Raw genomic sequence first — 288,358 nt, 5'->3', positions numbered from 1 at the left:
CCCCTTAAAAGTGGAGCCTGACCATGGTCCCATGGACAAAGAGGCATACGCTTAGAGATTATGAAGGTTGGTGGTCAGAGATGGGGAAAGCCTACCCTTTTAGCCCTTCTGGTTGGTGGAAATGACTAGAGCAGAAACCAGCTTGGTGCTAGATCCATTTCCCGATGGTCTGGCCTTTCTGGGTCATGTTGAATGGCTTCCCCTTCCCTTCTACTATCCAAATTCCATCCCTTCCTTCAAGACCCAGGCATATAGCATACATATCATTTATATACATTGTGTGTGTGTGTGTGTGTGTGTGTGTGTGTGTGTGTTTAAGCTCCATGAAGCAGGGACTTTATAACCAATACCTACAAGAGTATCTAAACAAAAAAAAAAAAAAAAAAGAGTATCTAGCACATAGTAAACAGTCAATAAATATATTGAATAAATGAACTGTGGTTCCATGACAGAATTAAATCCTGATGCCCCATCATCCACGGTATGAATTAATTGTCTCCCATGCCTCATGAATGACACTAGCTATGTACCATTCTTAGAATGAGAAAACACTCACTCAAATCAATGTTTGTGTGCCATAGTTCAAAAAGGGAACCCTGGTTGAGAAAGGCTGAGTTTATGAGGGAACAGATCAACCAAAATCCTACTTCCTCCAAGCTGCCTCCTATGACCATCCCATTTTAGGGTCAGTTAATGCTATGTTAACAGACTAAACAGAACTTTTCATTTCTACCCAGATTTGGTAACTTTCCCTGCATCTGTTAAGTATGTCATGGGTTGGAAATGGTTAAGAGCGAAAGGCTCCTGCTTGATGACTGGTATGCATTTAGGAGAGGGATGTTCAGCCATCCCTGTAAGGTGACTTTTGGGACCCCGTAGTTAATGGCTCTGTAAGCAGATCCAGCCTTTTAAAGGTTTCACAAAAGGCCACACACACAATTGAGGCTGCAGTTCTGAGTGCTGTCTCGTCCTGATAAGGCTGGCTGGGAGTGCCCCATTCTACCCTTTCCCCAAATCAAATGCTCTTTGAGAGCCGGCCAAGCATTTGAGACCGACCAAGCAGTACTAAGTGCATTATCTTGTCTAAGCAAAGCATGAGAAATAAATTAAGATCCTTGCTGACCTCACCAGCTTAAAAAAAAAAAAAATCTCTGCTTTTACCTAATGTCTGGTCAATGCCCTGAAGGGAATCTTCTTTCTTCCCTTAAATTGTATTTAGGCTAAAGAGATTGGGGCCTTTCTGTAGAAATTCCCACTGTACAAGGACACTTCTCTGGTCATTTCTAAACCAATCACTAGCAAGGAAAATGGAATTATCTTAATTAGCTTAGATTCATAGGATCTGTCCTGGGAGCTAGGGGGACAGTTCCAGAAGTTATATAGGAAAAGAGTAGATGTCTGAAGAGGAGATTAGGGTTTGCTTACCGAGAAAGCAAGGAATGGGTCCTGAGTGTGCAAATTGTACTGTCCATTATGAACAATTTTGTTGATAGGACAGGTCTTATGGTGTAAATAATTTAAGCACTAAATAAAAGAAAGAGACAAATTATTTTTCTAGGGTTGCACTTTCAGATGTTCTCTGTCAGCTGCTGTGAACCAATGCTTAAAGTAAAAAAAAAAACAACATTTTTAAACCTAGTTATTTCTTTGAAGTGTTGCTTTTTAACTACTGCATGCTACCTATGTGTGAGTTACATATATCAGACTTCACATACCTAACAACATAATAGTGACAAATAAGTGGTTATATGCTGAGCTGAAAGTGCAAAGCTATGGACGAAGCACAACAGCTGGTCAGAGAAGAAAGGCTTTCTCTTCAGCTGGGAGGACTTTGGACAACTAGCACACAGTCCCTGGTACACAGGACTATAGTATATTTGGTCTCTTTTCCTATCTCACCCCTTTTCACGTTCCTTTTGGACTTCCTTTCTTTATTATTTTATTTATGAAAAAGTTTATAAGATCCTATCACTCAAGGGAGGGTGTGCTGGGCCTTGGGGTTACAAAGAGATATAAGATATAATTGATGTTGTTGAAGGGTTCACATACACATACTGATAATGGAGGAGACCAACATGTAAATATTTGCCATCCGATGGGAGACATCCTATAATAGAAGAACGGAAATAATTTTATGGGAATCCAGAAGAGCAACATACCCTGCTTAGAAAAGTTGAGGGACTAACTGAGTAAATCCTGCTTTGTTCATGTAGTTTTAAGTCCTTCATGAGGTTTCCAGGGCGCCTGGGTGACTCCATCAGTTGAGCATCAGACTTCAGCTCAGGTCACGATCTCATGGTTTGTGGGTTTGAGCCCCACATCAGGCTTGGGGCTGTCAGCCTGTCAGCACAGAGCCTGTTTCAGCTTGCACACTCTCTCTTAAAATAAATAAAACCATTTTTACAAAAGTCCTTCATGGAATTTTCCAAACCTTTTCCAATTTGCCCTATTGCTCATTCACCTGTCCAATCTACTCCCCAGGAAGAAAGATAGCAAATTTTTCCAGGCTGAGACAGGTGGCCTGAGTAGTTGTCCCTGCCATTCCATTGGTTCCTGCCAATGACCAAGAGACACTGGTCATATTATCCTCCTGCCACTGGACACACTTGGCACAACCTCAAAGTCCTTGCATGTGCTGTCAACATTGAACAAATGACCAGATATCCTTGTCCCCCGCTTTTTACTATGAGCCATCCTAGCCAACCCCCAACCCAATCCCATGCCAACGAACCTCTTCAGATTTCTCCAGCTTAACCTAATCCCTGCTGAATCCCCAGAGCAGTTGTCTTCAAATTTCCTTGGACTTTCCCTTACAATCTTTGAAAAATAATCTATGTGACCCTCCAAGATTTTGAACTGACATTGAGAAATGTTCATCATATGTTTCCTTTCCAACATATGCTATCATATTCTATGATGTCTGTGTGCTCTGAATATGTTTCTTGTCAAAATCTTGGAGCTGCATACTTAGCTCGGTTGATTTATAGACACTATCTACCATATAAATTAGCAAGCCCAGTTCTCATTGTCAAACCAACCATCCCAATCAGAATCACTTTCTGTCAGAAAGTCTTACTTTCTTTTTCAATTGAAAGAAGCTCACTCCTTTGACAACCGTCTCACTTTTGAATTTTAACTAGAAGAGGGATGGATGGATGAATGGGTAGATAAGCAAACCCTCAGAGCCTTGCCAAGAGTTTGCCTCTTAGATGAAATAAGGGACGGCTCCCTTCAATATGTCCTGCTGGCACTGACAGGACTCCCCTCTAGAGCAAGGTATTTTGGAATTGTCCTCTTGTTTGGTGCCCTAGGGCAATTATAAGACTTAAGATGGGTAAGAGGTTTGTCTTTCATTTGTGAAAAGGTAATTTAAAATAAGAGGTGGAAAGAATCAGCAGAACACAGACTTGGCAGGTCACATTTAGAAAAGAGTACATTTGGAAATTGAAGATCTACAAATTTATTAAAATTAAGGACCCCATGGAAACTCATTTGTTCTCCTCCAGTGGGTGGCCATTCCTTGGGTAGTAAGGGGCCACCCTGAAGTCCCAAGAGGAGGTCCAAAGTCTAATTTGACACAAGGACTTGGTTGCATTGGAGTATTGAGTTTGCCAACTTTATGATCCACATTTTAGTTTCAGGGAACCCTTTCATGGTTATATACTCAGTCCTACATTTTTTGTTGCCCATTAACTGAGGCTTATTTTCATTTTGATTCCTGAAAGGAGGTCTAAATATCTTGAATGAAGACACTGTGAAAACTTTTTGTGGTTTCTCTTCTCCTTCTGTCTGAAAAGAAAATCCTGGCTGGGGCATCCCCTTCTTGGTTAAAAGTTATCAGGAAACCCACACTGGACATTTAAGGGTAGGTTGGTAAATGCAGAAAGTGGATTTGGAGTTGGATTTTCTTACTTATGAATGATGGTCAAATAACTTATGAATCTGAAGTTCCTTGATGCAGCTGCGGAAAAGCTTGAGCAACTTTCCCCGCCTCCAAGACAGAACACACACCCTTCGGTAGTGATCGGAATATTTCTGGGGAAATACTTCTTGTCCAGGGTGATTTTCAGCCTCCTATTTTGGATTTGCTAGAAAGTACTGTGTTTGCGATAGTCTACAGTAGTGGGACATGTCCAACCATCCACTAAGTCCAGTTCAGTTCACCTCAGCCATATTTGTTACTCTCTCTGCATAACAGTGAGTCATTATTGTTATTATTATTATTATACACTGAATAAGTGAAAGGGACAGGGTGTCTACTCTCAAGGAGCTCGTATTATAGGAGACTGAGGTTCATACATACAATTGCAATTTATAACTGCAATACCACCATACCCGCCTTCCCAAAGACTGTAAAATTTCCTAAAACTGAAGAGTGGTTTTCAAGAGATATTGGGAATTGGTCACGTGGTTCTGCCTTCTGGGTGTTGCCTGGTTCTTGCTGGTTCGACCCACCCTGAACAAGCATCTGACTTGACTTCTTCCTTCAGAAGCTAATAACTCTATGAAGAACTTCACAGTTGCCTCTTAGATTAATCTCTAAACTAATCTATGCTAATTACAAGATATTGCTTCTTTACCATTCCATAAACCAAATCCAGATTTTTCATTCTGCTCTACTATATATGCTAAGTTAAATATTCTAAGTGATTTCTGAAACATTTTCTTTTCCTGAGACCGTAAGAGAGGCAGCTCTAGTACGCTGTCCCGGAGCTTACAGGACAAGCAGGTACTCCTGAGCCCAGGTTTCAGTAGTGTGACAGTTGCTTTGGTTTTCAGTGTCCTGTGGGCCAGCTGACCCAAAGGCTACTATCCTTCCAACTAGAGGCACTTGGTTGCCTTTTGAAGTGGAGAAAAGTTTGAGGAAGTGAAATCCTCTTATTTTAAGAACTTAATCAGGAACACCATTTGGCAATATTTTCATGCATGACTCTCTTAGGCTAACAAAAAAGTTTTGAAGAAACAGGTGAATAGTTTGTATTTTCCATATAGATAAAAATGTTTGAAAACTACTGGAGCCATAGTGGAAAGAGTAGAATATAAGTATTTATGACCCTAGATGACACATATAAAACAAGATTACTACTGAGGGGATATTTCTACTTAGAAGTCTGAAACCTCAAATGAATGAGCCAGAACTTGGGCTTTCATTCTGGCTGCCTTCCCCATCCCCCCACCCCCCCGACTCCCACTCCCCCGGTGTATCAGATATCTTAGACTAAATTTGATTTGATTCAAGCAATGTGGAAAAAGTCAGGGGGAAAGATATCTCCTAGCAAAGATCTTAGCCTTCTACCAGATGAACGGTCTGGGAGCAAAAATGAGATGCTCCCACATTCTTGAAAATAAACATGTGTATCCACAAGAAGAAAAAAAAAATGAAAGCATTCTCTTAACCAGAACAGCAGCTGAGAAAGAGCCAGGTGCAAACTTTGTTGACAAGACAAGCTTTCTTTCCTCCACAACCGCCATACTTTCCCAGTACCTACACTGCACCCTACAGCCCAACACCATCTCCCTCCATCCTTAAAAATCAGCAAAAACATTGGCCATGATTAATGGCTAAAGGATAAGAGCAGATGTGCAATCTCCCTACATTTTTGGTATGGATCAAGCTGACTCTTCAAACTCCCCTTCCTAAAACTCCCAGCGATAATCCTTTGCCATCCATCTCTCTCCTCCCATTTTCTCTCTGAGACATGCTAATTAAAGTTCCACAGTGAAGAAGGACTTGAGCTGGCTCTCTCCAACAGATCCCTGGCTGTGTCACACCCCTGCTTCCTAGTTGGACACACCAGCAGAAATCAGTGCAAAGCAACTTCTGTGGGAGCAGCTGCTGGGGCTGTTCCCCTGCCCCCCCCATCCCTCCTCAAAAGACAATATTCTTCTGTTGTCACATCTTAGGCAATATTTCAGAGGCTTACTCATCCTGCCGCTTACTTCCCCCACCCCTACACCTCTGCCCTAAACACGACATTAGGAAAGAAACATGAGAGGTTTTATTTTAGCCTAATTGAAAAATGGCACTTATTTCATCACAAGTAAGATAAATGGGCTGTCCAGCTTCCCTCCTCACTTTGTCTGTAATGCGGCTTCTCTCTCAACTGTTTACTAAAGTATTAAAAAGCACTTTGCAGCACCTGCTGTTATATTCCATCAAAGAGAGTCAATGGAACAGATGAAGACATATGAGAAAGTTGGAGAGATACAGCGCCTTTTATGAAACTTTAGATTCCAGACCTATTAGAATGAACTGCTTCCCCCTCTATAAATTCAGTGGCAAAAAAAAAAAAAAGAAAGAAAAGAAAAAACCAAAAACAACAAAAAACAACACCAGCCCTTCTCTTCTTGCCAGGAAAAGTGCTTTCTATGAGGCACTTGGCAGGTTTTCCCAGGGTCAGACCAAGGTGGATAACTGATTGCAGCCATTAACACCCAGGTGGTAAGAAATTGCCTAAATTTCGAGATCCTATTAAATTATTAGCATTTCTATACTGAATGTGCTTTTGTGGACCCTTCTCTCACCCACAGTGATAAAACACATGTCTATTCTCGTTCAGGGTCTATCTCCAGCTGTTCTTTGAAGAGATGGGAACATTCAGATGTTGATTGCTACAATGGTGAGCACCTGGGATTGGGAGCCCAAAGAACAGACCCTACGCAGGGTTTTGCCATTGGATGCTGTGTGACCTTACACGAGTAATGAAACTTCCCTGCTACATGATTTCTTCCCTTACGAAATGAAGAAGCAACATGCTCTACTGATAAGTATTCTGATACAGGTAATGAAAAACCATCTGTTTGATGTACTGAGACACTCATGTCAGAATTAAATGTGGATATTTGATTGCATTACAGCCACAATCCTGTTCAAAGCTTGCATTCAACAATTTGAGGGCCTACTACACACGTACATGAGGTGGGGAGGAAGACAACACATATAAACATGGAAAGTGAAATAAAAGGCACAGCTATATTAATCAAATTTCTACTTCTCTTCCAAGACCGTACCAGTGTCAGGAGGAGTGACCCCACTGACCCTAGTGTCAGATTCTGCCTCCTCGAATATCTAAGGCAAACTGCTCACCCCATAGCAGATCAAGCCTTTGTCACCTGGCTCTGTCATCTGCCTAATCTCTGCTAGACTGTTAGCTTCAAAAAGAAAGGACTGTGGGGTGCCTGGGTGGCTCAGTTAGTTACGCATTGGACATCAGCTCAGGCCAGCATCTCATAGTTCATGAGTTCGAGCCCTGCTTTGAGTGAGCTTAAGCCCCACTCTGGGTGAGCCCTGCTTCTGTGCTATGGTGAGAAATGTCCTAGAATAGGAACCAGAAGGCCAAGGTGCAGTCACCAACTTGTCATTCTACAAAAGTCTGACTTTGGGCTCTCTGATCTTCAGTGTCCACATCTGAAAAATAGGTATATGACTGTTCACACAAAATAGGGACATTGTGGGCATTAAATGAGATCACATAGGTAAAGCACTAGGAAATACATTTTTACTCTCTTCTCTTATCCTTTTCCCCTAAACAGTTGGAAGATAGCACTAAATTTCAAAGCACCAGGTGCAACAATAGATTTCTAGGTTATCAAAAAAGTCAGAAGTTGTAAACCATAGGAGTAGATGAATTCCCAAGGAGAAAGGGAAGAGAAAGAGGCTGATCACAACATTCAGGAAGACTTAATGTGATAAGAAAGACTTTATTCAGGACTCTTGTAATAGGAGTCAAGACTCTCACAGTAGGGGAGAGCCTCAACTCTGTGGTAAAGGCAGCTGGGGATTCAGAGCCAAGGGAGTGAGGGACCTGGTGGATGGTAAATTACTAAGAGGACATATCAAGGTAAGGGGATTCTTGCTAAATGGACTCAACAGGATTCTTTCTACAACTGGACCAGGCAGGCCGAAGACAGGGCCCAAACACAAGGTCTAGCAGAAAAGAGGGCTAAGAGGAGCCTGACTAAAGTTTAGTGAAAGGGAGAGTCTTTGTCAGTGGGGCAATCATGAACTAGAGAAAAGTTTAAAGAAATAGAATGTTGTGTCATGGAAGCAATTCAAGAACAGAATGGTGCAATGAATGGAATGTGCTGATGAGATCCAGGAAAATCCATGAAGGCTAAACTCTATCCATGAGTATTCTGGCTTCCGGGTCTTAAGTCTGGGCCATTATTTAAAACTTCTTCTGTTTGGGTGATTATAGTAATACTCAATGCATTTTCAACAGCCTACTTACCAAAAAATGAAAGACATACTTTAGGGAAGAATAGGGAACGTATGAATATATCCTGTGGTACTCCAAACCACACACCATTCTTTCTGAACAAGACTGGCCCTGAACAGTAGACTGCGCTGTCATAAGGTCTCTCATTCCAGATGTGCTACATCTATTATTAAATCCTCTAGCTGCATTCATGCTTGTAGCAACCACATTTTGCTCCTGGCTCATACTGAGTCTGCAGTTGACTAAAACAACCTTTCTGTTTAAAAAAACAAACAAACAAACATAAACAAATCAGAGGTTGTTCAATAGTATACTTGCCTAATTAATTATTTTGAAACTAAGTGAAGGTTCAACTTGGATTTCATTGATTCTGATATGTCAGAACTTCTTAAGAGTACTTATTCAGACATCCATACTTTAGTTACCCCTCCAGATTTTTGTCACCTAAAAATTTGATTGTCATGTCTTCTCTGTCTCTATGCTTTTTTTAGTTGAATAGCACTACACTAGAAATAAAAAGCTGAGGAACTCTTCATTAATCCATCTATCTTTGTGATATTTTTGTTTAACTGCTTAAAATTAATCTAAACAAAAATCCACTAAATTGAGAGCTTCTTGAGGGGAAGAACTATGTTTATTCATCTTTCTATTTCTATTGTCTATCATCCCGGGTCTGGCAGCCAGTTGTCTCCCACCCACATTTCTCTCCAGTGTCTTTCAGGACATCCAGCTCTGACATCGAGGCCTGCTGGGTTTGCAATTTCCCATGGCCTCTCACGGAGCAACCAGCTTTTTTAGGAAAGGCATCATTTGTTCCTGCCAGGTTCATGCTAGCCCTGAGAGGTACCACTTTGTTTTCCTTGGTCTTCACATCTGCCTAGCAATCATACTAGACTCTTGCCAAACTTGTACGTGATCTACCACCTGCAGACACCGACGATTCAGAAATATTTTTTAAGAACTAGTTACTTCTAAGCTTTATATACTTAAGCCCAAGCTTTTTGGGGAGATTTCCTATTTTGCTTTATTTGCTTTACTTCCCCAGCATCATTCAAGATGGGCCTAATCACATCATTCCTCACAGCTACCTGCTCATTCTGAGTTTACCCCATGTCTGAAGAGAAGGTGGCAGCTCGGGCGTGTGACGGGAACACATTTCAGGGTTCCCACAGCGCCCTCCTTTGCAGAGCCCTCAGTCCTTCCCTCACAGTTCTCCTCTGGGATAAGGACGAGTGGGGGTCATGGCTTCCCAGTTCCTTTCACACCATTTTCAGATTCTACCCCAGCACGATTCCCACCTTCTGCCTCATGCCTGAATTCAGCCCTCAGTTCCACGTGGGCACACTAAGTCTCATACTCTTAGCAGAACTCAAGGCAGGAGCAGACGTGGGCATGCCAGCCAACAAACCCGTCAGGCCTCTCTGACCAGGTTCTTCTGGCCTCACTTAGAATTTCTAGCCGATCCCTGAGGCCTGCTCAGCATAGGGAGGGAGTGACTTTTTCTGGATATAGTCTCTACCTTGTTTCTTTCTCTCTTAGAAGTGGAAAAACCACGTTCTGGTCACCTATGAAGTACAATAAACCATCATAACTGACATTTACACAGGAATGCAATTTTCCACATAGTTGCAATATATTCACACAATGATTTAATTTCCATTTTTCAAATGCAAAAATTACTCCACTGCAAAGGCAATTGACCTATCCAAAATCACCTAATTGGTAAGCGGCCAAGTGACTGACTCTGCTCTGTTTGACTCCTGCTACCTTGTTCTTCCCAATGCCAGACGTAGATTACTGTTCATTCAACAAATATTTATTGGGCCAAGATATACTAGTGAACAAGCTTTAGAGCTTTCAGTGAAACAGAGAAGACATACAGTAAATAAATACTGTAATTGTTATACGTACTAAGAAGAACAATTACTACATAGTGGTTAAAAGCTTAGGCTCTGAATCAGATACCTGTGTATGAATTCATACTAGCTGCGTGACCTTAAGGAAGTTAGCTAGCTTTTCTGTGTCTTGATTTTTTTATCATAAAATGGGAGTAACACTATTATTATGCATCTCATGGTCTTTGAGGACTAAAAGAATTTATACATGTTAAGTGCTCATGATTTGTGCCCAAAAAATTTTAGCTGTGATTACAGGGAGCTCCAGAAGGAAGGGGATCTTAGCCTACAGGGATAGGGTGAGGCAGAGTTGGTGAAGGTTAAGAAAACTTTCTTGAAGGGGAGCCTGGGTGGCTCATTTGGTTAAGTATCTGACTTTGGCTCAGGTCATGACCTCATGGTTCGTGGGTTTGAGCCCCGCGTTGGGCTCTATGCTGACAGCTGGGAGCCTAGAGCCTGCTTCAGATTCTGTGTCTCCTTCTCTGTCTGCCCCTCCTCCACGCATTCTTTGTCTCTCTCTCAAAAATAAATAAGCGTTAAAAAAACTAAAAAACCTTTCTTGAAATAAATGAAATTGAGTGATCTGAGACCGGAAGGATGAGTAGGAGTAAGGCTTGTAGGGCTGAGTGATGAGAGGAAGAGAGTGGAGGGGGTAAGCAGAGGTCAGGAGAGAGGAGGGCAGGCAAAGAGAACAGGATTCTTCAGACAGAGACTGAGCCAACAGTTGCCATATCTCATGATTGGCTCCAGTCCCAGATCTTACTAAAATATTTGTCAGGGTAAATGGTGGAGAGTTTATCAGAAAGAGAAAATGTAAAGCTTTTAGCCCCTGCCCGATCAATCAGTTCCTCTCTCTCTCTCTCTCTCTCTGTCTCTCTGTCTCTCTCTGTCACCATGTCTGTCTCTCTACCTATCTCAGCAACACATAATGGAAAAGAGGAACTCCAAAGGAAACACTGGGCTGATGCTTTGGCTCAGCCTCCTACACCTCATGACTCTGGCCATTCCGCCTCAGATTTCTTTCTTATGAAAAGGTGGCCACAACAATTCCTATCTCAAGTACAGTGAATTTGCTTCAATATACTATTAAAATTGTGTGAACATACTCAAGTTGAATTCCCAGCTTTCTATTGTGTGACATAGAGTAGGCTGCTAACCACTCTGACTCTTGGTTTTCTCATCTGTAAAGTGGGTGGATAAGAATATCTCGATGAAACTGGTGCAGCCACTCTGGAAAACAGTATGAAGTTTCCTCAAAAGTTGAAAGGTAAAACTACCCTATGATCCAGTAATTGCACTCCTGGGTATTTATCCAAAGAATATAAAAATACTGATTCAAAGGGATACATGCATCCTGATGTTTATAGCGGCATTATCTACAATAGCCAAATTATGGAAAAAGCCCAACTGGCCATCAACTGATGAATGGATGAAGAAGAAATGGCAGTAATCAGAAATCTCTCAACAAAAAGATTCCAGGGCCAGATGTCTTCCCAGGGGAATTCTATCAAACATTTAAAGAAGAGTTAACACTTATTCTTTTGAAGCTGTTCCAAAAAATAGAAATGAAAGGAAAACATCCAAACTCATTCTATGAGGTCATCATTACCTTGATTCCCAAACCAGACAAAAACGCCATCAAAAAGGACAACTACAGACCAATCTCCCTGATGAACATGGATGGAAAATTCTCAAAAAGAAGCTAGCAAACCAAATCCAAAAATACATTAAAAGAATAATTCACCACGATCAAGTGGGATTTATTCCTGGGCTGCCAGGTGGTTCAATATCTGCACATCAATCAGTGTGATACATCACATTAGTGAAAGAAAGGTTAAGAACCATATGATCCTCTCAATACATGCGTAAAAAGCATGTGACAAAATACAGCATCCTTTCTTGATAAAAACCCCTCAAGAAGGGTTAGAAGGGATAGAAGAACATACCTCGAGATCATAAAGACCCACCGCTAATATCATCCTCAATGGGGAAAAACTGAGAGCTTTCCCCCTAAGCTCAGGAACACAACATGGATGTCCAGTCTCACCACTGCTGTTCAACATAGAGTTGGAAGTCCTAGCCTCAGCAATCAGACAACAAAAAGAAATAAAAGGCATCCAAATTGGCAAGGAAGAAGTCAAATTTTCACTCTTCACAGATGAAATGATACTCTCCATGGAAATCCCAAAAGACTCCACCAAAAAGCTGCCAGGACTGACATATGAATTCATCAAAGTCACAGGATATAAAATCAATGTACAGAAATCAGTTGCATGTCTATACACCAATAATGAACCAGCAGAAAAAGAAATCAAGGAATCGATCCCATTTATAATTGTACCAAGAACCATAAAGTACCTAGGAATAAATCTAACCAAAGAGGTAAAAGATCTGTACTCTGAAAACTATAGACAACTTATGAAAGAAATTGAAGAAGACACAAAGAAATGGAAAAACATTCCATGCTCATGGATTAGAAGAACAAATGCTATTAAAAGGCCAATATTATCCAAGGCAATCTACACATTCAGTGCAATCCCTATCAAAATGACACCAGCATTCTTCACAGAACTAGAACAAACAATTCTAAAATGCGTATGGAACCACAAAAGACCCTGAATAGCCAAAGTATAGTTGAGAAAAAAACCAAAGCCGGAAGCATCACAATTCAGGACTTCAAGCTGTATTACAAAACTGTAATCAAGTCAGTATGGTACTGACACAAAAATAGACACAGATCAATGGAATAGAGTAGAGAACTCAGAAATGGACCCACAAATTAGGTGGGCTTAATCTTTGACAAAGCAGGAAAGAATATCCAAAGGGGGAAAAGACAGTCTCTTCAGCAAACAGTGCTGGGAAAACTAGACAGCGTTTACCAACTGAGCCACCCAGGTGCCCCTACTATTGCTTTTAAATAAGCAGTGTACATCCACATTTCCTTAATTATCCTCAAAATGATATGTACGGCTTTCTTTTTTAAAAATTTAGAACCCAATCAAGCTTCATGTGCTGCACTATCATATATCTTTTGTCTCCTTTAATCCAGGATACTCTCTCTGCTTTTTTTGAGGGTGGGGGAAGACTTTTATGACATTAACGCTTTTGACATATGCATGCTAGTTGTCTTCAGATTGTCCCTGGATCTGTTTAATTATTTCCTCATGTTTATATTCAGGTTCAACATTTTTAGGAAAGATATTGTGTAGGTTGTGGAGTGTCATTGGCAAGATGCCAGAATAGGAAGCTCCAGACTTCGTTCCCCTACAGGCACATCAACTTAACAACATCTAGTCAAAAATCCTTTAGGAGAACTCCAGACACCCGTTTGGAAGTCATAGCACCTAAGGCAAGTTCAAAGCCAAGAACAGCCACATTGAAATGAGTAAGAAAAGCCATTTCACGTGAATGGAAAAGGCAGTCGTGGTGATGATGAACTCACTCAACTTTTGCTTATCTGCGGAGCTTCCTTGTACATGATGGGCTGCTTTCTCCAGAAGGTAAAACTGGCCTTCAAAAAGAAAGAGGGAGATAAAGACGTTCCCAGAGAAACAAAAGCTGAAGGAGTTTATCATCACTAGACTAGCTTTGTAAGAATCGCTAAAGGAAGTCCTTCAAGTTGAAACAAAAGAATGCTAGACAGCAATACAAATGCATATGAAAATACGAGGCTCTTTGGTAAAGGTGAATGCATAAAGAATATTATAATACTTTAATGGTGGGCCATAAATCACTTTGAAGGCAGGTATAGAATTCAGACAATAAAAGCATAAAAATAACTATCATTATAAAACTATGTTAATTGATACAAATTATAAAAAGGTGATCAGCTGGCACTATTATCGGTGATTCGCTGTTCATTTGTCTTGTGTGGAGATAAGGTGAGGGAATGCACGTAAAGACTGGTGTTACAGCCGCCAAGACTCTCTCGGGGACAACTGTGATAATGACGGTGACTCTTTTGAAGGCTCCCCTGGGTGAAGTGCCCTATGTCTTTCCTTCCATGACTATGATATAGGCCCCTCACGAGGACTGCCCAATATTAGAGTCCCTAGTTTTTAGCGTGCACATGTCCGCAAAGAGGCTCTGAATCTTTGCGGTAACAAGATAACAGTATGATCCCAGAATAAAGATGTCTGAGCTATCTTTGGTGTTAATCTGACCACTTCTCTATGGGAATAATGGATCTGGCACATGCCATCAGTTACTTGGTTGCTGAGTTTTTACATGAAGCAATCAGTCTTTTTTTCTTTTTATGTTTATTTTGAGAGAGAGCACATGGAGTAGAGACAGAGGGAAAGCGAGAATTCCAAGCAGGCTCTGCGCTGATAGCTGAGTTCGAACCCACAAACCATGAGATCATGACCTGAGCCAAAATCCATAGTCGGCTGCTTACCCAACTGAGCCCCCCAGGTGCCCCGCAGTCAGTCTTTCTTAATCATGTAAATTTAGAATCAAAGACTCTATCGGGGCTAGGACAGGAGATTCCTTCACCCCTCAATCAGCAAGTGTGTATCAAGAACCAGCTAAGCATTGGCACTAAGCTGACTGTCCCTACCTCCAGGGGCTCCCAGGCTAGTGAGGGACACAAGCCTTCTCCCAGGGCCCTCCCAGCACCACGCAAGTTCTGAGCGCAGCTCATGTGCCGGGGTGCAGGGGTGCAGGGCTGCGGGGCTCGTGCAGCGCACTGGTCAAGAAGCACCCACCACCCCTCCCAGGCTCAGCACTGTGCTCTTACTCGTCCTGTGTGACCTCCTTATGTTCCCTCTGTAAGGTAATTCACTTAAATAGGGAATAGACTTAAATAAACAAGATACACTTATGGCCACTCGGGGAGGTAAGAGACTTCCACAGTTTTGTAAGTGCTGTGAGAAGGGAGAGTCCGCGGAGGATGGGGAAGAGCAGCAGAGACATGAAGTCAGAACCATCTGGTTCCACTGCTCACTTGACCTTTCTGTGCTTCCGTTTCCTCATCTATGAAATGAGACGAGACCAGTACCTACCTCGCAGGGCGGTCAGGAGGTTCCATGAGGTACCGGGAATACACAGCTGTAGCAAGCACGGGCACCAGCCATGCTAACTGTGACTTTTATTATTTGGGTCAGGCATGGTCCTTTATCTAAACTGTAATAATTTAGGGGCGCCTGGGTGGCTCCATCGCTTAAGCACCCGACTCTTGATTTCGGCTCTGGCCGCCATCTCATGGCCCCTTGTGCTCTCGGCATAGAGCCTGCTTGGGATTCTCTCTCTCCCTCTCTGTCTCTGCCCCCACCCTGCTTGCGTGTTCCCTTTCTCTCTCGCAATATAAATAAACATTTCTTAAAAACAAGATAAATAAATAAATTGTAAATAATTTAAAATAGTAAGGCTCCGCTTCACTTGGAGGCATGTGGAGAATTTCTCAGGCTAAAACGCAGAGAAGGCCAATGATGTGTATGGAGCCATGGCTCGTTCCTCCCCCCGTGGCAGAACTGGAATCTTTTTATATCTGATTCATGGATGAGTGGGGCCTAATTTTCTGGCCCTTCTTATCCGCTGCAGCTGAAGACAAAGCGCTCTCCCCACAGACCCCAGAGGCCCAGCTCAGTGCAGTGGATTTATCCTTTCCTGGAGCTGTGCTTATAAAAATGGCACCACCACACTTTTCTGTTTCAGGCCATGCTTCCTTCTGGTACCGAAATTTTGCTTTATCAAATTTTGCTCGAAATAAGGCAGTGGGCACTGGAACCTGGATATCTTGAAGCTACTTGATTGCTTTGGTAATGAGACTTGACCGGGAAAGAATTTGCTCGCACATTTAAAAATCAAGTCACGCAAAGGGATCAGAAAATAGTGTGAGATAATGAAGCAGACTATCTCGAAGTTTATCATTTTACAAAGGGAACGGGAATAAATGGAAGCTGGTAACTTTCAGATAAAATCATGCAGTTAAAGAAAAATATAGGAGCACCTGGGTGGCTCAGTCAGTTAAGCGTCCGACTTTCGCTTAGGTCATGATCTCACGGTTAGTGGGTTTGAGCCCCGCGTTGGGCTCTGTGCTGACAGCCAGCTCAGAGCCTGGAGCCTGTTTCAGATTCTGTATCTCCCTCTCTCTCTGACCCTCCCCTGCTCACACTGTCTCTCTCTCTTTCTCAGAAATAAATAAAACATTTAAAAAATTTTTTAAAAAAGAAAAATATAGGGAGAAAAGAAATGTTTCAGGATACGTATTTCATCTGTAAATATGTAATAGACATTAAAGAGTATGATAATATGTCAGGTGAAAATAATTAAAAGTGCATTGAAATTTTTTAAAACATTAGAAAACTAGGTACATAGATTTATAAAAATTATTATTAAAACAAAAAGTTCTTAGATTAAATCTAATGCCAAGGAATGACCTCTCTTCAGAGCATTCTGGGAGGAAATAAATAAATCATTTTGGAATTAGCAATTGCAAAAGATTATATTTCTATTTTGGATAAAAGTATGATGTTTTAAAAATTAGGAAGATAGTCAAAGTTTGGGTTACTTAGCTAAAAGACTGTAATATTTCTTAAAACCAAAATTAGGAATGAACTCTGAAAACAAGAAAAATGTATTTTTTTTTTTATGTTTTATTTATTTCTAGGAGAGAGAGAGAGACAGCGTGAACAGGGGAGGGTCAGAGAGAGGGAGTCACAGACTGAAACAGGCTCCAGGCTCTGAGCTGGCAGTCAGCACAGAGCCCGACGCGGGGCTCGAACCCACGAACCGCGAGATCATGACCTAAGCGAAAGTCGGACGCTTAACCGACTAAGCCACCCAGGCGCCCCAAGAAAAATGTATTTAAATAAACACTAGCTTAAGAAAAATTCCACTACATTAAACTAGAACAATTAAAAAAAAAAAAAAAAGTGCCTGGGTGGCTCAGTTGGTTAAGTGTGAACTTCAGCTCAGGTCATGATCTCGTGATTCACGAGTTTGAGCCTTGGGTCAGGTTCTGTGCTAACAGCTGGGAGCCTAGAGCCTGTTTTGGATTCTGTGTCTCCCTCTCTCTCTCTCTGATCCTCTCCTGCTTGCATTCTGTCTGTCTCTCTCTCTCTCAAAAATAAAATAAACATTAAAAAATTAAAAAAAAATTTTTTTGAGACAGAGAAAGACATAGCATGAGTGTGGGAGGGACAGAGAGAATCTGAAACAGGCTCCCGGCTCTGAGGGGTCAGCACAGAACCTGATGCGGGGCTCGAACCCATGAACTACTGGATCATGACCTGAGCCGAAGTTGAATGCTTAACCAACTGAGCCACCCAGGTGCCCCTAAAAAAATTTTTTTAAGAAAAAAATTTTAAGGTAAAAAGCAAGTCATAAATTTGTGAAGGCACTTAAAATTATATCAAGTCTGGGGCACCTGGTTGGCTCCGTCTGTTAGGCATCTGATTCTTGATTTCTGCTTTGATTTCAGCTCAGGTTGTGCTCTCACAGTTTTTGAGTGGGGCTCATGCTGACAGTGCAGAGCCTGCTTAGGATTCTCTCTCCCTCTCTCTCTACCCCTTCTCTGTGTGCATGTGTGTGCAATCTCTCTCTCACACACACACACACACACAAATAAACATTTAAAAAATTATATCAAAAACTAATTTGACAATAAACTATTTGTAAATAAATAAATAAATAAATAATAAAAAATAAAAAATTATATCAAATCCATTTCATTACCTAAACTTGTAGAAATAGTAAATTTTGATAAATTGGACTTCATCCAAATTGAGAATTTCTGTTCTTTAAAAGGACTGTGGGGGCATCTGGGTGCTCAGTTTGGTGAAGAGTCTGACTCTTGAGACACCTGGGTGGCTCAGTTGGTTAAGCATCTGTCTCTTGATCTCAGCTCAGGTCATGATTTCACGGCTGGTGGGTTTGAGCCCCATATCAGGCTCTGTGCTGATAGTGCAGAGTCTGCTTGGGATTCTCTTTCTCTTTCCCTCTCTCTCTGCCCCTTCCCTGCTGTCTCTCTGACTCAAAAAGAAACAAACATTTTTAAGAAAGGGTCTGAGGGCACCTGGGTGGCTCAGTCGGTTAAGTGTCCAACTTCAGCTCAGGTCATGATCTCGGGGTTTGTGAGTTTGAGCCTCGTGTTGGGCTCTGTGCTGACAGCTCAGAGGCCTGGAGCCTGCTTCAGATTCTGTGTCTCCCCCTCTCTCTGCCCCTCCCCTGCTCGTGCTCTATCTCTCTCTGTCTCTCAATACTAAATAAAAATGTTAAAAAAATTTTTTTAAAAAAGGGTCTGACTCTTCATTTTGGCTCAGATCATGATCCCACGGTCATGGGATCAATCCCTGAGTTGGGGTCTGCACTGAGCATGGAGCCTGCTTATGATTCTCTCTCTCTCTCTCTCTCTCTCTCTCTGCCTTTCCCATGCTCTCTCTCTCTCTCGCTAAATAAATTTAAATTAATAAAAATAAATTTTAGAAAATTAAATAACTGTTAAGAGAATGCAAAGACAAGCCACAGACTGACAGGAAATACTTGCATAATAGACCTGATAAAGGTCTGCATATATCCAGAATACATAAAGTACTTTTTAAAGATTTTATTTATTTTATTTTTAAAATTCTTTTTTTAAGTTTATTTTATTTTTCAGAGACAGGGAATATGAGCGGGGTAGGGGCAGAGAGAGAGGGAGACAGAAAATCCCAAGCAGGCTCCACTCTGTCAGCACAGAGCCCAACATGGGGCCCTAACGTAGCAACCACGAGATCATGACCTGAGCCAAAATCAAGAGTCAGACGCTTAGCCAAATGAGCCACCCAGGCGGTCCAAGATTTTATTTTTAAGTAATCTCTACACCTCACGTGGAACTCCAACTCTCAATCCCAAGATCAAGAGTCACATGCTCCACTGACTGAGCCACATGCCCTTATAAAGCACTTCAAAACAATAAGAAAAAACCCTAATTTAAAAATGGCAAAAGATCTAAACAGACACTTCACCATATGACATATGACATATACAAAGGACAAACCCAGAAAAAGATGCCCATCATTATTAGTCATTGGAAAAATGCAAACTACAACCACAGTGGAATACTACTACATATCTATTAGAATGTCCAAAATTAGGAAGACTGACTATACCAACTGTTGGCAAGGATGTAGGGAAATTGGAACCCTCATATGCTACTGGAGGCAATGTAAATTATTACAACCCCTTTGGAAAGCAGTCTGGCAGTTTCTTTAAAAGTTGAATGTGCCCATCCCATATGACCCAACCGTTCTATTCCTAGGTATTTACTCAAGAGAAACGAAAGTATATGTTCACATTCAGACTTGTACACAAATGGTTGTAGTAGTTTTATTTGTAATAATCCAAAACTGGAAACAACCAAATGTGTATCAATAGATAAAGAGACAAATTGTGGTTTAGCCCCAAATGGCATACTACTTAATAAAAAGGATGAACTACTGATATACATAGCAACATGGATAATGTGCTGAGTGAAAGAAGCCAGGTTTTAAAAAGGGTACATAATGTATGACTCTACTTACATAAAACTTTTGGAAGTCCAAAACAGTGACTGAAAGCAGATGTGGTCACCTGGGGCTGGGGATAGGGGAGTGTGGAAGGGCCAGCCATGGAAAGGAGGGCTTTTTGAGAAGAAACTTTTGGAGGTGATGATCCTGATTAAAGTGATTGATATGTAAAAATTTAACAAATTTAATCATGTCTAGTTTATGTCCATTATATCTCAGTAAAGCTATTTTTAAGAAAGAAAAATTGGGCACCTCAGTGGCTCAGTTGATTGAGTGGCCAACTTTGGCTCAGCTCATAATCTCTAGGTTTGTGATCAAGCCCCACATTGGGCTCTCTACTGTCAGCACTGAGCCTGCTTTGGACTCTCTCTGCCCCTCCCCTGCTTGATTTCTCCCCTCCCGCCCCCCCCCCCCGTCTCCCTCTCAAAACAAATAAATAAACTTAAAAACAAAAAAAGAAAAACATTTTTCAGAGGGCTTACACTATTTCTATGTTTCTCTCTTTTTTTTAACTTTTTAAATCTTTATTAATTTTTGAGAGTGAGACCGAGAGAAACAGAGTGTGAGCAGAGGAGAGGCAGACACAGAATCTGAAACAGGCTCCAGGCTCTGAGCTGTCAACACAGAACCTGATGTGGGGCTTGAACACACATACTCAGAGACCATGACCTGAGCCAAAGTCGGACATTTAACCGACTGAGCCACCCAGGCACCCCTCTGTGTTTCTCTTAATACTCAACGTTTTTGCCTAATATATAATTTACTATGTACCCTAATCTACCACTCCCCCTTTTCTCTTCTTATATTGCTGGTATTGCCCTCAGTAGTTAGTAACCAGACTTCTAGAGATCTGCTTCCACTCTCAGAAGTTATCTAACAGCTGCCATTGGGTGGAGACCACTTGAGCCCTTCTGCAACTGCTGGGACAGCTGAGGGAAGCTGCCGGGTGGGGGCTGGGTGCGGGTGTTAGTGAGGGGTGGAGGGAGGGGGAGCGAGGAGAAAGGCACACACCTACCACAGGATGCTGGGCTGAAACTCAGCCCCTCCCTCAGGGTCACATAGGGGTGACTTTGTACCATAGTATGAGGCAGAAAACCCATCTTTGATGGCATTTCAGCTCCTTCTCTTTCTGGATGATTGACCTCTTAGACTTTATAACCTTTTGGGGGAGCCTGTGTATTTATCTGTCTGCCATTGTCTGAAACTTGCTCACAGACAAGGGCTGGTTAGCAAGCCTGTCCCTTTGTTCCTTAAAGCCAGAGAAAGAGGATCTTTGACCTCTGTTTCTAAGCACTGTAAACAAAGACCTTCTTGGCTGCCAGTAAGCTCAAAGTGCTCATTAAGCAAGAAGTTTTCTGGCCAGTGGTTGAAATGACATCATGCTTCCTCCTGGAATCCAACTAGAGATAAAAATCAGGTCATTCAATTTACAATGAGAAAATGCTCCCCTCTCCTGCCAGCATTCAGAGGTTGCTGGCTTTCAAAGAGATCAAGGAAGAGAAAAGCCTGTTTGAACTCAGGCTTTGAGAATGTCTCCCGAACTACCTCCATTTAATTCCTGATAATATGCGAAAGTTTTCCACTGTAAATTGCCTGGTGTCAGAGAGCAGGTGGTGCGCCTCACTTATCTTTTCTGAGTTTTCAAATTGAGTGTTTAACCAGACCCGGCAGTGGGCAGGTGGGTTTCATTAGCTGACAATGGGACAGTCCTTCAGCACTCTCTAACAAAGTCCCGTGGAAGGCAGGAATTCATTACCTTCATCATTTTACATCATTGATCACCATTTCACACAGGGAAGAAAAATATTCATTGTGAAGAAATCCATTCAGATTCCTTTAAGAGTCAAACAAAAAAAGTACAATTTGCAGAGGATAGTGATCTATGTCCTGTGATATTTATTTAGTTTTTAGACCACTACAGAGATCTTATTGGCTTTACTCAATTTATGAATCAAGTTGCATACAATCTAGCAGATAGAAAGGAACACTGAGGAACTGTACAAAATGAAAGACTCTTATAGGCAGAAAGGAACAGGAACAAAGAAGTTATTAGAGGCGAAAAAGTAGGTTGGGTATTGCAAGGTTCCCATCCTTTAGAGGTTGGCAGGGATCTATCAGGCAGATGACCTAAGTAGTCCTGATCGAATGATGCCTGATTGACAGGTTTAAGATTTCATTTCTGGGAAAGTCAAAACTGTAATTTAAATCTTGGTTTGGTGATGTGGGGCAACTTAGCACAAGTGACTGCGTTTTGGGTCTTGTCGTCTTGTTTTTAACACAGCTGTAATTGATGTTTTTTCCAAAGGCCTCTTGCCAATAAGGGAAATCTGAAGATGATATATCTGTAACCAGTTTCCTGATCTAGATCTAAAGTACCTTACAGGTACTTTAACCAGAATAACAGATACACTTAAAATTAAAACAGAGAACTCAAAACACCTACATGACAACAGAAATTGTCTATAGTCTATGTTACATTTTTTTTTTCTATGTTAAAATGTGCAGCATTGATTTTTAAAAAGTCTTCAAAACATGTTTTGGTTACAAATAAGTAAAACTATTATTTTAAAATACAACAGGAGGTTTTTTGAGGTTCCTCAAAAAATCGAAAATAGATGGGACACCTGGGTGGTTTAGTTAAGCGCCCGACTTCAGCTCAGGTCATGATCTCACGGTTTGTGGGTTCGAGCCCCGCATCGGGCTCTGTGCTGACGGCTACCTCAGAGCCTGGAGCCTGTTTCAGATTCTGTGTCTCCCTCTCTCTCTGACCCTCCCCTGCTCACGCTGTCTCTCTCTCTCAGAAATAAATAAAATATTTTTTTAAATCTATTTTTTAAAATTAAAATAGAAATACCATATGATCCGGCAATTCCATTTCTGGGTATTTCCCTGAAGAAAACAAAAACACTAATTCAGGGGCACCTAGGTGGCTCAGTCGGTTGAGCGTCCAACTTCGGCTGAGATCATGATCTCGCGATTCGTGGGTTCGAGCCCACATCGGGTTCTGTGAAGGCAGCTCAGAACCTGGAGCCTCTTTCAGATTCTGTGTTTCCCTCTCCCCCTCTGCCCCTCCCCTGCTCATGCTCTGTCTCTCTCTGTTTCAAAAATAAATAAAAACTATAATTTTTTTTTAAAAACCACTAATTCAAAAAAATTTTTTAATGTTTATTTTTTTAAGAGAGAAAGAGAGCGCAAGCAGGGTAGGGGGCAGAGAGAGAGGGAGACACAGAATCTGAGGCAGGCTCCTGCCTAACACAGGCAGTTAGAAAACCTGGAGTTTACTGAATTGGTAGAGTCCAAAGCTTTGCCAGGGCACTCAAGGACTTTTTCTTATTTTTTTTTTTAAGGCAGAAATAAGACAGGAAAGAGACAGAACATAGCCCCTATTCTTGAGTAGCTTACAGAATTATTTTCAGTTTTTCCTGTGGCTTTTCGTGTTTTGGCGATACCCATTTGGTACTTTATCTTATGCGGTCACATCTGATATCGTTTCTATTTCTCCTCTATATTTGTTCTACTTATCCTGTAAATGTCTCATCTCCCCAATCATATTGGAAGCTCTTTGCTGGCAGGGACTGAGAATTACCCTTCTTCTTAGTGCCCATGCTTTGATCAAGAGAGTTTTATTTGCAAATAAGAGAAAACACACCTAAAAGTGGCTTAAACAATCAAGAGATTTTGTTGCTTCATAGCACGGAAGGCTCAGAGGCTGGTCTGACTTCCCATAAGGCTTGATTCAAGACAACAGTGTCAGCAAGGTCCCTATGTCTTTCCTTTCCCTATCTCTACCTTTTTCTTAGAGACGGCTTTGGTAGTGGTCCCAATTATCTGCCAATAGCAACTAGGATTTCTTGCCTCCTTAGTCACATGTAGCAGAGGAAAGAATTTGTTTTAATAGCCCTAGAAAATTCTTGCAATTTCATCTACAGGGACATGTCCAGTAAAGACTGAATTAATCATAGGTGTGTGTGTGTGTCTGTGTGTGTGTGTGTGTGTGTGTGTGTGTGTGTGTGTGTGATGAGCTCACTGTAATAGCTCAGGTCACCCACTGTCTCACACAGAATGAGCTCCCAGAATCATGCGGGGTGTCCAAGCCAAACTGGGGGCTGTTTAGAAGAGAAAGGAAGGAAATAGAGCAGCAGCACCTCTCTGCTGTGTTCTTCACAGAATTTCAAGACTGGAAGAGACTTTGAAAGTTGGCCAACACAACCTCCCTGATGATCCTACTACTTCCTAAAATAGTCCTTTTCTTTGAACAAGTCGGACATTTAGAATACAGATACCTGATTCTAGACCCTGGTGGTAGATCTACCCCATCATCCAAGTTCACTGGGAACAAATCTAATCCCTCTTGTCTGTAACAACATTTTTCGTGTTTGAAGACCACTGTTCCACTTGCCTTCAGCTGTTCCACATGGCAGGGTTTTATGGTCCTTTGCCACCTTCTTGCTTTTCTGGGAAGCCATTAGGAAGCCCTTATGCTGGGAATACTGGAGCCTCCATTGGAATGAGCTCTCCCACCCCACTGCTCTGAGCCCTGGTCTCCTTGGTGGCCAGGAGAATTGCTTCTCACCGCGATGGCCCACAAGGTTCTCACTGGGGTTGTTGATATCCCTACTACAGCATGTCAGGGCTTGCAAGTATCAAGCTTTCAAAAGCATATCAATGGCTATTTTCCCCCTCGAACTCATTTTTTCACTCTCTGGAGGAAAGTGAAAATGTGACCACAGTTCTGTCTTCAGTTGGTGTCTGAAACAAACAGAAATGTCTAGCTGTTACAGAGAGTACTCAGAAGAAAGAAATCCATTTGTGGTTTTAGGAGCTGTTGGCAGAGGGCATGAGGGTAAACACGCATTGCTTTTGTTCAGAAGTCCAACTTGGTCCTCAATTTTTCTCAAAACCATTCCCCTCCCTTGAGCATCCCCTTGGCTGCAGAGAGAAGTGGGGGGGCAAGTGAAAATACAGATGTGAGTGAACTGCAGTGCAGGGAAAGCCACAGGTCTCCTGGAGAGGGGACAGCTGTGTTCTGTGCCTGTGGCTCACAGGTGAGATTCCACTGCTGGGTGCTGAAATTCTTTCAGATTCCAAAGGAGGCAAGAAGAAGGAAGTATCGGGCCTTTATCAAATCAAAGGTGACAGCAGAGAAGGTTTGTTTGTTTGTTTGTTTGTTTGGTGAAACATCCTCATTCCTGACTTGTTTTTTAAAAACTGAAATATAACTGCTGAAGAACCAGGTTTTAGCCTAAAAACCAGGTAACAAGAGTAAGGATTCATCCTCAGAGCCTGGAAAGCAATGGAATACAGCCTTGCCTCTTGGCCCTCAGCATAATCTGCTTATACTTGCTTTTTGAAGGGAACACTGCAGAATATTGTACCAGTCAGCCTGCTGCTTAGGGTTCAATAGGATTCATAACCCAGATTGTTCCATCGTGAAGCAAACGATGCCTGGGCTTTGGATGGAGTCCTGCTTGCTCTCTAGGAAGTACGAGTGCCTTATCTTAGGCCCCTCCCTCACTGAAGGGTAGAACATTGGATGGATTTCTGGATTTATGGTTGATACCTTGTCCTCAACTCCACCTTACTTTGTTGAGACCCTTCCTTCAGGCGCCTTCACGCACCTTCATGCATCAGTCTAGACACACTATTTCTCTCTGCCTTTGATGATACTTAGCATCTTAACCATCTTTTCTAATTATTTCTCTCCTCAAAACCTGTAAACTCTCTGAAGGAAAGGGGGAAGTATCCATTGAGCACTCCCTATGGACCAGGCACAGGGCTTGGCATGTTAACATCCATTCTTTCTCTCTTACAACACCTCAGGGAGACGTTTCCTCTTATCCCTATTTCACAGAAGAGACAATTCTAAGTTGTTCACCCCAAATCCCAGAGGGAATGGGTATAGAGGCAGGATTCTTACCTAGTCCCCAGGGCCTCTCTCCTACTCCACCAGGAAGATGATCTCATGTTTTTAAAATTCTCTTCAGCATGTCTTAGGTATGGAGTAATATTTAATCATCGTTTATTAACTACACATTTACCATGCCTGTTTGAAAATTCCGAGTTGTAGGGAGGAATATTGATAAATGGAAGAGGGTAAGAAATAAGCTTTTTAAATGTCTAAGGAGATCTTAGAACTCATTTCACATTATTTACTTGTCTAGATAAATTTTTGTTCAAATTCATGAATTTTACCAATGTAGTCTATTTCTAGTACCATAGAGAAAGATAATAAACCTTGATGACTTCCATCTCCAATCTCTGCATTCTCATGTGCCTTTATTCTTCTAGTTGTTCCTGTCAGGAATAAAAATGGCTCTCAACTATCCTGCTCTAAAGATGAAAGATGAACAGTTACTTCACCACAATGTCAACAGACTATAATATATTCTGGGGGTGGGGAGAGGGGAGGAATGCATGTCCACATGCATATATGTGTAGCTACAGTTTAGAAAGCAGTTACTATGGGCTAGGGTCTTCACCTTGACCTTTACCTCTGAGGTAGGTACTATTGCCCAATATAATGGTTGTAGAATCTGACACTCAGAAGATTTTAGTTTATTTAAGATCCCATAGCTAGGAGAAGGCCATGCTGACTCAGACCCTAGCCTCCCTGATTCCAAAGCCATCTCTTAACTGCTGTTTATATAGCTACCTCGTTTCCCACAGGTGGTAGTCATCAGCCCCTTCAGATGAGGTCAGGCGCGTTCAGGGTGGTATGGCCGTAGACTGCCATCCACCCCTTTGGATGAAAGACATTGAGAAGAGTCAAAGATAAAGCAAAATATAACGAAGAGGTTGACTGACAGCATACTTAAGACTAAGAGTGTAGGAAAACATTTCCCATGTGTAAAAATATAAAGTTACTTTCTGAATATTAAGCCTTGTACAAGTAGTTTTGTGAAACCAGTGATGACAGAAAACACATTAACATGGAGAACAGACAGCAAGTTAATAATCTGCATTTTAAAGAGGCTTTTTTCCCTGACAGATCAGAATTGTTTTATAAATTTTTAAGAAATGTTAATAGGTGTCTGACATGAACGATTAAAGGGGAACTAGTTAGTATTGCAAAATGAATTAAAGCTTTAAAATGTCTCTACACAATTATGAGTAGAATCAAACTGCTAAAATTGGAGTAATGAATTGGGAAATTTCCACTTCAAAAAGAGGAAAAGAAAGATCTGACAGTTATCCCTCTGCAAATAAAACACTCTTTACTGGGATGGGCCCGCAAGGTGTGGAGTTTAAACCTTAACACGAGACACTGATAGAAAATGGAGCCCAGGCCTCACAACAAGCACTATGATTTGTGCAAAGGATCAGGGACAGCATCCTGAGCCCCCGCCAGGGGCTCCTCTTTCACTTCCTCTTTCTCCTCCCCTGGCTCTTCGGCCTTTCTCTCTCTTCTGGCATGCCCTTTCTCTTGAGAGCTTTCACTGCTTCTCATAGGCATGATGGCTCCTTTATCATATATGTGATACTGTTTTCCAAAATTGCCAGTTCATAAATGTAGTGCTTTTGGAATCATAGTTCCCGCTGAAGAGTATTCATGATGCTACATGCTCCACAATAACTGCGTTCTTCAGGGAACGTAAAATGAGCTTGGGAAAATGGTGGTAACACAGGACGTCCATCTTCTTCATCTGTAGCTAACCATAAAAGGTAGAAGTATCACTGACACCAACAACTTCATTCTGCAATGTAGAACAGGTAAAAACAAAAACAAAAACAAAAACAAACAACCTCCCAACTATCCACGTTTCTTAGGAAAACAGCTTAGAATCGTCTTTGGAAGGAACCTAGGAGTTCATCTACAGCTCTGAACTTGGGAGGAGCCCAAATGGCAGCTATTCCTTAAATGTCACTCTTTTTCTTTGCTCGAGTGGTTATCTTTCATGGAGGTGAATTTAATAAAATATTTGATGGAGAAAGAAACTGAGCTATTAATAGGACCAACAGTCTTAAGGAGTCTTTGGGAACTGAAGAGTTTTGGATTTAATTCTAGTAAAATAAATGTGACAGTGACTGGGAGAGTGAAAACACTCAGCTCATTACCTCTTACTGTCCTTTCCCAGATACGTCTCTGAAGACAGACCTTGTGTGATTTGGGGCGGATAGTCTAACAAATCATGACCCATCTATACGCCATGAAGCCGTCAGTAATGAAGATGCACGGCAGTTGTTTTCATGTCTTTTTAAAGCAGTTTTGTTTACCCCACTCAGTATCTCACGCAGAACCCTGAATCCTACGAGAAACTAAAGGGAACAAACCTGATGTAATCCAAGTGGGGAACCTGGCACACTGTCCCAATGGCTCCAGTGAGCTGGCGTCTCTTCCAGGGCTCTGGCTCTCCTCGGCTTCTAGTAACATCATTCCCTACCCTTGCCCCTTGCGGGCTGCAGGTGGTAACAGCTTCCTGCTGCTGTGAGTCCCTGGATGCTTCTCTCTCTTGCTGGTTCATGTCTTCCAGCTCACACTCCTGTAGATAATCCGCTGATTAAACTCTCTTTAATTCACCCGTTGAGTGCACCGTCTGTGTCTTGCTCGGGCCCTGTGTGATGAGATCCTCTTCTTGTCCCAAGCCTCCACTTCACAGCAGCTAGAACCCATGTGTCCTGGACTAGGCCAGTGCTCTTTCCGCCAACTCTCATCGTTTCTCTTGCTCTGGAATCTAGAATCTAACCATTTTTTAAAGATTTTATTTTTAAGCAATCTCTATACCCAACGTGAGGCTCGAACCCACAACCCTGAGAGTTTCATGCTCTGCCCAGGGAGCCAGCCAGGTGCCCCTAGAATCTAAATATTAAACACATAATAATAATATCATTTGAAATTTTCTTATATGCCAAACACCATGCTGAGTGTTCTGCATAAATGATCTCATTTAATCCTTAGAGCAAACCTGTGAGGCAACACTGTGAGGCAAGTATTATATATTATCCTCATTTTAAAAATGAAAAAAATCTGAATATTACAGACTAAGTTATCCTGTAGAAGTCATGCAGCAGGTAAACAACAGAGCAGGAATTTTTGTCTGACTGCTTGACTCCAAAGCTAGTACTTTCATAACTACTCGGTGATTTGCTCTTGGGATGACCCCCAACACTCTCTGGACTCTTTAAGGTTACTGTCAACCCAAACCACATCAAATGATAGATGTGGTCTGGCTGAGGCATGCTGGGAAATCAGGAGAAGGGGAAAACCTCGCAGGAAGCAAGCACTGAGATGAGACGGTTCTGATTCCACAACAGGGTTGGCAGAGAGTCAGAGTTTAAAAGACAATGGTGGTCTTAACAAAAAAAAAGGGCAGAACCGGCTTCAAGTGGAAAAAGCTGAGGCAGTTTGCATCACACTCCCCTCAGTCTCCTGCCTCAGTGCCCAGAAGGCTAAGGAACAAGAGTTCTGGGGTTTCCAGAGTGAAGTCACACTTGGGCTTGGATTTTAAGGAGCAGGAGAGCGGACTTGGCCACTATGGGACACCCAGGCCGGAGTCAAAGTAAACATTGTCTATTTACCACTGACATCTCCAGGTGAAGGAAAAGAAACCACGAGACTTTGAACATGGGAAGACCAAGCTTCTCTCGCATACATTCTTCTTTCTCAAATGGCCCCAAAGTGATCAGAATGAGACCTTTATTTTGTCACTTACGTGTCCCCTAGTAAGAGTCAAAAACTTCAGTTCTAGACTTCTTTGTTTCCTTATCTATGTGGGTTTTTTTAATTGTTTTTTGGTAGAAATACATTTTGTGGAAATTGAAAACAAGATATGGAGAAAAAAATGAAATAAATAATATCACCTTTAATCTCATTTTCCATAGATAACCATTAACTGCATTTTGATGTAGAATATGATTTTCAAATTGCTTCAGAGAACTCCTTGGAATATGGACATGTCTAATTAGCAGCACGCAAGAGAACACATGGCATAGAGGAACTTAGGCACTACCAGAACCCCAGCCCAATGGGATGGAGCCAAGGAATACATTCCAGACTTTTCTCTCCTCGTCATTCCAGTCTCCTGCTGGTGCCTCATGTTACTAAATCCAACAGGAGCCCACGGGGCATGGAGGCCACTATGATGCACAGAGAGAACAGAGAAGGGCAGACAATGAATGTAGAAGAGCAAACAGAATAGTCAGCCCAGCAGGTTTGTAAAAATCCCCAAGTGTCAGCAAGCCCTTCTCTGCGCTGGCCAGACCACCCTGGGCTGGAGGACTGAGTTAGGTAGATGCAGTAGGCTACGGATGGATGCCCTAACCCTGCCAGGAAAAGTGAAAGCCCAACTGCTGATCTGTAGCCAGGAAAGGAGGATCCCACATCCTTGGGGTGAGGACTATGACTGAGAATGACCAGAGAGGCAGTTTCGAAAAAGCAAAACCCAAACTACAAACAAGGCAGATTGTCACACAAAGGTGCAGCCCTTAGGCAGCTGGACTGATGATGACCTTCGAATGGTGATACTAGCTCGGACTGGTGACTTTCTGAGAAGCTGAAATTCAATCTTCAGGGTTCTTCTGGGACTTCTGTGGTTCAGGCATGGATGGCACGGGATTTGTTTGCTCCCTCCTCAATCCATTCAGTCAACAAGTGTGTATTGATTACCTTGCCTGTGCTAGGCAGTGTGCCAGGTGCTGAGGATAGAACGATGAGTAAGACGCAAACCCTATCCAGGAGGAGCTCACTGGCTAGTCGGGTCAACAGCCACTCAAAATGCAGTATGTACGTCAAGTGGTCTGGGATCGTGACCTGAATCCAATTCAAAAGTGGTCTGAGGCTTAATCAACTGGGCACCCCTGGGCTTGTTTTTTTATGTCTGCTTTTTAAATTTAATTTTTCTAGTGATGCATTTTTATTGTATTTTAGAAAATTATCAGCAAAGTTAAAAAAAAAAAGCTAGTCTTTCACCATAGACAGTTGAGAAGCACCATTTCATGACATTGGGAAACATACAAGCTCAATGGCTGTCAGACTCTGCTGCCCATTTTAATCTCCTGAGCAGCTTTAAAGAAAATACAGATCCTGGATCCCTTCCCCAGAGAGTATGATGTAATTACCCTGGGGAGCAGCCTGGGCCCTGGGATTTTGGAAAGATCTCTAGGTGATTCTAATGTGTGTCAAGGTAGAGAATCATTGTGCTGAGGGATAGCTTATGCTCCCTGGTGTTCTTGGTTTCATCTTCCCACACATAGCCAAGGATCCAGCATGGGGATGGTGGTTCTCAGCCCCGGCTGCTCCCAGGAATCACAGAGCCACTTTTTTTCTTTTAAATATAATTTATTGTCAAGTTGGCTAACATACAGTGTGTACAGTGTACTCTATGTTTTGGGGATAGATTCCCATGATTCATTGCTTACATACAACACCCAGTGCTCATCCCAGCGAGTGCCCTCCTCAGTGCCCATCACCCATTTTCCCCTCTCCCCTAACACCTCCCATCAACCCTCAGTTTGTTCTCTGTATTTAAGAGTCTCTTATGTTTTGCCTCCCTCTTTATTTGAAACTAATTTTCCCCTTCCATTCCCCCATGGTCTTCTGTTAAGTCTCTCAAGTTCCACATATGAGTGAAAACATATATCTGTCTTTCTCTGGCTGACTTATTTCACTTAGTATCATACCCTTCAGTCCCATCCATGCTGTTGCAAATGGCAGGATTTCAATTTTTTCTCATTGCCAACTAGTATTCCATTATATATATAAACCACATCTTTTTTATCCATTCATCATTTGATGGACATTTTGGCTCCTTCCATAATTTGGCTATTGTTGAAAGCGTTCATAGAGCCACTTTTGAATGGACTTGTTCCTGAGCCTGACCTGAACCAGTGAAATCAGAATCGGTGGTGGTGGATCCTGGACACTGCTATTTTAATAAAATTATCTAGACAGCCAGAGCTGAGAACCACTGGGTTGGGAAATATGGTTGCAAATGAGACAGATAAAAAGTGGGGAGGTCAGTTCATTGCTTTCCCCAAGGCCTGGAGCCAGAAGTAGCCTGTATGTATGTATGTATGTATGTATGTATGTATGTATGTATTGTGAGTCTATACAGCCAGGCAACCATGGCTGTAGCAGGGGACCTGGGGTGTGGGGGTGGAGTTCATTCACTACAGAGACCAGCAAGAGGCTGAGGGGTTCTGGCATCAAAAGCATCCTGAGTTCTTGCACTCGGCCCCCATTCTCCTCCTCACTGATGCTACAACTTCTAGGAGGCAACACCACATACGTTTGTTTTCCACTGAACCCAAGTGACCCCAGAAAGGCAGATTTTTCTGAGAGAGGGAAAAATGTATGGCTCTTTATGCCCAAAGTTGTAGCCCTTTGTGCTGAGCAACCGCTTTGAGCCCTGGCAACAGCTGTGTGTCAGCCTGTTCCATCACTTCCTGACATGCCCTCTGAGAGAGTCCAGCTGTTTGTTTCCGTCAGTCACTGAAAAGGATGTCTGTTACTCTGGGAAAGCACAAATGCATTAGGACTTCGCATCTGAAAGGAAAACAAGAGGCAAGAAGGGAGGCACTACATAATAAAGACTGACTTTGACATTGGCTAGGGGAAGCTGGGGAAAAATAATTATAGTTATTTTTACAAATACTTATAGGAGAATGAAGGAACAGGCCTGCCATAAAAGAACACACCCATTTTATTTCTGGATATGTTATTTCTCACAATGAAACTCTGGAACGTTCCATCATCTTGCCTATGTGGCCAACATAAATTCTACCAAATGTGGCAGGACAATGATTTTTTAAATTGTCTTGAAATACAACTTTGTACTGAAATTCTTGTTTAAAAAATTGGTTTGAAACAACATTAGACTCCAAAACCAAAGAAATGTTTCATAACGGTAAGACTCAATAAATGAGATCTCTTTACCCTGGGGCACTTAGCCTTGAAAAAAAACTCTAAGAAGCAAATTTATCTTAGGTATCAAAATTTGGTTTCTAGTTGGAAAAGGTCACAGATGGCTTGGGCTATGTAGACACTGGTAACTGTTTTGATGGTGGACTCTTGGTTGTGTTATAAGCTGTTCAATAGTTTTAATTTTGCTATTATTGCTTACATGACTTAGTCATTTATTTTAAAACCATGTTAAATACCTGCTATGTGCTTGGCATTGTGCTAGGGCCCAGGGATCCAATCCACAGTGAGCAAGGCATACATAGTCATTGTCTCCATGTAGTTTAAATTTTAATGGAGAAAATAATATTTAAATAAATAATTAATTATAATAGTGGTAAACAGCAGAGGTCCATTAACAATGTATAGAACTGTATTTTCCTCTTTCCTTTCCCTCCCTTCCCTTAAAAAACAGGGGGCTGGCACCTGGGTGGCTCAATCGGTTAAGCATCCAACTTCAATTCAGGTCATGATCTCATAGTTCGTGAGTTCGAGCTCACACTACCTGCTTGAGATCCTCTCCCTCTCTCTGCCCCTCCTCAGCTTGTTCACTCTCTCTCTCTCTCTCAAAATAAATAAATAAACTTAAAAAAAAAATTTTTTTAAACCTGTCTGTCTACCTGCCTTTCTTTTTTCGCTTCCTTCCTCAAGGCAGACCCAAACAAGGTAGGCAGGCCGAGGGAAGGAGGGAAGCCTGAGCAGGGACTGTATTCTGCCTGAAATAGGGACAGCACTGCAGCAGGGTCAGGAGATTGACCACAACAGGAAGAGTGAGCAAATAATGACATAGATTGAGGTAACTCTGAGTCAGTTTTCTCAGAAAGGCAACATAAATATGCAAAAAAGAAAACCTAAAATAAATCCGGTGGTGGTAAATTAGATTTGTTGACGTCATTATGAACTCCTGTTTTTCATTAGATACAGATAGAGAAATGTAAATATATATTTCCTAGCTCTGTCACCTGAAAGGAACTGGAGTCACTGTGATACCCTAGTATCAGTGAGCATATGACTGCCCAGATCTTGGTTTCCGAACATCTCTCTCCACTGAAAGGAACCAGGGCTCCTTGGAGAAATGTCTGATTCCAAGTTTGGAGCAAAGAGATGATAAGATAATCCTGGACTATCTTTTAACAGAAAGTTAGGAGGAGCTCAAAGAACGACAGAGAATGTTAAAAGGACACAAAAGGCAACTTCAAAAGGCTCCCACTGACCAAATCTGGTATGATTCAAGCATCAAAATAACTAGCAATAATAAAGGATCATAATCTATGAGAACAAAATAAAGGACCTCAAGTCCACATTGATATAAATAAGTGAATAAATGGATCAATAAATGGAGAGAAGAGAATGCTTCCCCTTACAGAAAGCCAACGAATAAATGTAGAAAGAAAGAATGATAGAATTAGAAAATCACCATTTGGTATCAGTAATAATCAGGCAGGAAACATCAATGGATGCTAAACCTCATAGGTGAAAGTGGGATAAGTAACAGAAGCTTCCATAGTCTCAAATATCTCTCCACAAAATATTTATTAACTCTCATGGGAGGCAGCGTAACAGCCCCTCAAGGATGTTCACATACTATCCCAGACCTTGTGAATGTGTTTTCTTACATGGTGGAAGGTACTTAGCAGATGTGATTAAGTTAAGGGTCTTGACATGGGGAGTTTATCCAGGTGGCCCCAATGGAATCACAAGTGTCCCGATAAATGAAAGGTGGGAAGGGGAGGGAGAGAAAGAGATGTGAGAGCAGGCGCGGGCGTCAGGGTCAGAGAAAGACGGGAAGATGCTTCCCTGCTGGCTTGGAAGATGGGAGGAAGGCCTGTGAGCCAAAGATTTCAGGTGGCCTGTAGATGTTGGAAAAAGTGAAGAAACATATCCTCCCCTCCAGCCTCCATCATCATGCCCTGCTGACATTCTGGTTTTAGATCAGTGAGACCCATCAGATTGGCGATTTCCAGAACGGTAAGGTAACAAATTTGTGTTGTTTTAATACTAAGTTTGCAGTGATTTGTTACAGAAGGAAGAGGACACTAATACAATTACCAAAAAAAAAAAAAAAGTAATTTCACAGTAGAGAAATCTGACAGATACTCTTAATGAGAGTGATCAAAACTAACACCATCAGAAACAAACAAGTAGACCTTGTGTACTGGCAGTTAGGATATAATGAAAAGACATCATGTATATTATATTTTAGCTCAAAATGAATAAACTGGGTTTTATCACAAGACATGAGACAATATCAGACAAACGCCAAACTGAAGGATGGCCTACAAAAATGACTGGCAAGGAAAAAAGATGAATGTTCCGGATTGAACAATACTGGAAAAACATGACAAATGGAGCAACATGTGATCATAGATGGACTCCTTTACTGTAAGCGAGCTACTAAAACATCTGGGGACACTTGAGTGGGGACTCTTCTAGAAGGATATATACGACTTCTTTTACTACTCTGACAACTTTTCCAGTGGAATTGTTTACCCCCCCATAAAATCATAGTCTTCAAACGTTGTCATGGTAATCTGAGTCTTGTGCAAGTCATTAGTGTGGAGGTGGGTGGGAGGCCTGATTTGGGGGTGGGGAAGGAGGTGAAACATCTGACTCCAGACAAGATGGCACCCTAGTAGGACGATTAGTTTAGGGATAATGGTTTGAAAGGTCTCCTGATTTCACTTGGGAAGTAACACAGAAATTCGCCTCTGGGTTTCTCAGCGGAAATCAGCTGCTGGCCACGTTTGCCTGAGCACTTGACCTTTGAACCAAGGCCTGCAGACCCACTGGGTTGGTCTATATGCTCACACTGCCTCTGGGGCAGTTACCGAAGATGCCCAGGAGGCAGTGATGGGAAACGGTCAGAGCTTCCTTTGGAAACTTGGAAAACATCAATGTGATCATTCTAACTTAATTCGGCCAGCAGATGGCAGCAGGCAACTCGGGGAAGGAAAACGATAGCCTTCTGGAACTAGGAGGTCTGATGTTGCTGCCTCAAAGTCAGCCAGGAGAGGGCAAGGGCCTGGCTGCCTCATTGAGTTGTTGGCGGTCTTTGAATTAAAGGGCTGCTGCCAGACAAAACCTCAGGCAGTCCAACCTCACTCCCAGGAAATAATGGGGGAAGGAGAAGGAGGACCAGAGAAAGTCTTCATTGTGCTTTCAAAGAAAGAAGCTTTTATTTCTTCCTCATACTGCAAGGAGAAAAAAAGAGAAGCCCTCATTTAACAGACCCTGAATTAGACGTTTTGAGGGTCCCAAATCTTAAAAAGAAATGAAAGCGTTAGACTCACAAGTCATGGGGCCTAAAGTTGCATCAGGTATTTAGATAGATGAATTGCAGTCCTATTTTTATTGTGAAATAGGGAAGGGAAGAGAGTTGAGAATCAGATGAAGGAATTTATGTAGAGCATTGAGAACAGTCCCAAATGGTAAGGATTCAATAGAAATCAGCTGCAAATATTATTTACTGAGAACTTACTATGGGCCAGGGATTGAGCTAAATGTCTTAGATGTGTTATATCCTTCATTCCTTACAACAATATTGTATGCCATCTCAATATTTGTTTTTAATTCAGGCTTTAGAAAACATAAGTCATTTGCTTAAATTCATTCAAGCATTTGCTGACTGCTGCCGAGGTCCGTTAAAGATTCAGAAGGACTAAGGACAGGCATGGTCCTTGCCATCCTGAAACTTACTGTATAGCTGGGATCATATAGCTACTTAGGAGCAGAGTTAGGACTTGAACCCGGATCTCTGATTCAAAAGCCTTGCTTCTACAACCCCCCATAACAAAGGGCTAACTTTTACTGCATGCCTATTGTATGCCAGGAAGTTTCTACATTATTTTTCTCATATGGACCCAATGAGGTGGGAGTTATTATCCTCAGCATTTTACAAATGAGGAAATATTACATGACTTGCCCAATGGCCATGCTGTTAAGGAGTAGTCAAGTGCCTTGTGTGTTTGAAGCCCATGTTCCTTCCATGGTGACACACTCCAGATGCTTCCTAGGATCAGAAAGGGCCAGCATCCCTTTATTCTGTCCAAAAGTTACATCAGTTACAACACAGGTAGATCATGAAATCAGAAAGGTCTCTTTGTGGTTGAGAATCCCCTGAAGATTTCCAGATTCATCACTTTGTGTGTGTTGGTGAGACAGCTTTGGTACTAGGATCATGGATTCAGAATCAAAGATCCAAGATTGAGGCTTTGTTCTCTCTTTGAGCTGCATGACTTTAACCAAGTCATGTAGCCTTTCTGGGATTCCATTTTCTTGTTCATGAATTGTAAATAATATGTATTGCATTGGGTCACTAAAGATGCAATGAGATAATCTGTATGAAAGTGCTTTGTACACCCTAAAGGAAAATCTAAGAATTAGGTCAGTCCTTGCAAAACTTCTTGCTTTTGAATTCAGTTCAAAAACCTGGTTATTCAAGATCTTTTGTGCTCTGGTTTCAAACTATTTTTCTAGCCTTCTCACTATTTTCTTGTACACGTAAACCTAGAAATCCCAACTGAAACTGCCTCAGGAAATAGATTGTATTGATAAATGTAATAATTGATTCATGGAACACTCAAGGACTCCTTCAGCTTCAGCAGTTAGATAAGAACCCAGTTTCTCTCTCTCTCTACCTTTAAGATCCCTTTCTTCTATGCTGGCTTCATTCTTCGATTTCGCTCTCCCTGTCACAAGCTGGCTACTGTAGCTTCTGCCTCTACATCCTCTTGACATCATCCTCTTAACTCCTAAAGTTCAATTCTCACTAGATCTCTGCCACATTCAAATAGAAGTCCTGTATCTGATTCTCATTGGTCTAAATTGGGTTACATACCTATCACTGAACCAATCACTTTAGCCTGTGGGCTAGACTATGCTGATTAACTGAGTGAGACCAATTGAGGCCCACCCACAACCAGTCTCACATCTACACTAGGGAGGGGTTACTCTGGAAGTACAATATGTAGTATCATTATATACTAGAAGAGGATGACTAGTTGTAGTCATTGAGTGGTAAAAATAATAGATGTCTGCCACACAGGCATTATAGTCAAATTGAACTGTTTACAGTGTCTGAAGCACATTCTACAATTTCCTACCAGTGGGCCTATGGCCAAGCTCTTCTCTTGATCTGAAACACTTATCTCCCGCTTGTAAGTTCTACCAACCAATCCTTCCTGGCCCTACAATTTAAATATTATCTCCTTACTGTGTTTCTTTCTCTGAGCATAATTCTCACATTTCTCCTATTGCTCCATTATTTTAAAATTATTTATGTTTTTATCTTAATCCAACTAGCCCTAAATTCTGTATTGAATTTCTTATGTTAATGAAAAAGACTGATAATCTGCAGAGGAAGGAATTACCATACATAGAAATTCCAATCAGTTGTGATGATGAATATTCTAATGAATTAAAATCTAAATCAGTAGAATCCAAATGAATGAGAATTCATTTTAGGAACCTATTACATTTTAACAGTAAAATTTATTTTCAGAGTAACTAAAGTTAACCAGACACATTTTCATTGCGGTCCTTATTGAACGATTGTTTCTGCAGCTATCTTTGCTGCAGGACATCTCTGCAAGTCTGAAAGAGAATCCTGAGAATGATAGGTAAATTTGTCTTTACCTCATGGATTTGTAAAATCCTTGACATTAGTGCTGGACCTATATCTCCAGAGTCCACCCAAATGCCTAGAACACAGGTACTCCACGATGTTTGTTAAACAGAGAAGTAAAGAAATAAAAGCAATACCTTTTATTTGTGCTTATTCTTTTAGATATTTGGGGGGAAATATCCCTAGATGTCAGTTTATTTTTCTATCTTTTGCCTACTTGTGCTTTAAAAAGAAATTCTGATAAAGAGTTTTGAGTCAAAGGCTGAAAGAATGTTGGAGCTGAAGGAAGTAGCCACTGTCAAGTGTGCCTGGCATTTGTCAGACGTTTAAGTGGCATAGGAATGGATATGGGGTAGGTGAACCTACGTTTATTATGCATAGAATCATAGATCCTGAAATCCTAATAGATTAGACAGCCAGGGTTCTGGTGGCCCATTCAAAATGTGCAAAGGAGAACTATTTAAAATGACCATTTTTACAAAAGTATGGATCTAAACTAGACACATTTTCATTGCAACAAGGCTCCATAGGAGGATGATGCACCCCAGGGCTAGCAACAGCAGTGAGCCATTACCACCTCTAGACAAGAAGGGGCCACAGAGTGACACATTCTCCCAAACCTGAAGAGGGTCACCCAACAGGAGCTGTAGTCTTTGAACTTAGCCACTTGGAATTAATAACCCAACCTCGATCTCCTTCCATCCTTTGTGTTTCTGATACTTTATTCTATTGACCAAACCCAACAGGAAGCCAGAGGACAGGGAACCTGTTGATGCAGTCCATACAGGTGAGCTTCCCAGGACATAGAGCAAGGTAGAGAAAAGCAAAGGTTTTGTAAGAATACGCAGAGCATATTAATAGAGATCTTAGAGATTTACAGGTCTCATGGTTAAATTTTTTTCAATAGAAACCTTTATTTTTTTTTTATATTAGACTTAAGAAAACAATGGAAATGATGCAATGGAATGAGTATGGAGGGCATACTTGTTGGATGTCCCTTCAGTCACTATGGCAGGCTCTTAAGACTCTATTGTACAAGCTCTTATGCTCTATAGACCATAGTTCTATGTGGTTCTAGTAGTTTAAGCTTATTACAGGTGAGGAAACTGAGATTCCAAAACTTCAGAAAGTAACTTGTTAAAAGTCTCCCAGTGAGTTAGTGACAGAGCTGTTCATTAGAATTCAAGCCTCCTGATCCCCACTTTAGTGCCTGAGCATGATTCAGGCATGGAGAGTGCTCACATTCTCTGAAATCTGAGGCTTTACCAGGTTGGGGAAGGAATTCAAGTGCACAATTCAAGTGCAGAGTTAAGTCAATCTAGGGTCCAGTTCTGCTGCAGGACTTTTAGAACAAGTTGTTGTTAAACATCTCATCCTTAGTTGCTTCATTAGTAAAATGGAAATTACCTAATTTTTAAGAGCTGTTGGAAAGATAAATGAGAAAATTGCTTAAGTGCTTAGACTAGTGTTTGGCCCTGAATTTCATCAATAACGATTGATTGTTATTAATAGTAATTCCTTAAGGGTCTACAAAATCACACAAAGATCTCATCGACAGATCTTGAGAACTGTCCAGGATCAGAATGTGACCAACCATGGATTGGAGGGAGAAGGTTTGTAATGGACATTTGTGGGTTTTGCCTTCCTAGCATCCTTTCCCTGGAGAGCCTGCCCCTTGTTTTCAGTCCCTGGGGCTTGGAGGTGGTTGATCCCACCCCGGCAACAGGGCCAATGGTGTGACCCAGGCCCAAGCCAATCCACGTAAATCCATCCTCCTAGCCACAAGGCATCAATTGAAGGATGGAAATCTCCCCCAAGTTGTCAGTTGAGAGTAAATCTAGGACTTTTGCAAGAGTTACTAGAGTAGCTGGGGACATGCATGAAGCCCAAAAGTGAAACTGTCTCAGACAACTGTCATAGTCAAGAGCTAGAGAACCCTAATGACCTTATATGAGCCCCAAGGCCAGAGACTGGCAAATGTTCCTAGAAAGGGTTGCATAGTAAGTAAGTTCTGCAGGCTGTCAGATCTCCCTTGCAAGTACTCAATACTGCCATTGTTGCTTGAAAGCAGCCATAGGCAATATGTAATGTCAGTAAAACTTCATTTACAATAGCAGACAAAGGACTCTAGTTTGCCTACTCCTGTGCAATGGCCATGCCTAAAGTTGGACAACACTGGGGCTTCTCCAGTTTGCCACTAAATTCCTTTTTTGGCTTAGGCTAGTTTGAGTTAGATTTATAGCGGTCCAATGGAAAGAGTCCTGATAAAAGCTTCCATTTGATCAAATATGACCTTAATCAATCTTGTATGTCACAGATTGATCGCCTAATGGTAGAGAAATTGGTCATTTCTGTCATCAAGTGGAAACCTCTTGGGGGTGGGGTGGGCTGGGGAAATACCCTTTCCAAGTCCATTCTACAATTGCTAGTTGTTTAGGGTCACGTGTCCCTGCCTCTGAAGTTGGATTTTAACTGGTGTTTATCTCCTTCATGTCACGAAAGAGGAACAAGTATCCCCCATGAAGCTTTGCCTTGGAGCAAGCAGTCCACAAGGGGACAAAATCTGCCTTTGAATGAGCCCAGAGGGTGTCATCCGCAAACACTAATAACCCCATAGAAAGGTTCTTATTCAGTTCTTGTGCAAATGGAAGTGGGGGAGGGGTGTGCAGAAGGGAAGAATTGAATCTTTAGAAAAGACCCAAATATTCCTATCAAGGAAATTTATCACACTTCCTAAGAAATGACTGTCCTCTCAGGAGGATCTTATGGTCCTTAGATCAGGGAAGCTTGTTCTATCCTTTCTGACTCCTTTCTTGCAGTTACTCAAGCTTTCCTGGAATTAAGCTGACTTATTTGAAAGCTGATCTGCAGTCTTGATCCTCAAACATAAGTGGGACTCTTCCTGGCAAGTGTCTGCTTAAGGGGTGCAGTGTTCACTAAGCAACCTACTGTACTAGGACCAGCAAAACACTTAACATCAACCACATCTTTACCTAAAAACTGAAGGGATATCATCCTTGTGAGATATATTCAAACACTAAATTGTACAGAGCAAACTTGAAATGCCATCCCCTTCCGAGAATGAGCTTGTCTTTGTTCAGCTGGCTGCTGTAACAAAATACCATAGGCTGGGGGGCTTAATAAACAACCAACATCTAGTTCTCACAGTTCTGGGAAGTTCAAGATCAAGGTAGATTTGGTGTCTGGCAAGAGCTTGCTTCCTGTTTCCTAGATAACCACCTTCTTGCTGTGTCCTCAATTAGTTGAAGGAGTAAGCGAGCTCTCTGTGTTCCCTTTTATCGGGACACTAACTTCATTTGTGAGGGTTCCACTTAAATGACCTAAACATCTTCCAAAGGCTTCACACCCCGATACCATTATGTTGAGGGTTAGGATTTCAATCATATCATTTTTTTGGAGAGAGGAGGAGGACACAAACATCTAGTCCATGCAAAGATTAATGTGGGCTTGAGAATTTGGAGGTGAAAAGACATTCCTGATAGAATTATTAGGACAAAGACCCGACACTGAATGAACATCCCATTTACTCTGACTGGTATTTATGAAGCACCTCCTTTGTGCCCAACACTGGATGCCGCCCTGTAAATACAATGCCAATGAGAGGGACAGGGTCCCTGCCTTTGTGGCTCTTCTATTCGAGCGGGGTAATGCAGGGAACGCTTGGGTAAGAGAAAACGGTTTATCAATTCTTACAGAATAGTTGGAGAGAAAGAGCAAGCAGATTAGCCGGCAAAGGATAGACATGAAGTCATTGCTTCACGAAAGGACTTGATGAAAATGCATGGTATTTTAATCTTTGGTATGCAGAGGGATTAAGATAGGGGACACAGAGGAATGGTGGTCGAGGAGCGTGGGACAGTGTGGGAAGCCTGAACTTTGCCGTAATCTTCTTCCTGTGTCTGTTTTTGCCTGATATCTAATTAACTTGCATCCTCTTTTATATCAAACTAAGGTTTGCTTGTTCAGAACCTTGAAAAATGAGGACCAGCCAAACTGAACTGGCCCCGCTGAGCTAGTGATCACACGTTATGGAAAAGCGATGGTATCTTCTTATTCTCTGGTCCATAGAGTCATTCTTCTGGTGTATGTGTAGCAGCAGCAGCAGCAAACATGAAAACTATTTAAGACTGAATCATTTCAAGAACTTTCTCAAGATCTTCTGTTTTTAAATGTCTAGTCTGCGTAAGAACAAAACCCCTTCTGATGTAGGCTTTTCATTCAGATTCTTCTTTGAAACAAATCTCATAGAAAATTGAACTTCAGGGAGAAAACATGTTAAACGCATGTTTGTAATGCTAGGCCCAGGAGGATAAAATCTTCCAACACTGCACCGGCTGAGTATCAAAAATACTGTATCTGGGGGCACCTGGGAGGCTCAGTCAGTTAAGCGTCGGACTTCGGCTCAGGTCATGATCTCGCAGTTCGTGAGTTCAAGCCCCACATCGGGCTCTGCGCTGACAGCTCAGAGCCTGAAGTCTGCTTTGGGTTCTGTGTCTCCCCCTCTCTCTGTCCCTCCCTTACTCCTGCTCGTGCATACTCTAGCTCTCTCTCTCTCAAAAATAAACATTAAAACCCCCCTACTATATCTGGATAAAGGTGAATTCTCCCCTTGTTATGAACTATGATGTTCTTTCATGAGCTCTGCCCAAGTGTCACAAGTACAGTGTAAGTGAACTCTGAGGGGGTGACACAGAAGTGCCACCTCCATGCATCCTGAAGTCCTCTATGTTACAAAAATAGAAAGGGCCCTTTGGAAAACTTTTAAGATGTAAATGATGTCACTGCCACTTAGTAAAAGGTCGTTTACATCATGTCAAACAAATTTAAGTGAGCCTCTAGGGAAGTCTGTTTTGTAGATTAAAAGTAAATCCAGTTGAGCAACTTACCCAAAGCCCCTAAACTCAAAGTCGGGAATGATGGGTGTTTAATTACACCAGGGTTAAGCGGTCTACAAACCCCCCTATAAATGGGTTCTGTCCTCAGACTCCTGGACAGGAAGACTGGGGGCCTGAGAACAGCTGTCACTAATCTAACACAGTCCCCAAAAAGGCTTTTGGCCAAGATGATGTTTAAGAAGCTTTCGATTATGAGTGCTCTTATACGATGTATGTATACTCTCTTTGCCAGAGTTCGTACCCTTCCTCTTAATTATATCTGACCTGTGTGCGGCCTACCTGGCCTGGTCTCTGCTGCCATTGGAATTTCTGACCCTGCCAGAGGGTGGGCAACAGAGGGAATCTGTGAGATAGGCAGAGGAGAAGTAGCCAATGAGGGATAGAAGAGAACCAGGAAAAGTGTGCCGGAAGCAAACGGCGTTCGAAGACCGAAGTGAACTTGGTATGGGAAGATCAAGTAGAATGAGACCCGGGATTAGCAGTGAGGAATTCCTGGTGGAGGCAGGAACCTAGACTAGATTATAAATGGGTTAAGCAATCCAGGAATCAAACTAGTTCTAATAACTAGTGGAACTTTGACGGAAAAAGTCCTGAATCAGACTTGGATTCCTACCTGATCCGCAGCGGGCAGCATAGAATAAAATAAATTCTCACTGATGAGTCTCAGCTCCACTGTCACACTGACTCTGTTGCTGAGGGAAGGACCTTAAATAAGGTCACTGGAGAATATGAAAGAGCTGCCAAATAGAAAACAGGTTAATATCTTAGCACAAGGAAGCATGAGGTCTTCTAGAAGCCACTAATGCATTTTACATGATTGCTTAATTTCAGGAAATCCTGACTCACTGCCCCTATAGAGTAAGAAGCAAAGACTGGTCTCAATTTACAATCCTGTAAACCAGCTTTGAGTAGAGCAGAGATTATTCTTGGCAGAAATATGTCTGTTCTGTGCCTATTTTAATTTGAAAATGTTTTGGCTCGTGTGGCTTTTATTTTCTTTGAGAAAAGGCAGGCTTTATTTGGGATGTTCTGGATATAGTTAAGGCTACATGGGCAGGCTTAACTTTTGAATGGAAACTGGGAATCCCATTTTCAAATCTATACAACCAAAGAGATGTACCGTTGATAAATGGCCCGGCTGAAGTTTGAATAAAGAAAAATGAGAAGTTAGAACTAGTTAGCTAAACCGGGGTGCTAGTGTTGAGTAATACAAGAAACAGAATGCTATTAACATCACTGAAAATTGAACCATTTTCTTATTTGGTCCTCCCCGTAATGCGGAGTGCTCACGGTGGCTATTGGTAACCTTATTTCACAGGTGAGAATAACATGAGAAATAGTTAGATCATTTAGCCAAAGTCCCATAATAGGATAGTGAAGATACAGAGTTAGACTCCAAGTAGGCAGATCAATGCAACTCTAGACCTGTCCCCCATCTGCTATTTCTCTGCTTTCCTCAGCAACTATTCCAAACCTTTGTTGGTTTTGTTTCGTTTTTACAAATCCGTTACGTACCTTGGTCATTTTTCTCAGATCCTGATGAATGCCCTGGGCCTCCTGTGTCGCCAAGAAAGCAGAGATCCCTAAACTTGCCATACTGTCATTCTCCCCTGCATCTCTGCTCATGTTCGTTCTTCCTGCTTGTTTATCTAGGCTTTCCCTTCTGGTTGAAGCACGGCCTCTCCACACATCCCCTTGCTTTACTTCCTCTTCACGGGCATTTTCCCCTCTGTTTATAAATACACTCCAGTTGCTCTCACACTGTAACAGAACAAAACAAATCCTCCTTTGATGGTCAAATCCAATCTAGCTCTTTCCTATCTCATTCAAGTCTCTCCAACTGGTTCTTTCTACTTCCCACCTCCCACTATCTCTTCAACTCCCTTCTTTCATCTCCTCCCTTGAAAACCTGTTTTTGGCAGTGTTCTGGGCTGAATTGTGTTCCCCCTTCCTTTTTTTTTTTTTTTTAAATATTGATTTTTGGAAGAGGGCAAATTGGGGAGGAGCAGAGAGAGGGGGACGGAGGATGCGAAGCAGGCTCTGCACTGACAGGCTGACAGCAGAGAGTGGGGCTCAGACTCCCCAGCCTTGAGATCATGACCTGAGATGCTCAACTGACTGAGCCACCCAGGTGCCCCTCCCCCTTCCTAGTTTCTATGTTGAGGTCCTAGCCCTCAGTACCTCAAAATGTAATGAGAGCATGGAGGAGACAAAGCTCTTATGGAGCCAGCAATCGAGAAAAATCAGTATGATGCCAAATGTTAAGAGGGGAAAGGTACTACTTTCATAGATGACTGGCACCAAGGACTGTGAGACTGAAGCAAATTTGTAGACTACGCCAAGGGAAGTCACAGGGAGGGCAAACAAAAGTCCAACACCAATGGGAAAAAATGACAGGGAGGACAGGAGTCTCCAGTTGTCTGTACTGGTTTCCCCAATCTGCTGAGTAACAGGATTCTAGCAAATCAGATCCTAATGAAAATCTGAAATGGCACTTGCTTTGCTCTATGTTGATGTATTGAAAATTTTGGAAGATTTTGTTTATACTTTTCTGTAATGGACACACATAAAATCTAAGATAATTAAGGTATTAGATCAAGTTTTTTCCACTTCACAAATAACCAGATAATGTCAGACAAACTAAGATCTCTGGGTATATGGAGGACCTCTCAGTCACCACCGATTTACCAAATACTGATTGATCACCAGTCCTACCATCACCTACCATTTCTAAGAATGGACTCCTTTGACAGTGCAGCTCGGAAAGTGTAAAATATATGTGGTGATACATTAGGTAAGAAATTCAGCGTTGATGCTCTCTTGGGTCTAAGCCCATGGATAGCCTCAGTGGTCTAAAGACATGGGACTTCTGTGTTATAGTCATTTCTTGATTATTGACACAAAGCATGTTGATTAAGGTAAACAACACAGTGAATAACAAGTCTTTACATAATGATAACCTCACCAGGAGCGTAGCTACCGTCTGTCCCAGTACCACACTATTACAATCATGTTGGCTGTATCCCTCCTGTTTGCCTTTTCAGTGGAAAAGCCTGTATCTCCCCTTCCACGTCATTCACTTGGCCCATCTCCCCACCCCACCGGTTGGTCTGGCAACTCTCGGTTTGGTCTCTGCACTTAGAGGGTGTGCTTGGCTTTTTTGTTGGTTTGTCTCTTCACTGGTTTTGTGTCTTAGATTCCACAAGAAAAGTGAAGTCCTAGGATATTTGTCTTTCTCATTCTGACTTCCTTCACTGAGCACAGTGCCTTCTGGGTCCATCTTTTTTGTTGGTGATGACATGGGCTCATCTGGTGTGTGTGTGTGTGTGTGTGTGTGTGTGTGTGTGTGTGTCTGTATCTTCTACCCCTGTGTGTAGATAGGTACCGCATCTTCTTTAGCCATTCAGCTATGGATGGACACTTGGATGACTTCTACATCTTGGGTATTGTAAATAATGCTGCAATCATCACAGGGGTCAGGATATCTTTTCAAATTAGTGTTTTTGTTTTCTTGGGCAAATCCTCAGTAGTGCTGTATGCTCTATTTGTTATATTTTGAGGGACCCCCACGCTGTGTTCCACAGTGGCTGCACCAGCTGACACTCTCTCCGACAGGGCATAAATGTTCTCTTTTCTCTGTCTCCTTGCCAACTCTTGTGATTTCTTGTCTTTTGATTCTGGTCATTGTGACAGGGGACAGGCAGTATCTCATGGCAGTTCTGATTTGTATTTCTGAGACAACTGCTGTTGAATATCTCTTCATGTGTCAGGCACAGAAGGACAGCTACCATATGTTTGCACGTATAGGAGGATTAGGAGGAATTTAACGGAGGATCGTGGGGGAGAAGAAGGGGGGAAATGGTGGGGGAGAGGGAGGGAGGCAAACCATGAGAGACTCTTGAATGCTGAGAACAAACTGAGGACTGATGGGTGTGGGGGGGAAGGGGGGAGATGGGCATGGAGGAGGGCACTTGTGGGGATGAGCACTGGGTGTTGTATGGAAACCAATTTGACAATAAACTATTTAAAAAAGAAAAGAATATCTCTTCATGTGTCTGTGGCCCATTTGTACATCTTCTTTGAGACAATGTCTATACATGTTCTCTGGCCATTTTTTAATTGATTGTCTTTTTGGTGTCAAGTTGTACAGGTTCTTTACATATTTTAGACAGAAGGCCTTATCGCATGTGTCCTTTGCATTTGTCTATGCCCATTTTGCCGATTGCCTTTTCATATTGTTGACGGTTTCCTTTGCTGTGCTGAATTTTTTCACACTGGTGTAGCCCAGATAATTGTTTGGTTTTTGCTTTGCTCTGCCTTGCCTGAGGAGCCACAACTAGAAACCTGTCGCTAAGGTTCATGTCAGCAGGCATTGTTGCAAGGTGTTGTGTGTTCGTGCAAGAATTTTCTCATTTCCAGCCTCACATTTGGATCTTGAATCCAGGTTGAGTTTATTTTTGTATTTGATGTGTTTAAAAAAAAAAAAAAAAAAAGTGGTCCTGTTTCATTCTTCTGGACCTGGATGTCTAGTTTTCCCAACACTGTTTATTGTGGCAACTGTCTTCTTCTCCTAGGATATTCTCCCCTTTGTCAGAGATTAATTGACCATATAAGCATGGGTTCATTTCTGGTCTCTCTGTCCTGTTTTGATTCTTTCTTTCTTTCTTTCTTTTTTTTTTTTAATGTTTTTTTATTTATTTCTGAGAGAGAGAGACAGACAGACAGACAGACACAGCATGAACAGGGGAGGGTCAGAGAGAGAGGAAGACATAGAATCCGAAGCAGGCTCCAGGCTCTGAGCTAGCTGTCAGCACAGAGCCCAAAGCGGGGCTCGAACCCATGAACTGTGAGATCATGACCTGAGCAGAAGTCAGACGCTTAACTGACTGAGCCACCCAGCCGCCCCTGTCCTGTTTCGATTCTTGTCACTGCGTGGGATTTGGGATGAGGCTATGTCCAGCTTTGTTTTTTTTGTTCAACAACCATTGCCTCCCTAGAATATATCCCACTTGGTTGTGGTGAATGATCCTTATAATGTGTTGTTACATGTATTTTATTAATATTTGGTTGAGGCTTTTTGTGTCCATATTCATCAGGGATCGGGGCCTGTAGTTTTCTCGTTTCATATGAGGGTAGTGCTGGCCTTGTAGACTGTATTTGAAAGCTTTCCTTCTGCTTCTGTTTTGGGAGTCATTTGAAGAGAATAGAGTAATAAGTCTTTTTTTTTTTTTTTTTAATGTTGGGTAGAATTCACCTGTGATGTCATCTGCTCTTGGAATTTTGTTTAGTTTTGAGTTTGATTACTGACTCAATTCTGTTACTAGGAATTGGGCTGTTCAGAGGTTTTAATTCTTCCTGGTTTAGTTTTGAAAGATTGTATGTTTACTGAAAATTATTCATTTCTTCTGGTGTTCCAATTTTGTTTGCATGTAATTTTTTGTAAGCTTTTACAGCCATCTCTGTTCCTGCAGTGCCACTTCGCCTTTTTCCTATCATAGTGTATTCATGTAGATGTCGTCTTTTTTTTCTGGACTAGTCTGGCACAAGAGTCCTCAGTTTTGGTCCCTTTTATAGAAACAGTCTCTGGTTTAATTGATTCCCCCGTGCCCTCGTTTTCATTGTTATTGTTGTTGTTATTTTTTTCCCTTTTTTGATTTTTTTTCTTAGTGTCTACTTTTTTTTTTGTCTATTCTTTTTTGGTGTAGGATTATATAATTCTTTTGAAAAAAATTTCTCTGGAGGTAGGCATATACCACTTTAAGTATTTTTTTTAGAATTACTCTTGTGTTTCAAAAACTCTGGGGATTTGTGTATTTTCATTCCTCGTGTATTTTTCATCTTAAATTTTCTGTAATTTTTAAATTTTTTTATGATAGTAAAAACTTTTTAAAATGTTTCATTATTTATTTTTGAGAGAGAGAGGTAGAGAGAGACTGAACATGAGCAGGGAGGGGCAGAGAGAGAAAGAGAGAGAGAGAGAGAGAGAGAGAGAGAGACACCCCGAATCCAAAGCAGGCTCCAGGCTCTGAGTTATCAGCACAGAGCCTGACGCCAGGCCTGAACTCAGGAGTGAGATCATGATCTGAGGTGAAGTTGGATGCTTTACCACCTGAGCCACCAGGTGTCCCAAGATTTTCTTTTTAAATCTCTACATACAACATGGGGCCTAGGCCCACGACCCCAAGATCGAGAGTCTCATGTTCTACTGACTGAGCCAGCCAGACACCCCATTTATTAATTTAAATTTCTTCTTGACTTGTTTCTTGTTTAGTAGAATGTTTTTAATTTCTACTGTTTTGTGTGTGTTTTAGTTTTTTTTTTAATTCTAATTTATTTCTAGTTTCCTATCACTGTGTTCAGAATAGATTCATATATCCCTCAATATTAAAATGTATTGACACTTGTTTGTAGCCTATGTTTGATCTGGGGGGTGTTTTGTGTGCACATGAATAGAATGCATATTTCGTCATTTGCCAATGGAATGTTCTATATATATTTGTTAATTCAGTGTGGTCTAACATGTTCTTCAAAAACTTTGTTTCTCTATTGATTTTCTGCCTGGATGATATATCCTGTGATGCATGTAAAGTGTTAACATCTGCTACTATTACTATATTACTGCCAATTTTTCCCTTTAGGTCTGTTAATGTTTGCCTATGTATCTTTGATGCTCACATATTGGGTCCATATTTATTTACAGTTATTAAATCTCCTTTTTGTTTTGAGAATTTTACCAATATGTAATGCCCTTTATTGTCTCTTGTTACAGTCTGTTTTTGAAAGTCTATTTTGTCTGACACAAGGATTGCACCTGTTTTTGGTTTTTCTGCTTCCATTTGCATGGAATATTTTTTTACATCCCTTCACTAGTATGTGTCTTTGGTTTTGACATGAATCTGTTGTATGTAACATATAGACGGGTTATTTTTGTTTTTGTTCATACCCTCACCCTATGTGTTTTGATTGGAGCATTTAGACCATTTATATTTAAAGTAATTTTTGATAACTTTCTACTTATTGCCACTTTATTAATTGCTTTTGGTTACTTTTGTTCTCTGTTCCTTTTATTTTCTCTTGTAATTGAATTTCTATAGTCTTATGCTTTCCTTTCTTTGTTTTATATGGATCCATTATAGGTTTTTCATTTGTGGTTATTGTGAAGTTCATATGTAACATTTTAAGTATATAGCAGTCTGTATTAAGTTGATGCTTATTTAAATTCAACCTTATTTTTAAAAATCCTTTTATGTTTATTTATTTTTTTAAAGCGTTTTTTTTTTAATATTTTTATTTATTTCTAGGAGAGAGAGACAGCGTGAGCAGGGGAGAGTCAGAGAGAGAGGGAGTCACAGACTGAAACAGGCTCCAGGCTCTGAGCTGGCAGTCAGCACAGAGCCCGCCGCGGGGCTCGAACCCACGAACTGTGAGATCATGACCTAAGCGAAAGTCGGACGCTTAACCGACTAAGCCACCCAGGCGCCCCTATGTTTGTTTATTTTTGAGAGAGACAGATCATGAGTGGGGAAGGGGCAGAGAGAGTCACAGAATCTGAAGCAGGCTTCGGACTCCATGCTGTCAGCACAGAGCCCAACGTGGGCCTTGAACTCACGAGTTGTAAGATCATGACCTGAGTCCAAGCCGGATGCTTAATCACTGAGCCACCCAGGCACCCCTCAACCTCATTCTTAACTTTTACTGTTTCCTCTATTTTATGTATATTTTTATATTTATCTTTTTATTTTGTGATTAATCTTAACTAAGTGTCTAGGTATACTTGATTTTACTGTTTGTCTTCACTCATGAGATTTGTTTAGAATTTTCTTCTAACCATGGCCTTTTCTACTTAAAGAAGTTCCTTTAACATTTCTTGTAAGATTGGTTTAGTGTGATGAATTCTTTTAATTTCTGTTTGTCGGGGAAAGCCTTTTTTTTTTCCCCCTATCTCTCTATTCTATATGACAGTCTTGCCAGGTGGAGTATTGTTGGTTGCAGTCTTTTTTTCTTTCAGCACTTTGCAGGTCAGAGGGAGTGGAAAGATATCTAACGTTTATGCTGGAAAAAATCAGCTCCTTGTCCGTATGAGGTTTCTCTTGCATGTTACTAGTTGTTTCTCACTGCTTTTAAAATTCTCCCTTTCTTTTTAATCATTGACATTTTAATTATTATGAGTTGTGGTGTAGAACTCCTAGGGTTTATCTTGCTTGGAACTCTCTGTGCTTTCTCAAGCTGAACACCTTTCCTTCCCTGGGTTAGGGAAGTTTTCAGCTATTATTTTTTTGGAATACATTTTCTTTCCTTTACTCTCTCTTTCCTCCTTTGGGACCCCTATAATGCTAATGTTTCTTCATTTGATGATGTTGTTCAAGAGATCCCTCAACCTCTCCTCATTTAAAAAAATTTAGGGTGTTGGGTGGTTCATTTGGTTAAACAACCAACTCTTGATTTCAGCTCTGGTCATGAGGTCACAGTTCGTTAAATTGAGCCCCGCATCAGGCTCCACACTGACAGCGTGCAGTCTGCTTGGGATTCTTTCTCTCTCTCTCTCTCTCTCTCTGCCCCTCCCCTGCTAGCTTGCATGCGTGTTTCCTCTCAATAATAAATAAACATTTAAAAAAATTTTCTTTTTGGTGATCAGCCTGGGTACTTTCCATTACCTTGTCTTCCCAATCGCTGATGCCTTCTTCTGCATCATCTAATCTCCTGTTGATTCCCTCTAGTGTATTCTTTATTTTCGTGATTGTATTCTTCAACTAATTGGTTTTTTTAATATTTTCTCCATCTCTTTGTTGACGTTCTTCTCTCCAGTCTGGTGAGTTATGACCATTACTTTGTACTCTTTATCAGGTGACTTAGTTATCTCCATTTCCTTTAGTTTTTTTTTTTTTTTTTTCTTTTGGAGGTTTTGTGGTATTTTTTGGGGGGGGATATTCTTTTCTCATTTTGCTCGACTTTCTGTGTTTCTATGAATTAGGTGGAACAGCTACTTCTAAAACGGAAAGAAAGAACAGCCTGTGTATGGTGGAGACCGTCTGGGCCTGGTGACTGCTGTTGGCTGCCTGAGCCGTGGCGGGTTGGACTGGGGGTTTTGGGGCACTCCCTGCTGGGGCTACCCTGCTGGGGTGGTCAGAGCTGAAGTGGGCATGGGCTAGTGTAGACCCAGGGCTCTCCCCTGAGGGGGCCCTGGCAGGAGCAGGACAGGTGACACAGAAGTGGGTGTAAGCCAGTGGGTCTCGGGGCTCTGCACTGAGGATGTTTTGACAGCACAGCTGAAGTTGGTGCAAGTCAGGTTGTCCTGGGGTGTTTAGTGCAGGAGCAGCCTGGTGGGTGCCTGAAGCTGAACTGGATATGGTGCAGGGGGTCCAGGGCCCTCCACACAGGGGGTATTCTGGCAGGGGGGCAGGAGCCCAGGCAGGCTTGGGCTGAGGAGTCCCAGGAAGGAAGGCATCCTGGTGGGATCGTTAGAGTAAAAATAGCTATGAGCGGGGAGTTCCCGGGGTGCTCTGTGCCAATATTGTCCTGGCAAGCTGTCTGGAGGCAAAGTGGCGTGGGCCTGCAGCGTTCCAGGGTGCTTCGTACATGTGTCACCTCAGCAAGACAGCTCGAGGTGTAGTGAGTGCAGACCAGGATTGTCCAGACGTGTGCTTTTCTATAACTCCTTGGTGGAATGGCTCGGGCTGGTGTGGGCTGGGGCCCAGAGCTCCCTGAGATGGTAGGTTGGCCAGGGGGTCCAGACCCTGCTCCTGTCTGCACTGTCAGGTGGAGGGAAAGGTAAACTTGGGTGCTTGCCAGCCCTCTGACCGAGAGTTCCAGCAGCTCCTTAGCCATTTGGTGCAGTTCTAGGGCTGGATTCTTTACGTTCTAATTGTGTTTTAAAACTACAGTTTTTTTCCCCCTGTGCCCTGGAGTGTCAAGGGCTTCCTGAGGCGACAGGTGCCCAGAGTTAGCTCCCATCTGTACTATCAAGGTGAAGGGGAAAGGTAAACTATGTTACTCACTAGCCCCTCTGACCTGGACAGAGTTCTAGCATCTCCCCCACCATTTGGTAGAGATGTAGGCCGATTCCTTTACATTTTAGTTGCCCTTTTAAACGGAGCCTTTCCTCCTGTGCCCCAGGGCCGATGAACTGTTCGTGGTTCCTCTGTACCTTCTCCCCCCACTGCAGTTTGCAGAATCAGGTGTTGGGGGCTCTTTGCTACTGTGTCTCCATCACACTTGGCCTTCCCTACGTGGTCTATCTTTTATTGCGCAGAAGCTGCAGGCAGCAATTCTTTAGGTTGAATTGCTCTATAAACAGGTGTAGATGTGGTATGTCCGTAGAGGATAGGAGTTCAGAGCCCTCCTATGTTGACATCTTGGACTGGAGAACTACCTGTGTTGCAATCTTGAGGCAGGATTCCTTCTACTTCAGGAAACCTGATTCTTTGTTAGGGCCTTCAAATGGTTACAGCTATTAATCACATTTAAAAAGTACCTTTATAGCAATATCTAGTGTTTGAGTAATCTGGGTACCATAGGCTGGCCATTTTGACCCGTCACAAGAAGGAATGTTGGCGATTTAAAACAAATTCTCATTAATATTCATGAATGTTTATTTATACCAATTACAAGTAAGGTGACTAGATAAACAGAATTATAGAATTGTGCTGGGAGAGTGGGCAGGTGTCTTACATCAGGTTTGTTTTAAGTTTGGGAGTGTCGTGTGTGATGCTAACTTAGAGATGTTCATGTTGCTTTGAAAATCAGCAGTTCAAAACTGACAGAGTTGCTTTGCTCTAATTAGAAGTCTGAGAGGCAAGTTTTATTTAATTTTTTAAGTTTATTTTAGAGAGTGTGCATGCATGAATCAGGAAGGGAGGGCGGGCACGTGAGAGTGCCCGAGCAGGCTCTACACTGTCAGCATGGAGCCCAACACAGGTCTTGAACTCTCAAACTGTGAGATCATGACCTGAGCTGAAATTAAGAGTGGGATGCTTAACCGACTGAGCCACCTAGGCACCCCAAGAAGCAAGTTTTTAATCCTTAGGAATGCCTGACCTAGACCTAGAGCCATATGTAGAAACTAAGAATTTCTCAAACAGTGCTAAAAACAAGTATGAAATGAGAAAAATACCCCGTAAGGCAAAAGAAAAACACTTAAAAAAGAGGGGGGTGCAGAAAAGAAAGATCATCTAAATGCACTGGATTATAGATGAGCAGGTGCGATGGTTTTAAAACCTGGCTCCAAAAATCTTTTGACACTTCTCCACTGGGTTTCTCCTTCCCCTGAAGCTAAGCTCTGTGACTGCTTGACCTATAGACTGTGGTAGAAGTGACATCATTTTGGGACCCAGGCCTTGAGAAATGGGGTTTGCACTTCCTGCTTCTTAGAAGGATGCTTGCTTTCAAAACCCAGGCACCATGGTGTGAGGAAGCCTACACAGCGTGACAGAAAAGAATTTACAGCCAGTGCCAGTTTGCCCCCTCAGAGTGACCCATCTTGGAAGTGGAGCCTCTTGCCCCAGTTGAGCTAGTCCAGCTGATGCCTGGTAGAGCAGAAATGAGCTGCCCTCACTGCGCCCTGCCCTAAGGACATATTTGTGAGCAGAATAATTATGGTTTTAAGCCACTTAAGCTTAAGTTTTGGTGTCCTTTGTTACGCACCAAAAGAAACTAGACTAGATGCTTGGTTGGGATCTGGTGGGTATGTGGGGTAAGGGCTAGCTAATACCAAGTGGGTAGGCACAGGGCAGTGATGGACAGAGATTTCATTCTGTATGGAAAAGAACTGAGAATTCTGTATTGTTGTTTAAGGTAGATGAGTTACTCAGGAACACATAGAAACCAGATCAGCCTATCGGTGTCCAGACGTTCAAGCCAGGAAAGAAGAAATGGCCGGGATCATTGACTTCAGAATCTTGAGTGGCAAACAGGATAGTCTAGTTCGGTATTCATGGCATCGGGGCACTCATGATGTGAAAGATCAGGCAACCGGAACCAGGGACTTGGGTGAAAAGTCTGAGTATTGGAGGAGCTCGCACCAGGCCTAAGAACTCTGGTAACAGTTACAATGGAGGTGGTGACAGAAAAGGCTTCGATATTGAGTCAAACAGCTCCAAGGCTAGAGCTCCACAGTCTTTCACTAGAGCTAGAATTGAGATTTGTGTTTAGCCGAAAGATGGCACAGAGGAATGCCCAAGTGTAGTGTGAACTAAGACACTTCCTTCGTTCACATAATTCGTGAATATTTTAAGAATCCTTTTAGTATGTATGCAAAAGAATACTGGACTCAAAGCAAGTTGTATACTAAAGGTTCCTGAAGTGAAAGCTAAGTGTTTATATAGGCATGAATATTTGTTGATTGTTCACGACCTTTAGAGTTGACCTTATTAGATTTTGTCATTCCCCGGCTCAAGGTTTTATTCTGGGAGCAACTTAGAATACAGCTCAATTCTTAGGATGACATGTATTGGATCCTACCTGCCTCCCTTCATGACCTCATTTCTACTACCCTTTCCCCTGGTTAACTGGTTTCCAGACACCCTCGCCTTCTTTCAGGTATGTGGTTTCCAGGCTTTTGACTAAGTCAGGATCTTTGCACACGTTCTCCCTTCTGACTGGAAGACATTTTAATTCACTCTATACCTGGATGGCTTCTGTCTATATTTTAGGCCTCAGTTTAAATATGTCTTTCAGAGATCCCACAGCTCACTAGTTTCCTTTGTAGTTCTTTTCTAGTAACTTTTTCTTCATTACTTTTACCATAATAAAAAAAATTTATACTTTAATTGTTGCCTCTCATTAGAATGTGACCTCTCCTAGATGTGGGGACATTAGTTTTTTTAATGACTGGGCTGGGAAAGAGAAAAATGAAATCCAGTAAAGTGACAGTAGGGTAGGTAAAATTAAGAGAACGTGAAGAACTAAAAAACAATTAGTCTGAAGATGGGTTAATGGAGGGCAGAGCATTTAACACATCTCGGTAGCCCCTGATGATGAGACTAAGATGTGTACGCTTAATGAGGGATCAAGAAATTTAGGACCTACAGAAAGTGGAACCCTGTACATTTGCTGGTGGGCATGTAAAACGGGGTAGCTGCTTTGGAAAAGTTTGTGCCTCAAAAAGTTAAACACAGATAGTATGACTCAGCAGTTCCCTTCCTAGTAATAGATCTAAAAGGAATGAAAGTTATTTCTATACACAAACTTATACATGGGTACATATAGCTACATTATTCGCAACAGCCCCAAAGTGGAAACAACTCCAATGCCTACCAGATAATAGATAAAATATCGTATAGTCAAAGAATCTTGGCCATAATAAGGAATGAAGTACTGATGATACATGCTGTAATATGGATAAGCCTTCAGGACATACTGAAGGAAGAACCTCAGACAATGGCCACATACTGGATGATTCCATTTATATGAAATATCTGAACAGGAAATCCCACAGGGACAGAAAAGTAGGATTAGTTGTTGTCAGGGCTGGGAGTCAGGGGGTGTGGGAGTCACTGTCGATAGGTATAGGATTTCTTTTTGAGATGATGAAAATGTTCTAAATTTAGATAGTGGGTGATGTTTGCACAATTCTGTGAATATACTAAAAAAAACCCCACTGAACTGCATACTCTGGGTAAATTTCAAATGTGAGTTGTATCTCAATAAAAATGTAAAGTTATAGTCCATTTCCAGTGTTCATGGTAGTTCTATGAAGTTGCTGCAAAGCTGAATTTACAGAGAACAGACCATTGCCCTCAAGGGACCTACAGGCAGGGTTAAGTTCTTGGAAGCGTTTAGTCACAAAATTGTCACCCTGTTTGCGCTCTGGTGTTTTAAAAGGCTGGATCACCAACAGAAAGCCACAAAATACAAAAAATGTGGCATTAGACTATGAAAAGGCTATTTGTCTACAGCATGAGAGCTAACACAGGGCCAGAGTGTCACTTGTTTGACCTTAGCTAGGAAAGTGTGCATGGGGGGATTCCAATTTTTTGCTGCTCTGCCCACAGCTGTGAATGACTTCCAAAGTGCCTTGAGTATTAGGATTGTGGGGTTATAGATAATTTTATTAAAAACTTCTTAAAAAATGCTTAATTTTGAGACCGAGAAGCGGGGAGGGGCAGAGAGAGAGGGGGAGACACAGGATCTGAAGCAGGCTCCAGGCTCTGAGCTAGCTGTCAGCACAGGGCCTGATGCGGGACTCGAACTCCCAAACTGCAAAACCATGACCTGAGCCGAAGCCAGATGCTTAACTGACTGAGCCACCCAAATGCCCTTAAAATATTTTATTTAATCAGCAAAAGTCTAGTGTGAATTTTTGAGCACAAATGCAGGCCTTCTCCCAGAACAAGTCCTCTGTCATCACACAATGTAATTAAAATGTACTTTAGAATGTTCTCAAGTAAAAGGAATACTTAGTTTTGCTCATATCTGGAGACTGTACTCCTCCTTTCCATTTGTTTCCATGTACAGGTAAGGCTGATTTTCCTTCCCAAAGTTCTGCAGTATTTGCTTTCAAAAGTATTTTCTGCATTTTATTATCTTTTTTAAGCCTCAAATCCTCTTAAAACAGGAAATGCTAGTTTTTGCTCATAGTTCCTTTTATGAGGCTTTTGCCAAATTCAGGAAGTTAGAGAGAAACTGTTTTAGGTTATATGTAACATTTTGGCAGGGGGAACAAACATAAATATAGTATTCGTATTTGTGAACCTGAATAAGCTTAAATGTCAGAACTGGGTGACAATATGATAGTTTGTGGATCAGTATTTCTCTTTCCTGGTAGTCATTTCTTTTTTTTTTTTTTTTTAAATTTTTTTTTATGTTTTATTTATTTCTAGGGGAGAGAGAGACAGCGTGAGCAGGGGAGGGTCAGAGAGAGAGGGAGTCACAGACTGAAACAGGCTCCAGGTTCTGAGCTGGCAGTCAGCACAGAGCCCGACGCGGGGCTCGAACCCACGAACCGCGAGATCATGACCTAAGCGAAAGTCGGACGCTTAACCGACTAAGCCACCCAGGCGCCCCTCCTGGTAGTCATTTCTTTTTTAAAAGGGTTTTCAGGTGTTCTTTGGTTGGAATTGGTGAAAAAGTCAGAATTGGCTGACTCAGTGAACCTCCCAATTAAAATAGTGGAGCTTGGTGGAAACATGATTATTTATCAACTCAGGATCTTCAGGCTCTAAGATCCTATGTGGTTCTTTAGCCTCCTTTGATCTCTCCTAATAATTTGAATACAGTAACTTAAAAGCACTTGTTTTTTTTTTTTTTTTTTTTAAAAGCACTTGTTTTTTAAACGAATGCCAGATACTCATTTAATTGGCTCTCCCTGTCCAATTAGAGTCCTGTGCCAATCTTGAAATTTCACCCCTTCTGTTCATCTGTATGTGGAAGCACCTCCTTGCGCTATTTTTTCCACCGTCCATGACTGGCTTCATCTTCCTCTTCACTTCCTCTGTTCTGAAGTAGCCACAGCCGCTGGGGGTTAGTGCCACACTAGCCAGGTCTTGCACGATCACAATGATGGTTCTTCCCATTACTCTAAATGATCAAAAGTAGAGCATAGTCTGTTTGCCAAGACTTCTCATATTTTAATTAACCAACCTGCCTAGGGTTTATGCTCTTCATGGCTATCCAAATATACTTAATTTAAAATAGGACAGGATACAAAGATGCTAGTAAAACTTAATAACCAATCTCTATTAAAAATATTCTACATGTATTTTCTGGTAGAGCTGTCTTTACAGACTTCCAAATATTCCTAAAATGGCTTAATTCTTGATTTTTTTCCTAAAGTTTCTTCATTAAAATAATTTATCCTGAGATTAAGCTGACATAAGATTTTGATGAATGTTGTTCTGAGTGAACCACCAAATAGAGGGTCAAGCAACAAAAATTTTTTAAAAAATGTTTTTTGTGAGACAGTGTGAACACACATGGCAAGGGAAACAGAATCCCAAGCAGGCTCCAGGCTCAGCACAGAGCCTGTTGTGGGGTGGGGCTTGAACTCCCAAACCATGAGAGGAAGACCTGAGCCACTGAAGTGCCCCAAGAAAAATAATTTTTAATAGTGCATAAAATTTCTGGATTTTGAGAAGATATTAAAAATGTGTTTATAGATGAAAGCACTTCTGAGACATAAAGAATTGTAAGACAAGTATAAAGCAACATTACCCACAATAAAAAGTTATGAGTTTCAAACAGTGTAGCCATTTTAATATTTTTATAAAAAAGGGAGGGACTTCTATGAAAAAAACAAACATGAAAAACAAATCAGAATCGCAAATTCTCATTGATTTCTGAAACTTTATTTATATTTTGGTCTTAAAAATGGTCATTTCTTAATTGACTTCTGTAAGAAGGTAAAGCACAAAAATTTGCTAAATATCAGATCCACACAAATCCTCATGAAGGTTTCCTATGTAGTCTTCATTAATGCAAATCTTTGTGAATGTTTCATTCTTACTGTAGATCTTGAATCTGTTTTACAATAATGAAGCCATAAAGTTTTAATGCAACACATTCATTATAAACTCTAACATTTCTATTAAAAGGAAAGCTGGGTAATACAAAAATATGAAAGAATCTGAGAAGCAAGCAATCTGCTGAGGCTCAGTATATCTTATTTGCTTTGCAGTTTTTTTTGCATTTCAGAGAGCACACAGCACATGCACGAGGCACAGTAATCCTCTCCCTTATTAACTTCCCTGATTTAAAAATTTGTTGTTTGTAGAACTGGACCAATTATTAAACTATCATTTGCCTGATTAACCACAGGTCTATTACAAAGCATTTTGTTAGTGGTGTCAACAACTCTAGGAGAGTGGAATTTTATTAAAAATGGGCTTCGTTAAGCCTGCCAGCTCCTGAGGTAACATGGGCTGTGCGGCCACTACACTGCTAATTAGATGTTTAATGCCTCATGGAAAAAGACTGAAGGAAGCAAAACTAAAATATTCTCTAGGTACTGTAATATTTCATTTGCTAAAGTAACAAAGGATAGGACAAGAGTTAAGCAAGATTTATATGCGTTCCAATTTTTCACTCAGGAATTCTTCTACACTGTCTGTGTTCCACTTGAGGATGCTTAGTTCTTCAGCAATGTTCCCGTTGTCGTCCAAAAGCTTTAAAACAGGGTCTGAACCACGAACATACTACAAAAACAGAAGGAGATCATTATTAGCTGCTTAGAGGAGGCTTCTCAGCCTCAACCAAAACCCAAACCAATTCAATCCAGCTTCACCCAATAAAACTAAGGCTTGTAAATAGGACGTCACAACAGCCCTTACACGGGATTTCAAAAAAAGAGAAAATTACATTTACCTCTAAAAAGAAAAACCCCTGTTGGCAGAAAGATCATTTGAGATTTAAGGTTCTTAAATGTAACAAGTATTTACTGCATACACAATACACTTAACTCCAGCTGAGGTTAAAACCTAGAGGAGGCAGACAAGTTCCAAATGAGAATGATTCTAAGTAGGCTGTGCACACAAATTATCAGAATTCTGTACTGGGTTTTAAATTTTAAGAAGTCCAATGACTTTTTAAAAAAATTGTGATTAGTTTATAATTAGGCTGGATTCTGAAACTTCAGACCCGCTAGTTGATTTTAGTATTTTGAGAGAACAGAAATTATAATTCTGACTAAATGTGATCAACACGATCAACAAAATGATCCCAATTCATTACAAACTCAATCTTCACTGCTAAATTAAGCAGAACTACGTAACTAAAATGTAGCAGTGATGATGAAAGCAGCTCTTAGACTTTCTTTCAGCAATTTATGCTTTAGTGTTCTAGGCTGTGAGCTCTAGAGCTGGAGACAAGCTCTGATGTGATTACCAACATTTGGTACAGTCTCAACCCACTTGTGTAGTTTAGAAATATAGGCTGTCTATGTTAATGAATCAAGAACAACACGTAACCATTTTTGGTTAGATTATCTACAAGTTATTTTAAAAGATTTAACTATTCAAAAACTCACCTTAGTTTACAGAAGATAAAGATTTATGTAGAAGGTTGTTGTAAAAATCCTCAGCAAAGGATTAAATCTAACAATGCATAAAGGAATCATATGCTCTGGCCAATTTGGATTTATTCCAGACATACAAGCCTGGCTCAACATTTGAGAATCATTTAATGTAATATATCACCCCCAATAGGCTAAAAAGGAAAAATACATTGGTAGATGCAGAAAAAGGCCTCCAATCACATGCTTCAACATGGATGAACCTTGGGGCCATTATGCTAAATGAAATAAGTCAGCCATGAAAGGACAAATATTGCATGATTCAATTCCTATAAAGTAGTGAAAATCACAAAGTAGAAGGGGGGTTAGCCAAGGGGTGGGAGGAGGAGAGAGGAATTAGTGGTTTATGGGTATAGAGTTTATTTTGCCAGATGAAAAAATTCTAGAGATCTGTTGCACAACAATGTGAGTATACTTTACTGAACTGTTTTTTATAAATAGTTAAGATGGTAAATTTAATGTTATGTATTTATCACAAACTTTTAAAGAGTAGGCTAAAGATAAACAGATATACTAAAGAAGATAAACTGATGGCAAATAAGCTTATGAAACAATGCTCAATTAGGGAATTGCAAATTAAAACGATGATACAGTACTATGCACTTATTAGAGTGGCTAAAATGCAAAGCACTGACAATACTTAATGCTTGTGAGGATGAGGAGTCCCAGAAACTCTCATCATAACTAGTGGGAATGTAACATGATACAGCCACTTTAGAAGACAGTTGGGAATTTCTTATAAAGTTAAACAGACTTACTATATGACCCAGCAACTGTGTTTCTAGGTAATTACCAAAAATTGGAAGTGACCAAGATGTCCTTCCATTGGTGAATATAAGAACAAATGTTGGAATATAAGATTCCAACCATATGACATTCTGAAAAAGGTGACACTACAGAGATGGGAAGATCAGTGGTCACCAGGGGCCTGGGCCAGGGGCAGGGAGGAGGTATGAAGAGGCAGAGCACAGGAGAGTTTTAGAGCAATGAAACGATTCTGTAGGATACTGTAATGGTACACACATGGTACTATATATATTTGGCAAAACTCTTAGAACTACACTACAGAAAAAATAAACCCTAATGCAAACTACAAAATTTATTAATACTGTATCAATATTGGTTCATCAATTGTACCACATAAATGTAAGATGTTAATAAGGGAAATGGGGATGGGGGTAAGGTGTGAATAGGGAGGGACTGTATACAGACAGGAGCAGTGTATTTTTGGATCAGTTTTTCTGTAAACCTAAAATTGCTGTAAGATATTACAAAAGCTATTCAAATATTTTAATTAAAAAAAAAATACTGAAAAAAAAAAAGACTCCATTAAAATCCTCTTACCTTGATTTGTAGTCCTCTGAATAGTTTGGGTTTATCACTCCTGACAAAAGCTTAAGAAAGAAAAAGATTCAAATTGGTCACTTCCAATCTAGTTACAAACATTAATACAAAAAGCACAAATATACTCAATAAAACATTAGATCTCTACAAAAAAACTAAGGAAATTAAAACCTGTAAATAAGTGGAAAGGCATATTATTCAATGGGAAGAATAAATATTTTAAGATGCTATTCCAAACTAGTCAAAATCTCAAATTCTAACGGAATTCTGAGGTCTTAACAAAATGGCAGTAAACCTCTGTGATAAAAGTGTAAGAAGTCAGGGTAGTTTAGAAAAAGTGAAATATGGGAGGAGAATCTGTTCCATTGCTAAAATACTATGTGACACTGATAAAGAACAGTAAAACAGATGACAAAATCTAGAGTGATTCAAGTCAGAGGGAAGGAGAGAAAGGGTGTGTGTGTGTGTGTGTGTGTGTGTGTGTGTGTGTGTGTGTGTGTGTGTGTGTGTGTGTGTGTGTGTGTGTCTGTCTGTCTGTCTGTCAGGGGTGCGTGTATGAATTATTCAGAACCTTGGAGGGGTGCCTCCCACTCCTGATTTTGTCTCCAGTCATAATCTCATGGTTTGTGACATGGAGCCCTGCTTGGGACTCTCCCTCTGGCCCTTCCCTGCTTGTGTGCATGTGATCTGTCTGAAAATAAATAAACTTAAAAACAGCAACAAACCAAAACAAATAAAAAAAAAACAACAAACCAAAACACTGGAGAAAACTGTCAAACTATTTGGGGAAAAAAGTGGATATAGGCACCTGTTTTTCTATCTTATATCTAATATAAGGTATAGAAATATAGAATATAAATTATATATGTATATATAAATCTAAATCTACATGGATTAACATTTTCAATTCATTCAACAGATATTTATTGCATCTCTAACGGTATGCCAGACAGCAGAGAGAAAGCTATACAAAACTTGATTCCTGCTCTTATGGAGCTTATAGTTCGGTGAGGAAGAAAGATGCTAAACAAGTAATCACGCTAATAATTTCAGCTGTGAGAAGTAGGAGAGGTTTAGAATGCTGCCATAGTATTTAACATAGACAACTTGAATATGGAATATAAAATTCCTTTCCTAATCATGACCAGATATGCCTCTATAAAAATGAGAACTTCAGGATAGCTAAACACCACTAGAAACAAAATTAAAATGGATATACCTAGGAAAATAATGCCTAGCATGTAATGTAGGAAAGAGTTCTTAATAAGAAATGCATAATAAGTGGAGAAATGGACTGGGGACAGGAGCTTGTCACATACGAATGGTCAATAAACATTTGAAGTAACAGTTCAACCTCACTGAAAATCAAATGTCGAAACAATGAAGTACCTACCTCATTCAGGGTGACAAGTTAAAAATATTTAGGGTTAGAGGGGGTGGAGAGGATTTTTCTGGGGGTTAGTTGTGGAAGAAATATAAATGGACACATATTTCCTGAGAAGTACTTAGGAAAATGAACCTGCAGTCCTAAAATGTACATATTCTTTAAATCTGGAAGTCCCTTTCCAGGTAGTTCTTTATCCTGAGGAAATTATATACAGTAATGCAAAGATCTGCAATATATAAGGTCCTGCTAACCAAGTCTAGAAATTTGGGGAAAAAAAAAAAAAACCCTAAACTTCTAAAACTACAGGTTAAATAAATTAACATGGACTACACTATAGAATGCATCCAATCATTAAAAATTAGTGACATCGAAGCAAACTCATATTTGGAAATAAAGCCAGAAGCAGTATACAAAATCTTAAAAAAAAAAAAATTAAACCAGCAAATATAAAATACCTGGCACAATATACGGAACAGTTTTTAAAAAAGATGTTACCTATTATTTAACAGGGGTTATATCTAGAGGGTTATATCTAGAGTACAGGGTTTGAGAAGTTTTAAATGAATGCTTTTCCTTTTTGGGTTCTATATTTTATCAATTTTTTAGTAATGATGTTATATTGTCCAAGTTAAATTTAGAACACACTTTTCTAAAATACAAGTGAGATGTCTCATTTAGATAATTGATAGTTCTTGGGGCGCCTGGGTGGCTCAGTCGGTTGGGCATCTAACTTTGGCTCAGGTCCTGATCTCACAGTTCGTGGGTTTGAGCCCTGAATCGGGCTCTGTGCTGACAGCTAGCTCAGAGCCTGGAGCCTGCTTCAAAGTCTGTGTCTCTCTCTCAGAAATAAATAAAACATTAAAAAAAATTTAGATACTTGATAGTTCTTAAATTCGATATACATGCCTTTGAAAACATTTTTTAAACTTAGAATTAACTAGCAATAACTAGCACTATACACATTTCATTTCTTATATACCTGCGTTTAGGACACTCAAACGAAGAGTGATAAGTAGTTTTTAACGTTAGGAACTTGTCAGAAAAGACTCAGGTGTATTTCCCCTACAAAATTTAGTTTAAATAAAATTGTTAGTCTGCTTATTAGAATTTCTTCTCTATTAACTTCATCCTTTAGGATTTGTCCAAATATTATGCAGACTCCCGAATCCCCAAACAAAATAATCTCATGATCTCCTGTTGCATTTTACACCATCCCTTTGGCAAAGGCTGTATGTACACCTGTGCGAAATACTGTAGCTCCATGTGTTCCCTACTGCATAAGAAACCTCTCCAGGAAAAAGGACTATTTTTTGTTTTAAAGGTTTTTTTCTTTTTTAGTTCATTTATTTGAGAAACAGTGTGAGTAGGGGAGGGACAGAGAGAATCTCAAGTAGGCTCCCCCCATCAGCATAGAGCCAATGCAGGGCTTGATCCCACAAACCATGACATTGTGACCTGAGCGGAAATTAAGAGTTGGACACTTAACTGACTGAGCCACTCAGGTGCCTGGGGAAAAGGACTCTTCTTATTTATTTTTTGTATCCATTTAATAGAGCCTAGCACATTTAATAATGTTCATTCACTAGATTTTACTTGGCTGAAATAAATGAAGAAATTTAAATTTAATGTCACTAATGACTATTTTCATTAGTTCTTTGTTTTTTGCTAAGCAGAGGTCTATAAGGCTTCCTAATTTTGAATGCGGGCATTATCTGTTAAATACTCTGGAGTAGCAAGTCACATTTTAGAAGCTGTGAATTAATCTTTTCACAGATACGTGAGTACATTTTTTAAAAAAATGTTTTATTTATTTCTAGGAGAGAGCGAGAGAGAGAGACAGCGTGAGCAGGGGAGTGTCAGAGAGAGAGGGAGTCACAGACTGAAACAGGCTCCAGGCTCTCAGCTGGCAGTCAGCACAGAGCCCGAAGCGGGGCCTAAACCCACGAACTGTGAGATCGTGACCTAAGTGAAAGTCGGACGCTTAACCGACTGAGCCACCCAGGCGCCCCGATACGTGAGTACTTTTATGTACACATGGGGTATGTGACAGTTCAAGAGACTTGCAGAACTCTTATAATTCACTCTTCAGAGTTTATAAACAAAAAAATCTTTGTTTAAAAAAGAAGATAAAATTGGGGATGATGGGAATGAATAGTCTTGAAGTTAAAGAAAAATGTTTGAATTAATGTATTTTCAAAATAAACAAGTAAAAATATAAACGAAAAAAGACCATATACTTGGCTAGATATAATGATATACCTTTGATCACATCACATGTAGTCATACAATGTACTGGTTTTAAGACGTGATTTGATTCTAAGGGCATATAGCAAGTATGGTTAAGACTTGTGCTATCACATGAAATAATAAGGAATGACAATTTGATGTTTTCCTGTTGACAAAAATAACTATTTGAATCAGAATGTATTCTAAGCAAAAACGTCACCATCATATCTAGAAACAACAATGCTAGGAGAACAGCCAACGACAACAAACAGTAGAACTGAATTCTCAACTTTGCTCAGGACAAGTTCTGGGCACCTAAAAGAGTATATTCTGAAATAAAGGAAATTTACTATTGTATGCAAAACATCTGGAGTGTAGAATTAGTGGGTCCTCCCAACAAGACAATTTAAAAGCACTTAAAAATATTCAAAGAGCAACTTAAATAGTTACAAGAATTTGAGGAGACTAAAGGTACAATAATAAAGACAAGAGAAACTAAAAATATGACTTTTTAAAAAATGTTTTGTTTAGGGGCGCCTGGGTGGCTTAGTCGGTTAAGCGTCTGACTTTCGCTTAGGTCGTGATCTCGCGGTTTATGGGTTCGAGCCGCGCGTCGGGCTCTGTGCTGACTGCCAGCTCAGAGCCTGGAGCCTGTTTCAGAGTCTGTGACTCCCTCTCTCTCTGACCCTCCCCTGCTCGTGCTGGCTGTCTCTCTCTCTCTCTCTCTCTCGCTCTCTCTCCTAGAAATAAATAAAACATTAAAAAAATGTTTTATTTCAGAGAGACAGAGAGAGAGAAAGCAAGAGAGAGAGACAGACAGCCAGCATGAGCAGGGGAGGGTCAGAGAGAGAGAGGGAGATACAGACTCTGAAACAGGCTCCAGGCTCTGAGCTGGCTGTCAGCACAGAGCCCGACGTGGGGCTCGAACCCATGAACCGCGAGAACACGACCTGAGCCCAAGTCAGACGCTTCACTGACTGAGCCACCCAGGCGCTCCTAAAAATATGACTTCTTAGTCCAGAATGATAAAGTCAGAAAAAGAATGTTTGAAGACTATGAATTCATTAGGAATATATTAGCCAAAGTAAACACAGGCTTTTCGCCCAAATTCCATTTGTCAAAAGTAGGGACACCCTTGAATTAGATAAGTTTCATAAATCCATTCATTCACTAAATAAATATTTGAACTCCTCTTAATACGAGGAGCAGTATTAGATAGATTCTGGGCATATTAATGACCAAAAAATTAAAATTCTGAGCTTTAAGTAAGGAGTTCCTGGTTTGGTAGAGGCAAAAGACCAGTAAAGCAAATAAATACATTATGATGTTAAATAATAGAAACTGCAGAAGATAAAGGAGTGAAAAATTCTGTCCAGAGGTCATACAAAAACAATGTTGGACCTAAGGTTTGCCACACAGCTGAGAAGGGGCCCAAGTCTGGAGGAACATGCAACGTGTGCAAGGATTTAAGAGGTCAGAGTTCAGAGAACTGCAAAGAACTAGAGATAAAAACTAGAAAAATTAGAAAAGAGAAAGCACGTTGCAATGGGTCTTCTATGATGCTACTGAGTTTGACAGTTATTCTATGTGTGATGGGGAGCTATAAAATCTTTTAAGCAAGAGAGCCACAGAAATCGAATATTTAATGGAAAAGGTCTTTTTGGTAGTTGTGTAGAAGACACAATAGAAGAAAGAAAAGGGAACCGTGATACCTAGACCAGATAGCAAGTAACTAATCCTTCTGGAGAAGGATGCCAAAGGCTTGATTAAAATCCTAGAGAAGTCCAAGAGAGTGAGATTTGAAAGTTCGTAAGGAGAAGAGGAGACAATTTGGTAAGTAACTGCATATAAAGTGTGAAAGAAGTGAAAGGTTAATCATGATTTTGCTTGGGATATTGCCATTTGCGGAAAGAGGACCGAACATGGTATACTTTCAGAAGAGGATTCAGTTTTTGGACATGCTGGGTTTAAGGCCTACCAAAAACATGGGCCACAGCCTGCAGGATTGCTGGCAATGAAGAATCTCAGGATCCCCCCCACATGTACGTTCTACATTTAACAAGATCTTCATATGATTCATACGTACACAGGCTTAAAGTACCTATGAGACCACACAAACAAAAATGTCCACTTGTAGTCAGAAATGTGATTTCTGGGGCACACTGGGTGGCTCAGTTGGTTAAGCATCGAACTTTGGCTCAGGTCATGATCTCACAGCTCGTGGGTTTGAGCCCCGCATAGGGCTCTGTGCTGACAGCTCAGAACCTGAAGCCTGCTTCCAGTTCTGTTTCCCTCTCTCTCTGCCCTTCCCTGCTTCTGCTCTGTTTCTCTCTCTCAAAAATAAACAAACATTTAAAACATTAAAAAAAAATGATTTCTAACAACATAAAGGTGTGACCTAAAGATACAGGAGTCATCAGGTAAATACTATAATTGGATCCTAGGGAGTGGGACATTCAAGAGTGTTTGAAAAGAAAATATAAAGTTAGATCCTGACTACAACTAATGTTTGAAAGGTGGGTGGTAGATGAGATGCCAGGAAAGGAGAATGGAAAGCCTGTTAGATATAGGAGAAACTAGGAGGTAAGAAATTCAAACAAATGAAGGGAAGACTGTTTCAAATGTTAGAGTTAAGTAAGATTTAAGAGTCAGGAGGTAAAATGATAGAAAGAGAAGCCAGAATGTCATAGGTAGAAGAATGGCAGCAAATAAACAATTTTGCATATTATGAGTCAGACTGCATCATAATTGACGTTATTGATTTAAGCTGTTTTTTAAAGATGGCTAATAAGAGTATTAGAAATACTACTAGAATATTTCTATTTCTAGAAATAGAAATTTTATTAGTAATAAGAGTATCAGAAATGCCTGATTAGTAACTGAAATTTATTAGCTAAAAAGAATATATGATACAAAAACAATACCTACCATTTAACATCCTCAGTACTGAAATAGTGCTTGATACACAGTAAGCACTCAATAAGGATTCAAAGAAGTAGTGAATGGTTTACTTGGTATTTGTTGGCGCCACACGCATACTAAGTGATTTATGCGTGGTGCTTAATCCTCAAAACAATTTTATAAGGTAGATATTACATTACTTTAAACTTTTTCTGCCTCCAAAGGTATATTCTTATTTTAAAAAAAATTAATGTTTGAGAGAGACAGCAGAGAGAATCCCAAGCAGGCTCCACAGTGCCAGGGCAGAGCCCAACACAGGGCTCAAACTCATGTACTGCAAGATCACGACCTGAGCTGAAATCAAGAGCTGGACATTCAACTGACTGAGCCACCCAGGTGTCCCTAAAGAAATATGATTTTTTTTTTTTTAATGTTTTATTTACTTCTAGGAGAGAGAGAGAGAGAGACAGCGTGAGCAGGGGAGGGTCAGAGAGAGAGGGAGTCACAGACTCTTAAACAGGCTCCAGGCTCCGAGCTGGAAGTCAGCACAGAGCCTGACGTGGGGCTCGAACCCACGAACTGTGAGATCATGACCCAAGCGAAAGTTGGACGCTTAACCGACTAAGCCACCCAGGTGCCCCAAGAAATATGATTCTAATATGGAACTGGCAACTATGGTCTGAGGGCCAAAGTCCAGACTGCTGCCTTAGTAAGTACAGTTTTACTGGAACAAAGCCACACTTATTCATTTAAATACTGTAGTATGGCGGCTTCCATACTACAAAACAGTTCAATAGTTGTAGCAGAGAACTTGTTGCTTGTAAAGCTGAAAATTTTTATTATCTAGCTTTTCATGTAAATTTTTTTGGATACCTACATATGCTTAACATTATAAGGCTTATGCTTGAGAAGGAAATATCCTTATTACTTATGCTACCACAAATGATAAAATAAATCATCAGGTCCACTCCAAAGTGACTCCTCCCCTGGGGCAGTGGAGAGATAACCCCTCACACCAGCACACCTGTAGTGGTTGAACAGGGAGAAAGTCCTGTTTTGTGGAGTGCTTGTAGCTGTGCCAGAGAGCCTAACTGCAGACAACTAGGATGACTGCTGGCCCCACCCACTGATGAGGCCATACCAGCTACGGTGGGATCTCTAATAGCACAGGCGACAAGTCCTGTTCGGTGAGGCCACAGGAGGCAAAGTGGGTGACTTCAATCAGCTGTACGGAAGGCAATCCCAGCTCAACCATAACAGGAGGGCACATGCAGCCCACAGAGGGGACACCCATGGAGCACCTGATTCTGATGAAAAGAATGGACTGCACTATAGGGCACCACAAGACCACTTCTACACAAGGTCACTGCTTTCAAGGCCAAAAACTGTAGTTGACTATCTAATACAAACAAATATAGAGTAAGACAAAATGAGGAGACAGAGGCATATGCCCTAAATGAAAGAACAAAACAAAAATCACAATGAAAGAGCTAAATGAAACAGATAAACAATACGCCTGATGAAGCTTTAAAGTAAAGCAATGGTGATAAAAGATACTCACTGGACTTGAGTAGATGAATACAGGGAGAATTTCCACAAAGAGTAAATTTTAAAAAGAGCCCGTCAGAATTAAAGAATTCAGTAACTAAAATGAAAAATACACCAGAAGGAATCAACAGATAACAGAATGCAGAAGAATGGATCAGTGATCAGGAAGACAAGGTAATGGAAAAAAAAAAAATGGAAAAAAAAAAAATAGTTGAAAACTTTCCTAACCTGGGAAAGGAAACATCCAGATCCAGAAAGCATGCAGAGCCCCTAACAAGATAAACCAAAGAAGTCTGCACCCAGATGCAGAATTAAAATATTAAAGATTAAAGATAAAGAATCTTAGAAGCAGCAAGAGAAAACAGTTACAATCAGGGAATCCCATTTTTCACCAGAAAATTTGGGGCCCGAAGGGAGTGGCATGCTATATTCAAAGTGCTGAAAGGATAAAAAACCTTCAAGAATAGTCAGTAAGGTTATCATTAAGAATAGAAAGAGAAATAGTGTTTCCCAGACAAACAAAAGTTAAAGGAGTTTATCACCAGTTAACTAGTCTTACAAGAAATGATAAAAGGCTATGAGAAGAAAATTAGGAAAGGAAAAATTCTCAAAGGTAAAAGCAAACACACAGTAAAGGTGGTAGATTAAATACTTTATAGCCAACATGGAGAGGTGCCTGGATGGCTCAGTGGGTTAAGTGTCCAACTTCAGCTCAGGTCATGATCTCAGTTTATGGGTTCAAGCCCTGCGTCGGGCTCTGTGCTGAATGCTTACTCAGAGCCTGGAGCCTGCTTCAGATTCTGTGTCTCGCTCTCTCTCTGTCCCACGCTCTCTCTCAAAAATAAATGTAAAACAAAAAAATTAATTAAAGCCAACATGGAGATTAAAACACAGAAGTAGTAAAATCAACTACATCTACAAAACTTAGTCAAGGGATGGGTGCCTGGGTGGCTCAATCGGTTAAGCATCTGACTTTGGCTCAGGTCATGATCTTGTGTTGAGTTTGAACCCCACACTGGACTCTCTGCTGTCAGCACAAAGCCTGTTTCAGATCCTATGTCCCCCTTCTCTCTCCCCCACTCATGCTCTTTCTTACTCTCAAAAAAACAAAACAAAACAAAAACAAAAAAAACCCCATAGTGCTCTTAGTACATGTTTGAATGCTTTTTTAGCATGTTCGAATGTAAATAGCCATCAACTTCACATAGACTACTATATACATGTTATATATGAAATCAACGGTAACCAAAAATAAATCTGTGATATACACAAAAAATAAAAAAGAATCCAAGCATAATGCTAAAGAAAGCCATCAAACCAAAAGGGACCAAGAAAAGAACAGAAAACTACAAAACACAAAGCAATTAACAAAATGACAATACATACCTAAGAATAATTAATTTAAATGTAAATACACTAAATGCTCCAAACAAAAGACACAGGGTTACTGAATGGGGGGAAAAAAAAAGACCCATCTACAGGTGGTTTACTGGAAATTCTTCAGACCTAACGACCTACAGAGTGAAAACTGAAGGGAAGGGTAAAGATATTCTATGCAAATACAAGTGGAAAAAAAAGTTGGGGTAGCAGTACTTTTATCAAAGCCTGCAGCAAGAGATAAAGGGCATTACATTATGATAAAATAATCACTTCAACAAGAGTATTTAACAATTATAAATATCTCTGCACCCAAAATAGAAGCACCTAAATACATAAAGCAAATATTAACAAAGAAATTGGTAATAATACCATAGGCAATTTTAAATATCCTACTTACATCAAATCATAAAATATTTGGACAAAAAATCATGAAGGAAAAAGTGGCTTCGAATGACACAGTAGACAGACCTAACAGATATATGCAGAATATTCATTCAAGTGCACATGGTACATTTTCCAGGCAGATCATTTTTGGTCACAAACAAGTCTAAATAATTTTAGCAGTCTGAAATCATGTATCTTTTCTGACAATAAAGGTATGAAACTGGAAATGAATTACAAGAAAAAAACTTGAAAAAGCAAAACACATGGAGGTTAAAAAACATGCTAGTAAACAACTAAAAAAAAAAAAAATCGAGGAAATAAAAAATATATGGAGACAAATAAAAATGGAAACCCAATGGTCTAAAATCTTTGAATGCATCAAAAGCAGTTCTCAGAGGGAAATTTAGAGAGATCTAGGCCTACCTCAAGAACCAAAAAAAAAATCTTGAAAAACCTAACATTACACCTAAAGGAACTAGAAAAAGGAAGAACAATCAAAACCCAAAGTTAGTGGTAGAAGGGAAATAAAGATTTGAGTAGAAATACATGAGATAGAAACAAGAAAATAGAAAAGATCAAAGAAACCAAAAGCTAGTTCTCTGAAAAGATAATTAACAAACCTTTAGTCAAGAGAGAGAGGATTCCAGTAAAATTTAGAAATAAAGGACAAAGAACAACTGTCACCACAGAAATAGAATCATAAGAGAATATTATGAAGGATGACTAACTTCCCAGCAACATACAACCTTCCAAAATAGAATCAGGAAGAAAACAGAGTATGTATTTGAACAGACCAATCATCTGTGATGAGACTGAATAATTTATTATTTCTTTTTAAGAGCAAGAGAGACAGAGCATGAGCAAGGGAAGGGCAGAAAGAGAGGGAGACACAGAATCTGAAGCAGACTCCAGGCTCTGAGCTGTCAGCACAGAGCACGATGTGGGGCTCCATCTCCCAGACCGTGAGACCGTGGCCGGAGCTGAAATCGGACACCTAACCGATTGAGCCACCCAGGTGCTCCGAGACAGAATAATTTAAAAACATCCAACGAACAACAACAAAAAAAGTCTAGGACCAGATGGATTCATAGGTGAATTCTATCAAACATGTAAAGATTTAATATCTATTCTCACACTATTCCAAAAAAAAGAGGAGAGGAAGGAAAGCTTCCAAATACTGTATATTCTATGAGGCCAGCATTACCCTCACATGAAACAAGAAAACTACAGGCTTTTATTCCTGATGAACACAGATGCAAATATCCTCACCAAAATATTAGTAAACCACATGCAACAATACACTAAAAGGATCACCCATTATGATCAAACAGGATTTGTTCCAAGGGTGCAAGAGTGGTTCAATATTCACAAATTAATGTGATATGCCACAATAAAAAGAAGTATACAAACCATGTGATCATCTCAATAGATGCAGAAAAGGCATATGACAAAATTCCACATCCACCCATGATACAAACTCAAAACAAAGTGAGTTTTAGAGGGAAAATACTTCAATTTCAATACTTCATAATACGGACCATATATGAAAAGCCACACAGCTAATATCACACTCGGTGGTGAAACACTGAAAACTTTCTCTCATGAACAAGACAAGGATGTCCACACTCCCCACTTTTATTCAACCTAATACTGGAAGTCCTAGTTGCAGCAATCAGACCAGAAAATGGAAGGCAGCCAAATTGAGAAAGAAGTAAAACTGTCACTATCTGCAGATAACAGGATACTTTATTAAAAAAATTTTTTTTTTGAGAGAGCTAGAGCATGAGCATGGGAAGGACAGAAGAAGAGGAAAGCGAGAATCTTAAGTAGACTCCATGCTCAGGGCAGCTCCTAACCCGGGACTTGATCTCATGACTTGAGCCAAAATGAAGAGGTGGATGCTTAGAACTGACTGAGCCATGCAGGTGCCCTGACATCATGCTTTATATAGAAAACACTGAAGACTGGAGCACCTGGGTGGCTAAGTGAGTTAAGTGTCTGACTTCGGCTCAGGTCATGATCTCACAGCTTGTGAGTTTGAGCCCTGCATCGAGCTCTGTGCTGAAGCTCAGAGCCTGAAGCCTGCTTCAGATTCTGTGTCTGTCTCTCTCTGGCCCTTCCTCACTCTTGATCTCTCTCTCAAAAATAAACAAACATTAAAAAAAAACCCACCACTACAGACTACCAAAAACAATTTGAATAGATAATTTCAGCAGTTTCAGGATACAAAATTAATACACAGAAATTGGTTTTGTATCTTATACATTAACAATGAAGTAGCAGAAAGAAAAATTAATAAAACAATTCCATTTAAATTGAACCAAAAAGAATAAAATACCTAGGAACAATTTAACCACAGACGTGAAACACCTATACTGTATTCTGAAAACTAGAGGACACTGAAGACAGAATCTGAACATGACAAAAAACATATGGAAAGATATTTTATGGTCATGAACTTGGAAGAGTTACTATTGTTAAAAATGTCCATACTACCGACAACAATCTACAGATTCAATGGAATCCCTATTAACCAATTAATATTAACCAATTATTAAAAAACCAATAGTGTTTTTCACAGAACTAGAACAAATAATCCTAAAATTTTCGGAACTGCAGAAGACCTTTAATAGCCGAAGCAATCTTCAGAAAGAAAAACAAAGCTAGAGGTAACACAGATTTCAAGATAAAGCTGTAGTAATCAAAACAGTATGGTACTGGCACAAAAACAGACACACATATCATGGAACAGGACAGAGAGCTCAGAAATAAACCCATGCTTACACAGTCAATCTATAACAAAGGAGGCAAAATATACAATGGGAAAAGTATCTTTAATAAATGACATTGGGAAAACTAGACAGGTATATGCAAAAGAATTAATAAACTGGACCAGTTTCTTACACCATTCACAAAAACAAACTCAAAATGGATTAAGGACCTAAATGTGAGACCCCAAATCAGTAAACTCCTAAAAGAAAACACTGGCTATAATCTCTTGGATACTGGCCTTAGCAACATACTTATGGAAATATCTCCTCAGGTAAAGGAAAGAAAAATAAATTGTTAGGACTACACTAAAACAAAAAGGATTTGCACAGCACAGAAAACTATCAAGAAAACAAAAGGGCAACCTAGCGGACAGGAGAAGATCTGCAAATGACATACATGAGAAGGGGTTGCTATTCAAATTATATAAAGAAATTACATTAACACCACCAAAAATCAAACAATCTGATTAAAAAATGGGCAGAGAACCTAAATACATTTTTCCAAAGAAGACATACACAGGGTAGGCACATAAAAAGATGCTAAATATCACTAATCACCAGGTCAATGAAAATCAAAACCATAATGACATCACCTTACACCAGTCAGAATGGCTAATATGAAAAAGGCAAGAAATAACTGTTGGCTATGATGTGAAGAAAAGGGAACCCTCATGCGCTGCTGAAAACAGTATGGAGGTTCCTCAAAAAATTAAATAGAAACACATATGACCCAGTTATACCCAGTTACACAGGATATTTACTCAAAAGAAACAAAACCACTAATTTGAAAAGATATATGTACTCTCTTTGATTACTGCAACGTTACTAATGATAGCCTAGATGTGGAAGCCACCCAAGTGTCCACGGATAAATGAATGAAGGAAGTATGGTATAGAAGAGTTCTGGTCCAAAATGGGAACTCAGAAGATGCTGAACTCACCTTCACCATGGACACACCCAAAAGAACTGAGGGCTAAAGGAAGAGTTTCCGCACAGCACAAGATAGAGACCACACAAAGAATGGCAGGAGAACAGACACTAAGGAAGGATACTCTTTCCCGACACAGGGAACTACAGTGAGGAGGGAGGGTACTGAGGGTTGAGCAGATTTGTTGGCCCTGTGACATATACACTGCGCCACTGGCCCCTAGGCCATGGTGGCCCTGGATCCCCTGAGGCACAGAAAAAAAGCCAAGGTTTAAAAGACAACCAGAACTTAAAGGAACTAGCTCCAGAACGTTGCCAAACAGTGAGGAAGCTGCTGGAACTCTCTCTGGGTCAAAAGAGCGGGTGAGCGCCATGGTTTACATTTCCTTTCCACTGTGACAGTGCAAACAAGACCAAGGCCCCCATCCCACACCAGCTAGACACTCTGGGGTATAGGGGAAAAAAAGGGTTTGCTAGAATTTAAAGATCCAGCACTGGAATGCTGCCAGATGGTGGAACTGCTGCTGGTACTCTCTCCAGGCTGGAGGGGTCAGGCAGTACCATGTCTTATGTTCTCCCTCCACCTGAATAGCTTGGATGGGAGAAGAGTCCAGGTACCCTAACCAGCCTGCTGCTTCAGTGAGCCCCAGAGCCCACATTAGCCCCACCCACCCCACCAAGCAGCTCTAGCTCTAGCACAGCGTACCCTGGGACACCCTAGCTGGTACTCACTATGGATCTAGCAGTTGATACAACTGCTCCAAGTTATACAACACTCCGAGCCACACCACTTTGGCTTCAGATGGCTTCCTACAGCACCCCTGGCACAGAGTGCACTGGGGCCTCCTGGTTCTCACCTGCTTCTCACCTGCTTCAGCTCCGGGAACCCCCAGCCCATGCCGACCCAGATCCAGTCCCCTGCCAGGACACTCCCTGCACAGAGCACTCTGGGACACCCTGGCTTACACTCGCTTCAGCTTCAGCTGCCCTCCCAGGGTGCTTTCTGCCTGGAGAGCCCTGGAACAGCAATAACCAACATCTTCTGTGGTTTCGATGTCCTTCCAGGGCACCCTCTACATGAAGAGCTCCAGGACCACCTTGACCAAACCCACTTCAGCTACAGACATCCTACCAAAATGCCATGTATACAGAGTACCATGCGACCCCCAGGCTCATGCCCCACCTTGAATCAAGCTGCTTTGCCAGGGCACCCTCTGGAGAGCCCCAGGACATCCCAGCATGCACTTAATCAGCCTCACAGTCTACACAGGGGAAGACAACAGAGAAGACCATTCTTGCAAGTTTAGAAGTAGTTGTTCTGCATAACTCACAGAAACAAGCACAGAAAATAAAGTAGAGAGACAGAAGAATATGCTCCCAATAAAAGAATAAGAACATCAGGAAAAGAACTGAAACATAGATAAGCATTGTGGTTGATAGAGTTTAAAGTAATGATCATAAAGATGCTTACTGGATTGCAGAGAAGAATGGAAGTAAGCGAGAACTTCAAAAAGAGAAAATAATAAGAACCAATTAGAGTTGAAGAATACAATAACTGAAATGAAAAATACATTAGGAGGCATGAACAGAAGGTTAGCAGATGCAGAAGAATGGATTAGTGATCTGGAAGACACTAATTGCTACGGAAAGCAACTAAGCTGAACAGCAAAATGAAAAAAAAATTTAAAGAGATCTTTTTTAGTGTTTATTTTTGAGAGAGAGAGAGAGAGAGAGTGTGAGTGTGGGAGAGGCAGAGAGAGAAGACACAGAATCTAAAGCAGACTCCAGGTTCTGAGCTGTCAGCAGAGAGCCCGAAGCAGGGCTTGAACCCATGGACCACAAGATCATGACCTGACCTGAAGTTGGATGCTTAACCAACTGAGCCATCCAGATGCCTCCAAAAAGAATTTTAAAAATGCACAGATGGGCACCTGGCCAGCTCAGTCTGAAAAGAGTGTGACTCTTGATCTTCGGGTCATGAGTTTAAGCCTCATGTAGGTGTAGAGATTACTTAAATAAAACTTTAAAAAAAAAAAAAAGGATAATTGGAGAGTAAGGAATCTCTTTGACAACAGGTACTGTTTATAGCAAATATTTGCCTTACATGGGTCCCAGAAGGAGAGAGAAAAAGCAGAAAACTCATCTTAAGAAATAATAGCTGAAAACTTCCCTTTAGGAAGGAAACAGACATCCAGGTTCAGGAAGCACAGAGAGTTCAAAACATCTAGTTCTCCTTAGACGAACCAAAGGAGATCCACACCAGGACACAAAATAATCAGAACGTCAAAGGTTTAAGATAAGGGAAAAATGTTAAAGCAGCAAGAAAGGGAACAATTATATACAAGAGAAACTCTATAAAGCTATCAGCTGAATTTTCAGCAGAAACATTTTAGGCCAGAAAGCAGTGGCATGATATAATCAAAGTCCAGACAAGGAAAACAAAAAAACCCCACCTACAACCTAACACCAAGAGTATTCAATATGGCAAGATTATCATTCAGAATTGAAGCAGAGACCAAGAACTTCCCAAGCAAAATTAAAAGAGTTTATCACTACTACACTAGCCTTACAAGAAATGTTAAAGAGACTTCCTTAAGTGGAAGAGGGCAAAATTAAAAGTAAAAAATCAATAAAGAAATGTAAAATTTGACAATACGTACATAAAACCTGGTTGGAAGAGTTAAAAAGTCTTTCAGAATGTGCTGGAACATAAGGGGCCATCAATTTAATACAGACTGCTATAAACTTAGGATATTATATATATACTTCATAGTAACTGCAAACCCAAAACTCAAAACAGATACACAAAAAATAAAAAGAAAGCCAAGCAAATCACTATAGACAATAATTAATCAGAGCAAGGTAAGAATAGAAACAGAAGAACTATAAAAAACCAAAAGAATAATAAAATGACAATAATAAAAATAAAAATTACTTTAAATGCTCCAATCTAAAGACCTAAAAAACCTGGATAAATCATCCTGGCAGAAAATCAATAAAGAAAAAGCACCTTTGGATGACATATTAGACTGGATACACTTAACATATCTACAGAACATTCCCAAACAGAATACACATTCAGGTGCACAGGAAACATTCCTCAGGATATATCACATTAGGCCACAAAATAAGTCACCATTTATTTAAGAAGACTGAAATCATATTACAGATCTTTTCTAATCACAAGGAAACTAGAAATAAGTCATACTAAAACGAAAACACACAAATACATGGAGACTAAATGATGTGCTTCTAAACAACCAATGTGTCAATGAAGAAGGCAAACAGGAAATAAAAAAATACATGAAGACAAATGAAAAGGAAAACATGATGGTTCAAAACCTATGGGTTGCAGCAAAAGCAATTCTAAGAGGGAAATTTATTTTTATTTATTATTATTATTTTTTTTTGAGAGAGAGAGAGAGAGAGAGAAGGATGGGGGGTGTGGTGGGGGGAGAGGGAGAGAGAGAAGTGAGGTTTGAGCTCATGAACTGTGAGATCATGACCTGAGCACAAGTCAGATGCTTAATGACTGAGCCACCCAGTTGCCCATTAACTCTCTATAGCAATATAGACTGACCTGTAAACATGACAAGTAAAGCCCCCAAACAATCTAAACTTACACCTAAAGTAGAAAAATAATAACAAACAAAACTCACTGTTAGTAGAAAATAAAAATCAAGATTAGAGCAGGAATAAGTAGACATAAGAACACAACAGAAAAGATCAATGAAACCAAGAGCTGGATCTCTAGAAAGATAAACAAAATTTATAAACCTTTAGCCCTACTCATCAAGAAAAAAAGAGGACTCAAAATCAGAAATGAGAGTAGAATAACCACCACCACAGAAAAGAAAAAGATTTTAAGAAAATACTATGAAAAATTATATGCCAACAAGTTGGACAACCTAGAAGAAACTGAGAATGTCCTAGAAACATACAATCTTCTAAAACCCCATCAGGAAACAAAACAGAAAACATGAACAGACCAATTAACTCTTAAGGTAACTGAAGTGGTAATCAAAAAACTTCCTACAAACAAGACTCAAGGACCAGATGGCCCCAAAGGTGAATTCTACCCAACAATTCAAGATTTAGTAACTATTTTCAAACTATTCCAAAAAAGGAAGAAGGAAAGCTTCCAAATGCTTTCCACTATATGTTACTCTGATACCAAAATCAAAGACACTACAAAAAAAGTAAATTACAGGCCAATATACCTGATTATCATAGATGCAAAAGTCAGTCCTCAACAAATTATTATTCATTCAACAATACATTTAAAAGGATCATTCACCACAGTCAAGTGGGATTTATTCTAGGAGTTGCAAGGAGGGTTCAATATTCACAAATCAGTCACTTTGGTACATCACATTAATGACAGAAATGATAAAAACCAAATGATCATCTCAACAGAAACAGAAAAACCGTTTTTTTACAAAGTACAACGTTGTTCATGATAAAAATGGTCAACAAAGTGAGTTTAGAGGGATCATATCTCAATATAATAAAGGCCATATCTAAAAATCCTAAAGCTAACAACGTACACAGTGGTGAAAGCTTTTCCTCTAAAATCCAAAACAAGAAAGGATGTCCACTTTTTGCCTTGCCACTTTTATTCCACATAGTACTGGAGGTCCTAGCTGCAGCAATCAGACAAGAAAAAGAAAGAAAAGGCATAAAAATTGTTAAAAAGGAAGTTAAGGGGCACCTGGGTGGTTCGGCTGATTGAGCAACTAACTCTTGATTTCAGCATAGGTCATAATCTCATTATTTCATGTGATTGAGCCCAACATGAGCTGATAGCACAGAGCCTGTTGGGGATTCTCTCTCTCTCTCTCTCTCTCTCTCTCTCTCTCTCTCTTCCACTCCCCCCCAGCTCGTGCGTTTTCTCTCTCTCACAAAATGAATAAACTTAAAAAAGAAAAAAGTAAAACTGTCACTATTTGTAGATGAAATACTATATAGAGAAAAACCTAGATATCACCAAAAAACTATTAGAACTGATGAATGACTTCAGTAAAGTTTCAGGATATAAAATTAATAATGCAGAAATTGGTTATATTTCTATATATTAACAATGAAGTAGCAGAAAGGGAAATAAAGACAATAATCCCATTTACAACTGCACCAAAAACAATACTTAGGAATAAATTTAACCCAGGACATGAGAGACCTGCACTCTGAAAAGTATAAAACATTTACCATAGAAATTTAAGATGATATAAAAAAAATGGAAAGACATACCATGGTCTGGAAGAATTGATATTGTGAAATGTCCATACTAACCAAAACAAACTACAGATTTGACACAACCCCTATCAAAATTCCAAAAGCATTTTCACTGAACTAGAACAAATCACCCTAAAATTTGTATGGAACCACAAAAGACCCTGAACAGCGAAAAGCAATGTTGAAACTGAAGAACAAAGCTGGCTGTATCAAAATCCTAGACTTCAAAATATGCTACAAAGCAGACTAATCAAGAGTATGGTGCTGGCACAAATACAGACACACTGATCAACAGAAGAGAATAGAAGCAGTAGCTTATGCACAGCAAAGAAAACCATCAGGAAAATGAGAAGGCAACCTACAGAATGGGAAAAGATATTTGCAAATGATCTGATAGTATCTTAAATATATAAGACTTATTTACAAAAAAGACAGATGACAGAGACACATGAAATTGATGCTGAACATCACTAATCAAGGAAATGCAAATCAAAATCAGAATGAGAGATAACCTTATACCTATCAGAATGGTTAGAATCAAATGGAAATAACAAGCGTTGGTGAGGATGTTGGGGAAAAAAAACTCTCATGCACTGCTGGTGAGAATGTAAATTGCTGCAGCCACTTGTGAAAACAGCATGAAGGGTCTTGAAAAATTTAAAAATAGAAATACCATATAGTCAAATAATTCCACTACTGGGTATTTACCCAAAGAAAACAAAAATACAATTTAAGAAAGATATATGCATTTCTATGTTTATTGCAGTATTATTTACAATAGCCAAGATAGGGAAGCAACCCAAGTCTCTAAAGAAGATGGAACAGGTATATAGGGAAGGTAGTCAATGGTATTGTAATAGCACTGTATGATGACAGATGGAAGCTCTGCCCATGTGAGTACAGCATAATGTATAGACTTGTCATCACTATGTTGTACACCTGAAACTAATGTAAAATTGTATGTCAAATACATTTTAATTAAAAAAAAAGTACAGAATTCACAATGGACTATTACTTAGCCACAGAAAGAATGAGATCTTGCCATTTGCAACAACATGGATGAATCTAGAGCAATTAAGCTAAGTGAGATACGCCAGAGAAAGAAAAATACCGTATGATTTCACATATATGTGAAATCTAAAAAAATAAAAAGAAATAACCAAAAAAAGTACATAGACTTTATAATACACAGACTTTATAATACATTAAAAGACTTTAAATACATAGAACTACTGGATGCCCCAGAAGAAGTGGATGGGGGGAGCAATGGGCAAAATAGATTAATAGAGTTAAGAGCTACCAGCTTCTAGTTATAAAATAAGTCAGATAAAAAGTACAGCATAGAGAATACAGTTAGTAACACTGTATAACACTTATGGTATGAGGACTATACTTATTGTGGTTAGCACTGTGGAATACAAAAAATTGTCTAAGAACATGTTGTACACATGAAACACTATGTCAATTATACTTGAATAAAATATTAAGCATTACTGAAGTATTCATACTGCCCTTTCTACTTAAACAACCACAACATGGAAATCAGAAGAATTTTTTTTTTTTTTTAATTTTTTAATGTTTTATTTCTAGGAGAGAGAGAGACAGCATGAGCAGGGGAGGGTCAGAGAGAGAGGGAGACACAGACTGAAAGAGGCTCCAGGCTCTGAGCTGGCAGTCAGCACAGAGCCTGACGCGGGGCTCGAACCCACGGAACCGTGAGATCATGACCTAAGCGAAAGTCGGATGCTTAACCGACTAAGCCACCCAGGCGCCCCGGAAATCAGAAGAATCTTAAGAGCCAGACCTGGAACTGGCTTTGGAATATAATCTGGGACATTTTTCCCCACAAGCACTGAGTGGTTTAAGTTCAATAAGAGGTTTCAAAGCTTGCTTCTCTCTTCTGGAATAATTTAACATTAATTTCTTTTCTGTTTTATGACATGAGTATTTTAAATTAAGTGAATTTAAAAAATTCCAATTAGTGTAAGTATAATGAAAGTTATGATAATTCCAGAGGCTATTAGATGTTGACGACAAAGACGATAAAGCAATGATGACATGAAAATTAGTTTGGTATTTGTAGTTACTGTAATAACTGACAATGGTCCTTCATGCCCTAGAATGGCATGAATGTCTAGAATATCTTTAAGACAGTGAGTCTGAAAGTGGGAATATAATAATGATTATACTTAAAATATACCAGCTTCTCATGGACTCAGAAAACATTGGCATTATATATAATTATACTGAATATGTTTATACATTACAGAATTAAACAATCATTTTCATTTTAAATATGTATTAAATATTTACACATAGGATTAAAATCTAATTGTTTATCAAAAGGAAAAGACAGTATGACTACATGCACCTGAAGTATAATTTAACCATATATAAGAAATATATACAATTAAGTCCTACTACAAGGATTGATAAACTCCACTCAAGCTTATAAAGACTGAACTTCCAACTGTAGAAAAAAAATTATTTGTATAGACATAATAAAATCTGATAGCACAAACAGGAAGGCTAATTGTGGTATCAAAGCTACTCTTGATCTCATGAAAATCCAAGTCACAAAAGATTATTAAGAAAACAAGTCAGTAAATGTGAATAATATCATCAAAACAATACAACTGAAATGCCACTTCTAGGAATACAGCTAATCACACTATCAGTTTAGAGAACTGATATAAAAAACCAAAAGCAACTGTGGTACAATTCTGAGTTTGCTGAAGGCAAAACAAAAACAAAAACAAGAACAATTAGCATGAGAAATTTTTTTCCCTAAGTGGAAGTAGATATATTCTGTGCTACATCAGAATATATTTATTCTTTTTTTTTCCCCCAGGATATATTTATTCTAACAAAGAATATATTTAATTAGATGTGTGTCTGCTTTGGGACTCAGAAAATATTCCCAAGCCAAACTATTATTCTATTACATTTCTGTGCCAAAATGAGCAATATTTTATCATAAATAATTCTAGGTCAGCAATAAAGGGCATGTTTGAATACAGGTAATTTTATAAGATATTAAATCAAAAAAATTATCTTGCAATTAAGTGAACAAGGCAAGAAGTCACGAGAAAGTCAGGAGACATAAAAACAAGCCATATAAATAGAACACTTAGATATTTCAATTAAAAAAGCAGACAAAAAAAAAAGAACTTCTTTACTTTTAGGCAATTTCAGTTTTATAAAACTGATTTTCAAATGACAAGCCAGGACAGAATAGGAAAGACTTAGTCCAAGTCTTTTTGGACATGTAAAGCTCTACTACAGTTTGATGTCAACCAAAAGAATACATTTTCACAATTATCCTTTTACATATTTATCTTTAAAATTTCCTGTGAAGATGTACATGTATGATTTCTTCTCTGCACTTCAAGTTTTATGGTAATTAATTCTCTTTTTGATGATTTGTCACATTGTACAGGTCTATTCTCACTCCAATTGTTCCTTAGGAGGGTTTTATATAAGTGAATTTACATTTAAGATATATTAGAATGGTATGTTATTTAAGGGGATTATTATTTATATCTGTTAAAACAGAGGCTCTTGTAAAATTTATACTTGGTAAAGGAAAGGCTCTTCTTTTAAGAAAATAATCACTTCATGATGTATTGTATCATATATTATGCTTGCTTAAAGTAACCTAGTATTCAATAATTACAAAACTCTACCTCCATGAAGACAAATGTGGAAAGAATACATATACTGTTGAGAGAGTATAAAAATTCTTATTCTTGGGAATATTTAATAAAATTATTCTTGTGAAATGCTGATTTAAAATTATTAAAGTCAGAATTTGCTAGAGATAATTTTACATACCTTGGACCTGAGGGAACCTCCCCAATTTTCATCCACAAACTTCAAGGATAGCACCTGCATAAAGCTGCAAAAAGAAAAACAAAAATTTTAAAAATTGGTATATTTTTTGAAATGCAGTTATTTCACACCATAAATATTGCAGTTAAACAGATAGTACAGAATAAAATAAATGTCAGAGTTCCACTCCAATAGAAGAGAAAATAAAGGCCCATGGACATTAAGTGACAGAAGAATTTAGGTTCTACCAGAAAAAAAGACTGAAGGAGATATAGAGAATTGGTGATGAATTTGAATAGGTAAGATGTCCTTGAAGTTCTTCACAAAATCCTAAAGATTTCCTATGGATTTTTAAAATGCTATACTGAACACAGGCATGTATTCATCTATCCAACATACTTAATAAGAATTCTTTCTGGTTGCTATTAAAATTAAGCAATCAATATATTAAAATGAAACAAAACCCCAATCCAATATCTTTAAAAAGTAATTATAGTATGTACTATGTAAAGATATTATGAGAAAACCAGTAAAATCTCATTAGAAAGAACTAAAATGCAAATATTTTCTCTTAATGAAATTCACTTGAAATGAATTAAATGGTAAATATTGCTTTTCTAGCTATATAGAACCTGCACAATCTCTTTACAGTAAAAGCTCATTATGAAAAACTCTAATGTAAATATACTATTGCAATGAATTTAACTGAAATGGATTCAACAGTAAGCATCACTTTTTTTTAAGCTCTAGAGCCCATTTTTTTTTTTTTTTGTAGTGACTCGGGAATGCTAGGACTCTAAAAGGCAGGCAATTATAAGAACATACTATATTTTGTTAGCTTTTACATTTTTTTATTTGTTAGCTTTTACATTTTATTTTTACTATAGGTCCAAGAGGTAAAGATGGCTTTTACTTTTTAAGTTATAAAGTAACATAAAAATTCCATGTACTATGTATGATTATTTTCAATACTTTAAAAAAAAAAAAGCACAAAGTAGAAATTTGAAATTCATTTAATTCCACCTACCCAAGAGAATGAATTTTTAACATTTTAGAGATTCTGAGCTACATCAATAATTCTTAAATTTTTGAGGTTCACAGATACTTTTGAGAATCTGATGAAACTTTTAATTCAGACTATTCATGGACTCTCTGAAACTACTGATGAATTTCAGATTAATAACTTTAATGATCATGCAAAGATAAAAAAATACAGATTCAAAGCGGTACAGTTACCCTGATGTTTATATTTATAGCAGCATTATCAACAATAGCCAAACTATGGAGAGAGCCAAATGTCCATTGACTGGTTGAATGGATAAAGATGTGGTGTGTTTATACACAAAAAGAGTAAAATCTTGCCATTTGCAATGATGTGAATGGAGCTAGATTGTATTATGCTAAGCGAAATAAGTCAATCAGGGAAGGGAAATACCATGTGATTTCACTCACATGTGAAAAAGAAACAAAACAGACGAACGTCTGAGAAGGTAGGAGGGAAAATGAGAAGGAAACAAACCAGAAAAAACACTCTTAACAACAGAGAACAAACAGGGTTGATGGAGGGAAGTGGGTGGGAGATGGGCTAGATGGGTGATGGATATTAAGGAGGACACTTGTGATGACACTGGGTGTTGTACGTAAAGTAAGCGATGAATCACTGCATTCTATCCTGAAACCAATATTGCACCGTATGTTAACTAAAATAAAAAACAAAACCAAAAAACTCTGATAATCTCTGAAGAGTCTTTGCAGCATTAATAATCTGACCTAACTTTATACAGTAAATCGCTTTTGAAGAAGATTTAATCTATTAGACAAGCCCTCAGAATATCTTTAAAAACATCAGACCATATTACCAACAAGGTCATGAAAAGATGTTCAACATCACTAATCATGGGGATGCCTGGGTGGCTCAGTTGGTTAAGTGTCTGACTTTGGCTCAAGTCACGATCTCATGGTTCGTGGGTTTGAGCCTTGCGTTGGGCTCTGTGCCGACAGCTAGCTCAGAGCCTGGACCTGTTTTGGATTCTGGGTCTCCCTCTCTCTCTGACCCTTTCCTGCTCACGCTGTCTATCTGTCTCTCTCTCTCTGAAATAAATAAAACATAAAAAAATAAAAATAAAACAAAAAAACACCATCACTAATCACTAGGGAAATACAATTAAACCACAATGAGATACCACTTCACACTCAGAATGGTTACTATTATCAAACAACAATACAAAAAACAAGTGGTAGTGAGGATGTGGAGAGATCAGAACCCTTGCGACCTGCTGTTGGTAACTGTTAAGTGGTGCAGCCATTACGGAAGATAAAATGGTGGCTCCTTAAAAAATTAAATATAGAATTGTGCTTTGGTAGTGAAATGTTAGAAGCAACTCAAATATCTATTGGCAGATGAATGGATAAACAAAATGTGGCATATGCCTATAATGAAATACTCAGTCTTTAAAAGAGAGAAAATTATGACATATGCTGTAACATGGATGAATCTTGAAGATAGTAACTGAAGTGAAACAAAACAGTTACAAAAGGATAAATACTGTACATTTCCACTTTTATGAGGTACTTAGAGGAGTCCAATTGAGAGACAGAAAGTAGAATGGTGGTTGCCAGGAGCTGGGGGAGGGAAGAACGGGGAGCTCCTATTTACGGAGAATGGAATTTCAGTTTAGGAAGATGAAACACTTCTGAAGATAGACGTACACCCAAAAATAGTTAAGATGGTGAAGTTTTGTATATATTTCCAGAATTAAGAAAATTTTCATGTTAAAATTTGGTTATCTGATTTATCTTTTATTTGCAAGTTTCTGATCCCTTGGAAACTCGAAGTGGAGATTCTGTCAACTTACATAACAACATTTCTTTACACTACTGTTTCCCCAATATTTTTCATATGATGACACATGGAGTACTGGGTAAGAGGAGGCTGCTTATAACAGATGAATGGCTTGTTGGGCCCTGAGCACCACAGTCTCCATTTGGTTGTCACAAGGATTGAAGGACTCCATGTCCCAGCACACTTGTAATGCATTAATGGAAAGTCCTTCTCCGTACAATGAAACACCAACTGGTTAGAAATTTTAGAAACATATTCTTTAGTGAATAGGCAGTTCAGATCTGACTTTCTCCAAGAAAACTTCTGTTTATTTCCTACTCTGTTTGTTATACTTTCAGTAGAAATCTGTTCTTATGATGTACTATAAATATTCTATAATTTGACTGTGGAAAGGAAATGTCTTATCTATCATAATTACCCCCCAGAACTAGATACAAAGCTTCTCAATGTATGTGTGCTGAATGGAAAGAATTGTTCATTTAACAGAATTAAATACCTCTTTTTTCATTACATAACTTTAAAATTATTTCAAGTTCTTCTGATAACAACATATAGAGTATGTTATGCTTAGTTTCAGTTAGGGTAAACAAAAAGAAAATTTATCTTAGAGCTGCCTAACATTATTAATATCAAATTCTAAAAGCATTAATTTGTGATGCTAGTTGGTTTTTTACTTATGAATTTGTAGTGTTCATAGACAATATTGGGTTTTCATGGTGAGTAAGTTAACTACAAATTGTGGTCAACTTTCAGCAACTTATAAAGTAGTAATAAGCATCTTTGGCATCACACAATTCACCTAAGAAAATATATACTATTTAGGGGCATCTCGGTGGCTCAGTCGGTTGAGCGTCCAACTCTTGCTTTCAGCTCAGGTCATGATCTCATGGTTGTGAGATCAAGCCCCGTGTTGGGCTCTGCACTGAGTGTGGAGCTTGCTTAAGATTCTCTCTCTCCCCTACTCTCTATGTGGGGACTTCCACCATGCACTCTCAAAATAAGTATTAAAAAGGAAACTTGAAAATATGCTACTTCTGATAGGAATTCTCTAGGGTATAAAGTATGAAAGGAGTTAAAAACTTTAAAAATTGTAACTCCTTGACTTTCCATCTTAGCATTTGGACATTTTTTAAATCCTTATTTTTGAGAGACAGACAGAGACAGAGCGCAAGGAGCAGGGGAGGAATAGAGAGGGAGACACAGAATCTGAAGCAGGCTCCAGGCTCCAAGCTGTCAGCACAGAGCCTGATGCAGGGCTCGAACTAAAAAAACCATGAGATCATGACCTGAGCTGAAGCTGGATGCTTAACCAACTGAGCCACCTAGGTGCCCTTAGTATTTGGATTTATTTAAAGTAGTATCACTGGAACTGAAAAATGCTGACCTTCATTTGTGGAACACTACCTAATGAAGGAGAAATCAAAAAAGTTGTGTAACTTTTATACAGCAAGATTTAAAAAAAAAAAAAAATTTTTTTTTTTTTTTTTTTTTAAATAGCAAGCTGGTAGGGCTCTTCTGTATGCCTCATAGAAGCGTCATGTGTATGGATATTCAACTCTAGGCACTAGTAGGTCCTTATTCTATTTTACTAGCCCAAATAACTTAAATGGAAATACATGGATACCTTTAGAAAAATATAAAAATAATATGTAAAATTGCATTTTTTCCTTTGGGAGTCCATACCTATTTCCTTATAAGTTATTATTGATAGGTTTTCCTAAATTTCCTAAACTATCCTCTGGATGGAAAGCAAAAATATCAAACTACTTCGGCTCCATAACTGATTTTCCTTGGTTTGTATCATGACTTTTGAATTCCCGAATTTCCACCTCATTTAAAAATAAATGGCTTTTTAAATTGAAGAATAAATAACATACAGTGTTATATTACTTTCAGGTATGTAATACAGTGATTCAATAATTCTATACATTACTCAGTGCTCATCAAAATAAGTGTACTACTAATCCCCTTTATCTATCCTCTCACCCACCTCTACCCTCTGGCAATCCCTGGTTTGTTCTATTTAAGAGGTTCATTCTTTTTTTCTTCTTTTGCCTCTTTTTTTTTTCTTTCTTTGTTCATTCATTTTCTTTCCTAAATTCCATATATTGCATATTAGTAAAATATGGTATTCATCTTTTTCTGACTTATTTCACTTAGAATTATATCCTCTAGATCTATCCATGTTGTAGTGAATGGCAAGACTTCATTTTTTTTTTATGGCTCAGTATATTCCTGTGTGTGCGTGTGTGTGTGTGTGTGTATCCCTTTATTTGTCGATGGACACTTGGGTTGCTTTGATATCTGAGCTATTGTAGATAATGCTACAACAAACACAGGAGTGCATCTATCTCTTTGAATTAGTGTTTTCATCTTCGGGTAAATAGTTATTGAACTACTGGGTCATTGGGCAATTCTACTTTTAATTTTGGGGGAAGCTTCATACTGCTTTCTACAGTGGCTACACCAATTTGCACTCCCACAACAGTGCAAGAGGGTTCATTTTTCTCTGCATCTTTGCCAACACTTGTGATTTCCAATAAGAGGATATAAAAATGGTAAATACCTATGCATACAACATGGGAACATCTAAGTACTTAAAGCAATTATTAACAGACATAAGAAAAGAAATACACAATAATACTGTAATAGTAGGGGACTTTAAGATCCTACTTACATCAATGGATAGATCATCCAAACAGAAAATCAAGGAAATGGAGGCTACGAATGACACATTAAACCACATGGGCCTAACAGATATGTTTAGAACAGTCCATTCAAACATAGTGAAATACACATTCTTTTCAAGTGCACATGGAACATTCTCCAGAATAGATCACATTAGGCCACAAATACATCATAATAAATTTAAAAAGACTGAAATCATATCATGCATCTTTTCTGACCACAATGGTATGAAAATCACTAATAAGAAAAAAGCTGAAAACAACACAAATACACGGAAGCTAAATAAATGACAGACTATTAAACAATGAATGGGTTTACTCAGAAATCAAAGAAGAAATGAAACATACATGGAGACAAATGAAAATGAAAACACAATGATCCAAAATCTTTAGGATATGGCAAAAACTGTTATAAGAGAGAAAACTACAGCAATACAAATCTACCTCAAGAAACAAGAAAAATCTAAAAAAACTTAACCTTTAAAGCCTAAAGGAGTTAGGAAAAAAAAAATAAAGAAAAAGAAAGCCAAAGCAAGAGGGAGGAAATAATACAGATTAGGGCAGAAATAAATAAAATAGGACTAAAACCCCAATACAACAGACCACTGAAACCAGAAGCTGGTTCTTTGAAAAGAGAAACAAAATTAATAAACCTTTGGAAGGACTCATTAAGACCAAGAGAGAAGACTCAAAATCAGAAATGAAGGAGGAGAAATAACCAACACCACAGACATACAAAGGATTAAAGGAGATTATAATGAACACTTATGTACCAACAAATTGGACAATCTATTAGACATGGATACATTCCTAGAAACGTACAACCTTCCAAAACTGAATCAGTAAGAAATAGAAAATTTGAACAGACCAATTACTAGCAATGAAATTCATCAGTATTTAAAAAACTCCCAACAAGTAAGTCCAGGACCAGATGGCTTCACAGATTAATTCTATCAACAACTTAAAAAAGAATTAATATCTATTCCTCTCAAACTATTCCAAAAAATAGATGAGGAGTGAAACCTTCCAAATTCATTCAAAGAGACCAATATTACTGATACCGAAACCAGATAAAGAAAGAAAGAAAACTATAGGCCAGTCAGTATCTCTGATGACCATGTACACAAAAACCCTCAAAACATTAGCAAACTGAATCCAATAATATATTAAAAGAAAATTATTCACTATGATTGAGGGATTTATTCCAGGAATGCAAGGGTGGTTTGATATTTATAAATCAAAGTATGATCATATCAATGTACAAAAAAAAAAAAAGCATTTGGCAAAGTACAATATCCATTCATTCATGATAAAAACTCTTAACAAGTAGATTTACAGGGAACACATCTCAGGCTATGTATGAAAACCCAAAACCAACATCATACTCAATGGTGAAAACCTGAAAGCTTTTCCTTTAAGATCAGGAATAAGACTAAGATATATCCACTTGCACCACCTTTTACTTAACATAGTACAGAAAGTCCTAGCTGCAGCAGACAATTAAAAGTTATAAAGACATCTAAGTTGGTAAAAAAGAAGTAAAACCATCACTATTCGTAGATGGCATACTGTATACAGAAATCCCTAAAGACTCCACCAAAAAACTACTAGAACTGATCAATGAATTCAAAAGTTGTAGGATACAATATGTACAGAAATCTGTTGTGCTTTTATATGCTAATAATGAAGTAGCAGAAAGAGAAATCAAGAATCCAATTTACAATTGCCAACAACAAAAAAAATATTCAGGAATAATATGTACAGAAATCTGTTGTGCTTTTATATGCTAATAATGAAGTAGCAGAAAGAGAAATCAAGAATCCAATTTACAATTGCCAACAACAACAAAAATATTCAGGAATAAACTTACTCAAGAATGTGAGGTATTTGTATTATGAAAACTATAAAGCACTGAGGAAAGAACTGAAGAAGACACACAAAAATTAAAAAAAAATCATGTTTATGGATTGGAAGAATCAATATTGTTAAACAAATTCTACAGCTCAACACAAAAACTCCCAAATAATCTATTTAATGGCAGAAGACCTGAAAAGGCATTTTTTCAAAGAAGATATATAGATGGTAAAGACATATATAAAGCTACTCAACAGAACTAATCATCAGGGAAATGCATATCAAAACCACAATGACATATCACTTGATACTTGTCAGAATGGGTAAAATAAAAAACAAAAGGAAAAACAAGTGATTTTAACTATTCTTAAAATAAATTTCAGGTTTGGGGTTAGCTGATTTTTCCCAATTTAAGATATTTTAGGTATTACCGAGATTATTACTTGTATGTATCTCAATTGTAGATTTTGTACATTTCATGTATTTGCCTAATATTTTGGAACAATATACTCCTTTGATTATAGAAAGACTTCTCTGATAAATTATTATTGGAATATAATAATTTTTTCCCTCGCATACCACCTTGACCAACTCTTGCTTTAAAATTTTAGTTAGGGCTTATAATGAGGTTTTCATATATAGCAAACAGCCAAAATCTTAATTTTGTGGTGATAACTATTCTCTAATTAAAGTATAACTATGTGGCTATACAAAATGGTTCAAATTAAAAGGCAAGACAAAAGAAAATATGTCTATTCAGTTTCTCACCAGATAACTAGATAATGACATAAGTTAATTTATAACACTGAACCAAGGGGACACTTTTAAGTTACGTAAATTTTTTGAATTAAAAAAAAAAAGCACTGCATTTGTTAACTTTTACTGCCATGATACCACCACTACAAACCTGTAAACTTACTCCATGTCAGACATCTTCCACTAATTTTCCCGGAAGGCAGCCTCTTGCTCATAAGGAGTAAAAACAAGTGTTAGGCTGAGAAACCCCAAATTAAACTTCAGTGGTGCCAGAGCAGCTGGAAACTGAAGGTAACATCACAGAAGCCACAAAATCTGTGAATAAACTCTTCAAAACTTGGCCTTTGCCAAAAAATGTACATATAACAACTACTGAACTATATTAGGCTAAGAGTTCAAGATATAACGATAGACAACATCCTCTATAGGCCAAAACAAATGGAAAAAAATTTCAACACCTTCATTGTTGTAGAAAGTATAGCTAGGCAAACACCTTTGGCTTTTCATTTAAACCCCCAATTTGCCACTTCTAAGCCTATGCTAAAGAACGCACCTTAGTACTAATGAAAAAAACATAATAACCACTCTAATAAAGCTAAAAACCAAGACTCTATAAGACCAAGGTATTCACCCATAGTTTAACAGTATGCAAGAGCAAAATCCAATGCTCTTCACACATGATAATATAATCTAGAGACCTAGAAACTGTACAGCATATAAATCACAATGTCTAGTGTACATTAAAAAGCTACTAGACATGTGCAGAAACAGGAAAACTACTGATCTCTGAACTCATGCAGACAAATTAGGATACTTGGGGATAAGATCCTGGTATCAGTACTTTAATTATTATTACTACTTTTAAAGCTACCCAAGTGATTGTAATGAACAGCCAGGGAGAATCACTGCCTTGCACTATACTCAAGTATTAATAAGGCAAAAATTGCAAAATGACCAAATAGTAGACTAACCAATTCTGAAACGTAAACCTAGTAAGCAGTGACTAAAGCAAGACAAATGTTGTAATACTGTTTTCTTCTCTTATGAGGCCTTGCTTGCAGCCATATGCTCTTATTTTTTTTTTTTNCAATAAGATACTACAATAAAGGAAATAAATGCTTTGAAAACTCAAAATTTGAATTAAATCAGTATGGACTGTTCAATCAGGATAACTTCTTTTTTTTTTTTTTTTAAATATTTTTATTTATTTCTAGGAGACAGAGAGAGAGACAGCGTGAGCAGGGGAGGGTCAGAGAGAGAGGGAGTCACAGACTGAAACAGGCTCCAGGCTCTGAGCTGGCAGTCAGCACAGAGCCCGACGCGGGGCCTGAACCCACGAACCGCGAGATCATGACCTAAGCGAAAGTCGGACGCTTAACCGACTAAGCCACCCAGGCACCCCATACGCTATTTTTGAAATCCTCTTTTATTTAAAGGCAAAACTTGGGGCGCCTGGGTGGCTCAGTTAGTTAAGCAACCAACTTCAGCTCTGGTCATGATCTCAAGTTTGTGAGTTCGGGCCCTATGTCAGGCTTTGTGCTGACAGCTCAGAGAAAGCCTGAAGCCTACTTTGGATTCTGTATCTCCATCTCTCTCTGCCCCTCCCACACTCATACTCTGTCTCTCTCTGTCTCAAAAATAAATAAAAACATCAAAACATTAAAAAAATAAATGCAAAACTTTAGTATTAATAAAATTTGGTAATTTCAGAAAAAAAAATGACAAAATTTAGCCTCTGCTACAAAGCTGTAATCATCAAGACAGTATGGTATTGGCACAAAAACAGACACATAGACCAATGGAATAGAATGAGAACTCAGAACTGGACCCACAAATGTATGGCCAACTAATCTTTGGCAGAGCAGGAAAAAGTATCCAATAGAAAAAAGACAGCCTCTTTAACAGATGGTGCTAGAACTGGACAGCGACGTGCAAAGAATGAAACTAGATCACTTTCTTACACCACACACAAAAATAAACTCAAAATGGATGAAGGACACGAATGTGAGACAGGAAACCATCAAAACCCTAGAGAAGAAAGCAGGAAACAACCTCCTTGACCTCAACTGCAACAATTTCTTACCTGACACATCCCCAAAGGCAAGGGGATCAAGAGCAAAAATGAACTACTGGGACCTCACCAAGATAAAAAGCTTCTGCACGGCAAAGGAAACAATCAGTAAAACTAATAGGCAACTGATGGAATGGAAAAAGACAGTTAGTTGTAAATGACCTATCAGATAAAGGGATAGTATCCAAAATCTACAATGAACTCCCAAAACTCCACACTCAAAAAACAAATAATCCAGTGAAGAAATGTGCAGAAGACATGAACAGACACTTCTCCAAAGAGGACATCCAGATGGCCAACAGACACATGAAACGATGCTCAGCATCCCTCCTCATCAGGGAAATACAAATCAAAACCACACTGAGATACCACCTCACGCTGTTCAGAGTGGCTAAAATGAACAAATCAGGAGACTCTAGATGCTGGCGACGATGTGGAGACACGGGCACCCTCCTACACTGTTGGTGGGAATGCAAACTGGTGCAGTCCCTCTGGAAAACAGTGTGAAGTTCCTCAAAAAATTAATAGAACTCCCCTATGACCCAGCAAGAGCACTGCTAGGAATCTATCCAAGGGATACAGGAGTGCTGATGCATAGGGGCACATGAACCCCAATGTTCATAGCGGCACTCTCAACAATAGCTAAATCATGGAAAGAGCCTAAGTGTCCATCAACTGACGAATGGATCAAGAAGATGTGGTTTATCTATACAGTGGAATACTACATGGCAATGAGAAAGAATGAAATCTGGCCGTGTGTAGCAATGTGGATTGAACTTGAGGGTGTTATGCTGAGTGAAATAAGTCAGGCAGAGAAGGACAGATACCATATGTTTTCACATATAGGTGGATTAGGAGAAACTTAATGGAGGACCATGGGGGAGGAGAAGGGGAAAAATAGTTGGGAAGAGGGAGGGAAGAAAACCATAAGAAACTCTGGAATGCTGAGAACAAATTGAGGGCTGATAGGGGTGGGGAAGAGGAAAGGGGGGTGATGGTCATCGAGGAGGGCACTTGTTGGGATGAGCACTGGGTGTTAAAATGTAGGGATTTGAAAATAAGGGAATATGGCTATAACACAATGAAAACTGAGTGTATTTAGAGCTCTTAAATACAAACAATTACGATGCACTCAAATATATTAAATAAACCATTCTTCCAAATGGTTAACTGCATCCAGTGTAATTTCTTAAAGTTAACTTTACTCCTTTTATATGATGGAAAAAATACACCACGCAGAAGCTACTTGTAGCAAAATTTGGTCAGTTAATTCTCAAGAAAAAATTTTCAACAAAACTATATGTTTAGTGATCTGTTGATGTCTTAAATTTTAATTAACCATCATCAAATCATTCCCATATTTTTTAGTATTTTTATTTTTTGGTATTTGTTGATATTTTTTAAAGTGCATAGAGTACGAGAAACAAGCTACAATTACACATGGACAAATAGGGCACTAAATTTTTTGAGATCTTGTCATAAAGCTTTGATCAAGATTTCATTTTAGGGGCGCCTGGGTGGCTTAGTCGGTTAAGCGTCCGACTTTCGCTTAGGTCATGATCTCACGATTCGTGGGTTCGAGCCCCGCGTCGGGCTCTGTGCTGACTGCCAGCTCAGAGCCTGGAGCCTGTTTCAGAGTCTGTGACTCCCTCTCTCTCTGACCCTCCCCTGCTCATGCTGTCTCTCTCTCTCTCTCTCTTCTAAAAAATAAATAAAAATATTAAAAAAAAAAAAAGATTTCATTTTAGATCACTAAAGCAGATGAATAAGGCAAATAGTTTTTCTGTTGACACTTTCATATACTTTGACTAATGGGATTCTTGCAAAGGAACAATGAATAAATATGGAGGATTAGGGAAGTAAGTTCAGTTTTACAATTATAGTAAACCAAACTGGTAAATATAATTCTCTAACATTATATCCCTGAGATTACACTATTTATTTTTAGGTGCTTTCTAACGAACTCTGAAGAAACATAAAGCAATGACCATGTCTAAGGAAGCTCCCTAAAATTAAAGCTTATTCTACTACAGTATTAAAGTGCTATTCATTTTTGTATCTTTAGTTTCTGCCCTGAGAATGAGAAAGCTACAGAACAAGGGAACATCAACCTTAATTTAAATTAAATTCCAAGGAAGTGAGAATATACCAGGGAATCTTTCATTAACATATAATCACTATTTCACTGAAAAGCTCAATAAAAATGTATTAAAACAAAATGAAACAAAAACATAAAATGCTTGACATCACCACATTCCAAATCAGATCATTCAAACTATGAAATCTAAGGGGAAAAAAGCAAGGTTTCTTTCATTATTGTGATTAATAACAGAATTTGTATATATACCTAAAACAAGGAAAATTTCATAACCAATAGGTAAGGCTGTAACAATGTGACTGTTACCTGAAAAAAAATACACCCATATATACTCTCCCTCCCCCCTTTACATTTCAGCTACCGGGATGAATGACCCAGGGGCATCACTTGAACAATGCATTCAATTCTACTGATATTTAGGAAACATGACAGAATGAAAAGAAGTAACCTGTCACAACACTACTAGACTTCCTGAGCTCAAAATATCCAAAGAATTAGTAAAAATGGCCTTAATTAAGCTTGAGTATCTTAAAAGAATTTTCTTATGTTAATTTATTTTTGAGGGTGAGAGAGACAGAGTGCAAGCAGGGGAGGGTCAGAGAGAGAGAGAGATGGAGACACAGGATCTGAAGCAGGCTCCTGACTGAGCTGTCAGCACAGAGCCCAACATGGGCCTTGAACTCAGGAACCATAAGATCATGACCTGAGCTGAAGTAAGATGCTTAACGGACAGAGCCATCCACGCACCCTATCTTGAATATCTTAGTAAGTAGCTTAAAAATGAAACCAACTAGCCCCTTGGTGAAGTAAAAATATTTTAGAAAACAGCTCTTTAGTATATAGTACCCAATAAAAAATTCACTGTCTTTTTGCTCCTTAATGTTTGAAAAATACAACCTACTTTCCTCTTAATTTGTAAAACAGAGATCCAGATAAAATATGGTTCAACCTCACCACATTAAGTAGGCCTTAAAAACTGACCACAAATGTGGTATATATGGTAGCAAAAGCTGCTTTTCAAAAGAGAATTCAATTCTGTTGGTGTTATTACCACGTCAATACTGAACATTATTTGTCATAAAACAGGCAATTATGATCATCTTTAAGAAAGGTTACAAATATAAAAAAGGTACAAATAGCTGAAATATAAAACAACACAACCAGCACAAATTACATGATGGTAGCACTCTATTAAAAGTAAAGAAGGTAATCTCCTAATATACATCAAAAAGATACAAAAATAAAGCTATAATAATCCAGAAGGTTAAATATTAAGAATGGCAATATGAAGGTAGAACAAAAGAAACTGGTCCATTCCACACATTTTATTTTTGCCCGTTTTCTGACAAGCGCACTACCAATTTTACATTTCATTATGGCACTCAGATAAAATTTATGGCCTTCTAAGTTAAAACTTTTAACACTTACTTCTTCAGAAGGAAAACTGAAAAGGCAGTCTGCACCAAAGTGGTACGCTTTTATGAAGTTATCCTCTTTACTGCCCCTTCTCCCATCCCCAATCTCCTCATTTAAGGGGCTACCCTGTAACTCACTGAAGTCTACTGTAGCCTTCTTTTGTTGAGGCTACCAGTTTCTCAAATAAGAGCATGGGAAACATCTTTACTCACCTATAACCCCTTCCAATCCAGTAAATCAATAAATCCTGAAGGTTTTATTGCCTAAATCTGTTTTAGATCTGTCTCTTCTCCATTTTTACTACCAATATGTTGGCTTAAGCCTTTTTATCTTGCCTCTGGAAAACAGCGATATATTTTTCTGGCAACTGTATTCCCCTCTGTCCTATCAATTTTCCTTCATACCAACAATGAAAGTAATTAAAATACAAACCTGACACCAGTTAGTTGTTTATAATTTTTAAATTTTGTTCCCTGCCTATAGGATAGAGTCCAAACTTCTTATCAAGGTACACAGGCCCTACCTTCCTAACCAGCATCATCTCATAACCAAGCTATCGGATTTATCTTAGATGGCTCTCTTCTTCATGACTTTGCCTTTTCACTATCTTTTCTGTCATAGATGAGTTTTCTCCTAATTATTTTCCATGTTACCATAAACAGCAACTTCTATATAAGCAAGTGGTGATATTTACCTGATATGTCAAAAGGTTATGTGCCCTTCTTTCTGTGTGCTTTCATAGCACATGAGTATCTATTTTATTTACGGCCTACATTTCACTGAATTCTTCAAAGAAACCAATGCATCTGGAAGCAATGAAGAAACTGTATAGAAGGATATAAATATAAAAGAAATAAAAATTTTTCTCTGCCTCCTACCTGCCATTCAACAACTTTTAAACTGTTTTTAGTTCTTCTGTTGGTAATGATTAACATGGTTATATCTGTAATTCTTGATATATAAACTTTAAGAGATTTATTCTGTCTTCAACTTTTTATCTTATTCCTAATTCTTTTAGTGGTTACCTTCATAACACTGGATATTATGCTTTAGCTCAGTAAAGTATCCTGCCAACTGCGGTCGAGCAGCCCAATTTCCATGCCTATTTACTTGACTTCTTAAGGACAGTGATTACCGTTTTCTTTTGACATTCTCAAAGCCTATACCAAGAAGAAATATTTATTGTACAAAGTTTATTTGGACTTTCAGGTAGGCACGTCTAGGAAATGTAGTTGTAAGACAGCCTGGATCATGAATTACCTTAAAGGTTTATTTCCTTTTTAAATATCACAATCTGCAAATGTGACAAAATGTTCTAATATGCATAGATAGAACCTTGATCCTAATTTGTTAAATACCTAAAAAAACTGACTACATTCATTTATTCATTATTTCATTCATTTTAGGGAGAGAGAATGTGTGTGTGGGAGCAAGCTGGGGAGGGGTAGAGGAAGAGAGAGATCTTAAGCACGGTCCATGCCCACAACAGAGCCTGACATAGCGGGGCTTGTTTTCATGACCCTGAGATTATGACCTGAGCTGAAATCAAGGGTCAGACCTTAACTGACTTGAACTACCCAAGTACCCTGACAACATTTATTTTTTAATTAAAGACAGATGAAATGTCACATTTAGAAATATATAAAATAAATATTTTCAGTTCAATGAAATAACTACACAAAATATTTTAAAACTTCTCTTACATAAATGATACATATATTTATAACCATATATTAGCTGAATGATTTTAGCCTTAGATTCAACTAGGAGATGCGGGTAATATGGCACTTGCCTCACAGTTGTTGTGAGGATTGTATAAATTAATTAATATAAAGGACTTGGAACAGCAACTTCGTACAACTTAACAAATGTTAGTAGCTATTATTAAGTAAAAAATTTGTGTTATTATTTAGTACCGTTGCTATGTAGGAGTCTTAGTGATTCTTTCACTGAACTAGAACTGTTGCCAAACATTATTCAGATCTTTAAAAAAAAAAAGCTTCTTTGTTAATGTTTTAATATTATAATTAGAAATAATCTGCTTAAGACTTATATTTTTGTTTTCTTTGAAGAAACAGCTCATGTACTGATGCTGCAGACACACTACAAAAGAGAAACTATTTTAAGTAACTGTGAAATTTCTTTAGCGACTACAATTTCACGCACAGTTAGCTTAACCTCCATTTCATCCTTCTATGTTTTACACACCAGTAGCAGCTCTACCAGTAGTAGATAGGCTAACGCTTAACATATGCCACTTTCTTGAATAATGCTGTTTAAGCTGACTTCTAAATTGTTCTGAAACCAGCTACAGATTTTCTATGTAAATTGGATGTAACTAAATGTTTTGATGTTCTTTTCCCTGAACTGTGAAATATTATATACTTATTGAAAATGTTTGTTTGGGCCGTAGGGCCAAATTTGTCAACACAGCCTTGAGAAAAAACAAGTAATGGGGGAGTCATTAAAGTCTATGGTAAACTGAAAAGTAAAGATTTAATAATTTAAAATAAAAACTACCAATGGAATTGTGTTAATTATAAATGCAAGAGGAATCTTCAAAAAGGGAGTCTGGTGTTTTATATTTAACTCATTCATTTTCTTCCAGTAAGTCTGTGAAGTAGGTATTACTATTCATATTTCCAAGATGAGAGGCAAAATACAATAGAGGTTTAAAAACTTGGGGCTCTGGAGTCAAACAGACCTGAGATGAAGCTGGGTTGTAGCACCCAATTGCCTGAGTAATTTTGGCAGATAACACCCTAGTTTCCTTTTCTGTTGAACAGGTATAGCAGCATTTACATTAGAGAGAGTTGTTGTGACTAAATAACGTAGATAAGATACTTCAGCATATAACCAAGGTATAATAAACACTCACAGGTGAGCCAATGTAATTACTGCAACAAAAGTGAAGATTCTAGAGCAACTTCCTAACTCAAAGTCACAAAACTACTAGCTGAGATAAAAATTCAACTCTTTCAAAAACTTTTATAAAAAGGGGGTAAACTTCTAATAAACTATAGATATTAATATTTCCTCTCTACTGTCTCTGGCTTGCTGGGAGTGCGTATAAATGTCAAAAGAAGAGTATTATACACACAGAAAATAGGAATGCCACAATATAAAGCTAATCAATTAACATAAGTCTAACTCCAATTAGGTAATGGAGTGGAAGGGATGAAGTGGAAGTCGAAGGGATCTAACTATATTCTTAAAATTATTTTACGTCCTACTTAGGTCCATTTATTCAAACCTAGTATAATACAATCATTACTGAAGATAGGTATTTTTCAAATATTATCTGACTAGTATATTTCAGATGAAAATAAAGGCCCTTTAACAAATACCAGGACTGTTGAGCTATTTTCCAGAACCAGTAATGGTATAATTTGGTGATCTGCAGAGTAGGCTTCTACTTGTATTTTGTGAATGAGACCAAGATGTTCCAAAATTCAAATTAAAAAAAAAAATCTCAATCTGTGGAGTTTTTTTTTTTTAAATACTTTTAAGCTTTTCTCTTCCAGAATATTCTTAAACCTTTGAAATCTGTAATCATGTATTAGATAAAAAATACAAATAGCAGAGGAATGTTAGTAGGGAAACACTGTAATCAGTCCAATAACTTGCTTTTTTCACAAAGCAATAGTTTTTATATTACAAATATATTTTTGATTTACATTATAACATGTTACTTCAAAGAATCTCATATCTTCAACCTGATCTACCATCTGAAAAAAATTTGAAAACGAGTAATAATATTTATTCTCAACTGATTTTAAAAAAGGGTCTCAATTAGGGGCGCCTGGGTGGCTTAGTCGGTTAAGCGTCCGACTTTCGCTTAGGTCATGATCTCGCGGTTCGTGGGTTCGAGCCCCGCATCGGGCTCTGTGCTGACTGCCAGCTCAGAGCCTGGAGCCTGTTTCGGTCTGTGACTCCCTCTCTCTCTGACCCTCCCCTGCTCATGCTGTCTCTGTCTCTCTCTCCTAGAAATAAATTTAAAAAAAAAAAAAAAAAAAAAAATGGTCTCAATTAATTTCTGGAATAGGTTTACCCTAAGAAAAAGTTTCATTTTATAACGGTTTTGAAACTTTTTTCAAGTAGCAAAACATTTTCTCTTCAAACACAATTTTTATATGCATTTAATAATGATGAAAATGGTACACATTTTAAAAATTCATATTTATAGTATTTTCCTTATTAAAATGTCAATCAAAATTTGAAACCTACAGTTATGTTTGACATAATTTCTGTTGTTCCATATAAACAAGTAATTGCGAATGGTAAGTTTTCATACTACCAATTCATTATCATATTTCCTCTTGTTCTTCTTGATTCAAATGATTCAGGAGCTCAAAAGTGGAGTAACAGAAAATTTTGTTCCAAATTTTTAGCACTAGCAAATCTAATAGTTCTTGTTGTATTTCCTAACTATTTTCTTTTACCCTACTTTGCTAAGAGCAATCATTATAATGCTATTCTTGGAGTCCTCCACATTTTTATTTAAAAAAAGTTTTTTACAATTTTTTAAAGGTTTATTTATTTTTGACAGAGCACAAGCAAGGGAGGGGCAGAGAGACACACACAGAATCCAAAGCAGGCTCTAGGCTCTGAATGGTCAGCAGAGTCCAACGTGGGGTTCGAACTCATGAAGTGTGAGACCATGACCTGAGGTGAAGTCAGCTGCTTAACTGACTGAGCCACACAGACATCCCTCAAATTTTTTTAATGTTTACTTTGAGAGAGAGAGAGAGAGAGAGAGGGAAAGAGAGAGAGAGAGAGAAAGAGAGAGAGGCAGAGACAGAGTGCGAGTGGGGAGGGGGAGAGAGAGACTCCAAAGCAGGTTCCAGGCTCTGAGTTGTCAGCACAGAGCAGAATGTAGGGCTTGAACTCACAAGCCATGAGATCATGACCTGAGCTGAAGTCGGAAGCCTAACCAACTGAGCCACTGAGGTGTCCCTTGTTTTTTAAATCAGCAAATCAGATACCACCACCAGACCCAATTATTTACCTAGGATTTATTACATGCTGGGACTATTCTAAGCAGTGCACATATATTAACTCATTCACTCCTTATAACCACCCTATGAGATAGTAACAATTATCTCCAATTTATAAACAAGAATAATCAATTTGTAAACAGATGATCAAGATCATCAAATGAGTAGCAATGGACTTTCTGAACCTAGGCAGATTGGTTCCACAGCCCGTGTTCATGTTCTTAAACACTACTCTAAACTCCTTCCTGATATAATCAGGACTGAACAGCAAATTAAGTTGAAATAATTTGCTTTACTGGTTCATTTTTTTAAGTATTTCAGGTAAGTTGACTTTTTTCAACTCAGGAAGTACTCTGGTTTGGTCTCTAGTCAAATCTTCAAAATGACTGCTCAGAGAAAAGGTAGGTATAAATGCAGAAGAATAGGAAGTGCTAAAAACCAACAAAATAATTGATGACTATTTAATCAAATAATAAATAAAAATATTTTGAAAGGGAAAGGAAAGTAGTGGGACCTCAAGCATCTTGATGAACCAAGATCTTAAAGAGAACAGGTACTAGCTACAGAAATAGAGACATATAATTAAGGAGAAGTATAAAACTTCTATAATAGCTATGTCCAGAAGAAGGTGAAATCATTAAGATATGAAAACCTTAAATAAATGAGGAGACAAGAAAGAAGTGCCAAGCTGCCTTAGTCAAGTTCAAATTCACGGAACTGAAAGAGTATAAAAAGATGAGAAAAATAACCCATCTACTGAAATACTACATTTAACCTTATAAATCTTGGACAACAGAAGTTAAATTCTTAATAGAAAGAAATACTTGATCTATGCTTATCTTCAGGAAAATCCTAGGTAACTTTTAACCTGATGGTCATGTACGGTCTGAAAAAATACCTATAACGGTTAGCAGCCAGACTGTGATCCCTCAAAATCTGTGTTTATTAACATCTCTTTTTAGATATATTTGAGATGCTTACAATGTCCTTATAAATAAAATATAAATGAGAGATCTACACTTTGATGATTTTAACTAAAGTGTTGTGAATCGATAACTGCCAACATAAAGACAAATCTTTTATACTCAGCATGTATAAGTGAAATATATGAAAAAGTCACAAGCATCTACAAAGTTCAAGTACATTTTCAGCATACACATACATACATACACACACACACACACACATTTAAATCACCTTTTCTATGGCTACCAATATATAGTTGATTGAGTAACTCCATGGCTTACACACTTCCATGGCTCCCACTGCCCTTAAGACAAAGTCCAGATCTCTTAGCACGACTTGTGAGACAGGATGTCCTGGTTCCTGCTTGCCTCTCTGGACTCATCTCCTGCCACCTTGCACTCTAGGTCCCTGTCTCCTGTCGCCAGAGCTGCCATTTCCCTTTTCTTCTGCTCACCTGGATACACTTTCCATCAATTCTCAAGTTAGATTTCACCTCCTCCAAGCTTTGTCCCCTTTCCCCCCAGCACACCACACTTTGGGTTTACTTACTGGCTTACTGGTCTACCTCCCCACTGGATTGTAGGGGCAGCCCTTCAATATCTGTATCAATAGTGCCTGTCTTGGTGTCTGGTATATAAAAAGCACTCAATACATGTTTAATGGGAAAAAAAAAATCAACTTTCCCAACTTAGTAAAAACAGCCCCATTCAAAGACAAAACCTTATGAAACACTGTATGTTAAAACCTGTGGATTCAGAAATAAACTGTTCTAGATTTCAAAGAGCACAATTTATTGGAAGACAAAGAAAAGCAAAATAATATAGTATAGTGAAGGTTAAGTGCATATCAAGGTATCCTCAAGTGTTTTGGGAATACAGAGGTATAGCTAACATCACTTGAGAGTGCTAGTGGTGGATAAGTAAGGGAACTGAAATAAGGAAGCTTTCCGAGAAGGGGAGACACCTGAGCTAAATCTTTGAAGCCAGCCCAAGTAGAATGCATTTACTCCAGTAACTGAGGGGGGAAAAAGGTAAGTGATCTAAGGGACTGCTCACCTAGTCCCTGCTCTTCACGGCTTCAACTGTCTGTGCATGGTGCAGCCTTCCACATAGCTGCTGTAGCAGTCAACTGGCCTTACGTTCTTCCATCATCTCAGCTAACAGTTAACCAACCTGAGCTAGAAAAAAATCACTGTTTGAAATATTTCAAAGAAAGTAAATGAGGAAGAATTAATCCCCTTCTCATGAGAAGAGCTAAAAGATTTAATACTCAGGAACTGGCAGTTACTATGATGTCCCACTACAAAGAAAAAGCCAGTCAGTAGTGGGGGAGAAGGAAAATAAAAACAAACCAACAATGTCCCTTCCCTTCTATTCAAAGATTCTATATATGGACTAAGCTGAAGTTACTCATGCTACTTAGTAAATGTGAACTGTATAATACCTTTTCTTTCATTAGTTTTTTCTTCAAACTACAAATTAGTACGCTCTTCACAATTAAGCCAACATCCTATTATTTGTAAATGGTACCTAGGTACATAGTTAAGAGCAAAACTAGTAGGAAAGTCGCTTATCAAAAAACCTCATTCTATCTAGTATTGTGATGCTAAGTAGGTCCTTTATGATCAAAATGGGTGGGGGGGAATAAGACCAAACAAAAGTAATGGAGTACATATTTGTAGAATAAGGGATTTCAAAGACATCCTCTGTTATTAAGTTTTGTTATTTATTTATTTATTTTTAAAACAAACTTCTGGCTATGAAAGGCTAAATTCAGCCTCTGAAATGAGTAAGCATTACTAAAAACATTTAGCCTCATCTCTGGAAAGACCTATAAAGCATACAATTAAGCAAGAACCAAAACGAGTATTCTGGTTATACTTATATATAAATTAGGAAACCATTCCTGTTTGATGAATACATTCACAATTTTCTCTTCTAAAGAATTTATATTCACAACGATTTATATATATACACAAACGTGTTTAAGTATTTTCAATGTTTTTAATGTAAGGCACTAGTCTATATATTATAAATTTTTACTTTTATGAAATTAGAACTAAATTTAACTATGATTTCATAATTTTTAAAAGTTTATTTATTTTGAGAGAGACAGAAAGAGTGTCAGTAAAGGAGGGGCAGAGAGAGAGAGAGAGAGAGAGAGAGAGAAGAGAATCCTAAAAAGACTCTGCAGGGTCAGCACAGAGCCTGACATGGGGCTTGAACTCACAAAACCAGGAGATGGTGACCTGAGCCAAAATCAAGGTCTGAGCCATTCAGGCATCCCAACTATGATTTCAAAATTAAGCCTTAAGCCAAGGCTAACATAGAAAAAAATTATTGCACATATTTACCTATGAGCTTATACCAATAATCCAGAGGTCAGTGCTGCACATATTAAGTACTACTTCTATACTTGAATGTCATTTACGTCTAATATGCCTTGTCCAGTATGCCATACTTTTATATCTCCAGCAATATTTCTAAGAGTTTCTGGCATTTTTGGTTCTACTAGGCTTCTTAAAACCACTTAGCAATTTTGTGAAACAGTGTGCTAGCAAATGCTTAATGAGAAGTATACTGTAGTGATTAGAAGCAAGGAGTAAAGAAAAAACAATGGAAATGGCATAAAGTTATATTAGGACACAGACTCACTTATATTTACATACAATAATCATTTCAGCTTGTAATTATTTGTGCATATGTTAAGACTATGGTTACTGCTGAGCTGTAAGTGGTGAAAAGTGTCAAGATACCACAAAATTAATAATGAAAACTGCACAGAAATATAATTTGAAAAGGGTGTGATTCAAGTTTGATTCTAGTAAAAATATAACATAAAAATGGCATAGTATTGAAGAATTACTGAAAAAGGGCAGTAAGTAAAAAGAGCTTTTACACGCACTTGGTTTACTGTTTAAAGAACATCTGATATGACTTAAGGGTAGAACCTCTTAATTTATCCTTAATTGTAAGACACTGTGTGTGATAAACAGTTTATTATAAAACATCTCTTGTTCAATTCTTTTAAGTTTGGTGTCTTAGGAAATAATCGTTGTTGGCTAAGCAGTGGTATGGACCATAGAATAAGAGCACTACAACTAGAAGATGACATACAGATTCCTTCTACAATCTGTCCCATGTGAAGAGCTCATTTAAAAAAAAAAAAAAAAATCAAGCCCTGAAAATCAAGTGGAAGGGTCTTACTAAGACTAAGGGTCTTACTTACTACTAAAATGTAGTCAAGTCCTACATTTTAAATCTACGTGAAATAAAATTTAAAACAAAACTTTTTTTTATGTTTATTTTTGAGACAGAGCATGAGTAGGGGAGGGGCAGAGAAAGACAGACACAGACACACACACACACACTCCAAAGCAGGCTCCACCAGGCCCTAAGCAGTCAGTACAGAGCCTGACGCAGGGCTCGAACCCATAAACCAGGAGATCAGGACCTGAGCCAAAGTTGGACGCTTAGCTGACTGAGCCACCCAGGCAACTCTACTTAAAATTAAGTTTTTAAAACTTATTGTTTAGATATGTCCTTACATGCAATGAAGACTAATTCCTATGTATGGAAATCTTCTAAACATGAAAATATATCAATGGTATATATGAATCAAGAAAATGAAAAAACACAGAAGGCTTAGAACCTATTTCTGAGACACCAGGAATTTCAGGTTCACAACTAAGAAACAAATATTAAAGGGGCACTTGGGTGGCTCTGTCAGTTAAATGTCTGACTCCTGACTTTGGTTCAGGTCACGATCTCATAGTTCATGAGCTCGAGCCCCACATCGGGCCCCATGCTGACAGGGTCAGAGCCTGCTTCAGATTTTCTCTCACACCGCCTTTCTCAAACAGTAAAAAAGTTAAATAAGTTTTGGTTAAATATTAACATTTAAAGCTTGTTTTCTTTTGGAACTATAAAACTATAGTCCGTGTTAGAAACAAACCTTTACTACCTAGTAAGACAGAATTACCATCTGAAAGCTTTACAAACTGTAACACCTCAAAATAGAATTCAGTATGTATAAGTGAAAGATAATATTAAAAGGAAATCTAACAAAGAGATGTGAACTTTTTTCCTCACCCCAAACAACGGAACTCACTAATTCAGTTTAATTTGGCTTATATAAATGATCTTTTCAGGCCACTTTTTTTTTTTTAATTTTTTTAATGTTTTATTTATTTCTAGGAGAGAGAGAGAGACAGCGTTGGCAGGGGAGGGTCAGAGAGAGAGGGAGTCACAGACTGAAACAGGCTCCAGGCTCTGAGCTGGCAGTCAGCACAGAGCCTGATGCGGGGCTCGAACCCACGAACCGCGAGATCATGACCTAAGCGAAAGTCGGACGCTTAACTGACTAAGCCACCCAGGCGCCCCTTCAGGCCACTTTTTAACTCGAAAAAGTGTAAGGGTTTTAATGAAAATATTTAAAAATTAAAAATTTAAAAAAGTTTATTATTAATCTGAACATTGAATCAAAATATAGCAGATTTTATTGGACAGTTAGAACTATCTATTCTTGGTTGTTTTCAGGTGTTAAAGAGGAGATTAGGTACCTGTAAATATTAGTGATAGTTGTGTAAATTAACAAACCATATTCTTTGTTAACCAGATGAAAAGTTATAGTTTACTGCCTACAATTATGTGCCAGGTAAAAGGTGCTATACTTTCGTCTCAAATTTCATCGTAAAGACTAAATTCTTCTTACAAATGAATACAAGCATCTAATTAATTCTTCTTTGTCGTCATGTGGCCAGAAGTTAGGAAGACTGGAGGCCTTTAGGATCCAATCAGGCTATAGTAATTCTGCATCCCCTTTGCTGAATAACCATGACAGAACTGGGTCCTGGTATGCAACCTTACTTCTCCTTTCTATTTGTTCTAATTCATCTAGTGTTTTAATTCATCTAGTGGGCCTGACAGAAATCAGTTGAGTTTTTAAAATTACAAAATGTAAAAGCTAGAGACTTCTTTATATTTAAATTGATTAAACAATTTAGTATTTCACCTTATCTCAACTATACCAACTAATGGATGAGAGATACAAGATAACAATACCTTTTTTGTTTCAAATTGTGCTTCTTCCTGACAGCATCCTCTACAGTCAGGGTCCAGCTGAAGCAGGTTAAACTGTCCAAGAAGATCACAAGAGCTGCAGAGCAAGTTGCTGGAGAAGCCTAACTCTCTGCAAGCCTCCGATGAAAACTCTGCCCCGAGTGCAGACACCTGAAGAAAAAAAAAAAGAAATAAAGCACTATTCCATATTTATATCACAAAGCTTCCAAGAAAGGAAAAACTACGGTTATCCAAATCTAACACACTGGAGATGAATTCCCGAAATGCCTCATTTGGAGGCAAATTCTTAAGTTTTTAACTCTATAACCTTATAGGAGTCTTTGGTTCTTCCTACTTCCCTACAATTTTTCTTAAAAATCTGCCATTTTTCAGGGTATCTGAAATATGAATTATCAAAAAGAGAATATGTGACTTCTTTATGATGTGTATATCACATTAAATACTTTTATTAAACACTTAAGTTTTTTTAAAAAGGAATTTCTTTAGAAGAAAAACAAATGCCCCTGTTGATATGGGTCTATGGAGTAACATTAACTTCTAGACTTCATTCACATGTAGCAGGGGAAAGGTGAATAGGATGGAGTGAGGAGAGCAGGAGCACATCAGAAACAGAACTTTGGGGGCACCTGGTCGCTCAGTCGGTTAAGTGTCCGGCTCTGATTCTGGCTCAGGTCATGATCTCATGGTTAATGAGTTTCAGCCCTGCGTCGGGCTCTATACTGACAGTGCAGCCTGCTTGGGATTCTGTCTCTCTCTAAAAAACAAACATTAAGAAAAAAAAAAATAAAAAGGAAATGAACTTTGGGGTTTAGGTACCAGGTCCACCACTTAAAAGATATGACCCTGAGCAAGATAACCCCCCTCCTCTTTAATTTCCTCACTGATAAAGGACAATAATGCTTACATTAAAGAGACTGCAGTAGAGAGGAATGAAATTAGTTCCGTAACCCATCAGAACAACAAGCACAAGCGAGCTTATCTGTTCTTGTCCCTTGTCCATTCTCTCATGGAGGTCTCAGTGAATATGGTATATTTTCACCTAAAATCAACCCCTCTACCTTTGCTTTGGAGTCTATCTTCTGCCATCTCCATAGGGGATTTTAATTTAGTTGGTAACTCAATTCTGCAGTGTATTCAAGCCTTATTGTTCTAACTGCTTTCCCCACCTTCTGTCAGTTCTGAATTGTTACTACAGTCCAGCTTCTGATCCTACCACTTCACTAAACTTGCCAAAAATCATTAAATGCAAAGACATTCAAAACTGTTCTGGCTCCCACTGTTCCTTCCAAGGGCTTGTCTTCCTTCTCTTTTCTATGCATGCATCTCTTAAGTGCTTCTGTTTTCCATTTCTATTTTTGGCTTTCTCTTTGCTTTATGTATCTTCTATAGATGACCCCATCTTTCCCAAGGTTTCAAATACCCACTTATTGAAAACTCTCAAGTCTTTTTGTTGAGTGTTAAACTTCCAAAGCCAACAGCCTACCCGACTTCATTATGTTCCACAGGCATTGCAAATCAAAAAAAATCTCCAACCGTGAAACTTTCTTTTCTGCTTAAATCTATTCCTCCCAAAGTATCCAATTATCTTAGTAAATTGGCACCATTTTCCCCGACCACCTAGTTGCTCAGGTCAGTCATTCTACATTCCACATTCTTTGCCATTCTTACAAGCAATTAACAAGTTCTGACAATTCTGTTTCTTAAAGAGCTCTCAAATCATTTTTTGCCTCAGTGGTTTTAATGGTCACCACCAGTCCTACCTTTCTTTACTTCTCCAATCCCATTCTACTTTTTAGCTATTCGTGAAAGATTAAAACTCCTATTATACATTTGCTCATGCTTTTCCTACATCTAAGGGTCCTTTTACAACTTATTTCTAAGAACCTGATCATTATCAGTCTTCCAGGAAGCCTTCTGAGGAAGGAGAGGATCAGATCCTAATCTTTAGCCATAGTACTTTTCAGAGAAAGAAATTTGTGCATAGGTCTAAGACAGCACCAGTCATGACACTGTACTATGTAAATTTAGAGTTGTCTGATTCTCCTGTACTGTGAACTTTTAAGGGCAAGCATTAAGTTATCTGTTTTAATAGCACTTGTGCTAGTTCTCATATGTACTGAACAAATGAATTGGTCAAAACTACAGCCTCAAGTTGAGAGGGATTTGATTGTTTGACAGCAATTGGTTGATCTTCTAGACCAAGGGTACGCGAACTTTATGTAAAGGGCCAGATTAGTAATTGTGTTAGGTTTTGATGGCTAAATGTTTTTTTTTTTTTTTAATGTTTTATTTGTTTCTGAGAGAGAGAGAGAGACAGCTGGAGTAGGGGAGGGTCAGAGAGAGAGGGAGACTCAGAATCCAAAGACAGTCTCCAGGCTCTGAGCTAGCTGTCAGCACAGAGCCCTACGTGAGGCTCGAACCCACGAACCGCGAGATCATGACCTGAGCCAAAGCCGGTCACTTAACCGACTGAGCCACCCAGGTGCCCTTGATGGCTAAATGGTTTTGTTGCAACTACTCAACTCAACCATGGAGGCACAAAAGCAGTCACAGAAAATAACAAATGAGTGGGTGTCTGTGTTCCAATAAAACTTTACATAAACACAGGTAGCTGGATTTGGCCCACCAGCTGTAGTTTGTCAACCTTCTAAGTTAACCAGGTAGATCAGAATCCAAGGGCAACTGCTAAAATAAAAATTAAATGGTGCTGGCATAGTTTCCCAAAATGCTGATTATTCCATTGATCTTGTGTTAGCAAATACCTCAATTTGATATTTGATACATCTTTTACTTTATCTCTTTAATAATGTGGGATGTGTATAATAATCAAATAGATCATGTATCCCAGTCTTATGGGAGGCACCTAAGAGACGTGCTACTGTACTAGTACCTTGAGTCATTTCTTCATTAGTAAAGTGATATGCTTGATCTATTTCACAGGTTAATTTGTATTTTCCAAAGATGGCTACACCAATATATACACATTATCCCACATAGCATTCTTACAGTGTGACTGGCAGTCTTCTACTGCAGAGCGGGAGTCTATTTTCCCTCCCCGTGAATCTGGGCAGGGGCTTGTGACGCATTCTGACGAGAGTACAAAAAGAAGTGATACTATGTGATTTGAGGGTAGATTATAAAAAGAAGAAACAGCATGGCTGTTGGTCCCACATTCTGTGCCTATGTCTCTCTCAGAACATTCAACTTTGGAACGTGGCCACCATACTGTAAGATAACCTAAATTAGAGGGATAACATGGAGATTCCCATGTAGAGAGCAAGTGAAGCCCCAGATGACAACCATCATCAACTAGTAGATATAGGAGAAAAGAACCTTCATATTGCAGACCCCAATCTTTCAGCTGAGATACCAAGGAACACACAACTTATCCTGCTGTACCCTGTCTGAACTGCTGACCCACAGACTCTAAAAGCAAAATACTTTTTTTATACCACTAAATTTTATAGCGATTTGTTTTGCAGCCATGATAATTAAAACAGGCAATAAAAGTGAAATCACTTTGAAACCATGAACTGCTTAACAAACGTTAAGAAATTGTTATTGCCAAAGCAGGTTTAACAAAACAAAAATCTCAAATGATCATCCAGTTGTTATTTGGTTTTAGTCTGGCATTTATTGAGCACCTACTGACAGGCGGCATAAGTATGCACAACAGGTGTTCTGGAGTCTGATGACATCCTGATTCAAATGTCAGCACAGAGCAACCTTACTTCTGAATTCCTGAATAGGAATAATTACTACATATCTCACAAAATATTGAGGATTAAAGGAGAAAAAGTACAGGCAGCATCTAATTTCCTACCTAGGACACAGTGGGTACTTAAGAAATGTTAACATTATTCCCACTTTCCAGTGCTCTTCAAAACCTTCTTAAAAAACACAACACACTACTTATGTTTAATCATTACATACGGGATAAAGGATGAGTGTAGTGAAGCTACAAGGGTTACTAGAGTTTCATGAATGAACTACTTTCTAGCTCTTCTATCATTACTTTTGCAGACTCCATGCTTTGAATCTAAAGATAACAGAACATATTCAGTACTTCACTAATAAATATCAAATGCTAAATATAGGAGTTCAAAATTATAAATGTCTGCTAATCTTTTTATTAGCAAAAACGGAATAACATTTAAATAGGCACATTAAGGCTAAACATTAAATTTTAAAATAACCAGCCACACTTGTAAGAAAGACCCAGATTCTATGGACAGGACGGGATAACCATTTAAGTTTAACTTTCCCCAATTCATAGTAGGATTGACAAGCTAAGAGACTCCATTCCTTCCTTCATGCATCACTCACGATTTTTCTGGTATCACTGGATCTTCGTAGAATAGGGTTGCTGGTAGGGAAACTGAATCAACCATATTATAACATTACCTTTTCTGGCAAAAGTCTGGTATATGCATCTTACTATACAAACATATGAATAGTTACTTCTTAACTGGTCCTTAGTTTCAGAAAACTCATAGGTTTTTCATATAATTGCAAATGGATTTCAAATCCAAGACTAAACCAAATCGATGGGAATAGATAAACCTTATGAAAATGAATACCAGAAACATGGCCATTGTAGCAAGCTCTTACAAAGCACCAGATATTTTGCTAAGCACTTTATGTCATTACTCTATTTAATCTCAACCACTCTCCCCATTTTACAGAGAGAAACAGGCTTAGGACAGTTAAGGTAATCTAAAATAACCCAGTAAACAGCAGGCGGCAACATCAAGGTTGTAATTCTGAATGGTCCTCAAAACCCTTATTATTAATTATCATATCTCAAAGAATCCATGGTGCACCATTATTGTGTGTACCACTAAGAATAATAATCAAAATGCTGGCAATTACAGACTGATGGATATATTAACCTGTGAAGAAAAGGGGATGAGGTGTCATGTTTCAGAATTAAAGATACAGAGTATCATTCTGTACTGCTTCCTGTGTAGTGCCTTTCATAATATTGAAGAAATATTATGTAGGAGCTGAATGAAGACTTGAATACCACTTAGTTCTGGGGTGCTCCAGAGAACAGCTCCCATAGGCCATACTAAACTATTACTTTTCTACTGCTTAAGCATATTCAGAATGTATTTTCAGATTAAATCACTTTATATCCTCCCAGTTGTCACCTCATTGGAATGCTGGTAACTGTGCATTACTATTAACTTTAAATTAGAGATACACAGTGGCACAGTGATAAAAACTTGTCTAGTCTAAGGACTCAGAGGTGTAAATTAACAAAGAAGGAGCTAAATCCTCTAATCATCCCAGTGGCTCAACCTCAAGGTGCCAAGAAATTCCTCATTCTCTTTTCACTCAGCTGTCAGGTTCCAAAGATTTGGCTTATTTATTCCACCTGGCCTTCCCCCACCCCTTCAGACTAACTGGGAAATGCAGTTTTCTAACTTCTTAGTGTTTTTCCAACAATCCTCCACACTTCCCTTTTCACTCTCAAGGAATTTATTGCCTTATTTTCTTAGAAACACTACTTATCGCTGAAGAAAGAGATAGAAATACACCTTAGGGAAGTTAAAATAGTTCAGCAACGGTGAATTGCTCAGAACTCTACTTTTGGTGTCATTTTGCATTTGTGGGAGTGGGTGGGGTTCATCACCAATCTACACAAACTACAGATTATCTTCAGGATTCTGATAACAAGGAACAAACACAAGTGAACTAGGAGGCCATTCACAAGTCAGACACATTTTAGTGAACAAATACATGAGGCACGATATAAAAATCAGCCCCCCAAAAGGTCTCTGTATTCTCTCTGGCTACGTTCTAATTGGCAAAGGAGCAGGGGCAGTGCACAGTTACAGAGCTGTAAAGACAGTGCATCTGTGTAACACAATAGAGTATAAGGTATGATGATAGCATACGGGAGGGAGAGAGTACACCTGGCTTCGCAAATCTGGAAATGGTATGTAAATTAAGCTCTGGATTTTATGTAAACACTTTAGGCCTGGTTAGGGACAGCATGGTATGGGAGAGATATGCTTAAAACAACCCCAATTCTTCAGCTCTATCTTTTGGCTCTTACAGTAGAGATACGATGTGGTAATTAAACCTGGCTAGACAAATATGTATCAGGTAAAACAGGCCTGGTTAAGGAATGTTCAAAATAGACTCTACCTTAAACCCAACAGGGAACAGGGATTTTTAATAATGACAGTTATTAAGTTTTAAAAAGATGACTTTGGATGCATCGTAGAGACTGGACTAAAAAGGGAGAAAAATGAGACAGAGAACCTTGTTTAAGGAATCTGTTGTGGGAATTCCAGGCAAGTAAAAATGGCCTGATTTTACGTACTGACTGTGGAGACAGAATTAAGCGGACTGGTTTGGAAATTTTTAAGAGTTTAATGACTAATTCGATCCCAAGAGCCAAAGAGAAGGATTTTAAAACGACTACTTGCTGGCTTGGGCAAATGGGAAGCTGGCAAAGCCAACCATTTAGGTTCTGATGGAAAGAGTGTGCCAAGAGGCTATTATTGCTAAGAAGAGAGACGTTAGTGGCCTGAATGAGAGATTAACACTAAGTGCATAGATTTTGAGAGATATTTAGGAAGAAAAATCAACAAGACTTGGCAATTGCCTGAGGTGAGGTATGTAAGGAAAGAATCAAAGATGATACCCAACTTTGACTTAATTTCTGTGGATGGTCACTGTGGTAGATTATTTCATGGCCATAAATTCCTTTTATCCTGGTATGTAGATTTCCTTGCAGACTATGTCACTCCACCCATATAGAGATAGAGTCTGTTTCTCCATCTCTGAAATCTACACTGGCCCTATGACTTGCTTTGACAAATACTGTGAGGTAGAAGTGATATATATGATTTTAAAGGCCGGCTTCAGGAGGCATTGCAGCTTTTGCTCTTGGAGTGCTGCCCTGAGACTGCTATGAAAAGAAGTTGGGCTGGCCTATAGGAAGCTGAGAGGTCGCATGGAGGAGAACCAAGTCACCCTGGCAGACAGCACCAACTAAGAATGAAGCCATCTTGGGCCTTTCAGTTCAGCTACCTACAGTTTAGCTAGCTAAACACAGCTCCATACATTAGACACAGGAAATCAACAGAGGAACTACTCAACAGACCCACAGAATGAGAAATTCTTGTTATTTTAAGCCACTAAGTTTTGGGATGGTTACACAGCAGAAGATAATTGAAGAGAAATGAGGGGAAGTCAATGTGAAAGGTTATTCCTCATCTTTGCATGGTGGTGGACTCAAATTATCCAAGATAAGCAAAAAAACAAAAACCACCACCAACAAAAAAACCCCCCAAAAACTCCCCATGCACCCTCCCCCCAAAACACAAAAACCAACCTCCAGTAGAAAGTTTAGAGAGGGGTCTTTCAGCAATTTCTAAAGCACCAAGTGCCTGAATAACAGAGTACCGTAATACTAGAGAGGTTAAAAAACAAACAAACAAAAACAAACAAAAAACCCCCACATCTTTCAGGTATGGTTGCAAAAAAGGCAAGCTCTTCAAACTAGTTTTAAAAGTTAACTTTTTGTTTTATTTTTTAAGAGAAAGAGCAGGAGTAGGGGTAGACAAAGAGGGAGACACAGAATACAAAGCAGGCTCCAGGCCTGATGTGGGCTTGAACCCAAGGGCTCAAGATCATGACCTGAGCCCAAGTCAGATACTCAATCATCTGAGCCACCCAGGTACCCCAGGATTTTCAAACTCTTTGATGAAAGTAAAGCAGAGGTGTTTATAGAAGCCTTCGGTATAGGCTCTAACTCCCTCAAACCTTAGATAAATCAATCAAACCAGGTCTCTTTGCAGAAAACTTTTCAGCAGGTTCAGCAAAGTGAATACCTGAAGAATTACGTTGACTAAATGAAGCATGAAAAAGCTCCCACAATGCCTGAAAAAGTTATTCATTCACGTAGCAAAACATGGATCGTAAGATTCTTAGGAGTTAACCAATATTAAGTTGTACCCAAGGGAATAGAAAAATAAGACAAAATTAGCCCTACCCCATTCAAAGATTAAGGAGGCATCTGTTGTGTTAATGGAGAAAAACTAAATTAAAAAATCAACACTACTCGATTTTAAATGAGACGAAGGCTATTATTTTAGAAAATGAATTTCAAAGAAAAAAATTCTGGGCGCCTGGGTGGCTCAGTCGGATAAGCGTTCAACTTCGGCTCAGGTCATGGTCTCACGGTTCGTGGGTTCGAGCCCCACATCAGGCTCTGTGCTGACAGCTCAGAGTCTGGACCCTGTTTCAGATTCTGTGTCTCCCTCTCTCTCTCTGCCCCTCCCCCACTCATGCTCTGTCTCTGTCTCAAAAATAAATAAATTATTAAAAAAAAGAAAAAATTCTGCTTTGCTACGGAGTAGCTTTTATTGAAACGTTGTCAAAAGTCACAAATGGCACTAAAAGGCATCCAGCAGCACGTGAATAACATCACAGATACAAGGTTTGTCTAACAGTGAATTAGAGATCACTAACAATTCAGAGAAAAAAGTAAACAGAAAGTGTGCCCTGGACCAAAGACTTGGGGCTTTCTTCTAAGATTTAGGGAGCCTTGTCACAAGGAACGGTAGTTCCTTGTATTTCGTCCGTTTAAAAACAATCTTTCTTCCTTCCCAAGGTTTACTGCCTTCCACCCCAACCCCGTCTCACTGTGTAGTTTACAGACTGTTTTTAGCGGGAGCTCTTGCAAAAGAATGTAAATACCACTCAAGATATTCTTAAGTCGGGAGAAAGAACCGCTAGAAATCCGGGCGGGAAAGTAAAAGCATCAAGTCAGGAATGAAGCCACGTAGCATTCCGCCACAGCAGCGGCCAAGGAAGCGGAGTCCTCCCACCCTCTCCAAGCGTGGCTCCCACTCAGGTCCGAATGTTTCGTCTTCCTCAGCGCCAATATCCCCCACTCGCGCCTAGGCTGCCGCGGAGATGATCTCCACTCACCGCCTGAAGTACAGCTGCCAACAGCAACCGCAGCCCAAACGCCGGCAGGAGCCATCCACCGGGCCCAGCCGCCATCGTTACCATCTTCCGTAGGTCTCCAACCACCCAGAGGCCCCCTCAGCTAGGGCCGTCCACTCCAGAGCCTGATCCAAAACAGGCTGCTAACGCCCGCTGCCATGAAATCTGTTACTCTGCAGAGACGAGTATTACCTAAGGGTATATGGAAGCTTAAAGATGGTCGAATACCTTTATATTTGACATAAATATAAAGTCGCGGGGGCCTCTTGACCACCCCTATCAGGCATTTTCCTAAACTCCCCAAATCTGTGAGGCTCCGCGCTTCTTCCTTTTATTCACGACATTTCGTCAAGCAGCCAAGAAGCTCCGCCTTCGCCAGTCTGGGTCTGCCCCCTTTTCCGAGTTTACCCAATCGAATGCCGCTTTGGTTGACACCTGCGGCAAAGGAAACCAACCGTAACACGAACCAAGGGAGAAGCTCCGGGTTCTCCGGTCCAATAGGCACAACGGAACGGGAGGAGAGGGTGGAGCCTCTGGTTGCCGAGCAGCGTACGTGGATGCGTGCGCGTGGTGGCTAAGGGGGATGGGCAGGGGGCGGGGCCGAGGGCGGCGCAGCCGCAGCGCTGGCGGAGGAGCGCGCGGCCGCGAGCAAAGGAGGGAGGGAAGGAAGGAAGAGAAGGAGGCGGGCGGGCTGGCGGGCGCGGGGGTCGGGGACTGAAGCGGTAGAGAGAGGCGAGAGCCCGGCAGCCACTTCGCGCTGTGTTTGCTGCGCGGGCTTTTGGAGGGGGCGGCCGCTGAGTCGGTCCCGGAGAAGCGATCACCGGCGGCGTTGGTGCTGGCGCCTGGGGGCGGGGGACTGGAGAGACAAGAAGGGGGGTCGCTGCGGTGGTTCTCTCGCTGTCGCGCTCTCCTTGCCTTTCTCCCGGCTCGGTGGGCTTCCCCCGGCGTCTCACTCGCCTCCGGGGCCTCGTTCCCCGCCCCCCGCGGTATGTCTTGATCCCGAGCAGCGGGTTTCATGGGGCTCCTTAGGATTATGATGCCGCCCAAGTTGCAGCTGCTGGCGGTGGTGGCCTTCGCAGTGGCGATGCTCTTCTTGGAGAACCAAATCCAGAAGCTGGAGGAGTCCCGATCGAAGCTGGGTAAGAGCAGAGCCACTCGGTGCTGACTGGTCATGAAGGGGCCGGGCCGGGGAGGCGTTGCAACCCGAGCAAGTGGGCTTTCGTCTAACCTGCGATCTGGCTCGGGGGCAGGAAGCCGAAAGAGCTTGCGAAGGGACCCGGGACTGGGGGCAGCGAGAACACAGGCTCCAAGAACGGTGTGAATTAAGCGTGAGTGGTGTGCTGGGCTCGCGAGGTCACGGGGCAGAGGCTGCTAGGGTGGGGGGCTTTCCCGTGCCTCCTAAGGGTTACCCGAGGAGGCATTCCAAGGGGGAGACAGCTAAAGAAGACGGAACTCAGTAGGGAGCGGGAACTGCCGGAGGAGGCAGAAACGCTCAGCCTTGCGTGTTTCTTGAGTCTCCCGAAAGCCCGGGCAGTGCCAGTCCAGGGGTGTTCCAATGTGAGATGTTGGCACCTGGATATAGATCTTTTGGGGATGGGGAGGTTCACGAAGGGATAGATGCTTCGAAATGGAGGGAGATACTGAGAATGATGGTGAGTAAAAGAAATACACTGTAGTGAGTTGCACTCTTGTGCTGGGGGCAGCAAGGGACCACACAACTGACGGGAGAAGTAGGCTGCCAGGTAGGAGAGGAAAGCAAATGAAAAGCTTTTCAGTAAGGCACAGTGAGGAGGCACCCAGGCATTTAAACTCTTGTTTTTCCTTCTTTTAGAGGAGCTAAATTTTGTTAGTATTTTGGGCTTAAGAATAGGAATGTTGATCGTCGTTCCCGGCAATGTTGATGTAATGAATTTGGAAGAGGAGGGCACACTGAAGGAGAATTACAGTGAGATTGAAGTTTGTGGAAGGAAAAGTAAGATTATACAATAAATTAACCACATGCTTAAGTACCTTAAGGAGTTAAGAGTGATTACTTTAATGAGAGATCTAGAGTCCAAAATGTGGGAGTACGAAGTTGTGAAAGACCAGAAAAATGCACAAATAATAGGTACTTTCAGATTAGTAAGGAACTTTGGCATTTGGGAGGAATTTTGGATGTAGAGGGAGTGTTGAAGGATGTCTGCAATACGTTTAATGTACATGGCATTTAAAAATCAGCTCAAGAGGCTATAATTTAAGTATGGAAAAGAAATGTAAAGTGTTTTTATACATACACTTTCACCTCGGCGTCGTTTTAAATAGTTTTTGAGAAGCAAGCAATAAAATTTCAGCAGCAAAATCATTTAGACTGAGTAACAGCTAGATGCTGCTGTGGGTGATTATTAATATTAAGGTAAAATGTATTAGCAAATAATTCTACTATTACAAGTATAGCTGCCTATTTGCAGTTTTGGCAGACTTTGCTAAAAGCCTTGAAAACGTTTTGAAGAGTCTATCAAAGAGCATCAAATAAATCTAATTGAAGTGCAACTAAAGTTGAATGAGGTGCTAAGATTAACTCCAGTCTTCAACTCTAGGGTAAAACTTAGCCTACACAGTTTTGAAGAGAGATCAAATTTATTTACCATGATTTTATTTATATGTATCTTGTGTGATGGAAAAATTGTTCACCTTAAATATTGAAGGTTGGCCAATACACCTTTATTTTTGGTTTGGATCCACTTAAGCATTCGGGGTCACATTCTGGCCTCTTTAATGATCCAGCTTTACTGAAAAAAAAAATGACTCTTGGAGAAATTTGAAAGTTATATTAAAATTCAGATATGTACTTATTCTTTGTTATATTGCTATTTAGATTTCTTAGACACATTACAGTGGTAAGGATAACTTCACTTTCTTAGGTTCCATTTTTGCCTCAGATTTTCTCGTAATACTTGAAAATGGGTTCCATAGACACAACCTAAATGATTTAAAAAAAGAGGATTATCATAACACGTAGAAAGCCACAGGTAGAAAATAATGTGGGTTTTTTTCATGATTTTTTGGTAAGAAACCTTTAAATTCCATCAGAAAGAGTATATATGGATCAAACCAAGTACTCAAACTAAGAAAAGGAGCTCAAATACAAAACACCTGGAGGAACTAATAATGGTCTGGAGCTGCAGCAACATGGCAAATAAAATGTATAACTTAATATCGTCAGTCTTGATTTTTTTAAAAAAGAAAAGTCTCATAAAAAGGAGTACTAAAACAGATGTTACCAGTTAGTAATCTTAGGGAAGGAATGCAGAGAAGGCATAGTTGATAATCAGACTCCGTACTAGGCACTTCCATACGTGATATTTGTATGTAATCTTCCAAGAACACCAACTATTTTTACAGATGTGGGAACAGACTTCAAAGTTATAACTTGAGCACGTAGCCATTAGTGGCAGAGTCAGGATTGGAACCCATGTGAAGTGTGATTCCACATCGTGTGCTTCTTTAATCAGACCAGGCTGCTTGGGACTTTATATTGACACTACACTAAGATTTAGCAGTTTGAGTAGAATTTTTAAACGGTAATATCAATGTTTAATTGCATTTATTGCTAAGAATGAATATAATTCTGAGAAAATCTAATTTCTGACACAAAGAAATTGGTTTAGTGTAATGTCTGCTTCTTGTTTATATCCATATAATGAACATAATTGTATTACCCAATGAAATGACTGCAATAGTTTATTTCTGTTGTAGAAAAAAAAAGAAAAGCCTGTGGTGGTTTTCTGTAAGTGTAAAGCTTTCTGCTAGCTTAGGCAAAAGTTATAAAATTTACACAGGCAAATCTATTTAGGCAACTAGGTTTCTTCTGTTTCTTGAAGACCCATCCAAGATTATGTATGTTCTCTAGATTTCATTATAGTATTTTATAAATTTTAGTCCTTATATTTAGTTCTTTAAGGCATTCATATATTTGTAGAGATTTATTGTAATTTCTCTCAATGAATGGCCACTTATGGCAAATATTAATAAATAATTCATTTCCCACTGTATGTTACAGTTTTTTTTCCACATATTATAGTTCCTCTTTTCATCTCTTAATTTTTTTTCATGTTTTTGGATTGATTTTGAACTCCATGTTTTCTACTAATTAGAGATTCTTTAAACCTCAAAGGACCTCTATATAGGCTTCAAGGCACCCATAAATTCCCTGAAATTATATGCATAGCATTTATCAGATTTGCAAAGGCATATGCGATCCTTTTATTAGTGGGAATCACTGACATGGAGTAGATGGTTTGTTTGTAAGTGTGTTTTTTATTTCTTTGTTTTTAATATTAACGTATTATAACATGCAGCTTGTGCGTAATACTTAGGATACAAACACATTAGTTATGAGAAAAGTTCTTTGGGGTGTGTCATTTTATTAAAATGTATACTTAATTTTTCTAATGGAAGATGACATGGAGTCAGTGAAAACTGTTACTTAGCTTACTACTTAGGTGTTAGCATTGCAATTTGTTGCTTATACAAAGTAGCTTTTTCTAAGTCTTCAGAGGCCTGCGTAGCTAATGCTGACTGATGGAATTGCAATGAAACCTTTGTACATAAATATTAGAATTATATGCTTTATAATTTTATTCTCTATAGGGTGTAAGCACTTAAAATAATGTTTGTTGTTTGAATGCTTCTAACACCACTATGTGAATTTATGAATACATTAGGATATAATCTTTTAAATGAAGACAGTGACTCAGAATGGATTATGTAGTCCTCTTCACTGGTTGAAAATTCTGTTACTCTCTATGTTCTTAAAATCCCCCTAAGTTTATGAAGTAATTCCGGGACTAAACTTGATACTGTTCTTTGGAATTTGGTGGTATTTAAAGTGCCTGAAACTGTGCAACGGTATCTGTAAGATGTTCCCAAGAATGATAGACTCCTCTCCTTCTGAAATTGTTTGCCAAACTCACGGTAGTCACTGTTTAGAGGACTTTGGGTTAATTGGAATGAAGTTATTTTAGAATTGCTAATTAGTGCCTCACTTATGAGTCCTGGATAGGATACTAGTGCCATAGAGTAGTCACTAGAAAAATTGGTCTCAATTAAGGTAACCCCAGGATGTCTGTCTACCATTCCCTTAAGACTTGTAATAGCTTTTGGCACGTAGCAGAATGGCAATAAAAATGAATATTCCAACACTGGTTTCCAGAAAGACCACTTTTGAGGGATAGTCGTATACATATCTGGACTTTCTAGTTATGATTCACTGTAGCCTAACTACTTACAGTTTTATACCCACCCACTAGTAACTGTTTATATACTTTTGCTTTTCTGCCTGTTAACTATGGATTAACTGCCTGTTAGGTGACCAAAACAATATTTTCTCTTGACTCCCCTTTTCTCAACCAACCTCTGTTCCATATTTTGGCTTCCCTTTGCAGTAAAACTAAAAACTTGTCTTACTGACTCCAATTGCCAAACTCACCAGTAATTTCCCTAAATCTTATGGTCAATTTTTGTTCTTCATTTTATTTGACCTATCAGTAGAATTTGACACAATTGATCACTTCCTCTTTTGTGATAGATTTTCTTTACTTGGTTTCCAAGATAGTATAATCTTGGTTTTCTTCTCACCTCATTGGTCACTTCTCCGAATTCTGTGTTGGATTCTCCTTTTCTCCTCAACCTCTTAGCATAAAGAATAACCCAGGGCTCAGTTCTTCTTTATTAACTCTTCCTTTGTTAGTGATTCATATGCTGACAACTTCCAAATATATATTCCCTTTTTTTGAAGGCACATTTTTAATTTTTTTTTTAATGTTTTATTTATTTCTAGGAGAGAGAGAGAGACAGCATGAGCAGGGGAGGGTCAGAGAGAGAGGGAGTGACAGACTCTGAAACAGGCTCCAGGCTCTGGGCTGGCAGTCAGCACAGAGCCCGACGCAGGGCTCGAACCCAGGAACCGCGAGATCATGACCTAAGCAAAGTTGGACGCTTAACCGACTAAGCCACCCAGGCGCCCCAGAAGGCACATTTTTAAAATTAATTTTTTAATTTACATCCAAGTTAGCATATAGTGCAATAATGATTGCAGGAGTAGATTCCAGTGATTCATCCCTTATGTATAACACCCAGTGCTCATCCCAGCAAGTTTCTCCCTTAATGCCTCTAACCCAACTGAATATATATTTGCAATTCAGGCTTATTTTGTAGTAATTTGGCTGCCCACTTGAATTTGTCTTTGAGTAATTAGTAGACATCTCAAGCTCAGTGTGTTCAAAATGGATCTTCTGAGATCTCTGTCCACTGCCTCATCCCAAATCTATTTTATCTTTTACCTTCCCTATCTGAGTTGATGGCCACTGTATCCTTAGAGTTGCCAGGGTTTTACTTGCCTTTTCTTTTTCTCACACTCTGCATCTAATCTGTCAGAAAAATCTTGTTAACTTTACCTTCAAATATTTCTAGAACACAACTACTAATGCCCTCAGCACTTGCACTGTTAATCACCCTAGTTCAGGATTATCTACTATCCTCTCTTCTCTGGATTACTGCAATGTCTTAACTAGTCAATCTGCTTCCACACTTGCCTTTCTACAGACTATTCTTAATATAACAGCTAGAGTGATCCTTTTAAAATGTAAATCAAATCATGGCACTCAGCATAAGGCTCTTTAGAAGCTTCCTGTAGAGTGATGCTTACTCCTTTTAAAACAAAGCCCACAATTTTATTGGCTAAACACAGGAAATGACTTTTTTCCCCCCAATTCATATATTAGGTGATCATTTTGGTGGGTGGTTTTCCTATATACATGGGTGATTGATTCAGGGTCTTGGGTACCTCCTGCCATATTATTCTACCATCCAGGCTTTGGAAGTTTTCTGCTGTCATCTGTGGTTAGGGGCAAGAAAGGGGTGAGGAGGTTCCCATTCTGAGCTTTTTTGGCCCCTTTTATCCTTAGTTTATTGATGAAGACCTCTATATGCAAGGGGGGAGGTTGGAAATGGGGATTTTAGCTGACAGTTACTTACCAGTTACAACTGTGTATTATGGAAGAAGGCAGCATACATTTGAATTTTTTGAATCCCTTTGCATAAATCCTTAAACTTATTTGTTTTATGCCTCAATATATAAATATAAACTGTCTCCGTAAGTGTTCTGTGTGAACGTGAAAAATGTATATTCTGTTACAGGGGTGGAGCATGCAGTAAATGTCAGGTCAAGTTGGTTGGTAAAGTTGTTCCTCTGTATCCTTTATTTTCTTTCTGAGTACTTGTTCCATCAGTTATAGATTGAGGGATTTTGAAGTCTCTGAAAATAATTGTGAATTTGTCTATTTTCCCCTGAAGCCCTGTTACTTTTTGCTTCATGTATTTTCAGGTACTATGATTGGGCACGTAAATGTGTAGGAATGTCATGTAAGAATGTCATGTCTTCTTGACTAATTAACCTCCTTTTCATGATGAGATGACCCTTTTTATTCTCGGTAATATTCTTTGTTCTGAAACCTATTTGGTCTGATTAGCCACTTCAGTTTTCTGTTGATTGATGTCAGGATTGTCGATCTTTTCCCACTCTTGATATTAACCTGTTTGTATCTTTTTATTTAAAGTGAGTTTCTTGTAGGCAGTATGTAGTTGGGACTTTCATCCAATTTCATAATCCCCGTTGTAAATGGTGGTGTTTAGAGCATTTACAGCTAATGTAATTATTGATATGGGTGGGTTTAAATTGCTGCATTACTATTTGTTTTTTATTTGTTACATCTGTTCCCTGTCTCCCTTTTTCTCTGCCTTAGGATTAACTGAGTATTTTGTTTATTCCATTTTATATCATTTGTTGACTTACTAGCAGTGCACTTTCTTGTGATTTCTTTTTTTTTTTTAGTGGTTGCTTTAGGGTTTATGGTATATAATATACTGTGTTGTGTGTAAGACCCTTAATCATTATACTTCCATTTCCTCTCTCCTGGCTTTTTGCTACTGTTATTATATATTTTACTTTTACATATAAATTCTATAATACATTGTTATATTATTTTAAACAGGTATCTTTTAAAGAGATCAAAAATTCCTTTAAATTATATTTACTCATTAATTTTCCATTCCCAGTGCCCCTCATTCCTTTGTGTAGATGCAGGTTTTCATTTGATACTATTTTTCTTAATCCTGAAGGATTTTTTTTAAAAAATAATTACACTGAATGTCTACTGGTGATGAATCTTTTCACTTTTTTATGTCTGAACAAGTCCCTAATTGCCTTAGATATTTTTAATGGGGATAGCAATTCTAGGTTGACACATACTTTTGTTCTTTCAGTCCATTACAGGTTTTGTTCCATTGTCTTTGGTTTATGTTGTTTCTTATGAGGCCACCATCATTATTCTTTGTGTTCAGCTGTACATAATGTCCTTTTTTGCCTTTTGACTACTTTTTAGGTTTTAACTAAAATGGGCCTTGCTGTAATTTTCTTCATGTTTTAGTATGTGTGTTATTTTTGTTAACATTGTTACTGTATATAAAACAACATTTTAATAGTAACTTTTAAAAAATATGAAGTTAAAAAAATCTGGCTGCACAGTGTAAACATAGTAACTTAAATCCTACTGCAAAAAATGAATTCTTATTTAGTCTTAAGTAAACAGAGTTGTAAACTCTACCCTATCTTTGTTCTTCAGAAAAGAGCTTAGTGATTAATTAGGGCTATCTGTGGTTCTTTCAATTTCTTCTTCTTCTTCTTCCTTTTTTTTTTTTTTTTAATGTTTATTTCTGACATGGGGCTCAATCCCACGAATTGTGAGATCATTACTTGAGTTGAAACCAAGAGTTGGATGCCTAACCTGCTATGTCACCCAGGTGCCCCTCTTTCAGTTTCTAAGGTGTGATGCAAAAGGACAGTATCTTACATAGTCAATAATAAGAAATAGAATATTTTGAATATAGGGAAGGATGTTGGAGTTTTGAGTAAATTGAGTTGAATTAAATAAAATCCTCCTTCAGCTTTGCATTTGGCTGAGTTGTTTTAGTTTTGTCCCTGTCATACTAAAACTAGTTCAGCAGTTGGTTTTGACATGCAGATTCTTTTTTTAAAAAATTATTTTATTTTTGAAAGAGAGAGAGAGACAGACAGACAGAGAGAACAAGCAGGGGAGGGGCAGATTCTCTACTGCAGGTAGAGAGCCCAGTCTGGGACTTGAACTCACAAATTGTGAGATCATGACCTGAGCCGAAATGGGTGCTTGACTGACTGAGCCACACAGGCACCTCAATGACATGAAGATTATTGATCAAATATAACTGAGAAGTTTGTGATTATTTTGTATTTGTATTTTAGGAAGCTACTTCTAATTGCTAGGATCTTTTTTCGCCATAGTATTGCTTTTTAACAAAACATACCCATCTCTAATAAAGTGTTGCATGTTTCCTGTGTGCTATACACCTTTGGCAGAAGGCCAGCGTAGCTCAGTTGTTTCCTCCATAGAAGAGCTGATTAGAAAAACTGGCTTGACATGATCTTAATGGACAGCTTCTTCATCTTATTAAATAGGATAGAATAAAAACCATTCACCATTGTCCTTTATATTTTGAAGATTAAAATAAAGAACCAAACACACTTCTAATGATATTTGAGTGTCTCAAGATAGATTTCTCAGCAAGGAAAAATAGGGGTATGTGTGATTTTTTGATCCTGAACCTGGGAATTGTTATGATAGTCTCTTATTTGAGATGAACCTGTCCAGGAGTGTCTGACTGATGAGATGCCATAAAGCACTCTTTTTGTTTTGTCCTAGGTTGAAACTCTATAATTAAGCCTGTGACTAGCTGACTGGCTACCGTCTAATTTTTTTTTTTTTTTTTAATTTTTCTTATGTCTTTATTTTATTTTGAGAGACAGAGACAGAGAGAGGGAGACACAGAATCCGAAGCAGGCTTCAGGCTCTGAGCTGTCAGCACAGAGCCTGATGCGAGGCTTGAACCAACGGACTGTGAGATCATGATCTGAGCCGAAGTCAGACTCTTAACGGACTGAGCCACCCAGGTGCCCCAGCTACCATCTAATCTTCCTCATGACCACTCTGACTTCCCTTTGCTATTTTTTAAAAAGTTTATTTATTTATTTATTTATGTTGAGAAAAAGCATGGGCAGGGTAGGGGCAGAGAGAGAGAGAGAGAGAGAGAGAGAGAGAATCCCAAGCAGGCTCCACACCTTCAGCACAGTGCCCTACACAGATCTCAAACTCAGGAACCCTGAGATCATGACCTGAGCCAAAACTAGGAGTCAGATGCTTAACCAACTGAGCCACCCAGGCACCACTGTTTTGGTCTTTTTTTATTTTTTACTTGATTTGAATCTCTTCCTTCTTTACCATTGGTGCCCATGTTTCTTCAATGGTTTCCTGCTTTTCCCTCCAATGGCAAGACATCTTGACCTCCAAACCTTCATCTGTAACAGACAATAATAATAATAACTAACACTTATTGAATACTTATTGTAAACTAGGGATATTTCAAGTGTTTTATATGTATAACTTCATTTCATAGAAATGGTGCTTACTTCTGTTCTCAGTGAATGGGAAGATAAAATGATCTTCAAATGATGTAATGAATGTGAAAATGCTTGTAAACTATAAAAACTACAATTATAAATTGTTATTAATAGTGATACATTTACTTTCTCTTTGTTGCTATTGTCTTTTTGTTTAATGTAATTCAGAGTTTACTTTTTTTTTTTTTTTTTGCTGCTGTAGGCTTTGCCCAGTGCTCTGCCTCATAGGATTACACTTGTCTGATGTATAAATCAAATGGTGATGTTACAGGAGTTAAAGTTTTGACATTCAGATTAACTATTTCTTTCCTCTTTGGAAGGAGTAAAATCACTGGCAGTTCATATTATTGTTTGTTCCTAAAAATAGACATCTATTTACTTTCAAAAAAATTATGGAAAACCCCTGGCTTTTTAACATGACTAAAGTTTCTTCACTCTTTCCTCCTAATTTTTGCTAACTTGGCAGTTTAAAGATAGATTTTTATAAAATGTACATTAAATTTGAATTGTGACGGGAATTTGGGGTGTGTGTGTCTGTGTAAAATAATTTCTTAGTTTCTAAATAATTTTTTTTAAAGAGTTGATAGTCAAATTAGTAGAGGAAGAAAGAACCTAAGTCTATTTCTCCACTATGGAAAACATTTTATGTGATAGTTCCTTTATTGTCAATTTTCCACAGTGATTCATTGTCATATTCTCAAATACAGGGGAAAATGTGTGTCTGTATCCTTTAAAGAATTTCAACTTTTTCTTATTTTTTATTTGATTGTATTTATAGATTTAATTCTGGGATTATGAGAATCCCAAAGAACAGAATTCTTGACTCTTAGGCAGCATCAGAGGCTTTTCAACCTTCAACTACAATTAAATAAAATGCTTCAGAAGCCTCTGAGATAAATTTTGGAGTGATAGCATATTTGCTGCCTTTGATTTACGGAGTCAGGGAAACATTCCATACTTGAATTTGATTACACAATAAAAACTCTTATTAATTTAGTAATGACAGAGATAGTTTGGGACAATTCGGTATCTAATCATGAGATTATAATATTATAGCCTAAATGCTTTGTGATAATGCTTTATGATTTAAGGTTGTTTTCACTGTAAACTGCATTAAGGTAGAACTGTATGTATTGATTATTTAACTGCATTTTGACAGAATTTAAGACCATGTTGATTATTTAGGAAAAAAATTATGGTATGTAGATATTTTTATTTGGTTTTTAATTTAAGAGAATCTGATAAAATAGTTTGTAACTTACTCATGTAGCCATTATGGTTAAGAAAAATATGGATTCAGTTGGCCTTTCTAAGCTATAGTTTTCAAATATGATCTAAAATAAGCACTGTTAGATTAACATTAAAGGCTAAAAAGAAATTGCCAGTACTTAAATGAAAGATAGTTTTAAGGAGAACTGTTGCATTTAAAAAAAATTTTTTTTTTACCATTCGTCTGGTTATTCATGTTATAGTACATATAGTTTTACATAATTGATGTAATATACTGATTTATAGTCCAGGTAGGAGCAACCTAATTATCTTGGATGGGGATGAAATTTTTCTGAATAAATACAGTGATGCACAGAAGTCATATAACATTTTGTTTTAGTCTAGGTTCATGATCAAATATAGTAACTTAAGTTTTATAAAAGTAAGAATGCTAGTTTAATAAATAGTAATGTCTAATAGTAATAGTCATCTTTCTATATTAGAACAGCATTAAAGGTGGGAGGTAGGTAAGGTAGTTGCTAAAAGCACAAGCACTGTCAGTCATAGTAAGTGGGAGCTCTTTTCAAGGGAGGAGCCCAAAGAAGGCAGGAAAAGTACAGTAATCTAGATTAAATCAGAATGGGTACCTGTCTTCCTTAAAAGCTTCTGAGCATAGTTCTGAAGGAAGCAATGCAGTTATGGTATGCCTATAAAATAATAAGACATAAAATAATACTATTCATCAAAGTAGTCATCTTGAGAAAGTTATACACTGAGAATAATACAGTTGCTAAAAATATTTTGGAGCTTTATGGAATTGGTTTTAGGAGTTTTAAAGCTACACAAGATCATTTTTATTTCTTTATAGACATAGTTTGAAATTATAACTTAAAAATTTAAATTATAAGGGTGCCCAGCTGGTTCAGTCAGAGGAGCATGGAACTCTTAATCTTGGAGTTGAGTTCAAGCCTCAAAGTGGGTGTAGAGATTACTTACAAATGAAATTTAAAAATTTTTTTAAATTATCCAAGTAATTATAGATTATTTGAATAAAGAGGAAATAAAAGGTAATCCTTGTTTCACATACTAACAAGTCCATTATTCTTTGCAAGTTTCTTTAATGTAGGTTTCTTTTAAAAAAATTTTTTTAACGTTTTATTTATTTCTGAGAGAGAGAGACAGCATGAAAAGGGGAGGGTCAGAGAGAGAGGGAGACATAGAATTTGAAACAGTCTCCAGGCTCTGAGCTAGCTGTCAACACAGAGCCCGACGCGGAGCTCAAACCCATAAACTGTGAGATCATACCTGAGCCACCCAGGCGCCCCATGTAGGTTTCTTGATAAAAGTTATTGTAATATTTTATCTTTTCATTTAACATCAGATCATAAACATTTTCCTAGGTGCTATCATAATAGCCAACATAACAGTGTAATGATAAGCTCCCTTTTTGAGGAGGGGAAATAGGAGACTTTTAGAAGGGTTTTAGCCTTTCATTATGGTAAACTATGAAGTAACCACTTGTACTGATTTTGTTTCATTTAGCTGTAATATTCTAGAATATTTATTTTTATTTTTTATTTTATTTTTTTTAAGGTTTGTTATTTTATTTCTGAGAGAGAGACAGCATGAGTATGGGAGGAGCAGAGGGAGAGAAAGAGAATCCTAAGCAAGCTCTGTCATCATGGAGCCTGAGGTAGGGCTCATACTCCTGAAAACCATGAAAACCGTGAGATCATGACCTGAGGCGAAACCAAGAGTTGGACACTTAACTGACTGAGCCACCTAAGCGCTCCAATTCTAGAATATTTATAATAAGATATGAGTTTCAGAACCTTCTTAGTTGTATTAAAATTTAAAGTTCCAATCTAGAATTCATTTGACTTTATTCTGCTTTCCCTCGTGGGTTTCATCCAGAGTGGATTCAGGTTTTGTGAAGCCTCTAACTTTTATAATTTCTAGGGTCCTTTTTAAGGAAAAAAAGTACAAAATTATGAATATAAAATCATGCCTATGACTTTTGGATGGGGCCCTTGTCAAGTGTATGAACTGAAAGTTTAAACTTTATTAGCTTTATAGTGTAAATCCACATGTGAGTCCATCCTTCTGATGCCTCATGGTACTCAAAGTGCAAGAGGGAAAGTGCTCTCTGATCTACTAAAGAACTATTCCTTTTTTTTCCCTTTAAAACAAATTTTATCTCTTTTCATCTGTATATTTCTTTCTCTATATCTCCACCCTTGCCATTTTAGTTGTGAATATTTGGTTTGTGAAACATTTAGATGAAGTTAAAAAACATGGTTGTTGTTGGAGATAACTGCTTGGGTCTGGGGAGCAGACAATATACCCCCCTTCTGCCCCATTGAATTCTGTACTGATTGAAAAAATACATAAGGAAATCAGATGGAGATCAGAAATTTGCAGGTGGAGATCAGAATTTCGGGTGGATAAAGCTGGACTGGAAGGTTTGGCTAAGATCTGTCACCATAATGGCCTTCCGGTACTTCATTTCTGATTAAGATTTATCCAACCATTTACTGCTGTAGACAACTGCAGTCTTCTTGACAAGGGCCAGAATGCACACATTCCTTTAAGTCTATAGCACAGAGCAGCAAAAACTGCATCTGCATCTGCAGATGACGACTGGCTCTAAATGGGAAGGAGCCTATATAACATCTCCCAAATTGACTAGAGAAGTCCATCTTTTACTTTCTCCCTCCCCACACTATAAATGTTGTTTTTTTAAGGTATTAAAATAAAGGTACTAAGACTATTAACAACTTTCCTTAGGTAGTAATTGGCTTTTCAGTTTGGTTCATGGTATTTGTATGTATGCCATAGATTGTGATTTTGAAATAGTTAAAATTACCCATCTTTTAGGATTTTTGCCTTTGTTTATATACATCTTAAGTAAAGAAGTGATGTATATATGTATATAATTCTAAGTGTGTATGTGCTTAATAGTATTATTTTTATTTTCCTTTATTCTTTCTGTAAGAGTTTTCATTCTTTATGTAAATCTTGTTGCTAATACCTATCTTTTTAATCTCTGAAGAAGTTTTAACCTTTCTTGCAGTCAGGTCTGCTGGTAAAAAATTCCCTTAATTTTTGTTTCTCTGGGCAAATCTTGATTTGTCCTTCACCTTTGAAGGATCATTTTGCTGGGATGCAGAATTCTACATTGGTGGGTTTTTTTTTTCTTTCAACACTTTAAAATATTTTACTTCAGTCACTTCTTGCTTGCATGGTTTCTGGAGAGAATTCCGATGTAATTCCTAACATTGTTCCTTTCAGGTAAGGTGTTGTTTCCTCTGATTTCCTTCAAGATTTTTTCTGTCTTTGCTTTTCTGTAGTTTGATAGTGATATTACTAAGTGTAGATATTTTCACTATTCTCTTTCGTGGTATCTGAGCTTTATGAATCTGTAATTTGGTAACTGTTACCTGTTTTGGAAATTTTTCAGCCATTATTCAAATTTCTTCTGTGGTTTTGTTTTCCTCTTCTGATATTATGCACTATGCGTATGTTACACATTTCGTAATCACCCCACAGTTCTTGGGTACCCTGGGTTTTTGTTTGTTTGTTTGTTGTTTTTTTTTCCTCTTAGCTTTTCAGTTTGGGAATTTATATTAACATATCTTCAAGATCACTGATTCCTTTCCTGGCTGTGTCCTGTCTACTGATGAACCCATCAAAGGCATTTATTTCTGTTACAGTATTAATTGGTAATTGATCTTTGTTGTTTTCCTTTGTTTCCTTCTTAGGGTTTCCATAGCTCTGCTTACATTACCTACCTGTTCCCTCATAGTGTTCACTTTTTCTGCTGAAGCCCCAGTATATTAATTATAGGTATTAAATTCTCAGGTATGCTAATTCTAAAAATATTTTTATATCTGAGCCTTGTTCTGATGCTTGAAATTTTGAAATTAAAACGTACATAGACTTTTCTGTATGACCAGAGGGATATTTTCTAGCACAGTTGCTTAATTTTTTAAATGAGAATCTTCTTTCGCAATACTTAAAATATCAATCACTTTCAATTAAGTTGCTGTGAATAATTCCTCCCATCCATTCCTGGTAAGCTTTTTCATTCTTTTCCCAGTTGAGTTCTTTATACTCACTCTCTTTTGACAGGGTTTTTTTTTTGTTTTTTTTGGAAGGCAAGGACTCCCTATGTAGCTTTTGTGATAGCCCAGTTATGAAAAACAGTGGGATAAATGTTCACATTATAACTTCCTTTTATTGGCTGAGGTGGCGCAGATTAGTAGAAAAGCAAAAACAAAAAACAGTGAATGTTGGCAAGTGTTCAGGTATTTCTTTTGTATCATTCACCTTGGCTCCAATCAGTAACTGCTTATGAGTAAGTTTTCTCAGCCTCAGAAATAAAGAGTTGAGAATAATGTGGCTCACTGATTAGTATCCACCTCAGAGAGGTGTTGGATGGATTGATTGATTCTTAGAGAGCCTAAGAAATGTCAAAACAGTATATATGCAAACTACTATTATGATAAAGGCTGTTTTGGAAAACAAAAAGTAATTGAACTGGTAGAAGAATCTTTAAGGGAGAGTTTGGATTTGAGTTTCTGTATGGTCTACTTCTGAATACTAATTAATCCTTGAGCATATGTAAACTTTTTAAGTTTTTTTTTTAAGTTGTGTTTATGCAAATAAGTTCAATATAAATTTGCCTTATAAAAGGTATAGGAGGCCTTCTTGAGATTTGCTTTCAGACTAGGTGTTTTCTCATTGATAGGGCTTTTATTTTGTTTAAGAACAAGAGTTAAATCTAAGTCCTTAGGAAAAATGAATGTTTCATCTCACCACTTATTTCTGGGTACAGATCAGTTGCAGCTCTATATAATTTCTCCCAGATCTGTGGGTTATCTGTTAGCTGACCAATTTGCTGACTTTGTTCTTGTGATGGAAAAATTAACTTGAGCCGAAGTATGTCAGGATCACTTAGGAAAAAGTTACTGTATATTGTACCACAAAAAAAGACTACTTGTTTTTTTGCTCCATATCATATATGCGTTTTCATTTTCTGTTTGTGGAATAGTGAATCAAGTTTTATACTGTTAGAATCTTTGGTGGTTCTCAATGTTAGTAACTTGTTAGAGTCACCTTAAAGGTTTTTAAAATGGTACTGGCTGGGTCTCACCTTCTCAAGATTGATTTGATTCATTTGGGGTATGGCCTGGGCTTCAGTTCTCTGGGTGATTCTCCTGAGCAGCTAAGATTGAAAGCTTAGAGCTTGAAAGTTCTAGAGACTGGACTGAAGCTACTTGTTTTTGTTTGTTTGTTTGTTTGTTTTTAATGTTTTATTTCTAGGAGAGAGAGAGAGAGAGAGACAGCGTGAGCAGGGGAGGGTCAGAGAGAGAGGGAGTCACAGACTGAAACAGGCTCCAGGCTCTGAGCTGGCAGTCAGCACAGAGCCCGCCGCGGGGCTCGAACCCACGAACCGCGAGATCATGACCTAAGCGAAAGTCGGACGCTTAACCGACTAAGCCACCCAGGCGCCCCTGAAACTACTTGTTTTGAACACGTGCTAATGTTTTTTAAAATTAGCTCCTAAAAATTCTTGTCATAGTTACAAGACTATAAGAATACTTGAAATTATATTTTTGAGTTTATCCTGGTCACCTTAAAATGAGTATTGTTGATGCTACCTGAATCTGCAAGTTTACCAGTTTTGGCCAAAAGATTAAAAGGCTTAACAGTTAAATTGCCTTCAAAATATAATAAAAACTTAAGTAGAAAAATACTGTTTTTTTTTTCTTTTTTTGGAGGGGGGTGGTTGTTTCATAACTCTGTAATTCAGGGGAGGAAAAAAGCCCCTGTTAGTACATTTGCTATCCACTATATGCTTTTACAAGGTGTTTTGTAAATCTGTCATGTTAGTTATTCCTTTTTCTCTCATTTTCAAAATTGGAACAGAGATTTTTTTAAAAAGTTTTTGTGTTTTATTTATTCCTGAGAGAGAGAGAGAGAGAGACAGCGTGAACAGGGGAGGGTCAGAGAGAGAGGGAGATACAGAATTCGAAACAGGCTCCAGGCTCTGAGCTGTCAGCACAGAGCCCGACGCGGGGCTCGAACCTGCAAACCATGAGATCATGACCTGAGCCGAAGCCGGATGCTTAACCGACTGAGCCACCCAATCGCCCCTTGAACAGAGATTTTTGAAGTTGTAATGTGCAAACGTTATTAAAATGGATTCATCAGTCTAATAATACTTAATTACTGTTTACTAAAGCTGCATGTTTAAGAGCTTCTTTAGGTGACTTCATGTAGGTTTCCAAATTTGATAGGCTATGATAGGAAAGCTAATTAGATCTAAACTACATACTATTCTATTCAGAGCAGCTGATGTTACTTGGGGACTGGTGACTATCTTCTTATTTCAGCATATTTGAGCCTGGGAAAATTTACTAAACCAACATTCTCATATGACTTTGGAAAATAATGACTATTAAAAACACATTGGATTGTAGATAAGCTGTTTACACACTGGTCAAAGGTATATGACCGAAGTATCTGTAATCTGCTGTAGAACTGGAAAAAGATGATAGTAAGGATAATTTTAGAAGCATCTGCATGGGCAGTTATTGATCCAGGCTGGTTCTTGGCTGAATTCCATCATAGCTCATTGGGTGCTTCCCCTTTTCTGGAGTCTTTCCTACTCTGTCTGTTGTGCCGTGAGTGACACTGCTCCTCTTGGTTATATGAACTGTCTGGCCTATGAAATGTATAATATTCCCTGCATTTCTTCTCTCTTTTTAACCAAAATTTCTCTTAGCCATAGAGGTTTTTATCGGAGGGGGGCGGGGGTATAGGAATGATGGGTTGAGAGACAGAGAAAACAATTCATAAAATTTCCCCCCAACCATATATTTACCTTATAGCCTGTATACCTACCACTTGGCTTTATTGTTTTTGTATTTCCACATTTATAATAAAGCCTTACAGGTATGTCAAAGCCTCTGGTACTTCTAACTGAGCCCATTTCCCTTTTTTTTGCTGCATGGGTAACCACTGTGTGAAGTTTATTTTTTTCAGAAATTTTTTCATAAGCCAGATCAATCTCTTAAGTAATAAATCAAAATGAATGAAATTTGGGAGGGAAATGTTTATTTTTTTTTAGATTTTTATTTACTTTTAAATTTACATCCAAGTTAGCATATAGTATAAGAACGTTAGCATATAGTATAAGAATGACTTCAGGAGTAGATTCCTTAATGCCCCTTAACCATTTAGCACATCTCCCCTCTCACAAACCCTCAGTTTGTTCTCTTTCAATATATATTTTTAAATATTTATTTATTTTTGAAAGAGAGAGAGACAGAGTCCAAGTGGGGGAGAAACAGAGAAAGAAGGAGACACAGAATCTGAAGTAGGCTCCAGGCTGTGAGCTAGCTGTCAGCACAGAGACCGACACGGGGCTTGAACCCACGAACCTTGAGATCATGAACTGAGCTGAAGTCAGACACTTAATCCACTGAGCCACCCAGGCGCCCCCAAACCACATCTTCTTATCCATTCATCCATTGATGGACCTTTGGGCTCTTTCCATACTTTGGCTATTGTTGATAGTGTTGCTATAAACATTGGGGTGCATGTGTTCCTTCGAAACAGCACACCTGTATCCCTTGGATAAATTCCTAGTAGTGCAATTGCTGGGTCGTAAGGTAGTTCTGTCATTTTCTGAGGAAACTCCATACTGTTTACTGTTTTTCAGAGTGGGCAAGAGAAATGTTTATGAGCAGAAACTTGATACCCACTTAGAGGTTATTTATAGTGATAAAACCAATTCTACTACTAGATTTTCTTCATCCTTCTGAATCTGAATGTTCTGTGCTGGTTGTTTAAAGACTTTCCTATTAAAAACTTGTAAAAAAGCTTGTGAACATAGCCTATAAGAGGACACAGAAGATTAATTCTACTTTGTTAAAATCTAGTAATGTGTGTCCAAATGTGATTATGGCTTGTTGACAAGGAAGCGTTGGATGAACAGAATTCAGTGTTTATGGGACTAGGTTGTTGGCAGGCACAGTTAACAGCGCCAGCATCACCGTAACCAGCCAAGTCTTTTATCTCTGTCAAATAAAAGATCAATCCCTTTAAATTTTAGATAATGAATAGAATTCATTTAGGTTGTAATTTACAATGCACATCTGAAATAGGTCTTTGTTGATTAGATTATCTGGTTATGTTATTCTATTTGGTTCACATGAAAAAGGCTGAAGTAATGCAGAAGACGGTAAAACAAAGATTATAAACCTTTTTAGAGTTCAAAAATGTAAGTAGAATTATTTCAGAATAATGGAAACATTTTTTATTATTTCTAAGAAAATAAACTTTTTGGAAGACTTTCTTTGTAGCTCTCATTTAGTTGTTTGTGGGAAATGAGAAAGGATCCATGTATGGGTTAGAGATAGATTTCCTGCTTTAAGCTGCGGCAATGAATAGCCTCTTCTCCTCTACCCACTGTTTCCTCCACCCCCCAATCCATCTCTCTGTCTCTCTCTCTAAGAAGAAATACACTTCTCTTCATTAATAAGGTGAGGTTAGCGTCACACTCTGTTTATGTAAAATGACAACAAAACAACTTTTCTTCCATTCTTCCTGCTCCCCTGAATTAGTTTCCCCTTAGAACTCTACTTTGGTTAGTGATTCCTTAATATTTCCTAGTATCTCTTAGGCTTGAAAACTAGGAGTGATTCTTGATTCTCTTTCCCTTAATGTATAGTCAACCACCAAACTTCCTGGATTCTATTCTTTCTCTTTTAGGCTTATTATATGCTTTTCATTTCATAACAAGCATGAGATTTTTGAGGCTTCTTCCAACTTTAAAATACTACTTGACGTTTATAATCTAAAATTAAATGTTAGAATGTCATATCAAAGGCTTTGTTGAAGGAATATTAATAATAAATTTTGAACAAAAAGTACTGATTTTAGATCAGATTCCTCTAAAAGGATTCTAAAAATTGAGAATAAGACATTTAGAACTTTGTACTTAGTGTGAAGTCTTAGTATTAATATTACATATGAATCATTGAATCTTAATAAAGTTTAAATGTCTGATACTGATCTTTGTGTCTAATTATTTTTGTAGAAAAAACTGAATTTTTTTGAAGAGAGAAGAGTAAATTTAATATTGTATTGACCAACATCTGGGCAAGTGGGAGGATCTGGTCCCCAAGGAAAAAGTTTTAATTCAGAATTTTTATTTCTGAAGTCTTCTCTCAAGGGATCTCAGAAGTCACTTTGAAAGATTTATAGTGTGTTGTTCATTTCTTTTGGGGATCATACATTGTGAAAAGAGACTATTGGTTTGGTCTTATGAAAATACTAAAGAATTAATGAAAGAATTTATTTGATAAGGGAAGATTTCTGTGAAAGTGGATAGGAAGCCTAAACAAAGTTTTGAGGACAGGTAGCTTTTGAGGATTTGACTTTTGAGGTAGAGTGGGAGGTTAAATTTGAGTATATAAATTAGAAAATATTAAGTGCCAGACTGACATCAAAATTTTTGACTTCATGATTTAAAAAAATGAAGCATTAGGGGTGCCTCTGTGGCTCATTTGGTTAAGTGGCCTACTTCAGCTCAGGTCATGATCTCGCAGTTCAAGAGTTTGAGCCCCATGTTGGGCTCTATGCTGACAGTTCAGAGCTTGGAGCCTGCTACAGATTCTGTACCGCCTTCTCTCTCTGTTCCTCTCCGCTCGCAGGCTCTCTGTCTCTCACTCAAAAATAAACATTAGAAAAATAAAGAAATGAAGCATTAGTAAAAGTTGACATACATTTCTAAATGGTATCTTGATATTTAACTGTTTTATTTTTTTTCTACATGTTTTATTTATTTCTAGGAGAGAGAGAGAGAGAGAGACAGCATGAGCAGGGGAGGGTCAGAGAGAGAGGGAGTCACAGACTGAAACAGGCTCCAGGCTCTGAGCTGGCAGTCAGCACAGAGCCCGCCGTGGGGCTCTAACCCACGAACCGCGAGATCATGACCTAAGTGAAAGTCGGATGCTTAACCGATTAAGCCACCCAGGCACCCTGATATTTAAGTGTTTTAAAATTTTTTTTTAATTATTATTACTATTTTTTTAATGGTGAAAAGCACATTTGCTTGAAGGCTATAAAGTCTTGGTGGGCCTTTTTCTCTAACATAGTTAACCTGTTTCCTGAATCTGCAAAGAAGTGTGAAAAATAGTATTTTTAATTTCCCAGGCTTTTTTCCCTTAAGTTCATTAAGTCAGATCGTCATGAAGCAACTCCTGTGGATACTGGGTATTCTGCCATCTTTGCCCCACTTCTGTTACAAGTTTAGCTTCAAAATGATCCATTCCTTTAGCTTATTTCTAATGTTCAGACTGCTAGTTTCTTCCTTCTACAAAGCCAGCACCTGTTATCTCTTATAGCCTTCTCAATTTTCTTGGGGATTAATAATTTGTTTCCCTTTGAGCACCAGCTGCAAGCACCAGCATTCTGACTGACTTTCTGAGAGGAGTAGGTATTTGAAGTTCCTTTGAAGGAGAATGGAATTTGATCAAGGATTTTAAGAATGGATAGGAATTTGACAGGGAAAATTCAGGCAGAGTAATGGCATGATCAGAGGTATGAAAGCAGAGGCACATACAGTATATTCAACATATGAGATGTGATATGGTATAGTAAAAATGTACAGTATTGTTAGGATATAGGAGGGGATACCATTGGGAAGATAAGGAAAAGACTATAGAATTTTGTGAGTTTCAGGTCATTTAGTAGTATTACCTATCACTTATTGACTACCTACTATGTATCCAAGTCTGTGTTAAGCCCGTTATGAAATAATCTCAATCTTATAACTGTCCTATGTGGAAGATAATATCCTCTGAAGAAACTGGGGCTTAGGGTAAATAGGTTGATAAGACTCAAAGAGCTAATAAGTTAGATTTGAATCCACATCTCTCTTAAGATATGTTGCCATTATAGGCCTTTCTAGCTAATTAAAATTGCTTTATAGTGACCTGTCAATTTTATGTAAGAAATCTGCAGTAATCTTGAACTTTGTTCTCATAGAGTAGGCAGTTACTGTTAAATTGGACTGAGTGAAGAGCCATGGTTTTTAATGCACCAAGCTTCAGAAGAGCTTTAAATATAAGTCTGCTTGTACAGGGTCATGAACCAGTGGCCCCAAAGAGAAGACTGTGTTTATTTTGGATAACAAAATAACTTTTTTTTTTTTTAATGTTTTATTTATTTCTAGGAGAGAGAGAGAGAGACAGCGTGAGCAGGGGAGGGTCAGAGAGAGAGGGAGTGACAGACTCTGAAACAGGCTCCAGGCTCTGAGCTGGCAGTCAGCACAGAGCCCGACGCAGGGCTCGAACCCGCAAACCGCGAGATCATGACCTAAGCGAAAGTCGGACACTCAACCGACTAAGCCACCCAGGCGCCCCACAAAATAACTTCTTGATATCCAAGTCTTTAAAATAATAGAAAGCCTCTGGGACAAATGCCCCAAACTCTATGTTCATGGCAATGCTCATCACTCTAGGCCCTAAGTATTTGACAGTGTAGGTCTGGGCCAGAAAGCATCTGGTTTTACTAATAATGTGGCTATGTACCTTTTGACACCTTGATTTTAGAAGCTGATTCATATGTGTGTGTTTTAATTTTTTCTAACCCAGAAATGGTAATTCTATTTTAAAGGAATGCCAAACAAAAGTATTTTTATTGGTGTACCAGACGAATGTTTTCCTTTAAACCATAACAGTTTTAGTAACTGATAGCATGAGAATTAACTTTGGAGTTGAAGGGATCTTCGTAATTGTCCCCTAAATTCTTCTCGTAAACGTAAGGTAAATGAAGCAAGGAATTAGATGATGTGGCTGTAGTTACTTACCTAATAAAGGCTGTTAGAGCTAAAACTGTTTTTTACCAAATTGCATTACTCCAGTGCAGCTACCCTCTTATATATGTAGACCACTGCCATAACCGTCAGAGTCTCTTACTGGTTATGAGGCTGGACTCTTTTTTTTTTTTTTAATGTTTTTTAATTTATTTCTGAGAGAGAGAGAGCGCAAGCTCCTAAAGCAATGGTCTTAGCTGGTTGAGATATATGTGGTTGTATGTTAGAATATTCTGGGAATTCTTCACAAAATAGATACACTTTTCCCTCTTTGAAAACCACTTCGCTAAAGAACCCATCATATTAAGCGCATCTTTGACCAGTAAGCGTAGGCCCCAAGTCTGTAATACGTGCAGAATATTCTTGTGTTTTGAAAAAAATGTGTCTGAAAACAGGCAGCTAAATAATAAATAAATAATAAATAAAAAATCTGCAATATCCATTGCAGATGGATACCATAAAGTTATCCTTTCCAGTATTCACAAAAGACATCCATATATGTTCTGAAAAAGTAAGTAAAAAAAGATTTGTGAGGCCTTTTGATTCCTCAACATGATTATATAAAGTCTGAGATTTTATTTTAAACCAAAATAAACCAAATTAGAGTGCCCAAGTGTCATGGATGCTGGTAAGAAGACATGAGTATCAGCATTTTGTACCAGCTTCCTGAGCGCCGCCTACATAGGGTGACAGGAAGTGGGCTGGATAACAGCGGCACACCCAGTGAGTGTGTTCCTGCAGCACAGCCCTGAGTATAGGGAGCACAAATGTTTGCTCCAGAAGGAGACATCATCTCCATCTTTCAAGGCTATTGCTTTACAGCTGCCCTTGAAAAAATAGTCTGGGCCAAACAGTCGCTGCCTCTGCTCGCAGAGCATGCAGAAATGTGATAGGCCAGTGGAAAATGGTCTCCTAATAGGCAGCAGATTATATTAGACAAACTAGACCATTGTTTATTCTCAATCTAAATGAAATGTTAAAAAATAAACAGGGTGTTAGGAATGTGACCTCTGTGCATTTTGTTTTTATTTCAAGAAAAAAAAGCTTCTGTTTGCATATTACATATCCCTGCAAATATAGTAACGGGAAAATTAACTCCCTTTGTTTTGATGTAGGGTGTTCTGTTTAACTGAATTTTCTTTTAAAATACTCAAATTCCTGTATGCTGAAAGAACATACCCTGTCCCTTTCTTTCCCTTCCATCTTTTTACCTCAAAACATTTTTCCTCTGTGTTGTTTTGTTTCAGCAGAAACTTACAGTACACCTGTCATGGACAAGGTACGGTGTGGTAGCTTTGTATATAGATATGAAAGATAGTCCTTTATTTGGAGTTGTTACATGCCAGACATTTGAATTTTTATTTAATCCCCACACTATTCTGTGCAAATTGAGGGAAGCAGACAGTGTAGGCTAAAGGTTAAAAGGGTGTTCCTGGGAGAGTGCATGGCATGTACACAGGGTTTGGAGAAGACCGGGAATAGACAAAAAAGGGCATCCCAAGAAGAAGAGCAACGTATGTTGAAGGCTCAGAAGAGAGAAAGAATGTAGAATTGTGTACATCAGGATACTGCTATTAAACTCTTTTTTAAATTAAAGTCCCAAATGTAAACTGTTGAGGACTTTGCCAATTGTACTCGATCAGGGAGTGAAGTTCTGATTTTATGGATCTCAGTCGTTGTGTTTATCATGTATGAAAACTTCCATGCAGACTTTTCAAATCTCTTTTGATGGGGAGAAGAGGAATGGGAAGGTATTTTACTATGTATCTTTAAATGTTAGAATGCTACAGTATAAAAGGCATCGGTATATGGAGGAGTCTTCTTGTGAGTTTCCTGTTTAAAGCATAGGTTTCTTTCCTGTGTAGTTACATATCAATAATCACATTTTCAAAATACCCTTATTTAAGTAGACCTCAGTATTTGCTTATTGACCAGGATTGTGGGTTTTACATTTGAAAAACTTACCACTTGCTCCAGGCGCAATATGGTCCATATTCTTAAGCTGTCCATGAAATTAGAAGTTAAATAAAGTTCTCCCTCTGCCATTTCTTTTTAATCAGAATAGTAAATGTGTTGTTAATTTTTAAAAAGTCTAGCAATTAGAGTTGATTTCCTCCAGCTAGTGCTTTTACTCTGGTATTAAAAATTTTAGTGTATTAAAACACAGATGCAGTTAATAGTTTAACGGACCTTAGACTTTCTAAATGTATTTTATTCAAGAGAACTATGCTCTAATTACATGGGTAATTTCCTTATGAAACATTTCTCAAGATGGTATACTCTTGATTAGAGGGTCATAGGTTTAAATGAGAATACCTGTAAAGCACCTTATGTAAAATTTGGCATTTAAAAAGCTCTCAAATGAGAGTTACTGCTCCTCTTACCATGTTATTCTTTTTTAAAGTTGCTTTTAAAAAAAAAAGTTTGTTTATTTTTGAGGGAGGGAGAGCTTGCACGCTTGTGCGAGTTGGAGAGGGGCAGAGAGAGAAGGAGACAGGATCAAAAGCAGGCTCTGCACTGTCAGCACAGAGCCCTGTGCGGGGCTTGAACTCATGAACTAAGAGATCATGACCTGAGCTGCAGTTAGACGCTTAGCTGACTGAGCCACCCAGGTGCCCCTAAAGCTGCTTCTTGTGTTATGTGTATTTGCATTTAAGTGGCAGGCTATACCACAAAATGATGATACAAAATTTAAAACGAGATTCTCTAAGCCTGTGTTGTTCAATACAGTACCAATAGGCCACATATGGTTATTTCAATTTAAATTAAAAATTCTGTTCCTTGGTCCTACCAGCCACCTTTCAAGTACTCAATAGCTGTGCGTGGCTAATAGCCACTGTTGGTGGTGTAGACCATTTTCATCATTGCAGAAAGTTGAATTGGACAGTGCTATTCTGAAGTAGTGTTTTTCAGTGTTTCCCCCCAATTAGTAGAACCGTTTAATCACAAAATTTTAAATAGAATCCCATATAAAGGTAGTAAGATGCAGAGATGGTCCTCAAGAGACCCCAGAATCACTTCACTTACCCTTGTTTTGTCAGAAAACAGGACCTTTAGGTCCATAGTTGAAAAGTGGCATTTGCTCTTTCTCTGTGTGAAAGGAACTAATAAATATGGAAAGAATTACAAAAGTAGACAGATCTGTAAAGTAAGCACTACAGAAATATTTGATTGAGGGAAGATGCTGAAATCATTGGGTGGAAGGATTATTGGGAGAGGATATGGAGGAATCTTAAGAGTTTATGTAGATAATCAAACTTAATATTACAGGATGAACTGATACTAAATGTTTGTTGATGTGATGCACTATAATGCAGCTTCACTGTGTAGCACTTATAATTTTTTAAAATGACAATTCAATGAAAAAAAAAACCCAATCAGACCAATACAAATAAGAAATCTTCTACCAAAAAATTGGCTTACACTGGTCAGAAATATTGGTATCATGAAAGACTAGGGAAATTAAAAGACTGAAGAGACATGGACATTAACTGTTGTGTGCTGGATTCTTCATTGGGTCTTGGATTGGAAGGTCAAACAGATTATAAAGGACATTTTTGGAGTGATCAGAGAAATTTGAAAATAATAAATCATCATCATAGATTTTTCTGAGTGGGATAGGGGATAGTTGTATTGATGATAGTAGAAAATACTCATGTTCTGAGGGGGTTAAATATTGACATATATAGTAGCAAAGTGTCATGATGCTGTAGGTAACTTTAAAGGGTTCAGCCAAAAAGGGGAAAAAAATGTGTGTGTGTGTGTGTGTGTGTGTGTGTGTGTGTGTGCGCGTGCATGTGTGCATGTAAAGAGAGAAAGCAAATGAGGCAAAATGTTAACAATTGGTCAGTCTAGGTTTCACAACCTTCTTGTAATGTCTAAGATTTTTTCATCCTGCTGAGGAACCAGTTTTGCCCTCATTGAAACTGATCTGATGAAGGATGTAAGGGTGTTCATTGTACTTTCTTATAACTTATTTAAGGTTTGATCTTTTTCAAAATAATAAGTTGGAGTAAGAGAAAAAACCTTATTCTGTCTGCTTAGCAGACAATTCCAGGAAATGATCCTCCATTTTTCCTGTCTTACAATTGCAGTGGAGTAGATTTGTCCAAGTTGCATAGCCCTTTCAAGAGAAGATGGTACTGAGCTGAAACTCTGACGGTTGAGTTGGTTCAGCCACCTACTAGGAAGACAGGCTTTCAGGCAAAGAACAACACAAGCTAAAGCAGTTTTTAGTAGCTCATATGTTTCTTTTTTGTTTTAAGATTTTATTTTTAAGTAACCTCTAAACCCAATGTAGGGCTCAAACCCACAACCCTGAGATCGAGTTGCATGCTCTACCGACTGAGCCCGCCAGTTGCCCCAGTAGTTTGTATGTTTTCAGTGTTTGTTTCAACTCGAATTTTTTGGCAGTGGATTATTCAGATTTGTTCTTTCCTTTCATGGCAAATCGGAATGCATATGAGAAGTATTTGCACAGAAATTCTCTTACTAGCACTTATACCTGACATGCTGTCAGTGTCTCAACTTTATAGCATTTTAGTGCCCATCTAGATTCAGATGTTTATTATAAAAAATATTTGGTTGAGATTCTTGAATTAGGATTTTACGATAAAAAGACATTTGAGAATAATGTCTCCATGTATAATATGAATACATAATGTTAATAGATTTACCAAATTGTTTAATTGTACGCTATTCAACTGATTATAAATTTCCTATATGCATAAGCAATTAGTATGTATTTTATTCCTCTTCCTTAGATAATTCACTGGTCAGGATTGGCTGTGTCAAAGCCCCAGTCTGTTATGTTCTGTTTTCTTCTCATGTATGTTGTAGGGCCTTTCTAGGTGATCTCTATCAGGGGGAAATGAAATAAATGGAAAAGGAATAAAGTTTTAGCATCAGAGCAAAATATAAATTAGAAAGTCGAGGACTATGGGAACAGTTAGAACACATATGCTGTCTTGGAGTCCTTAATCATTTACTGAGTTTGACCTAAAAAAAACTTTTTTGAGTTATAATTTATAGTAAAATATATAAATCTTGTACACAGCTTGATGAATTTGATCTGGGAATTTGGTTTTGAGAATTTCCTTCTATCTAAAGTAAAAAGCAAAACACAGTTCTTTAGAGGAAGCAAAAACTTTCCTTGTTCATATTTCCGAAAGAAAGTTCTTGAACAAGTCTTCATGTAGGGAGTACTAAATGATGTAGTGGGTTACACAAACTGTTAGCTTATAGTATCCTAAGTAAAAACTGAGATGATGCTGAGGTGTAATAGAGGGTGGGGATCTAAATAAGTAATCTTTATTCAAAAATAAAACAAGAGTATATCAAGAAATGGTTCCTCTGTACGTCCTTGAGATAAAAGTTCTTTCTATGTATGTATATACACGTATATAAATTATGGATAAGTATATGTATATGTTTGTATGCAGGTGTGTTATCTCTGTATTACACATAGATATGTGTATGTATATAGTCTCTTTAAATCTCTTTGATAAGAATTGGGCAAAGAAAGCTTGAGCAACAGTTATTTGCTGTTATCAACTTGGAGTGGATTCATTGCTTTAAGGAATAAACATGCAAGTAATAATTTCTATAAAGAAAAAACTCACTTTTCCACCTGCTGTGTAGAGAAAAAGCACAATTCTTCCCTACTATGTCTGTCTTCCCTCTGAGTTGTCTTTACTACTTACAAGAATTCATACTTCTGGTCACCAAATGTATGGAGGTTTTTCCCCCACAAGAGGAAATTCTCTACAACACCAGCTGAATCTTCTACAATTGAACTCAGTTCTGACACTCTGCCTAGAGATAGATAGCATCAGATCCCACAGATTAAGGGCAGTAACAAGAATACCCCTGCTGCCTTCAGATGACAGTCATAAGCCCAGGTTACACCTGTGTTTTATCTGGCAGCTTGCCCAGAGCCACCTCATTAGAACAAAAGATACTCCTATCATCCAGGAAATTACAAGGGTTTTAGGAGTTCTGTGCCAGGATCTAGGGGCAGAGACCAATATACATTTTCTATCATGTCACAGTTTCATTTTCTGAAAATTTGGGATTTAAAAAAATTTCTTTTTGAATCCAAGGTTGTCCCACATTCAGGGGAAAGTAGGCCAATAGAGAACCTGCATGTGAAGCCAGAATTTTTCTGAAGGAATAATTCTGTGTCTGATGCAGTGCTGAAAAGGAATCAGTCAAGTCCTCAAAATTCCTTAAAACATAGCATGGCCTAGATACTTTTAGCTAGAAGATCGTTTCAGACAATATTCCCAGTTAGCCACCAGGGTTATAGGAAATATCAATAGTACTCCCATAAAATTCTGGTCCTGAGCAATGTGAAGCTGCCCAAAAGGAACTGTTTTTTTTTCCTTCAGATTATCTCCTTGTGATACCTTTATTTCCAGTTTGTCTGATCTGACTTTTTGCTCTGCTGTCTTTACTTGTGATTTTCTCACAGGAAAACCTGCAGTTTAGGTAGAAAGGATTGGCTTCTTTATGGGGTGTTACTAAGATTTTCCCACTGGGAAAAATGCCACTTCCTCTGGCATCTCCATTGTAAATTATCCCATGTTTAGAAAGGTTTATATTGCTGCATGATCTTCTCTGCTTAGACTTTGAGTAACGTTTTCTTATTGGTTTCACACAGACCCTTGCTAGCGGAATTTAAGGAATTAAGGAATATATTCAGAAACTATAAAATAGGACTCCTCCTCATCCCTGAATCTTTGGATAGTAAAAATGTGTTGTATTTAATATTGAAATGTGTCTAAAAAGTCATCTCTAAACTCATAGTCACCTAATTTTTCTCCTGCGTTATCTTCTAGGAGTTTTACAGTTTTGTGTGTATATTTTAAAATTTTTATTTATTTAAGTAATCTCTATACCAACCTAGGACTCAAACTCATGACCCTGAGTTCAAGAGTTGTGTGTTTTTCTGACTGAGCTGGCCAGGTGCCCTGAGTTTTATGGGTTTTTATTTTACATTTAGGTCTGTGATCAACTTTGAGATAATTTTTGTAAAAGATTTAAGATCTGTATTTAAAATATTTTTATGAGGATATCGTATTGTTCCAGCACCATTTGTTAAAAAGTCTGTACTTTTCCTATTGATATGCCATGGCTCCTTTATCAAAGATGAGTTGACTGTATTTAAGTGGGTTTATTTCTGGACTCTTTTGTTTTGTTACTTGTCTGTTCTTTTACCGAGATCACACTGTCTTTATTACTGTAGCTTTATGTTGAATCTGGAAGTCCAGTAATGTCTATCCTCCAGTACCCTTGTAATCTTGAATCTGATTTTTGTCTCTGTAGATTTGCTCTTACTGAGTGTATCATGTGAAGGAATCCTACAGTATGTGACCTTTCTGTCTGACTTCTTTCATTTAGCATAATTTTTCAAGATTCATTCAAGTTGTGGTATATATCAACACTTCATTCCTTTTTATAGCTGAATAACATTCCACTATACATACATACATATATATGTATACATATATATATACACATATGTATGTATATACATATATATACACATATACATATGTATATATACATATATATACACACATATACATATGTATATATATACATATATATACACACATATACATATGTATATATGTATATATATGTATGTGTGTATATATAGATATACACATATATATATGTGTGTGTATATATATATATCACAACTTGTCCATCTGATTATCCATTGAGGAACATCTGGATTTCTACCTTTTGGGAATTATTCAGAATTCTGCCATAATTATTTTGTACATTTAGTTTTATGCACTGTAATGTATGTAAGATATATATCTGTAGTAATGAAAAAATAAGAGAAGGAAAAAGATCTCATTGACACCATATTTACTGTCATCAGCGGCATTGTACTAAATATTGAGAAATACAAAAATGAATTAAGCATGGTTCTATTCCCAAGAAATTTATACATAATTCAGCATGTTGAACTGTGTAATTATAAAAGCAGTAAACTGAAGGATACATTTTAAAGAGCTACAGCATAGAGCTGAGTCTACCCATGAAGTCATTTTAAGGTACTATAGATTGAGTTAATACAATTATAAAATATGAAATTTGCACACAGATGATTGGTTAGGATATTAAACTAAGCATTTGTGATTACAAGTGAATTACAAGTGAAAATCTGATCATTGATTTTTTTTCCAAGTTTATGATTCTCCTCTGCTCCGCAGCCCCGGGATAATGATGATGGTATAGGAACAAGTAGTTTTGCTCTATTTATTTTTGAAAAAATTGAAGGGTAGAGGCTAAAGTTTTAGCTTAAAACAATGAGTTCCAAGAAATTTTCAATTGCTTTCTGTATCTTTTTCTGTCAAAAAGTGAGAAAAATTGTCAGAAATTTAAATCTTAAAGCTGAAATATTTTTCAAAAAACTCTTAAGTAATCTTTGTATTTTTTTTTTAAATAGTGAACCAATAACAGTTTTTCAGTGCCAGTCTGAGTGTTAAAGGTGTTATTCTTGAGTTAAGTGTATTGTTTATGTGGTTGGTAGGTGGGGATATTGGTAGTAATAGATGTATTTTCTTCATTTATAAAGGATGACAATGTCCTATATGCTTAGAGCTGTTCTTCTGATTGTCAAGACGGATTTGTACTGGTAAACTCCCCACTGGACTCCTTATGAGTATCATGTATTTGTAGTATTACTGATACTGCTTACGAAGTACTAAGTGATCAGATAGCAAAGTTTAGATGAGTCTGGATCATATTCTAATTGATTCCCTTAATCTCACTCTCATTTCAAAAAGGATATATTCATTTTTCACTGATACGGTAAGATAAATAGCTAAAGAAATCAGTATGACTAGAAAATGAACATGAGGAAGATAAGAATTCTAAGGATGTTAATACAGAAAAATGTATGTCATAACATGCAACCTTAAAAGGCTCAGAAAAAAGGTTCTTAAAAGCTCTGAGTTTCCTAATGGTTAATGAAGGATTGGTTTGTAAAATAAGAGATAACGGTTTTTTTTCTTTTGCCTATATATAGGTTATAAATAGTTGTAGGTGTGTCTGAATTGGAACATCAAGCTATTTTTTCCCAAACATCCTATAGAAGTGGGATATAAAGTCTTATACCATGGCTAAAGGTTCTGTAGTTTCGATTTTAAAATGCGTATGTGTTCTTTATTATAGAATACTCCAGCATCTCATGTTGGTCTGCCATATTATGCTGTCCAAGATTTTTCTTTAAGCTTCCTGTTTTACACTAAAGTTATTCTATTTTTGTGAAATCCAAAGCCACCTCTCAAGAGTCAATTTATTTCTAGTTCAGTCAAGATTGCTGCTGTTGAAGATGAAGTCTTTAACAAACTGTTCTAACCTCTGGCTTCTTGTTTTGGAGAATTACTTTCTGTATGCTAGTGACTCTAAACTTAACCTCTCTAACCCTTAAGTGGTCTTTTTGATGTCAGGCACTTTTTTGACATTTCCTGGCACTCTCTTGTTCTTTCAGATCATTCTGTTTGCTGATTCATCTCTGCTTGGTTTCGTACCATTCATTAGTTCCCACTTGAGGCGTGGTGTTTCTCCCAATACACTTGAATCTCAATGGGGTCTTTCCCTGAAGACACTTCCTTACTTAGTACCTTACTTTTCCATGTGTGGCTTTCCATGATAGCTCCTTGCTGCCCTCTTCTGGCTGTGACTTTAGGGTGCCACTGAGCATATTTTAGTTTTTAATCCATAGAATTCTAAAAAGAAGACCTTGTATAGACCAGTGGTTCTCAAGCCTAGTTGTACATTAAAATCACTTTGGAAAGTTTTAAAGAAACTGCCGGTGCCTGGGTTTCACTCTTGCAGATTCTGATAGAGTTGGTCTGGGGGAATGGCTGGGGGAGCTTGGCTTTGTTTTCGTTTAGTTTTGTTTTGTTTTTAACTCCTTAGATGATTAGAATATCTAGCCAGTGATTAAAATCTAACCAAGATGACCCTTGAAATTCTGAAGGGTTTGAACTACTTAGAAATAATCTTTACATTTTTAGATAGCATAATGAATTAAAAAACATTGAAGTGAGGATTTTAGGATTATTTTTACCTCCTGGAGGAAAAGGTATAGTTTAGACAAGGATATGAGGTAAATGATAAAATATAAGATCTGTATGGTACCTACTGATACCAGAAGAGATTTGGGGGTATATTCTGTGTTGTCATTTGCCTTTTAGCTTTTAGATTCATTTCTGAAGTTTTACTTCCTTCTTTCTATTTCAGCGACTGATCCCATAGGCTTCTGCATGGATTTAGCAATTGGGAGATACTCGTACTAATGAGTACGGGGGGAAAATTCTTACTAATATTATTTCTCCATTGGATTAGAAACCTGATGGGAAGGGGGGCACCTGGGTGGCTCAGTCGGTTAAGCGTCTGACTTCGGCTCAGGTCATGATCTCATAGTTTGTGGGTTCAAGCCCCATGTCGGGCTCTGTGCTGACAGCCAGCCCAGAGCCTGGAGCCTGTTTCAGATTCTGTATCTCCCTCTCTCTCTGACCGTCCCCTGATCATGCTGTCTTTCTCTCTCTCTCTCTCTCAGAAATAAAACATTAAAAAAAAAAGAAAAAAAAAAGAAACCTGATGGGAAGTTTAGTTTTATAATGAACTTCTATAAAATCTGTTGTTAAATATATTTGTAATCATCTTTTAAATGATACTTCTTGGGGCGCCTGGGTGGCTTAGTCAGTTAAGCGTCCGACTTTCGCTTAGGTCATGATCTCGCAGTTCGTGGGTTCGAGCCCCGCGTCGGGCTCTGTGCTGACTGCCAGCTCAGAGCCTGGAGCCTGTTTCAGTCTGTGACTCCCTCTCTCTCTGACCTTCCCCTGCTCACGCTGTCTCTCTCTCTCTCCTAAAAGTAAATGATACTTCTTGCCCATTAGTAGTTAAAAATTTTTTTTAATGTTTATTTATTTTTGAGACAGACGGAAACAGAACATGAGTGGGGAGGGGCAGAGAGAGAGACACAGAATCTGAAGCAGGCTCCAGGCTCTGAGCTGTCAGCACAGAGCCTGATGTGGAGCTCAAACCCAGGAATCTCTCGATCATGACCTGAGCCCAACCCTGCCATTTAACCAACTGAGCTACTCAGGCACCCAGCCCATTAACTATTTTGTAAAGAATACTGTTAATAGTACTGCTTTTGTTTTTTATATTTTGACCCATGGTATACATCTCTTACTAAACTTTAATTTGGATTATTTTAAAAAATAATAGAATGTATTCCATTCTCCAGGGATTTTAGATCAGCACTGTAGTACACAAGGGAGTTATTTTGACAAGGACCTTTATTTTCATTTTGAAAGGAAGATTTATAGTAAATTATATTACCTAGTACTGAGAATTTATCTAATTGATTGTCTTTTTCTTAAAAACCATTAGAGATCTTGGGAATATAATACTAAAGCAGCTAACACTTGAGATACTTGCTAAATTTATCAAAATAATTACAGTTCTTTATGTAGTCTTTGAATAAGTTTTAGGATCTTTAGTTTTTTTAAGTGTCATTAAGTATTTCACTAATATGTGCCCACTTCACTCTGTTTCTTTCTCTGGAGATTTATTTATTCAGAGATAGGCTTTGCATGATATCCACAGCATATATATGTATTGGGTAGCAGAGTTCTTGAAGTCCTGGCAAGAACATAATGGATGTTTGTCTGGTTTGGCGTAGGTCACCTTTGGATTGATTACTCACTTCTTCAGTCGTTGAAACATAAGGGTTCCTCTAACCTCTGTTTCTAGGGACTGTGTAAGTATTTTTGGTTTGCTTAAAAAACAAAACAAAACAAACTTCGTGCTGCTAGATTTTAAAATTTGAGATGTTAAAAAATCATATATTTGATAATTTAATTTCAACGCTGTTGAAGATAACTTGTAAACTAATTTTATTCTCTATTTGTGTTGAGATAGGAATAAGAAATCATTAGTACCATTCAGCTAGGTAGTGTAGAAAATTGGATTTTTTTTTGGCTGAAAGAATGGAATAAAGACATTTTAATCAAATTCTTCTTTGTACCAATTCTGTGTAAGTAAGGTTGTTCCAAATACTTGATTTTTTGACATATGTGTGTCCTTTAGGTAGGAACATGTATGTATTTCTCACTTTTTTGGGAAAAACCATATAACTTATTTTTTCTACTTTTCCTCCTCATTTACCCCATGACTTCATCATTCCACTACCCCTTCGTGATTACGGACTTCTGTTCTCCAGCCACTTAACTGTGTCTTACTCCAAAAGTACTTCTTGGGTACTACCAGTACCTACCATATTCTACCCTTATTCCCTAGTCCAGGTGGTAGGGTTTCTGATGCTAGATAGGCTTGTGAGATAAGGAGGAAAAAAAATACTGTCTTAGTATGCGAGAAACTGAGAAAAAGGTTTCCTGACATTGGAACTCTCAAACGTTTTCTCTTAGGCTTAAAAAAAAAATGACTATGTCATTGTCATTGCAGCCTATAGTTCTCATGTGAAGTATATTTTTATAGAGTGGCCTGGGAATCACCATTTATAACTTCATTTCATTGGTAAAATGTGTTTCAAGATCTAAACAGTAACTTTCCAGATAAGCTTTTAAAATATATTTTCCTTGTAGGTGAATTATGTTTGTTTTCAGATTTTTATCAAAAATACCGTGGTGCTGGCGTTAGAGGTAGAGTTATGGAACATGGATCCTCATATTATATCTTAGGTGCTTTTTGGGGGAGTTTGGTTTCATTTGTGAGTTTTAATTCTTTCATCTTTCCTATGGAGTTGTCTTGAATCAAGATGATGGGGCTTAAGTTTTTTTTTCACTTCTGGAAATGATACAGATTTCTCTGCTACCACTATTTTCCCCTCCCCTCCCTTCCCTTCTTTTCTTCTCTTCCTTTTCTGTATTTATATACCCCACCTGATTTCTTTTCATTCTGTGGATGCCCCAGTGCAGTCCATTTTTATTTGGTCCTTGTACTTTTACTACTTCTGGGATATTTTTTCTTTTGCCTGAAGAGATCTTTTTTTTTTTTTTCCCCACTTAAATATACGTCTGTACTTTGCTTTGTATTTATTGGGCTACTGGGATATGTGGTCTGATTTCTTATTACTTTTGGAATATACATAGCCATTATCTCTTCAAATAGTGTCTCTGCTACATATATTTTGTTCCTCTGAACTCCTCTTAAATGTGTGTTGGAATATCTCATTGTTTTCTCTGTATTTCTTCTGTACTTTCTATTATTTTCTTTCTTATTTTGCTTCTTTACGCATAGTTTCTTTTGACTTTTTAGTTCAGTAACTCTCTTTAGGTGTATCTAATTTGCTTTTCAGCTCATCTGTTGACTTCTTTAGTTATTCTGTTTTTCCATTGTAGAATTTTTGATTGTTTTTATTTTAGAGAGTAAAGGAGCATGAGAGTGGGGGGGAGAGAGAGAGAATCTCAAGCAGGCTCCTTGCTCATATAGAGCTCAACATAGGGCTTGATCATCCCACATCATTGGGATCATAACTTGAGCCAAAATCAAGAGTCAGACACTCAGGCGCCCCTCTGTTTCTTTTTGAAATCAGCTTAGTTGCTTTTTAGAGTTTTCTAGTTCCCTGCCAAGTTTTTCTACTCTTTTTAAAAAATTCCATAAACATAAGCCTAGTTGGTTTACAATCAATGAACAGACAGTTCCAATATCTTGAGTCCTGGTAGGCTGTTTCTTGTGCTTTTTTTCATCTACTATTGCTTCTTATTGGGTAGTCTCATCTCCTTTGACTATGTTAGGCTTTGTATTTAAGACATTATTTATAGAGATCATTTGAAGCCTGGGATGTTGTTACTTTCCTCCAGGGAGGATTCTCCTGTTTACCTGGGCCAGGTACCTTGGGAGTACCAGCACTCAGAATCACCTTCAATTTGGAGACTTCTGAGTTTCTAGGCCACAGAGATGACTTAAGGCCAGGGTGCTGCAAGCTGTTCAAGGACTGTTTTATTTCTGATTCACATGATTATTTCTCAAGTGCAGCTCTTTAGAGTCCTAGCCCAAAGCACTGCCCCCTTTTCTAAAGCTACCTTTCACATAATGTAAGTTTTTCTCAGTCAGGTTGAAGGTCATCCCTACCAGTAGTCAGTCTTCTCAAGAGGAACCCTGGTCTCTCAGCTTGCTCTTTTCCACAGGGTAGAGCCTTGGTCATTGACTTCGCAAGTAGCTGCTTCATGGACCTTCCCTACTTTTACTCCTTTTACTCTCATGGCCTTGGTTCGTTCTGATTCTTGACTCCAGAGGTGTGAGCGCATGAGTGAGTGGGGAGGGGCAGAGAGAGAGGGAGACACAGAATCTGAAGCAGGCTCCAGGCTCTGAGCTGTCAGGAAAGAGCCTGATGTGGGGCTCCAACTCACAAACCATGAGATCATGACCTGAGCCAAGGTTGGACACTTAACCGACTGAGCCACCCAGGTACCCTGCTAATAGGATTCTTGATTATTGATAGGAATTGCTGAAAACCCCTGTAAAATATCTCCTCTTCTCAAGACTCTTACTATTTCAAGCTGTGGATCTCAACCTTGTTTCCGCCTAGAATTACCAGAGGAATAAAGAAAAATTATGTCTGAGCCCCATTTTCAGAGATTCTGATTTATTTGTACTAGGGTAAGGATGACTCTTAAACTAGAACTCTAGTTTTGGGACCTGGGTATTGGTATGTTTTAAAAACTGTCCATATAATTTTTAATATTCGGCCAAGATTAAAAGCCAGTAACTTAAAGCTTGTTAAACCTTTATTGGCCATATCAAAGTTCTGTGAAAAACATCTGTATATTGTCCTTCTTTGCTTTGAGTAAGCATTTGGAGTAGATGTTGCAAGCAAAGATTAAAAACAGAACTAAAGCTTTCCAAAGGTACAGTTGACCCTCTAAACAACACTGATTTGAAATGCGTGGGTCCACTTACATACAGATTTTTTTCCATTGAGTACAGTACTGTAATTGTGTTTTCATTATGATTTTCTTTTTTTTAATATTCTGAGAGAGAAAGAGCATGAGCAAGGAAGGGGCAGAGAGAGGGAGAGACAGACAATCTCAAGCAGGCTCTCATCAGCACAGAGCCAGATGCGGGGCTTGAACCCACAAACTCTGAGATCATGACCTTAGCTGAAATCAGGAGTCTGGATGCTTAACCGACTGAGCCCCTGCCTCCCACCCATTTATGATTTTCTTAATAACATGTTCTTTTCCCTTGCTTACTTTACTCTAAGAATACAATATATAGCACATATACAAAATATGTGTTAATCAGCTGTTATTATCAGTAAGGCTTTTAGTCAACAGTAGGCTGCTAGTAGTTAAGTTTTAGGAAAGTCAGAAGTTATATGTGGTTGTTTAACTGCTTGTGTGTGGGGGGGATCAGCACCCTTAACCCTGTGTTGTTCAGGGATTATCGTACTGACGAGACACCCTAATCCAATCAAGTTAGTAACCTCAGTTTTTGCAGTGTTAGTTTCATAGTCTGTGGTTATCTGGACTGGTAACATGGGCTCAAGGCTTGGTTCCTTCTTTCTCTAGTCATTTGATTTAGAGTCGGGTAGTTCATTATTTCATTTTTAAAATGGAGAAAATAAAATGATCTCTTATGGAGTTGTGGATTAAATGAATTCATATATTAAGCACTTAGAACAGTGCCTGGAACTTAGTAAAGCATTATGAAAACTGTTAGTCATGATGATTATGGTGGTAGTGGTGATATTCATTTGTGTTGATTACTATTTTAACCTATGTCGTCCTCTATTTATGGATATTTATATTTCTAGTTTTCCAACATTGTAAATAATGCTATGACAAACAACCATTTACATTAATTTTTATAAATCTCTTCAGTTCCTAGAATTAATTTATTGATGTTATACAGGGTGGGGAGTTAAGTGTTAAAAGGAGCTTCTTAGAACCACCCCTAATGAAGATTATTTTGTTAGGATGGTGTGGTTATTGTTAATCCAAGTTTGAGCTTTAAATTGGGAATAACTAGTTGCCTTAGAAAAGTGCCACAACAGTGTCTTTATGTATGTAAAAAATTTTCCTCACTTTATCTAGCAATTTTTAAAAAATCACTAGCCTATATTGAAGTCTGTGTGCCAAACACAGTTCCAAGTCTTTGTGTGTAATGTTACATTGATATCTATAAGCCTGTGATGTGTTTATAAATCAGGTAATTGAGACAAAGAAATTAAATAAGTTATACAGCTGATACAAGGTCTACCAGGATCGAAGGTAATTTGATTTCACATTAGCGCTCCAAAATCCTGAGTATACTTTTCTTACTTGAGTTACAGCAACTTTACTTTGATCCACCTACAGAGGTTTTTGGGGGTTTTTTGTTTTTTGTTTTTTGTTTTTTGTTTTAGTGTTTATTGACTTTTGAGAGAGAGAACGAGAAAGTGTGAGCAGGAGAGGGGCAGAGAGAGAGAGAGAGAGAAGGAGACATAGAATCTGAAGCAAGCTGCAGGCTCTGTCTGAGCTGTCAGCACAGAACCAGATGCTGGGCTCAAACCCACTGTGAGATCATGACCAAAGTCAGACACATAACAGACTGAGCCCCCAGGGGCTGGGCCCGTACAGAGGTTCTTTCTTAAAAGCCAACATAAACAAAGTTACATTAACCTTTCAGGTTTAAAGTTGCCTTTCAGGTTTAAATTTTTATTTTTTAACTCTATATGTAGTTACACGTATCTAGTTAGATTCTTCAAAACCTCAGGTTTTCTTTTAAGGATAAATTTGTCTTCTGTGCCTTCTCTTTCTGAAGCAAGCATCTTAATTTATCTAACGGTGCCCATTTCTCTAATTCTGACTTGCTGAAGTAGCTTTATAAACAATCATTCATGTCTATGAAGATGTTGAGGAGTGGGAGGGTTGCAGCTGCAAATCATTCTTTCTCTGCTAATTTCCTATAATTCTTCTCAGTCTGAAGGTTGGAATCATTTAATGGTTTTCTTTCCAAAGGGTAGACTTTTATAATAATGTTCCATTTTATTTTTATTTTTATTAAAAAATTTTTTTTAATGTTTTATTTATTTCTAGGAGAGAGAGAGAGATAGCGTGAGCAGGGGAGGGTCAGAGAGAGAGGGAGTGACAGACTCTGAAATTGGCTCCAGGCTCTGAGCTGGCAGTCAGCACAGAGCCCGACGCGGGGCTCGAACCCTCTAACCGCGAGATCATGACCTAAGCGAAAGTTGGAGGCTTAACCGACTAAGCCACCCAGGCGCCCCTAATGTTCCATTTTATAACACATACTGTAAACAATAAGATACCTGTATAGGTACTTTGAAATTTGGAATTATGATCATGTGAAGTGGAGGAGCTAATATAAATTTACAAACACAATTTGATACATTGATCTTTGTTTACTTGGCTTTTGCTTTTGAGCTATGACAATTCGATTAAACTTGTTTACTGACAAGATGAAGTCATATAAAATCTTAAAAAAATTTTTTTAAATTAAGAGTGTTCAGTAAAAGAGATAACCTTAATATTTCGTAACAGAATGATTAAACCTTATTTAGGTTATTCATTCTACTAATGCACATTTTACAAATAGTAGCATATTAATGTAAATAGAGATGATTAAGATAATTTCCTGTGTTAGTAATGTAACAGTACTCAGAAGAATCTGAAAGAAACATAGATCATTTGTGAATCAAAAACTGAATGAATAAATCTGCCTAATGAAATCCAAGTTAAAAGATTTTAAGCCTAATTTTAGCATTTATGCTTTTCATTTAGTTTTGGCAGTAGTGGTATAGGTGATTGTCCATGTTTAAAGTTAGTTTCAGTCACACATTGTTTTTGAGAAAAAACAAAATTAAGGGATGATATAGATATATAAATCTAGAGCTCTTAAAATGTACATAAAAATTCTTTTCTTTGTTATGATGGAATAATTTACAAATATTTTAATATTTGTGATCTAATAAGTACCCTTAGGCATCATTTACAGGTGTCTCATTTATGGAAAACTCCCCCAAATGGCATCAGGTTATCTAGGATCAAGGAGTAGATTCCTGAAATAAAGAGGGCCAATGGCATTTTCTTTTCTGAGGAATACTTTAGCTAATTTTATCCATTCATTCATTCAGCAAATGTTTATGGAGGGCTGTTATAGGATAGAGGCTGTTTTAATTGCTAGAGACACAATAGTAGAAAAGACAGATAAAACAAAGTTCTTGCCCTCCTGAAACAAATTAAATTGTGGCTTGACATAGAGACGGTGGCATTCAAGAAAGAAGACCCATAAATATGTGCTATTAAGGTCTGCAGAACTCCCCTGGTTCTGTCCTGATGATTTAATTCTTCAGTTCTGTGACCTGGAGTTCTTACTCCAGTATGCTTCCAGTCTTTCCAATGAAGCTGATTGCTTCCCGCTCTTATTTATAATGTCTTCAACTTGTTTTAAGCCAAAAGAGCTTAACTAATACACAATTGGGTCTGGAGTAGGGTTTTATGATGGACTCCACTTAGGTGAGATGTCTGCTCCAAGACTGGACAGACAGCTTGCCCGTGAAGATGTGGGATTTGTATACAAATGGTAACTTCTTTACAATTTCAATCTTAAGAATAGAGAAATGAGCATTTTACCACAGAAATTTGTTCCATTTTGTTCTCTACAGACAAAACAATGCCCCTACAGCGTATAACCTGTGTTGTGTTGTGTTAGGATTTTCAAATTGTATTCTATAGTATCTCATGTTTTTATTAAGTTGTAGGAACTTTCTGGAAGTTAGGATTTAGTGCTTATATTTAATAGTCTCTCTGAGACTATTATATTGAATATTGAATTCTGCATTCTCAAAAGATGAAAAAAGCCAAATATTCTGGTCTCAGAAGATATAAAAACTTACTTTTCAGAATAATTCGTTTTGTGTGTTGACCTAATGCTTTCAAGATTTTGACCTTTAACATTTTGTATTTCTCATAGCTCACTTATTAAATCATAAATAGTTTGAAGGCTGTCACCATGTCACCACATTCTGTATATACCATCTTACATAGAAATGATGTTCAATAAATGTTGACATGATTTGAATTTAACAAAAATTGACCATATTTAGTTTTATCACAGGTTTGGTTTAAATGAATTCATTATTATAAGACTATGAAGTATTTCTAATTGCAGAAAAATATTCAGGGTCTTCTCTTTTCTTGACTTTTTACCTTGAATTAGTTTTAGACAGAAAGGTTGCAAAAATAGGACAGAGTTTCTAAATATCCCTCACCAGCTTCATCTAATGTTAACATCTTGTATAACCATTGAATGGTTATCAAACCTAGGAAATTAACACAGGTATACTACTATTAAGTAAACTATAGACCTTATTTGAATTTTACCTGTTTTTCCACTAATACTCTTTCAGAGCAGGATCCAACCCAGGATCCCACATTGGATTTCTTGTTCTTTCATCTTAATTCTTCAGTACTTAGAAGTACTTTAGTGCTTTGTCTTTCATGACCTCAGTTGGGTTGTTCAGTATTTTGTCATGATTATGTTGTGGAATAACATATGTTGTGCTCAAGGGAGCACAAAGGTCAAGAAAGAATTCTTGAGGTGTTTCATCGTGCACATAGTAAGTTTACTCAAGTGGCATGGGGACAAGATTCATGGGCAGAAAGAGCCGCACTCTTGCTGTGTGAAGCTGGTGGTTACTGTGCTTAGTGCTCAAGGGGGAGGGGACATACAGGGAGTATTAGATCATAAATGTTTTCTTCACATTTCTACTTGTGAAACTACTTTCACAAGATTTTTCTGGTGCTTGTTATTCAGCTTGATGTTAACTATGGGTGAGATGTACAGGCAGTCAGGAGAGCCTTTATCAATGTGGCAGGCAGCGCTTACTATCCTAACAAATTATGCAAGCTGTAGGTCATCCTCCTGGGCTAAAGGTGAACATTTTCTGCTTCTATCCCTCATCAGTTAGACTGAAGTTATACAGATTTGGCAAGAACACTACAGAAATGGTATGTGTTCATGAAGTCAGTATGTTTTATTTATTGGTGATGTTGATTTTGTTCACTTGGTCACTTGCTGGTGTGTCCACTGCAAAGATACTGTCTCCCTTTATAGGTAATGAATTTCTTGGGAGATACTTTGAGACTTTGCAAATAACAGTCAAGGACCCTTTATCTTTCCTTTCTCCCTTTAACTAATGATCCCTTAACTAAAATGGATCTTTCTTTTCCTTGGGTCCCACCCTCTTCAGGTTGGTTTCCTTAAATTCAGTTCTTTGTCCAAAGGGTCAGGTATACAAAATGTTAGGAATGTAAACATGAACAAGAGCCAAATCCTGTAGTGTCACCTAATGGTATACTTTGGCATCAGAGGGACCTGATTTCAGATCCTCATTTTGAGTCTTGGGTTGTGTGAAATTGTGCAGTTTGCTTAACTTCACTGTGGCAAACATTCATCTCACAGAATTATTAATGAGAAATTAATAAGTAATTCTAGAAAAAGGCAAAACTGATCTGTAATGATAGTGCATTATTGGTTGCCTGGGGGACCATGGATGGGAAGTTGAGTTCAAAGGGGATTGGGGAAGCTTTTTCAGATGAAGGAAATTCCTAACTCATAATTATTTTTCTAAAACTCATCATATTGTACATTTGAGGTTAGCATATTTTATTGTATATAAATTATATGTCAAGTTAATTTAAAAACTGAAGTTCTTTTTGAACATGGTTTTCTATTTGATGATGCAAGATATGGTTACTTGGAATCTGTAGAAGTCTTTGGTTTTCAGAATCATCCAACTATCACCTAGTTCAGAGGAGCCTTGTGACACCTTAGGCATTTGCAGAGTGACCTAAGAGTTCATTCAGGTCTGTAGTCTTTATAATTTAGTAAGTCTTAGGTCTCTTAAGTTACTTAAAAAAACACAAACTTTTTATTAATGTTTATTTTTGAGAAGGGGAGGGAGAAGGACTGGGAGAGGGGCAGAGAGAGATGGGGACACAGAATCCCAAGCAAGCTCCAGGCTCTGAGTTGTCAGCACAGAGTCTGCTTTGGAGCTGGAACTCAACAACCTTGAGATTGATTGGGACCTGGGCTGAAGTCTGATGCTTAAGAAGTTGAATGCTTAAAGCTTAACCAATTGAGCCACCTAGGCGTCCCTTAAGTCTCTGTTTTGTAAGTAGATTCCATACCCTTAAAATCTTCTTTGGTATGATTGAATCCAGAGCCTTCTGTCTTCTTAGAACCATTTAAATTAATTATCTGGGAGGGGTGTGGCTTGATTATCCAGGAAGTCAAGTTGACTGAAATCTACTCTTCAGACTCTTGAGTATAGAATTTTATCCTTTTCTTTGCAACTCCAGAAAGTCCTGACAAGCTCATGGGGATACTTACTTGGTTATCTGTAGTTGTTAAGATTGGTGTATCCATGTGCGTACATACATATGAACCTTGTGTCTAATTTATTTTCGAGTGCTTAAGGACTTTGGTAGAGAAATAATTTTTATATGTATATTTTGAAATCATGTTCCTTTCCATGTAATTTAAAAATCGTATTCTGTAGAGGGTAGATTAGTATTTTATAATTCTGGCTTTTCTTGTTTTGATGCTAGGCAAAAGAAGGAATACCTTTAGTATTTGTAGCACTCACAGTTCTTTTTTTTTTTAAATGCAGTTCTTTTTTTTTTAATTTTTTTTTTTTTTTTTTTGAGAGAGAGAAAGAGACAGAGAGCAATGGGGTGGGGCCAAGAGAGAGGGAGACACAGAATCCGAGGCAGGCTCCAGGCTCTGAGCAGTCAGCACAGAGCCCGGTGCGGGGCTTGAACTCACAAACTGTGAGATCATGAACTGAGCCAAAGTCGGATGCTTTCCTGAGTGAGCCACCCAGGTGCCCCATGTAGAGCTCACAGTTCTAATTGGCAGCATATAAAGGCTGTTTAATTTTGTTTTTCTCTGATTGTACTAAATTCAAATGGTAGCTCTCCCCCTAGAAACATCAAAGGCTGAAAGGATTAAGTACAAAGATATATAGTTTGTTAGATAGTAATATATTTAAATAGAAATTCTGAATCTGCAGATAAGCTACTGATTGATAGACTGCTTAAAGGCAAGGGCAGAGCTTTTGGTTCATGTAGTTGGTTTTTAATATAATTTTGTTAGTGGTATCAAGATGACTTTGAACTGTGCTGGATAAATTACAATTACATTTAAATCTGAAGTAAAAAGTCAGGATTGGATTTTTACCTCAAATTTAGGTTCATTTTAAGGTACTGTTTATTTTAAAGCTTCTGCCAAATATTATGTTGTTCTTTTTAAAAAAAATTTTTTTTAATGTTTATTTATTTCTGAGGTAGAGATAGAGATAGCATGAGCAGGAAAGAGTCAGAGAGAGAGGGAGACACAGAATCCAAAGACGGGCTCCAGACTCCAAGCTAGCTGTCAGCACAGAGCCCGACATGGGGCTTGAACCCATGAACTGTGAGATCATGACCTGAGCCAAAGTCGGATGCTCAACTGACTGAGCCACCCAGGCGCCCCTATGTTGTTCTTTTAAATGTAATTGATAGCATTTAGTAAATCTTTATATAATATGTATGTTATATAGTATATATAGAATATATATACAAAAATTATATTATAGAGAAATCTTGTAAATTTTGTTTTCAGATTGTATCCTTGTGAGAACCTATTTTAGGGTGGGATACAAGGGCTAATAACTAAAAGTAACTGTCTTTCTACTTGGTATTTATTTCTAATGGCTATACACTTTTTAAAATATATTTTTTAATGTTTATTTTTTGAGAGACAGAGAGTGAGTGGGAGAGTGGTGGAGAGAGTGGGAGACACAGAATCCCAAGCAGTCTCCAGGTTCTGAGCTGTCAACACAGAGCCCAACGTGGGGCTCCAACCTACGAGCTGTGAGATCATGACCTGAGCCGAAGTCAGATGCTTAACTGACTGAGCCACCCAGGCGCCCCTGTAGGCTGTACATTTTGACAAATACTTTGGAGGAGTTAAATAGCTCCCATGAGCTCCAGCTTTACAAACCCAAGCTATGGTACATGTATATTTGAAATATTTATTTGTCTTAATTCTCTAGAATAAAGCCAAAGTACACTTTTATTGAACATATATTAAGATTAGTCTCAGATATTGCAGTTTAGTTATCTGTAGCTGAAACAGTTTGGAATGATAGATTTTTAAGCTTCTGTATCTGTTCAGTAGTGGATATTGTTGCACATTCCAAGTCAGAAACCCTCATGGTAATAGATTTTGATTGAGAACTTGTCAGTCACTGTAGCAGCTGCTTTAGATTGCATTTATATTTAAATAGGAGAAAGTGATCTGTTTAGAATTTTAAAAGTTGTTGCCATGGTAAAGTAACTTGCTATCTCATCTTTTATCTTTGCCATTGAAGTGATCTTTCTGGCTGCTTATTCCCATGGGTAGAAAGGATGAACTGTTCTTTTGGAAAGCTTTCATTAGGACAATGCTGAATGCTTCCTAATGGGAAAGAAGTTAGACTAAAGCTTAATAAAACAATTGGCTTTGGTTAGGTATAATTAGAATGGATTCTTCTCAATTAAAAACTGGCAAGATAAAACTAGACTTTTATAAAGAAGAAAAATATGAGCCTAGTATAACATTATTTTTGACTAATTTAATGAATAACCTATCCAAATATACGTTATGAAAAGGCTTACTTTTATTTGAGTATTATTTCTAGACCGTGAGACAAGTGCAGATTGATCTTTTGTTTATAAAATTGTATAGCCATGTTTTTATTTTTTTTATTTTTATTTTTTATTTTTTTCCCCCTTGGAGGTTAATTCTTTTTTTTTTAAATTTTACAAATAGTTTATTGTCAAATTGGTTTCCGTATAACACCCAGTGCTCATCCCCACAAGTAGCCTCCTCCATGCCCATCTCCCCCCTCCCCCCCACATCCATCAGTCCTCAGTTTGTTTCTCAGCATTCAAGAGTCTCTCATGGTTTGCCTCCCTCCCTCTCCCCCACTATTTCTCCCCTTCTTCTCCCCGTGGTCCTCCGTCAAGTTCCTCCTAATCCTCCTATATGTGCAAATATATGATATTTGTCCTTCTCTGCCTGACTTATTTCGCTCAGCATAACACCCTCAAGGTCCATCCATGTTGCTACACATGGCCAGATTTCATTGTTTCTCATTGCCATGTAGTATTCCATGGTATAGATAAACCACATCTTCTTGATCCATTCGTCCATTGATGGACACTTAGTGTATAGCCATGTTTTTAAAAGTAACCTGTCTCCATGCCTCCTGCTCGCCACGGCCTCCCTACCCCCATTTTCCCACTTGTTCTCTTGAAAACCATGGCATTATAATTTGGTTGGTATAAGTGATTTTTGAAACATAACTGAATATTTTGTTTTTTGTTAACTTATTTATAGGAAGAATAGTAGTTCAACTTTTTCTAGACTAATAATTATCTAGAGGATAGATATTAACCCTCAACTAAAAATCTAGTCTTTTTCTTTCCTCATTTCTGTCCTCAGACGATGTAGAAATGCTAGAGAGAATCTTTTCACTCTGACTGTGTGTCTCTCTGAAAAGTCACATTCTTTTATTTGGGAGAGAGGCCTTTGTTGGTAAATGACTATTTTTTATTTGCATTACCCTCAATTTCTGTGATTTTGATTCTTAATATACACACTGTTCTATGTGCAGTAGTATCTCTGTGTGCTGTAAGGCTAACAAACATGTCTTTGATTAATTTGAGGTATTTTGTATCATATTGGCTTGGCAGCTTTAAGACACATTACATATTTGTAATGTCATGTCCTGAGATAATGCAGCTATTGTGGTGACATTTACTGAGACAGAATTATGATTCCTTGGTCATCTGAGCATGTGAAAGACCATCTAATGAAAGACTAAAAGTCTTGTATTTAAATGAGGATGCCACTAACACTTAACCTTTCAAATAGGAAAAGCTTTTAATCTCCAGCACAAAAGAAAGCAAAGGCCCTGTCACCAATTTATCAAATCTCATTTCTCTGTTCTGTTGGCTCTTTGATAATGTTTTTAAGGCTAAGTACTTGAGGGAATGAATATGATAGCTGAAGGCATGTAGAGTTGGATATCATGGAAACTTAAAAATAAAGGTTAAGAACATTGCTTTGTTGTTAATATGCATATAACAGTTAATAAAGATCTTGGAGAACTCTAAGTATTTTTAAGTTTTTAGAGAATTTTAAGAATTTATTAACTATTATGTACCTTGCACGTTTTAGTCAATAAACATACTAGGCAGTGTCAAAAGGGGGAGAAAATTCAAATGTATCTGTACTAGACAAGTTTTACTCTAAAAGGTAGGAATATGTACTGTTAAAAGGTAGTTTTCTAACCTGTTTCTTAGGTGTAGAATATCAATTTTGAAATCCTTGAGAAATGTTCTTTTCCTTGTACCCTATATTCATATATAGTGAAGGGGTCAGACTTAGGATATTTAAACAATAGCCTCTAAATCTTCAGATGACATTGTAGTTGAATGTTTAATACATCTCTGGTTGTATAATTTGGCATGTTTCAGAAGATCTGAACATTAAACCATGTTTAATAATAGAGATGGAATTATTTGTGATTGAGAATATAATATATTGATAGTGATAAAAATCAGTACTGAACTGTATCTTAGTTCCTTTTGACAGTGTTACCTAAAAGATGAAATTTTTTTTTAAGTTTATTTATTTATTTTGAGAGAGACAGACTCAGCATTCGTTGGGGAGGGTCAGAGAGAGAGTGAAAGAGAGAGAGAAAGAGAAAGAGAGAGAGAGAGTCTCAATCTGTGCTGGCAGCACAGAGCCTGATGTGGGTCCAAACCCACAGAGCCAGGAAATCTTGACTTGAGCTGAAACTAAGAGTTGGACCCTTAACTGACTGAGCCACCAGGTGCCCCAAATGTTGAAATCTTGTAATTGGAAAACATGGATTCCTAGGGTTTTTTTCCCCACTATGAATCTTTATTAGTTTTTATATATTTCTTTGTTATAATAAATGTTTACCTTTTACGTGTATGGTTCAGGGACGCCTGCCTGGGTGGCTCGGTTGGTTAAGCGTCCGACTTCGCTTAACCATGAGGTCATGATCTCATGGTTCGTGGGTTCCAGCCCCGCGTCGGGCTCTGTACTGACAGCTAGCTCAGAGCCTGGAGCCTGTCTTCGGACTCTGTATCTCCCTCTCTCTCTGACCCTTCCCTGCTCGCGCTGTCTCTGACTCTCAAAAATAAAAAAAATTAAAAAAAAATAAGCGTATAGTTCAGTGATATTAAGTACATTCACATTGTGTGCAACCATCACCACGATTGACACAACTTTTCATCATCCCAAACTGAAACTCTGTGCCCACGTAACAGTAACTGCCCACTTCCTCCCTCTCTCCAGTCCCTGGTAAGTACTGTTCTACTTTTTGTCTCTGTGAATTTGACTATTTCAGGTTCTCACTTAAATGGAATTATACAGTATTTGCCTTTTATTCCTAACTTATTTCACTTAACATAATGTCTTCAAGGTTCATACTAGTAACAGTTATCAGAATTTCATTGCTGAAGGGCTAAATAATACACTGTGTGTGCATGCCGTCTTTTGTTTATCCATTCATTTATCAGTGGACACGTGGATTGCATCCACTTTTTGGGTATTGTGAATAATGCTGCTGTGAACATGGTGTACAGATACCTGTTAGAGTCCCTGCTTTTACTTCTTTTGAGTATATACCCAGAAGTGGAATTACTGGGTCATATTAAAATTCTGTGTGTAACTTTTGAGAAATAACCCTATGACTTTTCCACAATGGTTGCCCTACTTTACTTTTTGCTAACAATGCACAAGGGTAATAGTTTGTCTACATCCTGCAAATACCTGCTTTTTTCTGTTTTTTTGTTTTGTTTTGTTTTGATTTGCTTGAAAGTAGCCGTCCTACGGCTTAGGATTATCTATCTCTCTCTTCATTGGATTTATTATGTTTCCTTAGAAAATTTTGTTCAATATGAAAGATTACTACACTGCATAAGCTGTTGCTTTAAGGGAGAATTATTTCACAGTGAGAGAATGGCTAACTAACTTCATTCACTCACTTATTCACAAATATATATTAAACACCTACTTCATGCCTGGCACTGTATACTAAGCAGTGAATATGCAGTGATGAATAAGAAAATCAAAGCCTGATTTTCATCACCTGAGATGATGTGGGGTTTAAAGGGAGAGACAGACAATAATTGTTGTGGAATTTATTTATAAAACATTGTGGCTTCAAAGACAGTGTACACAGGGGCGCCTGGGTGGCTTAGTCGGTTAAGCGTCCGACTTTCGCTTGGGTCATGATCTCGTGGTTCGTGGGTTTGAGCCCCGCGTCGGGCTCTGTGCTGACTGCCAGCTCAGAGCCTGGAGCCTGTTTCAGTCTGTGACTCCCTCTCTCTCTCTGACCCTCCCCTGCTCACGCTGTCTCTCTCTCTCTCCTAGAAATAAATAAAACATTAAAAAAAAAAAAAAAGACAGTGTACACAGTATTCAGGGAAAATTGTTAATATAGTAAAGCATACACATTATAGCATTTTATGTTGCATATGTGCCAATTATAACCTCATTTTTAAAAATGTTTGTGAAAAGACGCTTAGATGATCTAAAAAATGGTAAGAGTGGTTCTAGGATGCTGAGCCACTTCATTATTTTTTTCCCTGAATTTTCTAAAATTCCTACAGTGTGCACATATTATTACACTAGCAATTACAGATAATTACATACACAATAAAGGAAAGGAATTTAGAATGCTGTTTAATTCTTTCTCTTACGTTGCTCAGTATTAATGAGCATTTTGTCCACCTTGAATTCATGCCAAGTAAATCCAGAGTTTATTGTGATCAAAGAAAGATGTTATTTTAGCTCTGGGAAGGTAGTTTTTAGTTTTGATCAATTTCCATCCAACATTATCTGAATATTCTAGCCTAAGTAAGGAGTGCCACTTAACAATCACCTTAATTTTTATTAAGGGAGACTTGTCATTTTAATCAAGAAGAAAGGAAATAGTGGAAAATTCACTATAGTCCATTCTTTCTGGCTAAAAAAACATGTGCACTGGTAATATATAAGACCATAAAATTACTAATTTTGAATAACATTGTTGTTCAAAGTTGATGTCGTCACATTCTGATTGAAGAGCATCCCCAGCGTAGCAAGTGAAGTGTATTACCTGGTAAGAGGATGATGCTCCAGAAGGAGCCTCTGGAGGGGAAGGCGGGTGTTGCTATGGTGCGGAGATTGCCACTATAGGAGGGATTCAGTCTTCTTGTGCCTTTGAAGGAAGAAAAGAGGAGAGCCAGTCAGTCAGGCTTGACCCTTGCCTTCTCACCCCCCTTTATCCTGAACTCTGGCATTCTGACTGTTGAAGACCACCAGCACTAGGGAACCTTGCAGTGTACCCTTCTCACTTTTTCCTGACCAGTACAGAAAATGCCCCTTCTAAAGAAATGAAGAATTTTTAACTGAGTAATAGCCACTTAATGCCACCGAACATGTGGTGTCTCTGGTCCTGTAAAAGTAGATATAGAAGAGAGAGTTGGGGGCTCGCAGTATTATTGTTTTTCCAAAGTCACAAGTTAATATTTTATTGTTTCAGGTTAAGACAAAAAGTATCTAAGAAACTTTAGAGAAAATGTCTAATAGGCCCAGGAATAGATGTATTCATAGATTTCTGATATTTGATTCAAAATTATGAGCTACGTATTATAGCTACCTAGTTTGCATGATACCTAGCTGTGAATTCATTTTGTCGTTTCAACTCTAGGAGGAAATTTTTTTTCAAAAGTCACTGTCCCTTGTTGTCATCTTCTCCTTCTCCACTGAAATTAGAGAAAATAAAGGTAAGATGATTAATTAGGATATGAGAAGGAAGGAAAATGAGAGATTTAAAATATACTCAGCTTAATCCTGTTTTCTTATGGGATTTTTATATAGCTTCATTTGAGTTAAATGTTTAAAAGAAATAAATTATGCCACTTCTACAGATAGCAGTTTAATCCAGTTGAATACAATAAACTATTAAGTATTCTGTTTGCATTTGCAAGAAGTTACAAGATGTATAAATCTCCCTCAGTTCCCTAGATGTTGATATCCTTTTATTCTGTTTTATTCTTTAATTACTGTCAGTTAATTACTAGTTAAATTCATTTTTAGCTAGTTGTTTTGTTTTTGGTTTTTTGGTGTGGAGATGCTTACTGAATGGTTATTGACAAGTAGGGTTAGGGACTTCCTATCTTAGTTTTGTCCATTAATTAATACTGTAAATTGACATTCTGTTTTATAAATCAAGGTCCTTATTGTGAATTAGTTCCTCAGAGTTATTTATGAATCTGTATAATGCCAGTTCTTGGTTAATTTTAAGTCAATTTTCTTTTGATCTAATGCTTTTTAGGTAAAGGTGTTGGGATTTGTTAATTTAAACCTGTTCTATTGAGTTGTTTCTGGAATTTGTGGTCAAATAGTTTTTAGGAGTATATACCTCTTTTTCTTTTTTTTTGAGAGAGAGAGGGAGCACCTACAGGAGAGAGAGAGGATGAGAGACACAGAGAGAGAATGAGAGAGATAATGAGAGAGAATCCCAAGCAGGCTCCATGCTCAGTGCAGAGCCCAAGGTGGTCCACAGTCCCATCACCCTGGCATGAGCTGGGCCAAGATCAAAAGTCAGATGCTCAACTGACCGAGCCACCCAGGCACCCCAAAAGTTTACTCTAACAGAATAATCCCAATTCCAATCTTGTACACATTTACAATTGATTTTTTTTAAATGTGTTTGAGATTAAATTTCCTCCAAAAATATCCTACATTGTTTACTTGATAGAATGATCTGACACTCTCAGTCTCACTGGTTCAAGGAGATTTTACCTCTAAAAAGAACATATTTTCAGAGGCCAGAGCCTCTAAACCTTTTACACTGTTTTACTGCATGCTTGTTCCCCCCTAACTTCTACCTTAATTCATACTACTAATAATTTTTTTTACCATCCCTCAGCACACATGATACATGTTTTTTCTTATGAAATTTACTGTCTTAGCAACTTTCAAATGTAAAATACAGTATTATTAACTGTATCCACATGCTTTACATTACATATCCAGGGCTTACTTATTTTATAACTGGAAGTTTGTACCTTTAGACTACCTTTACCCATTTTGCTCACCCCCTACCTGGTAATTTTGATCTACAGCAACCATTCAAAGGAAATCAACCATTTCTATTAACCTAGAAGATAGGAATTAACACCTGTTTTTTTTTTAGAAAGTAACAAATTATTTTCCTTTTATAAAATGTTTTTAAGTTTATGGACTTTGCATGTTTGTGGCATGTTAAGGTGTTTGCTATCTGTTTGTAATGCATTAATGAGCTTGGTCTTATTTCTTCAGAAAGTGAAAAAGCCTCCCAGATTTTCAGAATAGCCCTAACTTCATACAATTAAAGATTATTTTCTCTGATGCATTTGGTAAATAGTTTTACTTCTAAATTTATTAAAAGTGATTGGCTAAATATGATTTAAGGTTTATATCATTTAGTGAGTTTTTTTTTAATTTATTTTTTGAGAGAGAGAGAAAGAGAGAGAGAGAGAAAGAATGAGAATCCCAAACAGGCCCTGTGGTGTCAGCACACAGGAATCAAACTCACAAACTGCGAGATTATGAGGTGAGCTGAAGTTAGACGCTTAATCGACTGAGCCACTAGGTGCGCGTAGTGAGTTTTTAAAACAACTTTTTATATAAATATGTGTGTTTGTAGATCTGCAAAGCAAAAAGCCTTTCCGGGCCCATATTTGTTACAGTTTGCTTGGCTACAGACTTTGTCAACTTGAAAAATTAGTTTGAATTAATTTCATTAGGTTGGTGTCTTACTGCTAAACAATTGTTCCAACCCAAGTATCCTGTTACCCAGCCAGTCTTCTGCTTCTCTTGCCTATGGTAGGCATGACAGTGGGCTCCCAAGGACGTCGTGTCCTAATATCTGGAATTTGTGAATATATTTCTTTACCTGGTAAATGGGAATTAAGGTAGCAGATGAAATTGAGGTTTAGTATCAGCTAACCTAAAAATAGATTGTTATGGATTATCCACCTGTGCCTAGTGTAAACGGAAGAATTCTTAAATGTGGAAGACGGAAGCAGGAGTGTTAATGTCCAAATGATGCCACGTGTAAGAAAGACTTGACCGTCTTTGCTGGCTGTGAAGATGAAAAGGGCATGAGCCAGAGAATGAGGCTTCTAGAAAGTGGAAAACGCAAGGAAACGGATTCTCCCTTCGAGACTCTAGGAAGAAATGCAGTCCTGTTGACCCCTTGTGTTTTGCCTAGTAAGACCCATTTGGGACTAGCTCCAGAATTGTAAGATAATAAATTTGTGTTGTTTTTGAGCCACTAAATTGATGGTATTCTGTTATAGCATCTATAGAAATAATATACCACCTAACTCCCAGGACCTTTGCTTTCTGTTAGTCACTCTAGGCCTAGGTAGATGCTGTCTAAACAGCCTGCGAGGGTTTTTTCCCCAGCTGACTTCAGAGCTAGGGTCTGACCCTAGGCTCTCCTTTGTTAGCAGGGTTGGATGTGACAGGATAAGGAACCCACTAAGGAACCCACTGTAGCTAGCTTTAATACACATTTATGCAAGGTTTTACAGCACGGGATGTTGTTCGGAGGGCTAGAGGAACAGGCTGAGCTTCTAGGAAGGGCTCTCAAAACCACACTGCTGAAGTAGATAGATTGAATTGCTACTCCCTTTGCTTTCGTCTAGAAGCCACTGAATCTGGAGGCTGCTCTCACAGCTGCTGGCTCCAGGTCATTTTGCCTCTGCCTTGACCTAACTCTGACTGTGATCCACATCGCTGTAAACTATGTGACCCTGTTGTTACCTTTCTCCTTTTCCTTTATCCCCTTTCACTTTGGTTTAAGAACGTCTTCTTGTCATTTCTAGACTGTATTCAGACATGCTTTAGTTACAGGACATTTGCATTTGCCGCTCTTTCCATCTGGCACCCTTTCCTCTGATACCTGCATGACTTATGTCCTCACGCTCAGCTTTTCCATTAAATAACACTATTGCAGTAAGACCTTCCCTGCCTGCCCTTTTAAGATTATAGTTCTAACCCAAGTACATCTAATCCTCTTAATTATTCTCCTTAATACTTCTCATCTTCTAATGTACTATATAATTTGCTCATTTGATTTTTTTAAAAACTTATGTTTCATCCACTAGAGTAGTTTTTCTTTGTTGATATTATCTCTAGTACCAGTAACAATCACAAAACATTATGGGTTCTCAATAAGTATTTCTTGAAGAAGTAAATGCACATTTCTGAAAGTGCCTTGGTTTTTCAAGAATTGGAAAGGCTACGTGACCCATCATATATTTTTTAGTCTCTTGAGACTTTTGGTTCTAAATAAGCCTTCTTCCATTGAATGTGGCTTTATCGTGTAATCTACATAGTGTTCTGGTAATTCAGAGGAATTACTTTCAATTTTATTTCTACTACTATTACTACTACTGCTATATTTGCTGCCATGTGCATGTGTCATTCACATCTACATCATTATTTAACAGACTGGAGTCACTTCTCAAAGCTGTTCACTAGTATTGTATAAATTCTAGTGTTCATTTATGGTAGATTAGGAAACTTTATACTGATCTGAGTTGTCCAAAAATAATATGTAGAGCATTTGAATGTAAATTTCAAAAGTTATCTTTATTTCTGATTTTGCAGAGATCATTATTTTATATACATATATATATATATTTTTTTTTTTCTTTAAGAGAGAAAGTGCATATTCATGAGTGTGAGGGAGGAGTAGAGAAAGAGAGAGAGTCTTAAGCTTTCTTTGTGTTGTCAGCGTGGAGCCTGATGAGGGGCTTGATCTCATGACTGTGAGATCATGACCTGAGCCAAAAATCAAGATTCCAACAGACGCTCAGCTAATTGAGCCACCCAGGTGCCCCTGGATCCATATATTTAAAAAAAATAGGGGACGCCTAGGTGGCTCAGTCAGTTAAGCATCTGACTTTGGCTCAGGTCATGATCTCATGGTTCGTGGGTTTGAGCCCCGTGTCGGGCTCTGTACTAACAGCTCAGAGCCTGGAGCCTGCCTCGGATTCTGTGTCTCCCTCTCTCTGACCCTCCCCCACTCATGCTCTGTCTCTCTCTGTCTCAAAAATAAATAAACTATTAAAAAAAAACCTTTAAAAAAATGTTTGCTTACCCTGGAAAAAGTAAACAATACTGATGACATTTATTTCAGAATAGTCATATAAAGTGAACTCACTTTTCATTCAAAGAGTGGTTATCCAAATTATAGATTTAAAAAAAAATAGAACCTCTCATTTCTATTCCTTATCTTTATATGTTCTTTAAAATTTTAGAGGTTAGCAGTGAAAGTTAGTTGAATCCGTCCTACAATTTCTTAGCAACTGAAGAAAAGTTTGTGATCGCTGAGTTAGAAGGTAATGGTCAGGATTAGAGGTTTTTTTTTTTAATTTCCATACTCTGGTTTCTCTTCAGATCTCATAAGTCTTTTGCCTTTTTTTAATTTCCATATTTTAATTTTTCAATTATACCTTATTATGGATAGCTGATTAGGTTGCAAGAAATCCTTACTATGCTCTGTCCTTAGCCCTGTATTAAAATTCTCTCAGTTCTTTGTCCTTTATGTGTTTTCTAGTAGGAGGAACACTACTTTTTCCTACTTGTTTTGGTAAGTGTTGCTTGCTCTGTAAGTGATGTTGAGCTCTATAAACCACAGAAATTAATGGTAGGGAGCAGGTTTATTTCAGATCTCCCTAAACCATTCACATGGATCAAATAATTAAGCATTCAGCATGAAGACTACTTATTTCCCAAACTAGTCAGAGGAGGAAAGAGCACCAACTGTTCTTACCTTGTTTCAGCTAGTTTTCAAGACTAGATAAAATCAACTTCAAGATTACCACCATTTTAGATATGGCTAGTGGTGGATATATTGTTAAGAAAGCTTGGACCATGATTTGATTGTATCAGGCCCCTGTGAGGGATCATGTGGATCTCAGGCATTATTCTTAGAATAAATACCCAAAATTAGTAGACCTACTTGACATTACTTACAGTCCATACTCTGACCTTGCTCTCCTTGCTTTATTTTCCCAGATATCCTCAAACAGAATTCTGAGAAATTCCATAGTACAGCTGTTACTGTGTTTTAAGAACAGGTGTTGTTTACACTTAACATCTAAGTGTACTTGCTGGCATCTGTATATATTCTTTCCTCTTCTCTCTCGAGACTTTACAGGGCATTCTTATACCCTGGAATATCTTCATGCTACTCACAATACTCTATTGCTGTCTTAAGATTGTGCTCAAGAGTATATGCATTTAGCTGGTGCATAGTAAAAACCCATTAGCCAAGCACACACACCTTCTTCCTTTAAGTTTATAGCATCATTCCTCCCCCTTTGCTGACTCTTACAATCTCTCTTTTTGCCTTTAGAGTCTATGGCCACTGAGTCTCCATCCCCCGCCCCCCATTACAATTCAGATTTTCAGGGTGAGAGTCTCACTTCTCCTGCTGATCCACATAAGAGTTGCTAGTCTCTCCCACTTCAGCTTCATTTGCAGTGAGGGTAAAGGTCCAGATGAAGATCAAAGACTGTCTCCTTCTGAGGTCACATCAAGAAGGTGAAAAAGTAAGATTGAAAAGAAGTCTCCTAAATCTTCTCATGATTCGATTAGAAGCAGAGGTGATGAGGATGGTGGCAGGGTTGGGGTGAGACGTCCCTGTGGCTGTTGTTCACGACTTTTCCTGCCTTGCCTGCTCCTGTGGGAAGAGGAAATCTCAGGTCACAATACAACAGTGCAGAACACAAATGCCAACATAACAGACCTCCGTGAGCAGTTAGACTCCGCTCTCTTCTCTCTATTGTATTTCCTCTATAGTATCTTTATTGCCCAAAGCTCTGGAGTGTTTACTGCCTCACCTAAGAACTTCCCTCTTCCTGTGTTTTTGTTGTTGTTTTTGTACCCACAAAGTCTTCTTTTTAAGAAATATAATTCATTTTGCTACTCCTTTGGTTTTTTTCCATCTCCTTTTCCTTTCATCTCTGGATTTGTGTTCCTCTTCTTTCTCTTAACTGATGTCTGTCTAGTTATGCATCATCTTCTCTTTTTCATTTTGTTCTTTAAGTCAGTTAATGGACTGGCGCCAGTTCTTTTGGGGTGAGGGACTCAGAAGATCCTGGGCCTATTGTTTTAAAGACACTTGCAGTTTATTTCACAAATATATTTTACCTTTTGTTTACACTAAGAAATGTAAGGAAATATTAGAGTGTATGACCTCTATTTTCCACAGTTTTCAAGTTTTTGACTTAGTATATGGTGTGCCTACCTTTGCTGTTGAAGCTGTGTTTATGCATGTCAGATAAAAAAACATGATGAAGCTCTGTGTATACACATGTCACATGAAAACCATGTTGATAGTTTTCTTTTTTAATTGGGCGAACAACTTATTTTGAAAAGAGCTTACATGTGGACTAAAACATGCTTAAGGGTAAATCCCAAGGAGGCCACTTCCTCTGACAAGAAACAACCTTTCCAAGGCTCTGTTTTCTCATCTGCAAAATGGAAATGATGAAAATGATATGAATCCTCATAGAGTGTTTTATGAATTGAGAAAATGTATAAAAATTCAGCATAGTTTGGCCCTTTGATACTTATATTAATGTATTGTAGGCTAGGAAAAATAATTTTCCCTCTACCTTTCAGAGTTTTTAGTTGAGGCCCCTGTAATAAAAGATGGATTAACAAGACGAAAACAAACAAGATTAACATGTACGCCTTGTGCATACATTAGAGATACCCAGGGAAAAAGGAGTAACTCCCCTAAGTGGTTTAGAATTTAGACTTAATTACCATCTTTAGTAGGAAAAGGGGAAGGCCTTTTAGGGGAGGGTAAAGGGTTTTTAAGAAAGTAAATGGGTCCTTATGGAATAGATGGAGGTATGATAACCTAAGACAAAGTTTGTCAGGATGTGGTGTTGGCTTCTCAGCTCCTCTCCTGAGATAGGAGTCAGTCCTCTGGTTGAAACTGGGGAGTGGATTTGTGACAGTAGAGTTCCTTCTGAGGATATGTTTTTAGATACAAGAAGTTCATAAAAAGCTTCTCCCTGCATTTGCTGTTTCTCAAGATCTTACAGCTTAAAATAATCAATAACCAAGGTAGCATGTATTGGGGTGGCATGTCCTCAAGCCCTAGTCATATTTTGGAGTGGCATATTCTGTTACCCTTCAGTATTAAGAGGATAAAGCACATTCAAAACACTTCAAGAAGGAAGATACATTTTAGTAACCAGAACTATTAAATATTCTTTGAGTCTTGAAGAGATTAGATTTCAACTTCTCTAGAAAACTTTTCCATTTTGAGTAACTCATACTCTGAAAGTTAGTTGGAGTTTTGTAATACTTTAATTTTCTATTCTTTTATATGTACTGGCTTTCATTTCAAAAGCTTTTGAATCCTCTGTGATAAAAAGTCCTGTTGGTAATTTGGACGACCATACTTAGAAATCTAAAACCTGATAAGAGTATGAGGAGGGGTTACCCCGGAATCTATTACATGTGCTTATCTGCTACTTAGATAGAAATTGTTTTCTCTTTGCAAAAATACAGCAGTATTTTTTGTCTCCTGTTTACAAGTCAACAGGAACATGCTTTTTTAAAGTTTTGTTGTCTTTGTTTCTAGATAATTTAAAAGTTGATTACATACCCTTTCGGGGGGCTTATAAATGCACTCTTAATCACTAAGATATGTAAACATACTATTTGACATATCAAGATACTATATTTATTTATTTTTAAATGTTTGTTTATTTTGCGAGAGAAGGAATGAGCAGGGGAGGGGCAGAGAGGGAGAGAGACAATCCCAAGCAGGCTCCCTGCTGCCAGTGCAGAGCCTGACTTGGGGCTAGATCTCAAGAACCATGAGATCATGACCCGAGCTGAAATCAAGAGTGGGACACTTACCCCAACTAAGCCACCCAGGCACCCCCTTAACAGTACTTTAAACACATACACGCAACTGTATTGATACTTAGAGTTTATAAATGGAGTATTTTAAGAAGTATATTAGGATCCTTAATCCCATTTCTGTATGAATTATATTATCTATAAATGATCACTGCAAATTTACATAAATTAACATTTCCCAAATTACAGCAAGAGGGAAAACGTAATATAATTATTTCTTAATCATATAATCTATTCAGTATGATTGCATTTTCTCTTGATGCAATTTGATAAACTGATGTTTGTATAGATGCAAACAAATGTTCCACAGAATATGCAGGTTTACACATTTTGGTTTTCAGTGCTCTTCAGTAGGTGTATTTATGTGGCGTGTAGAGAAATTGGATGGGGTACATGTTTTCTCTTAATTATGGACAACAAAATTGCTTTGTTACCACTTACTAGGTCCCATAGTGAAAACAGCTACAGGTTGACTGCTGGCTAATTCTAGAATACGTAAGTATTTGTAATAAGAACTGTAATGTGCAATTGAAAATTTCAGCACAAAGATGTCCTCCCCACTTTACACAAAGATGTCCTCCCCACTTTGGGAAGATCCTGGGTTTCTTTTAAGAAAATTAGTAACATTGGTGGTTTCAGAAGGAGAGTGGAACAATGTCCTGTAGTCTTTGTGAGATGTGAGACTCTGTGGTGGGATTGCAGTGGTTGAACCTGATGCTGGGTAAGCAAAGCTAATGTTTTAGGCTCTGTTATTCCATAATGGAAGCCGTATCATTTCTTGAAAAATTAATAGACTAAAAAGGCCTGTGCTTACTGCTTAACATTCTGATTTGCAGTATCCTTCCCACGTGTCTTCAAACAACAGAAAGTACATACTTTTGTGAAGTAATGAAGTTTTTGGGGTTCTTTAATGGACCAAAGTTACTTAGAATAGGAATGTGAGGGGTGCCTGGGTGGCTCAGTTGGTTAAGTATATCTGACTCTTGATTTTGGCTCAGGTCATGATCTCACTGTTCGTGGGATGGAGCCCACGAACAATGGGCCTCTGCTTTACAGCGTGGAGCCTGCTTGGGATTCTCTGTCTGTCTGTCTGTCTCTCTGTCCCTGTCCTGCTCATGCACACATACTCTCTCTCTCAAAACAAATAATTTAAAAAACCCCACCTATTTTAAACCATTTACCGTAAGCATAAACATCTCTGTGTAAAAATAGCTGCTTTTAGGGCATGTATGGTTACCTTACTGTCTAAGAGTTCTAATGAGTATTAATCTATTTATCAGGATATGATCTACAGTCATTTTCATAGTCTGATACTTGAAAGCTCTTAAAAACACCAACAGTTTATATGTTTTCTTTATTAGCAGCTTTGGCAACATAGAGATGTGATGAAGAGTCAGATAGAAGGGCTTCGATTTGGCCACTTGGGACTGAGCTGTTAGAAATCGAAGGTTTGTCTAAAAAAAAGTAAAATGAAAGGTGTTCTTCGCTTCCCTTCCCCGTCCTAGGTCCCCCTTGGGCTTACTACTTTATTTGGAAATTTCAGATTTTTAACCTAGTTTATTGTTTTAATGTATCCCTTTAATATGTATTGGAACAACTATACTATGTCAGTAACTATGCTAGATAAATTCTGGGGATGTATTGCTAAACAGGATAGATAGGCTTCTTGCTCACTGGAACTTACATTGTATTCAGGGATGGCAAAAAAATAAGTAAATAGGGTAATTTCATAGAGCAGTAAGTGCTCTGAAGGAAACAATAGAGGAGGGAGTGATAAAGAGTGATTGGGGGAGCTATTTTAGATGCAATGTTCGTGGAAGGTCTCTCTGAAAAGATGGTAATTAAGATAATGAGAGAGTGAGTACCAGTGGTGTCTGGTTTCTTAAAATGGTAAGCTAAATTATTCAGATCAGCTTTTTCACTGAGAGTAAATATACTGGATAAAATATATTTTTAAATGCTTTAAAAATACAGAAGCTCTGAAAAAATAGCCACTTTTTACGTAACAGCCTGGAACCAGATAGGGATTGAAGAGAGGAATATTTGAATGCTGAGTAGAACAGAGAATTAAGTGGGAAGATATTTTTAAAAGAAATAACAGGGAAGTATGGCCACAGATTGCCTTTCATACATATTTGTGTTGCAGATACGGGTAGCCCAGCTTGGCTGGAGATGGTCTGGTAGTGTCCCCCAAAGCAAATGTAAACTTCTTTTTTTTTTTTTATTTTTTTATAGTTTATTTATTTTGAGACAGAGAGAGACAGAGCGTGAGTGGGGGAGGGGCAGAGAGAGAGGGAGACACAGAATCTGAAACAGGCTCCAGGCTCTGAGCTGTCAGCATAGAGCCTGATGTGGGGCTCGAACCCACGATCTGTGAGATCTGACCTGAGCCGAAGTTGGACGCTTAACCAACTGAGCCACCCAGGCACCCCAGCAAATGTAAACTTCTTTAGATGAGTCACTGTTATCATGCAGTGGACCCTTACAAATACATTTTGAGCAGGTCATCAAGATAAGGCAATTCAATTAACAAAAACCAGCAAGAATAAATAATCGGAACTGCATAGACTTCAGATATTGAAATTATTAGTTGCAGATTTAAAATAACTGTGCTTACAAATTTGACACACATGAACATCTCTGTAAGGAAACCATAAAAAGTACCATAGCAGATTGGAAAAGAAACGTGACTTAGTAATGAAAAACACAGTAACAAAGTGGGTGAGCCTTTTGGTTCAGGTTGTTTGTTGGCTCGTTGTCAGATGAACCCTCCTGCTGAAACCAGTTATAACAGTTGAGCCATGGATGTAAAACAACTAGTTGAAGGCCTTGGAGAATAACCAATGTAAACTGGATTTGAGAGGCTATATTTCTCCAGAAAAGGAAAGGTCAGGAATGATCTCCATATTTATTCTTGTTTTTCCCTTGAGGAAATTTTCTACTTCTCAATGCCGGATAGAGCTCAAGCAAAAAGGAGCATTTTTTTTTTTTTTTTTTTAACAAATATTTTATTGTCAAGTTAGTTTCCATATAACACCCAGTGCTCATCCCCACAAGTGCCCTCCTCCATGCCCATCTCCCCCCTCCCCTCCACACCCATCAGTCCTCAGTTTGTTCTCAGCATTCGAGAGTTTCTCATGGTTTACCTCCCTCCCTCTCCCCAACTATTTTTCCCCTTCTCCTCCCCCATGGTCCTCCGTTAAGTTCCTCCTAATCCTCCTATATGTGCAAACATATAGAAAGCAGCATTTTTACTGGGCGAAGGGTCCAAGGAAAAGGAACTGAGGCCAAATCTCTCAGGCAAAAAACTGCAGAGAATTGAATATACTGCATACAATATCTGCACATACACACTTCCTCAAGTGTGGTAGTTTAATGACTACCATGGCCAGAGCAGGACTTTGGAAACCCACCAGACAACAGGATAAAGGATATCCTGTGAGAATAAAGGATAAAGAAGGCTCGAGGATAAAGAGCCGCACAGAAATTTCAGCAACCTTAGGGAATACAGATTAGAATTCAAGTCTACCAAAAGCTAGTTATGTGGCGCACGTAAACCATTATCTAAGAAACATATACATGCCGGATATACTCAACCTATGTATAGTTATTTTGTTTTTAAGAGCTAAAGGTGAAAGAGAATCTGTTTAAAGAAATACAGTAGACCACACATTGTGATCGCTTGTCTTATAAAATAGAGAAGAGTTAGGCTATGCCCAAATGCAAATATTGCTTGAGTTTTTGGAGATTCAAATATGAAAATAATACATCTTTGAGTAATAACTACACATTATCTGAAAAAGCAATATGTGATTCTCATTAACTTTTCATTCGCTGTACCTAATTACTACAGGCGGTAAGAAGTACTTAGAGGTCATGGATATCCACATGTTGCTCTCTATATAATTATATAAGTCCTCTTTTTGTTTGTTTTTGTTGCCCTCATAAACAACTGACTTTTAAATGCTTAGGGAAATTTGATGTAAGCACTAACATGTCCTCGGCATTGACCAGCACACTTAATCGTGACCAAATGCCTTCAGCATCCACAGGAACATACAGCACTCAGGAGCATGTTTCTTACAGGTCAGTGAATTTTCTACAGAGCTATTGCTGACAATTATTTTTAAAATGCCTTCTCATACATGCTTGTCTAAGTCAATAAGTGTAGTGGGCTCCAAAGTGTTTAAGCAATAGGTAAAGCAAAACACTAAACAAATTGTTCTCTAAAGCGACATATGTCTTTATTTACGTAATGCTCACAGTAGTTATACTACAAAAACACAAAAGTCATTCCTGTTTTCTTCTCAATGAGAATTATTAATTTCTTGGGTTTTTTTTATAAGATTGATTTTGTTAGGTCTTGAATTTTATGTTTCTTTTCTTACACATGTATGCATGTATGCGTGCACGTGCGCACACACAATATAGCTTTTTAAAGTTACTGTTTTTTTTCTTTGTCACAGCGTATGTTTCTTTTTCCCCATGTTTCAAGCATCCTCAAATGTAAAAAAAAATTCACAAAGTGTAATATTTTGTTACTCTTTTCCCAAAATCAATCTCATGGCCCATTTTTAGAAGTTCATCTAAAAAAATGAATTTGATACTCAAACTTTGGTCCTTGGAATAGCATTCATGGCCTTTACCTGGGAGCTTAATAGAAATGCAGAATCTTGGGTCTCATCCCAGAGTTATTGAATCATAATCTGCATTTTAATGTGTTTCAGTGATTTTTATACACATTAAAGTTTGAGGAGCACTGATCTAACAGCCTGTTTCCTAGTGCTTATAGTACATCTAGCTAACCCTTAAAGGGAAGGAGTCCTGTACTTTAAAAACTAATAAAAGCATAAAAGTCAGCATTTATAATTTTTTTAATTAAAAGTTTTTAAGTTTTATTTATTGATTCTGAGAGAGACAGAGAGTAAGCAGGGCAGGGGCAGAGAGAGGGAGAGACAGAATCCCAAGCAGGCTCTGTGCTGTGAGTGCAGAGCCTATCGAGGATCTCAAATTCACAAACCAGGAGATCATGACCTGAGCTGAGATCAAGAGTTGGACACTTGACCGACTGAGCTACCCAGGTGCCCCAGATCAGCATTTTTAAGAAGTTTTCAAGGAATATCTCAGAGGCTAATGTAATCTCTACTTTTAAGAAAATAATATTTATTCTGTTCCTAGTGGTTTTACCTTGTGTTTTGTTATATGCCCTTCCTTTCCTTTCTTTTTGCTCATCTAATCCAATCACATCTTTAGTTCTCAGCTCTTTGCTGTAGACTTTAAACCATAATCAGCCTTAAGTTTTCCATCTTGGCTCTTATCTTTAAATTTCTGACATTCATGTGACCCAGATAGAATATATTACCATTCTGGGGTGCCTGGGTATCTCAGTCAGTTACACAGCCAACTGTGGCCCAGGTCATCATCTCATGGTTCGTGAGTTCAAGCCCCCATCTGGATGACTCTCTGTTGTACTATGGAGCCTGCTTCAGATCCTCTGTCCTCCCTCCTCTCTCTCTGCTCTTCCCCTGCTTAGGCACATGTGTGCACACTCTCTCACTTTCAATCTCTTTCTTAAACATTTAAAAAAAATTTTTTTAAAGAATGTATTATCATCCTTTTAAAAAATGCTTTCTTTCCTAACTTCCTTTTATTATATATCTGTTTTAGGCTCAGTAAAGCCTCAAATTCTGTGAGTCTTTTCACAACTTTTCTTACATACAGAGATTTCCCCTTTATTTCTGTAACCCCTTTTTATTCCTTCTAGAAGAAAAAGAGTTGGAATTCATGTCTTCAACACAACTTCCTATTTCCACATTACTTCTACTTCTATAAATGAAGTTTCTGGCAGAAAACAGCCCTTAAAATCTATCTTTTGATGGGTGTGTAGGTGGCTCAGTTGGTTAAGCATCTAGCTCTTGATTTCAGCTCAGGTCATGATCTCATGGTTCGCAGGATCAAACCCCACATCACGCTCTGCGCCAATGGCGTGGAGCCTGCTTGGGATTCTCTCTCCCTCTCTCTCTCAACCTCTCCTCTCTCTCTGTCTCTGTCTCTGTCTCTCTCTCTCAAAATAAATAAATATTTAAAAATAAAATGCATCTTTTTCAATTAAAATTTACGGTCAGTTATTAAGTTGAAAATGTACACTTTGCCAGTTGGTTGAGTGTGAACATTGATATTTAAGTTTGTGTTTTACAGTTAACAAGGTTTCCATATTATGCAGTAATCAACTCTTACCACAATTTGACCCATCAAAAAACAAAAACTAAATGAAAATCCCAACAACAGAATGGTTCTTACAAAGCAGATATATAAGTGCACTCATGCTTAGGTACATAAAAAGAAGAATTAACATTTACATTAACATAACATTTATATAACATTAATGGACAGGTAGTTATTTCTTAAGGTTGAATTAAATCATACAAATGGAAACTAATACTAACTTTAAAAAAACGATTTTAGAAAGGAAGAACATGGAAGATCATAGCTCTCTTATTTTATATTAAAGGAAACAACAGTTAAATGTTCGTTTCTATTTAACGCCCCAAAAATATACAGGACACATCTCTAAGCTTTTGATATTTAGTCTAAAACCCAGAAGCTTGAAGATGTATAATTTACTAATTATGTGCACTTCCAATCTGGAATTAAAGGTTAGCACTTGGCTTAAATGATGGCGTTTGGCATCAGACTGTGCATGTGAATAGTTTTAAGCACAAAAGACTTCATGTTCTAAGAAATGGTCTGAAGAGTAGGATGTGCTTGTTAATTTGTGGTTAATGGATTATTGGACATGTCTACAGTTGTATGTTTAAAAGCTTATAAGATTTTGCCAAGTTTCACTTTTTGCATTTTTTTTTCTAACAGATCTTTTCTTTATAAGGTGTGGCAAGCATTTTATAGCTTTTATAGCTTCTATATGCTTCAGTTATATAGCACAGTGGGAAAGTATTCAGTTTTATGCTCAGGAAAAAACCTCCCTTGTTTTCTGGGTTGTAACTATTGAAACAGTTTTAATAATTTTACTCTCCATTGTTTTTATTGAACAGTGGCTAAATATTCCTAGTATTTTAGAGGTATTTAAGATACCAGTCGCTCAGAATCAGAAGTAATGTCCGTAATATATTGGTTTCCAGAGTTTATTTCCTTTTTGCTGTTGTTTTGACGAGGCGTGTGGGTTGAGGTTTCCCATGTGAACCTAGCTCTCGCTGAAGAGTAAGAGAAGCCTCATCCCCATCTGGGGAGGGGGTTTCCGCAGTTGACATGAATACAGATGTGAAAGGGGCCTGAGTCACAGTAATTCCCACTCACTGATGGTCACCCAGACAAACACCCCATCCTCCAGGCATAGGGAGAGCTGGACAGTGAGGGTACCCAGTGAGCAGCTACACACAAGCCTCATCTCAAGTATAATGGGGGAATTTTTTTTGTATTTATGGGAATGAGCATAATCTTGATAATCTCACTAGATTAGTTTTGGGAATTGGAAAAATAGATAAATAGAGCAAAAATATCCTTTAGAAACATTTTCCTAAAATGCTAAAGTGTTTGGTGGGAACAGTCAAGAACAGAGAGGCACTGTGGGTTTACTCTTTGGACTGTTTCTTACAATCTTTTGTTTATCTTTTTGAACCAAGTTCCTGTCTCCAAGATATGTCTATATAATTTCTATGTTAAATTTTGTTAGTATCAAGAGATTCAAGTCTTTATTGCTTTTTGAAACTTTTTGAAAAGTTAAATCTGTTTTAGTGGTTATTTTACACATATTCCTTGCCTTGTCCTTTTCTGTATGGGCTATCTGCAAGGAAGATATTTGAGATCTAAATTTAATGTAACTTCAAGTATTTACTTTTAAGTGATTTTTAAAGATTCAAAATAGTTCTGCTCTGAAATTAGATGAAAGAGCCTTTTAGAACTTTAGAGCTTAGGTTAAAGAACTTTTTATTTTTTTTGGGGGGAGAGAGAGAGAGAATATTCCTCATGGTCAGCTCAGAGCCCAACATTGGACTTGATCTCATGACACTGAGATCATGAGCTGAGCTGAATCCAAGAGTAAGATCCTTAACCAACTGAGCCACCTAGGCTCCCCTAGAATAAAGAATATTAAAGTATAATTTGAAAGAGACTAAGAAATGTTTTTATTGTGATCAATTCCTGTTGTATTTATTTATTTATTTTTTTAAGTAACTTCTGAATCTTTCGTAGATGACAACTTTGTATGTAGCTTCTATTTAAACTCTAAAATGGTAAACCTTTCTATCTCCCTTATCTCAATGTAGTTTTAGATTACTGCTCTTGCTCTGTAAAATTCTTATTCTTTTACATGATCTTTCAACAAAATACCAGTTTCTTTTCTTTTTTTTCCCACTGAATACCTTGTGTAGTCCACTTTTTAGTCACCAACAATTCTGAAAATCCTTATTTTACTTATGATTGGACTTTTGGGGGACCATTTGAGGCTTTTTGGGAATCATTGCTTAATCTAGCATATAGACTAAAACAGTAACTCTCAAACTTTTTAGCAGTGGAATTCTTTAATTAAAATCTTTTCTAGAAGCTTAGCCATGTATAAATATAAGACACATTAATGTATTGTTCTTTTGAAGTAGTAGGATCAGAGGTGGGGCTTGAGTTCTATGTATTACGCGAGCAAGCATTTCAGACTAAGAATAAGTCTAGTAAGGAATGGATCTGATGAAGAAGGATCTTTCAAAAGGAAAAGCAAAGCGTGCTGTCGCATAAGTTTTGAGTAAACGGTTGGTTGGTTATGGTTGATTTACTTAAATTAGGTCATAGAATTAAATCAACATCTGTTTAAGATGTTTTTCATCTGTTTTGTGTTATATATGAAATTTGTTGAGGTTAAAGTTCAAGAGAAAAAGATTAATGTTTACACAGTGTTGAAGTTGGGTAGAAACTTATGATTAGTATTCATACTAGTTGGGATTTCATATACAGTTAACCAAATTTAAACAACAAGCTTTGAGGGGTGCTTGGCTGACTCCATCAGAGGATGTGCAACTCTTGATCTCAGGATCATGAGTTCGGCCTCAGGTTGGGTGTAGAGATTACTTAAAAAAACACACACACACACTTAAAAAAAAAAAAAAAAGCTTTAAATGTATTGTGTTCACAAACAAAAGCTGTTGAGGTGCTTTTTTTCCTCTTTTCATAAAATGGCATTATAAAGTAAAATGTTTATATTTACATTACCATTGACCCATTTAATCATATGTATGCAGGGGTGCATATTCTGGGTTTGTGTTAGAACAAAAAGAGTTAATTTGTATAATTTTGTGCTTGTCTTGAATCATGGTTGATGCTGTTACCTTTATAGGCACTGTCAGATATGTAATTTTGTGGCTTTTAGTCAGCAGCTTAGTGTATTTTGTGTTTTTTAGCAATAGGATTCTTAGTAGGTGGCCAAGGAAGATGTTTGCTTATGCCACCAAGCATAGTTTCCAAATACTTTTTATTATTTACTTACTTATTGATTCAGAAAATATCGAATGCCAGCCATACATCTCAAACATTTAACTTTAGGATCTTAATTGTTATTATATGTCATTATTTATTAAAGAGATGTTTCTTTGTCAGAGGCAAAAGTACTCAGAGGAGTACATCATATAGCAAGTATCGTTTATCAGCTTTTATAAAAGAAATACTTACCTCTGTATTGAAGTCACTGTCATCTGAAGAATGACCAAATAAATATTTATGCACCAAGTTAAGTGTATTCCCTGAACTCACTGATGTAGCTTGATATGAGAATATAAAAGAAAATATATCCTATCTAGCAATATTGGCCATGGATTCATGAACTCTAAGGTTTTAAAGAGGTTCAGGTATTTGAAAGAATATTAAGCATAAGGTGAGACTTACAAGCTACATAGTTCACTCTCAAACAATATAGAAATCTCTGTATTATTTTTGACAGGCCAGCATAAGTCTTCTAATGAAAATTTCTACTTAAAATTTCTAGAAACAGTAACATTAGTAAAGGATGATCAATTTTAAGTAACTGTCATTATTGAAAAATTGTTAAACCAAAGGTGTCTCTTATTTTCCATTCTGTGGTCTCAGTTTTGACTTCTGGAGTTAACTTTTTTTTTTAGTTAACAGTTTAAGTCTAATCTTATCTCAAGTTCCACATGATGGCAGTTGACATGTTTGAAGATACTTATCATGTTCCTCCAGTAAGTTTTTTTTTTAAATACCTAGTATATATATTTTGCTATAATATTCAAATTCAGAAGGATCATTTATCATATAAATTCCCTCTTGCCCACTTACAGGCTGTATCTCTTCTGAGTGTGTTGGCTTTGTCATTTTTCTTAAACTTTTCATGTTTTATGCCTTGATAGCTTGAGAAACTTTGTGGGAAAGGCACCTGATCCTGTAATCTTTCATTTTCTTTTTTTTTAAAGTTTATTTATTTATTTTGAAAGAGAGAGTCAGAGTGAGAGAAAGAGAGAGAAAAAGCATGAGTCAGGGAGGGACAGGAGAGGTGAGAAGAGACTCCCAAGCAGGCTTTGTGCTATCAGTGTGGAGCCTGACATGGGGCTTCATTCCACAAACCCTGAGATAATGACCGAAATCAAGAGTTGGACATGTAACCAACTGAGCCACCCAGTTGTCCCATGATCCTATAATTTTTCTAATTGTTCAGATTAATCCCAGTAAATTTTCAGGCAAAGAAAACATTTTAATTTTGTTTCATATGTTTAAAAAATTGACTCTTAAGAATCACTGTATTTAATGATATAGTGAATATTAATGCATAGTCTTTACAAAATTACCTACAATAAAAGCCAAAACTGAGTGATATTGGAAGTTCTGTGTTTAAATGGATGTCAGTACTTTATACCAGTTGAAAGAATAGTTAACACTTATATGTGATCTCTTTGTAAGCAGTCCTGTATTCAAGAATTAAAGATAAAATGAGTGTATATTTTAGTTATCCTTTATTAATGGAGAAAACTAGGGAGGAAGAATACTTAGGAAAATGGAGAGTAGCTATAGAGAGAAGAATCTTAAGAAAATTATAGTCATAAAATTAATTGAGCAGAGGAATTAGTGGCAAGGTTCTATACATTTGCCTTTGAGGTTTTCCCAGCCCACTCCATCATGGATTGTACAAAAGGAGTGGGGTAGGTATTTTTAAAACTCTTCCATTACAGACCATTACTTGTTAGATACAGGAGTATTTAGGTTGCTTTTGCGGTATTTTTAAGAGACTCTCTGTTATTAGAAGAACTGAGATGCTTCTAAAGTGTAATTAGTGAAAGACATCAGATGCCAATCTTTGTTCTCTAATTGCTTTACGAAAACTTAGGGTATTTGGAAGGATTCTCTTCTCGTGAAATAACCTTTTATTCTAATTTTTGTATAATGAGTATAATTGCAGAAAAGAATGGATTTCTATTAGCAGTGTTGCAAGCTGTGGAAGATTACATTACCTTTGCCTCCACTTCTTTCAAGTAAAGGAAATATCCTCATTATGCAGTTGAGTGAAGGGAAAGATGTATTTCTAGAGCCATGTTATTTTTGCTGTTTTTGTTTTAATATAACTTATTGTCAAGTTAGCTGATATACAGAGGATACATTGTGCTCTTGGCTTCTGGAGTAGATTCCCATGATTCATCACTTACATACAACAAGCTATACTATTTTTGAATAAAAGTAGGGGTTTTCATAATATTTTAAATATCAAAACAGGAAAATTTATTGTCTAATTTTTTATGGAAACAATTTTAGGTGAATTTTTTTTTTTTAATGAAATTCTTAAAACGTGCTGGCAAGTTTTGTAATAGGCTATTTAGCATCCCAGAGAGATTTGAGAAATACTTAACTGTTTTCCTTGTAATGTTTTCCACTACCTTAAAATGCACCTCTAATGCCTAGGGATAGTAGTGAATTAATGAAAAATTGTAGCATTGACATAACCCACTCAGCGTACTTTTTGCTGTCAGAATATCCAGAAGAAGACATTTATAATGCTGTGAGCCATAGGAGTTGCTGAACTAGTTCACTGTTAGAGCACTACCCGAATATGCTGGGAATCCTTAAATGGCATCAAAGTAAATAATGCACACAGGCATTTAGTAGTCAAGGGGGGGATGCTGGTTTGCATATATAGGCAGTACCTGCCTGCTGCTGATTGATGAAGCCTATTATCATTAGATTGTATTTATTAAAGGTAACAATTCAGTAATTCCACGCACAAATGATTAATAGCCAAATAATTATAGATTTCAATTAATTAAAATGGGCAAGGTGAAAATTCTAATTGGAATAGATTGAATCATTTTAGTATATTGATGTATTCTACTGAAAATTATTAAAGATTGCTACTTAGAAGTTAATTTGTGCTTTGAGTATTCTAAGTAAAGTTTGAATGATTTCAGTCAATTTTTTAAATGTTAACATATTATCTGAAGTGAATTTCCAAATATTTGCTAACATAGGATGTTGGCTTACTCCGTTTATTAGCAATAGTTTTTGTTCACTAGCACCTGCTGAGTTAGAGTTAAAGATAAGTCATTATTAACATTCTGTTGTATAATTTTTCCTTTCATTATGTAGTTACTAGTATTTTTTAACTTAGAACTTTCTTTTCCTCTGTTGTGTAGATTGAGTGAGATAGCAATCTTATAAAAGAGAAAGCATTTTAAACTGATGCTTTTCATCTAGATGGACAAGGCTGTCCATCGCATGGGAAGAAGATTAAATTCTTTTCTAACAGTACCATAAAAGTGTGTTGGTTACCAAATTCTGTATGGATTGTACCTAAATATCCTCTTAATCTCTCTTCTTCAGGCCCCTGGCTGCACCAGAAGCTGATGGAACTTAGCCATTTAGGAACTCATGTTCAGCAGAGTTTATGAAACTGTTGGAGCTTTAAAAAAAAAAAAAAAAAGAAGCTATATTCTAGAATACACTTTCATATACATACCCTCACTTACATACATTCGTATAAAATCCTAATTAGATACATCTTTCTGTCTACTTTAGATTTTGGTCTTAGCTACCTAGCAAATGGAAAAAAAAGGTCTCCGGAATATTTGGAGATCCCGCCAAGATTCCCACAATGATGGTTGCAGGCCTCTGGGTATCCTAGAGCGTACGGAAGGACACGAACTGAAGCACTGGGAGACAGTTACCCTGCAAGGTGTCCTCTACCACCCCTTCTGTTAGACCTCTCATCTGTTATTTTCAGGTCTATTTCATTCAAAGTGTTTTTCATCTTAAAATATGTGCCACTCCTCTAACATCTCTGGTGTGTCACGCACAGCTAAAACAGTATTTGTTCCATTCTGAGTTTATTCTACAGTACATAGCTCCCGAGTGGTTTTTCAGTAGTCTGTTACAGCGTGGCATACTTTATAATTTATGCACAACACTAATGCACAGTACCATTACTCTCTCAGTGCCCAGGGCCTTGCCTCTCTATCATTTAAACACAGTGGCATAGAACTCTCCTTTAAATGCTGCACTTAGGATTTTTTGTGTACTTATGTGCAGCCAGTTTTAAAACTGTCAGTAACCTCAACTGTGCTATCTTCGTTTTCAGTAAAATGGTACAAATCATTCTGTCCTCTAACCTTATTTGCAAATGTAATCCAAAAGTGAAATTGCTTCTTTAAATTGTAGCATATGCCAGCTAAAAGAGCTATTCATGTTTCTGAATTGTGGAGAAAACAGTAATGTATCACGAAGAAAACCACTTAAATCGAGCATTCTTGGTCACTGTTTTAGGTCTGGGCTTCCTGACAAGTGATTTAAATCAAATAACGCCTGTGTTAAATCTCAGAGTCAACTTACATAAAATCTTCCCTAAATAGAGTCAACATATATGGGATGACTAAACACTCATAAGACACGTTCAACAATCCTTACATGGAAATCTGTCTAAATTTTCTTTCCACAACTCATGTTCTTAGAGCCAAATAATGTATGACATGTTGAAGGACACTTTCACCATTAGTTAATGGGTCATATTTGAAATTTGATAATTAAATTATATCTAGCACTCAAGCAAAAATGAAGACTGATTGCTTGTGCCATGTTTTGACAAAGCATTTATATACTGTGGTATTTTGATACATAATTGCTGAGCAGAGATGACGTATGAACGCCTTATTCAATAGCATTTATTCCACTATCACTTATCTGAAAGCTTCAACACATTCTTTGGTGAACTTTCTGAACTCAGCGGTATGTAACCTTTTAGCCCAGCACATGAATTAATGTTTTGACAAGCCTTTTAACATGGCAAGTAGGTGAATGTAGTATGAAACAATGCAGAATAGAATAAAAAAGACTTTGAATAGATGCAATAACTGTTTATATTTGGCTAGCTTAAGAAGGTTAGACAAACCCAGTTATATTAAAAATCCCTTACACTAATATTAAATAGCTAATTCTATAGCTACCCAAATGCAAAATTGAGAAGGAATTTGAGATTAGAAAATCCCTGTGTCCGTTATTGTTAATGGCCAGCTGGCTGCTACCACCTCTGTTATGTCCAGTGCGCATTATGTTTTTACCTTTCCCTATCCTTTCACCCTGTGTGTAATATAGTAAGTGTGATTATTGGCATTTTGTAATCTTTGGAGAGTAATAGAAAGGAAAGGTAAGTGGGCCCAAATTAAATGCTATCACAGGCATCAGAGGCACATCCAAGGAAGTAGGAACAGCTGACCTTGTTACGGCAGTCTCCTGACATTTAACTAGCTGAGCGCCTAGGAATACAGTAATGGGCTTTCTGTTGAACAGTTGCCATGGATATGTACCATTTGACTGTCTAATGTCTGTATTCTAATACTGGTTACCTCTCTCACTTGCCATAGACAGGGTGTATTAGAGAGCTTTCCTAAATTGTGATACTATACAACTTTGAAAGCTCCGAGGCTTCATTATTCTCATGTCATGTATACTTTGCAGATCTGCTGTAGCCCTGATAGTTTAACCTCCTCATTTTGACACCCGAAGGAGAAGGAAAAAGTGATGGAACTATATGATGGGTCTTAAATGGGTGCATGCACTTTCACATGTTTCATTGGTAAAAGCAGGTCAAATAAAAGCAGGAAATCTAACTCTCCTATAGCAATAGTCCTAATAAAGAGGGGCAGCTAATATTAAGACAGTAATAAAATCTATCTTGTAGGTGTTAAAATTTCTGTCTCCCCACCCTTCCCAATCAGCCCTTCTATTATTTATGGTAGAGAAGTATAGAAATTTTTTTTAGTTTTATATGATTCTTGATTTTTTTTTCTTAATTACTGTTTACATATTATTGACTGAGAACTAGGAAGTAACAGTAAAATCAGCGACACTGGTGAGTATAAAGAGATTAGTTTACAGAGCATATTATGTTATTCATGTCCATACCCGTGGTGACTTCTGAGTAACTACAGAACAAAGTTGACAGTAATGTAGAAAAAAATATGACGTTTTCCTCTTCTTTTATTATTTATAGAATACCTTTTAGGGGATTAAGGGATCAATAGAGAAATTTAGACTAACAATTTACTTTGTATTGTACTGTGGTAGGGGCCCCTCCCTAAGAAATGTGGTGAGGAGAAAAGCCCTCAAGATGAGGGAAGGCAACCTGGTTGTGCACTCACGTAACATCCCTCACGACCCTGTTGCATGAGACCACCCAGCCAGACTGCATGTCTGTACCTTACCCATATATGGGAGACCGAGAAGTTGAAAATGCATGAAAGACTACACCACTGCATTTGGGACTCAGTTTTTTGGGTATGAACCCAACTGAGCCCATGCCTCTTGAATAAAGTTGCTTCCTGGAAAGAAAAGCCTTGGTGTCACAACTCTCTGTATGAGAATCCTGCTACATTTTTATATCTCATATTAGTAATTTTCATCAGTAGACTAAAACTTGATGTTTTGCTCTTATATTCATATGGATATAAATTTGAAATATTTTGAAGTACCAAAGCTTTTAAAGTAAGGTTTTTATTAAAATTCAGTACAAACACATAAAAATCAAAGTGTACTCCTGTGCTTTCACTTGATGAAAGCAATATACATTTTCTAATTTTTACTGTTAGGTATTTGCTTACTGTTTGGCCCTTTGTAAGCTAACCTGCATTCTGCAGATACTTAGTTATTAGTATAGAAATGTTATTGTGGTAATGTGAACCAACTTCCATCTATTGTGTGCATATCTTAATGAAATATTCTGCCTGGTCCTGATGAAAAAGGGGGTATATTTACATAATGTTAATCATGCATTTAGAAAAGAACAGTATTATAATTTTAGTGCGTTATGTGTATCTGTCACACACATTTAGTAACCAGCTACTTAAAATACAAATCTCTCTACCCTGGAAATTGTCAAGGTTAACTATAAGTTGTAGTACCTTTTAGTATATTTTAATATATTTTGGGTCTTACTTCATTTGTAGATTGTGGAGTTTTGTTTTTCACTATACCAGAAGAGTTCTCTCCATTCTTTTTTCCATCATTTGCTGCATCTGATTTGGATACCTTGGATTTATTTTTAATGAAAAAGTTACTAAAATTTTTTGGTTTGCATTTAGTTGGTTTGAAACCAACTTGTACATTTTGGAAGGTAGACTCAGTGCTTTAAATAGCAAAACATTCTTTTAGCAGACTATTGACTGATTGTAATCTTTTAGGTCCTGGGTTTTGAGAAAGACAATATAAATGCTATAATGGAGGTTGGTCCTTGTAGTTTTATAATTATAAAGCCATGTTTCATCTCAGTTATTAAACTCTTTGGAGATTTTGGTAACATTATAATGGTCTTAACACTTCTGCATAGGCTTCTTAAGACCCACTCCTTAGAGATTACCTCATTAGGAACTTAAAACAACACAATCTGAAACCATATTCTCACTAGCTTTCAGTCTATTTATCTCCACACTGTAAATGGAAAAAGTGCTTCTCTTATCCAGTCAGATTAATGGAATTTTTGAGCTGATGTCATCCCATCTGAGCGAAGTCCAGTATAATTTGAAGGGTACTCCTTCTATATATAGTGACTGGGACTTGGTATTGATATGTTTCAGATTTTCCAGGCTTTTCTCCTGCCATCTTTCACTAAAACAGATTAAAAAACAAAACAACAAAACCCCCAGTGCTTATGTTTCTTAGTCTATCAGGCAGTTTCCAAGGATTAGAAAAGAAAATTGGTCTTAAGATAGGAAGCACAGACAAAACCAAATTGGAATAGTCAGAACAAACCTTAATAAGCCAAATTTTAAATAGAGAGCTTTTTTCCTTTTCTTTTCCCTCCAGATCCTTGATGGCTTCAGCTAAATAGCTGTCAACACATTTCAAATGTTATGATTGTAATAATAAATACTGTGTTTAGTTGCTAGAGTAATTGAAACAGAATTGTTGGTTTACTTGATGCAATCTTCTCTAAAATCACTAAATTCCAACTCTAATTCTGTATCACTGTACAATATTATCCAATCAATCCAAAATATTTGTGGAAATTGAAACCATTTTCAAGAATTATAATTTGTTTTACTTTTAAGTGTTATTTTTAAACATGTATTTATAACTTTTATGAATACACAAAGAAATTGACGCAACTACGGCTGAGGGGGAAGCAATGTAGACTAGAAAAAAAAAGTAGTAGATAAAGATGAAGGGAAAAGACTGAATGCATATATAAATGTTCAAGTTCCCATTGTCTATTATAGATTAAAAGGTTTTTTTTAATGTTTATATATTTTGAGAGAGAAAGTGTGAGCGGGGGAGGGACAGAGAGAGGAGGAGACAGAGAATCCCAAACAGGCTCTGAGCTGTCAGCACAGGGCCCCACATGGGCCTGGATCTTTGCTTTTTCTCAAGATAATCTGTAATATTCCAACAGACACATCATCAACACTGTAGTGTTTGTAGTTTTCTGCTTGAGGGGTTTTTTTGGTGAAAAAAGCACAAGCACATAATAAGGAGTTACTCTCTCTTAACAAACTTTTAAGTGTAAAGTAAAATATGTATAACGATAAGGCACAATGTTATAGAGAAGATGGTTAGAACTTTTTCACCTTGCATCACTGAAGCGATGCCCAGTTGCACAGCAACTTCCCATTTCCTCTTCCCACCCCCATTCTCTGGCAGCCACCATTCTGCTTTCTGATACTGTGAATTTGACTACTTTGGATACTTCATGTCAGGGGAATCATGCAGTTTTTTCCCTTCTATTACTACCTTATTTAGCATAGTGTCCTCCAGATACATCCATTTTGTTGCCTATGACAGGATTTCCTACTTTTTTTAAGACGACATAGTATTTCATTGTATGTATATAGCATTTTTTTTAATCCATTCATACCTGGATGGACCTGTAGGTTTTTTCCATCTCTTAGCTGTTGAGAATCATGCTGCAGTGAACATGGGAGTGCAAATATATCTTTAAGATCCTGATTTAAATTCTTTTGGATAAAAACCCAGAAGTAGCATTGCTAGATCATATGGTACTTCTATATTTAGTTTTTTGAGGAACCTCCATACTGTTTTCTACAGCAGCTGTACCATTTTACATTCTCAAGAGTAGTGCACAAGGGTTCCAGTTTCTCCATATCTTTGCCAGCATTTGTTATTTTTTGTGTTTTGTTTCCTTTTGTTTTTGATAATAGCCATCCTAACAAGTAAGATTATATCTTGTGGTTTTCATTTGCATTATTTCCCTGATGATAGGTGATACCCAGTGTCTTTTGCTATACCCAAATGTGGTTTGTATGCTACTTGTAAATCTTTTTTAGAGAACCATGTATTCCTTTGCCCATCTTTCAATTGAGATGTGTTTTTGCCATTGAGTTATAGGAGATTCTTATGTATTTTGGATATTATCAGATATATAGATTGAAAATAGTTTCTTCCATTCTGTAGGTTGCCTTTTCATTTTATTAATTGATTTATTAACAAGAAGATTCATTAGCAGAAGATTTTAGTGTAATGTAGTCCTGCTTGTCTATTTTTGCCTTTTGTTGCCATTGGTTTTGGTATCCTTTCCAAGAAATCATTGCCAAGACTAATATCATAAAGCTTTTCCCCCTGTTTTCTTCTAAGAGTTTTATAGTTTTGGGTCTTACATTTAAGTTTAAATTCATTTTCAGTTGTTTTTTTTTTTTGTGTGTGGTCTAAGGGTCCAGTTTTATTCTTTTGTATGTAGATATCCAGTTTCCCAGCATGATTATTTTTAAATGTTTATTTAATTTTGAGTGAGAGAGTTTGAGTGGGGGAGGGGCAGCAAAGGCAGTGGACAGAGGATCTGATTTGCGCTCTGCGCAGTAACAGCAGTTAAGTCCAATGTGGGGCTTGAACTTGCTAACTGTGAGATCATGTCTTGAACTGAAGTCAGCATTCAACCAACTGAGCTACCCAGCGTGTTTTGTTAAAGAGACTATCCTTTCCCCATTGTGTAGTCCTGGCACTCTTGTAGAAGATGATTTGACTGTATATGCATGGGTTTTAAATTCTGTTTCATTGGTTTTTATGTCCGTCTTTATGCCAATACCATACTGTCCTAATTCTATAGTTTTGTAATATGTTTAAAAAATTTTTTAACACTTAATCATTTTTGAGAGATGGAGAGAGACAACATGAGCAGGGGAAGGGCAGAGAGAGAGGGAGACACCGAATCCAAAGCAGGCTCCAGGCTCCAAGCTGTCAGCACAGAGCCTATCACAGGGCTTGAACCCACGGACCACCGTATCATGACCTGAGCTGAAGTCAGATGCTTAACCGAATGAGCCACCCAGGGGCCCAGTTTTGTAATACTTTTTAGAATCAGGAAGTTGAGGCCCTCAGCTTTGTTCTTTATTCTCAAGACTGTTTTGGCTCTTTGGAGTCCTTTGTAGTTCCATGTAAATTTTAAGATTCTTTGTTTCTGAAAAAAAAAATGTCATTGACATTATGATAGGGATTGAATCGAAGTTGATAGATCATTTTCAGTATTATGGATGTTTTAACAATATTAGCGAACATGAGATATCCTTCCATTTCTTTGTGTTGTCTTTAATTTCTTGCAACAATATTTTGTAGTTTTCACTGTGCAAGTCTTTTGTTTCTTTGGTTAAGAGTTGGGTGTGACAGAGACTAGTCCCTCAGGTCTTCCTTCCAAAAAGCCAGAACCTCCAATGTATGCTCCATTCTGCTTCTTCCAGGGTGAAGTTCCAAGCCAGGGCTATCTCTTGGTGCTGATCTTGCCTGGCTTGGTGAAGGGATTGATGTGGGAACATTGATATTTTCTTTTTACCCATTTCAGCACTGTTGTTTTGGCTTTGTGCTTGCCTGGGGTACTGCAGATTTTTAACTGGAATCTGGAAATCTTCTATTTTGGTCTTTATGTAGTTGTTAAATTGATGTTTCTATGGGGAAGTGAGGGCTGGGACTTCTTATTCTGCAGTCATGTTAATGTCACTCTTAATTGCTTAAACAATGAATACTAATCAAGTACCTATTGTAAGCTAGGCTTCAGATTAGAAGTTTGGGTTATAAAGATGAACTAGACCTCTGGTTTGGAAGATAGATATATAAGTAGTGAAAAACTGTAAAATGTATTCTGCTATGTTCGAAATGGAAGCAAATTACTGTAACTTAATCTAGAGGCCTTCCTCTGATGTTTTCAATTAAGGTGGGATTTGAACTGGGCCTTTTAGACTGAGTAGGAGATTTAGAAGGGCATCCCAGGAAGGAGGAACACTAGTTAGAGTGAAGGGAACTATACAAGACTGTTGTTAGAGAATAGGGAGAAGTCCATTGTGGAGAAGGAAGCGGGGATAAATAAATTGGAAATGGTTGTTTGGGGCTTGATTACCAAGAGTTTTATTGGCCAACCTATGGAGTTAGGATTTATGGCATCAAGAAGTTTTTTTCTCCATTTTTTTAATGTTTGCTTATTTTTGAGAGAGAGAGAGAGAGAGAGAGAGAGAGAGAATGTGTGTGTGTGTGTGTGTGTGTGTGTGTGTGAGCAGGATTAGAGAGAGAGAGGGAGACACAGAATCCGAAGCAGGCTCCATGTTCTGAGCTGTGAACATAGAACTCGACGTAGGGCTCAAACTCCCAAACTGAAATCATGACCTGAACTGAAGTAGGTCACTTAACCAACTGAGCCACCCAGGCTCCTCAAGAAGTTCTTTTTTAAATAGGATAAAATAACAACCTCCCTCCCATCATAAAATCCTATCTCCTTTGTGGAACATGAACAACAGTGAAGAATTACATTTAGCGGAATCAGTTGTTAACCTTCACATCAGATAGTTTTAAAAGTAAGCCTATGACAGTGGCCTTGTGATGGAAAGATAGGATTTAACAAAGATTTCTGGGATAAAGCCAAGATCTAATAACCAAATAAAAGTAGGAAGCAAGAGAGATGTTAAAAGGTACCCTATAGGGCCATATGAGGTTACTTAAGGCAGGAAAATAGAGGATAAAGTAACAAATGGAGATTGTAACATATCACAGACAGGAAACATTAGGAAAAAAACTCAAATTTGTGTTGTTTACTCTAATTCTTGAGTTTTGTAAAATCTTCAAAATAAAGAGATCAGAATGAACTGTGAATTAGTAAGTATTTGAATCAAACTGGATCGAATTATGTGCCAGCTAAGCTCAAAAGTATTTATTATACCCTAATGCCACCCTGCCTGGCTCTGCTCTTCAGGTTCCTGCGGGGCCTCTACCTATGTTTATTCCCCACAGCAGTGCCGCATCTGACACGGTAGCTGTGACGAAAGAGAGAAAGAGTTCCAAAGTCACCAGAAAAGGTTTTGTTTTATAAAATTTGTTCTTTATTTGTAATTCAGAATTGGTTTTCCTGTGGAAATTTAACTAACAATACCAACTCACTTAGGAAACTATCAGCTGTTGATATTACTTACACAGGAAAGCAGAAACCAGAAACTTTTCTGTTCTCTTAGGCTTTCTATCTCGGTTTTGTTCGTTACCAGCTCTGTCATCATGAACGAGTTCCTGAACCTCTCCATGGTACAATTTCCTCATCTATAAGAATAGTACCTATTTTGTGGCATTGTGGTTAAAATTTTTGAGGACATTTTTATTTATTTATTTTTAATGTTTTTATTTTTGAGAGAGAGACAGATCATGAGCAGGAGATGGGCAAAGAGAGAGACACAGAATCCAAAGCAGGTGCCAGCCTCTGAGCTGTCAGCACAGAGCCCTACTTGAGGCTCGAACTCACAAACCATGAGATCATGACCTGAACCAAAGTCTAATGACTGAGCCACCCAGGCATTTCATGGATTTTTGAGAAAATTTTTAGGCAGAATAGTGTATTGGTGATAACCAAGTGAGAATTAAAAGAAAAATACTCTGTATAAAATATTCGGATATGTGGGAATAGTGGTAGTCCTGTAACTTAAGTATTTTTCAATCTTCTTCAAATCTGTTACAGAGAAATACTCTTATCAATGAACAGCAAATCATTTTGAACATAAAATATGGATTCTGAACTTTCTGTCAGCAGAACCCCAGTTTCATTATGTTTTCATTCTGTAGTTATTAACATTTACCAAAACTGTATCCCCAGTATTCTTTTTTTTTTTTTAATGTTTATTTATTTATTTTGAGAGAGAGAGAGGAAGAGTTTGCGCGCAGATGTGGGTGCACAGTGGGAGAGGGGCAGAGAGAGGGAGAGAATCCCAAGACACGGAGCCAGACACAGAGCTCGAACTCCCCAATGGTGAGATAGTGATGAGCCGAAATCCAGAGTCAGAGCTTAACCAACTGAGCCACCCAGGTGCTGTATCCCCAGTATTCTTTAGTCTAACTCTGTCCCAGCTGAGCTAATTCGTCTGCTCTCCCTGGTATTTTTAATACCATTTGAAAGTTTTAATTTTATAAACTTATTCTCTTTCCTTAATTCACTTATTAATAGAATTAGTGCATTGTGTGTTGTTACTTTATAGGACGACCATCTGTCTTATCTAGAAAGGTCAGCATAATTTAAATCTTAATATCATATCGAACACCTCCATCAGGGTAGACAAGAATTTTTCTTATTTGGTAGCAATACCATCCATAGCTAAAGGTAGTTTGTCAAAATGACAGATCTGGGTCTTGGTATGTACTTTGGGGAATTGCTGCTGTAACTTGCTTCTTTATACATGATTTTGGAGATGCAAGTAGCATACCTAAGACATTAATTTATATATTTTTAGTGGCTAGGAAGGTTAACTTAAGTTCTCAATTCAGTTTTTGTATTTGGGTAATAACAATTATCAAAGTGTTCCTTCAGTATATGGGCAGAGTATTTATTCATAACTAATTGATTCCCTCTTCTCCATAATATTGTCTTGCAGTGCTTTCAGAGAATAGAAATTGCCAGTAATGTTTAGAGGTTGTCCACAGTTTTTTTCTTCATCTGAGAATTACTTCCTCATCAGTATTTTTACGTTTTATTGGCACTTGTATTCAAATCATAGATTTTTCTATCACTGTTAACAACATTCATTTCATGAAGTGAAATTTTGGAATAGCTATTATTACATGCCTTTACTCAGCAGTACTTTTTTTGGTATTGGGCTTTAGGTTAGGTGTTTTCTAGAAGGGCATTTGGAAGGAAATCCCTTCAGATGGCCCATCCTACTCTAAGTTAAACTTCATGGTTTGGAGTGACATGGTTTTGAATTTTATATCACAGAGTTGAAAATTACTGCCAATGAAAAAATAATTTAGCTCTTTTTCTCAAGAAGGATGAAGGTTTTTCTAGGTATTATATCTTCATTTAACTCAGATTTTAAAGCCATGTATGTCAACCCATTTTGGACAGACCCAGTGAAAAACAAAATGGCATAGGCTCTGGAATCTTAGTTTATCGTTAGTGATATTTAATCTTCAGGCCATTCATTACCTCTTCACCACCAATTAGAAACCTGGATGGGAAAATGTTAAAATTATTTTTAAAAAGCGGGGGAGGGGCGTCTGGGTGGCTCAGTCGGTTAAGCGTCTGACTTCAGCTCAGGTCATGATCTCACGCTTTGTGGGTTTGAGCCCCTCATTGGGCTCTGTGCTGACAGCCAGCTCAGAGCCTGGAGCCTGTTTCAGATTCTGTATTTGCCTCTCTCTCTGACCCTCCCCTGCTCGCGCTCGTGCGCGCTCTCTCTCTCTCTCTCTCTCAGAAATAAATAAAACATTAAAAACAATTTAAATAAAAAGAAGAAACCTGGATGGGAGAAGTCAGTTTTAGGGAAGTGATAATATAATACAATTGTTTTCCAAATTAGTAAATTAATTAATTCCTCTCTTCTTTCTTCTCCCTCCTTTCCTTTTCTTTCTCTGCTCCTTGCATACTTCTGTCTTCCCTCCTTTCAGTATAATTCTTTTCAAATAAAATGTTAGAGAAAGACAGTGCAGTCTGTTCAGTTACACTGTTCATTTTTTGCTGATACACAGTTGGTAAATAAGGGAATGATGTCAATGTAATATGGAAGTAGGGTGGGTTAATAGTGGTATTTCTCCACACCTCCAAGTTGTAACAGTTGAATGAAAACATTAAATTGAATCTTGAAACTGAAAGCCTGCAGCTCATTCACCCCATATTCTACCTTTGGTTCTATTTGACCATATACTTTGTCTTAAAAGTATTTGTTTTGTGTGCTCCACAGTTTTCATTCATTTTGCCCATTTTCATGGAACTCAGCTGTTTCTCACACCCTTTATGTCAGATTCTCTTCAATTTATAATTATTTATTAGGAACTTACTGTGTCTTTTTGTTTGAGTCATTATTACATCTTTTAGTCCTCTGGTTCAGATTGCATTGCATTTGAGTGGCCTTTAATACTGTTTTTCTTCCCCAAGGCCAATTATTTATATTGTGTGACTTTGTAGAAGGCAAGGTTTTTTCCTAGGACTCCTATAATACTGTATGGTTTATGCCTGTATATAAACACAGAAGTAGAGTGGCACTGATTTACTAAAGGGATCAGAATCTCACCTTGTCCTCTCTACTTTGTGCCCTGTATCAACCTGCCCTTTTTGACATTCTGGGGGAACTACTCAGGATCTAAGGAATAGACTGTACAACATTTTGTTCAAAGAACAGACAATCCATTCTTTCCTTTAGGCACTCTAACTCCTTTCCTGAGATCCATTCAGGTTCCTAGGAGAATATAAATTTGGACAAAATCACTCTGATGTTCTGTAAAATTATTGAGCTATACCTCAGTTTTATAAGTTTTCTTTTTTTTTTAAGTCTTTGGAAAGATCGGCTTTGTGAATTCTCTTTACTTACTGGAATACTATTAATGAGGACACTGCTCATTGTATAATTTCACACATGTCAAGTTTCTAAGAGAGTTTATTTTGGAGTAAATTTTCTAGGAAATGGCATATTTCCTCATTTTTTGTAATGAAGATTTCTGTGAATGATTGAATTTATTTTTTATTTTTTATTTTTTTTGCCTTGAGTGCTTAGAAGCTTCACAGTTATGGCAGGTATGTTGACCCTTAAGGTTGACATAGTTGCTTTCTTTTTGTCAACTATTTTTTTTTCTTTTTATTCCTTTTTATCAATCGTATTGAGATGTCTTTTTAAAATAAGCTTTCTCAGGGTGCCCAGGTGGCTCAGTCAGTTGAGCATCGACTTTGGCTCAGGTCTTAATCTCATAGCTCAGGAGTTTGAGCCCTGCATTGGGCTCGCTGCTGTCAGAGTAGAGCCCGCTTCAGATCCTCTGTCCTTCTCTTTCACTCTGCCCCTCCCCAACTTGCCCTCTCTCTCAAAAATAAACATTTAAAAATAGATAAAATTAGCTTTCTCTTTGGAAAGAGAGCAAGTGTATAAAAACATTCAATACTTAAAACTAAAGGTGCTGGAGGCAGAGAGACATGTTAGTAGACTATAATAATCTGGGCATGAGATGGTGAGAATCTTTTTGGGGGCTAGGAGTCCAGTAAGAGTTATACTTCTGTTCTAGTAACAAAGGCATTCTGGAAGTATGATTAAGAGGAATTGGATGAGAGAAAAATGAGATAGATGGAAAAGTTCAACAAGGAACTGTATAATAGTTTACATGTGTATATCTTATTACCTTAAACATAGGAGGGAGTATACAATTAAAGCCAAGATTTCCAGCACGTTCTGCTGGTGTAGCATCATAGCGACTTCTCCACCATCCAGTGAGCCTTAGCTGTGACCTTTCCGAAAATATATGGATCTTAGCCAGGCATGGGATATGGGGTTATTTCTTGGTCACTCTTTCAGTCCTATGGGTAGTGGTCACTCCTTGTATCTGCTCTTTTTACTTTTCAGAGTTCTCTTCTTGGTAGCTAATTTCTTACTCCAATACCCTGTTCAGTTAATAATTCCTTACATTAAACTTCCTCTGTTCAAATTGCTGGGTGGCTTTTAATTCCTAACTGGACCTTGACTGTGTGCTTGTAAAATGTGTAGTGTCTGACACATATACATTTCTAGTTAAGATGTGTCTTTAGATTGCTCTTTTTGAGCCTAGGAGGGGAGTATATCTCATCATAATGTTCTTTCGGATGACTATTGATTTTCTTAGCTGTAAGTTCAGGACTCAGAATTTTGATATATGTATCAGCAATGTTACCTTATATCAAGTGGTTAATATATAGACATCCATCTACTGAGTTTTAAAAACCCTCTGTGGAATTAAAATCAGTTTGCAGTTTATAGTACTCTGCATAAATTTATTAATTTCCTTAGTAATTTTATGAACTATGTTGCAAGTTACATCACCCCATTTTCTGTAAGAAGAAATTAAGATTCTGAAGTACAAAAGATATTCTCTAGTACTCTTGGATATTTCTTAGCCATCGAGTTTAAGTTCACTGGAACATACATCACTTGATCAGTTAAAACTATTATGCACAATGCCAGACATGTCTATTGTAGGTAACTTACATATCACTCCTTCCCCAGCTCTGCCCCCACACATCACAGCCTTGACTAACTTTGTGAGGTATCATTTTAATATTTTCTTTTTCCCTGAAAGCTGCAGTACATTAAATTGAAGGCATTTATATTCTTGTGTCACATTAGCATCACTTTAGCTTACTAGATAGTATTTTGTTTTTAGTTGATTGCAAATGTTGATTTCTCCTTTTTCAGTCTGCAAAACTATATGACAGGAAATCTGTAGCTAAATATCACTTTATGATTTCCATCTGTTCAAGTACAATAGTGTTTAGAGCATAGTCCAGATTGTAGGATGATAGAAATGTCCTATTACACCAGATAGAACTTAAAATGATCATTGTACATTCTAATGAGAAAACATTTTTAAACAAGTACTTCACTTAATTTCAAAACAGAGTAACTGAATACTACGATTTGATGACAGCATCTGCTCTATAGTGTGTGTTTGTGCTGTCAACAATAAAAACTTTTCTGACTCCCATAGAAATTGATCAGTTTTCTCCTATGTATACTAATAATGGAAGTCGAGCAGGCAGGGAGACAGTGGAAGTCAATTTGAGTATCCTTAAAAAATATCTTTTTTTTATTACCATGGAGAATATCTTCCATTATTTTGTGTGGTTTAACTATGAGAGTGAGTGGGGTGTTATTTTGAGTTTGTTATTATGTGATGGTATAATTTTTGCTAAATTTTATCTTGGGAATGTGTTTACATTTACTAAATAAAAATAGTCCCCCTTATCATATGGAACTCTAGCTATTTCACATCTCTTTGGCTCTACAGTTAAGCATAGAAAAAAGGAGATTAAAATGATGGTCCCTGGAGTATGTAAAATGTTGAGTACTTCCAACTGATTTTAATTCCCGAAGTATACACTTTTGCAAATGCACTTCTTATTCTCAGGTCTAATTGGCTCTCTGGTTTTTTTGTTTTTTGTTTTTTTTTGACATTTATTTATTTTTGAGAGAGAGAAACTGAGCATGAACGGGGGAGGGGCAGAGAGAGAGAGGGAGACACAGAATCCAAAGCAGGCTCCAGGTTCTCAGCTGTCAGCACAGAGCCTGATGGGGGGCTCAGACCCACAAACTGTGAGATCATGGCCTGAGCTGAAGTCCGTGCTTAACCAAATGAGCCATCCAGGTGCTCCTCTGGTCATTTTCTTATCTGTTTTCTATGGGGGTAGATACAAAGCTCCTAGTAAGTGAGGAAAACAATACTTCCACCCATCCATGCTCTGCTGCAGTCTTTTATTTGTTTGTTTGTTTAGAGAGATAGAGAGCAAGCAGGGGAGGGGAAGGGGGAGAGGGAGAGAAGAGTCCAAGCAGGCTACTGTGCTGTCATCACAGAGCCCCATGCTCTGTGGGGCCCGAACCCATGAACCTCGAGATCATGACCTGAGCCTAAATCATGAGTCACAGGCTTAACCATCTGAACAACCCAGACACCTCTCTGCTACACTCTTAATCACAGAGTAGCACTGTTTCCTGAGTTTAAAACAGATTTTAGATACTGTTCTTAATTTGATTGTTTTTATTGTCCCTTTTCTTTAGGTCTGTTTTAGTTTGCTCTGGCTGCCATTATAAATTACCACAGATTAGGTGGTTTAGACAATAGAAGTTTATTTTCTTACAGTCCTGTGTGCTAGCAGTCTTGAGATCAAAGTGTTTTGGCAGGGTTGATTTTTTTTTTTTTTCTGAGGCTACTGTTCTTGGTTAATAATGCTTGTCTGTGTCTTAATCTCTTATAAAGACACCAGTTAAATTGGATTATGACTCACCCATAAGACCTCTTTTTACCTTAATTACTTCTTTAAAGGCCCTATCTCCGAATCCAGTCACATGCTAAGGAGCTGGAGGTTAGGACATCAATACGTGAATTTTGGGAGAGGGGGGGTGTATATAAGGGGATAATGCCTCTTCTGCTTTCTGTACTCTACTCCTGATCCCTTGTATGTTTTTCCACACCAAATTTCTACCCTCCAGACACCAAGTGGGTTTTGTAAAATTCAATTACAACACTAATCACCTGAAGTTCTAGTCAGATCCCACAGGTTGAGGGCTCAGTCTGTACCACTCTCCCTTCAGATGCCACTCATGAGTTCAAACTGTTAATCTGTGTTTCTGACGAACCAGCTGTAAGTTGGAGATTCACACAACTCCCTCCTCAGATTTGATAACTTGCTAGAATGGCTCATAAAACTCAGAAAAAAATTTCACACACTAGATTATTAGCTTACTATAAAAAGCTACAGTTGAGGGACAGTGAGATGTAAGAGATGCACAGCACAAGGTGTGGGGGCGGGGTGTCCAGCGTCCTTGCCCTCTCCAGGTGTGCTCCTCTCCTGGCACCTCCATTTGTGTGAGCTCCTTTGGTTTGTTGTTTTTAGGGTTTTTTTTTTTTAAATTATATACATGAGTGATTAAATCGTTGACCATTGATGATTAACTCAATATGTCTGTATATGTTTCTTATTATATCACTGGGTAGACACAGTAGCCCTAACAAGGTCTGTAGCCTTCACCCAAGTGAAGCAAGACCATTAACAGTTTTGAGCATCATTCTGTAAAGAATATACTCAAGAGTCTTCTTCACCTTTAATATCAAGTTTCTTTATGTCCCGGCTGCACTTTTCCCATTTAGGATCCCCTTTTCCCCTATCAGATATCAGCTAGGACGTTTGTTAAGGGGTAATTTAAGGGATTTAGTGGAGAGAGTTTTGCCTGAAGGTTTCCACTCCTTTGACTTTAAGTATGAAGCTTCTTGGTACCTACAGATAGAGCCCCTGCAAGCCCATGCTACCAGCCGTCTGGACCTGCCCTTTCCACAACTCTTATTTTGAGCTTGCAAGAGGTACTCAATTTTCACCTCGTTAAGATACCACATGGTACTGATTCATTATTTCAGCCAATAATTTTATGCCTTGAAAAGATTCCATCTTTACTGAATCACTTCTTGGAATAATGAAGTACTATACCTTTTAAGTCAGGGTACTCAGTTACTTGTCATATTTTTGATACAAATTAAATAAGACCCATCTCATAGTTGATACCTGACAATGTTATTTCATACACATGTTGGTAACACAGATTCATTAACTCTGTATATTTCAACCAAAAGTTTTGTTCTCATTTATTTTGTTAGAAAATGTTAGTCCGGCTTCTTGTAATACGTGGTGTTCAAGTTCACACAACAGTCTGGAGGTGACAGTTTTATACTTTGAGATAATGTATGTGTGTGGAGGGAGCAGGGATTCTGTTTTGGCAACAGATTCCCAAAATTCTTTTTGAGAGATTAGAAAGGAAGAATAGTAAAATGACTGAAGTCAGTGGGTATATTTTGACAGATTATTTTAATTTGACAAACAATTCACTGTTCTTTGTTTCGGGTTTTTTTTTTTTTTAAGTTTATTTATTTTGAGAGAGAGAGTGCACACGGGTGTGCAAGCAAGCAGGGGAGGGGTATAGAGAGAGGGTGAAAGAAAATCTGAAGCGGGCTTCAGGCTCAGCACGGAGCCCCAGGACCCCAGAGCTTCAGGAACCTGACAGAAGGCTGGGTCTCACCAACCATGAATCATGGCCTGAGCTGAAATCAAGAGTCAGTCACTTAACTGACTGAGCCACAGGCACTCCTCACTAGTTTTAATAAGTGAGAAAATGGACATTTTTATTTCTTATGGACAATTTTTCTTCATATTAAAAATACAACTAAAATGCAAGTTAACCCTAAGGTACCTTTCTTATCTGTCATGTTAATAAGATTTAAAATATTTTCAATATGCTTTTTTAATAGGTATTAGAAAAGAGACATCTTCATATATTGTTATGAGAGAGTACATTCAGTTTTACCATAATTTGACATATGTGTTCCTAAAAAATCATTGTGCTAAGAGGCAAAATCATGCAATAAAAAAACACAGGGCAGGGTGCCTGGGCATTGGGCATTGGAAGAGTAGCACCTTGGGAGTTATTGAGAAGTGGTGGAAGGAAGGTTATCTGAAATGGGATGGAAACTTGGAGTATCAGATGTGAATGAGTGTGACCCATGATATAAGCAGTAAACTGAGGTAGCTGGTCTATGTTTGAGGTGTATGCAACTTGTGTGTTCCTATCTTGCTTGGTTCTTCTGGGTGCATTTTTCTGTATTTATAAGGAACGTCTTAGGGATCAAATCAGTCCATAAGCAAACACAAAGTTTGTGTTATGCTCACACTGTATCCCAGTATATCAGTTACGTGGCAAGAAATTCACATTTTAATGTGAGTGTTATAGAAGAATTCATGAAATTGGTATAAGTTTTATGGATAGTCATTTGAGAATGTATATCACATTCTAAGTGTACCTACCCATTTACCCACAAATTCTAATTTTCCTGGAGATAAGAAGTACTTCTGCAAAATGATGTATTTACAGGGATATTCACTGCAGCAATTGTTTGTAATAAAAGAGATTATAAACATCTTAAATGTCTAAAAAATCAATGGATAAATAAGTTATGGTTCATGCATTCTGAGGAGTATTGTGCTGCTGTTAAGGACAACTACTTCCATAAACTGATGTGTGATGTTCCCCAAGATATGTTTAAAGCCCAGAGTTGAGAATAGTATGTATAATATGCTATCACTTGTATAAAAAGTAATAATATTTGTGTGTTTATATGAACACAATAAAACGGAGGCACCTGCTAATATCTTAATAATAATACCAGACTTGAATTCCTTAAGGACAAGAACTTTGTTTTATTTATGTTTCTCTCCTCAACCGGGCGCAAGTACCTAGCTCTTGCGAGGCACACAAATAAGGATATGTTGAATAAAATAAATGGACATTTCTCTTAACATTCATATCTGTAAGAAGATTTGATATACAGAATATGAAATGAAAAACAGACTGGGGTGGATTGAGTTACTAAGGTATTCATTTGTATCACTGGTTTTTGTTTTGTTGTTTTGTTTTGTCTTGATTTCAAGCAGTGAGCTTTTCCTATACTTAGAACATTATTCTTTTATCAAGATTTTGATTTAAATGTATCTTTTGTGGTCATGCTACTGCAACATAATCCATTGTAGAAAAACTAAGGATGAAGAACCATTGAAGAAATTGAAGGAGGAGGGAAACAGTACAAAGGGCAGATATGTTAAATTTTTAATATTTGAAGAGCTGTCATCAGGAGGCATTATTTAAGTTCTCTTTTTTTCAAAGGACAAAAATAGGGCTATAATGGGTATAGAAGATACAAGGAGACAAATTTCAGCCTTAATGTAAGAGCAAGCTAACAGCTATTAACAATTGAAAGAGTGTTGTTATAAAGCCTTTTGGTAGCAATTGTTTGTGTAAAGATTCCTGTCAGGATTAATGGTGAAATGGAGAGATTTGTAGTCCTTTTTTAGAACCAAGCATATCTGGGTTTGAATGCTGTGCCACTTAGGAACTATTATGACCTTGGGCAGGAAACTTAATAGCTTTTAAAATTTCCTTAACTATGAGACAAGTATAATAAAATGTATCTCATGGGATTGGGTAAGGATTAAGAAAGGGTAAAGTACCCAACACCATGTTGTATATTATGCCCTCAATAAATGGTGATTGTTGCCATTGAAATAGGAATGCTTTTGGATACGAGGTAGTACAAGATACTATTTGGTTTCTAGGGTCCATTCCTAAAGCTGGTAGTTTTGTAAGTTTTATGTTACTGCCTTAAGTATACATTTGTATATGTTTGTGATTGAATTATCATAGCAAAAAATGTAATTTGGAAATGGGAGAATTTAGTAAATGCCTGTATGTATAGCGTGTGAGCCGGAGAGAGAGTCAGAGTGAGGGGAGAGAGAGAAAACCTTTTTTTTTTTTTTTAAGTTTGTTTATTTATTTTGAGAGAGAGAGTGAGAACATGTGTGGGGCAGGGAGAAGTAGGGGGAGAGAGAATCTCAAGAAGACTCCCCACCATTAGCACATAGCCCAGCCTGATGCAGGGTTTGAACTCTCGAACCATGAGATCATGACCTAAGTCAAAATCAAGAGTCAGATGTTTAACCGACTGAATGGCCCAGGCACCCCAGAGAGAGAGAGAGAGAGAGAGAGAGAGAGAGAGAGAGGGAGAGGGTATCTTAGGCAGGTTCTGTGTTTAGTGTGGAGGCTGATGCAGGGCTCTATCTTACAGCCCTAGGATCATGACCTGAGGTGGAATCAGGAGTTGGCTACTCAACTGAGCCACCCAGGCACCCCAGAAAAGTGGTGTTTTGTAATAGAATCCACAGGAGTAAAGTTCAGTAACCAATGGGGATGAAAAGTTACAGATCCTCAGCTGAGAAGGGAACACATTTTTTTTGTTGTTGTTATCAGAATGGGACAGAAGTTTTTATGATATTATGAAATACTGCCTTACATTATTTCTGGATATTTTCTGGCATTAACTTCCTCCTACTTCTGCTAGACCTAATAAGATTCCTTTGAAGGGCCGAACAATCCAGGATAACACTAGAGAATAACCACTTAAGTAGACCGTTCAGATATCTCTACCAGTCAGATGATTTTCATGTCAGGAGAACTCCAGATTGAAACTCCCAACTGAGATAAATCTGAGCAGTGATTTCTAAATGGTGTACCAGGTAACCTCCAAAGTCTTACAAATAAATGTGCCTCAGTGCCAGTACTGAGTGCCAGGGTAAAAGCCTGTTGGCTTTCAAATCGGAGCACTGCCACATTTTTCTGTTTTTATTTATTTGGTTAGTTTGCAAAATACTTTACTAAGGGAAGAAAACAATTCTACTCTCTTAAAATATAATTTGCATAACTATTGAAGGTCCTTCCCACAAACTACACCATTTTTCCTTTATGGTGAATGTACTCAGTTTAGGGATTTTCTTCTAAAGAGATTTTGCTCTCTATTCTTCTCCATGAAAATGACATTATTTTGTTTGCCACCCTGTAAATAAGTAGAAAGGATTACAAAGCAAATTAAAACTTCCCAGTTTGGAAATTTTAACAGTGGGATTGGACACACACACACACACACACACACACACACACACACACTTGCAGAGTCTAATTTCAGGAGATAGCAACATATTTTAAAGGATTTCCTGAAAAGCATATACTCTATTTGAGTGGAACATCCTATGGACTAAGATGTTGTTGTTTATCAAGGGCGGATTTCAGCTCAGGTCATTATTTCATAGGTTGTAAGTTCGAGCCCTGCATGGAGCCTGCTTGGGATTTTCTTTCTTCTCTCTCTCTGTCCCTTCCCTGCTCATGCTCTCTCTCTCAAAATAAACAAATAAACTTAAAAAAAAAAAAAACAAAAAAGAAGAAGAAAAACTGCGTATCTTTAGTTCGGACATGAGAAACAAACCTTCCCAAGTGTTCTCTTTTAGATTAAATTCATTGTGGTAGGTGGGGGGATGGTGCAAGGGGTATTTGGTTGTTTGGGTATTTTGTTCTCATTGTGATACGATGAGGATGATGATGTTTGAGAGAAGTCCATCAAAAACAATGATCGCGAAGGAATAAAGCATATAAGGAGTCTTATCCAGATTTTCAACTTTGAGGTTGTTCTCTAACTTCCTTAACATTTGATTTGATTACAGGTTACAATGTGGTTTACATCTCAGTTCATACCTATCCCTAGGCCATCTCAATTCTTGAGTCTCTAGGGCCCCTGGATACAGAATTAATATTGGCACATGTTGATTTAAAGTTTTTATTTGAGTTTTCTTGGAACTTACTATAAGCCATGCTTCTTTTTTTGCCATGCTGGTCTCCAAGAATATTTTCCTTTTGTCACTGCATTGTTCTGTAATATTTGGTGTGTCCTTATTTCTAGCATTGTCAAATTTTAATCTAGTTTTCTAGACCTTCCATATTTTTCTCCCATTCTTTATATCCCTTGAATTTTCTACTATATTCCAAGGTTCATTGGATCTAAAGAATCAAGTCTCTGCCTAATTCTCTTAGCGTGCGGTATTCATTACCACCTTGATGCTTTCAATAATGTTATTCTCTGTTGGAATACTGTACTATGAACTGAATTGTACCCCTCCAGAATTCATATTTTGTAGCTTTAACTCCCAGTGTGATTGTATTTAGAGATGGGGCCTTTGGGAGATGATTAGTTTTATATGAGGTCGTGAGGGTAGGCACTCGTAATAGGATTTAGTGCCCTTTTAAAAAGAGGAAGAGACACCAGAGAACTGTTTCCCCAGCAAGACGATGAGCATCTTCAAGTCAGAAAAAGAGCTCTCACCAGGAACCAAATCAGTGGCATCTTGAACTTGAACTTCCCAGCCTCCAGAACCATAAGAAATAAATGTTAAAGCCATAGAGTCTGTGGAATTTTGTGATAGCAGCCCCAGCAGACTGATACACGGTGCTTCATTGCTTTCCTCCATCTTGAAATGCTACCCTTTTTCAAAGCCCGGGTCAGATCCCATCTCATGTACAGAACAATCCTACGTCTCATTTGTTCCCCTTTCTTCTGAAATGTATAGCTCTTACTATCTGAACCACAGTTGAATGCTTGTTATAAAGTTATATGCTATTTTATATTCTTCTTTAATTGTTCCATGTAGCCTCATTCAAATGAGATAGCTCTCTGTATATTAGAGGCTAAAATAAAAAGGAGAGGCACCCAGTTCATCTAGGTGAAAGTAGCTAGAAGATTTATCCAGATCAGGAAGCTGAAGCTCCAGAAGGTGAAAGAATGTTTTCAAATGACACATACAAATGGGTAAACCCCAGGTTTAAATGTATTGTTCTTATAAGAAGAATTGAGTTTCACTTATAATATATATACTGCTTCTTGGTTTCATGCCCCAGAAGAAAAACAGTTCGGTAAAAATGGGGAAAAAAATCAGTGTACAGTTTTATTTTCAAATGCAAGGGAAGCAAAGCACTCCAGCGTTCAAATGTTCTAGCTTGCTCCCATCTATGTTTTCATGGGTTATAGTCATTAGAGAGTTACAAAGCCCTGGGGTCCTTATTTAAAACATCCTCATTGCTGGCCAGGAGAAGCTGGTTGACTTTTCACAGTGAGCGTAAAATCGGGAGAGAAGGTATAAAAGTCCATTTGCCTTTGATGTGTATAAGATCTTTTCAAGTTAGAAAAAAATGTATGTCCACTTGACATTAAAACAAGTTAATTTGCTAACAGCTTGTTGCTCAAGAATTGGTGTCAGTCTTTTAAAGAAAAGCACAGATTATTTGACGCAGTAATATCCCCTTTTGGATTTTTCTCAGGTAACATAAATTTATTTGTATCTTAAGGAAGGAAGATAACCAAAATATAACTTAAATTTCGATAACCTAAATTTAACCATATCATGCCTCCCTTAGTCTTTATTATCCCTTCTTTCAACAGTAAGAAAGCAAAAATTTCACAAACATTACTGTTCTTCCAATGTCCTGAATGTAAAATGGTGCTGTAATCATTATAACTAATCTTATGTTTGGTGTATAGTGGAAACTTAATTGTGCGGAAAGTTGGTCCTTTGATTCTCAGGTCTCATGACCTCGGAATACGTTAGTTCTCTTAGCCTCAGAGTTATCATGTGTAGAATGGGATGAGCCTAGATCGGTGAAAATACTTACACCCCAGGCCCAGCCAGTGCTGATTAAATCAGAATCTCTGCAGCAAAGCCCGGATGTTCCTATTTTCTGGCACTTCTGGTTCATTCTCCTGTGGAGCCAGAAATGAAAACCACTGAACTAGATGATCTGTAAGACAGTGTGACTCAAGAGTGCAGACCATGAATGTTTACGACCAGTCTACAAATGTTTATTACTGGTCCATAAGCACATGTAGAGCTAGTGCTGGAATATAAACCAGCTAAAGCACTAGTGCATTATTGAATTAGGCTGAAAAAAAATTTTTTTTTGATGTTGGTAGTCAGAGTTTGTTGATTAGGAAGTAGTGAATTTAATTTACATTCAGGCACAGGGTCCTTATCTTCTCTCAAATGAGCACTTTGAGTAGTTCTTCTCGAAGATCTTTCCTAGCTCTTAAACTGTGACAGAATATTCACTATATAGTTGTTTAAGATTTGCTGACTTAAATCATTATTGCAAACATCGATGTTATTTAGATAATGAAAATGGCAAATCTTTGAAAGGTTAAAAATATTGAGTGACAACTAAAAAAATTTTAGGGCCCCCTGGGTGGCTCAGTCAGTTAAGCGTCCGACTTTGGCTCAGGTCATGATCTCACAGTTAGTGGGTTCGAGACCCGCATCGGGCTCTGTGCTGACTGCCAGCTTGGAGCCTAGAGCCTGCTTCAGATTCTGTATCCCCCTCTCTCTCTAACCCTCCCCTGCTCACGCTGTATCTCTCTCTCTCTCTCTCTCTCTCAAATAAATAAAAACATTAAAAAAATTTTTTTAATCTTTTTCAATATTTGTTTACTCTTGAGAGAGAGAGAGAGAGAGAGAGAGAGCATGAGTGGAGAAGGGTTAGAGAGAGACAGAATCTGAAGTAGGCTCCGAGCCCTGAGCTGTCAGCACAGAGCCTTATGCGGGACTCAAACCCACAAACCGTGAGATCATGACCTGAGTTGAAGTCAGATGCTTATCCGACTGAGCCACCCAGGTGCCCTTTGAGTGACAATTTTTTAAAGGACAATTGAAAATGTGTAGGTGTCAGTCCTCTAAAATGGAAAATATTCCACTCTGCTACCATGATACTGTAATTCTAATATCTTATGGCATAATTTACTGCTTCAATGCACCATTCTTTCTTCATTGTCACAAGAGATCATTGAATTACACATGGTTAATTATCAAAAATGATTGCAGGACAGTTTTAAAATGTGAAAAATTCTGTGATCTATTGAATAGGACTTCAATGATGATAGCTGAAGAAAATTAAGAAAACAGTTGTTCTTAACTATATCAGCTAATCAATAAACATTGTGCAAATAGCTCGTACCAAAAGGATTGCTCGAGTGGACTGAGAATACAAGGCTCGTGAGAAAGTTTTTGACTATTACAGAAAAACTAAAACTTGATTGTATAATGTGCAACTGATATGTATTAACTTCTCTATATTTGAAGAAGATATTAGTGCTATAAGCAGTATTGGAGGAAGATTCATCTATTTTGGAGTAACTGGTGTGTCAGTTCTCTTTCCCAATTTTGCATAATTTCTAAAGGTAAGAAATGGAGCTGAATGTTAAAATGCTAATTTAATTAAAACTCCAAACCACTAACTTTTAAGGCAGAATTAAGGTCCTCTCTATTACTGTTATTGATACATTTGAGACTAGTTATTTTGATTCACTTATTGATGCTTATAGGAAATTATTTCCATCTCAGAGTAAATATAGATTGTTGTAGAAATTCTACATTTGCTAGGACAGCTCTTTCCTATCAAGAGTTAATTTCCAAAGTAGTCAGGATTCTTTGTATTTATGGTCTTGCCTACTATTATCTATTCAAAGTTCTTATTTTGAATAAAAATGCATTTTCCGTGGGGCACCTGGGTGGCTTAGTTGGTTGAGCATCCGACTTCGGCTTAGGTCATGATCTCACAGTTTGTGAGTCCGAGCCCCGCATTAGGCCGTCAGTGCGAATCACGCTTTGGGTCCTCTGTCCCCCTCTGTGCATCCCCTCCGCTTGTGCACACTCTCTCTCTCTCTCTCTCAAACATAAATAAACATGAACAAAAAGATTTAAAAGGAAAATTTTTGAATTTTTCCTTTTCTGTATTTTCCTTTTCTTTTTATTGCTGTTCCCCCGCCCCCCAGTTATTTTGATAACAAAGATAGTCCTAACAACAGATACTCTTGGCCTGAACAGCTATGAAATGTATATATTGGAAGACCAGTGTAATGTAAAGTTTTGAATAGGCTCCAGATTAACTCCCACAGATTTTATGGATGAACAGCTGGCTCCATTTGACCATCTGCGATTACTGCCCTTTATAAAAATAATTTTCTCCCTTTCATCTGACTCATTCCCAGTCTTTGGTTTTCCTAATCCATTTGTGTGTTGTAAACCCAATCTTCTAATTATGATGAGCCTCTAGATTGAAAAATAATGATACATGCCATTGTTTAAATGTTTTAAAAAATTAATGAGAGCTGAGATTATATATATTTGTGAATCATTTTCAAGATAATATAACTAGAATAGTTAAATAAATCCCTGTATACTTATCACCAAGATACAGCGATTTGAACTCACATACATCTTATTTCATTACGCCTCCCTCTGTAGCATATCTCAGACATTGTTATCATTTCATTCATAAATATTCCTCAAGGGGATTATTGGCATTTATTTGGCAAATCAGGATGAATGAACTACAAGAACTCCATTGGCTGTTCAGAGGTAATAAGTAATGAATCTTTCCTAGAGAGGAATACGAATTTTCTGCTAAGGGTTAAATGGCTGAGTCCTATGATAACTACAGTACTAAGACTGCAGTTTGAATATGAAGTGCCTTTATGTACTCATTGCCATTTTGTCAGTTGTTTTCTGGCTGTTTTTGTAGTTTTCTGTTTCTTTTTCTCCTCTTGCTCTCTTCCCTTGTGATTTGGTGTTATGTTTATATTCTTTTCCCTTTATTTTTTTGTGTATCTATTGTAGGTGTTTGATTTGTGGTTACCAAGAGGTTCATACATAACATCTTTTTTTTTTTTCCTGAGAGAGAGAGACAGCGTGAGCAGGAGAGGATCAGAGAGAGAGGGAGATACAGAATCTGAAGCAGGCTCCAGGCCCCAAGCTAGCTGTCAGCACAGAGCCCGATGCGGGGCTCAAACCCATGAACCATGAGATCATGACCTGAGCTGAAGTCGGACGCTCAGCCGACTGAGCCACCCAGGTGCCTCTCATACATAACATCTTTATGGATATAGCAGTCTATTCTACTATTTAGTAGTCTTTTAAGTTCAAGCACATTCTCAAAGCATTACATTTTTACTCCCATCCCCCTACAGTTTATGTTTTTGGTGTCATATTTTACATCTTATTTTCTGTATTCCTTGACTAATTACTGTAGATCTAGATATTTTTGCTACTTTTATCTTTTAACCTTCATACTAGCTATATAGGTGGTTGATCTTTACTATATGTTTACCTTTGTCAGTGAGATATTTTCTTTCATAATTTTCTTATTTTTATTTATGGACTTTTTAATTTTTCCCCCATTTAAAGAAGTCCCTTTAATATTTCTTGTAAGGTGTGTCTTGGGTGACCCATTCAGTTGAGCATCAGACTCTTGATTTTGGCTCAGGTCATGATCTCAGGAATGAGCCCCACATTAGGCTCAGCACTGAGCATGGAGCCTGCTTAGGATTCTCTCTGTCTCCCTCTTCCCTCCCGTGCTTATGTTCTCTCTCTCTCTCTTTCTAATATAAAAAAAATTAATTAAAGTAAAAACAGTTTTTGTAAGGCTAGTTTGATATTGATGAACCTGTTTAGCTTTTGCTTGTCTTGAAAACTTGTGTCTCCTTCAGTTCCAAGTGATAATTTTAATGGGTCAGATATTTTTGGTAATGTTTTTCTTTCAGCATTTTGAGTATATTCTGCCACTCCCTTCTGACCTATGAAGTTTCTGGTGATGATAGCCTTATGGCGATTTCATTGTAACTAGTTGCTTTTCTCTTGCTGTTTTTAAGAGGGAAGTGTTCTTCATCTTGGTTAAATCTAAAAAATGAGTAGACTATCTACCTTTTAATTTGTTTTAAAGTGTTAAAACAAAAATGGGATTTGTTGTAAGAGTGGCTTAATGTACCAGTGAAGACAGTCATAGTAAATTATTAGTCCATGACAAAATGCAAACTCTCTGAGATTGGAAATATTAGTATAACAGGAAACAACCAGTATATATTGTACACTTGGAAAATCATTATCCTAGAGCCGTTAAGGTTTTTTTTTTTTTCCTTCATTTTCTGTGATCTAGGGCCACCAAGGGTAACAATTATGTATGGTTTTCCCGGATTCCAAAGGGGAGAAAATAAATAATAGATTGATCATTTTATTCTTCAAGTAATTGTTAATTCTTTTCATTATGGGATTTTAAATTATTCACCAAAATTGTCCTCAAGTTGTAAATGTGTTTGTAAGTGTGATCACTTAATGAACTATGTTTTCAAAAATGCAGATGTTGTGTGTCAAGCTAGTAGAGTGAGGCTCTAAGAAATCAAAGTCTTTTGCAAGAATCTTGAACTTTAAAATACCTTTCAAATTCTACCAGTTTTACCAAGAATTTATAGTAAGCTTTTTCCTTTTAAAAGATTATTTAAAATTGAATCAAATGTCAGTATTCTTTATAACAGTAAAGAGATAAAAATATCTATTGTGGTAGGTTGAATAATAGTCCCCCAGAACCTGTGAATGTTACTTTACATAACAAAGGAGACTTTCAGGCATGATCAAGCATTTTAAAATCAAGAGATTATCCTGGATTATCTAGGTAATCTCAGTGTAATTCCAAGATTCCTTACAAGGGGGAGGCAAAAGTGTCAGGGTCAGAAAAATAGATGAGAAGATAGAATCTGGGATCCTAATCACATATTTAAAGAGGCTATGATACTAGCTTGGAAGGTAGAGGAAGAGGCCATGAGCCAAGATATGAATATAGAGAGCCCTTAGAAGTTTAGAAGAAGCTTGTACAGAGTGGATTTTACCCTAGAACCTCCAGAAAGAAAGCAGCCTTGCTAAAAACCTTGATTTTAGGACTTCTCCTGTTTCTGTTCTTCTGAGCCACTAAGTTTGTGGGAATTTATTATGGCAGCAATGGGAAACTAATATACCCTTAAATATATTTTTTTTTAACAGTAGCATTGATCTGTTTGTATTGTAAGCATGACTTCTAAACATTTGTTTTAAATATGTTCTTTTTTTTTTTCTTGAAGAACTTCTTTAGGATTCAGAGTTTTCATGCACTGAGATAAATAAGGAAGCGCCTGTTGCAAATTACTCTTTTCTCTTAGAGATACCACACAGTTGAGTTCCATGGCCCAGATTTTCTGATGTTCCCACATGTCTATTAAAGGAGGATATTGTCCTGATAATTTTATAAGTAGTTTCTGTACTTGGTTTTCCACTTGTAGTGTAGATTCTTTTTATCAGCTTTTTTATGCATCTACTATATAACCCTCATTTATACGGACAGTTCATATATATATATTACAAGTTCCACAATGAGTTTGTAAGTTTGACATTATATATATTTTATAAGTGAGGATCCTGAGTGTGACCCAATGACTAATTAGTTTGAAATAAATTAATATTTGTTCTATAAATCTTTTTTCCCAGAAGGATTTAAAATTTGGTCCTGTTGTTTAGGAAATGAAACAAGTTGTTGAGGGAAGTGAGTATCTTCGATTTTTGCCATCACTGATTTAATTGGGAAAGTAAGAAATACCATTCATGTCATAGTTGGAATTTGAGATAGGCTTTGAAGGATGAGTAGGTTTTTGACAGCAATTGGAGGGAGGATATTCCAAGTGGAATAAATATTGAACAAAGGCTCAAAGATATGAAAGCATGGCCTAGGTTATGGGGGCATAACAGTTTGGCCAGAAGACCTGTTTAGGGAAAGAATGGAAGATTATACTGAAATAAAGTGGAAAAGTGCTTCAGAACTTCCATTTTTGTAGAATTTTAATTAAATTGTTGGGCTAATTGTAAAATGACTTTAATCAGACTATTTAATAGCAAGACTAGAATATCTAGATTGCAAGCTCTCTGAAGACAGATCTAATTTGCTAAATGATTGAGTGAAAGAATGAATTCTGACCTGTTGCTTTCAAGTAAAATCATGGTTATGTTCAATATATGTGCTTTAGGGGTGCTTGGGTGTCTCAGTTGGTTAAGTGTCCGACTTCGGCTCAGGTTATGATCTCACCGTCCGTGGGTACGAGCTCCACGTCAGGTTCTGTGCTGACATCTTTGAGCCTGGAGCCTTCTTCAGATTCTGTGTCTTCCTCTCTCCCTGCACCTCCCCTGTTCATTCTCTCTCTCTCTCTCACTCTCTTTCTCTCAAAAATAAACATTAAAAAATTTTTTTAAAAAATATATGTGTTTTAAACCACAGAGGGCATGTAATTCTTCTTGAGGGATTTTCATCAGAATGGTTAAATTGAAAGGTTTTGATTTTAAAGGGTGAGTTCCATTTATCTGGAAAATTCACTTGTATATGTCACATCATTTCCCAACAGTATTTGTTAAATGACACACTATACATTTTGGTAATTGAAGTGTTTTTTTTTTCCTCTTCTAATGAAATAAATAATAAAACTTCATTTATTTCTTTGATTATCTAATTTTTCACATTCGTGGATACTGACATTTTCCTATCTGCTCCCAACTTTTGCTTTTCTGTTATTTGAATGTGCTCCTTTTCAGGTGAAAGAGGTACCTGAATATTTACTAACTATAGAATATTTTGAATAGGGACTATCTTGGTAATAGTTTGCTTTTGCTTCAAAAGTGAAAAATGTCTCCCTGTGATGTGAGACAGCTACTGAAGGTTGCTAATGTGGTTTTATCTTGCTGTTGAAAAGCACAATTTAAAATGTTTTCTAGTCATTCTATTACCCTGCATGTTTGTAATTATAAAATACTCCAGCCTAATAAATCTGTACATAAGTTGTACTCAATATTTTTCTTTTGGGGCACCTGGGTGGCTCGTTGGTGAAACCTCTGACTCTTGGTTTTGGCCTAGGTCATGATCTTGTGGTCGTGGGATTGAGCCCCATTTTGGGCTCCAAGCTGGACATGGACTCTGCTTAAGATGGTCTCTCTTCCTTTCCATCTGCCCCCTCCCCTGCTCGCACTTTTTCATCCATGTGAGCTCTCTCGCTCTCCAAACATTTTTTTCTTTTAAAAAACAGTTCAGATATTAAAAGAATACAGGAAAGTGTAAATAAATCACTTCTATTCTATCAGAATTATGAAATATTAACATGTTGGCATATTACTTCGAGATATTCAGCCATTGTGACATTGTTTAGATTACATAAATTATTTCTTAAATGTAGAAATTTCAAATAAAGCTCACGTTCCCTTTGATGACCATCTCTAATTTTGACCCCTGTCACACTTTTATAAGTAATTATATGTTGGATGTGTATTTATCTACTATTTTTTGGTCAAGTTTTTCTCACATGTATATATATAACCACAGAAAAAATATCTTTTATTTGCAGAGATGTTTATCACACTGATGCATCAGTCTGTATACAGCTTGCCTTTTCACTCAATAACCTTTTTTTTTTCTTGCCAATTTTAAGCAGTTCAGCTGTCGACATAATTATTCGTGTTTCTTTGTACACATGAGCAAATACTTTTCTAGAGGTGCCTAGAAATAAAATCACTTGGCACAGGATGCACATCTTTATATTGCCAAATTGCCCTCAGAGTGATTGTACCAGTTTGTACTACTCACAACATATTGTGTTTGTCTGTGTATAATTTTTATTAAAATTGAGACTCTACTGCTTATATATTTTTGTGGCCTCTTTCTCATTTAACATTTTATTGGGAGCTTGTTTCTTGGTCAGTGTTCAATTCATCTAGTAGAATTTGATTCTGGTTGCTTTTATAGGAGTAGAATGACAATGAATAGCTCTTTAGGATTAGTGGTCAATAAACTTTATTTTAACCAATGATGCTTTAGTTATAAATAGACAAACATTTTACTGTGCCTCCGTGGCTCACTTGGTTAGGTATCCAACTCTTGATCTCAGCTCAGGTCTCGATCTCAGGGCTGTGAGTTTAAGCACTGCATTGGGCTCCCTGCTGGGTGCGAAGGCTACTTAAAAAGAGAAAAAAAAGTTATCAAATTATGTTTGGTTAGATCAGAAGCATTTGTATGATTTGGGTGGCTTTGATCTGCTCTGTGACAATATGCTGTGCTGTTAACATCCAGCAGGTATCTTCAAATGAGTCTTGCTCATTGAACACTGACCAAGAAACATGCTCCCAATAAAATGTTAAATGAGAAAGAGGCCACAAAAATATATATTCAGTAGAGTCTCAATTTTAAGACTCATTGCTAAGGAATGAGCTAAGGAAAATAATGAAATGTGTTGAATTAATGTACAGATGTATATGTCCATCACTGCCACTGAAACCATTATTTTAAGCACATAACATAATTAACAGTGCATGCATTTTATTTTGGGTTTGGGATGCCATTTTGGAAGCTTATTACGCATGTAAGTAATTAAACTACTCTTGTATATTATTCTAACATTGACTTTTAAGGTTACTGTCATGAAAAAAATTTTAATTAAATATCAAAGGAAAAAATAAGTTCAATAAAATTAATTGAAGTTTATAAAACTAAAACTATTGTATGTGACAGATGTTATTTATAGAAAGTCCAGTAAAAATTATAGAGACCATAGAGATATAATCCAGCCCTGACCCTCCATTTTATAGATAAGAGAAAAAATTTATTAAAGGGTTGTGCCACCCAAACTTGTTGAAAAAAGGGTTTCAGGACTCTGGGGTGGCTCAGTTGATAGAGTGTCCAACTTCCGTGGGTCATGATCTCACAGTTCGTGAGTTTGAGCCCCACACTGGGCTTACTGCTGTCAGCTATCAGCACAGAGCCCGCTTCAGATCCTATGTCTCTCTCTCTTTCCCCCTCCCCACTTACACTCACCCAAAAATAAATATTTAAAAGTAAAAAAGAAAAAAGTGTTTCTGTACCTAAAGCCTTTAGCACTCTTACTGTTGTTCTTAAGGATCTGAAAAATTACATAACTTGATGTATGTACCAGATTATACCAAAATATTTTTATTATGAGCAAAGAACAGAAACCATCTAAATGCCCATCAGTAGGATTGACTGAATAAATTATTGTACATCTCCATACATAGTGAAATGCTGTGATACTTAAAAAAAAAAAAAAGGAACAAGGAAGTTCTTTATGTTTTGATATGGAAAAATTTTAAAAGAAAGGCAAGGTAAAGTACATGTTATCCTAATATTTAAGTCAAAAAGAGGTGCGTATTTGTTTTTGCTCATATTTACATAAAGTGATCTCTGAAGGTATAACTAATACCTTCAGTAACATGGTTACATATTGTGAAGAATGAAAAGTTGGGCAGATGGAACAAGACCTCTTGAGACTTTTTGTTGCATATGCTTTTAAAAATACTTCTTTCTAGTTGAACCATTTGAATATATTGCTTTATTTCCCTCTCAAATTAGTCTATAATTTTAATAAAATACCTGTTGTGTACAATTGTAAATTGTTTTTAAATTTCCAGTGGAAAAAGTAAATTGGCAAAAATAATCCTGAGCCTTTTTTTAACCCTCCTAACAAATTTTTGGGTGTACAGTACATTATTGTTAACTATAAGCGTAATTGTTGTATACCTGATCTCTGGAACTCTTTTTGCCTTACGTAACCGAAACCATTGTGCACGAACAACAATACTCCATTTTGCCATCTCTCAGCGCCTGGTAGCTACCATTCTACCTTCTGTTTCTATCATTTTGGCTACTTTACATACTTGAAATAAGTAGAATCATACAGTATTTGCCCTCTCTGATTGGTTCATTTCATTTAGCATAACATCTCCCAAAATCATCCATATTGTATTTGACATGATTTCCTTCTTTTTTTCAAGACTAAATATTATTCTTTTGTATGTATATACCACATTGTGTTTATTCTTTATTTTCAGCATTTAGGTTTTTTCTACCTCTTGGCTATTATGAGTCATGCTATAATGAACATGTGAGAATATAAAGAAGCTAATTTCAAGTTTTTTGGATAAATACCCAAAAGTAGGATTGCTGGATCATGTACTTCTATGTTTAATTTTCTGAGGAATCTCCATACTATTTTCTGTAGTGGTTATACCATTCTACATTTCCACCAACAGTGGACAAGGATCCCAGTTTCTCCACATTTTCTCGTCAACACTTAATTATTTTCTTTCTTATGTTCATCCTAACAGGTATAAGATGATACTTCTTTGTTGTTTTGATTTGCATTTCTCTGATGGTGAGTGATGTTGAGCATCTTTTCCTGTACTTCTTGGTCCTTTGTATGTCTTTGGAGAAGTGTTTATTCAGTCCTTTGTCCATCTTTTAATTGGGCTTTTGTATTTTTGCTCCTGAGCGAATAGGAGTTCCTTCAAATATACAGCTTGCAAATATTCTCTCCCATTCCATTTGTTACTTTTTTACTGTTGTTTTCTTTGCTGTGCAGAAGCTTTTTTGGTTGATGTAGTCTGAATTGTCTATTTTTGTTTTTGTTGCCTGTGCTTTTGATGTTGTAGCTAAGAAATCATTGCCAAGACCAGTGTCATGAAGCTTTTCCCCTGTTTTCTTTTAAGAGTCTTACAATTTCAAGTCTTACATTTAAGTCTTTAAGCTATTTTGAGTTGCAGTTACTTTTCACAGCAGTTATTATTTTTAAAATAAAAATGAAAAGCCCACTTTCTTTTTAAGCATGCGTCCTTTTAATATTTTTGGAGAGAGAGGCATTAGCTGTGTTAAATAGAGAAAAAGTGCTCTCTTGCATTGCCCACAGACACGTCTAAACATACAAACCTTTTTCCTTCAAGTTAACTTCCTTATGAAGAGAGCTTGTGTATTACTTAGTTCTTCTAGAGCATCAAGATGATAAATGTGTCATTCATTGGAAATTATGTATTTCCTTAGTCATCAGTGAATAGATTATAATTGGCTGTATTTTATAATACTGTATGTTAGAGAATATGTTCAATGAAACACTCTGTAAAAAGTACATGATTCATAGGAATTACCTTTTCAGACCTTTTTTGTTTTGTTTATTTTGAGATAGAGCACGCATGCAAGAGCCTGGTAGCAGGAGGAGGAGGGGCAGAGAGAGAGGGGGAGAGAGAGAATCCCAAGTAAGCTCTGTTTGCGCTGTCAGTGCGAACTGACTCGTGGCTCCAACTCATGAACCGTGAGATCATGGCCAGAGCTGAAATCCAGAGTCTGACACTTAACTGACTTGAAAAAAATTTTTTTAATGTTTGTTTATTTTTGAGAAAGAGAAACAATGTGAGTGGTGGAGGGGCAGAGAGAGGGAGACACAGAATCTGAAGCAGGTTCCAGGCTCTGAGCTGTCAGCACAGAGCCCAATGCAGATCTTGAACTCGCAGGCCCTGAGATCATGACGTGAGCTGAAGTTGGACATTTAACCAACTGAGCCACCCAGGTGCCCCTCCCTGCATGTATTAAGATGATCATTTGGTTTTTCTGTTTAGCTTGTCAATATGATGAATTTCATTGACTTTCTAATGTTAAACCAACTTTGAATTCCCACATGGGTACGATGATTATTCTTTTATGTATTGTAGTCACTTAACAAAATGTTAATTTTTGCCTCTGTGTTTGTTTGGGATTTGTTCTATAGTGTTTTCGGGGGAATGGCCCATATGATCTTTATTGACGTTATCCACTGGAATGGAAATAATGCCTGTATAGAACCAAATGTTTGTTACTATAACTTCTGTCTCACAATTAAAATCCAAACAGTTGTTTAAAAACAGTCAACTCAGTCAAAAATGCACTACTTCAGTCAGGATCAATAGCTTTTTTAAAGCCACAGTAACACTTAAACATGGTTAAGACTTGAATGCAGAAATTTGGTTGGATGGAAAACTAAACTTCCAACTTGACCAAATGGAATTACAAGCCAGAATTGTGGTTTTCACAGTCCACTGGACTCATTAACACTGGACAGCTTTTAAGAGTCTTTAGACTCTTGAGATGATAAGGAATCCTTTAAACACTCTTCTGTTCTTTCTTCCCAGTCAAAGATTTGTGGATGTGTTGAATGATGCCACCACTAGCTATTATAGCCTTGATGAGAGAGTCCAATTCTTCATCTCCACAAACAGCAAGTTGCACGTGAGGAGGGGTAATACACTAAACTTCAATTCTTTTGATGCATTCCCTGCCAATTCAGGAACCCCTATGCTGATGTACAGTAGGATGACTGTGCCATGCGCCAAGGCAACCATGCACACTCGTACAAGACTGGTGGTCCTGGATTGTAGGTGTCCATGAACATGGCCCACCAGGAACTGCAAGCTGGCTTTCCACAGTGGGAAACCACCTTTGTCTTGGCCTTAGGAGTCTTCCCAGCCTTACTGCCAGCAATTTCAATTTTGCTGAAGCTCACACAAGCAAGGCAGAGAAGGCACTAGTTAGCCTGTGAAGATCCTGCCACCTAGTCCTTCATTGCACTGTGCTTCCAACTCTGTAGTGTTTTGTAATATATGTCTCATTTGGGGTAACACAGTAATGGTGGCTCCACAGAATGAGTTGGGAAGTGTTTTCTCCTCTTCAGTTTTCTTTAAGTTTGTGCTGAATTGGTATTTTTCTTGAATGTTTGTTAGAATGTCCTAGTGAAGCAATCTGGGCCTATTGTTTTATCTGTGGGAAGATGTTTCTTTGTTTTGTGGGAAGGCTTTTAGTCTACAAATTTGACTCCCTTAATAGATAAAAGATTATTGAGTTATCTATACTTGAGTGAGCTTTGTTAATTTTTGTTTACCAAAGAATTTGGCCCATTTCTTTTAAGTTGTCAAATATATTGGTATAGAGTTGTTTATATATAACATTCCTTTATATTTGTAGTGACTTCTTATTCTGGATATTGAAAATTGTGTCTTTTCTTTTGTCTTACTAGTTTGTCTACAGACTTGTCAGTTTTTATTGATTTTTTTATATTTTATCTTTTCTATTTTGTTAGATATCTGCTTTTATTTACTCTTTTTTTTTTTTTCTAGTTCCTTAGGACAAAGCTTAGTTCATTGATATTAGACCTTCCTTTTAAAAAAATTTTTTTTTTAGGTTTATTTATTTATTTTGAGAGAGAGCAAGTGGCGGGGGGCAGAGAGAGAGGGAGAGAGATTCCTAACCAGGCTCTGCACTGTCAACACACAGCCCAATCAATACAGGGCTCAATCCTACAAACTATGAGATTGTGATCTGAGCTAAAATCAAGAGTCAGATGCTTAACCACCCAAGCACTCCTGATCTTCCTTCTTTTTTACTATGGTATGTTAAGTTTCCCTGTAAGCACTGCTTTATGCTTCGGTATATTTAAGTTTTATTAGGTTCAAAATGTTTGTCTAATTTTTCTTTTGGTGTTCTCTTTGTCCTTTGGGTTACATGAAGCATGCTGTTTAGTTCAAATATTTGTGGACTTTTCGAATGTCTTTTCTGTTATTTTGTTAATTTAATTCCATTGTAGTCAGAGAACATACTTCATTTAATTTGAATTCTTTTAAATTTATCAAGCTTTGTTTTTAAGACAAAATATGGTCTATCTTTTTATTTATTTATTTATTTTTTAAATATTTTTATTTATTTCTAGGAGAGAGAGAGAGAGAGAGAGAGACAGCGTGAGCAGGGGAGGGTCAGAGAGAGAGGGAGACACAGACTCTGAAATAGGCTCCAGGTTCTGAGCTGGGAGTCAGCACAGAGCCCGATGCAGGGCTCGAACCCACGAACCGCGAGATAATGACCTAAGCAAAAGTCGGACGCTTAACCGACTAAGCCACCCACGCGCCCCATAAATATGGTCTATCTTCTTAAAAGTTCCAGGTGTACTTGAAAAGAATGTGTATCTGCATTCTGGCTGGAGTGTTCTGTAAATACCAGATTGTTAATTAGTTGATAGTATTCTTCAGGTTTTCAGTCATTACTGGTTTTCTGTCTACTTGTGGTGTCAATTATTGGGAGCATAACGGTGAAATAACCAATTATACTTGTGGATTTGTCTATATTTTTGTGAGTCTTTTATTTCTGTATTTTGAGACTTATAGATGTACCACTTTTTTAAGGTCATTATGTCTGCATGATAAATTGACCCCTTTATTATAAATTAGTAATAACCTTTTTTCTCTAGCAATGCTCTTTCTTCTGAAATCCATGTTACTAATATCACTCTAGCTTTCTTTTGATTTTCGTTAACATGATAACTGTTTTTTCCATCCTTTTTCTTTTGTCATTTGTTTCTTTAAGGTGGGTTGCTTGTAGGCAGGATATAGTTGAATCTAGCTTTTTTTAATCCATTTTGACAATCTTTGCCTTTTCATTGTAGTTTATAAATTATTTGTTCTTAATATACAAATATCAGCTTTTATAATTGTAAATAAATATTTAGCAATTGAATTATTTGGTAGGTCCCATCAGGTAACCTTGTTCCTAAATCTTTTTTAAGTTTATTTCTTTATTTGGGGGGGGAGAGAGAGAGAGAGAGAGAGAGAGAGAGAGAGAACCCCAAGCAGGCTCTTCACTCTCAGTATGGAGCCTGAAACAGGGCTTGAACTCATGAACTGTGAGATCATGATGTGAGCCAAAACTTAAGAGTCAAATGCTTAACTGACTGAGCCACCCAGGTGCCCAAACCTTGTTCCTAAATTTTAATTGTCCTTAAGACCACTTTGTTTAATTTAGATTTATTATTTCCAGTTTATCTTCAACCACCCCCTGCCCCCAAAATACACACACAAAATTAAGAACAAGGTGGGACTGTTTTAGAAATCAGATGGTCTTCAGAGATGAGAAATTGTGCTAAAGAGAACTCTTCCATAGGGTAAAATGGTGAATGTTACTTAGAGGGTCATAAACCAAAATTAACAAAAATATATTAGCCAGGTTCCTTTGTTTTTCTCGTATGCTTTGTAATGACTCCTGTTGGTATAGTCTTTAGTTCACCCAGCATCTTCTATCACATTGGGAGCTTTATAAAAATACTCAATCCCAGTATTTCCCCAGGCCTATCACCTGAAATCTATTTTAAGACAATATAACTCTCCATATGATTCTTAGATCATAGGCTTGGAAACCATGGTTCTGCCTTGGTTATTTGTCCTCTTTAATCTCTAACTGCTTCTTAGCCTTTGCTCGCACAGTCTTGGCAACATCAGAGGCAAAAACCCTGAGGACTAGGTATGACACACCTAGAATATCAAGCCAGAGGAAACAGTCTTGACATGTCTGGAGCTTCAGCTTTGACTGTGCTGTGTGTAAATTGCTAGGTTACTAGGGATCAAATCCCATCAAGTCATTCCTTTTTAAAATTGATCTTTCTTGGATTGCTCAGTAAAGAACTCTACCTTCTCTACGGTTTCATTTAATAATACCATATTGTTTTCATTAAGCAAATTTAATATCTTCTCTGTGCTGGGTAATGGTCATCACCATTCTTTTTGAGAAAGAAAATAGTTTTTTAAAACTTGTGCTTCCTCTCCCTCCACCCCATTTCCCTGCCAAAAAGTCACATTAATTCTATGATATTTTTAGTTTCTACAGTTTCTTTGGTCTCAGTGTGGAATTAGAATGTATTTATTTATGTTTGCCTAATTCAAATAGAATAAGATGACTATAAAATAAATTAAGCCAGTTTTTAGTAAGTTGTTTTAAAATACGTATTAAAGTGACCTTTAATAGTATTGTGTGGAAATGTTTGCTTTTTGACAAGATAAAGAATGTTGTACTTACTTGAAAATCTTATCCATATGATACTTGGGTTATCTATTTTTTACATAATTAAAATACAATAGTTAAACACGTGTTAAAATCCAAATGATGAAATGTTAGTCTTCATTGATTGATACTATTGCCTAGAATTTTCCTGCATCTTGGTAATCACTGAGAATGCCAATCATCATTGCACTGAGGGCACATTGAATCATCAGCTAGTAAGGAATTCTAGTTAACAGGATGCTGAATAATGATTTTTTTGTTATATAAGACATAATGTAAAGTAGGAGAATTGTGGAAATTGGCGCTTGAAAATGAACTTCTCTAGAATCTTAAAACCTGTAACTGATTTTTAAAGATCCAAAAAAAAACCCAAACTGGACTTTAAAGGCAGTAACAAGGGATGAAAAAGGGCCTTATGCAGTAATTACAGGGTCTGTTCATCAGGAAGAGCTAACAAATATAAATTTCTATGCACTGAATTTGGGAGCACCCAAAACATAAAACAATCACAAACAGAAACAGTCTTATGGATAAGAATGTGCTAATAGCAGAGGACTTTAATACTCCACTTGCAGCATTGGGTAGACCATCTAGACAGAAAATCGCTAAAGAAACAATGGACTTGAATGACACATTGGACCAGATGGATTTGACAGATATATTTAGAACTCTACATCCTGAGATTATGGAATTCACTTTTTTCTCAAGTGCACATGGCACATTCTCCAAGTTAGATCACACACTGGGTCATAAAGCAGCCCTCAATAAATATAAAAGAATTGAGATCATACCATGCACACTTTCAGATCACAATGCTATGAAACTTGAAATCAACCACAGGAAGAAGTCTGGAAAACCTCCAAAAATATGGAGGTTAAAGAACATCCTACTAAAGAACGAATGGTTCAATCAGGCAATTAGAGAAGAAATTTAAAAATATATGGAAACAAATGAAAATGAAAATACAACAATCCAAACTCTTTGGGATGCAGCAAAGGCAGTCCTAAAAGGAAAGTACATTGTACTCCAGGCCTATTTCAAGAAATTAGAAAAAGCACAAGTACAAAATCTAACAGCGCACCTAAAGGAACTAAAAGGATAGCAACAATAGCACCCAAACCCAGCAGAAGAAGAGAGAGAATATAAATCAGGGCAGAAGTAAACAATATAGAATCCAAAAAAAACAGTCAAACAGATCAATGAAACCAAGAGTTGGTTTTTTGAAAAAAATAAACAAAATAGATACACCTCTAGCCAGACCTCTCAGAAAGAAGAGAGAGCACCCAAATAGACAAAATCATGAATGAAAATGGATTTATTACAACCAATCCCTCAGAAATACAAGCAATTATCAGGGCATACTATGAAAAATTATATGCCAACAAACTGGAAAACCTAGAAAAAATGGACAAATTACTAAACACACACATACTACCAAAATTCACACAGGAAGAGATAGAAAACCTGAACAGACCCAGAACTAGTGAAGAAATCAAAACTCTCCCAACAGATAACAGCCCTGGGACAGATGGATTCCCTGGGGAATTCTACCAGACATTTAAATCAGAGTTAATACCCATTCTTCTCAAGCTATTCCAAAAATAGAAATGGAAGGAAGACTTCTGTACTCATTCTATAAAGCCAACATCACTTTGATTCCCAAACCAGACAAAGACCCAGCAAAAAAAAGAGAACTCCAGGCCAATATCCTTGATGAATACGGATGCAAAAATTCTCAACAAATTACTTGCAGATTGAATTCAACAGCATAAAAAAAGAATTATCCACCATGACCAAGTGGTATTCATCCCTGGGTTACAGGGCTGGTTCAATATTCGCAAATCAATCAATGTGATACATCACATTAACAAAAGAAAAAGATAAAAACCATATTATCCTGTCGATAGATGGAGAAAAAGCATTTGACAAAATACAGCATCCCTTCTTAATAAAGACGCTTGAGAAAGTTGGGATAGAAGGAACTTGCTTCAACATCATAAAAGACATTTATGAGAAGCCCACAGCTAACATCATCCTCAATGAGGAAAAACTGAGAGTTTCCTCTGAGATCAGGAACACGACAGGGATGTCCACTCTCACCACTGTTGTTTAACATAGTGCTGGAAGTCCTAGCATCAGCCATCAAACAACAAAAGGAAATAAAAGGCATCAGAATTGGTAGAGAAGAAGTCAAACTTTCACTTTTCACAGGTGACATGATACTCTACAGTGAAATCTCAACAGAATCCATCAGAAGCCTGCTAGAACTGATCCATGAATTCAGCAAAGTTGCAGGGTACAAAATCAACATATAGAAATCGGTTGCATTTTTATACAACAACAATGAAGCAACAGAAAGAGAAATGAATAAACTGATCCCATTCACAATTGCACAAAAAACCATAAAATACCTAGGAATAAACCTAACCAAAGATATAAGAGATCTGTATGATGAAAACTATAGAAAACTTATGAAGGAAACTGAAGAAGACACAAAGAAATGGAAAAACATTCCATGCTCATGGATTGGAGGAATAAATATTGTTAAAATGTCATTACTACCCAAAGCAATCTACACCTTCAATGCAATCCCAATCAAAATTGTACCAGCATACTTCTCAAAACTAGAACAAACTCTCCTAAAATTTGTATGGAACCACAAAAGACCCCAAGTAGCCAAAGTAATATTGAAGAAGAAAACCACAACGGGAGGCATCACCATCCCAGACATTAGCCTCTACTACAAAGCTGTAATCATCAAGACAGTATGGTATTTGAACAAAAACAGACACATAGACCAATGGAATAGAATAGAGAACTCAGACTTGGTGACCCACAAATGTATGGCAAACTCATCTTTGACAAAGAGGAAAGAGTATCCAATGGAAAAAAGACAGCCTCTTTAACAAATGGTGCTGGGAGAACTGGACAGCAATGCAGACGAATGAAACTAGATCATTTTCTCACACCATACACAAAAATAAACCCAAAATGGATAAAGGACTTGAACATGAGACAGGAAACCATCAAAACCCTAGAGGAGAAAGCAGGCAACAACCTCCTTAACCTCAACTGCAGCAATTTCTTACTTGACACATCCCTAAAGGCAAGGAAATCAGGAGCAAAAATGAACTATTGGGACCTCACCAAGATAAAAAGCTTCTGCACAGCAAAAGAATCAATCAATAAAACTAATAGGCAACTGATAGAAAAAATAGTTGCAAATGACATATCAGATAAAGGGCTAGTATCCAATATCTATAAGGAACTCACCAAACTCCACATCAAAAAAAAACAATCCAGTGAAGAAATGGGCAGAAGACATGAACAGACACTTCTCCAAAGAGGACATCCCGATGGCCAACAGACACATGAAACAATGTTCAGTGTTCCTCATCATCGGGGAAATACAAATCAAAACTACACTGAGATACCACCTCATGCCGGTCAGAGTGGCTAAAATGAACAAATCAGGAGACTCTAGATGCTGGTGAAGATGTGGAGAAACGGGCACCCTGCTAAACTGTTGGTGGGAATGTAAACTGGTGCAGCCCCTCTGGAAAACAGTGTGGAGGCTCCTCAAAAAATTAACAATAGAACTCCCCTATGACCCAGCAATAGCACTGCTAGGAATTTACGTGAGGGATACAGGAGTGCTGATGCATAGGGGCACATGTACCCCAATGTTCATAGCAGCACTTTCAACAATAGCCAAAACATGGAAAGAGCATAAGTGTCCATCAACTGATGAATGGATCAGGAAGATGCGGTATATTTATACAATGGAATATTATATGGCAACAAGAAAGAATGAAATCTGGCCATTTGTAGCAACGTCGATGGAACTCGAGGGTGTAATGCTGAGTGAAATAAGCCAGGCAGAGAAGGACAGATACCATATGTTTTCACTTATAAGTGTAACAGGAGAAACTTAACAGAGGACCATGGGGGAGGAGAAGGGGAAAAATAGTTGAGAGGGAGGGAGGCAAACCATAAGAGACTCTTGAATACTGAGAACAAACTGAGGGCTGATAGGGGTGGGGTAGAGGGGAAGGGGGGTGATAGGCACAGAGGAGGGCACTTGTTGGAATGAGCACTGGGTGTTATATGGAAACCAACTTGACAATAAACTATGAAAGAAAAAGTAAATAAAACACAAACACCCAAAAATAAAGACCCATTTAAAGCATGATTCCATCTAAAAAGCTATAATGTAACTATACCTCAGAAGATATGAAATTATAAGATATAAAAAATATCAAAACTCTTTGTTATTAATATATTAAAATGACAATGGCTGATGTCCATGTGAACTTCAGTTTATATTTTAGCAAACTAAGACTGGAAACCATTATTTCATCAGAATTTCTTTATATATAGTAGAATCCTGCAAAATGAATCCTTTAACATGGTTTTTGAATTTGTGGTTGTATCCAAAACTTATTTCAAACTAAAAGGATGGGGGCAGTGAAGGTCAATCAGAATAAATAAATGTTGCATTTCATTTGGTTTGGTAACAATTTATTCTCAAGAACATTTTAAATATTTCTCTATATGCCTCCCACAGTGATGGTTATAGTATCCTTGAAGGAGGGAACTGCCCAGCCTTAGGAGACCTAATGGTTGGTGGGGAGCATTGAGGGAGGTGGGACATGCACTTAGGCCAGAAGAATCAGTCCCATCCGTTAAAGAGTATCTTGACTGGAATACCCTTACAACTAGTTTGTTTGTTTGTTTGTTTGTTTGTTTCTTTCTTTCTTTCTTTCTTTCTTTCTTTCTCTCTCTCTCTCTCTCTCTCTCTCTCGCTTTCTTTCTTTTCTTTCTTTTCTCCCTTCCTTCCTTCCTTCCTTCCTTCCTTCCTTCCTTCCTTCCTTCCTTCCTTCCTTCCTTCCTTTCTTTCTTTCTTTCTTTCTGTTTATTTTGAGAGAGAGAGCACAAACGGGAATGGCAGAGAGAGGGAGAGAGAGGATCCCAAGCAGGCTCCACATTGTCAGTGCAAATCCCAACATGCAGCTTGAAACTACGAACTGTGAGATCATGACCTGAGCCAAAATCACGAGTCCCATGGTCAAGGACTGAGCCACCCAGCCGCCCCTTGCCTTCCAACTAGTTTATACCATGAAGTAGAGTAGCATTATTTTTCACAGATCTAAAGTATTTCAAAAATTACTGTAAATTCCAAATTAATGGGAATACCTGTGGGCTTTTTACATAGAAAAGAGGATATTCTACATCTGTTTTTTCAGAAACCAAAAGAAATAACGCTATATAACATGATTTCTCGGTTCCTGGACCATCATACCAGCATCACCTGGGAACTTGATAGAAATGCAAATTTCTTGAGCCCTGAGGATTAGTTAACTGGAGAAGATAGGACAGCAGGAATCTCTATTTTGCAAATCCTGCAAGACATTCTGGTATATGCTCAAACTCAAAATCACTCCTTTACAGTATGACGTATACCAAGCTTTAGTGAAATAATGGCAAGTTTTCAGCATAACGAATTCTAATTTTCAAACAGCTGTTGCATTAGGTTTTAGTTAATGATCTCCAAACCCAGCTGGAGTTGAATCCAAGTTACTTCCTTATTCTTTTTACTTACTAGTCAATGGAGCACCAGGTGCGGTTGTTGAAGTGTGAAAATAATTCAGCTTTGAAGACAGTATTGGCATTTCTTTCTTGATTTTGAAAATGCTTTAGTTTTCCTGCTTTGGTATTCAGTAATCAAAGCACATCTATTTAAATGGCAGTTTGGACTTACACTAAAATTGGAGGAAATCTCCCAATCTTCCTGCCGGTTTAATATTAAAATTAATATCTTAGCTGAATTACAAAATTTACATATAATTGAGTTCCTTCTATTGTAACTTACCTCCAGTGTTTACATTTTAGGAACAATTGTTGTCTTCCCTGAATAACTTAACTTTCTACTTTCACATCTTTCATATTATTGTATCTTTATTTTTACTTTAAAAAAGAATGCTAGCAGAGATTTATTTTAATGAAGTGCATCCTATAGTAATAAGGCCCAAATTATGCTTTCTGAATTACAAAACTCATCAAGCTAGCAGAAAGCATTCCAGGGGCGCCTGGGTGGCTCCGTTGGTTGAGTGGCTGACTCTTGGTTTTGGCTCAGGTCATAATATCATGGTTTATAGGTTTGAGCCCCACGTTGCACTCTGTGCTGACGGCATGAAGCCTGCTTGGGATTCTCACTCCCTCTGTCTGCAACTCCTGTGCTCGCTCACGCCGTCTCTCAAAATAAATCAATAAATATTTTTAAAATTTTTCAAAAACAAGGTGTTCCAAAAGCACATTAGTCAGATGTGAAGCCAAGGATACAGCTCTTATACTTGCTTTACCTGTTAAAGTGAGCTAAATATGGGTATTTAAAAGTGGACAGTGTGGTCAGAAACACAGTGTTTATTAGTAGGTAAACAGGTAAATATATGATTTTGCACTAATATTCTAAGGTTTGGGTTGTATTGCACATATATTATAGGTAGTGTTAGTAAAACACATCTTTATATCAAAGGCTGATGGTTTTAAAATACTGTTTTGATGCTCCTTATTTTTAACTCTACTTTATCTTCATGATCTCATTCGCCCCCTTGACATCAGCTGCTGCCTTTGTGTTGTGATTCCTAAAGTTCTGTCTTTACTTCTGAAATTTCTCCTGAGTTGTATGTCTTCAGCAACCTACACATTATTGACTGGACGTTCCATAGGCACCTCTGTCTAAAACTCATAATCCAAGTTTTCTTTAGGCTAGCCCTGTGAACGTTTATGGAATCAGAGTTAGTAATAGTCCTCACATGGTGTTGATCCCAGATATTTGTGCAGGACCTTATTCTCCTAAAATGCCATTCTGAAATTTCTGGAAATCTTCCAGAGGTGTCTCAGATGCGTTAAGGGAAAAAAAAAAATAAGGTAAAATCCACTCTGTCTCCAAGCATTTGCCCTATCTACTTTTTGTAAACGGAACAGCCATCTCCAATCAAGCTTCATTGTCTCTGCTGCTTCCCCAAGAGGAAACGTCAGAAAGTAGAGCCCTCATGGTGCCAAGATTGATGCTATGTTCCATATAGAAATAGAGAAAATTCTTACATCCTTCTTGATCCATGTCATACTTTATCACTTGTGAATCTGATTCATGTGCTTTTGTGGGGAGGTGGCCGACTATACAACTATTCATGCTTTTCCTCTCATAGTATGTCTTTATTGCTAGGAAGCAACTGCCCACCCAAGGCTCAATTTTGTACCACCACCCCTGCAGCTAGGGATAGCCATATGACTGGTGTTTGCCAGTATAGTTGGGAAATTACTGTGTTTTCTCCATTCTGTCTTCCCACATCTGCTAACTAGATGCAAAATACTTTGAGTTCTTGGAGGAATGTCAAATTTACAAGAAGGAAGGAAGCTGACTCCTTGAATCATTGTATAAAAGGCCATCTACCAGTCTGGAACACTCACACTGGTACTTGAATAAGAACTAAGCTTCTGTTATGGTAAATGATTGAAATTTTATGTGTTCTAGTCCTTATTATTTCCTTAAAATAGCACCCCTCTGTATTACAAAGCCCTTCATTAACAAAACAGCTCCTTGGGGTGCCTGGGTAGCCCAGTGGGTTAAGCGTCTGACTTTTGGTTTCAGCTCAGGTGGTGATCTCACGGTTTAGGAGTTCGAGCCCTGCACCGGGCTCTCCTCTGATAGTGCAGAGCCTGCTTGGGATTCTCTCTCTCTTATGCTCTTTCTCTCAAAATAACTAAACTTAAAAAAAAAAAATAAAAACAATTCCTTTATCATCATCCTGTATTTCCTTTCTCCAACAGCTCAAACAGTTGGGTATATGGCTGTCCATGGGGCTGTGAGAGAACAGATGCCACATTACACTCTCTAGTCCAGATCTTTTCTGCTATTGTGCTTTCTCTATCCTGTTTTCCACACCTGTCAGACTTGGTAGTATTCTTATATAAGCTCAAAATAAAAGCCCTTATGGAATAGACTCTTCAGCATACCCCCTACATATTGGATTTCTCAGTTTGAACTTCAATGTAGATTCCCAAATGTCTTGAATTCCGTTCTTCTACCCCAGTTGCTTTTTTTCCTATTCCTAATTTTCAAACTCTGAGAAAGGTACCATCCTCCTCCTCAGTATAGAAGCTTAGAGAAAAGCCTTAACCTCTTCTGGGTTCCCAGTCTTCATCTGTATTGCAACTGCTTTCCTTTGGGTCTTAGTCTCCATTATGTCTTGAGATGATTAATAGTCAACTTCAGGGGTATCCCTCTATAAAGTGATGCCTCATGGAACCTTGCATTGTGGAGGTCTTGTATGGGCTGTTACTTAAAACTCTTCAAAAATATCTCTCCATTGCTTGCAAAGAAGTTCTCAAAAAAGTACGATCCATGGGTATCAAGAGTTTTCAAGACCCTTTCAGGGAGTTCACAAAGTAGTCCACAACTATTCCCATAATAATTCTGAGCTGTTAATTGCCTATTTCACTAGTTGCCATTTATGCTCATGGTACAAAAGCAGTCGTGACACTGGGTTGTACTATCAATCTTTGTATTCTTTACCACCTTGATTCATAGTTGTAAAACAAAGCCAATTTTCATATAACAGTGTCCTTTACAAAGCAGTCAAAACCATTAACCTTATTAAATCCTGACTATTTAGTATGTGTGTATTTTTAATATTCTGTGATAAAATGGAAAATATACCAAGCGCTTCTGCATACCAAAGTACAATGGTTGTCTTGAAGAAAAGCAGTTCTGTTGATTGTTTGGATTGTAAGCTTAAGAAGCCACTTTTTCATAGAACAGTTTTTACTTGAAAGAAAAACCAACAAATAAACTGTGTATTCAGACTTGGGTAGTTGGCAGACATTTTCTCAAAAACAAACAAAGTGAACTTGTCACTTCAAGGAAAACCAACGGACAGTATTTATTGCTATTATAAAATTTGACAAACCTGTGGCTGTCACCACAAACATGACAGCTTAACCAGTACTTAAAGACTTTTCTTATGAGAATGGTGGTGATTATAATGAATGTGATTTTTTTGCCGGGGGTCAGGGGGATTGTATAATTAAATGTGATAACATTTAGAAGATCTACAGAATGCCATAAGCCAGTATTTTCCAAGTGACAGTATAAGGTAATATAACAATGTATGAAAAGTTTATCAATATGGTTTTATATCACATTGCAATTAACCTTTAAGAAACCAACACTTGGTGAGTTTTAATGTGGTGTCAAAGAATATTACCAATTGTTTGCAAAAGTGATTAAAACACTCCTTTTTCAACTCTGTATGTATAGGAGTCTGATTTTCTTCATAGACTTGAATCCAAAGAATATGTTTACATTTTTAATGGAGAAGCAGGTATAAGAATCCACTTTTCTTTCTTTAAGCCAAACATTTTTTTAAAATGTGCAAAAAATATAAAAAGCCTTTACTAATTTTTTTGTTGTTTTGGAAAAACACAAAAATATGTCATTTATTCTAACATATGTCATTGTTATGTTTAAATGGATTAATATTTTAAGTTTATGATTTTTATTTCTACCAAGATAATGAGAGATATAACCCCCATGAACAAAAACTCTGAAGGCCTCAATTTTTTAGGTATATAAAGAAGTTCCAAGATCAGTAACTGTGAGAACTGCTGACTTAAAAGTTCATATTCCCAATGTGGTGATGAAGACACTATTGTTTGGCCTCTGCCCACTTGTCGGTCTCATATTTTACCTTGCCCTTAGCCCTTTTGCCATATTCTAAGCTTATCAAGAACCACTTTTAGGACCTAAATGCACCATGCAGTATTGTGTGCCTCCAAGCCCTTTTCCATCATCACACCATTTTACATGTCTACTAGCAGTGCACGAAGGTTCCAATTTCTCCACATCCTTGTTGGTTGGTTGGTTGGATGGTTTGGTTTAATTATAGCTATCCTGGGGGGTGTAAACTGGTTGTGATTTGCATTTCCCTAAAGACTAATGATGTGTTGAGCATTTTTTCATGTGTTTGTTGGTCATTTGTGTATCTTTGGAGAAATATCTAATCAAGTGCTTTGCCCATGTGAGTACTTTCTTCACAATCAGTATGTGTCTACATGAGTAAGTTTACATTTCCCCTTGAATGTATAAGAGAAAGGAAATCTTAAAGTTAGGAGGGAAAACAGTAGCACTTAGGAGACTTAAAGTTGAAATGAGCACTTAGATAGTTTAGTGTTTACATATAAAAATTACTCTAAAATTTTCACTACTAGCTTACTAATTTTTGGATATAGATAATATTTGTTGATTTTTATCTCGATATTGCTTAATGAAACATCCAGAAGAACTAAAGTCATAGACACAACACAGATTGGTAGTTGCCAGGCGATAATGGAGAGGGAAATACTTAATGGGTATCGTTTTTCCTACAAGGTGAAGAAAGCATTTTGGAACTAGATAGATAGGATGGTTGCCCACATTGTGAATGTGCTAAATGCCACTGAATTGTTGACTTTGAAATGATTAATTTTGTTATAAGAACTTCACTTTTAGGGGTGCCTGCCTGGCTCAGTCAGTTAAGCGTCCAACTTCAGCTCAGGTCATGATCTCACAGTTCATGGGTTCGAGCCCTGCGTCGGGCTTTGTGCTGGCAGCTAGCACAGAGTCTGGAGCCTGCTTCAGATTCTGTGTCTCCCTCTCTCTCTGACCCTCCCCTGCTCATGCTGTCTCTCTCTCTCTTTCTCTCTCTCTCAGAAATAAATAAAAACATTTTATAAAAAAGAACTTCACTTTTAAGAATTACCAAAAATAAGCAAGTACTCACAAAATCTTATATGAGTTCATTAATATTAAAAACAAAAGCACCTATAAACTCAACAGTTTATAAAACACTCATTTATTTTTAATTTAACAAATACTTATTGAATGCCTCTATATGCAGTGACTTTTCCTAGGCCATGTTTTACATATAGATTATGCTTGTGCATTAATTATACATTAATTCTTAACATTAAAGAAAATTAATCATTACAAAAATCAAATTTTCTTTCCAAACTTAATCTCACTGATGAACTGCCACTAAAAATATATTGGTTAATGCTCTTGAGATGATTAGATAAGAAAATTAAGGTAGCTATTAAATATCCTATCAATCCAATAACCACGAATATAATGCTTTTTGTTGTTAGGTTACTAAGTTAGAGGAATATGAGTTATATTTTACTTAATGTACTTGCTAAACTTGATTATAGATTTTACAGTTATTACACAAATTAAAAGTGAAATTCTTAAATGTTACAACCTTTTTTTATTAATCTGAGAAATACACTAATCGCCTATATGAAATAATATTGGTAGTAGCTAACATGGAGTTCTCATTATGTATTTTAAATGCTTCATATGCATCATTGGTTCTGTGCATGCTCTGTGGTGAGTGTTTTATATGCATTCTTATGTTTTGATTCTTAAAAAAAACCCTAAGAGGCACCATTATTATTGCCATCTAGATGAGGAAACTGAGTGTCAAATTGACCACCAGCTGAATACTGATGTCAGGATACTATTCCCATGTTAATGTGGCTCCGGAGCCTGTGCTCCACATTTGACTGGTTGTCTGAGAGTTCGTTTCTATTTTAGGAAGGAGTCGACTACACAGTTAAATACAGAATGATAATATTATAGAATTAACTTTTTTCTGGCAAGCACCTATTTTTAAAATATGAAATATTATACTTAATCATAGGTAAACCCATTTGAAGACTTGATTCTTTATGCATCTCAATCACTTGAAATGAATACTTTGAGAGAAAATGGGGACTCGAGCTAATATGCTTTTTATCTTTTCTTGAGCTTTCCCAAGATAGTACATCTCAAAACATCCTCCATGTTTTTACAGATTTCTTAAGCCATGTATTCCTATTTTCAGTTTTCATCAGTGAACATAAAGAAAGATCATTTAACATTATAGTCAGAGGAGTGAAAAGTAAAACTAGTGAAGAACAGTGATCAGAGCCTTAGGAACTTACAGGGCACGATCAAGTAGACCAAAACATACAATTAATCTTATAGCAGTTTTTTTTTTTCTTGCTGCTTTCAAAATTCTCACTTTGGCTTTGGCTTTTAACCATTTGATTTAATGTGTCACTGTGGATCTCTTTTGAGTTTGTTGTCTTCCTGTAGTTCATTGAGATAGAATGTGTAGATTCACATCTTATAACAAGTTTTGAGCGTTTTCAGCCTTTATTTTTACATATAAGTCCTGTATCTGTTTTGTTAGACTTACAACTGGGTATTTTTTGTGTGATTATAGATGATACTGTAATTTTCATTTTTGTGTCTATAGGTTTATTTCTAGTATAGAAATACATTGGATTTTGTATTTTTATCTTGTATCCTGGAACTTGGCTGACCTCACTTATTCTAGAATTGTTTTTGTTTTCTTCGTAGATTTCCTTGTGATTGTCTTCATAGAAAATTATACTATCTTCAAATAGGATTAGTTTTATCTCTTTTTCTATCTGTATGTTGCTGCTCTTGTTGTGGGTCTTTTTTATTTTGCTTTAATGCATTAGCTAGATCTGCTAACACTAGTTTAAATAAAATTAATGAGACTATACCTTATGCCTTGTTTCTGATATTAGAAGGAAAGTATTCAGTTTCAGTTTTTCATTATTAAATGTCATGGTAGCTGTAGGATTTTGTAGAGGAACTTTCCCTCTACTTTTTAGAGTCTTGTGGTTATTTTATGTATATATACAGGGTTTTTAGTTTTACATAGTGGGAAGAATAGGGAGTCTACTCCATCTCCCTTAAAGTGAAAGGTGCTGTCACTTCTTTTGTTATAGGATGATCTACTGAAACTTCTAAGTTTTAATGATAGCACAGGCACCCCTTGTTGACTGCCTGGAAACCACACAAAAAGCACTTGCCAGTGTTCAGTGTCCAGCCTTCAGCCTTTCATATAGAGATTTATTTTGTCAGTTCCCATGGTGATTGAATTCAAGGAGAGTGATCCAAGCTAAAAATATTCTTGAGAAAATGATATATACAATCAGACGACCACTTTGACTTATAGTGATTGCCAAATACTCCATCCATGCAGATCAGGTAGTGTGTGGTTGGACAGTACGTTTACAGGGAGTGCTGCTGAAGAAAGGACCAGATACATAGCTTCATGATATTTTTTTTTTTTTTGGTGCAGCTTTGTCGCTTCCTACTTTTCATAGTGTACACATTTTGTGGGGAATAAATTATACTTCATAACAGTGCTTGGGAATTTACACAATTCAGGATTTGTTCCTAGAAAGTGCTGAGGATCCACCTCAAGTCAGATATTTGATGCCTCATGCTCGTAGAGCCCCGCTTATCTGGCTGTGCCACAGGGATACTTGCCATGGGGTCCTGACAGGTCACGTTTTGTGCCTGGGCATCCTCACCTACAGACATTTCTCAGACAGACACTGCCAGTTTCTTCAATGATTTCTCTTTGCCTACAGGTCTTACTTATGAGTAACCTATTTTTTTTCTATATATATATATATATATATATATATATATATATATATTTCTATATATATATACACACACTATTGCCCTAAGGCAGTTTACTATTATATATATATAGTTTACTATATATGTGTGTGTGTGTGTGTGTGTGTGTATACTATTGCCCTAAGGCAGTTTACTATTAGGCTTGCTATTTGGGGAATTTTTATTTCTCTTTTTTTCTTTTTTAGGAGTAGTTACCGTGGGATCATAGACCACCCCCCTCTTCCTAAAATGTACCAGTCTGTCTTTCTGGAGAGAGGGTGTCCACGGTCTTCTACATATTCTCAAAGGAGTCCATGACCCAGAAAAATCATAATGCCACTAATACTTTTACTCTGCCCTATCATGCATATGTAGTTGAAACTCTTATAAGCACCCTTAGCTTATTATGTACTGAAGTTTAAAAAATTTTTTTATGTTTTTTATTTATTTCTGAGAGAGAGAGAGACAGCATGAATGGAGGAGGGTCAGAGAGAGAGGGAGACACAGAATCTGAAGCAGGCTCCAGGCTCTGAGCTGGCTGTTAGCACAGAGCCCGACGTGGGGATCATGACCTGAGCCGAAGTCGGTGCTCAACCGACTGAGCCACCCAGGCGCCCCTATGTACTGAAGTTTTAATGATGTCATTGCCAATTTCTATGTTTTTTGTTATAAATATTAAAACTTGGTAATTTTTTTCTTCGCGTTCTTTGCCTTTTATTATTTACCTGTTGTCTAACTATATACTTTTTACTTTAACATGCAGAAGTTTCACTACTTAAATCAAGGCAATGGATTGCTCTTTCCTTCTGCTATTTCTTTTTCCCTGAAGTCCTAATCTGCAACCCACAGTACAGAAATACTACATGGTAGGAGCCTGTATGAAGTATTTATTTTCTGCTGAGACCCTTGCAGAATTGAGCTGTGGCAGGGAGAGACAGATATATATTCATGAGTCCTTTAATTTGTATAAACCACAAAACTTATTTCCCTACCATTTCTCTTATTTCTCTATAAATGTGTAGGTTATTTAGTACATTGAACATTTAATTACATGTTCAAAGAGAAAGGTGTTTCCCCAAACAACCGTAATGTTTAAAACAATTGTCGTTAAACAATATGATATGGTGTTTTAAAAAATCTTCAGTTCTGTTTTCATCAGTTTTTCTGTAGCCTGATGTATATACATCTTTGTGACTTTAGTGCCGTGTAGGATTTAGTTTGGTGTTTTTAATGCAGCTATAATGTTTTATATTTAGCTTGATCATTATCTTTTTGCACTAAATAAGGCCTTTAATGCCCTGTCAATGCAGGAATAGGGAATTAGTGCTGTTATGAATAGTCTTTTAAAAGACTTGAGTTTGTTGATAATCTGCCACATGGAAAGGTTCATTGACCTGAGGTCTACACCACCTTTCACAGGAGCCTTGAAGAACTGGAATTGCCATAAAGCTTTGTGTCTATCTTTGGGCAGTTGGGCGGACGCATTAGTGCCAGTGGTACCTGGCCCACCTGTAATTTTATGACTCTCGGGCTGTCCCCATATTGTTTGTATGTAAGACGTTTTGTGGGGGTTCTGAAATAGCTTGCATAGCAGATTCTCTCTAGTTCATTACTCAAACATGAAAAAACATTCCTTCAAAAAACACCATAGGTATTTTAAATATACTGCCTGTATTCTCTGAGTGCCCTACAAATGTGCTGTAACTAATAAAGCTTCCCCACTGATTTAAGAGAGTCTCAGAAGAAGCTGTACTAACTAGATGCAGAACATCTTTGATAAAAAAAAAAAAAAAAAAAGACTTGGAACTGTCAGTTACTTAGTAAGTAAAGAATATGGCTATATTGCAAACACCCTTACCAGTTTTATGTTTGTCACAGGTGGAAAGAGATCCTATTTTACCATCAACAGCTATTATCGTTATTATTCAACTAAGTGAGATTCGATTTTATAAACAAACATTACTAATAAAAATCCTTTTAGTTTTCCATATGATTTTTATCTTTTTATATTTAGGCATAACACTGTGTTACTGATTATCCTGTTTGTTAAAGCAAAGTAAAAACACTTGAAAAATAGAAAGTGCATATAAATATATTATTTGAATGGGGAAAGTAGTGACTCCCATATTTGCATGTTTTTATAGAAATTTTTAAAAATTGTGTTCAATATACCGTGCATCTGATTTAGTACACATGATGAACCAAAATCAATGATTAATTTTTACATGTTAGTTTCATGGTCTGGCTAGAGTTTTATCACTGTAAAAAATAAAAAATCCACAGGGTTGCCTGAGTGGCTCAGTCAGTTGAGTATTCAACTCTATTTCAACTAGGGTCATGATTTCATAGTGTGGGATTGAGCCCTGTGTTGAGTTCCGTGCTGAGTTTGGAGCCTGCTTAAGATTCTCTCTCTCTCTCTCTCTCTCTCTCTCTCTCTCTCTCTCTCTCTCTCTCTGTGCCTGCCCCTCTTCCATGCTTGTGCTCGCTTGCTCTGTCTCTAAAATTAAGAAAACAAAATTCAGGGGTGTCCGGGTGGCTCAGTTGGTTAAGCATCCGACTTCAGCTTAGGTCATGATCTCACAGTTCATGGGTTTGAGCCCCACGTCGGGCTCTGTGCTGACAGCTCAGAGCCTGGAGGCTGCTTCAGATTCTGTGTCTCCCTCTCTCTCTTACTCTCCCCTGTTCATGCTGTTTCTCTCTCTCTCAAAAATAAATAACACATTAAAATAAATAAATCCACACACAAAATGATAACTTCTTCTTTAAAGTTTATTTTTGAGAGATAGGAAAAGAGAGAATCCAAAGCAGGCTCCACACTGTCAGCGCAGAGCCTGATACGGAACTAGACCTCATGAATTGTGAGATCATGACCTGAGCCAAAACCAAGAGTCAGACGCTTAACCAACCAAGCCACCCAGGCACCCATTTTTAAAAATATTTTTAATTAATTTTGTAGCTAATTTTCATAGCAGTGATTGGGTATGTAAAATTTTATAAGTAGATGGAGTAAATTACAAAAACTTAATATTGCAGATTTTCTTATGTATTCTGTCATTATGTATTCTCTAGGCAGAATGGGTACCCATTTATGAAATAGCATATAAAATCTTCTTTTCCAAATACTTGGTCTTAGAAAAACTAGTGAAAGTAAATTCAGCACTGTTGCTTGCAGGTGAATCTTTTAAAGACAATTTTATGCATGTCTGGGCTGCTTAGTGGAGACTTCTCATGCTTCTACCAGCACCTGAATGACAGCAGTACTGTTTTTATTTCCCATTGTGGAGAGAGACAGTGTGTGTCCATAACAATATCATAATAGTTTTAGACTATGATGACAGAAGTTGTTTGGGAGATAAGATTTCTTAAAAATTATTGAATATAATAATGTGTATAGGCTCTCAATAAATACTCTTTGAGTTTAACCTGAGACAACTTCCAAATACTATGTAAATGCCATTAGCCTCCTACATTACCTTGATTTATAGATCCATTTGGAAGCACTGTCAATTTGAAAAATATGCTTTCTATCATGTGGCATGTGCTTTTTTGTTTGTTTGTTTGTTTTATTTATTTCTGAGAGAGAGAGACAGTGTGAGCAGGGGAGGGTCAGAGAGAGAGGGGGATACAGAATCTGAAGCAGGCTCCAGGCTCTGAGCTGGCTGTCAGCACAGAGCCCGAGGCGGGGCCTGAACCCACAAACTGTGAGATCATGACCTGAGTCGAAGTCGGACGCTTAACCAACTGAGCCATCCAGGCGCCCTGGCATGTGCTTCTTAAAAGTCTGCCCTGCTTCCTTTCTCTTTCTATTTCTTCTTAGCCTCTTCTATAGATTGTCTCTATTTGCTCCTTAAATGTTGGTATTTCCTAAGATTTTGTCCCAGAGTCTCTCTCCCATGCTACATATTCTGGGTGGTTGCACTCATTTTAATGGTTTTCCCAGATGTCTTTCTTCTACTTGATTTGAGTTAGACGTACCGTAGAGTTTAAGGAGTGAACAGCCAGGACGTAGAATGTAATGCAACACCAAAAATAAAAAAGGGCTTGTGATGATGTCGTTTCTCCTCTTGTTACCAGAAATCACTCCAGCATTTATAACCACTGTCCTGCTACATTGTGATAAACCAGGGAGTCATTAAATCCTAAACAATAAATTTCAGAATCTTTAATTAAATTATAAATGACTTATTTTCTAAGTGCCTTTTTTACCATGAAGTTTAGTATTCCATGCAATCTGTCTTCGTGTGTTTGAGAATGAATTCAGGCTTTAGAAATTCTATTAAAATATCGAGTGACTTTTGAACTACACTGATCTCTGGTCCGTGGTATTCTAAACCTGATGACTATTTCTTCTGTTGTTCTGTATATGCATCTGTATTATCCTTCAAAGGTAACTTTGAGGTTTGGGTCTTCAGACATTTCATTGAGTGCTCTTACCGGTTTTTTGACTAGGACAGTTATGTTCTAGGAATGAGAAATTGTTTTCATTGTCTTTAAAAACTAAGTTGATCTCTGTTTTTCTCTGCAGAAAGGGCTATTGCAAGACATGAAGTGCGAGAAATTGAGCAGCGCCACACAATGGATGGTCCCCGGCAAGAGGCAGTGCTGGATGAGGAAGAGGATATGGTGATCATTTATAACAGAGTCCCCAAAACTGCAAGCACCTCTTTTACCAACATTGCCTATGACCTTTGTGCAAAGAACAGATACCACGTTCTTCACATCAACACTACCAAAAATAATCCAGTGATGTCACTACAAGACCAGGTAAGCACCAGGGGATGAATAACTGTGTTCTGGTGCTTCCTCACCCCTAGCTTGTATCTCAAGAGGGAGAAACAGTTTCAGGGGTATGTGTGCTGATCCAGGGAACTGGAAGTCTCTTGGGGGAAGGACCTAACAAACCTTTCTATACTTCTACATTTTTCACAGTGTTTGATACGTTTCCTTGCATATTATATGTATTCAGATATTTGCAAAACTTAATTTATTATTATTAGCTTTGAATTTTTGAAGAGAAAATCATTCTTTTTAATATGATGTCCTGTTAAAAATATGAAATTTGTTTTTAGCAAGATACCCTGCAGTAAAAATCATTCTTTTGTTTCATTTTGTGATGGAGAAATCTATTTCTCTCTCTCTCTCTCCCCCCCACTCCCCCTCCCTCTCCCTCTCTATTTCTGAGAGAGGGGGACACAGAATCTGAAGCAGACTCCAGGCTCTGAGCTGTCAGCACAGCTGTGTTCACATCCAAGTACCTGTGTTCTATATCACTCAGTTTCATGACCAACCTCCTGAACTTCATCTTATCTGAACTAGTAATTTATATAATATTAGCTACAAACTTCTGGAGAACAGGAATTGAGGCTTATATTTTTAACATAATCTTGCCTTTTAAGTTGTCAAGAAACTTCAGGTAAACAAATGGATAGATATGAAGTAGATTTAAGAAAAGTGGATGACATTATCTCATGAAAAAAAAATTACTTATTTCTTTAGCAGTGGTAGGACACATTTTCTCCGCACCTGGAGTTCTGACTGTAATTGTAAACAAGTAGAATTCTCTATAAATATTGAAGGGAATGGGAATTGGGCTCGATGAGGAGAAACGATAATATTTGAAAATGCTGTGTAGGTTTAAATACCATATTGCAGTAGCCTTATTAGAAAGGTTTGTGATAATCAGACAGTTAAGAATGTAGTTCTCTGTTTGAAAACAGCTGAACTTGTTTTATTTGTTACAGAATCGACTCTAATCCCACTCTTAAGCATACTTATAATCTTTACCCAGAAACAAGAAAGTAACACTGTTACACAAGGCTAAGGATTGTTTTCTTAGAGAGCTTTTTGTAAAGGCTAATAGTATATGGCATATTATCTGCCCATATAATTCTTTTTTTTTTTTTAATATTTTATTTATTTCTAGGAGAGAGAGCGTGAGCAGGGGAGGGTCAGAGAGAGAGGGAGTCTCAGACTGAAACAGGCTCCAGGCTCTGAGCTGGCAGTCAGCACAGAGCCCGACGCGGGGCTCGAACCCACGAATCGTGAGATCATGACCGAAGCCAAAGTCAGACGCTTAACCGACTTAGCCACCCGGGCGCCCCTCTGCCCATTTAATTCTTGACTCTCTGCAATATCCTCAATTACTCTTTTTCATAAAACCAAAAATCTACATCCATCAGCCAAACTAAATAATTCTTCTGTAAATGAGAAGAAACATGAGCTTATTTAGCTAAGTGGGTCATAAAAACTATTCATTAGGTAATACTGTATCTCTCAAGGGAAAGTATACTAAATAATCAGTTTTTATATAGTATGTGGTAGATTTTAAATTTCTTGCCTAATTTCTTTTCAAAATGTATCTTGGTTTAAAAGGAATAACCCTTAATATTCACACAGTAATTTTATATTTATTTAGTAGTATCTTTTATTTTTTATTTTTTTAAGTTTATTTTGAGAGGGAGGGCCGAGGGGCAGAGAGAGGGGGAGAGAGAGAGATTCCCAGGCGGGCCTCGAACTCACAGACTGTGAGATCATGACCTGAGCTGAAATCAAGAGTTGAATGCCTAACTGACTGAGCCACCCAGGAGCCCCAGTAATATTTTTTAGAAAAGGAAAGTTACCTTGCTTATTTTGTGTCCAGCATTACAAAGTTTTATGGCAGCTACACGATGTCTGACATTGACTTTTTTTTTTTTTTTAATGAAGTAGGAATATGGAAGCTCTCCACATATGTTTACAGGCATCATGTAGTGATACATTTTCCCAGTTACAGTTGGAGGAGATAAAGCTTCTGGTTTTCTTTCAGTAGCTCATGAGTTACATGTAGACCAAAAAAACAAAACAAAACAAACACATTAGAAGAGAAGCACTATCTTTTTAAATTATTTTAAATGTTTACTTATTTTTGAGAGAGAGAGACCAAGCACAAGCAGGGGAGGGGCAGAGAGAGAGGGAGACAAAGAACCGGAAGCAGGCTCCAGGCTCTGAGCTGTCATCACAAAGCCCAACGTGGGACTCGAACCCATAAACTGCAAGATCATGACCTGAGCTGAAGTCGGTTACTGAGCCACCCAGGCGCCCTGATAAACACTGTATTAAAACCAGTTGGATTACATGATGAACAGCACTTAAAACATCTTTGTGTAGAGAAATACTCTTTAGCTCCAGTTCTTTCCTAGATGTATTTTATATGTACCATACTAGACATTGTGCTAAATTGTTCACATGCTTAATTATTTTTCTCAAAAATTTTAGAGGCAAAGTCCAAATATTTTGCGTCTGATATAAAGCTGGTGAGTGGTAATAGCTATTTATGCATATTCTATCATCCTGAGAAATAGCTGTGAACTCTGCTTTCAAGTTTTCATTTATTTATTGAGTATCTAATATATACAGAGATTGTGCTATATATTCTTTGTTGAAATAGGAAAGAAATAAAAAGCAAGGCCACATCTTTGAAGGAGCTTATTTATAATTTACTAGAAACATAAAACATAGATGCAGGAACCATAAGGACTATTTAAAGAAAAGATCTGGGGCACCTGGCTGGCTCAGAAGAGCATGCAGCTCTTGATCTCGGGGTTGTGAGTTCAAGCCCTACGTTGAATGTAGAAATTACTTAAAATCTATTTTAAAAAGGGGGGAGGGAATATCACTTTATGATATGCCCGCTACATTATCAATGCAAAATGTTTCTCACAAGAATGTTTAATCTGGACTTAATCTTGAAAAAACAGGTAAATCCATCTTGTTGGAACATTTTCTAGAGTAAACAGCTTGAACTCTTCTGAAGTATCAATATCAAGGCAACTAAACAAAGTATGGCTGGGGTCGGGTCAGGACAGCCCTCTCTAGAGGTGAGGAGACTAAAGAGACATGAAAAATAAATGTAATGTGTGATCTATAACTGGATCTTTGATCAAAAATGTCTGCTACTTGTTTTCAAATGGTTCAGAAAAAAGTAAGTGTGTGTGTGCATAAGGAAAGAGAACAAAAAGGTAAGCAAAGGCGGCAAAAGGTGAAGTTAGTGAATCTTAGTGCATGAATTTGTAGTGGTTGACCCTATTATTCTTTCATCTTTTCTGTAGTTTAGGGAGTTTTTAGAATGAAGAAATCGGAATAAAAGAAGAGGGAAAGTTAGAACAAGGGAATGGAGAGGTGAGCATTTGAGAATATGAGACGTGGGAAGACAGCAATGAGAGTGAGCTGGAGTCAGGCTAGGGAGTGACATTTGTGAGGTGTGCTTTACTCAGTGAATAGGTAGGAATTGGCAAGAGACAGGTAGTCGTTTAGCTCTTGTAGTTGGAAAATGAAGTTTACTCTGCTATCCTGAGCGTGTCTCTACATTAAAGAATGTCTTGTCTTTAAGGTAACTGTCAAAGAGGTGTTAAGTGGCAACATCTTTTAGGATCTTTCTTAATTCTTTTCTACACTTATATGTTTAGGTTTGTGATCATATGTAACCCTTTTCTAAGCATTGAAAATACCCAGAATTTGCATTCTCTGTAGGACAACATAGTGATTTTCTTTCTTTTAATTCACTGTTAAGGTACCTTCTGGTCTTTTGCATTAGTGCCCATGATTTGATTAGTTGCAGTTACTGATTTTTCAAGCATCACTTTAGATGAGTGCTTCTTCACCTGTCATGTGTATATTAATCACCAGTTAAAATATAGATTCTGATTCAGAAGGACTAAAATGGAACTTGATAATCAGAATTTCTAAAAAGTCTTACCCCTGATGCCAAAACTGATTCTTCTGGTCCTTGAACTATAGTTTAAGTAGCAAAATATCTAGAACATGGTTCTTAGTGGGGTTATGAGCACATACACATTATAATCTTCATAGGATAGTGAAGCTTATCTTTAAATTCATATTCCAACCTCCCCAATGAAACTCCAGATTCCTTACCTGGACCAACAGGCTCTTTTAAGTCTAGTCCTTGTCCGTTGCTTTATTCTCTTGTTTCCTAGTCAGACCTGCCTTTTGGTTCATTGTTTGCACCAATCCTTTCCCACTTTAAGGCCTCTGCACTTACCATTCCGTCTTAGAATGTTCTGGTTTCTCATGATTGGCTTCATGTTATCCTTTTAACATTTCAGCTTAAATTTGGCCATCCTGTATATTAAATATTTCTCCCAAGTTACTGTGTACCATCATCATTCTTTCTGTATCTTTCTTATTACTTACTGATTTGTTTACCATTGGGTCTTTTCCTCTGTATAAGTTCCTAAAGGGCAGGGACCTTATGTTTTATTCATCACTGTATTCCTTGTGTTTAATTTAAAAAAATTATTTTTAATATTTATTTTTGAGAGAGTGAGCATGGGAGGGGCAGAGAAAGAGAGGGAGCAAGAGAATCCATAGAAGGCTTTGCACTGCCAGCACAAAGCCTGACGTGGGGCTCGAACTCACAGACTATGGGATCATGACCTGTCCCGAGTCAGACACTCAACCAACTGAGTCAGCCAGGTGCCCCAGTATTCCTTGTGTTTAGAATGGTGTCAGAGACATAGTACATATGCTCCATAAAAATTTTTTTTGAAAGAATGAATGAGAGAACAAGTGAATGAACTTAGGTTTGTTTCTTTTCTTTTCTTTTTTTTTTTAACATTTTTTATTTTTGAGAGAGACAGAGACAGAGTGCAAGCTGGGAAGGGTCAGAGAGAGAGGGAGATACAGAATCTCAAGCAGGCTCTAGGATCTGAGCTTTCAGCACAGAGCCCAATGCAGGGCTCGAACCCATGAACCATGAGATCATGATCTGATCTGAAGTTGGACGCTTAACCGACTGAGCCACCCAGGCGCCCCATGAATGAACTTAGGTTCTGAAAGGAGTTCTTAGTTGAGCATAATACCATTGATGATAATTACTGGCAGAACGAACCCCTCTTATTGATTCATTTCAGGTGATTGGAGACACACCCACTGTGCTCCTGCAAAGGAAAGATTGAACAACACAATTCTGAACTTTGGTGAAGATACTATGTTCTGTTGCGGCTGAACCTTTCTTATATTTTACCCAATTACTATTCACTTTTCCTTTTTGCATAGAAAACTTCCTCTCTAGTTAGGTCTCAAAAAACTACCCAGAGCTGTACAATGGATGTTTATTTTAAGTATAGGCACGAGTAGGAGTTTGGTATATAGTAATTACCCAAGTTAATAGTAGTATTCATTCACTAGGTGGTAATTACAAAGCTGGAATCTGGCCAGGATTGTCAGGATGACATTCCTACTTTTAGAGAGTGAAAACAAGTTCTTTCAGATAATCATAATGTTGAGATTAATTTTATTAAGAATGTAAGTCTAGGTACACTGTTGTGAGTTGGTGCTTTCTTAGCTTTTTCCTCCAGCACTGGTTCAGTCTGATTCCACTAGCACATAAATCACAGCACCACTCCCTACATTGCTTGTGTTTTCCCTAAAGGTCTCTTCTGATTACTTGCTAGCCTGACTCGGCTTGAGTTATAAAATCTGACAAAAATCACAGTTTCGGATCTGCTTCAGGCTAGCTATAAAAACATCTCGTTTCATGTAGTATATCTAACAACTGCTTCTGAAACATCTTTCTTGATCTCCTGTTTCAATCAGACTATGGAAATACTCTTTGAATAAAGCATTACAGTGACTTTATGTCTTCTCCCCAAGCCAGTCTTCAGGGTCTTCAGTTTCCTTAACTTCATTTGCTCCTGTTATTCTTTGCTCCTTTCGCCACCACTTTACCTTTCACTAGTGCCAAGTATAATGGGTAAAAGTCCATCTGGTGAATGGTGTAGAAGCTTATTCACCTAATCTCGATTTCCACTCACTCCTCTGTATTCCAGAGCCCCATCTCAATGTGTTGAGCAGAATGCCCCGTGGCAGAGGAAAGCCAGAGGAAAAACTGACAAACAAGGCGAATGGTGCAGGAGAGGTGAGGAGGCAGCCGGTGGTAGAGCAGGAGCCGCACTGGGGCTGCCTGGGAGACAGCGGGGATGGAGAGAGGAGGGGCAGGGAAAGCTCTGCTGAACTAAGAGGAGAAGGAGTGAAATTCATGCTTGGAAAAGGAAAGTTTTTAAAAAAGATGGTTACAGAATTTCAGTAGTATGTAAAGGAAAACCTGTAAATGCTCCAGATTAGTCGGAACCACGACTGCAACCTTATTGACATCACTTGTTTGCTTAGCACTTTCTTCCTTCCCTGTAAAGGGAAAGTATATCTCCGCTCAGCATCTTTTGATTTATTGCTGATGTAAATCAGCCACAGCTTTATTAGTGAGCCTTTAACACATTGCCTTGGTTAAATGTTGGTGAGATGGAAGAAAAACAAACACACGCACATATGTAGCCTACAGGATTGTCACGGTTGCGATTAGTGGAAGATTCTGTGTGTTTCGAGAGACTTTAACAGTGATAGTGTAGAGAATTTAAAAGCAATAATAACTCATGTGAATTTGCCTCAGAATGATTTTAGGAAATAAAATTCCAAAGTCTCACATAGACGTTTAAACCAGGTCCCTTAGTTTTGCCTGGCAGTGCTCAGCAACCCTTGAGGTCACCCCAGACACTGAAAAGGCAGGAATAAGTCAGCGGTCATCATTGAGAAATGGTTGTGTCCAATATGAGAGTGAACAGGGTGGATTGAAAGCCGAGATTATAAAGAATGTGATGAGGAAAATAAACAGTTTTCAGAGCTTTATGTATAGAGCTTTGAGACCTTTTGAATGATTGGACCTGAGAGATTTCCTCAGCAGTGGATAAATCCGAAATTCTCAGGTCCCAAGTTTGTCGATCAGAAACATGATACAAATGCTATTCTCCTTTTCACATCCTTCTGGGTTTTTTCCTCCTTGCTTACATTGAACAGTAATGTATTAAGGAAATTAGTGTGTGATATAGAAGGATGATTGGACCAAAACCTGCAGTATGTGGTTTCTGAGCTTCATGGTTTTTTTATGTATAAAATAAGGAGTACAGGATCTCCTAAGGCCCTTTCACATCTAAAATGGTGATTCTGTAAACAAGAGGGTTTGAGGTTGGTGACAGCAGTGGAAGATTCATACCTTGATCTCTCCTCTGCCATCACTAAACTCCACTGAGTCCAACTGGAAGGCACAACCCTTTTTCTACTTTCTATTAGCTTTAAAAAAAATTTTTTTTTAATGTTTAGCTTTGAGAGAGAGAGAGAGTGACAGAGCGTGAGCAGGGGAGGGGCAGAGAGAGAGAGACCCAGAATCTGAAGCCGGCTCCAGGCTCTGAGCTGTCAGCACAGAGCCCGACATGGGGCTGAAACCCACAACTGTGAGATCATGACCTGAGCTGCAGTTGGACGCTTAACTGACTGAGCCACCCAGGTGCCCCTCTGGTAGCTTTTAAATCGTGTTTCTTGGAATGCTTTGGTTCCGGTGTGCTTCACGCATCACTGTGAGTGGGTAGGAGGAGACTGAGTAGGCAGGGTTCATGCTGCCCTGTCCTCACTTCTGTGTTCTGTACCATGGGAGCTTCCAAGGTGATCTTTAAAAGTTCACTCCATTTCAGTACACTTTTTCCCCTTCACATAAAAGCAGTGAATATGACAGTATATCTTTGCTAAAGAGCTTTTATACACGTCAGCGCCTCCTTTGCAAAGCACTACAAAAACAGGCCTCATGTAAATAAAACCAAGCGGAAGCTCCGGCCGACCCACGCTGAAGGCGTGCTTTTCCGTTTGCTCCACTGACCTGCCATCATGTGGAGACTTGTTAGAAGTGCAGGATCTTGGGCCCCACTCCAGGCCTGCTGAATCCAAGTCTGCATTTTAACAGGAGTCCCAGATGATGCATTTGCACGGGGAGTTTGAGAAGCCCTGCAGCAGTCCAGATATTACCCAGCTTCCTGGGTTCTTCACCTCACGTTGAAGGACATGTGCTGGATGACGTATGTTCTTAGGAGGGTTCCGTTTAATCCTGACTGTCCTTAGGAGAGGGGGAGGAAAGAGGGATGCTTGACGTTTGTATTTATACCTAACTCCTATTTCCACCCGAGTCTTTTACCACAGTGTGCTCAGAGTTTGTACCATTGATCCTCTCTAGCATTTGGCTTATATAACACTATTTTCTCAGATTCCAATCTAGCATCTCCTTTCATTTCTCTCCTACACCATCACATTCACATTAAATCTAGGCTTCTGGGAAATAAAGCTGAGTTGCTAAATATGCCTTAAGTACCCTTAAGCCACCCATTTCCCATTCCTTTTCTCTTTTCCTTCTTTTCTGTTTCCCCCTCATTTTCGGCTAAATAATGGAACTGATTTTCACAGAACCAAAAGCTTCTATGAAATAATTTACCAGTAAGTGGCAGTTATAAGGACTTTTCATATTCAACATGTAAAATTTTTTAAGGATTCAGTTTTGGGGTTATCTAATTTTTCATTTTCTGTTTGTTTTTCATTTACCATTTGATATTTTTATTTGGTGCCTTCTTTGAAGAACAGATAAGAAATAACATAAGAACCTCAAATCACACATTTATTTGTTTTGGTTTTTTTTGGTGGGGAAAATCATAAATATCTGCTAAAATATCATTTTGTGGGTTTTTGTTTTTGTTTTTTTTGAGAGTAAGCAAGTGGAGGGGAGGGGCGGGAGAGAGAGAGAGAATGAGAATGAATCTCAAGCAGGCTCCACACTCTGCTTAGAGCCTGACACGAGTCTTGATCCCATTGGATCATGACCTGAGCTGAAGTCAAGAGTCAAACCGTCAACTGACTAAGCCACTCAGGTGCCCCGTAATTGTGTATTTTATCATCTAAATTGATAATGAATTGAAAAGTTTACCCATAACTGATAATTTTGTCATCTACATTCAGTTTTCACATTTAAGGATGTGTGTGTGTGTGTGTGTGTGTGTGTATAAGATAATATGATAAAGTTCATATCACTTCTCTTCCAAGAACTCTGTTATTTCTCTTAGCGTATGAGTTATTAATGCTTTCCCTAAAAAATAAATTTCCCCAGAACCTTCTCTTTCTCCCTAGTTCACATTCTATGAAATATAGCTGCTTCTGCACTGTCATGTGCTCTGCCTTACCAACAGGCTTTTTCTAGGAGGCAGCCATCATCATTCATTGCTATTAATTTATTGACTAATCTGGTAGAAGTGGTCCAGAATATCTCCATATGACTAACTCTATTCGAAAATGTAAATGAAAGGGTTGATAAATTGTCAGAAGTATGCAATTGATAGGCCTGTGCTTTAGAGGCTGTGGTCAGAGCTTGTGGATGCTTTCAGTGCAGTTAGGGTGGTGGGCCCTGTACTCCTCAGCTCTTCTTTACCCCCAACCCCTCCCTCACACTATATCTAGTCCCTAGAAGAGATTCTTAACCACATGCTGTTTATCGTGCAGAAATTTGCTTATCAAAAATATATACCATTTTTCTTTGAGAAATTGTGTATCACTGCTTTTGTAGCTGGTGATACTTAGACTTATCAAGTTCTGTATTAACCAGTTTTTAAATTTTTTTAAAATATATTCACAGTAAAAGAATTTTTACATTAACCAATCTGTTGCATACTTTTAATTCCAGCAAATCAAAATAGTGATTGTGAGATATTTCGGTTTTTAAAAAATTTTTCTGTATCACATCTCTAATTTTGTTAATTTTTTTTTATCAACAATCTTATGGTATCTGCTCTTAGTTCTTTAAAGGTCTTTCATGATCATCATCTTTAATCATTTTGGTTTAAGGATTACTTTTTGTTTCATTTGTTGAGCCAGTAATAAGTATGGTTTTTTATGAATAATGAGTTTCTGGGAGTAAAAAACAGGTTTGGGCATGTGTGTTGGTACCCACCCTTCCTCACGCCTTGTGGATTACTCACCGTGCAGCATTGTAAACGATTGCACTGTGTGGGTTTGTCAGGATTCTCTCTCACTCTTTTCCGAGTGTGGTGATAATCGCTCTCTCTGTGATGAATTGGTCATTATGGATCACACTGCGCTCTCCTTAGTTGAAACCTGTGTTTCAAGCTCTGTAATTGTCAAACTGGTGTGATTTGTTTTAAAAGCCTAAATGGAAACTATTTTACGATCATCAAATTTCATTTTTCTTTAAATTGAACTTAAGTAATGAGTGTGTTCTCCTGTTTTAGGTTCGCTTTGTAAAGAATATTACTTCCTGGAAAGAGATGAAACCAGGGTTTTATCATGGACATGTATCTTATTTGGATTTTGCAAAGTAAGTTATACCTAAAATAACACACTAAAGAATGCTTTGTACCTTCGCAACCTAAAAAGACACAAATTTATTAAATTGCTATTATTTTGATTTTTAAAAAATGTGCTGGCTTGCCTTTGCCACTTTTAGAGATGTAATTTAAATACACCGTCTAGTGTTTTACTGCCCTCTAGTGTTCATAAATTGAAAATTGTCATATTAATTTTGGAAATTCAAAGTAGACTAAATGCAGGCAGTACTCTTTAAAGTTATTTATCATTATTCTGTTTATGTGTCTTGTACAACCAAATGACACTATTTTAGGAGAGACCCACATTTTAATCTAGAGGCCAGTCAGATTTTGACTTACCACATCAGTGACTGAGAACTGAGAAAGCAGAGAACCCCATCACCCAGGTTTTGGTTACTTACTGCCTCTGTGTTTCAGCCAAGGTATAGTAAAGTATATACTTTCTTTTGGGCCACTTTGTTTTCGCATTAAAATTGTGGTATATTCAAAAGAGACTCTTAAAAAGATGGTGATCTTCCTTTATAGTGATTTGTCTGAAATAAGATAAATAACTCTCACTTTCCATGTTTTTGGGATGGAATGGGTGTAGGGTATTCCTGTCATAAATCTCTCAAGAAAAGTTCATGAAACTCCAAGCCTCTGCACGGTACGCAAGTCCCGTGTGGCTCCCCCTGGAGTCTGTGCTATGTTAAGGTACGGTTCCAAAAACTGGGCACAAGGAATATTCTAAATATGAGTTACGTTGTGAGTCCATTTGAATGTTTTTTCTATAGCACATAGAGTAGCATTATATAGTAAAATCTTTCCCCCAATAACCTGTACTAACTTCAAAGACATACCTAAAATGTGTTTTTAAAATGATTTAAGCTCAGACCTGGTCCCCCCAGTGATTTATTTCATTAGCAGTCATGACTTCCAACTAATATACTCTCACATATTTGTCAACCTCAAAGAACATTCTGTGTAAGATTTGAAAATTAAATTGATATTCCAGTCTTTTTAACTTCTTAAATTTCAAAAGAGTTGAATGAATTATTACTGATTCAGATACTAAACCTTAACTTATTTAAAAGCATGTAATTAAAAGGGTATCTCTGAAGTATTACATACATGAAATAATCTATTCTTATTTCCAGCTCCACAGTACTCAAGATGTTTCAATAGAATGGTAGCTTTAAAGTTAGATGTACATTTTTCTGTAAATAATTCATAATGCAATATTGAAAACATTTTATAGGCAGCTTTAAAATAAACTAATTATTTTTTCCTTGCAGAGGCGCTGAACCAATTTCATAAACTCGATTCATATGCATATTTTCCCTGAGGGCTGCATTATCCTTCAATTGAATGTTTGTTACCCTTTCACCTAAATGATTTATTTTTTCCACATACAGCTCCGTTTCTAATACTTGAGGTTTCCATTATTAAAATAATATATTGAGTCCTTTTGCTTTTGGCAAAAGTCTTGTACTTGAAGCTCTGGTATATGCCAGGGTTGTTGCAGTTGAAAAAGGATAAATTTTCTTGAAAAGATTATAATCTCATTTATTAAATACTAACACGAATGATTAAGATTCTGAGTTTTTTCATAATGGGTCTCATGCTATTGGAGGTGAAAAATATTGTGAAAAATTTCAGTGGACTTTTAAGAGATTTTAAACAAATACCTAAAAGAAATCACCTGGAGGAAATGTATTTTGATATATGTCATCAAGAACTATTCTAGATGTAAGTAGTATCTTTTAAAACACATCTTAGTGTGACAGGCATACCTACCATGCATGACTAAGGAAGAGGAAAGAAACATAACCTTACTAATTTTTAAAATACTTTATTCTTCAAAATGTATTCTTGACTGCCATAGTACTTTGTGGAGTCCATTAAAATACTTGCCTAGGGGCACCTGGGTGGCTCAGTTGGTTAAAATACTTGCCTTTAGGAGAAAACAGTTGAATTTGGTGAAAGAAATATTTAATCACATAGCTTTTCATATGTCTCAAAGGAGTCCCTAAAAAGCATATAAACTCAGTGTATCCCGGGGAACCCAGGAAGCAAGATAAAGAAATAAAAAATAATAATGGTTTCTGGTTTAGACCAATCACTGAGAAACACACATTTTATTTGTAAGCCTATATGTGCTCAATCCATGTTTTGGTTTTATTTCTCTGGTTTTATTCAGAACTTTAGCTTAATAACAGAAATGTATCTTTGTTCCACGTTTGTATCTCTGTTCTGTCTTTCTCCTTTCTGTCTTAGTCTTATTCTTGATTTTTTTATTCTCAAATTTTTTTAGCATATTTCCTAGTTCTTTTTAGTGTTCATTTACTTTTTGTTTTCTATTCATTTGGTGAACAACATAATTTTAAAGTAATGCAGCTATGGTCATGAATGTCATAAATGTAGAAATTTTCCACTTAAAAATTGTGTAGTAGTATAAAGTTGAATAAGTTCTAGTTCTTGCCCTCACTGAGTTCTCTGAAGCCCCATTTTTTTCTGTAATTATGTTGTATTATAAGCAGTGAAAATATTACAAATCACCCTCTCGTTTAAATTCATATTCCCAACCAGCACCATCCACTTTGATTTTCTTCAGATTTTACAAAATAAAAACATTAGAACATCTCTTTGGTTTATTTCAGTGACATTTTCCTTTACAGTGAATAGTATTCAGCTAAAAGAAAACTGTGTTAATGCTGGTTTTGATCGGTCTGCTGAAATTGTCTATGATCTCACTACCTGTGGATGGCATGTCAGTATCTGTCTTAGATATTTGGAGAGGATTTTTGATATAGCAGTTTTGTTTAGGTACAGGTCGGGTGTGTGCCTTAGTACATGTTAGGGTTGTCCCAGGAAAGAGTATGGGTTTTTATCACTGTCACTTGGTCTCTCCATATCACCCCTGTTGTCTTTTTCAGAACAATTAAGGTGAATCAGTAAAGAGCAGATATGTCAGGACAAGAGACACATAACTGAGTGCTTCACTAGGTCTGAGGTGTACCCGAGAGAGTAATAAAGAGACAATATTTTAGGCCTAATATAGTTTGTTGGTGTCTAGATTTATGTGAAATTGTCCCTCTTACCTTGTACTTCTCTCCTGAGCCGGTTGAAGTTGGCACCGTTTTCTTTCACTTTCAACAAATAGGTCACAACCCTAGAGGAACGCCCCTTAAATTATTTTGATCGTTACAGGCAATATGCGAGAGTTGCCTCTTTATTGACCTCGTGCCGCCAGCCTTTCTACAGCAGTGACCCTGTAGCCCGCGAGGGAGCCGGCTCTGAAGCCAGCGGGTCCCTTACCAGCACGTTACTTCAGGTCTGCGTTTTCCCCGTTTGTAGAGTGAAGATAATTAAAGTGGCCACTTGGTGGTGGTTGTGAGGATTAAATATGATAATGTATGTGAAGCAGTAGCTTCGGTGTCTCACACAAAGCAGTGTTACGCTCTTTTCAAATTCTGTCTCCTTTCAGTTACCACGTCGTCTTACTGGTGTTTCTTTCCCCTACCGGAGTCTGTGCTGGCCCCCCTTACTGCCACCTAAGGCCCTGCACAGGCTCTTGCCTCCTTGCCTCCATGATTCCCTTTGGGGAAGTTTAACATTGTTACTCATCAAGCCATCGAAGCCAGAATCGCTCATTTACCGCAGCACCTGTGTATTCCTGATGCCACCCCACCTCTCCTCACTGCTGAGCGCGCTGTCCCACACAGAGGCTTGCCAGCTGGCCGCTGCCCAACAGTCTCTTCGGTGTAATTCTGTGATGTTTGACCCTCGTGTGTCTGGCACCGTGCCGAACACTAGTGACAAAGCCTTGAACGAGAGGGAAGCAGTCCTGCCCTCACAGAGCTTTCACTGTTCACACCCGACGTGGCAGTGCCGTGTATTTGAAATGGTACCGTTTCCTCTTTTGGAACGTTGGGAAAAAACATTTTACTGCATTATTGGTTTTATAGTGTTATGAGTTGTTCACTTGATAAAATGCCTCCCAATTCTAATCAACAACCCACAACTTTAATATTGTAATAACGTTTTACAAAAGGGTTCTCTATAGTTTTCAGTATTTCTACGTGAACACAAATTTTAGTGACCTTGAATTATTTAATGGTGAGAAAAGTACTGGAGCTGAAGACAGCTGACCACTTTTTACACACAAAACAGTTCTTGTAGAATAGAGCCTATTTGTAAGGTAGAAACTTCCTGTTTAGTTAATTTTCAGTAATTCAGAGGCTGAAAGAATCAAGTTATCCAGGCACCTTGCTTTTTCTCTTAGCTATAGTCTCCTTCACAACTCATTTGCTTAAGGATTAAGTATAAAACATTTACAGAATGCCTGCTGTGTGTAAGACACTGATTGCAGTAGGCAGAAATAAGAGGGAGACGTGGTTGGTTAGTTTAGCTATATGCTTTCTAGTGCCTTTGGAAAAAGCTTTTAATACGAAGGGAAATTTAAATTCTAAGCTATTTGCTAAAAAGAAGGTTTCTGTGGACATACGAGGAGTGGTTTAAAAGAATAAGCAACTTTCATTGGTCTCTTCCCAGAGTCCTACAACCCAGGCTTAGTTTTATCATTTCTCATTGTGTTTCCTATTTTGAGAGATTGCTAATATTTTTCTAATCTTTCAAATTAGTCCTAATTAATCAATGGGCAAGTATTTATGTATCCTAGGCCCTGGGAAATCTATAAGAGAAGCATAGGGTCCTGGGCCTGTTCCCAAACAGCTGATCATGGCACCGAGGAGAAAAGACCTTTAGGATAAACACGAGTAAGACAGGCAGTGGGGGGAACTGCTGGAGAGCAGTAGCTCCCGGGCGCAGGTGTCCGTGAAGGCAGAGAAACCGTGTGCCACTGGCTGCCGAGACTTTACTAGATTGCATTATGGGCCCTCTGCGCTTTACTCCAAGACAGCAGCCAGTGGTTGTTTTTTCCCCTCCTGCTTTTTTGAGATATATTGATATACATTGTGTAAGTTCAAAGTTTACAATGTGTATGTAGTAAAGTGTTTGCCACCTTCGCCTCACAGAATTACCATCTTATTATTGTTGCTGTTGTTAGGATGAGAACTTTTTAAAAATCTATTCTCATAGCAACTTGCAAGTTTACCATATAGTAAACTGTAAGCCCCCATGCTGTCCGTTTACATCCCATGTCATCGTGATGCTTCCCTGCTGACCCAGTCAGGCTGCCCTCCTGATGCGTATAAAGATCTCCAGGGCTCACATGATCTGCATTTCCTCCACCCCACCCCTTCTCGCTCCTCTTTCTGATTGTGCTGCAGCCAGGCCCGTCTTGCTCTTCCTTGAAAACACCCGGCACTTAGCTGCTTCAGGGGCTTCGCACTCCTGGAGTTTCGTCTTCCTGGAACACTTTCATCAACTTGGCTCCCTTCTCTAGTCTCCTGATACCACTGAGGCCTGCCTGGAAAACCTGATTTTGACTTGTACTCTCCCCGCCTCTCCTCGCAGTCCCTGTTCCCTTCCCTTCATTCCTTTCCTTAGTACTTTTTCCCATGTTTATATTGTCTCTACCAAGTACAGTGTTGGCTCCACAAAGACAAGGAATTTTTCTTCCCACTGCTGTACTTCTCATGTTAGAATATGCTGGCACCTACAAAAAAGTATTTCTTTAAATGAATTAATGTGATAGAAAAAATAGAAATATGAGGCTGGCATTCTGGTTAAGGAAGACCGAATAAGCAAAGGCACGTAAGATGAAATAGAAGTAACTGTGATATGTTGGGGGAGGCAGAGGAGGTAGGCCTAAGCATCACAGGCTTCTTCTTTGAGACAGTTAAAAATACACTTAGGTCAAAAAGGTGGTGCCGAAGACATAGGCCAGCAGACGTTAGCAGCCAGGCAAAGGAGTTTGGGTTTGATGTCAACATAAATAGTAGTTATTTCATGTTCCTAAGAAGTGATCTAATAAATGGTGTTTTAGGACTATCAGTTGGGAATTGGTCTGGAAGGTAGACTGCAAGGGAGAGACACTGATGCAAGAAAGCCAACAAGGTTATTGCAGTACTGCAATCCGGAGACCTTGGGACGGGGCAGTGGTGGAAAGGAAGGGAAATGATGAGGACAGGTCAGATCTGTGGGGAAGCCAACAGCAGGAAAAAATCAAAAGGGCTTGGTAACTTAAAAAAAAAAAAAAAAAAAACCAGAAAAAACCCCCCACACTTTAGTTAATGTGTTTAGTTATCGTAGCACTTTTTAAAATAGAAACTATACTTGAACAGTTCCAAACCGTACAAACTGTATGGAGCTTCTCCTCTCAGTGAGTTTCTTATTTCTCTGTGGAATCTCGTATCTTGCAGCATCCTGTAAATAAAGATTAAATAAAACATTAAAAAATAAAAAAACAAAAGGACTTGGTAACTGTACTGAGTGAAGAATAAAGGAAAGTAGATGTCACACTGAGGTTTCAATCGGAGACAAGTGAGGACTGTAGACCAGAGGGCAACTGGACGATTCTGGGTGCTGCACGGGCTGCTAACGTAAAAGGCTTCCGTGTTTCCTTTGTTCCTTCAACTCTGTCTCATTCCCCAGGGAAGCAGTGCTGAAACTGCATCCCTTTCACTCTTGCCTTTAAAATCAGCAAGAGCAGAAGGTAGACTCCAGTGGGCACGTTGTGTGACTTAAGACCGCTTCGGCCGATAACGTTTGTCTGGTTTGGTGGGCCGGAAATGAGAAATCATTACTACATGAAATCAAAATGTTTTATGTAATTCTTGCCAGTAAAATTAAAAAAAATTTTTTTTGTTTAAATTTCCCTTCTTTGTCTTCAGCACTGAGTTTTAAATTCTTATCTCCTATCTGTTTTATAACAAATAATCATAAGCTGTTTCCTAACCTGCACATATTCTATTTCGTTTAAATAAGCTCACCTTCTTTCCATATAGAATTAATACCTCAAACTTACAATTTCAGGATGCCCCAAAACAAATGACAATATGGATTTCACCTTTTACATTTTGTTCTGTTTCAGATTTGGTGTGAAGAAGAAGCCAATTTACATTAATGTCATAAGGGATCCTATTGAGAGGCTAGTTTCTTACTATTACTTTCTGAGATTCGGAGATGATTATAGACCAGGTTTAAGAAGACGAAAACAAGGAGACAAAAAGGTAACGTTTTAGTTTTAAGATGTTTATGAAGGTAATTGTTTATCAACTGCAACGAACAGTTGCCTTTAAAAATTTATTATATATTATAAAGGAACTACTAGCTTATTGTAGAAATTTTGAAAAGAACCCAAAAGTATAAAGAAGCAAAAGTAAACTATAGTTGGTATTTTGGAGTCCACATAATTTTTGGTCATCTAAAAAAATTTTTTTACCTCAGTTCCAGGGCTGACTATTTCTTTTATAATAGTCTTAACTAACCATTTTCTATGAGACCATTGTACTTATTCTTTCATATGATGGCTTCGAGTATGTACTTCAGTCCCCTTAGTCTTAAATGGTGGCAGTTGGATTGATTTGTGCTCATTGGTTTGGGAACACTGTAAGCAGCTGTTTTCTTCAGGCAAGATGAGAATAACAGGAGAGCTCTTACTTAGCATGTTCAGATTTGGGTTGTCTTCTATTTAATGCTCCTCCAGAGTAGCACCAGAGTGATTTTTCTGAGAAACCAAACTGATTTGTCACCTTTCTGGTGGAACACCTTGACTGGGACCCCACTGCTTAACAAGTTTGCCGAAGGCACGGTAGATACAATCTGACGTAACCCAAGACCGACTTCTCCTGCCTCATTTTCCATCAGGCGCCTGGTGCTTCAACCACATGAAATGTCGCTGTCCTCCAAACTTATTATTCCTTCATAATTCTGGCACATGTGTTGTCCCCCATATTTAGAATATCTCTCCTGGAAATATTACTCTGGAAAACAGTCCACTTTGAAGGTCCAGCTCAAATGTTAGCTCTTCGACAAAGTCTCTTATGGTGCCCCACAGGCAGTTAGTCATGTCCTTTTTAAGGCTCCCAGGGCACTCCATTCAGACCCTTTTGTAAAGCATTTATTTGTGGTATTTGAGTTATTTGTTTACACATATGTCTTCTCCAAAAGCTTGTAAACTCCTTGAAGCAGGGGCTGCATTTCATTCATCCTTGTTTCCCCAGTGTTTAGCACAGTGCCTAGTTCATCTGTTAAGTGCCTAGCAAATTAGTTGAATGAGTGAATTCTGCACGTTTTAAATTATTAAAGTATTGCATGATCATGATAGATACTGGATATAATAATTAACACCCAACAGTTTTTCTCTTAAGTTAGATGAGCCTTCTGTGTCACATGAGCAGGTGATTTGTTTTTAAAATTTACTTTCTTTATAAAATCTAATAATATAACTCTTTTGTGACCTGGTACTTCAGAATTTATTGATAGTTATTTCTAAATTCACCTTAATGCTTCTTCCTCCTTTTCTTCCTTAATTTTTTAACGTTTTTATTTATTTCTGAGAGACAGCGTGAGCAGGGGAGGGTCAGAGAGAGAGGGAGATACAGAATCTGAAGCAGGCTCCAGGCTCTGAGCTAGCTGTCAGCACAGAGCCCGACGTGGGGCTCGAACCCACAAACCATGAGATCATGACCTGAGCTGAAGTTGGACACTTAACTGACTGAGCCACCCAGGTGCCCCTTTCCTTCCTTTTTTAAAAAAAAAAAAATTAGCCTTCTCATTTACACTATTTTTACTCAGTAAATGTTAGTACTCATCTCTCTCCTTTGACCAAAAGAATATTAATGTCAGTAGGGAAAAGATTTGCGGTCACATAGGTTCCTACATTCACTGTCTATCGCTGTCAGCCCTGGATACCATGCTTTAGTGGTTCCTGCCCTATGTAGTTTGGGGAATTAGGTAATAATAACGCTTCATGTAACAGTAATAGTTCACATCTATTGAGTGCTTATTGTGCATCAAGCACTTTTTAAGTTATATAGACGTATTTTTTCAGGTAGCCTGTACAACAGTTCTGTAGGGTAGTTACTGTCATGGTCTCCACTTTACAGATAGGGAAACTGAGACACAGAAAGGTTAAGTCCCTTGCCCCGTGTTAGACTACCAGTAGATGGTAGAGCTAGAATTTAAACCCAAGTATTCTAACTCCAGATCTCACAGTCTTAAACCCCCTGTACCCTTTATAAAGGAGGTAGGGAATGCAAGATGCTACCCAACGTTTGTATGTGAGAGTTGTTTCAAAGTTGTATTTTCAATACCCACAGAAAACTTTAGGCACTTTCCTATCATCTCTGGAAGTGTCAGGTAGATATGCCCTCTCAAGCCTAGAGACTTAACCATTCTTCCCCCTGATGTTATAGGGCTTGGTTTGTTGTTGTTTTTGTCTTTTCATGTCATTGTAAAATACATATTAATGCATATGCTTATCTAGATGTAATATTAGTAACATCAACAAAATGTTATTACCTTAATTCTCATGAGGACAGGACTGTCTACAAATGCTTTATTAGAACAGTGACTTTGTTTTGTGATAGACAAAATGGACTTTTTGGCCCTGAAACATACACATTTTTAATAATCTGGCTTGTTTCTCATGACACAAGTGTTGGCAGCATTCTCGGGCCTACACCTCTATGATGTTGTTTTATTACAAATAACTCCACATCTAACAGGCCAGGGCTTTCATTAACTAATAAGTTCATATCTGTAGAGTCGATACGGCTGCTTTTGGCACATGACATTTTTTATTTTTTTTTTTAATTTTATTTATTTATTTATCTTTTAACAAATAGTTTATTGTCAAATTAGTTTCCTACATATGACATTTTTTAAACGGCAGGGCACTTGAAGACAAGGGGGATTAAAAAGTGGCTGTGATGATGCAGGAAACACCTGGCAAAGGTTGGAAATACCTTGCATTGGCATCATTTCCATTAGATTATATATTGTTTACACCTCAAACGATACTTGGAGGCATATTAGATAATATGCACTGGTTATGTTTTAAACTGCAGTGTTCCATGATCTAAACTGCTTCCTCCCTACACTGTCAAACAGTAATTTCAGACATGTTTCAGGCATATGTATACCTGTAACAGCTTTCAGTTGATCTTGTGAGGAACAAAAGATTTGTTTTATTTGGGAAATTTCAAATACTCTTTTTTTTATATTTTGTAACTAGAGTTTTACTTAGTATAATCTCTGCCCAGTGCCTGGAAAATAGGGATATTAAATAACCTAAAGGTAGCAATAAAAAAACTGCATAGAGAAATCAATGATTCTCAAACGTCATAGTGTCAGAACTCCTTTTGCTCTTAAAAATTATTAAGGATCTGGAAAGAGCTTTTGTCTGTTTGGGTTACTGCTGTCGTTATTTAGCAATGTCAATAAACGTCGATTTGCTGGGAGATTTATAAAATATTAATTTAAAGGTAACAGGAAACCCATCATATGATATCACAAATAATATATTTTAATGCAGATAACCAATTTCAAAAAAGTATTAAGTATTGCAAATTTTTACAGTATCTGGCTTAACACGGACAGTTGGATTTTCATATTTGCTACTGGATCAGTCTGCTGAATATGTTCCTTTGAAGTATATAAAAATAAATCCAGGTTTACACAGATATGTAATTGGTAAAGGGATGATTTTAATAGCCTTTTAAGAAGATTGTAGATGTTCTTCTTTAATATTACACTAAAACTTGACAAGTAGTAGTTTCTTAAAGTCTTTCAAGTGGAATCTGAAACCACAGCAGTGAACTTTTTATGCTCTGCTACATTAAATCCATGGATATATATTTTTTATACTTTGGATGGATTTTTTAACAGAGCATAGTTTTGTAACATGCATTGGTCATTGGAAACACATTCACATACTCAGTTATGTGGCCCTTCCAAGTGTTGACGCATTTGATTACATAATATCAGAATATAAGACTATTCACTAATATCACCACTGATCTCATCAGAGAAGTCTTTAAGTATTGTGAAACTGTCAAACTTATGTGGCAGATCAAGTTTTCCGACATTTTATTTTTTGTTTGAAAGCTTAACTTTCGTCACGAGCAGCCACAGAATTTCTCCATCTCCACACTATTGTTTTGGGCCTGACAACTGCTTGTTGTGAGGGGCTGCGAATACACATAGGATGTTTACCAGTATCCCTGACCATTGGCCAGTAGCATCCCTCCACATCACCCCCGCCCTGGCTATCCAAACCAAAAAGGTCTCCAGACATTGCCAAATGTCACTTGGAGTGTAAAAGCAGTTCTATTTGAAAATATTGAGCTACTAGCACTGTCAGTTGTTTTTTGCCGAGTGCAAGGTACACTGTTCATTTGGAGAAAATACCTATCAAATATCCAAGTTTGAATAACTATAGTTTGTCTCTCAGTCCTTCTTTCAATGTAGGCCTTCTATGGCTTCTAAATAATATTAACTGCACCCCTAATTCTCATCACTCACACTTTATTCAGGGACCTAGGTTCCTTCCACGTTGTTATTCTGCTGTTCTCTAAGAAGTTGGCCTTATGTGCTTGGTTGAACTTGGGTCACCCCTACATCTGCCTTCCAGCTTGTGAGACTAAAGGAAGTGGAAGGCAAGCAATTTCCTTTAAACCAAGTGACCCAGAACCTGTTCACATCACTTCTGCCTCCAGTGTACTGACAAGAACTTAGTCACTTGGCTATACCTAACTGTAAGAGAAGGTGAATTTCTATGATCCTGGAAGAACGAAAGAATGGATTTTGGAGATCACCTCAGTGGGCTAGCAGTTTTAAAATCACTGGCTACAAATAGACTTGAAAACTATCTACACATTGTTTGAAATACAAAAATTCTTAAAGAGTTGAGCACAGGAATTAGGAGTTGGCTAAGTACAGAATTTAATACATGCTTATTCATTAATCAGTTTTTATTCCAATAGCGGATATTTAAATTCCCAAAGTTGTCCACAGAGTAACTCTGGAAACCATCTAATAGTGTAACATTTAGGGGCACCTGGCTGGCTCAGTCGGTAGAGCATATGACTCTTGATCTCGGGGTTGTAAGTTCAAGCCCCACATTGCGTGTAGAAGTCACTTAAAAATTTTTTAAATTAAAAAGGAAGAAAAATACTTTAGTATTTTAATACCCTAGTTTCTTATATTTAAACAAAATCTTTGTAATGTTTGAATCTTACACAAAATGTTGGTAGAGATTGTGCATTCACCCACAATCACCTTAATAATTCATTTATTTTCTATCTGGGACTCTAATCAGATAGAGGTGTAAAGAAGCAGAGCACTTCTTCTGAGCTTCAGAGGCACCTCACTATGATCTAGGATCTTTTTTAAATTGGATAGGCATGGAGTCAGAAACCTTCCAATATATCATCACTCAGTTCATTGAGCCAAAGATTTCTTGGAAATTGGAACATGGTAGAGATACATACATCAGTTGTTTTATTTTTATGAGCTACAAGTTGGCATAAATGATAATAAAACTACTTTTTAGAAAGTGACTTAAGCCAGCACATCTAAGTCAGACCATCTAGTAAAATTGAGAAATAATGTTATGGCCACTAACATGAGGTTTTTTGAGTCTGAAGAGTAAACTAAGGTGTTTTCACTTTATTTGTATATATATAATTTGTGTTTGTGTATCTAGCTAGCTATAGAGAGATCCTAAGAGAATTGAGAGAACTCTAAGGACTGTCAGAATGCTTTATGAAAAGATGTTACTGCCCCTATCTTCATCCTCACTGGACTGTGCCTTTAATATTTATGCAGTGCATTTACAATTACTAATTATGCAGGCAATATGCTTGGGAGTAGATTGTGTGCTGTAGAGGACACAAATGCATACTGCATGATCCCTCAAAGAACTTTTCATCGTAGTTGAAGAGAGAGAACATAATACACATTTAAAAAAAAATACATGAAGCAAGTTCTTCAGATAAAGGTATATATTTAGATACACATACCTGGATCCTAAGAGATGGCTATTACAAGGCAGTATATCATTAATTTATATGAATCCAAAGAAGATAAGAGTCCCCTTGGGGCAGAATCATTGGAAAGATAGTCTTCATGTAAACTCCATTGGTATAAGGAAGGCACTTTCAGAGGAAGAAAATGTAGTCAACAAAGGAATATAGATTTAAGGTACATATCACATGTTTGAGAAATGACAAAACAGGCTAATCTGGTAAAGATGGAAGTTCACCTAGAGATAAGGCTAGACTAGTATATTGAGGTCAGAGTATGAAGCATTTCTTAAAGCCAGAATAAGAAATATGGATTTTGTTGTTGTTGTTGAGAGAAGATGTTAGAAGGGACTCCTTCGACTGATCTGATGACTCTACAGAGCAGGTGGAAGGAAGGAAGGAAGGAAGCCCATTAGAAAGTGATTGTAACAATGGAGACACAGGATTGTGGGACCCTGATAAAAGCAAGGTTGAAAAACAAAAAAAAGATCGGAAAGACATTACCTCAATTATGTTAGGTGAGGGAGAAGAAAGAAATGTTAGGAGATGTTCTGAGCTCTTCAGTCTGAATTACACGGGCAGTATAGTCCTGTTGCCAGAAGTACTGAGTATGAGCTAATAGTGGAAATTCAAATGAAATGCACACTAGGTATTAGAAGATGAGAAGTGATGGATCTGGAGGTACAGATTTAGAAGTCTTTTGCCTAAAAATTATAAATGAGCCCAAGGAAGTAGGAAATGTGAATAAGCTAAGGAATGAAGTAGGCAAAGAGAAGTTGCTGAGATGAATTTCCATACCTGGTGGAAGGACCAAAACATGCCTTCGGAGAAGATGATGATAGTACATTCAGAAAGGTACAGAGAACCAGCAAAGCCAGAAAGGGCAGTGTCCAGAGAAATAGACAAGAATCTATTAGGGGCAGAGAGACCAAGAGATTTTCAGAAAGGAGAGGGTGGTCAAATGCTGTGAAGGTCAAGGATAACAAGAGCCAACAAAAACATTGTACTTGACTATTTATTAGGGAGGAGGGGTGGGGAGAGAGACAAGTACAGAGAGAGATACATCCCGTTTATTAAATGCCTACAGTGAACCAGTCACTGTAGTAGATTATTTTACGTCCGTGATTTTATTTCTTCCTCGAAGTAAGATCATGTCCTGCCTTTTTAGATAAGGAAACAAACACAAAACTTAGGTTTTCTGGGTTCAGGATTCAAACCCAAGTCATGGATCTTTTTACTGTATCATGGAGGAGGTCATCTGTAAAAGAAATGGGCAAATTGTGGGCTGTGGGCTGCTGTTGTCTTTTGAATATTGCTAGGATAAAGAGACCACCCAACACTGGGTGGAAGGATTTTTTGGCCCTGTTCTCATAGATTTTTGGTTGAAAGGGCCCTTTGAGTTTATCTCATTGAAATTGAGGTTTGAGAGTCCTTAAAGGCTTACTTAAAATACGGTCAAACACGGTTCTAGAAACTCAAGAGCCTTGACTCCCCTCTTTCACACTTTGTCCTCTCAGAAAGAACAGGTGGCATTTGGGGGTGGCTCATCACCACAACCCAAGCTCCCAGGTTTGCTCTCTGGTATCTCAGTGTCATTTCAGGTAGACAGGGCCTACTATTAAAATGCTTGTGGCAGATAGTAAGTGCAGATAGTAAGATAGGAAGTGGAGTTGATTAATTTTACTACCATACCCTGTGAATCTCTTTCCCTTTTAATTAATTCAGTCAGATACCATGGACAGGAGGGCACACAAGTATCTGAGGTCATTTCTCTTTTTTTGTACAATGAGCTTTTGTTTGCTTTAATGAGAAAAGGAGAGAAGACTTAAGTGTAGCCCTGCTTTATATTCTTTCAAATGATTATTTCACATAGAGTATCTTTAGCTTTGTTTTTATTTAATTTTCTTTCTAAGGGGGGTAGAAACTACAAATACACAATTTCAACCAGTACTCAAGGACAAATTACCAGTACTCAAGGACAAATTACCTGAAGTGGGGGAGAGGGTTCAAGTCATACTGTAAAAAAAAAAAAAAACAAACAACTCCTATATCCATTGGCATAAACCAAAGACGGAAGAAAAATCCTCAGTATCTTAAGTATGTTTTCATAACCCACCTGCCTCTTTGATTCACTGGCTCATCCCAGCTGCTGCTCCTCATGTATTTAATGTTCTACCCTGTTAGGGTAGTTGATAGGTGAGACCTGGGTTCATGGCTCATGTGTGCTGCTTTGTGTTTATTCCAGACCTTTGATGAATGTGTAGCTGAGGGCGGCTCAGACTGTGCTCCGGAGAAGCTCTGGCTTCAAATCCCATTCTTCTGTGGCCACAGCTCGGAATGCTGGTAGGCAGATAAAGTTAGCTTAAATTGATGCTCTTCTTTGTTTCCTCTGTCATCTGTATTTCACAAATGTGAGTGTATTTGTCAAGGGCTGGGTATAGGGAAATTAGTGAAAGACCAGACTACAAATAGCATGTAATTGAATAATTTCTAGTTTTATAGTTACCTTTAAGTGCACTGAAAAGTTTCTCCATACATCTTATCCTTGCCATGTTTTCTCAGATGCTGGTTTTTATTTTTTATTTTTTTTATTTTTAAAGTTTATTTATTTATTTTGAGAGAGAGACAGAATCCCATACAGACCCATTTGTACTGTTTGTACAGAGCCCAATGCAGGGCTCAGGCCCGTGAATCAGGAGATCATGACCCACTCCAAGATCAAGAGTCGGACACTTGGGGCTCCTAGGTGGCTCAGTCAGTTAAGCATCTAACTTCGGCTCAGGTCACGATCTTGAGGTTTGTGGGTTCGAGCCCCGCGTCGGGCTCTGTGCTGACAGCTCAGAGCCTAGACCCTGCTTTGGATTCGGTGTCTCCCCCTCTCTCTTCCCTCCCATGCTCATGCTCTGTCTCTCTTTGTCTCTCAATAATAAACTTTAAAAAAAAAAAAAGAGTCAGACACTTAACCATCTTAGCCACCCAGGTACCCCCTCCCCCATCAGATGCTGGTTTTTATTTTTTGTTTTTGGTGTTACATGTTTTGCTCTCTTCCAGCAGAGGTCGGGGACTATTTCATAAACCTCATTCTCTCCTAAGCTTATTGTTTTAGCCATTCATTTTAGATCAAGAAAAGGCTTAGTGGGTAAATCATTCACCAGTTTTTACTGTTAACTGACATTTTACTTTGAGAGAAGCCAAGATTATGGTTGTGGTTTAGTTACCAGTAAACATGGGGTGGAAAATAAAAGATACTTTATCTTTAATAAAGAGTTTATTTCCTCAGCATGTGCAGAGTTTTCAGTTTTAAAAAAAGGTATATTTTTATACATATTTATTTGTTCTAATCAATCATTTTAATAGAAAAAGTAGAGTATCTTTCTTAAAACTGATGAGAAATGCAGGGAATGCCTTCATTGTTTTCCTCATTATTTGAGACATGTTAGTGGATCACTGTGAACCTTAAGGTCTTACTTAATAGGTTTATCAAAGCATAATAACAGCATAATCAGCATAGGAAGAACATCTCAATTTTTAATCATTTCCTTAGAACAGGGATTGGCACATTACAACCTAAAGACCAAATTTGGCCCATCACCTGTTTTTATAGTTTTATTGGAATACAGCCATCTCCATGTATTTACTTATTGTTTGTTTTTATGCTGCAAGAGCAAAGTTAAGTAATTGTGACCAAGAACATATGGCCTGCAAAGCCTAAGGGTATTTACTCTCTGGCATTTTACAGAAAAAGTTTGCCAACCCCTGCCTTAAAGCAATAAAGGGTATTACTCTTTGGAACATTATTAGAAGATTTTAATTGAACTTCTTTAGTATGTTTCATAGATTCATAGAACTGGGAGGGACCTTCGAAATCAAGTACCCCTCCCCCCACCAAGGACATTAATAAAAGAGCATTAAGGCTTTGGATGGACCTGTGTTTGATTTCTCCATAATATGCAGGGTCAGAGGCATCAAAAGTTCTTAGCAGATTTCACAGCCAGATTGTTAATTCCTTTTCTTCGGTTTTAGGAATGTGGGAAGCAGGTGGGCCATGGATCAAGCCAAGTATAACCTCATTAATGAGTACTTTCTGGTGGGAGTTACTGAAGAGCTTGAAGATTTTATCATGTTACTGGAGGCAGCTTTGCCCCGGTTCTTCAGGGGTGCTACAGAACTCTATCGTACAGGTATATAAAGGATGGGTCTCTTTGTCAAGCTCTCCTTAACTTTGTCTGCAACTTGAAAACTACATGTGATTTCGGTTTTCTTGAGTAAAGCACAAGAAATAAGTCCAGAAAAGCAGGTGTATACTGCCTGTTTCTTCTTACCACTTTCAGTACAAAACAGTGCCTGGCACACACACACACACACACACACACACACACACACACACACACAAAATATTTTTTGAGTAAATAAACATGCATTAAATGATAATTAGAAGGCATTGTAGGAATCATGGAAAAATGTGATCTACAGAACGAACCTGAGTTGGTTAGCACTAAGAAATGTGTAATATTAACTAATGGCAAATGCCAAACATTATGACCAGACTGCACCTTCGACCTACCTGCCGAATGCTGTTTAAAGTAGGGGTGAGCTGGTGAGACTCGGTCACATTCAGCATGTGCCATGTCTGTTATGGTAAGGGTGCTTCAGCAGCCTGGACACGATGACATATCTGAAAGTGACAGGCTCTGGGCCAGTCTCATTCTGATTTTGCCCCTCTTTGGTAAGGTGCAACATAGCGACTCTTCCTAGAGTATGCCTTTGCCCTAGCTTCTAACACATAGAGAAATCAGATTATGGTAAAATTAGTATTAAGTTTGAAAATAGATATTTTATCATATTTTAAAAAATAAACTAGTCAGAACACCAAGCATTTGAGAATACAGCGGGTAAGGTGACAGCCTACACTTCACTATGTGGCGATCCTTATTTTTATTATTTGACAGCTAATTAAGTCTGTAACAGGTTAAGGATTTACATTATAAAGGAATAAATCACAGTTCTAGTAGTATGATTAGGGCACCATTTCTGTCTGAATGATATTAATGCACGACAGTTACGTTACCCCCTCCTTCAATGTGCCGCATTGACTTAATCCATCTTTTCACATAAAGAAGGATCCATCTTTTGTGTGTTCTCACAAGTATTTACCTCTTCTCTTTCTCCTTTGTAAGTAGGAAAGAAATCTCATCTTAGGAAAACCACGGAGAAGAAGCTCCCCACTAAACAAACCATTGCAAAACTGCAGCAGTCTGACATATGGAAAATGGAGAATGAGTTCTATGAGTTTGCCCTGGAGCAATTCCAGTTCATCAGAGCCCACGCTGTACGAGAAAAAGACGGAGACCTCTACATCCTCGCACAAAACTTTTTCTATGAAAAGATTTACCCTAAATCGAACTGAGTAGGAGTTGGGACTGTTAGATTCCTGAACTAAAACTTTGACCCTGTCTTCACCTTAGTTATCAGCTCCACAACTCGGTTGCTGATAGGTGTATAAGACAGTTTGTATTGAGCCAAGTTAGGAAACAGAAACACCGAGGAAGTAGATACTGGCTGGTAAGTTTCAGTGGCCTAAGAAGTTTAAGTTTCAGCCTTTTTTTCTTTCTTTTCTTTCTTTCTTTTTTTTTTTTTTTCCTGGTTAAATTTTCATGGGAGTTATAACCTCCTGCCTGGAAAAAGCCTACACATCACCTGAAAATAAACACATAACAGGTCTAATCAGAGGCTAAATACAGTTTCACAAAAAAGTTCTGATGCTCTCTTTTTGATAAAGCATTTTTTTCCCCAACTAACCATGAATGAAGATGAATCCATTTGCTACTCCCACCTTCACCTGGAGGTTCGAGATACACACCTCTACTGAATAGTGTTACTAACTGTTGGGCAGTGTGTGCTTTGCTTCTGTGAATCCTGTCTCATGAAATTTATTGGAATGTTTGGTCCTGTTTGCTAAGAACGTCTCTGCTGTAGTTGGAATTGCCCATATTTATGTAGGTCGTTTTAATATTCTTTAACCAAAAAAAAAAAAAAAAGACCATTAGTGTTAAAAACCAGTTTTAAAAGAATCAAAGCAGTATTTCTCATTCCTGTCTCCCCAGTACCTAAGAATGAGGAGACACTTGAAAGAATGCTGACATTTTAGTTTAAGGCTTCCACACATCACTATCAAAAAAGTAGGCTTAGTATTCGTTCCCCCACAGGTTGTTTTTAAAGCCTGGAACTGACATTGGGGACTCCATATTATAACTCCATCAGTGAGCTGTGGTGTGGGTAGGATTTTCCTACTTCTTCTGTACTTTTACTTGTAGACTATTTTTACTAAGGTGCTTTATAATGTGTTTTAAAGCGTTGCATTTACAAAAAAAGAAAGGAAAATGCTGTAAATATTGCATATTTTATGTATTTGGACCAAAAGGTTATAAGTAATTAGATAAAAGTGGTTTTGCACCAGTTTTATTATATCGAGTAAAATCATCAGACCTACTGCTCTTATAGTTCTCGTTTAACTTTACTATTAAGACATCACTGAAATGAACTTCAGTACCTTTCGATTTTGATACACAATACGTTATTCATAATTGGGGCAGTAGTTATAGTGGGAAGAGTACTGGACCAGGAGTCAGAAAATTTGATTTCTGGTCCTGGCTCTGCCGCTTATCAGCTGTGTGATCCTGGGCAAGTCACTTAACCTCTCTTTGCCTCAATTTCCTCATCTTGAAATGAGGAGACTAATACCTGCTGTACCTACCTCACAGGGGTGTTGTGAGGATTACCTGAGATGGCATGTGAAAGCACTTTGAAACTGTAATGCGCTATATAAACGGAAGGTATTATGGAAACATCGTTAACGTATGGCTTCGTACCATTCATTTTTTAACAAAGAAAGGGAAAAGTTCACGTAAAAGCCGGTTGGGGAAAAAGTGAATCTTGATAGAAATTTGTGTTTGATAAATATCTCCTCTCTTTTATCTTCCCTGTTTCAACAACTATGGAAATACGAAACACCTGTGAACTCTTAAGATTCATGAACAGCTGCTTGAATTCAGGAGCTCCCTGTTTGAAAAAGACTGTGCTAGCTGACTCAGGGCAGGGTAAAATTTGCTCTTCAAATTTGGGAGATTTGTCTGTTTTTATTTTTCATTACCATTCAGAAATGGTATCTCTTTTTTACCTCTGGTTGTTAAGGTATATTTTGCAGAGTTTAATTTCCCTGTGCATTCTTTGCCATCTTCCCCTTCTTAGAGTAACCGAGATAAAGCTTTTTAGAAACATTTTCTAAAAGAATAGTCTTTACTATGTTTAGTTTAAATAAATACTATTCCTGAACAAGTCCTCACAGACATTTTCGGCAAACATTTTAGGCAGACTACTTCAAAGGTTATTAATTGTATGGGAGGTGAGGAGGGAGCACTACTTATCAAAAAAACAAACAGATTTAAAGAAAAGCTAAAGGAAGTTGATGGAAAGAATCAGTTTAGCACCCTTCCCTCCCACCCCCAGTTATAGGAGAATATTAAGAGAACATTGACAGGCATGCTTTTCTCACTTGGCTTTCTTCCTTTTTTGTGTATTTATTAACTTTTACGGATATTTGTTGAAAATCTGTACAAATTGTTCCCTTGCCCAAAAGGAAAGCACCGCTTCATGTGGGGTGTTTGACATTTATTCTAATGAACCCCCAGGTTTTTCTTGGAGTATGTGCTAAAATCTTCTTGTGGTACATTAACTCTTAGGAAACTAGAGTAGTATGCAGTGCCCTACACCATGGGTTCAGTCAGCTTTTCCTTCAAAGGTCCAGAGAATAAATATTTTAGGCTTTGCAGTCTGTACAGTCCCTGTCAGAACATCTCAGCTCTGTCGTGTCACCACAAAAACAATGATAGACAACACATAAATGAGTGTGCATGGCTGTGTTCCAATAAAACTTTATTACAAAAGCAGGTGACGTGCCAGATAGGGACCACGGGTTGTAATTTACCAACCCCTGGAATCGATCACTATTTATGGAAAAGTCATTTTTAAATCTGTATTCTAGTGACCTACAAGAGTTGATATACTTCCAAAAGGTCCTAACTTCTATCCAAAGAGTATCTTTCTCCTTCAGGCGGTCTCTCCCACAGATTCATAAACTGTTATGACCTAGATTGCTTCCAGGTGAGCATGTTTTCTTTCCCAGTTTAACAGTTCAGAATAGAGGGATTTACTCTATCATCCTGTAGGAAGGGTTAGGGAGTGTCCTTCCTGGAGACTGAGAAAGGGTTAGATACAATTCCGTCTGGTCCAGTACAGTCCTAGGAGTCCGGCAAGTGCAGAGTCCTCGTAATACCTAACTTTATAATAAAAAAGAATCACTGAGACAACAATGTATTTTTTAAAAGTGGCAAATGTGGTTTTCTTTTTCCAGCCTTTGCGCTTTTCAGTATTTTGACCATAGGGATTTTTTTTTTTATAATACAAAAGCAGATTAACCACTCTGAATTTTAAAAGATGATGTTAATGTGTGTGTGTGTGTGTGTATACATCTATGTTTATTTCCTGAAAGAGGAAAAAGTACTTTTTTTGTTCAACTTGTATCAACTCCTGTTTTCTAATTGCTGTGAAATGGCAATGTTGATAAATTATTGTGACTGTTTTAAAATGTAATGGGGAGGATATATTTTGATTTTACGGAGCTTTAATCTGTAAAGTATCACTTAAATATATCTGATAGCAACACTTAAAATATTGCATGGGGATTACTTTTCTATCATCCAGACCCATTTGTGCAACTTTGAATATATTGGGTGCTTCTGAATTCTTGATGATTGGGTTTCAATTATTGAAAATCAGAGAACTTAAACTTACTGACTTTTAAACTTTAAATTTTATTTTCTAGTCTTAAAATTCAGTTAATGCCTATAATTTGAAGTCTGTTGTTGCTCTTTCTCAATATATGTCCTATTGGAAAATCCTAAAATTGTTAGTGCCATCAGTGATTTACAAACAGTATTTTGATATTACAGATGATTTGCTCATTGTATTTGCATAGTTAGAAAGAAAATAGTTTGTAGACAACGATTCTCTTTTTCTAATAAAATGAAATAAAAGTTCCTAAAAGCACTAGAGGATTTAACTAAAGGCTGGTTCCCAAGTGCATAGCTGGTATTTTAATTTCTATTCAAATTCTATGTAGAGAACATCTGTGTAAGCCATCTATCTGGGTTTTCCCATTGGTCATTTCCAAACACACCTATGGTCCTCGAAGCCTTTATTATGAGAAGTACTGTACGGTACTGTAACCTTTTATGAAGTTTGTCGGTAAGAGGCCCAGGTGCTTCCACTTCATGATTTGAAAATTCGCCTCTTCATAAATTAGTGCTATTTACTTTGAGAGGAAGGGCGATTGCTGTGAGATTTTTGCATCCATTTACCCTCTGCAGAATCGCTGTACCATGCCAACCAAACTGCTGCTCAGGCAGCCTTTTGAGGGAGAAACATCCCTGTTTCAAATGCACTGCCAATTCAGCTCCTCTGGAGTGGGGCTTACTTTCTGGTTTCCTGCAGCGGGAATTTCAGAGATTGTAATGGGCGATCAGTTAGTCAGATTCATCCTATAGTTTTAAGTTCGTGCAGCTTTGTGACCTTTGCAGTACTATTTATAGAAGGACACTGATGGTGATGATCTCTTTAAAACACATTACTGGTGAGCCTGTGATTCCGACCCGCTGATGCTGTCAATCTGCTTTTTTAGACAGCTTCCCTAGCTATCTGTTGAGAGTCAGGAACGTGAGCATCTCTAAAGCAGCGTTGAATGTAATTTTGAGAAACATGGATTGTGTATTTTGACTTATTTTATGAATGCCACAGACAGCTAAACAGTGCCTTTCCCCCCTCACAATCCATGCTGGAAGATGCTCACCCCTTCCTCTGTCTCCGCTTTCTCTCCCCTCCCTCTTCCCCCATTCACTTGATTCATTTATGCAATACTGTTTCCAACTTGAAACCATTTTGTCACATCTGTTGGAGAGATAATCACTCCTTTTCCTTAACATTCTGCCAGCTTTCTGTTGTTGAAAAGTGTTTCAGTTGATTACCTAATGCAAAAGCTATAAAATAAACACTCAGTGGGAAGGGGAAAAATGGTTTGGTGTCCTGTTTTAATATTTTCTTCTGTAGCCTTGACACTGATGGACGTTTTCCAAGTGGACTCAGTGTTGAATGCCTCGGTTATCATTGCCACCAGAAACGTATGCATCATCACTGGTCTGCAGTGATTTTCTGGCTTATTTGTGACATGCAGACTGACACGCTTTTTGCTTTGTACTTCATCATGAGTACTGAAATGTTCTGAAAGAAAATTTACAAGGTATACTTGGGATTATACACTTAATTAGAAGAATAAAGGAAATACGAAAAGGACTATCAACTTAGAATAACAAGGACATTCGAGGAGGGGGAGTTAATCTGATTCACATTTATTGCACAGTGTAGACATGCCCATAGTGTTTTTTGAGACCACACGTCGCTAATGATTACTTTTTTTTTTCCTTATAGGAGAGACTCTCGATTACATAGATTGCCAATTCCCAGCCACTGGCTCATTGTTCTGGGCGAGCCATTGGTTCTTTTTATATTATATGGTATCGTGTTGAATAACATATGAGGTCAGTGATAAACGGAGTTTGGTCTGTACCCACAGAACATGGATTTGAGAGTCAGAAGGCCCTGCCTTTGGCAGTGTGACTTTAGTAGACAGAGAGAACAGTGTTGTGAAGATTGGGTATCACGGATACAAAGTGCTGCCCCGGGGCTGACTAATAACTAACTGGCTTTTTCATGGCTCTCTGAGGACATCGGGAGGAAGCTGGCCGGCCCTTCTCACCCTGCAGAGGGTTGTGTGCTGTATAGATCTTTTTGTAAATAGTTTTGAATGACACTGAATTTAACTTTTTACGACAGTTATTATCGCGATGCCTCTTCACGAGGCTATAACACATATACCTGATTCCGATACGTGCTCTTGTCTCCATGTACAAATTTCCTGTGAGAGAAGTGGGGGCTGGGAGGTGCGGCTCACTGTGCTGGAGGAGACTGGACCTGCATCCTCTGGACATGGCTGTGTCCACATAGCCTATGGGAACAACGTGGTCTACCAGGAAGTACGTGTATAAAGCTCAGGCTATGTGGACTGAACTACACTCTGTAAGAAAAGAGAACACTCGCCTTAGTGATAAGTCAATTGATCATGTTAGAATCCCAGGGTTTTAGGACATCTGAAAACAAGCCTAGTACGCAATGATTGTTGCTTCAACCTTCCCATTTCACTGTACTCCCGTCATCACTACCTACTTTTTTTAATAGAGTAACCTGGTGAGCTTTATTATTCTTTTAAAGTAACCTCTGCACCCAACGTGGGGCTCAAACTCACGACCCCAAGGTCAAGTGTCACATGATCTACCGACTGATACAGGCACCGTCTGTTTTTTAAAGCAGCGGTTAAGCTTTTGGAATTTTCTCCCAGCAGTAACAAGTACAGAAATGCACATTCCAAATCCCTGTCTGTCTGTCTGTCTGTCTGGAGGCATCTCCCTACCCAATGCCTCACCTTGTCTTCATTACCCCCTATTTCATCTTTGTTACCACAGAGCACAGGTGTGCCACCCGGCAACCAAACAAAACCTGTAATAACAGCACCACCAACAAAATTGTCTTCAAACACGGGACTGTTTTTATAAAGGCTATTCTCTTTGCGGTTTGCTAGATTCTAGCAGCCTGAGACTAAACATAAGAAAGTTAAAGCTGTTCCAAGGGCCTATGTAAGGGATAATGGATTCAGATCATGTAGTTACCACTTAAGACCTGTGAAGGGAAACAACAGGAAAAATGCCCCGTTTGTTGTTGCTGTTGTTGCCTTTGATCTCTGTTATTTTAGGAGAGAGAATAAAGTCCCAGGAATAGATTTTTTTGTTTTGTTTTGGTTTGAAAACAAGAACTGGAATTCACGAGAAGATAACCCCCAAGATTTGACTGGTTGTTCCTCCTTTCCTCCCACCCTTGGGCCCCATGTTTATTCCAGACCAGATGACCAACCTGGTGAGATTACCATGGCCTGTTTTGAAAAACTTGATATCCGTCTACGGCCATACCACCCTGAACGCGCCCGATCTCGTCTGAAAAACTTGATATCCTTGCTTTGCGCTGTGGAAACGGGTCTCAGACTGCATTTGATCTCTCCTGTTCTCTTAAGACTCAGGGCCTCCCTCCTTTTCCCCACAGCCTTTCACCACGTACATACCGCTTCTGCACATGCTCATAGCTGGGCTACTGAACGTCACTTTTGAAAGATGCATTTATGAAATAGAGAGAGGTCTGTGACTGGCCCTGAAAGAGTCTGTTTTACAGTAGTTATAAAATGGGCTCTGGAGCACCACTACTTACCGGCTACCTGATCTTGAACAAGTCAACCTCTCTTAGGCTGAGTTTCTTCCTCTGTGAAATACCACTAATAGCAACGGTCAGTTTGAGGATTGAGATAATTAATATGTGTGTAAACTTACTCAGCACTTACTCAGTTCCTGTTACTAGTGAGCTCTGAAGTGCTCACATCATCTTCTCTGGCAAACAGGCAAGAAAAGATGATGAATCATTTATTCGGACGCCCTGTGTTGAGGTGTATATGCACTCAGTCACTAACATGTGCCAGGCATGAGGAATATGAAAGATGAACAAGAGAGTCCTGGCCTCTGTTTCTTAAGAAGAAAGGAGGTAAATATAGAGCATTGAGCAAAAATCTAGGAAATGCTTCCTGGTGAAGCACCTATTTTGTTATTGTCAAGGACTCATAACACCCCATCCCAGACCTTTTCATTTAACACACTTAACAGCTCATCTCTGTTTTATCCTGAAATAGCAGACGCACCAACCTAGCCCAAGGAATCAAGTTCTAGATGCCTGTGACCCATTAGTTGGCTCTAAAATGTAAACCTCCCTAGTCCTCTATATGATAGGCTTAATTTCATGACAGATGAACCTGTCCTTCCCACTTCTCTAGACAACTAATTAGGTTCATAGGTTAAAATGATAAGGTTTTTACCGTGAATGGCATTGCTAACATTCAAATGTAATATTTAATTCTAGTTCAATTCGGAAGTCAGTAAAACTAAGAAACAAATAAGGCAATACACCAAGCCCCAACCTTATAATTGGGTTGTGTTCTCAGAATTCATTAAGAACGAGTTCTTTGAAACCCATGTAAAACCAATATACATGTGGACACAGCCCAGAAAAGTTGGTTAATTTGAACATGCAAGGATTTATCCCTTTAGCAGAGCAGAGGGAGCTAAGGGCTACGCCCTTCCTATTTTTCTACTGTCTCCCTCAAGGAAATGTTTCAGTCTTGACTCCTAAAGCTAAGCAGTTTCTATTTCCACTCTGGGTGATGGGGTTGTGAGCGAAGGATCGTCACATTTGTGTTCTTGAAAGATACTTGGAGCTGTGCAGAGAATGGGCCCTCTGGCTGAAAGTTGGGAACGAGAAAACCTCCGAGGTTTCTGCAGTCACGGGAAACGGTTATAAGGTTGGAGAGAAGCAGGGCCAAAACCCCCAACATTTGGTGACAGATGGGGGGCGGTGTGATCAGTAAATAGAGAGTGGGAGGCAATATTTGGGTTTGCAAAACACAGCATCTGTACTAATGTCCAACATCTCTTGCCTTTGCCCCAGTTATGCAATGATGGTTATTTTCCAAGTGCAAGTTTATAAAACAAGCTAGTGTTTGCCCAGAGAACCTAGGATCACAAAAACAGGATTCACTGTCTCACTATCAGATATTTGACTCCCATGCCTGTTTTTGCACAGATTTTGTGACCCTGGGTGAGGGTTTGGCAAAGAACCTCCCAAACACTGCTACCGCTCTATGGTGTCGAGTGAAACATACCAGTCAACTTTGGCCTCTGCCTCATCTCTGTGATTTTCCTAAAGCCAAAGCCTCAAAATTAAAGCCAGGCCTAGAAATGGTTCACATCATTAGCACCGCGGATTTAAAGGGAAATGGAGAAAGCATAGTTGGATCAATGTTCATTTTAGAGCTTCAGTCAAACGTTGGGCAACGAGATGACTAGAGTTGTCAGCCTATCAGTGATGCTGGGAAAGGAATTCCTTGACCCCCAACAGGTGCAGAACTACTCCATGATCAGGTTTTATGGCTAAACATTTCCCGCCCTCCCAGACCGATTATCCCGGGGCTCTGACATCACAGCTTGGTTCTTTCTCCACCTCCCTCTCTTCTTTCTTTCCAATTTAAATGACTCAGTCTCTTAGTAGAAACTTGACATCAAAGAAACTCTCACATTTGAACACCTAATTTGATTTTTTTCCTTAAAGATTGGTGCCCTCTTGGGGCACCTGGGTGGCTTAGTCGGTTAAGTGTCCGTCTTTCGCTTAGGTCATGATCTCGCGGTTCGTGGGTTCGAGCCCCGCGTCGGGCTCTGTGCTGACTGCCAGCTCAGAGCCTGGAGCCTCTTTCGGTCTGTGACTCCCTCTCTCTCTGATCCTCCCCTGCTCACGCTGTCTCTCTCTCTCTCTCCTAGAAATAAATAAAAAATATTAAAAAAAAAAAGAAGATTGGTGCCCTCTTAAAGTAGCAAATAAAAGCATTAGCCTGCATCTCATTGAGTGTTAAAATCTGGCAAAGGGTAGACTTCCCGTCCCTGAGTGATGGGGCTTCTGAACTTTGGTTTTCTTTCACAAATGTGAGCCATTTTGACCTAAATTGGCATAGTTCACATAGCACCCCTAGAGACTAAAAGTGTTTGTGGCAATAACATTTAATTTGCATCCCTTTTACTGATTGGGGGAGGGAGGCTTCATAACACAGCCAGGTTGAGAGGTAAGTAACGATGTAAGAGTTTTCAGAGTCTTATGTGGTAGAAACTGATGTTTCTAAGCTGCTCTCAGAACTGACTGGCTGAAGTTACACCTTTTCTGAGTAACAGCTT

General features: G+C 37.8%; 2 protein-coding genes and 1 pseudogene across 4 annotated transcripts; 1 reads left to right on the top strand and 2 right to left on the bottom strand.

The window, feature by feature from the left end:
• Positions 1–59,294: 59,294 nt before the first annotated feature.
• SELENOF (selenoprotein F) lies at positions 59,295–119,042 on the bottom strand. 2 transcript variants are annotated; one of them, XM_039255750.1, is made up of 5 exons: positions 118,689–119,011; positions 109,719–109,886; positions 84,972–85,035; positions 62,382–62,431; positions 59,295–60,162 (listed from the first exon to the last, which is right to left on the bottom strand). In XM_039255750.1, the coding sequence occupies exons 1-5, from the start codon at positions 118,770–118,772 to the stop codon at positions 60,031–60,033; spliced, it is 498 nt and encodes a 165-aa protein (XP_039111681.1). In that variant the 5' UTR covers positions 118,773–119,011; the 3' UTR covers positions 59,295–60,030. The 2 variants fall into 2 exon arrangements, with proteins under 2 accessions (XP_039111681.1, XP_039111682.1); XM_039255751.1 differs by lacking the exon at positions 62,382–62,431 and having other exon boundaries at positions 60,104–60,162; positions 118,689–119,042.
• Positions 119,043–119,435: 393 nt separating this feature from the next.
• Positions 119,436–280,232, top strand: HS2ST1 (heparan sulfate 2-O-sulfotransferase 1). Of its 2 annotated transcripts, none has more exons than XM_039255745.1 (7): positions 119,436–119,845; positions 249,786–250,024; positions 260,368–260,453; positions 267,440–267,578; positions 275,623–275,720; positions 277,401–277,558; positions 278,558–280,232. In XM_039255745.1, exons 1-7 carry the CDS (start codon positions 119,722–119,724, stop codon positions 278,782–278,784), a joined length of 1,071 nt encoding a protein of 356 aa, XP_039111676.1. In that variant the 5' UTR covers positions 119,436–119,721; the 3' UTR covers positions 278,785–280,232. The 2 variants fall into 2 exon arrangements, with proteins under 2 accessions (XP_039111676.1, XP_039111675.1); XM_039255744.1 differs by having other exon boundaries at positions 278,555–280,232.
• Positions 228,016–245,176, bottom strand: LOC120247723 (annotated as a pseudogene).
• Positions 280,233–288,358: the final 8,126 nt, after the last annotated feature.

Source organism: Hyaena hyaena, unplaced genomic scaffold (assembly GCF_003009895.1).
Source record: "Hyaena hyaena isolate Hyena2069 unplaced genomic scaffold, ASM300989v1 scaffold_544, whole genome shotgun sequence".
Classification (NCBI taxonomy): domain Eukaryota; kingdom Metazoa; phylum Chordata; class Mammalia; order Carnivora; family Hyaenidae; genus Hyaena; species Hyaena hyaena.
Note: the sequence above shows the minus strand (reverse complement) of the source record. Positions and strands in the feature narration are given on the sequence as shown.

What these genes read in the sequence shown, in the direction of transcription:
- HS2ST1 (XM_039255744.1), top strand. Translation starts at nt 119,722, where the DNA reads ATGGGGCTCCTTAGGATTATGATGCCGCCCAAGTTGCAGCTGCTGGCG. An exon ending in TCTTATTTGGATTTTGCAAA is followed by an intron (nt 260,454 to 267,439) that starts GTAAGTTATACC and finishes GTTCTGTTTCAG; the next exon opens with ATTTGGTGTGAAGAAGAAGC. An exon ending in TACAGAACTCTATCGTACAG is followed by an intron (nt 277,559 to 278,554) that starts GTATATAAAGGA and finishes CTCCTTTGTAAG; the next exon opens with TAGGAAAGAAATCTCATCTT.